At 39.9% G+C, this 288,358-nt stretch overlaps 3 protein-coding genes across 6 annotated transcripts in view; 2 read left to right on the top strand and 1 right to left on the bottom strand.

Moving 5' to 3' along the window:
* The first annotated feature begins 75,756 nt into the window (after positions 1 to 75,756).
* LOC131684028 (zinc finger protein rotund-like) lies at positions 75,757 to 220,242 on the top strand. Of its 2 annotated transcripts, XM_058966499.1 has the most exons (4): positions 75,757 to 77,372; positions 129,456 to 129,488; positions 216,221 to 217,115; positions 217,175 to 220,242. In XM_058966499.1, the coding sequence occupies exons 1-4, from the start codon at positions 76,998 to 77,000 to the stop codon at positions 217,678 to 217,680; spliced, it is 1,809 nt and encodes a 602-aa protein (XP_058822482.1). In that variant the 5' UTR covers positions 75,757 to 76,997; the 3' UTR covers positions 217,681 to 220,242. The 2 variants fall into 2 exon arrangements, with proteins under 2 accessions (XP_058822482.1, XP_058822483.1); XM_058966500.1 differs by lacking the exon at positions 129,456 to 129,488.
* A 17,712-nt stretch (positions 220,243 to 237,954) lies between these two features.
* On the bottom strand, positions 237,955 to 266,975 carry LOC131684027 (sorting nexin-13-like). Of its 3 annotated transcripts, none has more exons than XM_058966496.1 (9): positions 266,678 to 266,975; positions 266,511 to 266,617; positions 265,389 to 265,928; positions 250,929 to 251,630; positions 250,328 to 250,864; positions 250,154 to 250,269; positions 239,190 to 240,266; positions 238,780 to 239,135; positions 237,955 to 238,720 (listed from the first exon to the last, which is right to left on the bottom strand). In XM_058966496.1, the coding sequence occupies exons 1-9, from the start codon at positions 266,788 to 266,790 to the stop codon at positions 238,345 to 238,347; spliced, it is 3,924 nt and encodes a 1,307-aa protein (XP_058822479.1). In that variant the 5' UTR covers positions 266,791 to 266,975; the 3' UTR covers positions 237,955 to 238,344. The 3 variants fall into 3 exon arrangements, with proteins under 3 accessions (XP_058822479.1, XP_058822480.1, XP_058822481.1); XM_058966497.1 differs by having other exon boundaries at positions 265,389 to 265,598; XM_058966498.1 differs by lacking the exon at positions 265,389 to 265,928.
* Positions 266,976 to 284,819: 17,844 nt separating this feature from the next.
* Positions 284,820 to 288,358, top strand: part of LOC131680615 (uncharacterized) — a 4,215-nt gene continuing 676 nt past the window's right edge. Inside the window, exon 1 of the mRNA XM_058961330.1 lies at positions 284,820 to 288,358. This exon is cut by the window's right edge and continues 676 nt beyond it. Within this exon, the coding sequence (XP_058817313.1) occupies positions 284,820 to 288,358 (3,539 nt within the window).

The following is a 288,358-nucleotide window of genomic DNA, read 5'->3' as shown; positions in this document are numbered from 1 at the left end:
TGAAGGTTGGGCGTTGCTCAGTTTTTAGTGTCTGTCTAGGATCCTGCTTCTTGATCTTTTTCGGTTGGGTTTTCTTCCAACTCTAGCGCGTCAGCAGGTTTGTGGCCGTTTCTCAGCAGCCACACATTGCGATTCTTCGCCACTCTGCTTATATGACGAGTTTCTCGTGTTCCACTTGTTTTATTTTTGGAGCCTTCCAACCTACCGGTTGCTTCGCCGGACTGATCTGTGTCCTAATAGACAACTGTCCAACCCTCGTCTCTAGCTGGAGAGTTGAGAATGGACAAAGTTCAGGGCACAACATCCTACAACGAGCCATTATTAAGCAGCTCCCCAAGCTTGCTTTCCGCTCAATCCTTCTTCTCTTTCACCTCCATCGCCGCAATCTCCACCAAACTCATGTTTACAGTGTTTGTAGTTTTTTTTTCTTTTTTTTTTATTTCGATTATAGAGGTTTTAACCTTAGGGTCATTCGCCTCTTTTCGGGCTAGAGAAATTTCTTTTGGAAAAATCTCTAACCCTATGTGCGGGGTTGGGAATCAAACCCAGGTGAGCTGCGTACAAGGCAATCGATTTACCAACTACGCTATGCCCGTCCCCTCAGTGTTTGTAGTGTTTTCCGTTGTGTTCCCACGAATAACTAGGGAAAGAAAGTCAACCATGTCAGAGCCTCTGCCATTCATCCCTCGGCACGGGTCGCGTCCTACCATGGATAAGAGCATAAATTTTACCGTACAGGTTTTGAGGCTTTCCTGTTGGCACCCTCTTATTCTGCTGCTAGATCGCATCCAACGAACGCCGTTATAACGACCAAATATGGTCGATAGACTCATGTGGAGGCATGAGATAGGAAGCATGTGAGTACTATATTATCTCACGATTTGACGGCCCAGCTCCTCTTACGACATGGGCACAGAAACTCAGTTGGTCAATTCTTTGCAGAAATACTGCGAGAGATTTCCGCCTTCAGATACCACACGGCAGTGTTAACACTGGAACTGCCCAGGGGAGTTGAAATCATCGGCTATGCAGATGACGTTGTCCTGGCGATAACCGGCAAGACCCTTGAGGAGGTGGATATGTTGACGGCAGAGACAACAGGCATCGTGGAAACCTGGATGGCTGACGTCAAGTTGCTGCTGGCTCACCACAAGACGGAGGTGGTGCGTCGTGATCAGCGTGATATTGTGGACTCATTGACTAGCTGACAGCAAGAGTGACACAACGCGGAGAAAGGAAGGTGGACAATGAGCATATCTGGGAAGCTGTAAACAGAGTAGTTACAAGTATGCTATCCGAGCTGCAGAGGAAGTGACGAAGGAACCAACAAAGTAGCACAACCAACTAGAAAACCACCATGAAACAACAAATCGGGTTTGGGAAAAATTCCGCCGCAGAAGAACTCTCTACCGAAATAGACTAGATCCACCACGTGGGACCCGTTGAGTAGTCGCCAAACTCCACCGGAGTCACCGAACCAACCTAAACATCCTACCGGCTAACTTGTGAGCATGAAAGGTGGAACTAGTTCGAGTAGATTGCGTCAAACAGCAAGCAGCGGGTAGTTGGAGCGCCAATGAACCGGGAGCTACGCTCCATCTGGAATGGCTGGACAGACCTCGGCACCACCTGATCAGGCTAGGTCCACCGCCGTGGACTAGGTCCGAATAGATCGGGACGAAGCGGGGAGCTAAATCGCTCACGAAACAAACATCGGCATCGACATAAATCCACCGCCGAGGAATTGACAGTAATAGATAAGTCGAGCAATTTCATAGATCAAGTGAGGCTCCAAGATAGATGAGGAAAACTCGTGAGCAAAACAAAGAGATACAAAGACAGCACAACATTTCTTCATCAAAATCTAAAGTAACTAGATGATTTACTGTTAACAAAGTTGTAGACAATTAAATTATCCATCAGATTCTCACTTTTAGTGTTATTCGAATGTCTAAGGTGCCATCTAAGGCCAGAAATGTGAACTCCATATGGAGTCCGAAATCCGTCGGGTAGCAATTTTTGTGAAAACAAGTTTTACTATGTAGTAAAACTTGTTTTCACAAAAATTGCTACCCGACGGATTTCTTTGATGTTGGTTCCATTCTTTCATAACCTAAAGTTTCAGAGATGCTGATTATGCTGATTTTTTGTAAAAAGTTGTTCAAAAAGAACACTGTGAATATTGCTCTATATCATTTCAAATAACATAATACATTTTTATACTGTTATCTATGTCTAGGATTTTAACTTCCATGACAATCGCCAGATGGTTTTGATTCTACTCCCATCGCATGTTTATTTAACACACCCACTATAAAAATATGTTATACCTTTAAACGCAAAGTTTTTTAACAAAATGATATCTTGTCAGTGCGCTGTAAAAAATATGTAAGCTATAACGCGATAAGTGTAAGTTAGAAAATAATAAATTTGTTTAACATTTTGATTCAAGAGCCAGTTCCCCCACATGTTGATTGAACGCAAACTGTTTAAAAATACTAGAATGTATCGTAGGCTTAGAACAGAGAAGGTCTTTAAACATTTGTTTGTTTGAATTTAATTCTTGTTCGTAAATGTGTATAAAGAGCAATTAAATCCTTTTAAATTTAAATTTAAATTGTCGGATCGAATATTAGGCAAATTAGTGCCAGAAACAGTTATGAAGGTTCAATCGTACCCCTAAAAGCAACATTTCACGAACTTAGCTATAAATTGACAATGACATAACGCAATGAGTTTCCTTTGATTATACTGTGCACCAAATCTGAATACAAACCTAGAAGATCATTTAATGATATGCAATAAAAGGAATCATCTCTCTTTTCTTCCCGGTGACGACTCTTCTTTTGGTCCGCTCTGTTTCTATTGTTGGCGGTCCTAATCTCATTTCATATTCCGGCCCATCATCGACAGCGTCAGCTGACTGCGAGATGCCGGGATTTGCAACCGAAAGCAAACCAAAGCAGAAGATCAAGCACCACTGCCAGACTGAACCGAACCGTACTGAACTGATCCAGGAAGCGCACCACGAAAAGGGTCCACGAGTTGGTCCGTCCGCGCATGGGTCTCTGGTAAGAAGGTGGGGTGCTTGAGAGACGGTGTGGACCGAGGTAAAATTTATACCTGCAAGCGCATTTTTTTTCTTCCTTCTGTGGGATATTTTCCCACGTTTTTTCATCGGTTCGTTCCATTTCGGAGTCCTGACGCTTGCGCAAAGATGTAGGTAGCTATACCTAGTGAAGCCGGTTGGGCTCTGCGCTATCCCGGGGCGAGTGTAGCAAAAGAAGCAATCAGTCAGTGTACGTGTGGTGGTACGGGAGATCGGGCATATTTCATCAGGACTGAAAGGCACACCAATTGCCGGAAATTTGTACCTTACAGAGACTTATCACAATGAAAAGCAAGGATCGTGTACGTTTCATTGAATGAATCCTGGCTATGTGAGCACAAGAAAAAAGTGTTTTGTCCTCTCGAAGTCCCATGGTCATGTTTGAATGGGTCATGTTTGAATGGGTCAATAGAACTACTTCTTTTCTGTGCATCAAATTGATTTCTTCTAGGGAAGCAAGCCAAATTAAATAAAATGTTTAATTTCTTACCGAACAGGTCCATTTTGCAACATACACTAGCTCAGCTGAACTTGGAAAGTAATTGCAACTTGTCATTGGGAGGATACACAATAAGCATCTCGGTAAAAAAAAGTCAAATTTCCTCTTTTCTTTTATTTTCTGAGATAGCGCCGAATAGTTGTTTTTTTGTGAAATTCTTTATTGCCAAGAAAACCAATAAAATAAAAATGCACTTAATCGGTCAAAAATGCTGTATGTGTGAGCAGGACTAGCTGTCATTGCACAGAGAATCAATAGATGATAATGCCATTGTGCAACTGCTTGTAATCCCAAGTTGTTTATTGATCAACACTGGCGCCGGCCAGACCCGAACGTACACGGAACAAATCCGTTCATAAATTCATGAACAAAAGATCACGACTTCGTTAACTGATCTAGAGCTAGAACTATATCATCTAGTTCACACCAAAAATTCACATGGCGTTACATTCCAATGTTTGATTGGATTACTGTGGTTGTTCCTTGGATATTTTTAGTAGTTGTTATGATTCTTGATCAGAATTTGGGGTACACTTTTTTGTATAAAATACTTCAACTAAAAGCATTGTCATTTAAAAGAAGTTCATGATTTTAGTGGCCTTGGCGCGATCATCGTAATTTCTCATCAAGGTACCGTGATATTTTATTCATTGGTTTAGGATCGGATTTTTCTGGCTGAGTAGCGCGATTTATGTTCAAGATTTCAGAATCTTAGTTACAATTTCTGTACTTTCTATTCCCATTATCTTAATATTTTTGTCACAAGCTAAGGAAGTTGTGTTCGTGATTTCAAAATCATGGTCACGATTTTTTATATTTTAGTCACGAGTAGTGTGATTTATGTTCATGATTTCAGAGTCTTAGTCACGATTTTCGTTTCCGTGGTATTTTATTCTTGATCTGACACATGGAGTAATGTGACTTCATGTTCATTATATCAGTTTTATCATAATATTCGTAATTTCTCTTTGCCTTATCGAGATATGCTGCCTTTTAAATTACTATCGGATTTTTTACGCGGTGTAACGTGCCAATGTGAACTGGATCATAAAAGTGTGACTTATTCGCTGTATCTTGTTTTGTGAACTATATCACGAGCACGTTTTGTGAACTATATCACGAGCACGAGCTTCTATAATGTATTTTTGGATTCTGTTCGGACATCACCTTAACTGTGAATAACTATGTTCGATGTCCTCATTGTTTTCTTTTATATGTTTTCCATTTTTGATAACAAAAAAGTTCATTTTTGGCATAGACCTATTAAAGGTTGTAGATCTCATCAAATGCAACACAAAACAATGCATGAAAAATGTTGTATACCCTCAAAATCTTGATTTATATAAAAAAAAACAATTTTTCGAAACTTTCGGCACTAAAAATTTTTTTGCGACATCATTTTTCAACAGATTTTAAATTTTTTGAATGTTTGGGAAAGAAGAAAAAAATTTCCTTTCCAACTATATGCTATATTATGTTCTTTTGTTAAAAGTACTATGCGGTTTTGGAACAACAGTATGAAAATCACCATTATTTTGCAAGTTTTTCATTAACAATATTTTTATTAGAAAGTGTCTTGGTTTTAATAAAAATTTAAGGAGAGCATTTAATCCCGCATCCAATGACCTATTTCTGATTAAAATCGGTTGAAAGGTTGTGGTTGAGTTATTAATTTTTTTTTCCAAATAAGAAACCTGCTCGCATGATCTCTTAAGAAGTTAGTGAAGTATTGTCTCGCACTATAAGAAGCTATAATTGTATGTCCGTTATTTTGTTCACTTTCACGTTCTAAGTTCACACACATACTTTTGAATGTATATTTAATCGAGCAAAAAAGATAGGTTTTTGGAAATTTTATATGAGACCCATAAAATGTAGTAAAAATCTCTCTTATTACTGTGGAGCCACTACTGGAAGTTTGAAAAAGGTGTTCGCGTGAAGCCTTTCGTGTACGTACCCAGTTTTTTGCATGTCATGATGCCGGCCTTATTTGTCTTGCTCGTGATACGTTGATAGCCCTTATGTTGACGGTGGTTGTTTGCGCCAGTTTGAAGGCGTCCTGTAAGAAATTTCACAACTCATTGGACAATCGTATGACGTGGCCAGGTTGGGGACTGTTGGGGTGTTGCAGGCGGGACGATTTTGGTCGCCGGTATGGTAGGTACAGGGATCAGGATATACTATTACTTGGCATGTTAACCATATTTTGTCATGCGCATAGTAATATCAGTATTGTCTTGGGAGGGACCAGAGCATGATTCTCTACTTCATTTCTTACATTTTCTGCTTATTCTAGTCATAATCAGTAGATTGCATTCTTATCGTTCTCCTTGTCTTCAGTGTTGCCTCTATTTCTAGTAGTCATCGTAAAGCGCGCGTGATCGGTTGTATATCGGACATACAAAGTCGGTCGTTTTAGGTACTTAGGTGGTGCCGCTCAAAATGCCTTCCCATAAGCATAAAAACCCGCGCAAACATTCATTGTTTAAAAATCGGTATTTTATTCAATCGTTCGTGGAGAAAAAGCAATACATAACTGTCGTTTCATTGCCTGTAGTAGTATCAGTGATGATAAACTATAAATGTTACGTTATGAAATCTTGGTCTAGGCTTTATGTTATATTGTATTATTCTTGGACGCTCGTGTTTCACCGGAAAGAAGAAGCAGGAAATAATAAATTCGTTCGCATGTCACCTGCAAAAATTGATTTATTTAAGCATTGGCAACAATCCCGGCAACCGGTTGCCCGGAGCTAAAGTTGCATTTTTTTATTTCTTATGCAAAGTAAGTATTTCCGAATTAATTCAAGAATCGATAAATCTATCACAAATTCTCGGCAGCCGGCTGCCTAGAGCAACAAGAAAATGATAACACTCCAGAGAGTTGCATAGATCGTATCGCTTATCAAGGTGAATCCAGATTTGTGTAACGCTTTACCCCATCCCACTAACAAAAACTCCTTCCCATGGCAAACGTGGAGATGCAGAGGTATACACGGTCTCCATAACAACGTTTGCCACACTAACATTCCTTTCCTTCCCCGATGACTGTAAGGACGTGGCCGGCGCCGTGTTTGACATTTTAAAAACATAGAACTCTCGAGTTTTACACATTGAGGATGGATAGCTACTCCCAGGCCCCATCTGTTGATTCTCTGTGCAATTTCGCTTGTTCTGATCAATCACGGAGTAGCAAATACGAATTGTGCGGTCATCATGCTCATGCTCATTTTATATGAGACCCATACAAGTTCATGCGAGCAACTTTCTAATTTGAAAAAAAATTAATAACTCTGCCATTTTTCAACCGATTTTGATCATAAATAGGTCATTGGATACGGAATTAAATTTTCTTATTAGATTTTTGTTAAAACCAAGAAGATTTCTAGTTAAAATGTTGAGCAATTTTCATATTTTTAATGAAAAAGTAGCAAAATAATGGTGATTTTCATATTGTTGTTCCAAAACAGCATAGTACTTTTAATAAAGAACATAATATAGCATATCGTTGGAAAGGAAATTTCTTCCTCTTTCTAAAACACTCAAAAAATTTAAAATCGCTATAAATCAAGATTTTGAGGGTATATTAAATTGATCAAACGTGGTTTTGCACTGTTTATGACCAGACCTACAACCTCTACTATATCACTTTCAAAGGACATTCAATTATTTTTATTTTGTAGCACCATGTAATTGATAACAAATGTGCAAGCAAAATTGAATAATATTTCATGATTTTGTGAACTAGTTCACGAGCACGAATGGTCAATCGTGAATATTATACTAGGAACCATGAACCAGTGCACGAATACACGAAACATATTTTATGATTTTGTGAACTATTTCATGATCACGAATAGCGAGTTATGACTAATCTGCTAGGAATCGTCAATCAGTTCACGTATACATGAACAATATTTTATGACACGTGAAATATTTCACGACCATGGATGTTGAATTATGACTAATATATTAGGAATCATGAACTAGCTCACGACGATTGAAAGGTTTCGTGAATAATATTTCGCGTTTCGTGAAACAATTGACGAGAAAATCTTTTAATTCTGTGAACTAATTCACAACCACGAAAACCAGATCATATTCAAGATGGAAAAAATCACGTCGTATAGTCAGACTCTGAACAATAATCCTACATCTATGAATAAAATCACGAGAAAAGCTATGGTTCTATGATTTATGTTCATAAAGTTGTGAACTAGTTCAGTAGAAGTTTACAATAGAAAAACAAATAATTCCCCTAATAAAAACGTTATGCATGAGTTACTGAGACGGAATTGAACATAATTATAAGCCACATGATTTTTGCTCATGGTTCTGTTTTCGTAAAAATTAACTCTTGACTTCTTTCTTGCTTCTTGTCTCCATCAATTACGTCACCATTTAGCTCTCGTCCCCGTGAGCCGTTTAGATGCTGAGCCATTTAGCTCCTGTTGCCGTGAGTCATTCAGCTACAGGCCTTATCACGATCTACTCGGATAGTCCCCAGCGGTTAAATCACTCTACTCCGACCGATAGCTCCACGATTGAGGAATTTCTCCCGACACAGATATTAGCTTTCTTGATCCATTTTGCTCGCAGCGTTATCGAGATCTACTCGAATATCCGGCGGTGAACAACACTACTCCATTGGGAGTTTCTCTCGGTAGCGATGTCTGTTTGGTAAACCAATTAGCTCTTATTTTTGTCACGATACAGGCGGATAATCCACGGCGATAAATCTACTTTACTGTGATGTCCCCTGCGGTAGATTTCTCCCGTTTCGTTTTCGTGAGTCCCCGCATCGTCCCTGACGCCCCAACAACCCACTGCTAGCTGTTCGACGCGACCTACTCGCACTAATTCCCGGTGGATCTAACCTACCCACGAGCTACCCGGTAGGGCGTCAAGGTCGGTCTGGTAATTCCGATGAAGCCTGATGTCCGGTTCACCAATGCCCCGACGGCCCGAGCGCGGTGCTACGTCGCATACTACTCAACTGGTCCTAGGCGATGGACCTAATCTACACCGGCGGAGGAATTTCTTCTTCCTAACCGCCGGCGCTGCTTTGTTGGTCCCTTTGCCACTCTCTTTGCAGTTCGGAGAGTATAGTCGTAACCACTCTGTTGACAACATCCTAGATTTGCTCACCGTGGCACATCTCTTCGACGATTTTGTCTGTCACATCAGGTATACCCCTTCGAACTTCTTCGAATCTAGGGCATTCGAAGACCACGTGTTACGTGTTGTCTCTTCCACCATCACGTACTCCGGGCAAAGGGGTGACGAAGCATACCAAAACCGATGCTGATACTTCCGGAAGCATCCGTGCCCGGACAAAAACTGCGTCAAATAGAAGTTTATTTGACATGCTTCCTATGCACTCACATCAACACATTTGGGAAGAGTCGGTGGGTCCACCTTTATTTGTCCGCGTTGTCCCACTTTTGCTGCCACTTAACTAACGAGTCCGCTCTGACCCGTCTTCTTGCATATCGTGTATTTCTCCGCTGGTATCTTTCCACGTCCTCAGCCATAGTGAAGCAGATGAGAATCATCCCGGCAATAACGCATACCGCCTCCGACAATATTGTTCTGCACGCGCGCGACATGAAGAGTTATTAGGCGAAACGTGTTTATCAACTTCGTTCGGTTCCGCTTTTACTACACTGCAGCAGCACAGGCTGGTACGCCATACTTCAGTATTGAGGATAAGACACCCGTGCTGCCTCTTGCTCCTACGATGTTCGGCATGAGCCTAATAAGTTGTCTTCGCCGCCTTCTCACATTAATAGTCAACATGGCTGGTGTAATTAACCCGATCGTCTACCATCACACCCAGGTGCTTCAGCACACGCATCGATGAGATGGAGCGTCCGGCGACATTGATCACGACGCTGGATTTTTACAGTTGCTTACCAGCACAATCTCAGTCTTGTGGTGACTTGACGTCGGTCCACTAAACCTATTGTCTTTGCCGTCAACATCTTCACTTCCGCGAGAGAATCGCCGGTTACCGTCAGGACAACGTCATCTGCAAAGCCGACGATCTCGACTCCTCTGGGCAGTGGCTGTGTTAAGACTCCGTTGTACATTATGTTCCAGAGCGTTGGGCCAATTATGGAGCCCTGAAGTACTCCCGCCGTGACCTTAATCGACCTCTGCTCCATGTTCGTCTCAAAGACCAGTACTTGATTTCGAAAATAATTTTTCAGAACCTTGCCAAAATAGTCCGGGCCGCATTCTGTGTAGCGCTACGGCGATAGCCACTCAGTTGGGGCTGTTGAACGCGTTCTCCACGCCGATCGTAACCACAGTGCAGTAGCGATTATTTCGTCTCTTTTGCCTTAATGCTTTCTCCGCGCTCGCTATGACTGTACGGATAGCGTCTACCGTAAAGACCCTTTCCAGAATCCGAACTGCCTCTGCGATAGTCCGTTCTCACTGTCAACGTAGTTCACCAGCCTGTTGAGGATGACTCTTTCCAGAAGTTTATCAAGAGTATCCAGCAGGCATATAGGCCGATAGAATGCTTGATGATGTCCCTGGTTTTGGCAGCAACACCAGCTTCTCGATCTTCCATCTATCCGGGAAGTAGCCTTTGTCCAGAAATTTCTGTAGAACTATCCTTAACTTATCCAGAAAGCCCAAGATCGCGGTTTTAAGTGTCAGGTTGGGGAAACCGTCTGCATTGAGACCTTTCTTCGCTTTCAGCCCTGTTGCCACTATAAGGAGCTCGTCGTTGGAGATTTGCTTGTTGCTAGCTTGTCCGTGCGGTTGGGTCGTGCTTCCAAAAAAGACCCTCCATGATAATTGTCAGTTTGCCAGCGTACATTTCAGCTGGCTTCGTTGGGCCCTAGATCTTGACCATCGCGACACGGTAAGCGTTGCCCCAGGGGTTGGCATCTATTTCTCTTCACAGCTCCTTGTAGCTTCTTAAACGCTATCGGGAGGAGTATCGTGGCTCTGCAATAATTGCAATGCATTTTGTTTATGTTGTTAACTGCCACAGCAGTTTCTGTGCAATATCGCAATGATTGAAATTAAGCTGGGTTATCTCTATCATCATTGGCCTGCCTTCGCCTTTTTGTGCTCTGGGTATAAGAAGTCTCCCGTCATGTAGTCCTTTCCGCCCTCATTTGTGCAGTGCAAGCACTTCGATTGCTTTGTGCAGTCTCTAGCAGTGTGTCCCACATTTTCTGCACAGATCAGATCTGTCCGAACCTTTACAGTTTCGTGCTTGATGTTCGAAACCCAGGCACCTGGAAAAATTCTCCGTTCATTTAGTGGCTCTAGGGATCATCCTACTTTAATCTTACCAGTCGACATAAGCTGGTTGGCTGCGGCCGGCGATAAGTATATCGCTGGTGTCTTTGTGCCTCTAAGCGCCTTTCTCAACCCGATTAACATCTGCTCGTTCTGCAGGTTACATTGCTCTATTAGTGCGCTCCTCATTTCGTCCTCCGTTGTGATTTCGTCCAGATTCCTGCTCACGCATCTGTCACGAGTTCCCGCGCTCTTGATATTGATCCTTTTTAACTCAAACAGTATCTCACAATTCTGAATACGCTTGGTTCTTATTGCGTTCTCCCCTAGCTCCATCAGCTTGGGATCCCCTATTAGCCTTTTGAGGATCTCCCCTAAACCTCTCCTGGTGCAGCCGAAGACATTCTTTCCTCTTTTTCTTCCGCAGTATCTACGGATAGCCATCCACTCTCCATTTGTCAGCTGTTTCACTGTCCTTTATTCACCTTTTGTCTCAGCTTCGTCACTTTAGGCAACCCAGACTGCTGGTCTTCTTGGGTGATGCTTGATTTCGGCGTGTGTGCACGAAACCCTAACTTTCCTTGTCGCCCCATTGGTTTGTCGCTCGTGCTCGGTATGGCCTCCTTGAGATGCTCTCGCTACTGCTACTGTTGCTGCTGCATTTGCTGTTCCATTGCACTTGGTCGTTTTGATGAGTCGGCGACCTCGCTAGCCCACCTTTGACGAAAGGGTTCACGACACTTCCGGGAACTTTTGATGAGGCTTAAGGGTGATACAATCAAAAATTCAACAAAGTCAACAGTTCCTTGAAGCATTTTTGATTTTGGCATTTGCTTTGTAGCTGTTAAAATGTCATCGAAACAAGCGGAGCAACGAAGCAAAATTTAGCACGCGCATCGCGAAAATTCGAAAATACGCATGCCAAGTTGGCGAAGTTGTTGAATGTGGCCAAATCAACTGTCACTAACGTAATAAAAGTGTTCAGAAAGTATTTGTCGACAGCCAGGAGGATTGAATGTGGAGGAAATAGAAATCCGGAGGCCACACAAACGACAAAAAAATGGTCAGCTGTTTCAGGTGCAACCCGAACCTCTCTCTCCGAGATTTCGCAAGCAAGCTGAGAGTGTCGTATAAAACCGCACATCGAACTAAAAAAACGAGCCGGACTATCGGCTTGCAAGAAGGTGGTAACTTCAAATCGTGACGGTAAGCAATAGCAAGTCGGTCAGCAAATGATCGCGCATACATGAAGATGCTGACGAAGTTTGGCTGCGTGGTACAGGATGACGAAACCTACGTCAAGGAAGACTTTGAAAAGCTTCCTGGATAGAAATATTATACGTAGACTGGAAGAGGAAAGGTGGCAGAGATTTTCAAAAACATTAACAAATACCTCGTGTGGCAGGCCATCTGTTCCTGTAGCTAAAAGAACGATATTTACGTCTCAACCGATCAACCAGGAAATTTATGAGCAGAAGTACCCAGTAAAACGCCTGTTGCCTTTCCTCAAGGCACAGCGATTCACATTCTCTAAAAAGAAAGCTTGAGTGATTATTTTTCCTGTATTCTATGTGAATTGAATTTGCAAAAGATCTACGCAACTTCTTGTTTGACTAATTTTTGAACTTTTATTCCTACAAATTATAAATATTTCTGATAGTAAGTGCAGTGTAAGCCAAATATTTTAACATTAATTTCACAAACGATTTACTTTGCGTTACGAATCGACGTTTGGAAGCAAGTATCCCTCTATCTTCCGATTAACATTACTAAAACGATTTTCCTGAATTATTATTACCTTCAAATTGCTGACTAGAAACGAGACATAAATACTTTCTTTTGAAATGAGTATATTCCTGTCGCAAAACGTCAATTAACTCAACTCACAGTGAAAGGGAAGCTGGAACGATCGACACATTAAACAATACCCACAAAAAACACACCATGAAAGTGATAAGAGCCTGCATGAAAGGGAAACAGACAACAATTTTCCGAATTGGAATTGCTCAACCAGGACGCGTTGATACCTCGGCTGCCAGATGTGGTGACTCTCGCTGCTGCAAGAGTGGTAGTTGCAGTAACGACCGAAAAAATACTGATAACAATCAGCCAGAAAGCAAACTCTGGCCAGGCGGTTTTTTTCGCGCAGCTTCCCTTTTGCGCCAAGAATGTTTTAATTAAAAACAAGTTGCTTACCCGAATGATTCTACCAGTAAACAACATAACAAATTCGTCCAGATTCTTCCCGGGGAAGAACGAAACTGGTTCAAGACATTCAACTTCTTGCTTCTCTCCGGCATTCCGCGTTCACGCAGGATCAAAAGATAATTGCGTTCATGACGGGCAGGTGCATTGTTCCAAATTTCATGCACTTAGTAACTTTCTTCCATGTGATGCAAGAGATCCGAGGACACATGAAGAAATAAGAAAAAACGCCAATCCTGAACCCACCGAAAGTCAATGAACCAGTTTGAAGGAAAAATTACATAAAAATTAGTGTAAAACCCATGTTTGGAGTAAACCGAAAAAAAACTGCTCACGGGTAGAGAAGAAAAAAAAAGTTGCACCGGTCACGATGACGGAGATGCTGCAGCAGGGAACAACAAGACACCCGAACTGCGGGAAAGAAAAAAAACCGGACTCCATTCAGTTCCTGAAGAGTGCTTCCAATAAATCACTTCATCGAAAAACCGGTTGGCAGGTAAATAGGAACAACCGTGCCAAACTGAGAGGTCGTTTTTTTTGGACAAGCGTCGAGGTGCAAAATCATACAGCGAAGTAGCGGTTCACTCCGGAGTCAAAGCTAGGTAGTGACTTCTGCTGCGGCAACGGTGGCCGGTTATAAATATGGACGTTGTGTTGCCGAATTGAAGTAAGCATTATGAAATTATCCGAATTAGTTGCAGTTTACGAACTGAACAATCTATATGATCATTTGGGCAATACCAAATCAGGAAACACTATATGTCCTTAGTAGCAAATTACTAGATAGCATACTTATAATAATTACCGAAGCTTTTTATCCACCGTGACATTTAGAATAAGCCTATGCAAAAAATACGCCCAAACCGAATAAAGATTTCGAATTTGCATCAAATTAACACGAAAATCTCTATAAAAGGTTTTCAATTACCACCAAGGATTAGGACATCCCAGAAATATATACCAAATTTAAGCGAATTCTTTTCACTGCTATTTTTCCTCTAGCAGAGAATGTGTCCTATGTACTAAAAACTATAAACAAGAAACAAGAAACAAGAAACAAGAAACAAGAAACAAGAAACAAGAAACAAGAAACAAGAAACAAGAAACAAGAAACAAGAACCAAGAACCAAGAACCAAGAACCAAGAACCAAGAACCAAGAACCAAGAACCAAGAACCAAGAACCAAGAACCAAGAACCAAGAACCAAGAACCAAGAACCAAGAACCAAGAACCAAGAACCAAGAACCAAGAACCAAGAACCAAGAGCCAAGAACCAAGAAACAAGAAGCAAGAAACAAGAAAATAACGGATATAGCACAGTTGGTAAACCGATTGCCTTTTTGTAGGAGACAAACCACTGAGACCAGTTTTATCGATTACCTTATGCGCTGCTAACCTAGGTTCGCTTCCAAATTCTGCACATTAGGATAGAAATTTTTTTCTTACGAGATTTGTTAAACCCGAAAAATGAGACGAATGTCCCTTAGGGTAAAGTCGAAACAAAAAAAAGAAACAAGATAGAGGAAAGAAAAACCACAACAGAAGAAAAAGAAATTAATAGGATGAAGGAAGAGAAAAAGAAATATATGGAAGAAAGAACAAAAAAAATAAAATGATGAAAAATAAATAACATAAAGAGGAAACGTTATATAAAAAAACAGAAAGAATAAGTAAGAAAAAATAAATAATAAAGAAGAAAGATATAAATGTACAGTAATGAGCCTATATTGTTTATATCATCATTCTAACCATGTGACGGCATTGATTAGAGCAGCGTCTGCCATCTTTGTTCGACACATTAGCTCAAATGGTAGGGCGACAAATGGAGCACTCGATTCTAGATTTCTTTACGCACAAAATCAAGCATTTCACCGTTTGCAAGCCATTTATATTCTTTAATTAGTTCTTGAAAACGAAGCACAGCTGTTGATGCCAATTTATACCCAATCCATCTACTGGCGGGGTAATTGATGAAATTGTGAGACCCCCTCCCTAATTTATTAACCAAAATAACCCACTTTACCCTAAATAATTATTGAATTACATAAGTACTGTCTTTTTTATTTATTTTATTAGCTACAGTAAATGTGTTTTTGTTTCATTTTTTTAAATACAATATAACTCCCGATACATCTACTGTATGCTGTTTGTCGTAAAGTGTTAAGATTTTCTTTCTCGGTGGGGTGTCATTTACTTCTATATCGACTATAGCTAGTAAACCGTCTCTCACTCTTGTATACATCTACGCCCTACTCGTTAGAGCAATTTGGATTTCCATTCATACTGTACAGTTATGTCATCTTCAAAATTGTTCGTAACTTTGCTAGATGTGCTGGCTGTTGGTTTGGAGATACTTCACACGGCAATTATCGTATTACATATTACCTTGCATATCTTACCTAAACTACTGCACGTTATTAGTACAACATTACGCTTATGATGAAATTGTGTTTGGGGTACTTCCACAAACTAAAATTCAATACATTAGTTATTTCATTTCGCACACCGTACATCGAATGCGAATTTGTTTGAAGTCAATCGTAAAGGTATTTCCCCGGCGTGACTACGTTTTTTTCTGCGGCTCACTCATTTTATTCTAACAGTGGGGGCTGTTTCTACATATAAGTAACAAAACCGCACAGGAAGGATCTGTTCGATTGCTTTGCTGTTAATAGCGGACTTATACTCATGACTTCACAAAATTTTGTATTTCATTCGGTGCTTAATATTCAAGGATCTGTTTGATTTTTGCATACCCCTATATAAATTAGTTTTTTATAAAAGGAAAAATTAATTTAGTGATTCCGTTGAATTTAACAACATTTATTGTTGTTCAAAATCTATCATTACAATTACTTCTAAAAGTTAAAGGCGAAATGCAAAACAAGGAAGAAACAAGAGTAAAGAAACTGTAAAGAGGAAAAAAGATACAATGCAAAAATACAACAACCAAGTAAACAACACGCTACTATTTTGCAGGTATAATCCCAAGCGACATACCTAATGAAATGATCCAGTTCTGCCGGAGCCAGGTGGGAGAAAGTTGGGTTCCTTTTCTTCATCCCAACTCCTCCCAGCAAAGGCCAGAAACATCGAACTAAGAAAACGGTATCGGATATCAAATAAATACACTTACCATTATCGCAGCTCATTTCTTTTCCGCGTCTTCAAACCGGCTACAGCTCGTTTGCTGAAGCTTTGGACCGGAAACACCTTGCGTTCTGCGGAGATTCGCCAGTGGATGCATAACCTGTTCTTAAAAACGCGCGAAGAACGCACGCGCAACGTGAACGTTTCAAACCTGGCCAAGCAGATGTGATTTGTTCCGAGCAAGGGTTTAATTATTTATGCAAAAACAACGAACAACAAATTTTTGTCAAATAAGACAAAACCTATCACTCTTTTTGCTGTTTCGAAATTATGACAGGTGTCAATTTTTATGACAAATTAGAAGATCGCAATCACTGCGACAGCTGCCGAAACTGCACCCAATTTTGCAAATGCTTGTACCACCAAAGTCGTGCTCAATGGGAGTGAACTGGTTCAATGACGGTTGGTAACACCTGGGAGCAAATCGTTTGTTATTTCGATGGTGTTGAATCAATTTAGTAATAATGTCTACTCTTTTAGACGACCATGGCGCGAAGATTGTAATCACTGTACTTATGATTTCAATTTTTGCAGCTTCACTACATCGCGCAGTGATGCCACTCGGAATAAACGTTGGTTGAAATCTCAAAAGGAAATCTGTATCAGAAAACTATGTGGTTTCATTGCTCATTTGCAGAGATGTTATTTTTTACATTTTTTGCAGAAGAAAAGTATGGAATTCGCTCAATCTTTGAAAACTTTTTCCGAGGCCCAGAGGGCGGAGTCTCATATACCATTCGACTCGACAAATTGGAACAATACAAATATGTGTGTGTGTCTGTATGCATGTACACTACCTAAGTAACCAATAAACATTATAACGTAGCCCAATGACCTATAGGCCAGCCTTAAATAGCCATTAAGTCATATATTCTGATATAGTGCTAGTATATGCCAAAAAAGGCGAAATATTAAGCTATTACTGTGCAGAGATTGACAGCCCGTTTTTGCGTTACTAATGCTATTGTATAGCGCCAGCATACAAATGTCAAATTTGTAAACCCAATATTGGCACTACCCAAATAGCACGCTTTGTTACTGTATAGTATTTGCAACTCTCTTGGTAACAACTATGTTATACACGGTACGGTCTGGGGCTGTCTTCATGATGATAATAGATCAACATTAATCCAAGATCTTTGCGATAATTTCAACATGACCATCTTAAACACGGGAGAAATGACGCGGATTCCTACACCACCAGCACGCGCGAGCGCGTTGGATTTATCTCTATGCTCGACATCGCTACAGTTAGATTGTAGGTGGAAGGTGATCCCTGATCCCCACGGTAGCGACCATTTGCCTATCGTGATTTCAATTGCTAACGGTTCAAGACAATCGAAAACAATCAATGTCTCGTATGACCTCACACGGAACATTGATTGGAAGAGTTACGCGACCGCGATATCCGTTAAAATCGAATCCACTCAAGAACTTCCTCCGGAGGAAGAGTACAGGTTTTTGGCTGGCTTGATTCTCGACAGTGCGAATCAAGCTCAGACTAAACCAGTACCCAGCGCGAATACCCATGGACGGTCTCCCACCCTGTGGTGGGATAAAGAGTGCTCAGAGCTGTACGCGGAAAAGTCCACTGCATATAAGGCCTTCCGGGAAGACGGGTTACCCGCTAGCTATCTACAGTACGCGTCGTTAGAAAGGCGAATGAAGAGTCTAATGAAAGCCAAAAAACGTAGTTATTGGCGCCGGTTCGTCGACGGGTTAACGAGAGAAACAGCGATGAGCACTCTTTGGGGTACGGCTCGACGTATGCGTAACCGTAATAGTACCAACGAGAACGTGGAATATTCAAACCGTTGGATATTCGCTTTCGCCAAGAAGATCTGTCCGGACTCTGTCCCGGTACAGAAAACGTACCGCGCCGCGTCTCCTCACGATACCGCGAACGAAACACCGTTTTCGATGGTGGAGTTCTCACTTGCTCTCTTATCATGCAACAATAACGCCCCAGGGTTAGACAGAATCAAATTCAACTTGCTGAAGAATCTACCTGACACTGCAAAAAGGCGCTTGTTGAATTTATTTAACAAGTTTCTTGAGGGTAACATTGTCCCTCATGACTGGAGGCAAGTGAAGGTCATCGCCATCCAAAAACCAGGAAAACCAGCCTCCGACCACAACTCATATCGGCCGATTGCAATGCTGTCCTGTATTCGGAAGTTGTTCGAGAAAATGATCTTGTTTCGCCTCGACAATTGGGTTGAAGCAAATGGCTTACTGTCAGATACACAATTTGGCTTCCGCAAAGGCAAAGGGACGAACGATTGCCTTGCGTTGCTTTCTACAGAAATCCAAATGGCCTATGCTAACAAAGAGCAAATGGCATCAGTCTTCTTGGATATTAAGGGGGCTTTTGACTCAGTTTCTATCAACATTCTGTCAGAGAAGCTGCACCAGCATGGTCTTTCGCCAATTTTAAATAACTTTTTGCTAAACCTGTTGTCTGAAAAGCACATGCACTTTTCGCATGGCGATTTAACAACATCGCGATTTAGCTACATGGGTCTTCCCCAGGGCTCATGTCTAAGTCCCCTGCTCTACAATTTCTACGTGAATGACATTGACGATTGTCTTGCCAATTCATGCACGCTAAGGCAACTTGCAGACGACGGCGTGGTCTCTGTCACAGGGCCCAAAGCTGCCGACTTGCAAGGACCATTACAAAATACCTTGGACAATTTGTCTGCTTGGGCTCTTCAGCTGGGTATTGAGTTCTCCACGGAGAAAACTGAGTTGGTTGTTTTTTCTAGGAAGCGTGAGCCGGCGCAACTCCAGCTTCTATTAATGGGTGTAACGATCAATCAGGTTTTCACATTTAAATATCTCGGGGTATGGTTCGACTCTAAAGGTACCTGGGGATGTCACATTAGGTATCTGAAACAGAAATGCCAACAAAGGATCAATTTTCTCCGAACAATAACTGGAACATGGTGGGGTGCTCACCCAGGAGACCTGATCAGGTTATACCAAACAACGATATTGTCGGTGATGGAGTACGGGTGTTTCTGTTTCCGCTCCGCTGCGAACATACACTTCATCAAACTGGAGAGAATCCAGTATCGTTGCTTGCGCATTGCCTTGGGTTGCATGCATTCGACCCATACGATGAGTCTCGAAGTGCTGGCGGGCGTTCTTCCGCTAAAAAATCGATTTTGGGAACTCTCATATCGATTGCTCATCCGATGCGACATTCTGAACCCGTTGGTGATTGAAAACTTCGAGAGGCTCGTCGAGCTTAATTCTCAAACCCGATTTATGGCCTTGTACTTCGACTACATGGCACAGAGCATTAATCCTTCTTCATATACTCCCAGCCGTGTTCGTTTCCTAGATACTTCTGATTCTACTGTATTCTTCGACACATCCATGAAGGAAGAGATTCGTGGAATCCCGGACCATATACGCCCGCAAGTGATCCCCAATATATTTTATAATAAATTCCGAGAAGTCGACTGTGACAAAATGTTCTACACTGACGGATCAAATCTCGATGGGTCCACTGGCTTCGGTATCTTCAACAATACTATCACCGCTTCATTCAAGCTCAATGATCCCGCTTCAGTTTACGTCGCAGAGTTAGCTGCAATTCAGTACACCCTTGGGATCATCGACACTCTGCCCACAGATCACTACTTCATCATTTCGGACAGCCTCAGCTCCATCGAGGCTCTTCGTGCGATGAAGCCCAAAAAGCAATTCCCATATTTCCTGGGGAAGATACGGGAGTCCTTGTGTACGTTATCTGAAAAATCTTATCAAATTACCTTTGTTTGGGTCCCCTCTCATTGCTCTATCCCGGGCAATGAAAAGGCCGACTCATTAGCAAAGGTGGGCGCATTAAATGGTGACATATACGAAAGACCAATCTGCTTCAACGAATTTTTTAGTATTTGTCGTCAGAGGACACTCAACAGTTGGCAAACCTCGTGGAGCAATGGTGAACTTGGACGATGGCTACATTCCATTATCCCAAAGGTATCAACGAAGCCTTGGTTCAGGGGGATGGATGTGGGTCGGGATTTTATTCGTGTAATGTCCCGACTTATGTCCAACCACTACACCTTGGATGCGCATCTGCGGCGTATTGGGCTTGCGGAGAGTAGTCTGTGCGCTTGTGACGAGGGCTATCACGACATCGAGCACGTTGTCTGGGTATGCGCCGGGTACTTGGACGCCAGGTCTCAGTTAAAGGATTCCCTTCGGGCCCGAGGTAGACCACCCAATGTCCCAGTCCGAGATATGCTGGCAAATCGTGATTTCCCCTATATGTCCCTTATTTATACTTTCATAAAAACGACAAATATCCCAATTTAGCCCCTCTCTTTTTATTTCTCGTTTTAGAAGCTTTCTCTTGCCTTGTGGGACCGATCAGCTCCAGACTGCAACTATGTAACCGCCGTCGCACTTACCACTACGGAAACTGAAGCGAGAGCGACTCAAGGTCCGATGACTTTTGAAGGATTCCCCGCGGGTCCGAAGAATACCATCCGCCAATCCGACCTACTAGACTGAGGCGGTAATCTTTCGCTGATCTCCCGTTTGAGCGAAAGTTGCAAGTTTTGCTCTTCTCTCCCGGTCACCATCTACGCTTTCTCTCCCCTGTCCTTGATACAACTGCTTCTACAGCCCCCTCTGAATATCTTGACCAAGCATAAGTCTCCGCTAAAAAAGTTCAAATTTGTATTCTGTATTCCTAGTTTTAAGATAGTTGTAATTTTACCTCTTTGTTAAAACTATTGTCCCCCATCTTGTAAATAGTATTGTATCCCTAGTCTTAAAACACCTGCGAATTTTCTCATAAATATTTGTTCCCCCTTTTGTGTTCCAAACTATATTGTTAGTTTTAAGATAACTGTAAATATTTCCTAAAAATTATTACTATTGAATTCCTTGTTTTAAAATTTTTTCATAAAAAAAATCTTTCGCCCCCTCTCTTGTATATAGAATCTTATTTCTAGTCTTAAGATAGCTGTAAAATTTTTCTTTTTTAAAAAAATATTTCAACATTGTAACCTCCTAGTTTTAAAATATAAAAAATGTAAAAACAAAAGAATTTGGCACCGCCAAGCTAACGCATTTGTGCCTATCAAATAAACGAAATGAATAAAAAAAAAAAAAAAACTATGTTATGGAAAAAGCGCACTTTGTTTGTATGTTGTGCAACATGTTCCTAATTACAGCAAAATAATGAAAACAATAGCTGTGCCATTTGTCGAGCAGTTGGTAGTTGGACAGTTCTGTTTTAGGGTGGAATGGCAAACAAAGAAGAATTTGCAACTTGCTAGACTGTTTGTGCAAGTTAGCAAAGTTTCAGATTAGTTTCACAACTGTTATTGATGTTTGCATACTTAACACTTTTGGCCTGTTCAATAGTTACATAGTTGCACAATCTGTTTAAAAACCAGTGGAAATTCTTTTCAAATATATCCAACAATAAAAAATATTGTGTAGCAGTTGTGCAACATTTAAAACTTTCAACAAGTTGCAATTGCTACTTGGGTACTCATGCTATTAGAAAGCTTCAACTGGTTGTCCTATTTTTCGCAATGGTTTTTCAACGATTTCTTATGTTTACTTTTCGGTATGATGAACCCAAGAAAAAACCGATTTAATCCATTAGCAGTGAGATGACACTAGTTTTCAGAACTCATGCGAAATAGGCACCCTGCCAGAGGTGGGATGAAAACAGTTGCGAATCCTGCACGAACCTCGAATAAACTTAATAAACTATAGATTATCAATGAAAAAAAAAACAAAATTTAAAAATTTCTAAAGCCAATGAAAAAAGGTCCAATAATCAAAAAATAAAATAATAAAATAAATAAATCAGATTAGTTCAGCTTACTTTATGTAAAATGAGACAATTAAAAAAAAGTTTCCAAATTATTAGAAGACTAATAAAACAGAATAATAAATTATATTGTTTAGAACTAACAAATTGGATGAAATGAATAAAATTAATAAAACAAATGGATCAAAAAATATAAAAAACATACAATGAATAATGTATATAACATCAACAAAAACAATACATTGAATAGAATGGAAAAAGTAAACAAAATGAATAGAATTGCTAATAAAAGAATAAAAAACAGAGTAAAAGAATTGAATGATTAAAATGAAACATTAAATGATGCTAAAAAGGTAATAAAATTAATAGAATAAATTAAATTGTGTCAAATGATTAATTTGGATGAAATGAATAATATGAATAGCTGAACAAATAGTCAGATTAATTAAACGGAGAATCTGAATAAAGTTTATGAACCCAAACAAATGAATAAAATGCATAATATTGAAACAGTGAACAAACTATGTTCAATGAAAGATATGAATAAGCAGAAAGAATCCAAAACATTAAACTTTAGTAGTTTGATTTTATGCTACATGGTGTTCTTTTCTTATACTTCATTAGTCTGTGTTGGTTGTACTTCTAGTAGTTTGCTTTTCCACTACTCATTTGTACCAAAAAATAATATTGATCAATTTATACGCTTCCACTTAATTTCTTTCTGTATTTCTTTATGTGGTACGTTATTTTTCCTTTTGTTACTATAACCCAAATTAGATTCATACTCTCACTCACTAACACAATAAATTGCATATTCTCTCATATACAATCACACCGATCGCACGATCATGAATCGGTCACGTGTGGAAGTCTCTACCCCCGATCCTAGCAGCCTAGACTCGTGCCTTCAGTTGGACCAATAAAAAATGACACTCATATTCACTAGACAACACGTTCTATGGCGGCATGACCAGGAAACCCTAGTGAAATGGAAGAACTCACTCTCTTCTAGCGCTTGAACCATACACTATAAATTAAGTACCAGATTCACGGTCCGCGCGCGATCATCCAAGAACACACGCGAATATGCGAAAGAACACACGGTCATGAAATAGAGTTTATACACTCGAAGTTACATACACGTTAGCACATTCGACATACAAACATACACTCGATCGAACTCGTTAACGCACAAACGCTCAAGCTGTTCGCGATAATTGGCCTTAACCCTTAAAGGTGCAAACCATTTTTTTCAATTTTTGTGATAATTGTGTCACAGTTTCAATACGTCCCTACGATAATCTTGAGACGGTTTTTACAATGATGTTTTAAAACAACATTGCACATTTAAGAGTTAAGCAGTGTTTTAGTGGGTGACATTTCCCGTCTCGGCTGCAACTGTAGTGAGTGATTCTGACGGGGAGCCCTGCCAAGACCCTAGCTGGCATGGATACCCCTGTAATTTTTTACAAATAAATATGTTTTATTGACATTGATCATGAAAAAGGTGCATTTGAGTTTTCAGTACAAATCAGTGTCATTTGTTGCAACACAGTAGTGTGTATGACAAAAATGTAGGTAGATCAACTATCTGTTCAATGCATAAACTCTGATTGTAATCTTCCCTAGTTTTCTAGCAGAGTACGGAGCACTCACACGAAACATATACTGAATTATCCATCGTCTCTCTATTGATTGTAACTACCATTCAAACTTCAATTGAAGCGTTCTCAGCGTAGAGGCAACTGAATCCTTTGCTATAAGTTAGAAGAAACATTATACTTGCATCCCCCATCGAAAGTTCCAAGTTTGGAGACTTTTTTCCGGATCTAATTTGTGGATACTTTTGAACTTTTCATAAAAGGTCATACCAATACAATGAATAAGCGTTTTCAACAATATCATCACAAAACAGGTATCCTTAGTTTTCAAATGAGGTATTTGAACATATGTTTCATTCAAAATGCAATTGAGATGTGAAGAGTTTTCAAAAACATTCGTGGAAAGTCTCTTTTCAAAATTTTCATCCATACTGCCCAGTTAAGTCAAATATGTTTTGATGTACCCAAGGACTTCTTTAACCATAGTGTATATAAACGCTCAGTATAGCAGTGAATTAAATTGAAGTTGATGTTGATTTGTGATCACATGCCTTCCCATAGTGCAACGTTTCAAAGGCATATTCCCCACATCTTCAGGGGAAAGTAGGGTTTGAACACAAATTAGTTATTTTTTCTCATAATATAAACATTTTGCCAATTTTATAAGGACTAAAAAAATATTTTCGTTGTAGGATGTAATATCAGATTTGTTTCCGCGATTGGTTCTGTACAACACTAACATGCAAAAAATATTTGTAGGAAAATTACTGACAAAAAATAGTTGTGTCTTCCAAAACCTGGGGCATTAACAAATATCAGATTAGTAGAAAATTTTATGACATAACTTAGAAAAATAGAAATAGCATGAAAGATGTAAGTCGTGACAATTACCACAAACACGAAGAGAGAGAGAGAAAAAAAAACAATAAGGATAGTGAGAAAGGGCGGGGGGAGGTGTAACAGATAGTGTAATTGGGGTAACATGATTAAAGCCGTGACATTATTTTTATATTTTTTATACGTTTTAACGACATTCAATTAGCTAGAGATTACTGGGTAGGAAAAGTTATGAAACTTAGAGCCATAGTACTCAAGTGAGAGCAAGGATGTGAAGTAAACAGATCGGAAAACTAGAAGTGGCAGGGTCATTAGAACAGGCTTAATATCGTGCGGGCTTAATTTTTGCCTTCTGATAATGAGGGTCGAGCTTAGGCAGAATAACTACGAATCACCCGAGTTCACTATCCTGATAGTGAACTCGGGTGATTCGTAGTTATTCTGCCTAAGCTCGACCCTCATTATCAGAAGGCAAAAATTAAGCCCGCACGTTATTAAGCATGTTCTAATGACCCTGCCACTTCTAGTTTTCCGATCTGTTTACTTCACAACCATTGCTCTCACTTGAGTACTATGGCTCTAAGTTTCATAACTTTCCCTACCCAGTAATCTCTAGCTAATTGAATGTCGTTAAAACGTAAAAAAGAAAATGTGACTAACATAGTCGAAATAAAAAAGGAAAAAATTATTTTTATATTTAATGCGGTATTTTGATTCCTTATATCCCTATTATGAATACTGCAACTTGTAACTTCTGCACCATGACCAGTATAACCTAAATCTTACAAAAGAAGTCAAATTTGCATTAGAAGTTTGAGATTTATAAATACAGTCGCTCTAGGTGATGCCACGAGTATCTAATGAATATGAATTATATGAGAAATCTTTTATCTCACTACTGGGCGGACTACGACTGAACGCAATGCTTGATTCAACGGGTAAATTCATCAACTCTAAACAAATTTTCACTTTGAAGTAAAGTAGACATAGTTTTGTCTTTGAAGTGAACTGACATATTAATTTTTTAGAATTGGTTCTTTTTTATTGAGTTAAGGGGGGACGTCTGGTGTAGTGGGTAAAACAAATCGACTTCTTTTTAACCGACTTCTAGAATAATTTCCCGCAACCTCGGTGGCCACGTCTTTGGTTTAAAACATCCATGCATTCCTCGCGCGTATTTGCTACAGCACACGCAGATTTCAATCTATCGCCAACAATTTTAGAAAAACTGACAGCGATAAAAATACAGTGTAAACAATACAATTTATACTACTTCTACACAAACTTTCAAGAGAAAATACGCAATAGGTCAAATTCTACAGCGTTTTTCCGTGATGCAATTTGATGTTTAACAGCGTTGGTCTAAAAACCGCGTTTTTCAAATTGGCGAAGACTATAATTCAAAAACTAATCAACAAATTGATTGGCTTGATTTTTTTATGAGAATACACAATATACGTAGCTTGTCGATGAAAAGTAAGCGAATTTTACAGTAAAATATGAGATTTTTCGGTTTTTCCGAAACTTGAACTTTTTTCAATTTTTTTGGTTCATCGTGGAAATGGTTGAACGTCTACTCTTGGAACGCTCGTATGCTCGTACGTGACTGAATTTTTTTTGTACACAATGATCTTATAAATAGATCTTAACATTACACAAAGATCCATTGTTGCCTTGCCTTCAAAATCGTAAAACAAAATAACTTTCGTTTTGAGTACTTTACACCAGACGCCCCTTTAACCGTTGTGTGTCCGACGCGGTACCCGGGTACCTTTTTAAGTTTCAAATAATTAAATTCCTATGTTTTATCCATAGCTGGAAATTGAAACTTTGTGACATCTTAGAACTTCACTAAGTCAAGCTTTTGGGTTAATAATATTGTTGATATAGCAAGGGTGGGAGTGAGGAGGGGCTCCTGATTTATTTTACTACGTAACAGGCCGACGTGGGTATCCGGGTATACCCACAAAACTAAAATGCTCATAATTAAGGTATATCCAACCGATTTCGATACTTTTGGCCGTTTTGGATTCAGAAACTCATGCACTTTTGGACTTGGTAAGAATGAATCGGGTTACTTCATTCGGTTTCCGAGAATCCGGGTTTGGGGAAGCAGGTTCCAGTGCTGGGGTACTATTTGCGAACTTCAATGGAATATTAGCAATATGGGTATGAAAATTCTTGGAATTGCATCAGTAGGGTGTATCTCGTGGTTTTGGAACCATTTGGTGATTTAACCTCGGAACGGACATTCCGGAGCAGGTTCCCGTGAGGCCCTGAGTGGCCATTCCATTCCAATTCCATTTTTCAAATTGTCATAGGGTCCCGTAATAATAAAAATAGACTTCCGAGACAATTTGAAGAGTTTTGATACTCATATTGCTAGGACATTATTAAAATTTACAAATCATATCCTAGTACTGGAACATTACTCCGGAAAATCCGGATTACCAGAAACCAGATTCATTATTCTGGTTCTATTGTACATAATCAAAAAGTGGACGAGTTCCTGAATCCAAAACATCTAAAAGTGTCCAAATCGGTTAAAGGAAGCCATAGTTATAAGCATTTCAATTTGTGGGTACCCGGGTACCCTCGTTGGCCCGTTAAAGGTGTTTTTTTGTTGGACACATAACTGTTAACTCTCAAAATGTTTTCGGAATTGAATTCCTTGGATCACGTACATGTGTTTTCATACCCCGATATTCAAAATCGGCTTAATCTTGCCCCTAAAATACTAGTAAATGAATACTCTATTTGAATGGCTGGCGTCCAAAAGGGGCTAACCCCACATTGAGTCTTATGGAAATTCAAGTTTTCTCGTTCGTTTTCCGAGGTTTTAAGAAAAAAGTAGTCAATCGATTCGCAATCAGTAAATTTTGTGTTGTAGCTCATATATCGGTGAACTCAATATAATACTGTTTTTAGTTGGATTGCATTGTACGTTGACGTTTCGGCCCAAACAGTCGTTCCTGAATGTAAGGGCCGCTCATACATTGGCTATGTATAGCTATTTTAGATCTAATATATATTTCTTGCACAAATGTATATTATCAAGCATATTTTTTCGAAAATTCTAGTGAATGTGTCATGTCTCTACATTGAAAGTTCACCGAGCAATAAGGGATTAAGGGAAAAACGGTACATTGTGATCGGAAAGTTGAATAACGTGGAATCAATTATTATCTTTCGTTATAGAGTTATGATGTCTTTGGAAGAGTTACTGTATGGCACTTAGCACTTTATTTAGTTGAATCACACTAGTTCGTAATTCAGTCGCTAGGGCGGCGCTGTAATCAACTTTTTAATGAAGCTAGATAGAAATGTGATGTCTTCGAGAAAGTTGTAGGTCCTATCATTTTAAACATATCATTTGAAGATACAAGCTTTGTAGGTTATGTATGTTTCGAGATAAAACATTTACTTACAGACCATGTTTTCAAAAATGCGCCATATTTCAAAACCTGTAGGACCTACAAAGTATTCTTCGGAAGATATATTTATAAATACCTGACATATAACTTTTCTATAGATACCGTCTTTCTATTTCGTTCCATTAAAAAGTTGATAACAGCGATGCCCTAGCGACTGAATTCCTAACTAAAATTAAATAATCAAATAAAGCACTAGATGTCATACAACAACTTTGCCAAGGACACCATAACTCTAAAACAAAAGATAAGGAAAGGACGTGTGAATTGTGGGTTGGCCCCTTTTGGACTCTACACCCAAAATCCAACGGGCATGTTTCTATTACTTTTGAGTAAGATTCTATTGTCTTTTCGGTAACAGTCCAGGCAATTGCGCATTGCGGTATTAAACTCATATTCCCGCAAAGGTAGTAAACGGTGGAATGACGAATTTCGGTTGCTGTTCATGTATGCGCATCACACAATCAAACACTTTTTCAGTATGTGTCAACCTCGGCTCTGTTCGGATGTAGGACAATTCGGTCGATTGCTATGATAGTGTTAGTACCGAGCTAAACCAACCGGAATCCTGGCGGATCTCTGACCAAATTCAGGCTGGAATCTGCCCCAATATTGGCAGAAACCAGCCAGAATTACGGATTTTTTACTGGGTAGGTTGGATAGTGGAATAAAAAGTTTAGGCGCATTCCAGATCCGGCCTAGCTGCCAGATCCGGACCAGTCCCCGAATCCGGACCTCCCTGATCCAGACCAGTGCCCGGATCCGGACCAGTACCCGGATCTAGTCCACTCCCTTTTCCCCTTACCAAGTCCGGACCTGAACCAGACCCAGACCTGGTGCTTAGATCCAGACAAGTGTCTGGATCTGGACCCTCGGTTCGGATACGTGGATCCAAACCATAGGTCTTGCTTCCCATACATGACGGGAAGGACTATTCATGTTTTGTGCAGTCGCTACCTTAACGTCCGTGATAGAAAAGAAATTTCAATTTAACACCGGCCGAAGTACCCCACTACTATTCCGAGTCGTTTTTTTCTGACTGTGCTTTGAAGCTAGCCGAGTGTGAGCCGATCTTCAAATACGGAATGTGTCGCGTAGAAAAAATCGAAACTCGTCTCTATCATCATTATGTTCGCTTTGCTCGATGCGCAATACAATGACAAGCGAAGTGCTACACACTTCCAGACAATTCGACGCGTTAATATTTATTGAATAAGAATTGATGAAACATGAGTGCGATGCAGAAGAGGTTTGAATGTGTTGGTATTGCCATTTGGGGAATTTTTTGTTGGGACCGTTTTAGCATGAAACGTCTTGCTATTAGAGCATTTTTTTTCTTATTACCGGAAAGGTATTGCGGCCGCGTTTTGGGTGTATAGGACATTATCTTTGCTGTGTTATTGCATGGCCAAGAACGCTGATACCATCTGGTCTTTGTTAGCATAAGCCATTTGCATTTCTGTTGAAAGCAACGCAAGGCAATCGTTTATTCCTTTGCCTTAGCGGAAGCCAAACTATGTATCTGACAGCACCCAATTGTCGTAAGAAACAGGATCATTTTCTCAAATAACTTCCGAAAGCAGCACAGATTGCAATTGGCCCATACAAATTGTGCTCGGAGGTTGGTTTTCCCTGTGATTAAATGTACTAAGGACGAAAAACAATGCGTTTTTGCAGAACAACACGCTTAAATAACAAAGATCGACTTTCTCTATACAATAACTGGGACATGATGTGATTGGGTATAGGTATTTCAGGTTTCGTTCCGCTGCGAACATTCATTATATCAAACTAAAGAGAAACCAGTATCGTTGTTTGCGCATTGCTTTGGGTTGCATGCAGATAATCCAAACGATGAACCTCGATGTCTTCCGTCGAAAAACCGATTTTAGGATCTCTCAAATTGCTCGATTGCATTTCCGATGCGTTATTTTTAACCCGGTGGTGATTGCAAATTTCAAAAGGCTTGTCTAGCTAGATTCTCAGACACTCTCCCTGTACTTCGACTACATGGCACAGAACACCAATTCTTCGACATATAACCCTAACAGTGATCATCTCCTAGATACTTCTGATTCAGCTGCATTCTTCGACATATCAATGATGCCTAGAAAATCAAGGAATCCCGGATCACATACGCCCGCAAGTGACACCAAATATTTTTCTTGATAAATTGTGCGAAGTCGGCTGCAATAAGATGTTCGGACAAATCAAATCTCGTCAGTCCACCGGCTTCTTCAATGGAAATATCACCTTTTCGCTCAAGCCCAATGACTCTGCTTCAGTCTATGTCATAGAAATAGCTGCTATTCAGTAAACCCTTGGGATCGTTGATACTTTACCCACAGATCACTATTTCATCGTTTCGGACAGCCTTAGTTCTATGGAGGCTATCCGCTCGTCAAAGCTTACAAAGAACTCCCTGTATTTTCTGGGAAAATATTATAGACCTTAGGCGCTTTATCTAAAAAAAGCGTACCAGATTACCTTAGTATGGCTCTCCTCGCATTGCTATATTCCGGGCAATGAGAAGTCTGATTCCTTAGCCTTGCAAGATATCATCTACGAAAAACCAATCTTCTTCAACGATTTTTTCTGTATCTCCTGCCAGAAGACACAGACCTTGTGGAGCTACAGGAGCTTGATCTATTATTCCGAAGATGTCAACGAAGCCTTGGTTTAAGGGGATGTATCTGGGTCAAGATTTCATTTGTGTTACGTCCCGGACCATGTCAAATCATTACACGTTAGATGCGCATCTTCGGCGTATTGGGCTTGTGCGAAGCGACCTCTACACTTTTGCGTGCTTATCGCGACATCGAGCATGTTGTATAGACGTACACCGAATATTGTGGTGCCAAGACTCAGTTATTAGATTCCATTCGGGCCCGAGGAAGATCACCCAACGTTCCGGTTTGGGATGTAATGACAAGTCACGATATACGCTATACGTCACTCATCCACCTCTACCTAAAAACAATCAATATACAATTATAACCCCTCTTTTTCTCTTCCACCCAACTCCCTTCCCCCTACGAACCGTTGCGTTCCGGCCTCTTCCCAGCTGTCCTTATTTTAAAGAAAAAGCCTTAACTCTTGAAGATTTTGGACATCGTCCTATATTTCATTTAAAATGTCCTGCATTTTAATTTCAAATATTGGCATATTTGAAATCTTTCCGATAATTATTTTATTCCAAGAGAAAGAGACTTCATTCGTTAATCTTTCAATCGTTATTTTAAAAGAGTACTCCCTTATAGCACATTTTCGTCTAATAAAATGGTTTTCCAACAGGCTTATCCTCTGCGGTTGAGAGCAGCCAAAAACACTTTTGTTCGAAAATGAGTAAAATTTGTCAGATAGCTTAATGTGAAGTTCGAACCAAATAGGATGTCTTCATCGGACACTGATAGGGGAAGATGGAGTAAAACGCACCCCCGGGGCAAAATGCACCCCTTGCTTATATCGAAAACAGCTGAAAATTTCTAGAAAACGGTAACACCAGTCGGAAGTCAGCCATAGTAAACATACTTTGTCAAAGTTTGATAACCGTACATCAATAGCAGCTCGAGAAATAAATAAAAAACAATAACGTGCTCTTCTCATGTAATTATTGTGGCTCGTACAAGAAGGATTTTCCGCTCTTATAAATACTGTTTTACTATTATATTTGAGCATTCCAGTTCTATTTATACCGCTGTTCATTATTCTGTCGCACTACATATGAAAAATCTACAAAATAATTCACTTTTTGCTAAATTTATATCTCAGCTCCATCGGAGGCAAAATGCCCTCTTCTCTGTTTTTTTCTGATTTTTAATCGAAAGCAGAAAAATCGTTCTGAAAACATACCAATTGCATAACCTAAGGCTATTTGATGGCACGCTTTTGTGAAATCTCGTCAGAAAACAAAACTACTTGCTTGTTCGCCGAGCATTATGCCCCGTTGTTGCGGTGCATTCTACCCCGTTGTTGTAGGGCATTATGCCCCGTTGTTGTGGTGCATTTTGCCCCAGCACAGGAGCGTTTTGCCCCGCTTATTTTTCAAAAGGTGATTTTTATTGATTTTGAAGAATTGAATTATTTTCATATTTTTGAATATTTTGCAAAGCGTTATGATTTTGATTACAGGGGAAAATGTTGGCTAAACGATATCATTAATAAAATTCTCCCAATTGATGTTCTATAGCTTAGTTATGAGCATATTTCCTTAGGGGGTGCGTTTTACCCCATCTTCCCCTACTTCATCATTCCAACTGGTCCCGAGATTGAACGTGGCATTATTTTGGTCTTAGTGTAACAAGTCCCCCTGCTGTTTTCAGTTCGACTGGAACTTTTGATTACAGTCTCCACACATCTCTATAGAAGCATCTCCAATTACAATCGTGTCTCACCGTTTTTACAAATTAACTTTTAAGTTATACTCTTTCACTTTGAATGCGAATATTAGATTAAACATAACTCCGGCCTCCGCTGGATTATTTCTGCTTTATTTAGACAATTTCATGAAAAATGCCAAAACTAGTTAATCACAACAATAAAACTCAATGAAAAAGTAAAGTTTACTGTTTTTCAATATGTACCTTATACAGTAAAGACCCGATTTTATCAGCCCCCGATTTAGTCTACCTCCGATTTTAGCACCCTCATATGAAAATTGATAGTTGGTAATTTTATGGGCTCTAGCGAATGAACCAAATTGATTTCGAGAAAATCCTTTCTTGAGCCTATTTTCCATATCTTAGAGATCAAAATATGCAAAAATATTTTTTGTTTTAATTTTGCGCTATCAGACCCTCTTAAAGTAAATTTAAACTAAATAATCAGAAATAGCTATGAAGCTATAACTAAGGACTAAAGAAGAATATTTTAAGAACTTCGGTTTATTAAAAAGAAAGAAAAATATTTGTCCCGATTTTGTGAATATCCCCGTTTTATCAGCCCAAAATCCACCAAGGGGCTGATAAAAACAGGTCTTCACTATATACATTAACAGGTAGTGTAGACACTTGATGAAGTGTAAAATGTCTCTAATAACGGTAATAACAAAAACCAAGCAACAACAAAAAAGTCAACACGCTTCACACATCACTTTCCGGCCTACTGCTACTTGTTGTATTCGTTGCAGCAAAAAAAAACAACAGTGTATCAAAAGGAAAATCGGGATACCGCCGCCGTGGTTCATTTAGATGGGAAAAAACGAGCAAAAAATCAGTTCGAGTAATTTTTTATCTACCTCGTCGCCGTTTTAAGCGCAAAAAACTGTTAACTGTCTCCTTTTTTACGTCAATCTTTTTGTATCCTGTTTTGCCAGTCGCTTAGCTCCTCGCACCCGTTGGAAGACAATTGCTTATTGTGGAAATAAAAAGAAAAGTAAACAGGTTTGTTTGAGATTTTTCAGTGTAAATAATGGAAATAAGTGGTTGGATACTGGGAGTTGGAAAGAGTCGTGGGAAATTGAATAAAATAACTTAATTAAATAGAAGATATCCATTTAGTCACAATAAAATAGTTAATAATTCAATGCCAACTTCAGATTCCTCAGTCAACGACGCGTCCCCGGTATGTCGTGGAATCCATTATGGGTGGTCGCATCAAAGCTCCAAATTGACTAATCCTCTTTCTTAATCACGCCATACAGGTAGCGGGCGACCCCTTTCCGAGAATCCTCGAAAAAGGTGCAATTTTTTTCTACGCACTTAAACTCATATCGCCCATCATTCGAAAGGATTATATTGCACTGCGTAATTTTTGGACCTTCTGATCAGATTCCGAGCCGGCGAGAACATCAGGCAAAGGCACCGCACATTTTTTATGGTCGTTTAGTTGTAAAAACTCCGTTAGGTAGATCAAAGGGTTAAATATTTTTCTTTCGTACTTTGTTAGATCGGAAAGCTGCAATAAAGTAATCAGCATTGGCAGTTTTGAGTGACAAATATATTAGAGTCAATAAAATAATTTCATTTCTTTGTTGATCTGTTCCTATTTACACTTTTACAATTCACCTTCGACTTTTTCGAAAAAAGGGTGTACCCCATAAACCAAAGTGCGGTGGGTACCTGAAATGGAAAAAAAAGTCTGAACCCAATTATTTGGCGAGTCCTTGAATGAAGTGAGACATTGAATCCTTACGTTAGTTGAAAAACACCATTGAATAGAGAGGGAAGTCACATGCTGCAAAACGGTATAATGGTTTGATCACTTTATGACAAACAAGTGTTGCTTCGAAACGGGATTCATTTTTGGTTTGCGTTGAGTTGTGGCTTCAAATTTATCGAATCAAACGAGGTTCACGGTAATTTAGTGAAAACTACTCTGTACGTTGTCCAAAATAACCTTCTGGTTACGAAGCAGGGAACGCTACAAACATTTTGTGCTGTTGTATCAATGGCCAAGTAAATTTTTCACTCCATAGTCCTTGTAACCCATTGTAGTCAACATAGAGCATACAATAAGTCCTCAGCTGCAGATCCCTTACCAAATCATAACTTTCTGTGCAAAAATAGATGAAACAGAACGTTCGATTTCCGCTATTTTAGAATTTTTCCTGACTGTACATTAGAGCAAATAAACAAGTGATATGTGTTTCAAAAAGATATCATAAATTTTATAAGACAAAAAAAAAGTTTTTGAAGTCAGCGCACTGTATCTGGAGAATGGCTTTAATGATCATTGTGAAATTTTTCACACTTATTCTATTTATAAACGATTTTTATTGAACAATTTTTCATATCCGATAATGCGAGTAAAACTATGAAATTCATGAAATCAAAAATTATTAAATCCAGCCGAACTTTCATGAACTATGTGATCTGATCTTTTTCGGATTTTGCATGATTGTCTTACGTGCAAGGCACTCTTCAATTCAATATAGTATCCAAATGTGCAAAGAAATCTCAAAATCTCATCGCAGATCACACCGACAGTTTCTTTATTTGTGTCCCATAATACTCTGGCTAATCTACAGTAGGCAGAACACACGGGCGTTCAGATGGACCCTTTCTCCAATTAAACATAAATCAACACAAAATATACCGTTCCGGCTATAGGGACCAAACAACAACAAACGGTGCAAATTTTGGGATGCTTTGCCTCGCAATTTTCGCTTTGGGTTCCTAGGCGGGTTTAGTTTTAAGAAATCAAGCTGGGGTCTGTTTCGACGCAACCGACGATCGAAGAAGAAGATGGATAAATGTTGCGTCCGGTAAGGACACCACAGAGCAGAATTCTGTCTGTTAAAAAGGTCACAAAGGTCATCAACCGATTTTTTCCCCTCGGGACTTATGGATTGTGGATATTGCACATTGGTTAATATTCTGTTGTTCTTTAAAACGTCGTCAAAAACTTCCAATCCAAATTGGTTACAAAATTTGCAATAAAAGTATTGAAAATATACCTCATGGAATTAATTAGCAATGCATAGTGGTAGCTTTTCCTGAAAATTTGGCTAAAAATGCACGGTGAACCTTCCACATTTTTTTTTTTATTCATTTCGTTTATTTGATAGGCACAAATGCGTTAGCTTGGCGGTGCCAAATTCTTTTGTTTTTCCATTTTGGATATTTTAAAACTAGGAGGTTACAATGGTGAAATATTTTTTTTTTTTTTAAAAGAAAAATTTTACAGCTATCTTAAGACTAGAAATAAGATTCTATATACAAGAGAGGGAGCAAAAGATTTTTTTTTTATGAAAAATTTTAAAACAAGGAATTCAATAGTAATAGTTTTTTAGGAAATATTTACAGTTATCTTAAAACTAACAATATAGTTTGGTACACAAAAGGGGGAACAAATGTTTATGAGAAAATTCACCGGTGTTTTAAAACTAGGGATACAATTCTATTTACAAGATGGGGGACAATAGTTTTAACAAAGAGGTAAAATTACAACTATCTTAAAACTAGGAATACAGAATACAAATTTGAACTTTTTTAGCGGAGACTTATGCTTGGTCAAGATATTCAGAGGGGGCTGTAGAAGCAGTTGTATCAAGGACAGGGGAGAGAAAGCGTAGATGGTGACCGGGAGAGAAGAGCCAAACTTGCAACTTTCGGGCAAACGGGAGATCAGCGAGACAAATTAGCGCCTCAGTCTAGTAGGTCGGATTGGCGGATGGTATTCTGCGGACCCGCGGGGAATCCTTCAAAAGTCATCGGACCTCGAGTCGCTCTCGCTTCAGTTTCCGTAGTGGTAAGTGCGACGGCGGTTACATAGTTGCAGTCTGAAGCTGATCGGTCCCAAAAGGCAGGAGAAAACTTCTAAAACGAGAAATAAAAAGAGAGGGGCTAAATTGGGATATTTATCGTTTTTATGAAAGTATAAATAAGGGACATATAGGGGAAATCACGATTTGCCAGCATATCTCGGACTGGGACATTGGGTGGTCTACCTCGGGCCCGAAGGGAATCCTTTAACTGAGACCTGGCGTCCAAATACCCGGCGCATACCCAGACAACGTGCTCGATGTCGTGATAGCCCTCGTCACAAGCGCACAGACTACTCTCCGCAAGCCCAATACGCCGCAAATGCGCATCCAAGGTGTAGTGGTTTGACATAAGTCGGGACATTACACGAATAAAATCCCGACCCACATCCATCCCCCTGAACCAAGGCTTCGTTGATACCTTTGGGATAATGGAATGTAGCCATCGTCCAAGTTCACCATTGCTCCACGAGGTTTGCCAACTGCTGAGTGTCCTCTGACGACAAATACTAAAAAATTCGTTGAAGCAGATTGGTCTTTCATATATGTTACCATTTAATGCGCCCACCTTTGCTAATGAGTCGGCCTTTTCATTGCCCGGAATAGAGCAATGAGAGGGGACCCAAACAAAGGTAATTTGATAAGATTTTTCAGATAACGTACACAAGGACTCCCGTATCTTCCCCAGGAAATATGGGAATTGCTTTTTGGGCTTCATCGCACGAAGAGCCTTGATGGAGCTGAGGCTGTCCGAAATGATGAAGTAGTGATCTGTGGGCAGAGTGTCGATGATCCCAAGGGTGTACTGAATTGCAGCTAACTCTGCGACGTAAACTGAAGCGGGATCATTGAGCTTGAATGAAGCGGTGATAGTATTGTTGAAGATACCGAAGCCAGTGGACCCATCGAGATTTGATCCGTCAGTGTAGAACATTTTGTCACAGTCGACTTCTCGGAATTTATTATAAAATATATTGGGGATCACTTGCGGGCGTATATGGTCCGGGATTCCACGAATCTCTTCCTTCATGGATGTGTCGAAGAACACAGTAGAATCAGAAGTATCTAGGAAACGAACACGGTTGGGAGTATATGAAGAAGGGTTAATGGTCTGTGCCATGTAGTCGAAGTACAAGGCCATAAATCGGGTTTGAGAATTAAGCTCGACGAGCCTCTCGAAGTTTTCAATCACCAACGGGTTCAGAATGTCGCATCGGATGAGCAATCGATATGAGAGTTCCCAAAATCGATTTTTTAGCGGAAGAACGCCCGCCAGCACTTCGAGACTCATCGTATGGGTCGAGTACATGCAACCCAAGGCAATGCGCAAGCAACGATACTGGATTCTCTCCAGTTTGATGAAGTGTATATTCGCAGCGGAGCGGAAACTGAAACACCCGTACTCCATCACCGACAATATCGTTGTTTGGTATAACCTGATCAGGTCTCCTGGGTGGGCACCCCACCATGTTCCAGTTATTGTTCGGAGAAAATTGATCCTTTGTTGGCATTTCTGTTTCAGATACCTAATGTGACATCCCCAGGTACCTTTAGAGTCGAACCATACCCCGAGATATTTAAATGTGAAAACCTGATTGATCGTTACACCCATTAATAGAAGCTGGAGTTGCGCCGGCTCACGCTTCCTAGAAAAAACAACCAACTCAGTTTTCTCCGTGGAGAACTCAATACCCAGCTGAAGAGCCCAAGCAGACAAATTGTCCAAGGTATTTTGTAATGGTCCTTGCAAGTCGGCAGCTTTGGGCCCTGTGACAGAGACCACGCCGTCGTCTGCAAGTTGCCTTAGCGTGCATGAATTGGCAAGACAATCGTCAATGTCATTCACGTAGAAATTGTAGAGCAGGGGACTTAGACATGAGCCCTGGGGAAGACCCATGTAGCTAAATCGCAATGTTGTTAAATCGCCATGCGAAAAGTGCATGTGCTTTTCAGACAACAGGTTTAGCAAAAAGTTATTTAAAATTGGCGAAAGACCATGCTGGTGCAGCTTCTCTGACAGAGTGTTGATAGAAACTGAGTCAAAAGCCCCCTTAATATCCAAGAAGACTGATGCCATCTGCTCTTTGTTAGCATAGGCCATTTGGATTTCTGTAGAAAGCAACGCAAGGCAATCGTTCGTCCCTTTGCCTTTGCGGAAGCCAAATTGTGTATCTGACAGTAAGCCATTTGCTTCAACCCAATTGTCGAGGCGATACAAGATCATTTTCTCGAACAACTTCCGAATACAGGACAGCATTGCAATCGGCCGATACGAGTTGTGGTCGGAGGCTGGTTTTCCTGGTTTTTGGATGGCGATGACCTTCACTTGCCTCCAGTCATGAGGGACAATGTTACCCTCAAGAAACTTGTTAAATAAATTCAACAAGCGCCTTTTTGCAGTGTCAGGCAGATTCTTCAGCAAGTTGAATTTGATTCTGTCTAACCCTGGGGCGTTATTGTTGCATGATAAGAGAGCAAGTGAGAACTCCACCATCGAAAACGGTGTTTCGTTCGCGGTATCGTGAGGAGACGCGGCGCGGCACGTTTTCTGTACCGGGACAGAGTCCGGACAGATCTTCTTGGCGAAAGCGAATATCCAGCGGTTTGAATATTCCACATTCTCGTTGGTACTATTACGGTTACGCATACGTCGAGCCGTACCCCAAAGAGTGCTCATCGCTGTTTCTCTCGTTAACCCGTCGACAAACCGGCGCCAATAACTGCGTTTTTTGGCTTTCATTAGACTCTTCATTCGCCTTTCTAACGACGCGTACTGTTGATAGCTAGCGGGTAACCCGTCTTCCCGGAAGGCCTTATATGCAGTGGACTTTTCCGCGTACAGCTCTGAGCACTCTTTATCCCACCACAGGGTGGGAGACCATCCATGGGTATTCGCGCTGGGTACTGGTTTAGTCTGAGCTTGATTCGCACTGTCGAGAATCAAGCCAGCCAAAAACCTGTACTCTTCCTCCGGAGGAAGTTCTTGAGTGGATTCGATTTTAACGGATATCGCGGTCGCGTAACTCTTCCAATCAATGTTCCGTGTGAGGTCATACGAGACATTGATTGTTTCCGATGGTCTTGAACCGTTAGCAATTGAAATCACGATAGGCAAATGATCGCTACCGTGGGGATCAGGGATCACCTTCCACCTGCAATCTAACTGTAGCGATGTCGAGCATAGCGATAAATCCAACGCGCTTGCGCGTGCTGGTGGTGTAGGAATCCGCGTCATTTCTCCCGTGTTTAAGATGGTCATGTTGAAATTGTCGCAAAGATCTTGGATTAATATTGATCTATTATCATCATGAAGACAGCCCCATACCGCACCGTGCGAGTTAAAGTCTCCCAGAACTAGCCGCGGTGCCGGTAAGGATTCCGTGATATTACAAAGCGTTCGGTGCCCTACCGAGGCTCTAGGAGGAATGTAGATGGAAGCAATGCAAAGGTCTTTACCTTTGATTAGAACTTGAAAAGCGACAATTTCAATGCCTGGTGTCGAAGGGAGGTTAATTCGGTTGAAAGAATAGCACTTTTTGATCCCCAAAAGTACTCCTCCATAAGGGTTTTCTCGATCCAGACGGATTATATTAAAGTCGTGGAAGTTGAGATTTATATCGGAAGTTAACCAAGTTTCACATAATGCGAAAACATCACATTTTAAACTGTTTAGTAAGAATTTGAAGGAATCGATTTTCGGGAGGATACTTCTGCAATTCCACTGTAGAACAGTGATCGAATCAGTGACCTCGTTTGATGACTTAGCCATCGAAGGATACGATCGCTGCAAGGAGGGGCCATTTAGCAGTCAACTGTTTCAAAAATGTTCGCACCATAGGGAGAAAATGTATCAGAATGCTTTTAAGAGGATCAGTAACATTGAAAGCTGTGAAAATTAAGTCCACTATGTCAGAAAATTTCATTAGTCCGCTACTGGACTGAGTATTTGTTTGAAAAAAGGGAACACTTGGGGTTTTTGGTGTCCCTGGAAGTGGTGGATACTCCTTGTTAGAATTAAAATTTCCAAGTCCTGGAGCAAATTGCTTCGGCTTTAGTGCATCACTTCCGTTGGATTTATTGATTGTAGTTGGCGCACTCTGAGTGGACGACACCTTGGCACCCTTACGAGGCAATCTAGGGGAAGCTTGATTTTTCCTCTTCCTGGACTCCCCTGGGTTAACCAAAGATGTTCCCTCTTGTGGGTCGTCAGATTCTTGCTCAACGCCAGCCAAAATAGCAAAGGAATTTTCGGAAGGGACAGATGGCGAAGCATTCTTAAGAATTTCTGCATAAGAGCGCTTCGAGCGTTCCTTAAGGGAGCGCTTAATTTTATCCCCGCGCTGTTTGTACGCGGGGCATGATTTAAGATCATGCGGAAGGCCCCCGCAGTAAATACACTTCTCAGTTTCTCCACTGCAAGCGTCATCCTCATGTTCTCCCTCGCATTTGCCGCACCTTTTCTTATTGCCACAATAGGTGGCTGTGTGGCCCAGCTGCTTGCAATTGCTGCAGTTCATTACCCGCGGTACAAACAGGCGAACCGGTAGACGAACCTTATCCAGGAGGACATAGTTGGGGAGGGAAGACCCGGAGAAAGTCACCCGAATCGAGTCTGACAATGAATAAGTTGTCTTATTATTCTCAGTTTTTGCTGAATACAATTGCTTGCATTCCAGAATCTTCACATGTTCAAGTGAGGGGTTCTTAAAGCAACCAACTCCATACTTCAACACGTCTTCGCACTTCAAACCCGGTTCGGCAACGACCCCGTCGATCTCCACTGCCAAACAAGGTATATACACCTTAAATTGCTTTGTAAAGCGCTCGCTGCGAGCAATCTGGTTTGCCTGGTCGAGGTCATTCACTAATATGCGTATCTTATTAGCTCTAACACGTGTTATCTGAGCTACGGCCGGGTAGTTAGCAGTCAGCTCCCGTGAGATCTCTAAAATATTAAGCGATTTCGTAATGGGCCGGAAATAGACCACCCAGGGCCCAGTTGAGCTGGGTGGGTATGTTTTAATACGAGGAGGACTGGGGGAATCAGGGGAGGGAGTAATTTCGGGTTTATCCGGTATATCCATGGGAATATCATTCCCATCCAATGTTACTTCGCCCTCGGCCATTTAGGCACGAGGATAGCACGTGGTGTAAACGAGAGATGAAACTTATATTCAGGGGAAAGGGATCTAAGAAGTAGCGACAGATCGGGGGAAAGGGAAATGAGAAAAAAAAGATACTTAGCTTATATAGCGGCTTGTCCGGTTATTGAACTATTCACTTCACCAACCTAGGCACCGGCGAACAAAGCCTGCCGCAAACAATGACTGGCCTTCACAATGTATATATTTATATTGATCCACTCTATGCACAGCACTAGAAAACGATCTGCTTCGATCGAGAGTTCAGACGATTGTGACCTTCCACATTATCATTAGCGCCTGCTATTTTAGGAGAAACGCATCCGTATAATGAAAATTTATGGCCAGATCTAAAATGACCAGATGTTTTTGGGTTAAATGCGGGACGCTCTTAAGAAACCCATTAAACATGTATGTCTAACAGATATGTGCATAACCTTTTGCCTTTCTCATATAAAAAATATTATACAATCACTCCAAAAATCGTTTGTACAACTGAGACCCCGAGGGCCGAGATTCATATAGCATTCGATTCAGCTCGTCGATATAACAAAAAGTCTGTGTGCATGTACAACGGCGCCAGTGGCTAAGTGGTAAGCGTGACCGCCACTCATTCCAGTTGGCCTTGGTTCAATTCCAGCAGAGGTCGTGTCTTCCTTCGGAAGGGAAGTAAAGCTGTTGGTCCCCGGTCCATGAGTTGATGGATCGATATCCAGTCCAGATAATGGAGTGACCTCTCTGGCGTTGGTAAAGAAGTACAATCCAACTTATATACTTACTAACAAATCTCGACAAACATGGCAAATGGTCCTAAGTGCAAATGAGAGCCTCTCTTTGTTTACTTTCGATTTTTACGGCATCATCTTAAAACTTTTTAATATTGTTTCAGGATATTACGAAAAACTCTGATTTCGACTAGCTTATCCTGCTAAGAGTTGAGTAACAAACGTATAAACTGCCGAGTTATAAGCGAAAGAGAAAGTAAACAAAGAGAAACTGTCATTTCCACTTAGGACCATTTGACATGTTTGGCTAGAAATATCCTCCTCCCGTGATACTTGTGGAGTGCGCAGTAGTATATACGGCCTCTAGCAAAAGCAAATATCGGACTAACATTCCTTTTCTTTCCTTCCGCTACCTACGTTCGGGCCTGGCCGGCACCGTATTGGTCAATAAACACTTTGGGATTGCCAGGAGTTGCACATTGATAGATGCTTCGCTAAATTCCAGCACAGTTATCTTCCTACTCCCTGTGCAACTTTAACTGGTCCAGATCGATAACGGAGCAGCAGCCAGGGATGGTCGTATAAGCTCCAGCTCAAGCTTAATAAGAAAATGTCTGTGTGTATGTATCTTTCGGGAGTATAAAAATGTCCAAAAACACCCTGAGTAGGAAAAAATGTACAAAAACAAACAACTGAGGGAACGGGTCGAGGCTGTCAGCCGACCCGCTAAAACAACTACTCTTGCACGGAACCTGCTTCCTCCCTGGCACTACCTTAATACGGTGTTATATCGGGGAGAGGTTTTTATATGCATTGCACACACTATAATCCTACTACTTAGTAATTAGTTCTTTCACTAGCGTGACAGCACACCTCCTCGAACCACTACCAGTTTTCGACCATCCACACAACGTGACAATTTCTCTATGGCAATAAGAAAGCCGGCTGTGGGTCCAGAATTAGAGGTTTTCCCCTATGATGATACTCTTAGTGGCAAACTCAATTTAATGAGCCTCTCAGCTCCCTTGTGCTATTCGACACTACTACTCGGCCCCTTGTACCATTCAGCACAAAAACTTCTCGAGTCCTTTGGCTCCCTATCCAGTGCCATTTTGCACCGCAACTTCTTTGGGCCTTTTGACTCTCTTCTTGTGCAATTTTCAATTTCTCGTCGAGCTTCCGACTTGTTCGCGAACTACTCGGTCTAGTCCCCGAAGATGGACCTAGCCTACTCCAACGGAGCGTTCAGTTTGCTGGTACCCCGACAACTGGTGGTGTCTCGTCGCGGTCTACTTAGTCTACTCCTCGGCGGTGAATCCAGCTTACGCCGACGGAGAGTTCGCCGGCGAAGGAAGCTCTCTCGATACCAACTCTTTATTGGTTTCAGCTATATTTCTCTGTGACCGAGCGATTGGGTGTCCAGGCCGGTCCAGCGATTCCGGGTGGAGCATGGCGCCCCGACGACCTATACCTGGTACTCTGTCGCAGCCTACTCGACTAGTCCCCGTCGGTAGATCTAGCCTACTCCGGCGGAGAGTTTCCCGACAATGAATGTCTCCCGAAACCGTTTCTCGTTGTTCATCACGCCATTTTCGCTCTGAGGCGGTCATGACCTGCGCCACCAATGATTGACCGCATTTCACATGTTTACTTCGCTTGTCATTTTGTAGGCTACATTATCCGGGTTGATGTACGGTCCTTACGATTCACGTGTCGTTGCGAACCTCGAACATTCGGAGACCGCATCCTCCGATGTTCTGGACGTTCTCAGACTTCGGGCACAACGGTGCCGTTACATGCGCGAACCGATGAAGCTACTTTGTGAGACAGCCGTGACCAGACAGAAGCTGTGTCAGGTGTAAGTTCACCCCTTCGTGCTTTCTACTGGCCCACGTTGACAGGTTTGGCATGAGCCGGTAGGTCCACCTTCCTTTTTCCGTACTGTCCCATTCCACCTCGCCATCGAATCGATTCTCACCATCTTCCTCGCGTTTCTGGTGCACTCGGTATCCTCCACCAGAGTGATTTAGTGGGGATCATCCCGGCGATATCGGATACTGCCCCCGAAAATATTGTCCTGTACGCACTTGTGACTCGTACGGCCATCAGCCGGAATGTCCTGTTCAGCTTTTCATGGTTCCGTTTGGTTTTCAGCGCCGTACTCCAAGCAGGACCCCCTAATTGCAGTATCGATGATGAAACGTTCGTTGCCTTCACCGACTTATCACAGATGTAATCGACGTGGTTATTGAAACTCGACCGGTCATTTATTATCACTTATTGCTTCAATGCACGCTTCGAAGCAATCACGTTCCCTCCAACGTCGATCTACATCCACTGAACCACTCCACAGTTGCTGACCAACAACACCTCCGTCTGTAGCTTGAATCCGTTCATCCAGCTCTCTACCGCATCTACTAGCTCCGTAACAAACAGCTCCACTACTTCAAGCGTTTATACATCACCGTTAATGGCACGTCGTCCGCGAAACCCACGAATTTTAATTTTATGGGCAGCCGCAGTGTCAAGATCCCATAGTACATCCCGTTCAAAAGAGGTGAACAGAGAATGGAGCCCTGAGCAACGCCCGCTGTGACTCGCATTGACTGCCAATAGTAATAATCTGCCCTTCGTTCGTCTCGTACAGCAGCACTCTGCTCTGGAAGTAGCTATTCAGGATCTGGCATAGATAGTCTGGAACCCTCATGATATGCAGCGCTGCAGCGATGGCTTCCCAGCTGACGCTGTTAAATGCATTCTTTACATCTATCGTGACCACAGAGCAGTATCGATCTCCTCATCGCTTCTGTTTAGATACCTTCTTGGCACTTTCGAGCACTGCCCGAATTTTTACTGTTGATACTCCTTTGTGGAATCTAAACCGCATCTTGGACCATCCGCGATCGCCTTTCGTGCATTTCGTCAGCCTATTAAGGATGACTCTTTCCAGGATTTTCCGAATGTATCGAGCAGACATATAGGCTTATACGGAGCCGGATCGCCCGGTGGTTCCCCCGGCTTTGGCAGTAACAACAGCTTCTTTACCTTGCACATTTCGGGAAAGGTTCCTTTATCTAGGCACTTCTGCAGAATCATCCTGAAATTGTCTGGATATGCCAGGATCGCAGCTTTCAGGACAACGTTTGGTATTTCATCAGAACCGGAAACTTTCCTTGATTTCAGGTGCTTCACCGCTTCTGCGAGCTGCGAGTTAGTCACTTGCCGTACAGTGTCGGTGTTCAGACAGTTGAATCGTGCTTCGGGAAAAACCCTCAACGATTATCTTACCTGAACAGATTTTAGCAGACATCGACGACGGGCCATTCATTTTCGGCATCACGACTCGGTACGCGTCGCCCCTCGGATTGGCGTCTGCTCCTCCTCATGGTCGCCCCTCGGATTGGCGTCTACTCCTCCTCATGGTGGCAATCTGACTTGCTAAGCTTAATGTCCCGTTTTAAAGCAGCCCTAACTTCCCGAAACGCTGGTTTGAGCTACCTTCGATAGTGCTCTCTGAGCCCGGCTTCTGGCTCTGAGACAAGCAGCGCGTAGCGTACTAAGCATCTCGTTCCACCAGTAAGCTGGACACCATCTATTGCGTGGTTTCAGTTTTCACGGCGCGGTGACGTCACAAGTCGCCACAATCCTTCTTGTTAGGTGAGCCACATCCACGTTCTCGGCAACGAAGAGGTCTTTGTTGGAGGCTTTTGTCTTACACTTTCGCTCGCCGGTCATACTTCCACGTGCTGCGACAGGGTTCCGTAGACCGATACGGTAGCGAACTGTCTACTATAGGTATACTACTCGCATACTCTCCAGTCCATGTTCGCCGTCATTGAAGGACTGCATGATGTAACGTCGATGACAGACTCCCTCCCGTCTCTCCAAAATGTGCTAAAGGAACCTTCATTGCACAATCATACGTCTAACTTCGCTAGAGCTTCCTGCAGGATACACTCTGTGCGCAGGCAATGTAGTCACCATGCAACGACCGGCTTTAGGCCGTTCAAATGCTCAGTTAACTGCTCCATCATTGCTGTTTGATGACAGTGATTCAGATTTATCTGGGTTATCTCTTGTAGGCAGGATATTTAAAGCCACCCGTCTGATGGTCGTTTCCGTCCGCTGGAGTGCAAAGCAAGTCTGTGCGTGCAGTCTCTGGCAAGATAGCCCGTCTCCCCGCATTTCCAGCACATCCCGGATCTATCCGGACCTTTGCAAGCGCCTGTCCAGTATACAAAGTCCAAACACTTGAAGCATTTCCCCGCTTGTTTATTCACTCATGGGGCGGCTCCAAATGGGCGTCTCAACTATCCAACCGCAACTTTGCCTACCACTAGCGCCTTGTCGGCAGCGGTTACCAGTAAATGAATCATCGCTGTCTGAGTTCCTCCGTATCTCTTCTTTAACCGTAACGTCATGTACACCTCGCCCAGGTTACACTGCTGCTTCAGGGCATCTGTTAGCTAATTTTCCGTCGTGTTTTCATCAAGGTCCTTGAACACAATCACCACCTCCAGATTTAGGACTTTAACTTGTTTGATTTGGTAATAGTCTCCTGCAAGTTCGAGCTGTTGGTCGTGAGATCCTTCTTCAACTCGAAGAGCATCTCGCCTTTTTGCCCCCGGGCCCATGATTCTTACAACGTTTCGCCCAAACCCCGCGCTTCTCCGTCCGACCTACAACGGTAGTTCAGCCTTCTCATTGTTGGGTAATGTACTTTCTTTCGGCAACAACAGCGTCCTCGAACGTCTGCCTATTGGGCCCGCCTGATCTTCCGTCTCCTGCGGGGTTATCCTTATCCTTTTTTGAGTCCCGGAAACTGGCGTGTCCTTCACTCCAATCTGCTTCTCCTTCCTCTGCTTCGAAGTGGCTAGGAAGATAGTAGCCTTAGCCGACGCCAATGCTCGCTCAGCTACATCAGCCCTCAGCGTTGTCGCTTCATCCTCCTTCACGGCAAACACTAGCGCCTTTCAGATTCTGAGGACCATCTTAATTATTTTCTTATGGACATTGTCGCATCCACAAACTTGTAGAGATCTTCCACCAGGTGTATCGATGCCACTACTTTTGGTTTCTGTAAGGTGTAACTTATCCCGCTCTCTCTCTGGCTGTTGTTGATGCTACTGCTTCTCCTCCTCCTGCTCTTGCTGAATGACCGACTGCTGGTGGTGGTGGTGGTGACCTCACCAAACCACCTCTGGCGAACGGATTCGCAGCGCCTGATCCGTATGTGTGATCTTATTCTCTATATTTTATTGGATCCCTACTCCGGGCCGCTATCTCCACTCGTTGCACGTATACGCCTTTTGTGATTCCGTGATGATCTAAGCAGCAGGAGGTCATGCAAGGGTTGGCACTATCCTTCAAGGGGAGTAGTATTCAGAGCCGGATCCGCGAAAAATCTGCACCTAGTACCACCGACTAATTAATGAAGAGTTTTGAACGTACCCGAAGACCTGCCAGGGATTTGACGGGACGACGGCGGCCGTGCTATTAGCCCACTCGCCATTTCAAGTCGGTGTCCTTCCTTACTCAGGGAGTAGAACACCACGCTGGCAGCCCAAAATCTCCCTCCAAATCGTAATCCATCTCGTGTCCGTTGGCGTTCGCCATGGCATGTATGCCATAATCAGGATGTTACTGGCGTCGACCCTGATGTGCCGGTTGGCACTCCGATTGGGCTAAGGTGCTTTTATTACTAGCGTCTTAGATTACTGAAATCATGGGATCTTAGCAGAAGTGGCACAGACTAGCTCCGTCGGAGCTGTTTTCGGAGTTATGGCTTTTTAGAGGTTTAGCAGAGGTCAATCCAAACCCCACCATATCCTAGCAAGACTCCTCAAATCGCAGTAGGTCCGGGGGAAAGGGTCTGGGTCGTTAAGCCCCTGAACTCCTATCATTCCTGTCCCTGCTGCCTTCAATGTGTGTGTATGTGTGTATTACGTATGTTCGTCACTATTTCGGATTTGCTCCACCTATTCATTTTCATTACGACGCAATTAAAAAACTATTAACATATTAAAAACAAATTCACCTATGCATTTTGTAAGACTAAATCAAAGAATCTAAATCCATTTAACTTTTTCATGCGATCACTTTAACAAAAAACAAACATCCTGTAGTCACAAATGCACAAAAATTAAATCCAAAATTGTAAAAACACACTTGTTGTCGTTTATGCATCTCAATGTAAACTAACAAAAAGCTGTCATGCCACCATTATGATTATTTTCGATGCTCTACACGACAACATTGATAATAGTTTGTGTAGCGCTTACGATTTTCGATAACAGAAGGAGGCCGCGTTTACCCACACAGTTGCATTTGTCCCACCTTACCCTATACAATAAATTTAAGCAGCTCAATGTAAATTAGGGCTTGATTTATTGACGATCGCGTGACGCAATTCTGGTGGACCTTGCGTTGAATGCAAGACAGAAATTTCCGCTGAGAAAGCTTCCGACTGCGCCATCTTCCATCGCACTTCCTCGGCACCCTTGAGCTCGTCCTGCGTGAGAAAATTCTGCTCTGGTACTACGCCAGCCTGAATTCGACGAAGATTTTGAATGAATCGGATGACGTAAGCCATCGTACGATGTAATTTCTCCCAACTACCAAAACGTGCAACGTCGACCAATGGTGTGGGGGTAGTATGCACCTGTACCAGATGGTTTTCCTCCGAGACAGTCGTGAATCGTCGTGCAACAGGCCAATGTTCTTCGGCATCTTGAAGAAAGCTTTGTCCCTAGAACCACGGACTGTTGGAATTGAGATTCGGCTCGGATTTCCACTTTGTAGCGTCGTCCGCGATATTCAGTTTAGTGGGAACCCATCTCCACTCTGTCTGATCGCTCATCATAAGGATCTCGCCAACGCGGACGGCCACAAACTTTGGGTATTTGCGATGATCTGACTAGATCCATGCCAATACCGTAGTCGAGTCTGTCCAGAAGAAACGTTTTGATATTGGAATAGTGTGAGATTTGAGTATTGAGTCCAGTAGCTGGACCCCCAAGACAGCGGCCTTCAGCTCCAGTTTCGGAACAGAGCTTTGAGCGGGGCCACCTTCGTTTTGGCGGCTATCAAAGAAACCTGGTATCCCTGTCCTACCGGCAAGCAGAAGTGTGCCACACATGAGTATGCAGCTTCACTTGCGTCCACAAATATATGGACTAAGTCCTTTGAGGTCCTTTGGATATGGAGATTGAAAATAGCATCGGGGAATACGGAGGGTATCCAGTTGTGGAAAGAATTTTATCCACCGTATCCAGCGTTCGCAGAGTTCGTCTCCTATGGGGTCGTCCCAAGATAGCCCGGATGTCCAACAGTTTTCGTGAACTAGAAAGAACGAAAGGAGTCCAAGAGGATCGAAAAGGCTCATAACAACCTTCAGCACTTCACGTTTCGTTGGTACATGGCCATTTTCGAGTATCGGCTGCAAATCGCTCCGGAGAGTGAAAGTATACGTGAACATGTCCCCAGATGGTATCCATCTCATTCCCAGAACAGATTCCGTGATTCCTTCGCGTTCTAGTGTAAGATCTTTAATCGCTTCATGAGAACATTCACCGATTCCCTACAGAACCTCAATTCTGTTGGACAGAAAGTTCCTAATTTCGAACCCGCCGAAAGAATGCACGAGTTTCACTTCGTTGATCACGTCTACCGCCTCTTGAGTCGTCCAAAAGTTATCTAGCAGGTCATCAACGTAATGGCTCTTCAAAATAACTTCAGCTGCCCGAGGATATTTGCCAGCAAACTCTTGCGCGTTCAAATTTTTAACGTATTGGGCCGATGTGGGTGAGCAGGTTGACCCAAAGGTGGCCACGTCCATAACGAAGGTCGTAGGATGCAGAGAAGAGTTTTCACGCCAAAGTAAACGTTGTGACTGACGATCGGGTTCACGGATCTTAATTTGGTGGAACATTTCTCTTATGTCACCACACACAGCTACCGGGAATTGACGAAAACGGCTGAGAACAGTCGGAAGTGGTGTAAGCAGGTCAGGCCCTTTCAAAAGGTTAGAGTTGAATGAAACCCCATCTACCTTGGCTGCAGCGTCTCATATAATGCGAACTTTCCCGGGTTTCTTTGGATGTAGATACCACACGCGGTCAGCTTTTACACACTGTAGTTCAGTCTCGGTTGCCCTGTGGGCATAACCTTTCACCTCGAACTCTAAAATTTGTGCGTTCACTTGCTGCTTTAGTTCTGGGGTTTTAAGGAGCTTCCTCTCCAGTGCTTGTAGACGACGAACAGCCATTGGATAACTGTTGGGGAAGCACGGATTGTCCACTTTCCACAATAGGCCGGTTTCAAAACCCGAGTTCGCACGGCGGGTCGTCTCCTGCATTATTCTTCTAGCCCGCGTATCATCGTTGGATTCGAGATTCCCGAAAGGAATCGTAACGCCTGCGCTTTCTATTGCTAAATAATCCCGAAGCTGTTCATTTAGCAAGCGATCAGGATCGGAGATTGCACTGACGTGCAAATTTACAAGCGCACTTTGTATTGGGTGGCTTCCAAAGTAACCGTATATGCTCCACCCTAGTCGACACTTCGCCGCGATCGGTTCATTGCTTCTTCCTTCGCACAGTTTTATCGGAACAGTAAGCCGCAGATTATCCAGTCCAATTAATAGTTTCGGCTGAACCTCTGCGTAATCTTCCAGCGGAAGCCCCCGCAAATGATGAAACTGTTCCGCAAGATCTTGGTACCGCATTGTCTGCTTCGGAAGAACGAGCTGGCTTACTGTGCGGGCTTGAATCGGCTTTCGTCGTACAGCACTGCCCACACCCGCAACCTCAAACTTCACTTGCTGGGACCTAGGCTCCTGTCTTGTCATATTGCCAGTCCATTGCAAGGTAAGGGACTCCGGTGCTCCACTAACTCCTAACAGCTTGGCTACATTTTCTTCCAGTAGGGCTACCGATGAACCTTCATCAATAAAGGCGAAAATTGTTTGAGCAGCACGTTTGCCGAAAAGCACAACTGGGATTATACGGAACAACGGCGATCGGCTTTCGTTCTGGCCGATATGACTGGCAGAAACCTTGACGGATGAAGGGTGAAGAAGAGTGTGATGTCTATCGCGGCAGCCATCTATCTCGCATCCTCTCCACGATTTGCAAGGCCATTTCCCGTGGTTGTTCATACAAGTTCTGCAAAGACCTTTTTGCTGCACATTTTTCCACCTGTCCTACACGTTCAGTGATTTGAAGCGAGCACATTCTGCTATGTGATGCCCTTGCACGTCGCACATAGTACAGGCCTTTCTCAGTACTTGCTTATCCGTCTTGGGGGACGCTCCTGTTGGCATTGGTTCCGATGTATGTGTCTGCACGTAGGCTTTTTCTTTCGGCCTCTGCTTATCTAGCTTAAACGATCTTCCGAAACATGGCAGTTCGAACGTCACTTCACTTGCCGCGTTGACGAGCCCGGACATCAAATCGCCGAAAGTCGCAAGCGTACCCGTTGAAAATCGGCCTTTGAAAACAGCCCACTCAAGCCTTAATGGTCCCGGCAATTTCTCCACTAATTCCTGCATTAACACCGGGTTAGCTAGATGACCAGCCTGCTGACCTGCTTTGAGATGATCTACGAGATTTTGTACCGCTAGACCAAACTCCATAAATGTTTCTAAGCGGGCCGACCATAGAGTGTTCACAAGGTTTTAACAACTTGTCCCACCCCAGTAGGAAGTAGCAGCCGACTTCTTACCGATTCAAGCGCGTGACCTTTCAGCGCTCGTTGTAAGCGGATAAGATTTTCCGCATCCGTGTACCCGCAAGCGGCCGTTGATTGCTCGAAACTACTGATGAATATCGGCCAGTCCTCGGGGTGACCACTAAACACGGGGAGCTCTTTACCCATTACCTGACGGGCTGCGATTTGCTGAGCGCCGATGGTCACAGGAAGCATACTGGCTGGTGGATGAGTGTAATTTCCACCGGAGTGGGCAAGCGAAGCAGCCAGACCACGAGCAGAGCCCGGTGGTTCATTAGCTCTATCCGTCCCACTTGTGTTGGCATCTGTTTGTGATTGCCTGTTTAACCAATCCTCAACCTTTCCAACAGAATCAACGATCGATCCTCTGTGGCTGCTAGATTCGGCGAGTTGCTTCATAGGCTCGCCTTTTTTCCCTATAGACTGCTGTCTGATCAGCTTTTGTTTCTCTTGGAAGAGCCTCGATTCTCGTAACTTGCGTTCGCGCAATATTTTCTCCTTCTCCATTAACTCACGTTGCTCCGCTAGCTGCCTTTGCTCTTCCTCCAGTTCTTGCTTGCGAATGTCTTCCTGTTCTTTCAGCTCCTGTTCCAATATTTGTCTATCTTCCTCTATGAGTTGCATCTGCTTTTCTAGAGCAGCACGAGCACTGGAGGTTATGCTGACTGCCGGCGTTGCCGGAGGAACCTTTTTGCTGCGTTTCGATCCGGCTTTGCTAACCGAAGCTGTCCAGAAAGTTGTTTAAAGTCTGCCCTGACGGAGGTTTCATCGCTCTGTACAACGCAATCGTTCTATGACCGACTTGTTTTGCTTATCGTCACGATTTGAAATCACCACCTTCTTGTAAGTCGACAGTCCCAGCTTGCTTGCGACATCACAGGCGGAGAGGGTGCCGCTGGAAACAGCTGACCACTCTTTTAGTCGCTTTTGCGGCCTCCAACTTTACGTGCGAGTTGGTTGGACTTTTGGAATGCGCGACCAAATTTTGCTCCGTTGCTCCTCTTGCTTCGATTCCATTTTCGCAAATGCCAAAATCAAACAATGAAATGGAGTGTTTGCTGGTTATTTTCGATACGCAATGAAAAAATACATAAGTGGACCAAATTTTGATCGTAACAATCGTTAGGAGGTTGTAGATTGCAAAAAAATCTCATACAAACTTCGAGGACTCCGGTTGCTAGACTAGATCGATTTGGCTCAAAATTGTACCAAACACTGCTAGTGGGAATTCCAATCGGCATAGTGGTTGGACGTTGAGGGTCATTTTCTTTCTGATCACTGCATTAATGTGCAGTAACAATTTTCTACGGAGCTCGGATAGTGTAGCATAGACAATCATTCAAGCGGTGTTGTTGATTTCTCAGAAACCAACTCTTATTGTGCCTTGCAGGATAATCGCTCGATATGCGATTATATGAAAGCTCAATTGAGATAGGCGCGTGACAGCCGCCTATATAAATGTATAGGCAGCTTTTTCCTTGAAGCTTTCGAAAAGCACACAGCTGGCAGAAAAATAAAGCTCCACTGAAATCTGCTTGCGGAGCAACTGCGGCTATATTTGATGCGCCTTTCAGACGCCCGCAATGTGAGATTTTATTATAAGCGCGACAATAACACGACGATGTTGGATTGGTTCTAATTATAACTGTTCCTAAAAGCTATGAAATGAAAAACCGAATAAAAACGTGCATAACTTTAAATGAAATGATTTAACAAGGCGCTAAACTCGCACAAAAAAACCAAAAACAAGCAATGTTTCAAAATGGACGTTTGATCCCGCAGGATTGATCATTTGTTCATTGTAGGAGGATGGTCGAGAAAATTAAATTGAATGAAGAAAAAAAAGTACTGTAAATGAGCTCAAAGGGGTAGAAGGTGCCAAGGGTTAGGTGGTGGGCTGTACTTTCGAGCAGAAAAAAATTATTCCACCATCAAAGATTACAGGCTTGCGTCCCCTATTTACGTATTTAAATTACATATCTTATAGAAGATTTTTTTCATTTGCACTTCTGACAGGAGAAAAACTCCTGCAAGATGCTCGATGATTTTTTTGCTGATTTACAATTCCATCGGAAGAGTGGAAGAACAGACACTATAACAAATTTTACAAATGTTGGTTTTAGGACGATTTATCATTTCATATCAGGGAAATCAACAATTTCTGGAAAAATATCTTTAAAAAATCAATGAAGAGTTTAGTATCATATCGCATAAATTGAACTGATACTATAACAAAGAAGCATTTTTGCAATCCTGTTGCAACTCTCCATTCGAAAAATGGAACATACTGTTCTGGAACAAACTCCGAAACAGAACGAACAAAAAAACATTTTGCACAATTATCAATGAAGAAAAGCATGCGATTCAGAATGAGACGGAAAGCGATTTACCTCAACCGGTTTCTTTCCTAGAAAAGGGACCCCGAACAAATCTACCGAATCTACCTGAGCGAGCGGTCTCTCGACCGTATAGATTCCGGCTGTGACCAAACTGCTGAATGATGACCGTTTTCTTTGCTGCCCCTTCCTCACCAATTTCCACCGTCATCATCGTCGTCGTCCTTCCCTTCTTCTGCTAGTTTCGGTACTCCGCAGATTTGTTTGCGTTTGCGTGCCTCCGTTTCTTTGCCAGAATCGGGCTGACTGAGAAAGGCAGTAACAACAACGACGACGACGACCGAGAGTAAATTATCTTGTAGTTACTTCGTTTAACGATTTTTAGGAAATCGAACAGAAAAAAAAGAGTCTTCTTGTTGAACCCGAGCCAAATGTACCTCCCCATTTACTGTAACCAGGCTAGCTCGAGAAGAGACAAACAGCTACAGCAAAAAACGGGACAAAAACGCACAAAACAAATTGTAACATAAACACAGAAATGGCACGCGCTAACAGCCCATCTCCGAAATGGTTAGGAAAGCACGATGGAAAAAAAGTTAAACACTGCGAGAGATAAAAAAGAGGAATGTAGAGTTGACTGTTGATTTTTTTTGCCGAACACTCCTTTACTGTTTTGGTGGTTTTTAACTCGATGCTAGTTGACTCTCTATTAGCCTTTGTGTGATGTGCGGCACTTATGATGGGAGATTTTTTGCTTGGTTTGCTACACCCCGCCTCACAATTGTTTACTGGGAGAAATGGAAAACTTATCACTCCCTATGTCACTACTGGAAACTGCACGTAAAAGAAACAATAAACGAATGATACACGAGCGAGAGATAACAGTAACGGCTACAAAGGCTAGCAAATTAGCTTGTCAGATTGGTATTGTGAGTCTCTCCAGCGACACAAACAAACCATCACAAACCAATCGGACGATTGAAAGAAAGGTGCACTGCGATCATGATAAAAATGTTGCCTCGCATTGTTCTTATCCAACCTTTCGAAAACCACAGGGCAACCATCTAGCCCCATGTGTATTAGTATACTACAAGGAAAAAATGTTCAGTAATTTTCCATTTATTTTCATGCACACATTTGTAGCATACATACAGATGTAGGCAGGGCCGTCGAGAGCCGCGTCGGGCCTCGGGATTTAGATTACTGACGGGCCCTATTATATATGACTTCTCATTTGAGTATCGATTAAGAAAATTGTATGGATTGAATCTTTTAAATCAAACCATTTTTTATTTAATTTTTTTCATTTCGCACGGCTCAATGCGTTAGCTTAACAGAGCCGTTGATCTTTTATACATTTAGTAGATGGAGATGGAGCAAATAAAAACAAATATTAGTGGCTGTCCATTAGAACTACTTGCGCACAACTTGCCATTACAATTGAAAACCTTTTAGCGGCGTTGTCATTTACGTTAATATCGTTATCGTTTATACTGCCTTGATTCACTTTAATACTGCCATCGTTAATGCTATCTTGTTTCCTTGCTTGTTACTATTGGTGCAAGCTGTTAATTTTGGAGTACTGGATGCAGCTATTGCATCTGTCATTATGATGTGAACAGATTTTCCTTAATGGTTTCGGAACATGCTGTTCCGTAATGTGTGGTCTGATTGCCGAACTTGTACGTAATAAATTGCCCTTTAAAAGTACAAAAGTTGTCTGTTCAATGGTAACCTAGAAATGAATGGATCATCCAGTCGCAATCTCACAACAAAAACATCATCGAGGACACATCGAAAGTAGCTTCTGGCCGAAGTATCGTCTGTAGCTTTTCCTAATTATGACAATTATTTCTTATTGGATCATTGCACCTACGGGGTACCAGAGAATGTTGCCGTACCGCGATTTTCCCATTGTCTATTTACACGGGGATTTCGATTCGATAGCTGTCATACTCAACCACGTGTTTTAAGTTGGTATTAAAACTGAAGTTTTTTGCCTGGATTAAGTTGTGGAAATATTCAGTACTGCATTGTTAACATGATGAAATTGAATATAGACAAATACTGCCTACCTAAGCTGCTTCATCACTGCTTCACATCATGAATTCTCGATTTAATACGTCGAGACCTACAGTCAACGACCACCGTATTTGTCCACGTGTTGCTGTTGCCGGTCATTCATCTTGATCGATCACAACGCGAGAATAACCGATCCTTTGTTCTTCAGACAATGCAGAAAAATAGTCCAGATTAGCTTTGCCGAAAACAGTAACTTGTAGGATTTTTTACCTAACAGTGAGATCGAACCTTTCTGATATTATACATCACATTTTTTGAATCAACAGTCATCATTTGTTCGAGTTCAATAGTATCAATAGAACCATTGTATTCACCTTATAATAGTTCGTTTAGAATCATTCTGGGAAGTGACAATCTTATGCGATAAAACTAGCCTTCTAACAAATGTTTATGAAGGAACCTAAAACAATTAACAGATTAATATTTCTCATGTAAGCTTTAATGGCTTTTGCAGGTACTGAAAATCGTTTGATACCATGTTTCGAAGAAATGTCGGCTTCTTTACGTGTCTTGTGTCACACGCCAATTGATTGAGCCAATCCAAAAAAAACTCTTGTGATAAATGATACCAGTATTGAACCAATCGTACTGCTGGATGAATTTAATCAATTTTATTTCACTTACCTACTACGTTCATGTAATTTCGAAAATTATTCTGAACAATTCCTTTGAAGAAGTTTCTGTGGTGTGATCCTAAGATACATAGTGTTGCAACGTAATTGTTTTGTGGTAGGGGGTGTGCTAGTTGGCGGTGTTTTCAGTTTTAATTTTTTACGTTGTCGTTTAGGTAGATCGTGCAAAATAGAACACGTTGCATAAAAGGACAGATTTTTAGCAACATCTGTTGTTTTTATTCGAGTTGTTTGTTGCATTGTCTTTGTTTTTAAAGGGTGACCCACATCAAATTGCATCTGCAGACACTCCTTGAGGCAGATCTTCCCGATAGCCACGAACGGCGCACTCTGTTTGCTACATGAGCAGATCGCTTGCCAAATCAAGTATTTATTGGCAAATTTTGACGGTTTCTGTTTCTTTACTTCCTCTGGTACACTAGTGCTGGGCGGTGAAGAACGGTAGCTTCGAAAGCTGCCGAAAGTCCGCCCTGACGTAAATCTCATGATCCATGATAAGGCAGTGAGACTTCGTCAACATGTGGGTGCACACTGTACAGTTTCCGGACCCGTGACATTCCCACCGTATTTTGCCGATCGTCGCGATTTTGAGCTTTTGCACTTTGTACGTATGCCGCCCTCCCGGTCTTTGGCTCTCTGAATGAAAAACTTGGAAGATTCATTTTCTTGGCCACACCCCAGACCGAAGCATTGGAATTCCGCTTAACCACTTTCACTACACGCTTGTCATCCTGATAATTAATAGAACATCCATTCTGACCGCATTTTTCCTTCCGTTCGATGCTCAGAGTTTGGTAGTGACGTTTAATCGCACAACTCACCGTTGACTGCTCGAGTCCGAGTTGTTTTCCGATGTTCCGATTTTCCAGCTGGTTGAACAGAATCAATTCGCGACGTTTCCTTTCGGGTGATGCCATTTTTTCGAATATTCGAAAAAACTGACTGCGATTAAAATACAGTGTATACAATACATTCTAAACTACTTGTACCTAAATTTTCAAGAGAAAATACCGAATGGATTATTTTCTATAGCGTTTTGACGTACGACTACGTCTTTGTTTTTGATATGGGGGTGCACTTTGCAAATTCTACAAAAATGGTATGTAACGAAAAGTGGTCCAATTTTAAACGCATATTATTCAGCCATCTCATGGTAAATTTTCAATTTTTTTGCGCATATCGCCCCGAAATACATCAAAGAATTGATTTCAATAGATAAACCCAAATATCTTTGATACCATTGCATTAAAAATTTAAATAATGTACAACCTAGTCAAAATATCGCCCATTTACACACAGAAGATAGCGCTTCCCAAGTCCGGTACGACAGATTTGTGTACCTAGTGCACTACGCTTCTATGAATGACGTCATCATCGACTATTTAAAGAACGGATTTGGCGGGACAAGCTCAGTTGCCTGTTGAGCGGCAGGCGGAGTAGATCACTACGCTGTGAATTTTCACAGTCAGTGTAGCTGAGCTAGAAGTCCGTTACACTGGCCGTGGAGGTACGCTACCTAGTGCCGTCCAACACGCGACTGAGCTTGTCCGTTCAAACACTATGCTTTCTTTTGTGTTGTGCTCGTTTCCAGCATACTTTTATGAAAATCTCGAACACAATTATTCGTACACAAAATAGCTTGCACATTTGAGCTCCATTTGCATACACGGTTAAAATAATGTCGTGGTACTAGTTGTCTTTTTCACTCTCCCATCATCATCAGCGTAGACTCATTTTGCTTTGTGCACATGGGTTCAATGTTTGAGGTGAATGTATAGGTAGGTATATCTAATTTGTTAGCAGGATTACCATATTCACCGATTTTTCTGTAATGTCACAGATTTTTTCACAATTCTTTTTCACAGTTGGCAGATTTTTGACATTTTGATGAAAATTTCACAGATTTTTGGAAATATTGTGATTTTTCACAGATTTTTCGAAAATTTATCACAGATTTTTTTTCTGTTTCAGTTATCACAGATATTTTTGACCGAAAAACAGATTTCAATGTGGCAACCCTGTTTATTAGCGGTTGCATGCGTAACCTGCACGATAGCAATCTGTGCTTTCGTTGCGCAAAGACGAAAACTTTCTTAGCAACAAATTTACGCGGATCGATGGAAAGCACAACGAAAGTTTTTTATTTACGTTCGATCAATTCATTGATTTATTTCCACTTCATGTGATTCATTTCCACTCAGCCTATCCTATTTTGATTCTGCTAATAGGTACATACTACAAAGCCTATTTATGAATTAATACACTGCCACTTGCAAAAACGTTGCAAAAACGCATCTAAGTCCATGTATAAAATGGTTTTCGATTTTTAAATATTTATAGTTTCGATATATGATTAAGACCACTGCATTCGCTATATTTGTATGCGTACTTTAGGAAAGTTACATTAATGGCAAAATGTAACTAGAAAGCATAAACATAAAATGATTAATTTATCTAAAATTTGACACACAATCGAAAAGTTTTTATAATTTTTAAAAGCTGATCTTGTGCTATAGGGATTTAGTTCCAGATATTAGTTCGGCCTCGGTTTTCTCTCTTCTTTCTTCAGATCTTCTCAAATAAGTTTAATCGGATTCGATCACATACTACAAATGAAATGACCTAATAACCAAGAAGGTTAGGTTCAATATGTAAAATTCGATGTTGATTGGTTGTGTTTAAACTATACGTATGAAATATACTTGATTTATTATTACTTTAAATGTACTTAAATGTAAACTAAATATTTTACATTAAGTAATATAGTCCTACGTCTACGTTTCGTACAACCCCATAGAGCTGCCTCTTGTAGTTTTTCCGTGATGCAATTTTATAAAAATTTTATATAAAATAAATTAATTTTTATTAATTTTTTTTTTGTGGAACAAACATAATTATTCATTTTTCATAAATAATTTTATTTGTTGATTAAACCATACCCTTTAATTTGAATCCACGACTCTAATGGGTCCTATTTCTCTAGGTGTACTTTATAATAACAAAGTATATTTTGTTTCTATATTTTTGAATATTTAGCAATATTGTACTCACCGCAAAACTTTTTTTAGAGGAGATGATTATTATCTTTATTTAAACTAAAGAAACATCAAGAAGTTTACAGTATTCATAAAATTAGTTCAAATTTCAAGATTTTTTCCCAATTCGGATATACCACTGTTTTTTTAGATATTACAATAAAGTATAGTTTCTTTTGTATCAGCTTCTTAAATTTATCTTCTATTTCTACCCATATATTTTATTTTTATTTAAAAATGAGGGCCCCCAAACTAGACCCGGGCCTCCGGGCAGTTTACCCCCCCCCCCCCCCCCTAACCACCCCTCTCGTTGGGCCTGGATGTAGGGTAATTGTGGGAAAACCGACACTCCACAACTTTCCCTAGAAATTAAATTTTTATTCATTTCATAATGACACTTTATTATTAGGACGATTATGTAGAGTATTTGAAGACAAATTAGATTTACGTTAGTACGCCGAACGTCATAAAAATAAACAAAACATACGTCAGCAGCGTTCGTGCTCGTCTGGATGTTAGATTTTTTTGGTAGATTTTAAGGTTTTATCCGAACAAAAGCTTTTCAAATCACCACATTTCCAATACCTATTATTATCGGCCTTTCTTATAATCAACTGGGTGCATTGAACACGAGTTTGAGAAATTCAATATTTTTAATTGCTTTTTTAAAAAATGTGCGCTGTTGGGATAAATCCGACACCCTTTGGATAGGGTAAATCCGACATGCTGTTAAGATGGTGGTGTTTACTTGCGATTCATTACAAAAGGCTGGAGATCTGTGTGACACCTCAATTGCACTATTAGCACACTATAGTAATAGCAGAAATACACAGAAATAATTTTGTTGTGTTTATTTATTATAAGTCACTTTAAAAATCAAAAATTGCAACATTTGCTTATCAAGTTCTATTGAAGCTTATGCTATTTCTGCAAAAAGCTTATCAAACCGAATTTCTAGTGTTCTCTTGGTTTGTCATAGATGAACTTTATCACAGTGAGACAATGATCTTTTGTATACACCGGTAGATCGTTGATGATCAGAGTCCCGAAAAATGAAAGTCTGAGCCAGGCAGTTTTGCTGCGAAGTGTGTGTGTGTCACTTATAAGTGAATGAATCCAGTTAGCAGAACGTAGAACGCTTGCAAATTTGCTCTTACGAAATAAAATGACACTGAAGATTGCAATGATGTGCGTAAGGATTTTTTGGAAATACCCATATCAAGAAATAACCCTATAGCATAAAATACTCTTGTATAAACAACCCTACAATACTTTATTAAAAAAGTGGAGAGAAAATAAATTAAAGGGGGTGTCGATTTTACCCCTATGGAGTGTCGGTTTTACCCGCAGTGCCTACAAAAGGTTGCTAAGTTTTCCAAGTTCTGCATCCCATAATTTTTAATGAAATTAGTTTTTTGAAGCGCTGACAAAATTAAGCCTTGTTAAGAATTTTCTGAAGAAGAATTGTACGTAGAAATTATAATTTTATTGGTTTTATGGCAACCCAGAAAAACTGTTAAGCTTAAGATGTCGGTTTTACCACAATTCCCCCTTTTTTGCAATTACATATAGCTTCTCGTGCTTCCCTCAATGAATTTTGTTATAATTTCACATGTGGTTTGCAATTACAGTCCAATTGATGGAAAAAGCTAATGTATTTCTTTTCATTGTTATTTCAATATGATGAACAAAAATTTCAAGTATAAAATCATATGAATGAAATTTTGGTGGTCCAGTTACGTGTAATGATTATAACTGAATTTTCCATCAATTTTCAATCAATTCATGTTGTATGTTTATCATCGTATCGGTTTACATATTGTTTTAATTTCGTTATTTTTTTGGAGTGTAGAATAATTTGACCCAATCAATTAAGTTGTTTGAGAATTTTTAATATAAAGGGCGAACACGAAATTATTGCGACACCGAAAATGTCATGCCAATTTTCTTATAATGTTTAAAATCAAACCAAAATTTTAGGGTAGTTTTATACATATATTTACTTCAAAAATCAAAAGAAAGGTTAATCGATGGAGCCCTGAGTGTAAAGTTGAACGCTTGTCGCTTGATGCCCTCCATCAAAGTCTTTACAGTGTCATCCGGTACCAGTTTCTCAGCTTTTTTTCCATTTTCTTAACATGTCCTTCTCGTCTTTGACTGTCTTCTTGCTCTTCCGAAATTCCTGCTTCATCATTTCCCAGTACTGCTCCACCGGGCGCAGCTCCGGACAGTTTGGCGGATTCATGTCCTTTGGAACAAAATGGACAGAATTGGCCTCATACCACTCCAGGAGACTTTTAGAATAGTGGCATGATGCCAAATCTGGCCAAAATAGCGGAGCTTCATCGTGCTGCTGCAAGAACGGCAAAATGCGCTTCTCGAGGCACTCAGATATGTAGATCTCGCCATTTACTGTGCCCTTTGTCACGAAAGGCTCACTCCTCAGTCCGCAAGAGCAGATGTCCTGCCAAATGAGATATTTGGAGGCGAACTTCGTCATTTTCTTCTTCTTAAATTTGTCGTCCACATAGAACTTGCTCTTGCCGGTGAAAAACTCCAACCCCGGAATTTGCTTAAAATCGGCTTTTATATATGTTTCGTCGTTCATCACACAGCAGCCATATTTTGTCAGCATCTTCTCGTAGAGCTTCCGTGCCCAAGTTTTAGCCGTCGATTGTTGCCGCTCATCGCGGTTTGGGAAGTTCTGTACCTTGTATGTATGTAGTCCAGCTCTCTTCTCTGCATTCGGGACGTAGCTCTGCGACATGCTGATCTTTTTAGCCAAATCACGGCTTGAGACGTTGGGATTTGCTTTAATCATCCGCTTCACCTTTCCCTCCGTCTTTTTGTTCTCCGATCCCGGTTTTCTTCCAGCTCCTTTACCGTGGTCCAACGTCAACCGCTCCTGAAACCGCTTCAACACTTTGGAGACGGTTGAATGGTGAATGTTCAACATTTTTCCCAACTGCCGGTGCGACAGATCAGGAAATTCCAGGTGTTTGGAAAGAATTTGTTCTCTCGACTCGCGTTGGTTCACCTCCATTTTCGTTGAATCGAAAAACACGACTTCGAGTTTGACAGCATGTAAACAATACCTACAATGAGAAAGTGTGCAAAATTTTGTTGCTTTTTACCCAATGGTAAAAAGTTATGCCCTGTTGAATGTGTCGCAATAATTTCGTGTTCGCCCTTTATCAAAAAATGTACCGAATGCTTCAACAGCCAGGGTTTTTTATACGGGGATACACACCTCGTAACAAGAACCACTTCAATTCGAAAATCCGCGTAAAAGCAAGTCCTTTTGACTTTGAAGATTTTTGGGAAAATGGAAAAGAAGACTCCTTACAGCTGGTCTTCACGATTAGGTATCCGAGAACGATATTTAACGCTATTTCGAGAACCAAAATGGCGACCTTCGGTTTAACGAAATTCGCTATAACCCAATCAGTATGGGTGTTTTCGGAATGGTTTTGACGAGTGGTCGATGCCTTGCGCCATTTTGAAATTCAAGATGACAACTTTCGGTTACCATAAAACACTAAAATGTACATCAGTATATGGCTTTGTTGAAAGATATTTGTAAGTAGATGACGAAAATTGATGACTGAAACCATTTTGAAATCATACATGGCAACTTCGGGTTCCGTACAATTTTGCTATCCTTTATCAATATGGGTACTTTCTGAAAGAACTTAACAAGTAAATGTTGGAAGTCGATATCGGACCCAATTTTGGAATCAAAAATGGAGACTTCGTTTTAGCACGATTCCATATAACCAGTGGTGTAGTAGCGGGAGTGTTTTGGGGTCAACCCCTTCTCTCAAAATATTTTATGTATTGAGAAAATGTGTCTAACGTTTCAAATTGAATTATATTCTAAGTTTTGAAAAAATTATCGTCTAAGTAAATTTCAGAAGTTACTCGTAGTGAAAATTGGCACCAGACCTCGACAACTACCTGTATGTCCGTTGGGTAGGCTAGGTCCACCGCTGGGGCGAATTGGCTCACTAGACGAACATCGGTGCCGAGAGAAATCCCACCACCGCTCTAGAAACGGGTGTCGGTATCGAGGGAGCTCTCAGTCGGAGTAAGGTGAATTCATCGTCGGGGACTATCCGAGTAGATCGCGAAAAAAGCTGGGAACTAAATGGCTCATGGCTGGCGGTAATTTACCGCTGGGGGATATCCGAGTAAAGTGGTTAAATGATTAAAGGCAGAGGATTGAAACGACGTAACAGATAGAGACAATGACGGAAAGCAAGAAAAAGTCGGGAGCTAAATAAATGAAGCGAGGCTCCGAGTTAATGCTAAACTTGTGAGTAAAAGAAAGAGGTGATATGAAAAAGTAGGTGATAAGAAAGAGGTGATATGAAAGAATAGTAAAATCAGATTCTGGACGCACCAACCGACTCGTTAGTCGGATAAATGCTGGTTGTTATAGAAGGAGATATTGACGCCGTGAAGTGAGGTATCGAGGTAACCAACAAAGGAGGTTACAGATTCTAGGAAACCCTAGCTGTGCAACGAGGGTTCTTCTAGCACATTCCGTAAAAATCCATCATCGAACTAACATTCTGCAGTTCGTCGCTGATGGATAACATTAATTGCTCACTAGTACACACATAATGATTACCAGACGATCCACTACATCACTGGTCGGAGGAACGGTACTGAAACGCGGAGGACTTCGACAAGGGTCGAAGCACTTAGTACAGACAGCACAGCTCCAATTTCAACAATGCCGAGGTAGTGGGAACAAAGGAACTGCCGGCGTCTGGGGTATTGGTGGAACGAAAGACTCAGCATCATCCGTGCTACCTAAAGCCGGAGACAAGATGAGTGGTTTGAGACGAAGTACTGGTTTCGGGTCGTCGAGGTGAAAGTATTCCAGAAGTCACCGGACCGACCTCGGAATTCAGAACTTTCGAACTAGCATTTAGAAAATTACACTTCATTCATTTTTAAAGGGAGCAATCTTAGTTTTTAAATGATAATACATCTGTTTCTTGAAGAATGCGGAAGTTGGAGTTTTGGGATATTTTGTCCGTAAAACCCCCTATTTTTAAAAATTATTTCTGCTGTATGCTACAAACCATACATTTTTTGCAGTTTTTCTAATGTTCAATAATTCTGTGCCGGTTGAGACCGGACTCCTGATTAGATGTAATGTATAGGCAATTTTTTTTCTCATCAAATATGGCGTCGTTCTTATTAATGAAATACAATATGTTTTTATTTCATTGTATTGGAATATATGCGCTACTATATAGAAGTACTGGTATTTCGACTTTAAATTTTTTTTGGTGAAATTCCGTTAAGAATGAAAGGTGGTTTACTACGTTAATGCGAAAATCATCCATTTCATTTTCATATGTCAAAAACATTGAAAATGTGAAAATTTAAAGAAAAAAATATGCAACTTCATTTCTTATTACATTTTTATTCCACATTTTTCAATTAACTTTTAATTGTTGCTAAAATAAAAATTTTCCTATTACTGCAGTAGAACGTTTTTGAATGTATAATGTTTGCCTTAAAATGTGTGGAATTTTATTAATAGAAAATGCCAAATTTGATTTTTTCATAAACATTACATTCTGAGGAGTCTCTTAAAGTTAAATTTCGTGTGAATAAGAATAACATTTTATTATATATGGTTACACAAATGTACAATTTTTCAACACCATTTTTTAAAATATAAAAATTTTACCGCATTTACCGCATTACCGCGCGGTGCGGTAAACAAAGTGCGGTTGCGGTAAGCGGTGCGGTTTTATAATTTTTTTTTTTGCGGTTGCGGTGCGGACAATCCATTTACCGCCCACATCCGCACCGCGACGAACCCTATAGGACGCAATTTACTCAAAAAGTAGAGTTATAGATGCGTTTAATAACCACAGAAATCCGAAACGGCGCAAACCTAGTTAGCGAATAGCATTGAAATTAAAGGTTATGTTTGTAACAGACTCAGTTCAAATAAAATGCTTCACCCTGTACGGCATACAGAAAGGTAAGACATCAGTTAAAATCCTTTGAAAAACCTTCAGCGCTACAAAATCAACCTCCAATGAATTTATGCTGCACCACCATAAATTGCGTGAGCTATTCCAATGTCTGTAGGTACTATGTATTGCATGTACAAATAATCACACACATTTCATGCATGGAACAGCGAGCAACATTCAACTCACTTCTCACCATCCAACTGTCTCATCCCACTTTTCCGACCAACTATGGAAACTCCATGGAACAAATTTTTCGAACAAACCTGCAGCAATCGGTTCCTCGTTTATTGTGCTCCTTCAGTTGATGTGTGAGTGTTCGCATTCAGTGAGTGTCGGACACGAGACACTCACTCTCCCGCGTAATCAGTTAGGCCTCTGTGAGTGGCACGGTTTGTTGCGTGCTGCCGAATGTGGTTGAATGTGTGCGAGCGAGATCCATTAGCAACGCTGTGGCCTTCTCTGCAAGTGGCAGCATGATTGCCCAAAATATATGCTGCACAGGGTACGATGGGTGCATGGTTGTGGGATCTCAATGATGATCGGAAACGGAAAGGGGATAAAAGAAGAGAATGGTTGTGAGGGGTGGTGGTATCTCAAACTTGCGTGTGTGTTGTTTTTGCTTAGGTATTTTTTTCCAGCGCTCTCGCATTTTTATATCGAGTGATTTTGATAGAAGTAGGTACATAGAATAGAAGTGCGGATAAATGGCAGCACACCTCCAGTGTGTATAATTTTTTTTTAGTTGGATAGGGGTGTGCAGTGAAAAAATTCTAGATGATTAAAATATTAGTATGGCTATAAAAAAACTTCTCGGAACATTTGAAGTAGTTGATAATATTGGTCAGTTCAAGATGTATTTTCACAAACTGGTGGCGACTTTTGATTTTTTGAAAAATGGGCCGATTTTGGATAAAATTTCAAATTTATGCCTGTTGAAACGGTCCTAAACTGTCTTAGATATTTTTTCAGCATTTTTTTTTTTTGGAGATCCAAACGGAGAAGTTTGGTTAGTTATATAACTTTATATAGTAGAGCCGAATGCAGGGGCGTAATTTTGCTGAAGAAAGTGTATAGCTACGGCCAATGGGGTATAAGTTATTTACGTTTTTGTTAAATAACCTTTTGACATTTTATGATATTCAAAAAAATAACACTGTTCTGCAAAATAAAACAGCTTAAGTGGGCTTAGTCCGCATATTATTTTTCGAAAAATAAAAGGAAAATGATGAAAAATGGCGTTTTTCGCTTGTCTCTAGTACATCAGAATCGGTTTTTATGACCATTTGACGATTTTTTTTAAAAAAATATTTTCAATACTAATAGCCACCTAGCGGGTTTGAAAATCACTAAAATTAAACAAATATGTCGAGTTAAGGGCAAGTTATGGCGTATATTTGAAGGCTGAATTGATTACCGTAGTTACATTTTATATATAAAGTCTTATTTTCATGTTAGGAACATTAAAGTGGAGAAAAATGCAGAAGAGGTGAGTGTTGAAAAACTGATATTTACTGTTTAGATCACATAATTCCGAAATAGTCAAATTTGGGGCAAATATCCTCGAAAAAGTTTTACAACAGAATACAGCGCTTCTTCTGACACAATCGTTTTGTTGGAGATGCCTCCTAGAAGTAATTATGGAGAATTAACTCTTCAAAAAATAATTAGAGACTTGGCGTCATTAGCAAAGTTATTATTTTTATAATTTAAGTTACAAAAAAAAATCATCAGATGCTCATTAAACCTCGTCCTGACATACTAAAGACGTACAGAAAACGTCATTTTTCATAATTTTCCTTCTTTTTTTTCGAAAAACAATGTGTGGTCAAAGCACATTTGAACTGATTTACTTTTTGGAACAGCATTATTTTTGATAAATTGCTAAAAATGTCAAAGGTTATCTAACAAAAACTTAAATAACTCATACACCATTAGCCGTAGCTATACACTTTCTGCAGCAAAATTACGCCCCTGTATTCGGCTCAACTATATAAAGTGTACTTTTAAAATTTTTTAGATACCCAGTTTTGAAGAAAAAATACTGAAAAATACCAAAAATTTCACTTTTTGCTAAGTTTTAATGGCCCTGCCGCTCTTATAATTCTAAATTTGTGCAAACTAACTAACCAAACTTATCCGTTTGGATCTCCAGAAAAATAAAAAATGCTGAAAAAAAATCTAAGACAGTTCAGGACCACTTCAACAGGCATAAATTTGAAATTTTATCCAAAATCGGCCCATTTTTCAAAAAATCAAAGGTCGCCACCAGTAGGAAGCGTTTTAGCAAACTCACCCCGAAGAAGAAAGTGGTCCCAATACCCTAACCTTTCATTTAAGAAGTGAGCCCGATGACTTTTTTAACATGATGTCATTTTGGGACACCCTATTCATCAGTTACTGTTGTATTTGCGCAAATTTAGAGAATCAATTGGGCAATGGAAGCACGAGTATTCTTGAAGCATTGCAGAGGATTTTAAATGTTATACAGTTTTGCTGGTTTCTAAGGAAACACTATGAAACCCTCCATACTTTGGTTCTTCACTCGAGACTCGGAATGTGTATTAAGCGATCAGTGCAACAACGGACGAACGCGCAAATGATCGAAAGAGACTTGATTGCTTTTAATAACATACCTCAATATAAAAATACTGACGCTCCCATTAAAGATTGCATGACCATTGATTTTTCGTAAATTGTATTCTTTGTTATATTTTGATACCAGTTATTTATAGTTTGGCTATTACCGTATATATTATTCATACCTTCAGATAAAAAAAAGAAAAATTTCTCTAGAAGTTACCAGATGTTTTCAGGACGAATACGTCGCGCTCAAGAGACATATTAACTATGTACGTTTCTCAAATATTTGCACAACCTATGTAAACCATATCCTTGAACTCCCAGATTTTTTTTTTGAAAATATGTTTAAAGGTAGTATTGATGCAAATGATGCTGAAGCGTTCGTAGAATTGGCCAATTCACAAACTAAACGTGAGTGAAAATGCAATTAAAGTGTATACCCAGATGCGGTCAAACTGCGTTACTGTTGACTTGTTGAAATGTCCGGTAACACCATCGTTTCATGAAGTTGAGCGATTGTTGAAGGTGAGCATGAAGCTCAACTAGATGACGGGCCAAATGACCTCCAAATTACGGCAGATAACGCAGCTTTTGTTTCACCGCCACGAAAGAGAATCTCTACGCGCAGCAGCCAGCTGCGTAAACAAGGCTCGATTTATTTTTACATCTTGTAAAAATCATGAACACAGCACAATTATGTTAATGCAAGGAAAACAAAAAATAGATCCTATTGTTAGCTCGATTTATGGTGATCAAATTTTTATTCTTCAGAAGCATGAAGCAGCTTTCGCAAAAAAAAGATCAAACGTGAACTTTGAAAGTTTTGCTACTTACAAGCAAGTTAACACAAGCACTTTGATTAGGAAGCCTTCATTATGATAATGTTATAGAATTTGTAGAAATTCTACTAAATAACGATTGAATTCACAATAACAGGAGACATAGCACCTACGGAGCCCTAGAACCAAGTTTACCAAATAAGCAGTTTAACGATTGTTGCGGTTCTTCCTGTATGTTACTAAGACCTATAGAGCCCTAGTGTCGAAAAGTGCTGGTCACAAGAACAAATTCGTTCCGAGATTTAAAAACATACTTTTGAAAAATCTACCAAGTTTTAGGACAAACTTTAACAGATCAGTTCTGTGAATGTCTCGTTTCATCCTGAACCTGGTCAATAGTGTCTGTATCCGAATCACAAACACAAATTCGTTCCAATGATACTCCAAGAAATACTTTTGAAAATATCCACAGTATTCTAGGGCATATTAGTTAGTCAGGTTGACGGTGCTCCGGACCCGCCGGAAGGTCACTATGAGCTGACGAGTTTAACGATCCTGACTTTCCAGTAGGTCCGTATGCAGACTAGAGTTAATATTTGAGTGAAAGCATCCATACCATTTTACTTGGGACTTTATATATGCTGCCAAGATTGTTAAAAAGATTAAGGACCAGTTTCATTGATTGATCACATTGTCACTTGAACAATATTATGGAGGCCAAACATAGTCCAGTTTGGCACGCTTACATATTTACTAAAGGGGTCAAAATTGGTAGTATTAATCAGATTTAGATTAAACTAAAAAGTATTTATTATCTGTGTATGAAATTCAGGTCAGTATAAACCCGCAAAACGCTTATTTATAACTTTTTTGTGCAACCCTCAAAGAATGTTCAAAAATTTCTATTTCAATTGAGAATCGTTGCCCTATATAAAAGAGGAAATCTTAGGGATCCCAATTTTTCAATAAAAATCATCAAATTGCACATATTCACATTTGGCATTCGGATCATTTCTAGATCAAAACGCGTGAAAAGAGCGTAAGTACAAATGAGAGCCTCTTTCTGTTTACTTTCTTTTTCGATTATTATGGCTTCATCATAAAACTTCCCAACATTTTTTCAGTATATAACGAAAGACTCTGATTTCGCCTACCATATTATGCTAATAATTAAGCAGCAAAGGTAAAAGCGACCGAGTAGTTGACGGAAGAGAAAGTAAATAAAGAGAGACCCTCATTTGCACTTACGCCCTTTTGACATGTTGGTCTAGATTTTGGCACCAGTACGCAGTGGCGGATTACTCTGAAAATGTGACAAAAAACAGAAAATGATTTTAATTGAAAAAGTGCATACTGCTGTTTTGTGAAGCGCAGACCAATCAAATTTTCAAAAATTCCAAAAGGCTAAAAGGAAATTTCAATCTAAATATGAATGAATTTTCAGATATGAAGATACAATGGTCCAATAGATACCAATAACGATTTTAATGTGGCGAATTTCAAAATAATTCATAGAAGTTGTTCATGTTTAGGTACATACATGATGTAGCTTTTATGAGAATAGATATTATCAGTCAATTCATTTTATGTATTTTGAAACATTGTACAACATTGTTACAAAATATACAAACAAAATTATTACAAAACCCTCACGATTATTGTTTAATTACTATCCAATGCACACATTTCTCAAATAAAAAAATAATCGATTGTGTGACAAACCCCATAGAATGAAACTTGACAACAAGGTTGCATGTGAATTCCCTAAAATTCATAGCAATATTTAATATATTTAATGCAGGATTTACCCAAACTCCGTTAATTACGTTAATTTGATCGATTATTAAAATACATCCGTTATATTTGGAAGGCTAAGGCTCGTACAGCTTCCTGACATAGCTTTAAGGACCCATGTTTTATTAAACACTTTTTTATGATTTATTCCGTTTAATTCCACTATTTTTTATGGAAATGCAGCCTTCCTCAGTGTTAATATCAATACAGCATAAAATTAAATTAAACAAAAATTCTTCGTTTTTTACACCCTCTTCCTAGTCCGTGGACAGGCGTGGACAGTTCCAGTGCCCTATCCCTTTTCTACGATGTCGATGTTGATGCAACAATGGAAATTAAATGCTTTGTTTTTCTAAATTTCATGCCAATTGTTATACATTCTTGGAGTGATCTGCCCCTAGGTTAGACTACTATGATGCTAAAGGACTTAATAAAAATCTGTCATAGAATGTCATACACACGAAAATATCTATCATCTATGATATCAATTTTCACAGATGCATATGCACACTCTCACACTATGTTTTTATGAGTACTTTGACTATTTCAAAACTTTGAAAAAAATGAAAGGTAATCGCTCACACCAATGACAATACATATTTGTTTCACTTAATTATAAAAGACAGCGAAAAATCCACGTGGACACTTCCACACCCTATCCCCTCTCCATGGACAAGTGTGGACTTTCTCGTGACCCCTACCCACCCCTAAATTGTCCACGTGGTATATGGACGGCCCCTAATGGTTTTCGCTCGTAGTATCCGTTCATGTTTCACTTCTAGGTGTATTTGCATTGCACGACGTTAGTGTTTCCTGGTAACGTTGCATTATATTCTTAGTCGGCTTAAGAAATGTGGAACCTTTGGGGATTATTTCTGTTGACCACGCTGGTTTTCAACATGAATATGCCAATTTTTTCACGCCCCTCCTGTCCTAACTTTGCTAACTTTTGATCGAATGAACCTATGAAATTTTCACTAATGAATGAAAAACCTTTCCTGATTAATATGCGACAGTAAATAAAAATACACCTGATTTTTTTAAAGGGGTAGATGCAAACTTTTTTTGAAAAGGCGAAATGCAATTTGTTAGTAGCATTATCAAAGAACATAAAAAGAAGTTGTTTAAAAAAATATTAAAAATTGTCCGAGTTATGACTCCTTCCTCTAAGCACATTTCTTTTCAAAGAGGTTATCGGTCAACATTCTCCCAGCTGATCCGCTCAACCGAAATCAAAAAATTAACTAAGATATTAAATAAAATGTATTGTGGTATACCTGATCGGTTCAGTTCCCAAACTAAAATCCAATGAAAAGCTATGTAGACAAAAAATCGCTGTTTGAGGTGTTCAAAAAAATTTAACAAAAATCTATTGCAAAGACTCGAAAATTTTTGGAAAAAAATAACCGTACAAGAAAATTCATTCCAAGATAATCGTGTTCAAAGCTTTGTGTTAGCTTCATTCGTGTATGGAACCAGCACAGCGCAAACGGCTGTAGTTTGAAATCTAGTGCTCCTCTAGATCTGGCTAAAATTTCGAACAGATATTTTCGAAAGTAGGGTCAGTCAGTCAAAGCCAACAGTGTGAGAAAACCCGACATTCCGCTGTATTTGAATATCGGAAGCACTACTCAAACTAATGTCAATGTTGTCATATGAAGCATCGAAAATAATCATAAATGAGATACTCAAACGACAACAAGTGTATTTTTACAATTTTGGATTTAATTTTTGACCATAATTGACTACAGGATATTTCGTTTTGTTAAAGTGATCGCATAAAAAAGGTAAGTAGATTTAGGTTTTTTGATCAAAGTCCTACAAAGTGCGTAGATGAATTTGGTTCAATTTTTTCAATATTCTTTTTAATTGCGTCGTAATGAAAAACGACGAGGTAAAGCGAATCCCACCTCTATATAATTGGCAGAAAAATAAAGCCAACCGGGCAAAAGCAGCTGTCGTCAAAAAGCCAAAAATAACAATGACACCAAAACCATCAACGCCAACCAGACGTTCAGCTCGAAGCAAAAAACACCAGCATGTAATTTGAGCAGCGAAAAAGATTACTCTGATTAATTATTTTGCTACCTTGTTTATTTTTTGATTCCATTATATTTCAATAATATTCAATAAAATAACATTCATTGCTTTTTCATTGAAAAATCATTAAAAAATATCTGTTGAACATAAGCATAAGCGGTTAGGTTTACCCCACCATTTTTAAAAAAAGCAAAAACTAATTTTTCATAAAACGCTTGTATCACTAAATTTTTCCAAGTATGAAAAAAAATTGGTATACATAACGACTCAATCCGATGTAAAATGAGCATTTAACAGCCAAAATCATTTACCAGGATTTGCCCCACCTTACCCTATGTACTTTCAAAATATGCAATAGTTTTTTTTTTCGATTTTTTAAGCCTCAACTTTGTGCATGACCGCTTGACCACAGATTCCTAAAAAGCGGGCAAATTTGGCTTAGATTTGCAAAATATTCCACACAATCACAGCATCACACGGTGAACACAAAATACTTTGAAATATAGTGGTCGAAAAACTGTTTCATTAACACGGTGCTACAAAATACAAAAATATAATATACTTGTACTCAAATGATCTGGTAAAGGTAGTAAGTGTGGTCGAATATAGCACAAAACCATGCTTGATTATTTTAGTGTAGCTTCGTAATCTCTATCTATTGAAACACCATTTTCGGGGCTTTCGGCAATAAAAAATTAGGTACGCTGTAATTACTCTACCGATTTTCAACTTGTTGAGTAATCTAGAAAGAAGAGAAGAACCTTTCCGATGATATGCTATATTATGTTCTTTCGTTAAGAGCACTGTGCGGTTTTTGGACAAAAATATTAAATATAAATATAAATATAAATATAAATATAAATATAAATATAAATATAAATATAAATATAAATATAAATATAAATATAAATATAAATATAAATATAAATATAAATATAAATATAAATATAAATATAAATATAAATATAAATATAAATATAAATATAAATATAAATATAAATATAAATATAAATATAAATATAAATATAAATATAAATATAAATATAAATATAAATATAAATATAAATATAAATATAAATATAAATATAAATATAAATATAAATATAAATATAAATATAAATATAAATATAAATATAAATATAAATATAAATATAAATATAAATATAAATATAAATATAAATATAAATATAAATATAAATATAAATATAAATATAAATATAAATATAAATATAAATATAAATATAAATATAGAATCCCATGCACGACAATGCCTCACTAAACCCTTAAGAGTCCATTTGAGCAAGTTTCTCATTTAGAAAAGAATTAATAACTCTGGTATTTTTCAACCGATTTGGATCACAACCAGGTTTTTAAAAGCAGAACTAAATGTTCTCTTTAAATTTTTAATAAAGCAAAAGAATGATGAGCAATTTCAAAAATTTTCTAGAAAAAATCGCAAAACAGTGGTTTTCATATTGTTGTCCCAAAACCGCATAGTATTTTTAACAAAGGAACATAACATAGCATACCGTTGGAAAGGTCATTTCTTTTTCTTTCCAGAACACAAATAAAATTAGCAATTTTTTAACACCAAAAATCCCGAAAAACATTTTTTTTTTCTTAAAATCAAGATTTTAAAGGTACACAGCATTTTTCAGACATGGATTTGTGTTGTATTTGATGAAATCTACAGTGTAAGTCAAGTTAAGAAGAAAGTACAGACTATCAGTATAACTATCCATTATCCCAATCGGCGCGTTTATCAAAATTCAGTTACACTTGAAAAATATAGATTTTTCAAGAACTCGATAAAAAAAACTAACCATAGCGTGGTTTAAAAGCTTTGTTTATACCAACACCTCAAATTTGGGGTTTTTTGAGCGATTTACTCAAAATAGCATTCGACAGCACCATCTGTAGGACAATACTACCCTATAATTTTCGGCTACGTTTTTAGGGAAATTTACCACATTACTACCTAAAAAAGGTAAGTAATGTTCCTTTGCAAAAGAATCCAAACAAACAAAAAAATTTACACGGATTTCTTTAAGTAACGCGGTTTCTGAAAACCGCGTTTGTTTAAAAAACGCGTCAAAGCAATTGCGATAAAAACACTTCAGCGAGTTTCTCGTCGTAGGCCCGTGTCCCACGTTATTATTTAACAATTACATCGCGCATCTAATTCTGCCACTTGACTGCAACCAGCGAACGATTCCAGCCACCCGTATAGACACCCCTAGCACCTAATTTGGCATGTACACAAGCACTCGATTATGACGGCTCCTGTATATAGGCTGTTGTAGTACGGCTAGGCTGTCGGTATGCTCCGCTGCTTCTGCTGGCTGGCTGGTTAGCTGGCTGGTTGAGTGATGTGTGTATGATCACTTTTTTTCTCTCCTTCTCTCCCCCCCTAGGTTTTTTCTTCGTACCATGCTGCCACACACACTCATACCCTCCACTCTCGCTCACTCGCCTGCTTCTCTCAGCTCAACAAAAGGCTGCCAACAACAACAGCAGCAGCAGCAGCAGCACTAGCACCATGCATATGTACAAACCGCGCGGCAGGCAATGCTCTCCTCTGCTCACAAACTCAACCGACGACTGGCTGCTTTTTAGAAATAAAAATGTATGTACACACAAAAATGACGCGCGCCTGAGTGTATTATACTGGGCTGGCTGGTTGGGAGAGGCAGCAAGCACCGCACACACCAAACCGAACAAGATTATAATGCTAAAAAGTTTGAGGACCAAAAACTTTTTCTAAAACCAGTCGAGTTTTTGCCTTGCGCTGATTAACACACGTTTTGCGCCCCCTGCGTGGTTGCGTTTTGAGAGACCTACAGGCGACGAGGACGACTTCGGCGAGAGTCCGGTTAGATTTTTCCGCGAGACGCAAACCCTCGAGAGTTTATTGGAAGTTCGAGAGGATTAGTGTTTTTTTATTCGATCTCATTTGATTGTTTTTTACTCGATAAAGCATTTTTGGCAGATGAAAAACAACCCTGCGCGCACATGCTGACTACGATCGTTTCGGTGATCGAACGAAAAAAAAATCGTTCGTGCGTTCTAGGAGTGCTTTGGCAGTGTCAAGTGAATTTTGGGTGAAATTGAAGGTCCGCTGTGCATTCGCGCGCGAGTTTTGGAGGCGTATTAGACTAGTGAAGATTTAGACCTTTTTTCGTTAATGCGCTCCACTGAGCTTCGGAACCCGGAATAGAACACAGTGAAGAGTGTGTGTTGTTTTTTCGTTTGTCGGTCCGTTCCTTCGTTCGTCCGTGCATTTCGTCGGATTACACCCGCACACCCAACCTTTTTTTTCGGCAGAGTTTTTTGACTCATCGGTCTCTGTTGTTATGCGAATTATTTTTTCGCTATATACCACATAAAACCGTTCCCCACCGGCGGTGTGTTGAGCGCCAACCCATCCGGACACCCCCGCGCAACCATTCCGAACCGACGTGGTGTCGTAAAATTCGTCGTACGTGAGAGCTCGCGGCGGTAGCATTTTTGTGTTTTCGAAAGCAACTTTTTCCGCCTCCGTTCAAGAGAAGAGAACCCCGAAAAACGACTGAGAAAACCAGACATCTGAACAGGGAAACCGAAGGAAAATTTGCTCACAGTGAATGCGTGTGTAAACGTAAAAAATCGTGTGCCGATTGCGGGGACCATTTATCGACCGACAGGAAAGTAAACAGATTCAAACTTCAAAGTGATAAGAAAGGAAATTGCCAGTAGACTGTCAAAATAGGTCGTTTTAGTGTAGTGATTGGTGTTGATGAGGTTCGCGAGAAATTCGGCGAATCGTCTGGTGCCCTTCGGTAGCACATTGTGACAGTCCCATCCTACTCGGGTGAAGTGATTTTTCGTTCGTGCAGTTCGTCCCGGAAACGGCCGCAAAATTCTCTCCCTACAACATCACCACCATCACCATCATCCCCCAACCAGCACCCTGGAGGGTAGAACAATCGAGTACCGGCCCGGCGGCGGGTTGGACTACCACAACTCGCCGCTGATGGCCGAGATCCCTACTGGGGACTACAGCCACATCCACCGGTCCATCGACCAACTCCGGTCGATGAATGAACGGGGTGTGCTAGGCCAACTGAACGCCCTGAGCGCGGCCAATTCCACCGATCTGCGGTCGGCGATCGTCCATGACTACAAACCGTACATCAGCGATCTACGGCATCAGCAGAACGACCGGCTGGATTATGCCTCCGTGGTGCACAAACAGGTGCTGGATGAGCAGCGTGCTGCGGCCAACAATAACAACAACTCCGACAGCGAAATGCGCCACCCGGAGGATCAGAAACCTCACCACTACAGTGCACCGTCCACCCCGCCTACGCCACTGTCCATCACCGAGGCACAGATGCACGAGTCCAAGGTAGGTTCAGAGTTCATTTTTTTTCTGTGGCATGCTTAGAAATCATTTCAAATCATCCAAACGAAAAAAAACTTGTTACTTCCCAAAGCCGGACCGAACGTTCAACTCCGGCTTTGACAATGTAGAGTGGACAAAAAATCACACATTTCGCAACTCATAAAACAGCAGTTATTTGATATGGGACCCTGCGGCTGGCTGGCTGGGCTGGAGCCGACTAAAGTGCAAACGGCTGCTCCTGCTCATTTGAATGCAAAGCGGAAGACACTTGATAGGTTTTCGGGTCCGCCGCGCCTTCGCCTCATCATGTGTCTCTATAACTAGGCGGCCGTGTGTTGTGTTCTTTTTTTTTATTTTCGTTCTGTTACTTCCTTAACTTGCTCGAGGTGCACAAATTCTGTCGAAGCTACCTCTTTAGTGCCAATTCGTCCGACAGTGCTCCATCGTTACCGGCTGTGGAGTTTCGGAACGGAATTTGCTAGTTGAACTTAGAAGGCAGGTTTCCCGGAGTGGTACGGGGTTTTCAAATTTGGCCTATTTAGCAAACGAATTTATTTTCTGCTTAAATGGATCAGCACAGTTTCATTTGTTGTTGGCGAGGAGCTGTCCACCTGGTTCATAGAATTCGATTAAGAAATTATCGGTAGAAGAGTAATTACATTTTGAAACGTAATTCTGGTTTATTAGATCTATAAAAGAAACACAGACACACGATGAAATAGTCTTCCTTTTACTTTAAATGGTCAGAATTATTGTCATTATTTGTCGGTAACTTTATGCCCAGTGAATACATCCTAAAAACATGCCCCCAATTTTTTAAAAAGTGAAGCCGCAGGAGTATAAAAAACGTATCCCGCCCTTGCCACTAACATATCATGCAATTTTTAAAATACTAGTCCAATCAATAAACTTTCCTTTACCATTGAAAAATAATCCAAATACGCATCAAACGATTCGATCATAGTACAAAAATCATTCCCAACATAATGATCCATTGTAAACGAAAACCGTCGCTTGATAGATTCCCTCTTCTTTCAAATTGTGCTCCTGCAGGCTACATCTTCCTTCGTACCTAAAGCTCACAACCGGTACATTCTTGAAGTGGGAATCTCACTTTCCCTTGTGTCCAAATTTGCATACACACAGATCGGCATCGGTTCCCTGCTCGATGTAGGACACACATAATAGCGCAGCGATAGCGAGTGGTCCTTTCCGTCGCTCGTCGTCAGAAACGGGTCTTCAGTTTAGTCAGTCGTAGAAACACATACTCTCACACACATACACAGGGCTGGCCAGGAGGACCAGGGATAAACACCTTTTCGGGAAAGTGTGGAAGAAAAAAGAAAAGAACACGGCGAAAACATGAAAGACACACAATCATGCTGGACGGCTAGTTTGGTGGTACTTGGTATCTCGGATTCGTACCTACATTACAAGCAGTCGTTTCCGTAGAGACCCTTTTTCCGATGTTTCTTTTGACCTTGTTTTAGCTGCTATTCTTATAGGAACTAAATGATAGGGTAGTTCCGTATTATGTTAAATCAATCAACGTATCACATACAATTTGTTTGATGAAATTTACGAATTAGTGGGGATTTTAAGGAACTCGATAGACTAGATTAAGTTTGTCAAACTACTTCTTGTGACCCTTTGACATTTTATTCAAAAAAATCAGATTCCAAATCATGTGAACACCTTTCACAATCCCATTTTCTTATCGTAACTAGTCATAGTCCCGACTAGTTCAAGAATCGTTTTCATCCTTGGTTGATATTAATGCGAAGCATTTATTTAACTTATTTTTTTGGAACATCACATTGAATATTTAATGTAAGGGATTGCTCCCGGTTGTAGGCAATGTTCTGGTACTATGCTATATTCCTCTTTAGTGAAGTAACACTTAGGTAAAAACTATTTTTCTCTATTAAGGAGAAAATTGTTTAAAACCATCTTTTCGCGGGAAGAGCGCAAAGCCTATAACTAATTTAGTAATGACAATTGCGTTTCAACTTCGTCTCATCAGAATCAGGAACTAACTTAGTGCCGGATTCTGATGAGACGAAGTCGAAACGCAATTTTCATAACTAATAAAGTTTTGGTATTTTAATACAAAAAATCATTTCGATCTGTATGCTCAGCTCACTGTACCGTCCGAAAGATGTGAAAGATACCGAACTTTTCGTCGATGAAAGTATACACGGAAAAAAATCGTGAATAAAGTGTTGTGAAATCTGGAACAATCACGTAAAAATCGCGAAAAAAGGACCATGAACAAAGATCATAATTATGTTCAATTTCCCTTCAGTAACGCCTATATAACGCTTTTATTGGTGGAAATATATCTATGTGAACTTCAGTCACGGTTTCCACCATTTTATTACCAAATCAATTTTCTGTACGTGAACTAGATCACAATTATGTGAACGTTATTCATAAATTAATCGTTATCTTATTCATAGCTTTTAAGACAATATACAGACTCCGACGACATGATCTGGTTTTCGTGATTGTGGATAAGTTGACAAAATAAAACATTTTTTATCGTGAACTATTTCACGGAATATTATCCGTGGATCCTTTCAATCATCGTAAACTAGGTCATGATTAAATTAGTTATGGAATTTGCGTTTCGACTTCGTCTCATCAGAATCTGACACTAACTCAATGACAGGAGTAAGCTAGCGCCGGATTGACGCTAGTTCCAAAAAAGCAGACACAATTTATGTTCTTGATCAACCGCGATGTCCCGCAAGAAAAGGAGTTCGTTTTAATCCGATGAGAACTAATAAAAACGGTTTGGCCTTTCTTGTGGGACATCACGCTTCACTAGGGGTTTGCTCTCGAACACAAATTGTGTCTCCATTTTGTTTGATCTACCGTCAATCCGGTGCTAGCTTAGTCTTGTCATTAAGTTAGCGTCGGATTCTAATGAGACGAAGTCGGAATGCAAATTTTACAGCTAATTTAGTTATAAGTTTTGTGCTCTTCGCGCGCAACGATGGTTTTAAACAATTTTCTCCTTAATGGAGGATTTTTTTTTTTGTTTTCTCCACTAAGGAGAAATATAGCATAGTAGTTCGTAATTCCTAAAGTATTAATCACGATTCAATATTCATACTCGTTGAATTGTTCACAAAACCGCAAAATATATTATGCAAATCATGTCATTAATTTAAATTGATTCTTTATTCCCAGGGAATTAATCACGGTTCACCATTCGTGCTTGTGAAATAGTTCACAAAATCATGAAATAATTTTCATGTATACGTGAACTAATTCATGATTCCTAGTATAATAGTCACAACTAACCATTTGTGCTCGAGAAATAGTTCACAAAATCGGAAAGTATTATTCATGCACACGTGAACAGATTCATGATTGCTAGCGAATCAATTTCGGCTGTCCATTCGTACTCGTGAAATACTTAACAATATCATAAAATATTATTGATGTATTCGTGAACTGGTTAAGGATTCCTAGTATACTAGTCACAGCTCACCATTCGTGCTCGTGAAATAGTTCACAAAACCATGAAACTTGGGTCATAGAAATGTGACCTGTTCACAAGATTGTAAATTATTGTTCATGTATTCGTGAACTGGTTCATGATACCTAGTATAACATTTACAACTGTTCGTGAAATAGTTCACAAAATCACAAAGTATTAAGCGGATAGATATTTTCTGTTTCTTTTTTTTCTGTCTATTTTATCTTTCGTCTCACATACAGTAAACCGGTGTGACATTGATCATTTTTAGAAGTAATCATCACATATTTTTAGACGCAACACATTTTTTTAAGTTTATTATTTTTAAACCATGTACTGATGTATGGAGAACAGGATTGGATGGCTTTATCTAAAATTTTCCTCTTGCATCTATTTTTCCAAAAATTATTTCAAGTTGAAATCCGTTTTCATTTTTCAGGGTGACTTTGATAACCAGCATGTTCGCCCACATTACGTTTTTGATGTAAATATTTTTCATTCAAATATTTGTTCAAACTAATTTTGAAAAGATACTCTTCGTTAAATAGATGTTAATTAGTGTTGTACAAAGTATTTCAAAAAATGTAAAATTCGAGTGGCCCAAATTCGTATAACTTGAGTCCAACGAGAATAAAAGAATTTGAAAACGTTTGAAAACTGCTAAATTTGTTTAATTTCAGTGGTTTATCAGTGTACAAAAAGTTTCATTCATTCTAACACTTTGTAATATTTAATATAAACAAATATTGCGAATTTTAGCTTGAACAAATTTGAAATAATTGTCAACTAGTTTCACAAAAATTTGTTTTTAAAATAAGCAAACTCTTAGAAGTAAATTTAAGGGGGTGGGCGTAGCGTAGTTGGTAAATCGATTGCCTTGTACGCAGCGCTTCTGGGTTCGAGTCCCGACCCCGCACATAGGGTTAGAAATTTCTCATAAGAGATTTTTCTAACCCGAAGAGGCGAATGACCTTAAGGTTAAAACCTCTATAATCGGAATAAAAAAAGGTAAATTTAGCACATCCCACTCTAAAGAAAAATGAAAACTCGCTCGGAATTTATTACCCTTGCTAAAAACTGAGATTTATTTGCTTAATAAAAATAGACACTTTACGAAGCTTTGTAAAAATAGGGATTGAATCAAATTTAGGTGTTTTCTAGTTTTTGTACCCATAAACCGAACAATATACACAAAAAGTATAACAAATCATTATTTTCAAAGTCACCCCGATGATCAAAGTAACCCCGATCTACGGTAGTCATTTTTTGTCTCGCATATTTTAAATACACTGATTGAATTTTACGATTGTTTTATTTTAAATAAACTTTAATTTTATTCTACACCCAAAACGTACCCGGTAAGATTCGCTTACATTAATGCAATAAATACGAGCGAAAATTGCAAGCGTTCTGGTAATGTGCGAAAATTGCAAGAATCTTCCTTGCATGCAATGCAAGAAACAGAAAAACCGAATTTTGTCTATGTATTAGCGATGTATCTGTATTGGTGACCAATATGCGTAAGAAAAAAAGACTGTTGGCATTGAAAAATGTACCCCGCACAAACAGATCGCTAAGCAATACTTCATCCACCCAACCATACTACCAGATAGTAATAAGTGGATAAAAGTCATATAAACAGATGATTTCACGATTAATGAAAAAAGTAAAACACGCAGCCAGATTTGAACTTAGGTCCTTGCGCATCATAGCGCTAACTATAAGCACTGATCTGTCCTTACACATAAGAACAGGACGTTAAAACTCGTACAGTTGTCACATCCGCAATTTGATGCCGTCTCGTGTGTAATGAATAAACCACAAAACTGCGTTTGATGATGTTGGTGAGGAATGAATAAAAAGTAGACGGAAAATAAAAACTCGCCGTGCGTTGCTATACCAACCAGCATAGGCATGTAAATGTGGTGGTAATCCTTTGACAGTGTGTTGAAGAAACGTATGTACGTATAGCGAGAGATGAAGTGATTTTATATGCTTGCAACAATTGCAAGCGGCTTTAACTGCAAAATTGCAAGCGATGCTAACATTATTTGCAAGTGATTGTCGCTTGCAATCATTGCAAGAGATTTTTGTTTTGGGTGTACTTTATTCCATATAAACTGGTTGGCGACAATTTACGTTTTGTTCATATCCGCAAGTCCCAGGTTATGTTCAGCTTCGAGCGACTAGTAATAGTAGTAATAGTAATGAAACAGTTCATATTGTCACGTTAGTCTGAGTAAAAAATCTGACAGTAATTAAACATGATCATGGGTCTCATTGCTCCCCGTATCGAATTGGAAATTCGTAACTTTGATCCGGAAATCATGAACATAAATCACACTAGTCGTGACTAAAATATCAAAAGTCGGGACTAAAATCCTGAAATCATGAACACAAATCATGGACGGAAATCGTAACTAGAATCCTGAAATCATGAACACAAATCACACCACTTAGCCAGAAAAATACGACCCGAAACTTGTGAATAAAATATCACGATAACATGAATATAAATTACGGAAATTTTTATCGTAGGTCCAGAAATCATGAACCGAAAAAACCGATAGTAAACTCATGATTAAAATATCGCCGTAACGTGATGCGAAATTACGAAAATCTCGGCGAAGCTTGTATAATTGTGCAAAAAGTACCTAATGTTTGATAATTTTTTGTTGAAGAAGTAAAATGACTTAGACATGTGCGCTATTCTGCAAAATGTTTATTAAGGTTTTATCTATAAAATATAAATTTTCGAGTGTAAGGTGTCAAAAATGGCGTCCAAAATGGCGGCTCCAGCAAAAGGTGTTTTGAAAACCGACCCCATCTGCGGGCACGATACATGTCGCAATTCGTCATCTACAAGCAGCAAACTAAAACGATCTTGATCATGAAAAAAATCGATATAGAAACAAAATGGCGGCCACTTGAGAATAAAGTATCGTTTTTTCGCATGATTTTTTTCCACTTTGGCCGGCTGTAAAAAACCGTTAATGATCAAAATATTGATATTTTGTAGGTTACAGCGCACGAGAATGTTGTCTTCTTTTAGGCGGGCAAAACCCGAAGTTGATTGGTTGAATGGTTCAAAAACGAGAATGACCGCTGCTTCGAAAAATTTTAGAGTACCCCTTTAAATCATGAACATCGTTTAAATGTCGGCTCTTTTAGTTGATATGGTTTATACAAACTTCTGTATCCGCAAATTATGAACAAGAATCATAACAAAAATTAAACATGTCCAGGGAATAACCACAGTAACCCAATCAAATATTGGAATGTAACGCCATGTATATTTTTGGCGCGAATTAGTTTTCTGAAAACACAAATAGTTTCTTGAATTATAATTTCATAAACATGGTCACGATTTTAGTAAATCGTTCAGTTCACGTCATTTTTTTTCATGAATTTATGTACGGATTTTTTTCGGTGTATTGATTCAGTTTAAAACTAAAAAGTTATGAACAATTTTTTGAGATGTTTCTAGTCCTAGCCCGCTTAGTTAATTGTCTGTACAATCAAGCCAGATTGACAATGGACACATATGTGAAATTTCTCTTGCGCAATTTGTCATATTTCAAATCCACTGGTTGCATACATATGTGTTACAGGAGATGATTTTTTTTTGTTTTCGTTTATATAATTTTGACTAAGGGTCATCCGCCTCCGGTTCAAGTTAGAAAATCTCTATTTAAATGAGCTGCATAAAAAGCTGTTAAATAAGGCGTACTTTTCTGTGATATTTCTTTGTTGACTTGTTCAACGGTGGTGTTGTTGGCGTTATCTTCTGCGTTTTTCGTGTTTCTTCTGTAAATTTTGACGTATTTTTTTCGCTTTGAAATTGTCAATGTTCTTGGAAAAGGTCGAAATACTGCTTTTTGCTGCTTGACACATGAAAATAGGAAAAACTGAAACCAAAGATTTGAACACAAACTAGTTGAATTTCGAATAAATGCACCTTAAGGCGTTACATATGAACATTTTTATCATTCATTAAATGTTTCAACCTCAAGGGTCATACGTCTTTTATGGAAATTATATATGTTTCAAAGGAACAAAAAATTACAATTCGTGAAAAGTAAATAAGATGAAAAACCAGATATTATTACTGTCGTCTATCCTACCGTATCCTACACACCTAGAAAAAATTGTCTAATTTTAAATCTTTTGACTTTGATAAAACGAGCATCAAAAATTACATAGTTTTACGTTACGTTTTACATGTCGTTGAATTTTGCGAGTCACGTAATTTTACTCCACATCTGGCGCTTGTTGAAATTGTTGAAGGGTGTAATTTTATGTCACTGCCCATGGAAAGCACATCTTTCATGTAAAGCTAAACAGAACACGGTTATAGTTCGTCATTTCGTCAATTGCGGTTTGCTAGATTGTGGCAAGTTTGAAATTACGTCAACGATTAAATTCAGGTTTTTTTTGTGTGTGTATCTTATCCATGCGCTTTCCACTTTTTGTGTTGATTTTCTTACTTGGCAGGGAGCAATGGAAAGGTTTGTCCTCTGCTGCTTGCTGACCGTTTCCTCTGCTGTCTTCCTCGCTCGTGTTTGCGGTGGTGTCATCGTCGCTAGAGCAGCTTTGATTTTCGCTGTTAGATGTTTAGTGCTTTTTGTGTTTTCGAGTGACCCTCGTATAGCCGGCTTCTTTTTTGTTTATTACTTCCCATGGTACATGGGCATTTATTTTTCGGCTGGCTGTCTGTGGTGTATCAGCAGATGTCGAAGGTCGTTTGTTAGTGTTAATCGTAATAGATACATTTTTCTTTAGTTATTTAGGCGCATAGCTTACCGGAGCATGCCATCTGATTACATTAACTGGCAAGTGGGCGTCTGCCCAGTGTATATGTATTTGGAGCGTTCTTTGGATGTAGCTAACACCTTGAAATCATCTACCCTCGTACGTGAACTGAGAAGGTACGGGTTGGATCGGCCTCATTCGCACCACCCGAACACCGTTGAGAATGCCAGGGAAAAGTTTCTCCAAGTGTCATTTGTGACGGATTCCACTTCTCTGCACTGCGACATGAATCTTTTAATAAAACCCGTACTAGTGTGCGGTGGCAAAATCGTGAAGGCGACTTTCCGTAAGATCATTATCCATAAACACGGGGATCTTGATTTTGATGTTTTCATATTCGACGCCGTGTTGCAAATTGTTCTTTCTTAATGCACCTTTCTGCCTCGGTTAAGGAGTTGAACTACATGCCTTGTATGATGTAGCTGTATGTGTGATACTCATGTAAGCACAAGTTCAATTCTCACCTTCATCAACTGTTCCATCTCACGTACGGTGGGTCTAAAACAGGCCGGCAAAAAATCTATCGCGAGTGTGTTCCATCGTAATGGGTGCCATTTATTTTGTGAGTCACTCATTTCCCTCGCAGTTGGGAGCAACTGGGTCGTATTTTTTTGTTTATTTGATGTTCACACACTTTTTGACTTCTGATCTGAACAAGATGAGGAAGCAGACTAAATATGAACATTTTTAGTGATACAAATTACACATCGAATGATTTTTAAGGTGGCTCACAACCAGATGCAGAAAGTGGCCCACAACTGGGAATGATGACACTTTGGCTATGGCATCACATTTATTTAACACTCAATGATTAAACGAAAATAATTTTTATGCGATAAACTACACCTCTTATAGCTTTCATGACTCTTTGAGCTAGAACGATTTGTCTATAAAAAGTTGAATAGTGTTTTACGAGTTTATGAACTACGTCACGTGAGAACAATAACACAAATAACGTTGCTTAATCCATTTAGTAGACCAAGAAGATAAAACTGTATACTGATATACTGCACGGCACAAACATAAACTAACTTGAATGTGCTGCGGCTGAATCGGGCATTAGACGGGAAACGATGAAAAAAGTTTCTTGTTTCTAGTAAGTCAGAATCGCTTTGTATTTATGAAATTGCCATTGGGATTAAAAATTAAAAAAAAAAAAACGATTCAAAAATAAGCAATCATTCATAAATTACGTAACGCAAAAAATGCCAAAAATTGACTTCCTTCGTCCCTATGTAATAAATTGTCACAAATTTATTTATTCTCTCTCTTTTACTACGCCTTCAAAATTATTTGTGTTATTTCAGTTTAAACATGTTACGTGACGTTCTAGCTTATTCCCCCTCCTCCATATGTCACAACATGTCACATTTTAAAGTTACATGAAAACAACCAACATATGATTCAGCTATATAGTTTAATCAACAGACCCTATGGTTGAAATATATTTTGGTTGCTTTCATGCAACTTTCAAATGGTTTACAATATCGCCTTGATGTCAAAGAGAAAGTTGCACGAAAGTTTACGGGCCTTTTGAAAAACATTATTGTTGATGGAGAAACGCGACTAACTTATGAAAAGGTCGTAATAAAACAAAATAATGGTGTTGTTAAAACAAAAGTTAAAATATCTCGAGAACTACTACATTTTAGAAAATTTTTGTTAAGAGCATTTCGATTTAAAATGGCGTTTAGAATCATATTCAAAAAGAAAATTGTATGTTTGACTGAAAATAGTAAGAATTATAAAAAATGTCAAAAGTTGTTGTTAGGAAAACTTTTTTATTGAAAGCTTCTCCATGATTCAAATACACTAAAAAGGTTGCTTTTACGTCTTTAAAACGATAAACATTAAATTTTTGACATTTTTTGATGGGGTAATGCGAATAACTTTTAAAAAGAGCATAATTACACGAATTAATTTAGCAAAATTTCAAATATCTCGAAAACTATCGCAATTTGGAAGATTTTTGTTAAATGCATTTTGATTTTAAATGGTGCTTAGAATTATATTCTGTAATAAAATTACAATTTTGTATGTCAATTAGTATGAAATTTAAAAACATGTACGAAGTTATTGTTAGAAAAACTTTTTTACCGATTTTTTCTCCATCATGCAATCACAATCAAAATGTTTCCTTTCTCTTTAGGTTTTTGGTAACAAAATATAAAAAATTTAAAAAAATGGGTTTTTTCGCAATTCAAATTTTTATCATAAATTTTTGTTTTTTTGAAAAATGACACATTTTTTTCAGCGTATATTTTTTTCGGACAGATGTGTTCATTCCCTGTAACTTTTTCTCAGATAGTTTTGCTGTATAAAATACAGTAATCGAACAAAAAAAATTTGTAATTCATACGCGTAGAAACGTTTACGCCCTTTTGAAAAGTTGCTCTTGAGTCAAAATAATCTTATTACCTGTGGAAAATATTTAGTCTTGCATGACGGTGAAACGTGTAAAGTTTCATTGGAATCTAAGATGGTCGGTCACGATTTTAAAGATTTTCGGACGGATCTTCGTGGAATTCCTCTAATAGTATTAGTGACCGTGTATTGGAATTTATTTCCGTAGATGAGCTTTCTGTGCGGGGTTGTCCATAATGTACCGTCTGTTTACCGAATTCGCACGTCTAAATTTGTCCTTGATATGTGCAATAATATAATCGCATTGTATTTTTATACTTTTCCAATACTCCCTATTGCGACACGAATCTTATAAAGACCACTTTGCAACTAAGTGGTGCCAGATCATGTAGCCGCACCTCGATTTTCCCATCGTTCATATACCTGGCGATCTTGATTCTAGTGAGGAATTCCACCAAAATCCGTCCGAAAATCTTTAAAATTATGACCGACCATTTTCGATTCCGATGAAACATTACACATTCCACCGACATGGAAGACATTGATATTTTCCACAGTCAATCAAATCATTTTAACTTAAGAGCATTTTTTAAAAGGACGTAGAAGTTTTTGCATGCAGTATTTTCCGTATTTTGTAAAGCAAGGCTGTCCGAGAAAGAGTTACAGGGAATGAATAATTCTATGCGAAAAAAATATACCCATATTTATTGGGTTATAACGAATTTCGCTAAACCGGAAGTCGCCACCTTGGATTTCAAAATGGCGCCAAACATAAATTTCTGGCACCTACTCGTCAAGACCATTCCGAAAATACCCATATTTATTGGGTTACAGCGAATTTCGCTAAACCGGAAGTTGCTATCTTGGATTTCAAAATGGCGTCAAAAATCATTTTCGGGCACCTACTCTTCAATACCATTCCGAAAATACCCATATTGTGGAGGTGTGGGCCATAAGGAGTCTTCCAGACCCGTCTCTTTCATCTTTCCGAAAATCTTCTAAGACTTTTGCATTCTAAAGGACTTTCTATATTATTTTTTGCAAAAACCGTATTAATTGCGAAATTCGCGCAAAAAAAAGCTTCCAAAAATAGTCTTTTGCTGAGAGTTTTTTACGCGGATTTTCGAATCAGGCGGTTTTTTTACGCTGATTTCCAATTTCCAATTAATGCGGTTTTTTTACACGGATTTTCCAATTAACGCGGTTTTTTTACCTGGGTGTACACTGAAAAAAAAGCTGTGACATTTTTCACATACACAAATTTATGTCAAAGTCTTACATTCCAAAAAAAACATTCTTTTTTATTGTCAGTACAAGCATAGAGAGAAAGAATACATTTTAAATAAAATTACATCATCGAGAAACTTGTACCTGTAAAAAAGTTTTTCTACTAACTTTAAATCTGTTTTTAACTTTCATATTAATTGACACATACAACTATAATTTTATAAGAAAATTATATTTTTGACAGCATATAGTATAAAAATTATGTTAAAAGTTGTTATGAGAAAAACTTTTTTTATCGATAATGGAGAAATGCAAATGCACCAAACATGATCTTTTTCGTGTTTAAAACGATAAACATTTGATTGTTGTTAGTTGTACACAGAGAAACGTGATGATTTATAAAAAGGGCCTTATTTCATATTATATCCTTGAATAAAATTACCGTGTTGTCTCTCAATTAGTAGGACATTTTAGAACATGTTAAAGCTATTGTTAAAAAAATATTTTTATTGATAGTTTCTCCATGATGCAGTGACACTTAAAATGTTCGCTTTCCTTTAAGGCTTTTGTGGACATAAAACGAAAAATTTAAAAATTGATTGCTTCGTAATTTAATTTTTGTCCAAAAATTTCATAAAACATGTCACAAACTTTTTCCAGTGCATATTTTTTTGCGCATAACTGTTTATTCCCTTTAACTTAATCTTGAATAGTTTTACTGCACAAAATATGGTAATCGAGCAAGACTTTTTTTAAAATAATGCATGCAAAAACTTCTACGCTTTTTTGATAAATTATCAAAATATTCTACTTTCTACACGAAAACATAGATCCATAACCTGAACACAACTACAAAGCGTTCTGTTTGAATCAGCAACGCGCTTTCTCGTGGAATACATCTATTGTTGTCACACACACAAGCACGTGTTTTAAGTTGTTAGGCAAAATGAATCCTGCCACCTGGACCAAGTTGTCGTACGTTACCAGCACTGAATTCCTGACATGATCGATCTAAACTCCATTCCACCTACAACAACCGTTTTGGAATCTCGAATGCTTGGTTTTACGTGAAAGACAGGAATCAATAATCACAGTATGTATTCGGCCGAAGCACCACTTCCATCCTATGTGACCAACTCATCTCGTTTGATGCTGGAATAGAAATGGTCGCTGAGATTGACCAATTCAGTATGCGACTGATGATGGTGGGAAAGTCCGCCAGTTTATCCGAGACCCGTCGGACTAATTTTGCGTTTTTTTATAAAACCTAAATTTCGACTAAATTACGTTTTTCATCAATAAGTCCCGAGACACACCTGGTATTATGTGTTCAGATTCTCAGTGGATCGGCTTTTATATGCGAAAGGCAGAATTCAACCCGAAATTCCCCTGAAAAGCCTAGTAGCTACAGCGATTCAACGGGTCACGCAATTCTCGTTCATTTTCGCCTTTGACAGGGCCGTCATCAAAGTTGCGCCGCAGTAAGCAATCCAATTTCGATAATTATTGCTCGGGGTTCTCTCATAACCAATGAGGGCAATTTAGGAGCATAAAAAGGCACTCGTACCACCATTCCTCGATGTGACCTTCTAGAATTCTAACCTAGAAACCATATCTTCTACAACCATACTAAGTATGTAACTGCAATGGCGCACCTTTTTCCCTTCCTGACTTCCGCCAGGTTGTTTGTTTGAGCCTTTCCGAACGCAAAAAAAATGCGCTGACTTGTTATAAATGAATTAATTAAAACGTAAACCTCGGAAGCGCACTTTTTCTTTGTTAGAATGTAACGCTACGTTCTGGCCACCCAGCCCCGCCTCATTTTGAACCGTAGTGATGGTGTTGAAGGCTCTCGTGTCTGCCGTTTTGGAGGATACGCCTAAATATATGAATCCTGCCTACTGTGATGCGGACATGTTTTTTGGAGATCTGATCTATGCCAGCTCTGAGATTATATGGCAGTGTTGCATGCAAAGTAGTCTCACGGCAGAACCGTGGCATGGAGTGTTTTGCGATTTTCTCATTTTCGCGTCAAAAGAATCGATTTTTGTTACGGAATGCAATTTTAGAGTTGGATAAAAAATCGTCAAAATTCTAATAAATCTGTTGAAATAAGAAATGCAACTTATGAATTAATTCAATTTAAAGATGATTACCAATCTGATTACTTCTACTAGATTTGAACAGTAATCGGGCCTGGATCTGATCTAGGGCTAAACAAGAACCAGGTTCGTTGTTTAATGCCATCAAATCGTAAACGATTTCATGGCATTAAGCAACGGAGCCTCAAATTATTCTCAGCGGCATGCAATTCGCTGTCCTATTAATTTCATTGGGGAGCTTCAACTAGCGACAAGCGCACCTTGTAAAACTTGTGAATTCGGACTAAAATAGTTGCAAATATCAATAATTCATTCAAAATCCGGTACAAATAACCCCGTTACACGGTACCGCCAGCCTCGCAGTGAATCATGATTCAATTAGCATTCGGCGGAAAACTAGACCCGGACCAGATTTCGTTCGAATTGATCCGGGCCACGATAAGGATACAAAATCTGCTAAAAGCTTGACCGTTTTTTTTGCTGTCCCACCGAAACATTCTATCAACACTCACATACACACAGACAAACAGGTGTGTATCATTGCCGAAAAACATGCTACCTGCCTACCGATCCTTTCACCACACTGCTGACTGCTTCGGAGTAATGAATATGTCATGTGTGATTCCATTCACTTGCTTTTAACTTAATTAACGAAAGCGAAGCTTTCGAGGTTGTAAATCATGCGTGGTGAGTTTTTTGTCGTTGTTCGCTTGTTTTTGGTGTCCCGAACCTTATCAGGGAACAATCTCGGAATCAGATCTTCGGTTATTACCATGCTGAAAGAATCGGTCGTATTAAGACCAGAGCGACTAGCACGAGATGATCGGTAAACACCAATGGCTTTTCCCATTACCAATGGTGTTGCCTACGGCCTGCATAGGAGAATGAGCTTGTAGACGAAACGATCACTATCTTATCAGCATGGGGTAGGTACTCGCATATAGAGCTATGCTACACTTTTACGCGCTGTCATTTGCTACGGGACTCTCGGGTGCCGGTGGCACTGTGGGTTAGATGGTGGAAAATTGGTAAATATTGGTCAAGCAAGAATTTAGGCGAGTATCTCGATTCAAGTTCAAAATAAGGTTTTTGGAAGCTTTTCGAACTGGTTTTTTACCGAAAACTCATTGTTGTCTAAAACATATGCGAGAGTTGCTTGAGGAATACCAAAAATAGGGCAAATTCAATTTACATTCGAGTATAATATATCCAAAATCGTTGCAATAATTTGAATGGGTATTAAACGATACCTTGATATAAAATGAAGTCAAAATAACTCAAATTTAGGTAATGTTTCGTAGCCGTGCAATACCGACCTAATATCGATAACTGACCCACCGTTCGAGCTGTATCACAGCTTTGGGAGGCAATTGCTTTTTTTTCCTCGGTGCGTTCTTTTCTCTTTTCATTTTGTACTCAGTTTATGGGGCTATGGGAATTTTTCTGATTCCAGGTAGCTTAGAGGGATTAAGTCCGGGTCCGGATTGTGCAAAAAATAAACAGCTTAAATTTGAAGGTTGAATGATTGTTCAAAAACATCAGAAATCATTCGCATTGACCTAACCGATGGACCGATGATAGAAGGACGGAGAAATCCGAAATACGGGAAAGAAGTTTTTTGGCTTTTGCCAACCGGAGATTCTTTAACAATTTTACTAGTAATAGCTTTAATTTCGAAAATAGTACAGTTTGATAGTTTCTCTATACTAGTTTGACATTGAATAAGCCCAAATAAAAACAAACGAAATGTTAAAAAGTTCAAATTCATTAGGCAAAGTTGAAATCTGCGCGGTTTTGATAGCACGAATTACGCTGGAGTACGAAAGTGAGTACGGTTTTGAACCAGCAAATCAAGCCAGATTCACAGAGTAACAGGAAAAAAAACGAAAACAAATCATTACACAGCAGTGCCGTGGCCGGTTCGTTTCGTTCGCCGCACGGTCCGATAAGGGTAGGTAATTTGGAGTGGTACTTTGATTCGGGGTTTATTTTCGGCATAACAACGCAAAAAATGCTATCACACTGCTGCCGCGCCGGGCAGCTGCTGTTGTGTAGGTCAGGTTCTGGGTCATTTTTCGCGAGTTTTGTACCGAACAACGCCGTCTATGATTGTTACAATGTTTTAGGCATTTTGCTCTGGGATAGTTATGCTTGCGTAGCTTTTTTGCACTAGACGCAGGTTTTATTCAGTGCGGTCTACAGTAAATACCAGACCACCATTTAAATTCCGATAATTAAGTACGATTTTTTTTAAAACATGCTTACTACAACTGGGAATTTAGACTTGGTTCATCGGTTGTCTGGATTTTTAAACAATGACACAGTGCACTACTATAATACTTCTCAAGAATTTACTGGAACCATTTTCAGAATTTTGATGGAATCTATCTAAGCTTTCCGAAGGACTTTCTGTCCGTATGTCTACATTATCATCCTCGGCATTCTACACGAATTGTTGTCTGTACTTCATTTCACGATTCCAATTAACTATTCCCACAGAAAACAGACATATAAGCTAGAACAAACTTTCTTGAAAACTTGTGTTAATTGAAATACGTTGAAAATCACCATCGGATGCAGGTTCGTATACATGAATCACTATTGTATCCAAGTTTGCACGCAACACCCGCATAGTGTTTTGAAATACAACCAGCAAGTGCTACTTGCTGGCAGAGATGCCAGGTACTTTTTTCAAATGTCTGCAATAATAATTTTAAAAGTCTGGGAAGAACAAAAAATGTCAGGAAAGCTAGTGTAACCAAAAGCCTTTTTTTTTTTTTTTTTTTTTTTAATACCCTCCACTATCCCCCACACCAAGAAACTCACACAGAGAGTCCCCTGGTAATGGACACAACAATAATAAAAACAAAACAGAAATACGCGGAGATATAAACTACAGCAAAAAAATGAACAAAGTGAAATCCCAGTGGAATCAAGTTCCTTTGAAGGGATTCACAAAGCTTATTTGAATTCTAAATACTAAATTTATAACTAAGTGATAACGTTTGTGGTTACGAGCAAATACGAAAATTAGAATAGGCTAAATAATATTAAAAGAATAAAAAGTAGGAAAAAACTAGCAGGAGCCAGAAAAACCTACACACTTAGACGGTTGACACACTTACAAGATATATTCGTTTACGTTTCGTATCATATGCTGCTTAAGCTTGCTTTTAAAGATGATGTTATTTGTTACGGCTTTCAAGGCAATAGGCCTTTATATTCAAAAATCTGCAAATATCTGCAACAAAACTAAAAAATCTGCAAATATCTGCAACCAAACTAGAAAATCTGCAAATATCTGCGTCATCGAAAAAATCTGCAGCTTAAATTAAAAGTCTGCGAATTTGCAGACTTATCTGCAAATCTGGCATCCCTGCTTGCTGGTGGCATTTCAAAACGACTGTTTCAATTCTTACACACATTAAAAACTTCACTTGTATGTCAGTACCCAGAGCTATTTCTAAGCATTCTAATCAAAACTTCTGGCTGAATTTCGCTCAGTATTGCAACGTAATCGTGCTCTTGATCCTGACACTATCTCCCTTAATAATGTGATAGAGGTCTCGTGGAACTTTTACGTTATTCAGCTCACGACTCCAACGAACTTCTGCTCAGAAGTCTGATTTTTATCACGATTCTGATAGAGTTCTTAGAAGAATTATGGAAATTCTGAACAGAATTTTGTTAGAATTCCGATCGGATTTTTTTTATCAGATTTGATCAGAGGAGAGCTGAATCCGATACTAGAAGAGAGTGTCCAAAGACTGTCAATTAACATTGGAAGTGTCAGAAGAGCTCTCAGCTTGTTATTCAATGAAGTTTGATCGTTTCACATTTAGCATAGAGCAAACGCGAATTACTACTTCATGAAGGTGGATATGCCCAGAGTAATACTTGTAGGGTAAGGAGTTTTGGCTTTGGGGAATGCTCTATGGCAAGAATTTTTATTTGCAGTGAAACGTTTTAAAGATTTTCGATTTTATCGATAGCTGATAGAGAAAAATAACTGAAGGTTTGCAGACATTTTCTCTTCGGAATCAAAGAATGAGCGTATCGTCAAAATTATGTCAATAAAAAAACGGACCATGTCAATAATTCTAGCTCCAGCTGTATCGATCAATGCACTGCACAAACTTTGAAAATTGATAGCAATCAATTGATTTGTTCCGAAAATTCTAAGATTGAATCGATTCTTGATATTTTAAGATCATAGAAAGACGATCTCAAAATATCAAGAATCGATTCAAAATTAGAATTTTCGGAACGAATCAATAGATTGCCTTCAATTTTGTGCAGTGCATTGATAGATACAGCTGAAACTAGGATTATCATATCGGCTTGAGCCTTCGTTCAAACCGGTCACAAATCTTGATAGCTCCTGGTTTACCTATAGTTTTTCAACTGCAACAGTCTTTCTCAAGGCTACCTATATTTTCGCTCGATCAGTCTTTCTCAAGACTACCTAAATTTTTTTCGACAATTAGTCTTTTTCAAGACTAAAATTAAAGCTAAACGGAAAAGGGTATCTTCTCCACCCGAAAATTCAATTGACTGCAGCAACTCATTCGATGTTTTATCCGAATGTGAAGCTGATGAAATTTCTAAATTTCCTCGCATTGCGCATAATGCCAATGAGAAGAAAACGCAATCACCTCCGCCTATAACAGTGATGATCTCCGACTTCAAAGCCTTTCGAACTGAGTTTTCGACGTTCCTTCCGGACGTGAAAGTTTCTTTTCAGATTGGCCGAAGAGGAGAATGTCGAGTTACAGCGGAGGAACTGATTGGCCACAAATGACTACTCCAGTATCTTACGGAGAAGTTATATAAATTTTATTCATATGATTTCAAGACAGCTAGACCATTCAAGGCTGTCTTGAAAGGGCTACCACAAGGTCAAAGTTTGAATGAAATATCCAACGAATTGAAAAATTTACTTGGCTTTTCTCCTTCACAAGTTATTCTTATGAAGAGAAAGGCTTGCGGCGATAACACGCCAGTACGCTCTGGAATGATCCAGGAGCTTTATTTAATTCAATTTAACCTTAATGAGGTTAATAATTTGAAAGTATTTGAAAAAGCACGTTTTATGTTCCACGTGCGAGTAAAGTGGGAACATTATAGACGACATGGGGGCAGAATTCAAAATCTGACCCAGTGTCGTAGATGCCAAGGCTTTGGAGATGGCACAAAAAGTTGTCATTTGGATTCCAAATGTATGAGCTGTGGTGATAAATCGCACACGAAAGATACTTGTCCGGTGAAAAAACCACAAAAAGTTTTAAATGCGCTAATTGTAAATCATAAATCGAATTTCTGGGGTTGTCCTGTTCGAACAAAAAATATAAATTCTAGTTCTAGACAACAAAAACAACAAATGTACCTACTTATTCAGGTACACTTCAAGAAAACACGTCCAAACGTGTTAATCAGTTTCAAAATAGATTAACAACTTCTTCTACCTCCGGCACACCATCCTACAATGGTGTGTCATCTTATGCTTCAGTGGCAGGTAAAATAACGGTTACCGTTACCACGCCTACAAACTCGTTTGCACCTAACGCTTCCTTTAGCCCAATGGATCTAGGTAGCGGATCGGAAGAAAAATTAAAATACTTGCAGGACTCTATGTTACCTATGATGATTGCTATGTTAAATTCTACCTCCATGTTTGAAGCTTTTAAAGCGGGGTGGGAATTTGCTAACAAAATTGTAATGAAATTAAAGTTTAACAATGACTTTAAATAATCATTTACATTTATTAAATTGGAATGCTCGTTCATTAAAAACGTGCGAAGACGAATTTTTCAACTTCTTGAGGATACATAATGTTGTGACCGAAACTTTTTTTAAAACCAAATATTAAATTGAAGAGTAACTCTAATTTTGTTATTCATCGATTTGATCGAATTGTTGGATTCGGCGGAGGAATCGCAATAGCGGTTAATCGCAGGATCAAACATTCCGTTACGCCGTCTCTTGACACCAAGGTGATCGAGAGTTTGGGTATAGAAGTTGAAACTGAACTTGGTATCATTTTTAGTGCTGCAGCCTATTTGCCTTTTCAGTGCACTGGCGAGCAAATTAATTTCTTGAAAGGAGACTTACAAAAACTTACAAGAAATCGGTCGAAATTCTTCATAATCGGTGATTTTAACGCCAAGCATCGAGCCTGGAATAATGCTCAAAGCAATTCCAATGGTAAACTACTTTTTAATGATTGCTCTGCTGGTTATTATTCAATTTTATTCCCGAAGGGTCCGACATGCTATTCGTCTGTAAGGAATCCATCTACAATTGATTTGGTTTGGACAGATCAAAGTCACCTTTGTAGCGAATTGATTACGCATGCTGAGTTTGATTCTGATCTGAAGCTGTTTCCAATCTCATTAGCTCAGTGTTCAATTATCACAAAGCGAATTGGGAAAGGTACAAAACTTATATTGACAATAATTTTAATCATGATCTTGATTTACAAAATAAAGCTGACATTGATACGGCATTACAAAATTTAAGTAATTCTACAGTTGATGCTATAAATTTATCAGTACCAACAACACAGGAAAAATTTAATACTCCTATTATTGACGACGATCTTCAACTTCTGATTCGCTTGAAGAATGTACCCTTCTGGAAACTTTCTAAGGTTCTTAAGAAACCTCAGAAACCAATTCCAGCTTTGAAGGAAGGTGACCACATACTTCTTACAAACGAAGAAAAAGCTCAAAAACTTGCTCAGCAGTTTGAAAGCGTCCATAATTTTAATCTCAACGTTGTGAGTCCTATTGAAACCGAAGTCTTACAAAAATATGAAAACGTTTCAAATCAAGTATTGTCTCTAGACGATATTGTTGAAAAAACTATGATGAGATCAAATCATGAAATGTTAAAAAATATGAAAGCTCCAGGTTATGATGGAATTTTCAACATTCTTCTTAAAAACCTTCCCGAAATCACCATGAGATACTTGGTCAAAATATTCAACAAATGTTTTGAATGAGCATACTTCCCTGAAAGATGGAAAAATGCCAAGATTATTCCTATTTTGAAGCCAGATAAAAATCCAGCAGAAGCATCTAGCTATCGACCAATTACTCTCTTACTCTCTTCTATTAGTAAATTATTTGAAAAAATCATCCTAACTAGAATGATGTCACATATCAATGAGAATTCTATTTTTCTTCCTGAGCAGCTTGGATTTCGTATTGGACATTCAAACACTCATCAACTTGTCAGAGTAACTAACATGATAAAGGCAAATATCTCAGAGGGCTATTCCACTGGAGTTGCTCTTCTAGACATCTAAAAAGCTTCCGACAGTGTTTGACACAAATGATTAATAGCCAAAATGTGGGATTTCAATTTTACAATTTACATAATAAAGATAATAAAAAATTATATTTCTAACCGTACCCTACAGGTTTCTTATCAGAATTGTAAATCTAATAAGCTACCCATTGAAGCAGGCGTCTCTCAAAGATCAAGCGTCGCACCAATCCTATACAATATTTTTACCTCTGATCTTCCAAATCTACCTACAGGCTGCAAAAAGTCACTTTTCTGTGACGGAATCTTCGTATTATCTGCAGCCGACTGCAACGAAGCTTGAATATTTTCAATGATTACCTGAAAAAATGGAAAATTAACACTAATGCAGCAAAAACACAATTGATTGTGTTTCCGCATTAGCCAAGAGCTTCTTCTCTTAAACCAAATAATAACCATATTATTAAATTTAATGTTTTGAATTTAACGTGGTCAGATAGAGTTAAATACTTGGGTACACATTGAAGGAATCCAAACCAAATGCAACAAATATATAAAATGTTTATTCCCTCTTATAAATAGAAATTCTAGGCTCTGCCTGAAGAACAAACTATTAATTTATAAACAAATATTAAGACCGGCAATGCTATATTCAGTGCCAATCTGGGCAAGTTGTTGTGCTACTAAGAAGAGAACGCTTCAAAGGATTCAGAATAAAATTTTGAAAATGATGTTTAAGCGTCCTCCCTGGTTTAGCACAAATGAGTTGCACAGACTCGCAAACATAGAAAAATTAGAAATTATGACGAACAGTATTATAAGCAACTTCCGGCAAAAATCGTTGCAATCTTCAATTGAAAAGATTAGCTCTCTTTATAGTTTATGAGTTAGTTTATAAGATTTGTTTAGCTCCTTATTCACAAGACAAGTAGGTTTAAATCATCCTGCTGAAAAAAAAAATAAATACCTAACTGCGAAAGCATATTATATCTTAATAATAATTAACTGAATCATGTAAACAATAGGGAAGAAAAGTCACCACTTGTAGCTGAACACTCTATATACTAAATTAGAAATGTAATGCAAACAAAACAATAAAATCAAATAGAAAATAATATTAAAAAAAAACTAGGATTATTGAGATATGTCAGTTATTTTTAAATTTAAATAAAAAATATGATAATCATTTTTGCTTGAAATGGCTGAGAAAAATAAAACCTTATTCTAGTTCCGACTGCAATTATTTGATGACTCGTAAAATGTCGTTATGTAAAAGGCTTTTAATATCGACATTTGAATGAGTAACTCGCAAACTGACTTTTATTTCGGCTCTCTAGTTGAATGTCCTCCCAAAGCTTTTTCTGATTATAACTTTTTAACCTTCATTAATATTGTAAGATGCTTCTGATTGGTTTGAATTTTAAGTATCTTCTACAACCATTTTAAGTAAGAGGTACTTTCTGTTAGAATATTTTTATTTCTTTTTTAATCTACAATCAGTCGTTTTAGTTTTGTTTATTCATAGTATTTTGAGTCCTCTTGATATTTTGCAATCCTTTTGATCTCTTTGAGTTCTTTTGATCTTATACCTTTGTACCTTTTGGATCATTAAACTTGTATTTAATCTTATGTATCTTAGAAAAACTTTCCAAAATGTTGTACTGGCTTGATTTTGACGATTCTTTTGACCCGTTTTTAAATTTTTTTATTCATCTCTCGCCTCAGTTTATCAAAAGTTGCACTTACGCACTGTGTATCTTCCAGTGTGCATCATTTTCAATCCTGCTCTCGCTGAAAACATTTTTCCTATCGCCTGGAAAGAAGCAGTAATCGTTCCGATTTATAAGGCTGGATATATTCACAAAATCGAAAATCATAGAGTTATCACTTTGTTTAACTGTTTCTCCAAAGTTCTCGAAAATTTGGTCTAAAATGGCACGTCATCCCACATTATCCCGAAGTATCAACACGGGTCTATTAAGAAACGATCCTCAACTTCTAACCTGTTCGACTTCACTTCTATGTCGTTTCCTGCCGTCATCAGGTGGACACAATCTATTTCGATTTTGCAAAAGCTTTCGACAAAGTACCGCATAACATCGCAATCCTGAAATAAAAAAAGTTTAGGATTTCCCACCCGGCTCCGTTTTCGTGAATATAATAAAACACGCACTATTCAGAACACCCACAGGCGCGTCCCGCAAGGCATTCATTTAGGTCCGCTTATTTTTATTAAATTTATTAACGATATCTGTACTCGTATCAAGTCTGGGAAATTTTTATACGCAGACGATCTCAAAATCTTTCGGACTATCGCTTCGGAACTTGACGCTGTCAGTTTGGGTTTTCTAAGTTAGTAAGGGGTCCTGAACTGCGTCAAGTGACCAATTAACATTAAAGAATTGTCTTACATTTGCTTTAGATCTACGTACAGTCCAGTCCTGAAAAGCTGGCCAAATATTGTGCTATTACAATGCAAAGATTGACAGGCCATTTTGTACATCACTAATAATATTATAAAGCACCAATATACATCCCTTCAATTTAAAAGCTCGATAGTGGCTTTACTCATTCCATTAAGTAGCTTCAATTGGCTGTCATTTTTTGCAATGTTTTTGCCACAGTTTCTACTGCTTCCTTTTCTGCACTATAAACACAAAAGGGGACTACTAAAATACTGCCTATCGACCCTCTTCTATCAACATGTGCTGAATATTTTAATCTTAACGGAATGTGGTGCCCACATGATATGAGTAATGTTCTACATTTAATGTTTCACGGAAATTACCCTAAGTGTGTTTCGAGCGAAACTACCTTGCATCATCATTTACGGCCATATCCCCCTTTTCGCCTCCTTAGTTCAAATTGAATATTTTCGAATTTATTTGCATTCGAAAATATTCGTTGAATATATTTCTCGAGAGAAAGAGAGAAGCAGCGTAATAAAAAAACCATAGCATTAAATTAACATTATATTGGCTTTGGATGTGCTCTATAATAACACTCAATGCATATGCGCTGCTTACATAATGTTAAGATCCTCTCTTAACTGTGCATTACAGCATTTACGATGCTAACGTAGTGCAAGATTGCATTATAAATGCAAAACTTGGATGTATATACAATATTATTGCTAATTTTTAGCCCATATAGTGCAATGCTCGGGTGGATCACCGTTGGGGTAATTTGGGCCTATGGATGAGCGTTGTACGAGAACGTCTATATTCAGTCACGTAAGAGATCGCGAAAAACTACCCGAGGGAAAAATGAATGCATTTAACCAGGCTATCAGGAAAATGTTAACTCCTACAACTGCAAATCAGTCTGCTTGCCCGAATGATTTTGTTTTCACTGCAAAGTGAACCAATTGGGCCACTAATAATGTCGTTTTCGCTAGCGAAATTAGAAACAAACCCAGGTTAGTTATTTCAAACAAACATTTTTTTTATGCAAGTGGGTTCGGTTCTACATTTCATACCCTATGTTAAGTTCAGTAACGCACAACCTAGATCAGTAAATGGGTTCAAATAAACGCTTTGACAGCAGCCGAATATGAGACAGTTTCAGCCTCAAACAAAAACGACATAACGGTCGTTCGATCCAGTGTGTTGTTCTTATTCTTGTCACCATGTGTGAAAAGTCGACCCACGATAGCGCTAGTGGGCACCAAATCTAGTGCTTTTCGGCCGAGTATTCGCGAGATGGAAAATTGAATGAAGATGAAAATGGAGCTTAGGCTTACTGAAGTCGCCTTTATTCAGTTTCATGAATTACGCCATTCGGTTGCTGACTAAATATGGACCATGCGTTCGTGAATGGTTCAAACGAACTAGTTCTTCATAAAGAATGAAAGAACGTTAGTTCGCAATTCTCTTTGAAGCGAATGAGTAGAACATCACCTCAAACCGCCCGTCAATTTCCTCGGATCGATGTTTAGTAAGTTCCGTATTACAGAACAACCTAAATCACATGACTGATAGTTACGACGTTGAAATTAAGATTCCTTCGTATATGGAAGATTACTAAATAGAGGTACGACTACACGATCTAGCGGGGCATTCAAAACACTTGCACTTTAAAATCCACTAATCACTTTTACAAGTTCCACGGGCGGCTTAGTGGAATATGTTCAGCATGCCATGGAAAATCTAACCCATGATAATATTAATTATTATTATTTATTAGGGATCGAACTACGAGGTTAATTCGCCTACAACCCATAATTTTCGACATCATTTTCAGTAAAATCGCAAACAGTTGCAGTGCTGTTCAGACTACAATTAATATTCACTCAACGGAAACTGTTCCTCAAAACCAAAAAACAAAATCCCAATAGACGAACAAACCAAAAGCAGACCTTTACTCATAATTACAAATCGCGTGCCTTAGATCCAACATCACTTTTTAGTTATATTGTTATATTGTAAATAAAGGCTCAGTTATGCTGCGGACCCATGTCAATTAAACAAAAAAACATCAGGTGAAATGCTCCATTTTGCATACTGAATATTTCTGCTGTTTTAATTCTTCACATTTCTACCTGTCATTTTTTTGCTTTCTCAATTTTCAACATTTTTCTTGTTTTAAACTATTGATCACTGTGTACTTATTCTTCGACATTTTCATTGTGCTTCGACTGTCTAGGCTACGATTCTATTTGAAATGTGGTCATTAGTTTATTAATATTTGCAGAGCAAGCTTTGATGTTCTCTCCACCGGTTATATTTTGTAATCTTCTTCGGCTATTCTCGTGCTTAGATGTCTTCATAAAATTACTTGAAACTTCAGAACGCATCTAATGATGTTAACAGCTTATCTTTTCTTAAGAGTGAGCTCCCGTTTTTTCAGCAATAAAACAATTTTTCTTCTGCAACCTTATTTTGGGCTTTGCAAAAAAATGTTTTTTTTTGTACTTGAGGTCACAATACCAAACTAAAAAAATTGTTTCTAGCGTTTCGGATTCTCCTCATCAGTAACTAGCACCATCTTGGTGCCAATTAGGTGATAAATGTAAACTAGTATTAAAATTAGTGCTAGTTAGCCTGCTAAGCCAAACCATGGCTGTATCTCATCGGCATAACAGAACTTCTTCTCTAACGGGGCATCACATTTGACCAGCTGTTTGATTCGAAACACAAGTTGTGTTTCCCTGTTGGATCTAGCGTCAATTATCCCGAGCAAACGAAAAACTCCTAAATGCCGCCATGGCCTTGGTCCAATTTCACTCCCACTACATGATAACACCTATCATAGTGATTTAATTGGGATCATGCCATGAAATCACCATATCCATGGTACAGTTGATTCCATATAAAACCATACTTTATTTATGGATTATTGAGATCATTTTATGGTGTTTTGATGGTTGTTAAACGTGACACGGACCATATTTATGGTCTTTTTACGGGTTGTATGGTTTCTAAACCCATGAGAATTTGCTTGGGATTCCAGTTCTAGTATAGTGTCAGTTTCTGATGAGACGAAGTCAAAACGCAACCCATGCGTTTATTAAGTTAGAAGTATTGCTCTTCAGGTACGGAGAGTGGTTTCACCAAAAAAAATTGCCGTAGTGAGAAATATTAATTGTTACACAATTCGTTCTAGTTAGGAAGAAATATAGGATAGAACATTTACACAATTTTGGGTAGAAGAGGTGTTTGATGTAACTCTCTGCTCCAACAAAATCACGTATGAGTTATCGAGTTGACTTATGTCCCCTACAATTCGAACCTTCGTTAAATGGTCATGAAAACATCCTCTGTCTACTTAAACATCCCCTCGTCTAGCTTTATCGAGACTGCTAAATTACTAGCGCAATGCATGGTATTTTACCCTTACATGCGTATTTCCGTATTTTTCGTGTTGAAACAAAGGAAGGGCTGGATGCTTGCTTCATTTAAGTTAAAAGTTCTAGTGCCAATACATTTCAAGCTCATTACCTGTATTACCGATACAATCTTAACCAAATATTGATAAATTATGTACCCAAATGAACGAACATTAATTTTCAAAACCTATAAAAAAATTTGCAGCGTTTTGAACAGACAATACTTAGAGCTACGGGTGTGACGTTCGCGAGGGTACCTTGCTTGTTTCGGCAACTCGTCGCAGTTCATGAAAAAATCTTTCCCTTGCATCATGCATTCGAAGAAGCAGCAAGGTTTGTATATTCGTCAAATTAGTCATAATAAAAATTTTCATTCTTCATTTCATGAGCCGTTCTTCGGGCCAAATATTTTCGTCTTGGACAATTGTAACACGTGTGTATGCAAAAACGAAGCAAAAAAGTGTGTTATCCATACCAAAATAACATTTAATTGATTTTAAACCTTTTTAGATTTTAGAGCCTTTAGCTTTGATTTCGATCGGACGAAAATTAAGGGGGTAGAACTCTTTCGAAATTTCGCTTATCTTTAACGCACGAGTTGATACTTCAACTGTCGTTCTGTAATTGTACCGTTTGTCGGGATCAAAGCAAATATATCGACATTATTATATGCGCAATTGAAGAGCAAATGTCAAAATAAAATATTGAGCGTGATGTTACACGCATGCATATTTGAAATGAGGGGTGAGAAAGTTCTTTTAATACACGATGTGAAAAAATGCGTCATGTTGGAGTCATGTTTTTGATCGCAATAACCTCAATTACATAATGCAGAAAAAACTGCGAGCTCTATAAATGATAATGTTAGTTTTCCTATGTGAATTTCCACTAATTTCTCAGTGTCGCATTATGAAATGTACCTTACAACATTTACACAATCTTGGTGGATGAGCTGTCTGATGGAACTCTCTGCTCCGACAGAATCACGCATAAGTTAATGAAAGAGTTCCCATCCAATCAGCTCTAACCAACGTTAAATGGTCATCTTTGTTTATTGTTTTCGCTAGGTAGCATCATAGCACATCGCAATACCAAATTTACAAACTCTACGAAAAGGGCTTGACAATTGTGTTTTTTACCCCATGTAATGATCTCTAGGTGGAATGCCGAACTTGCTGGACTTTCTACATGTCAAAATCAATCAGCATTTCAATTCAATTCAATTCGATTATTCTGGTATTACTATATGCAATGGCGTTGCTTAACTATTTTAAGTATAATGGCACAGAGGAGTATTTGAGCCAAAAAGCTGGGCAAAACGAAAACTCCAAACTCGTGCAATAGCTTCTAATCCAACATAACTGGTTCCCTGGATAGCTACTACAAAATTCATTTGACTTATTTTTTTATTTACAATCAGCATGAGCCGTCAGAATTACATTAAAATAAAAGCGTTGAATTCTCGTCAAAAAGTCAAGATATGAAAACTACTTGGCACATCTTATTGCATTGGTTATCATTTATTACCGTATCTTAAAAAAAATTAAAAGTTTAATAGATTTTAAAAGTTTCCACTTAATTCATGGGGCGAAAGTGTAAAATGTGATTCATCATCCAAAGTGATCGCAGTGTTTACAGTGAAGTGTACGGTAGCAAATTGATATTTTTCTCGAGTCGTTTTGCTGCATATTTTGGTGCTCGCTTAAATTGAACACAAATTACAGATTTTCTTCAAAATACAGTGGACAGTTGACCTTGAAATACCAATTTTTCGTACCAATTTGAGTGTTGATTGTCCAATTTCGTTTTTGGCACCAGACAGCACATTTACTTTGATTTGGCGAGCGACCGCATTTTTTTTATTTTTCGCCTTTTCTATCATGGCAATCCTTAAACAAAATTGAAAATATTTGCACGCGAGATTAACTTGTCTTTGAAAGAAATTCTTTTGTATTGAGGCGTTAAAGACAGCTTTTCGTAAATAAAGCTTGCATGATATTTTGTTTGTAATCAACTGCGCAATTTAGGATTAACAGTGCAGAAGGAGTACAATTTTGTGTGACAAGTGTTTTGGTTATCGTTTTGTGCTTGTTTAAACAGTATACAAAACTCCTGAATTTAGTCTGAAATTTTTTTCGAAAAGATGTTACTTCGTGCATGGAAATTTGGAGCAACTGAAAGCATGGATATTTTTTAATGTATACACTATCTCCAACAACTGCAATATTTCGGCAAATCATTGACTTGGAAATTAAAACTTATTTCATGAGTCCTGAACTAAATATTGTATGTCACTACTGTCTATATAATTTGTGTCCAACTGGTTTGCTAAATTATTAATAATTTGATAAATATAACAAATTATTTAATAAAAAACATTTCTAGCGACCAAGTCGATCTGCCATGATACTGATGAGACGAAGTTGAAACGGAAAATTCCTCAACTTAGTAAAGTAGGAGTTAGGTAGTATGGTTTTATCAAGCACATTATTAACTGATTTTTGATTGATTAAAAATTAAATTGAGTCGAATTGAGCCATGTGATAACCGAAGAAACACCAATCTCTTCGTATAACATGAGTTTCCATTCTCCAACATCAGTTAGATTTAGTAAAAATTCAAAATATATCCCATAGATCAAATAGAATCTGCAGAGTCTAGAAAGTAGAATAGAAGAAATGTACGTGGCCCGTTGCTGAGGCCTTTTTACGTACTCTCGGTGGTCTAGGTATTCTTGTCTTCATTGTGTAACAACATTAACTTATTACTCGGTCCATAGCGCATAAGCAAATCACATCTCGTTGTAGCAACCAAAAATCCACTATACAACGAAAGTTTTAGTAATTTCACTCATTACCTCTGTCAATAATTGCTACAAGACATGCGAAAACAAAACGAAATTTTCTTTTTTTTCAAATAGAGCCCCACAAATTGCCCATCAATAACAGTTAAGTCGGCTTATCAAATTGTTGACGTGAGTCCCTTTTTTACAAGGACCAAGCCATCCCCATTTGCTATTGGATCGATCGTCGAGCTCCAGACCACAGGCAGACACAATAGTAGGCGTGTCCCCTCTCCCTCCACCCGATTAACGTTCAACCAATACGCGAACCACTCAAGATGCCTTCAGAGCGTAAAGCCCACTAGCACTTGTTGTAAATACACAGCCAGCAGCTGACTCTCGTAGCGCTTACAGGAGGTACCTGCCAACCTATACATAAATTTGCAAACGTCTACGATGAGACCCTATGTACTGCTGGCTAGTGAGCGCTAGTTTGTATACCAGCTGAAAACATGAAAGCAAACAGCATGTACTTGTACGCCGCTGCAGCTAAACCTAGTAGTTGGTATTGTTTTTCCTTTTTTTTGTGCGTGTTTTACTTAAACATGGGCTCCGCACACTCTCCGCGCATCGGGTGTAGGGAGGTAGGACCCAGCGACCGCTATGGCCGCACGGAATTATACGAGCAGCATGAAAGTTAACCCTCGGGTGGTCGGAGGATGACTTTCCGTGTCTCGACGAGGATTAACTTAATAAGTGGAAATGTTTTGGCAGCACTGTCAAAAATAAAAGTCTTCACGAACGTTCCGATCGGTGGTTTGGACCTTCCCTTTCGTACTTCTGGCAATACTGCCGAAAGTCATCCTAGATTACGTAACAACCCGGTCCAATTCATTCTTTTTGATGAGCTAAGGGTAGCGTGATGCACCTGTCAGTGAGCGAATTACTTTACTTTTACTGCCCATAAAACTCTTTCGATTCCACGAGATGACAGATACAAAACTGCAATAAGATCGCGAACAACGCCATAAAAACAAAACTCGTCCATCAAAGGGTTACACTACTTTTTATCGGCTTTCCAAGTTAATTAACCGACGAGCCGCACAGACGACCAGCTTCAGTGCAAGCCCCCCCAAAGAGTGCCATACATAGGCTAGAACCACCTCTTGGGCAAAGTGTGATAGCGGGAAGCGCGGGGCAAATCCATCAAACGTACCCAAGGGGTCTTACGGCGTGCGCGCAAGCGAGGAAGAAAAAACCGAGTGCACACTATCCGAGAAGCGCAATTAGCATATATTTCAATTGTATAATTGCGTCTGATTAGCACCTCCCACCGATATGGTGGAAAGTCCGAACAGGTGGTCGAAACTCTCCGACCGACCGCCGACATGCTGCCCTGTTGTGCGTTGTGGTGGTTGGGAAATAAAAAGGCGGATCGGTAAGCTCTCGTCTGGCGCACCAATCGGAACCGGGCCCGGGGGCAGTAAAGCTCTTGAGGCAAACGTCTTGGAGTCAACTGGTGCCCCCACCCAGGAGGCAGCAGCTTTTCCATGCACTGAATGTGCGTGCGTTTGTGTTTCTGTGTGTGTGTCAAGGCCGTTGGGAGGGAGGGGACAGTGATGCACGCGAGCAAAGAAATTCGAATTGGCACACTTTCGCTTGCACTTGCTAAGCGAGAAATGCGGGGCGGTGTGCGCTTTGGGTCTCAGTATATCGGATCGCCTCTCTTTCTCATACTTTCAGGAAAATAATCGCTGGAGGGGGTGATCGTGTTAGACATCATGCCGCCATGATCATATTTACTTTCCAATAGATATGAACCATTTTGTATATTCTGGTTCAAGTTGTTCACGGAATCGAATTATCCAGAGGAAACCAGAAAATTAGAAAGGCAAAATTTCTAACAATTCAACCTTGATTTCGAACATTTCGCTTCGATTACTTATCTGCCTCAGGGAATCACAAAATCTACAAATATTTCTATGTAACGTCCCGTTCCTCTCGATTTAGCGCCATAAATCAATAAAAAAGCACACGAAACGCACCAACCAACCAAAGTACGAACAAATATAGATTCCAATTCCATTTCGTTCCGATAACATTCCCATCTACGAGACCCCTTATCAGGTCTGGACGCGATCCCAGCGTGTAAAAATAAAACCCGAACAAAAACAGTTTCCGAAAAAATCTATATTTTAAATCGCTTTATTTTTTACGACCAAACAATGCCGGGTCCCAAAATAAACACACCGTCGACACACACTCACATACACTGACATCGCCCATCGCCAGAAACCTATAACCTATCCCATCGTCAGCTGTGGCTTGGTTTATCTTATCAGCGGACTTCGCGCTCCAGCCGCTCGCTATTCGCGGCGATGCTGGGACGCAAAAATAAACACAAACGCGCGCAAATCGCGCGGAGTGTTTTTTTTTTTGGGATGATGGTTAAATAATTCAAAATATTAGCATTGGACTCTGTTTAGAAAAGATGCCCTGCCCTGGGCTGGCCTAATAAAAGATGGCCTTGTCGAGCTTAACTAACCAAAGCGAGAGACGCGAACGCGAACTTCGGTCCTTTTACTGGCGGGGTCAGTAACTTCCAGAATCGCGAAACGGTTCAAAATTCAAAAAAAGAAAAGTACCGCTCGTTATCGCCCGAGAGCACGCACCGGACACGCGCCAATTTGGTTTGATTGCTTTGCCACGTCAAACGAAGAATGGTGCGAAATAAAACTGCGCCGAAAACGTAAAAATATTTAAAATGTTTTTTTATAATTTTTCAAAAAGTCAAGATTAGTTTAATTGTTTTGACCTCTCAGTTGAATGCATAAAGCATTGTAACACTTGTGCAAAACATAAATTGCTAACTAGTGCTATCACCAGAATATCAAAAACTATTTATTGAGCATGTTAATATAAAAAAAATGGAAACATACTTCATACTATGCGTGCCAAGCTCCTCCTTTCTTTCTGTCAAGAACAGACGTCAAAGTTAAATTTGTCAATGGAAAGTAATGTCAGGTAGAATCGCTATAATTATTGCCAGTTTTGTTCCGACCATTTTTCAATATAGATAAGTTAGATTTTTATGTATCGAATAGATCTCATCAGTAACTGGCATCGACTTGGGGCCACTCAGACGATTAAGTGAAACTGTCAACGACGTGTGGACGCCAAAAGCAACTGACTGGTTCCGCGGGGTCTCAGAAGCTCTCGACAGAAAACGAACTCTTTGTTTTTTGGGCTGGGAATCTTGAACTATGCAGTATTTACTCCCGAAAGTAAAAAGGTATAATTTGTTTTCAAGATTTTCAAATATCATTTTTCTCTCCCCTAGATTGATGGGTTTGACTGTATTGCAAACATCATCAAGCATATTTCGTGCATCAGTTTTAAGGAACCTCTGTCAGACAATTGCTTTAAGATAGTTATCGCATTACACCTCGATAGTGGTGCATCGAGGAGCCCGAAAGGTTGTTATGGGTTGTTATTTTTATGTTTTGTGTTTTTTTCGTTCTCTCCACTACTGAATGGTGTTTTGAAGTGTTTTAAATTGGATCAACCCATAAAAACACCATCATTATGGTCCAATAGATCCCATATAAAAACCATATTATGGTGTATTTGTTATTGAGACCGTTTTATGTGCTTTGATGGTTGCGAAACTTGATACGAACTATATTTATGCTCTTTTTAAGGGACTGTATGCTGGCTCAGCCCATGAGAATTTGCTCGGGTTTCTTCTAGCATCTGAACCGTATACTGAAAATTAAGCTTCAAATTCACGGTCCACGCCAAGAATCCAAGAACACACGCGAAATTGGTCACACGGTTCTATAATCGAATTTATTCACGCAAAGTTACATACATGTTAGCACATGCGACCAACACGCTAACGTACAAACGTTCGTGCCCTTCGCGATCATACACGCACACCTACGCCCGCGATCTCGTAAACAAGGTAACACCCCGATTACTAAGTGAGCATTTCAGCACTTATAAATTTACAAACGCTGCTCAAGAGTGAACCTACCAACGCCCGTGTTCACGCGATCATGAATCGGTTGCGTCGGGAAGTTTCGACTCTCGGCCCTAGCAGCCTAAGTCCATGCCTTTAGTTGGACCAACCAGAAAAAAATGACGCTCATATCTACTGCAAAACACGTTCCACGGCGACTTGACTGGGAATTCTAGTGATATGGGAGAACTCACTCTCTTCTAGCATCTGAACCGCACATTGAAAATTAAGTACTAGATTCACGATCCGCGCGATCACCCAATAACATACGCGAATATGCGAATGGACACACGGATATGTTTGGGTGTTGGCTTTCGCAGTCTTGTATAAATTTCAAACGACTTATTTTTTTTTATTGTCCGACGTTTTGGCCGTTTTGGTGGACTTTTTCAAAAAAAATTATCTGGCCAATCGCTTTTGTCAGATAATTTTCCTTGAAAAATGCCACCAAAACAGCCGAAACGTTGGACAATCAAAAAATAACTCGCTTGATATTTATACAAGAGCGCGAAAGCCAATACCCAAACATAGAACAACCCCCAGTCGATCGAAAACATACTCTTGCACACGCGACATACAAACGCTCACGCGAGCGAACTTACATACTTACTCGCAAATATCCGAGCCCTTTACGATGATACACAAAGACGAACATCCAATCGCAACATTTACCCACGCACAACTAAGCCCAAGACTTCGCAAACACCAAAACGAGCCGATGATTTAGTCCGCGCTGTTGCACTTATAATCTGATTACGCGCAAATTAACGCTCATTCCCACGCGATCGTAAAGTCCGCTGCAATCGACTATAAGCAGTGTTTTAGTGGGTAATATTTTCCGTCTCGACTGCAATTGTAGTGAGTGATTCTGATAGGGAGCTCTTCCGAGAACCCAGTTCTACAGCTCCATTAAAAATGTAGAATCAGAGGTTAACAACCTTTAATAATATCCTGAGCTTTTAACAAACAGAAATATGGTATTGAGATGTTTGCAGAAGACTGGGCCCTATACCCGGGAAGTAGATATGAAGCTTCCAGGCTTGGATTCAAACTGTTGTACTGGGGTCTGAAATTGATGACGACTACTGACTTTGCTCTACAATATGACTTATAACGGAGCTAGTTCGTTGAGAATGGTCTTAATGATTTTTTCTAATATAACAGGACATCGCACAGTGTCGCCTAGCCGGACAAAACCTCAAAATTTTATTTTTGATTTTTCATGATTTAACATTTTTCCCTGTTTTTTAACAGTTTAAAGTCTTCTCAAAATATAAAGTCCTGAGGCCGATAGTTCGATTTTTTACAGAACTTCAAAGATGAAATAGATGATGAATTCTGAGAAACACTGTTTTCAAACCTAAGTTATTCAAATGAATATATCTTTTTAGTTAAAACTCCGATTAGGATTGAACTGGTTTCATTTTAAAGGTTATTCGCTGGGCTTATAGTTGCCATTCGATTTAGTCGATACAAGCCTTTCTTCTCGCTCAGACATGAGGAACAAATAATAAATCGCGCAATAAATTAAAGTTATAATATTCAAAGTGGCTGTACTTTTTTTTGAAACAGTTCGGAAAGATCGCTTGTTGTTCATGATACTTGAAAATTAGTGTACTTTCCGAAAATAAATATCTTGTTTTGCCCCTTTCTGCCCCGAGGTATGAAAAAGGTGACTTTTCATGATATGTCTGAAGGAGACGCATGGTAGCCTTTGATTACCCAGGGTTCGTAATATAATTTATAGATGTGTTTTATCATTATTAACAATTGAAAAAATGTGTATTCTGTTAAAAAATTCACCGCACCTAATTTTTTGAAAATGAATTTTCGGATGTAGTGCACTTTATATTCGTAAATATTGAATTTTCGAACCACCCTAAGTGCCAAAATTTTGAGGCAATAAAAAAAAACAAAAAATGAACATCAAATATGAATTCAGCGTCACAAATTTACCTTAATGTAAAGTTTTCCTCAAATTCAGGCCACTTTTGAGGTTTTGTCCAACTTTTGTATGGAAGTTGATCACTGTGCATCGGGTTCACTTCCCGATCAATTTTAATGTTATGGCACACGTAGGGTAATGCCAATCGAGCTGACTTTTCTTTTGACTGAGGAAATTAATTTCTTTGTTAAGTGTTTATACGACCTACTATGGATCTAATCCACAGGGCATTAAATATGCGTGGGGAATACGCATGGTCTTGTCTAAGTGGAATGATAACTACCGTAAACCGGGGTGACATTGATCACTTTTCGAAGTAATGATTACATAATTTTGGACACAACCCATTTTTTTTAGTTTAGTATTTTTAAACCATATACTGATGTATGGAGAACAAGATTGGATGGTTTTACCTAAAATTGTCCGCTGACAGCTATTTTTCCAAAAATGATTTCAAGTTGGATTCCGTTTTTGTATTTCGGGGTGACTTTGATAACCTGCATGTTCACCCACATTAAGTTATTGATGTCAAAGTTTTTCATTCAAATGTTTGTTTAAACTAATTCTGGAAAGGTACTCATTGTTAAGTAGATGTTAATAGGTATTATACAAAGTATTTCAATGTACTGTAAAAATCGAGTAACCAAAATTCGTATAATTAGTGTCCAACTAGAATAAAAGATTCTAAAAACCTTTAAAACCACTAAAATTGTTTATTTCAGTGCTTTATCAATATACAAAAAGTTTCATCCATTTTAACACGTTGGAATATTGAACAATAAAACAATGTTGCGAATATTAGCTCAAAATGATTGCCAACTAGTTTCACAAAAAAATGTATTTAAAATAAACAAACTCCTGAAAGTAAATTTGGCACATCCCACTCTAAAGGAAAATAAAAAATAATTTATTACTCTTGCACAAATCTGAGATTTATTTGTTTTATAAAAAATAGACATTTTACGAAGCTTCGTAAAAATAAGGTAAAGTCAAATTTCGGTTTTTTGTAGTTTTTGTGCCCAAAAACCGAACAATATACTCAAAAAGTATAACAAATTTAATTTAATAAGTTTAGAATAAAAATCATTTCAAAATGATAAAATGATTCGGTAGACTAGTCTGGTTTAATAAGAGATCTACGAAAAAAGCTTCGAGTGATCAAAGTCACCCCGATGATCAAAGTCACCCCGGTTTACAGTATTCATTCATGTTCTAAAAAGCGACAGAAACTGGGCTCTCTATACTTCATTTATTGCATCTTTTCGACGTTCTATTGTTTTGTACTGAATTATTTTTTTTTCTATTCTGCTTCTTATCTATTCGTGATAAACCAGCTAGCTACTTTTTTGGTAGTACGTTTAATAATAAAACACCAACGCGCAATTGCTTGTATGTACCTGATACAAAATAAGTTTTTCAGTACAGTTAATGCTTATTTTGGGCCGCTCAAAATTATTTCATATTCATATGTCGCGAAAACAATCGCTATTTTTTAGTTGTAGCTCAGGTTTGTTTCCAACTCTTAATTCTTTTTCTTTTCGATTTTTGTCGGTGCTTTTCCTTTTGCTAATTTGTCGTCTTTAAAAATAATATTTGAATTAAGTGTATTTCTCGCTAATCGCCGTTACGGTATTTCTAAAACGTATTTTAGTCACCTAGTCCGGCGCTTAGAGAATCCTAAAATCTTGATTCGCACGGGAGCTGCAGCACAATTTCGAATCCCTTTCTATACTTACAATTTCACTCCTTCCCTTACACTTGTGGAGTGCACATAGCAAGTGTCGGACTAACATTCCTTGCCCTTCCTACATCGATCCACATTCGGGCCTGGCCGGCAACGGTACTGATCAATAAACAACTTGGGATTACCAGGAGTTGTGCATTGTAGGATGATTTGTAACTCCCAGCTAGTATCATCTGTTGATTCTGTGCGCAATTTCAGCTAGTCCCGTTCAATAACGGAGTAGCAACCAGCGGTGGTCGCACAAACTCAAGGTCAAGATAGCTATCAAAAAAAAATTCGGAAAAAAAGAACTGATGGTGATGATATAGCTCGACTTGGTTCTGCACTATGCTCGTTACTTACCATCGTGGCTGGTGGTTGTACCGACGTCTTGGTCAGAAGGGAGGAGTCCTAGTAAGTATTATCAAAAATGAAGTTCATTGGGTGCAATTCCTGATTTCATCAAATATCATCACGGGACGGAAGTTTTCGTGATGGACCTTGATTAATTTTCGGAATACTACTTATCTGATTGCATCTTTTTGAAGTTAAGTCTGCCAATCCAGTTTCCTCATCAACAGCATCTTGGGAATCAATCATGTCTCTCTCGTTTTCGCACAGTTCGTGTCATCATCGTGGTTGTTACATTGATGTTCGCTATCAGATGTTCTTACCAGCTTCTTGTCCTTACGAGTCACGAGTGTGAACCTCCCGTCCTTGGTAGTATCTTCTTCACTGATGGTACTGCATATTGGTTATGGGATACTTGACGCAACTTTTGTAATTTCTTTCCATAAATGAGGTTTCTTAAGCGGTTTCTAAACAGAATTGTTCGTAATGTCCCGTCTTTTCACAGAACTGCTACATGTTAATTTTTACTTTAAATATGCAAAGAGATTGAACCAGATTGAATTTTGTATTCCACGGTCAAGTTCGAAGAAATGAGCCGTCCAACCGTCATCACAAACACACCTTTAAGGATACTTGAGAAGTAGTTTCTCTATATATCCTCCGTAACAGATTCCATCTCTCCGAATTGCGACATGAATTTTTAATGGCAATTCTGTAAGTAAATGATGCCAAGACGCATTTCGATTTTCCCCTAATTCACTTAAACGGAGATCTTGATTCAAACTTTGTCATATCCTGACAGCACTATGCTGTCGACATGATGAATTTAAATGTATATGACTTTCATAAACCTGCTCCATTTTCATTGTCGATATTTGCCCCGAATCTCGAATATTTGGTCTAAAACAAGAGTATTACACAGTTTCCAGGCCATTCAGGCTTTATTTAGCAGAAATTGGCACAGTGCGATATCATTATGAACTAACTGAACAATGACCGTGTCCAGTACTACGAAACCAACTGCCATTACCAATAGCGAAATAAAAATTATTGCACCTAGTACCTCGAAGCGTACAACCAGCACCACCAAGTTTTCAATTGTGGCAAAAGTTAATTTTGCAAATATGTGCATGAAAATGAATTTTAAGTTATACAAAATATTTTCCTCTGCGCTCAATTTTTTAAAATATGAAAATCAAGATGAAGTCTTTAGAAACGGTTTAGAGCTAGTTCTGGCCAACAACTTAAACCGACGACCAAACATCTCAATTTGTGGGTGGTAAGCTTGACCGCCACTCACCCCAGTTGGTCTAGGTTCAATTTCAGGTGAGGTCGTTGAGATTTTCTGAGGTTAAGAATCTGTGGTCACGCCTGGGAAGTAGGTAAAGCCGTTTGCTTTGATAGCGGCCCATGTGTCTCTGTATCTGGCGTCGGTGATCGGCAATCTGTGCGGACGGAGCTGGACGTAAAATAAACAAAACAATCTTAATTTGATAGACTCGAAGCTATATGCCGTTGTTTAAGAATGTTCTAAGAAGTTGTTCATCTTGCCAAGGTACACATCTTCTTTAGAGAAAATTGGCGGGTGTAGTGCACTTGGTAAATCGCTTGCCTTGTACACAGCTCATCTGGGTTCAGTCCCCAACTAACCTGCTCTGTGTTAATTCTATAATCGAAATAAAAAAGCCGTAATAAAAGCTATGTATATTGGATTGGAACAACTTTAGCCTTCATATCAAACTCGTAGGAATGATATTTGAAGATATTTTAAAAAAATATTTTTAGGAGTCATTCAAATATAACGAGCGATAAATTCTAAAATATTTAAGGAAGATACTTTGTATTAAGCAAAGAAGACGCCGAAGACGTCACCTCATTTTATCTGCCCAAAATTTCAATTAAAAATTTTTACTTTTGGGAGGATTAATCACTAAAACGCAGCCCCGAATTATAAATCTTTCTATTTTTGAAAATATACCGAACACACTACGGACGTAAACCCAGCGGTTTCAACGAAAACATTTAATTTCCATAAGAAAATTTTTTTTTCTACAATTGCTGAATTACCTTGAAAATACACGAAATAAGCCAATGTTGAAATTTACAAATTTGTCCATTTGAGCAGCTAGAATCTTTTTATTAATATACTTAATTTGACAGAACGCTATTTGAAGAGTTATATTAAAGAATTCACTATTAAGGGGCCATTAACACACAACAAACAATAACATTGAAGATATTACGTCTTCATCGAAGTTGTTGGTAAAAGTCTGCTGTACAACTTTGCCGAACTTATATAATCCTAATATATGTGCCTGCAAGAAAGTAAGATTGTGCAATCTTAATTCCCAAAAGGGAAAAATGGATTAAACCAATTTGCGCATTAATGGCACAAAACCTATCTTAAATTAAGTGGTATAAGTTTTACTAACTAGTGCTAATCTGGGTACTAGTTTAGATACATCGTCTAACTAAACACCCAGATGATGCTAGTTACTGACGAGATGAATTCGAAACACAAAAAATTAACACTTAATTTAAGTAAGATTGATCGATAAAATCGCAACACAACATGCAAGGGCTTATAATTTCCGTAAAATCCTCCGAAGACGTAATCGATTCAACTATCTTCGAAGTAGATAAAGTTTACCTCTGTTTGAGAAGTGTTGATATTAACCGTGAACTTTGCAAACTTTTAAAGCTCTTTTTTGGTGGAAAATACACTATTGATTCTGTAACTCACCTAGCAGCGAGAACATTATTTTCTTATTTGTTGGTTGACTCTTCGTGCCATAATTTAAAGATGTTGATGAATCTAGAAGATGGTTGAAAACTGCACTGAATAAATAAATAGATAAATAAACAAAAAAATGTTCAAGATAATATCCAACTCTCGCGATCCTGAAATTATAACTGTTAGATATCAATGATTCCCAGAAGCTAAAAAATGCCCAAGCCTGCAAAGCTCATTACAAATTAGATAGGTTTAAAAAACCAGACAGCCCAAAGAATCATTGAATTTTAATCGCGATTTGAAATGACTATTTATGCAATTATGCGCAGGAGAGCAGCAATAGAAAAAAGGTCGTTTGGTTGTTGCTAGTAGTGATTTTAAAATATATGTGTTCGTCTGTAAATTAGTGCTTTTTTCTAGAGCTTTTTTCATTATTTTCATGCGGTTTGCTATGAGGTTTTTCTATATGACACGTACCCCACCACATCAAAAAAAACCCTGAACAAATATAGCCCACATTATTAAATCAAACCAATTATCGACACGTTTTATTCGTCGCGGTCCAAATATGACCGCACGCAGTACAGCTTCCATCAACCCAACCCGTTCCCGGTGATGCGTCGCGCCCAAAAGCATAGATAAATTCAAATTTAAATTTTACATTATCCTAAATTTTCAATTTCCTACACGCATAATCGGGTGTCCGGGGGTTGTCACATAGGTAGGTACGCCACATAAGGTAGCGCCGCTTAAAAACTATTATTTCACACATATCTGTTCGGTCGTGCGTGGAATTTGTTTTTCTTTTATCTATGTGGTTTGGATCATTTTTTTCCGCGCGAATGCCAGCGGTAGCTGGACAGGGTGACCTGATGCTAGTTAACTAATTTAGTTGGGTACTTCTTTATCGTCCTTAACGCGGTATAGTCGATTGACTCTTGCAGTCGTAGGAAAACTATATATATAGCACATTAAGTAAACGATCGGATTAAACAACGAAGAATCCATCCTTGTCGTTTTTTAATGACTCTATACTGGATTTATTTTAATCTACAATGTGTGATTCATTAATTTAAAGATTTGTGATTTCTTCAATTCACCTCTGGAATTTAATATCTTGAAGAAGCAAGATGTCCGTATTTCAAATAGATCAATTGATTTTTGATTATCAGAGTGTTTTGGATATCTATATATGTTGAACTTCCTTTAAATACTAATTAACTCTTGGAGATTTCAGAATTTTTGGATTACTGACTTTTGTAAGTCTTTCTTATTTTGTGCCATTCTTTATCTTCAATTTCTTGGTCCAAAAGTCCTGCAATTCGAAATCGAATTTCGATTCCGATATCTTGAATTATATTTTTTTTTTGTCATTCTTTAAGCCAAAAATATAGGATCACAAAATTTCAAGGTTTCGAAATGACTATAAAAAATTACAAGACTAAACCGGAGGATGCCAGCGTAACACAACTGTACAGATCTCATTGATCAGCATAAACGTTGATTTGAGCACTTCGAACAACTTCTGAAAATGCCATCGTCTAGTCATCCATCAACATATGTTCCCTCCAAAGAGTCAGACAGTTCAATGAACATAGTTTTAGTTTGTATCTGGCCAGTTTGCAACTACACATTACAAAGAATCATATCAGAGTTTGATCGCACACATAACTGAAAAAAACAGTTCTCACCGCTAAAGTTCTCATAGTTTCTCTAAAGTGAAGCAATCATTACATTTGCCGTATGTGAGTTTGTCATCGTTCCAAATTTGGGTTCCCATCGCAACATATGCCGTACAAACTGCATGTTGCCCTGTTTACAAACACTCCTGAGTGTTCATTGTCGATCAGGGTTGCCAAAATTAAATCTGTATTTTTGTCCTAAAAAATCTTTTCATCTGTATTTACTCTTCGAAAATTCTGTGTCGATATCTGTATCGAATCAATTGAGTAGTTTAACCTTTTGCTGGATTATCTATCGATTAATTCTTGTGGTTTAAATCAGTCAAGCAAGGACCTGTTTACATTTTCATAAAAAAACACTACTAGTCGTTCTGATATTGAACTTGAGCTTGTGCGACCACCCCTGGCTGCTACTCCGTTATCGATCTTGACTAGCTGAAGTTGAACAGAGAATAAGTAGATAATTATGCTTGGGAGTAGCGAAACATCTTTCAATGTGCAACTCCTGGTAATCCTAAAGTGTTTATTGTTCAATACCGGCGCCGGCCAGGCCCGACCGTAGATTGCGGAAGGAAAGAGAAGGAATGGTTAGTCCGATACTTGCTTTTGTTAGAGGCCGTATATACTACTGCGCACTCCACAAGTATCATAGGAGGAGGATGTTTTTGTTAGTAAGTGTATAGAAGTTGGATCTACTTCTTCCTTAACGACGCCAGAGAGGTGACTTCACTATCTGGACTAGATATCGATCCACCAAACTCATAGACCGGGGACCAACGGCTTTACTTCCCTTCCGAAGGAAGACGTGACCACAGATTTTTTCACCTCAGAAAAATCTCAACGACCTCGGCTGGAATTGAACCCAGGCAACTGGAATGAGTGGCGGTAACGCTTACCACCCAACCACCGGCGCCGTCTACAAGTCGTTCTGATATTTTACATCCAGAAACTTAAACTTTATCGATGTCACAGAGCATTACAATTAACGTTTCTGGAAGTAGACTTCAGCCAGGCGTTTGCTGGGTGCTAACCTGAGTGTATTGCAAACCTTTACCTTTCAGAGTGAGAGACCAATCTCAAAAGTGAAAATATATTTTAAAAAAGAGAGCTAAGCTAAGAGAGACAGAGAGGAAGTATTACTGAAACTTAAAAAATATTTCTAAAAATAGTTTTTGTAACATCATTTCTCAAAAATCTGTATATCTGTACATACACGGAAAAATCTGTATATCTGTACACACAGATTCTTGGTCTGAAAATGGTTGAAAAATCTGTATAAATACAGATTATTCTGTATTTTTGGTAACCCTGTTGTCGATTAGAGAATCAGAGCCAAATAGAAAAAAAACTTTACTGACGACTTGTCTTAAATTACACTGCGTCATTCTACTGATGGGCCTCTCATTTAGATTTCTGAAGTCGATGAAGTAGAGAATGAAAATGTATTCTCATCAAGTTCTCGTAACGTGGACAAATTTCAATTCTACTGCTCATTCGCGCGAGAAGAAGTTTTTCCGATGTCCAACTTTTCCGGAATGAGATGGATCGCGAGGCTTTCAAAATTCCGTTTTGGGCTGATATGTACGGGATACTAGAATAGCACTCAGAGCTTGTTGTTTTCACTATTCTCGTTCCCGTACATCGAATCTAAAGGGACAAAATGTTAATCGGTTCCTGGAATCCTCTTAGGGTTCTGCATAAATTCTTTGAATTTTGAAAGAATACGTATCATTGTTTTGGGGAAATGGTTTTCAGGATTGTGATAGAATCCGTCTACGTAATCCCACTTTGCGATCTGACGGAATTTTGTTCTTATTATTGAGAAATGCTTAAGATTCTGTCTGAGTTTTGTTTTTTAGTGTCTGTATTTCTGACAAGTTTAATGAAAATCCAGTCCAGAATTGACGAAATCCTCCTATTTTAATGTAATCCGGTTTGGAAGTCAGAGGGTACTCCGCTTATAATTTTAGTAGGTTTCTACTCAATACTTCAACGTTATATTGATCGATCAGAGTTTTACTATGGATTTTATCATGATATCCATCACGAGTGGTATCCTGTCAGTGTTCTTAGCGGGATTTCGTCGTAATCCTTTGAAGAGTTCCTGAAAAGAACTTCATCACAGGAAGAGATCCTATGAAAATAATATCGTCAAAATTCTGAACAAAATTACTTGAAAATAGTCAATAGAATGTCGTCAGAGGCCTGAGCATATTTTTATCAGATTCCTGAAAAAAATTCCATTTATTGAAAATCTTTTGGGACCCAAAATTAAGGGACGGGCAGTGGGAGTTTCAGATCACTCACTGAATGGGTAACGGATTTGCATTCGTGGTAAAAAAATTTTTTCACTCCTGCGAAAAACAGTTCGTATAACAAATGCAATTTTTTGGGTGTTTCTTCCAGTACTTTGACGTTTTATACACGCAACGCAAAATACATTCTGATTTTTTTTTCGATGGAAAAATTGCATTTGGTTTATATTTAAAAATGACGTGGGATGACCGGGAAAACACGGTGTACAGATATTCGCAGATCCTTCTTTAAAAAAAAATTCTTTAAAAAAAGGAACCGGCATCCCTGAATTCTCATCGTTCTAGTCGTGATTGACGAAATGACGCAATATGACAGTGTTATGTTTAATTTTACATGGAAGATGTCCCGAGCAAAGCCCAACATCAAAATTGCAGCAAATAGGCAACATATTTTGATATCAAGCATCAAATTGAAATTTTATTTTGATATCAGTTTAAACTTTTTCAGATATGACATCATAGCTTGATCTCATTTTGATGTGCTTACATTTTTAGAAAAAAAAGTTTTTTTCTATTTCTTTGACAAACATCAAATTGATTACTTATTTTGTTATCAATGAAATATTTCACCATCCCAATGAGTTTTCAATTTGCTTTCACTGATAGCATAAATAGTTTTCTGTTTGATGTCATAGTGCAATTTTTCTGCTTTCGATTTTGATCTTTTAACCGTTAAAACGACCAAAATGATAACAACCTGAGCAATCATTCCCTACTACATCACAACATCAAGTTTAGTTCTCAATTTGTTATCAGACTCTGCTCGGGTGTACTTACCATGCGCAATGCCATAAAATTACACTCTTCAACATTTTAAACAAACGCCATGTGTCTAGTCTAGTCTAGTCTACACCTACTCATAGCCAATACATATAGGGATCCTGGAAAATTGCAGACGTTTGTCCACAATTTTTCTTGTCATTATTAATGTATGTAGCACATATTGAATATGACACAAGCATTAAAGCGGCCAGGCGAACTGTGCAGCGTACAAAACAAAGATGATTCAAAATTATACGGCAATCAAATTATTCATTCAATGAATAATTTAATCAACGGATTATTTTGAACCTTGAATAAGGAAGAAACGTGGACAACCTTACACAACCGTTTCAATTTGATGGGGGTCTGAAAAATCGTTGGGAGTGACTTTGCTAAAAGGGTTAATGTCACTCCTTTGGTTCCTGGGATGGGACAGAGGTATTTATCCCTGTCATGGCTAATGAGCCAGGTTATAGCGCCTTTACTCGCACTCATTTTAAACAAACGCCATGTGTGAAGTAAAATTACGTGACTCGCCAAATTCAACGACATGAAAAATTTTAATCAAACGTAAAACTGTGCCATTATTGATGCTCATATATGTCATGGTCAAGAGACGTAAATTTACACGATTTTTTCTAAGTGTGTATAAAAGTTTGGTTTTTTAGTATTTCGAATTCTCCTCGTCAGTAACTAACATCAACTTAATGCTAGCTAGATAACTCCAAACCAGCTTCAAATTGTCGCCAGTTTGACACTAAAATCCAAAAATCACGTCTTGCGAGAACGCTTTAAACGCAGAAGTTCTGCTTGGCTGAAGAGGAATATTGAACCAAAACTGTTGTATGAGAACCAAACGCCTGGAACTATGTAAAAATTCTCAAACAGGTTTTTTAGTTACTGACGAGGAGAATTCGAAACACTATAAAACAAACTTTTTGGGCTTTATATTATATTCATCAAGAATCACTGCAATCGCACCCAGTCAGTGGCTGCTATACGCTAACAATCTGAAAATCTTTCAAACAATGCAATCTTCTGTCACTTTAAATTACATTAAATTACAAACTAGACGGTTTCTATGTTGGCTTTTTCATAGTATTCCGTCTAATCACAGTTCTAGCACGTTGGGATCTGGCCTTGGTAGGCACACACCGTGATATGAGAACCAATAACTCCTCGTATTTGGTATTGTAGGTTCAGATACAAAGTAGAGTTCTTTTCATATTCCCACAACATTAACACCGTTGGCTATACCGACCGGTTAAAAACCTAGTGTATTCCACCTCTCTATATTTTACCTCTTTTTTGCACTGAACTTATATAAAGTACGATATGATAACAGAACGTGCAGTCGCACGATGCGTTACAAGCTGTTAAGCTCAGCAAAGCTTCCTTTCTCCAATAGTTTTATTGCACGTTATTTGTACAGAATTTCGTAAATGGTGGAACTGTATAAAGGTGACTTTCGTGAGCTTAAGATCCATTTTCATTTTCAACAAATGTTCCTATAAATAATCTGACTCAAAATTGCACGTCAGAAACGTTTTGATCGTCCCTTTTTGACATCTCTCGTTCCGTAATGATTCCCCGGGTATTACAATTACATGTTAAGGCAAGGAAAATATTTCCCATAGTGTAGCCCTGCACTAAATATTCGAATTGATGTCAGCTGGTTACCCTAGAGACCTCCTCCGATGACCAAAAAAAGCAAAGTCCACTTAATTACCGTAAAACACTTCACAGAGCTCATCGTTTACTTGCCTGACTTTGATTGGAATTTTTCTTTGGAATATGAAGCATGAACGTAATCAGTGTCAGCATCGATTTCGGATTTGTAACTGAAAATTTGCAATAGAGGAAAAGGTTAATTTCAAACGATTAAATGACGAACCTGGATATTCTGCAAGATCTAAAACTCTGATTCCACTCTCGCTATGCGTCGATTATTTCTAAAGCTAGTCAGCAGCTCGGCTTCATCTCAAAAATAGCCAAGAATTGTAGCTGCATTGTTCACTAGTTCGTCCAATGTTAGAGCATTCGTTGGTTTGCTTGGTGCCAAATGACGTCACATGGCACCTAAGAATCGAGCGGATCCATTCGACTTGTATTAGGAATCCACCATGACGTGTGATCCTTTCAATTTATCAGCATATCCTGATAGATGCAGGCTGATTGATCTCTGAACTATTGAACGAAAGGTTAAAACTCAACAGTCAACTATTGTTGTTAAACTAATAAACTGCTGAACGGTGGTATAGACAGGCGTATCCACATCTGAATTTCGCATAAATCCTACGTGTTAAGCTCGGTATGACCGTTTCGCCCACGTTTACGAACACATCTGATGTACCACATGGAAGCATCTTAGGACCACTACTGTTTGTGATATTTTTAACGACGAGGCAGCTCACTTGGCTCGTAATTACCGATGACCTGAGGATCTATAAAAGGCTGTATTCAGTGCTGCTTGATACGTTTGTCGACCGGTGACGCGGGAATAGGCTTGGCGTCAGCATCTCTATAGATCAGAGCTGCAAATCTTCAACAGTTTGTTTTGAACTTGAAGGAAAAATTCTCAAATCATGCCCTACTATGTTCAATTCGCAGTTGTTCGTTTCCATTATTCATTCAAACAACCGACCTGCTCAATCATTTTCCATTCATTTTCAATTTCATTGACCCTGTGAATATCTCTGTACTGGGGTATTGACTAGGTTTTTCAAGCAAAACTACTCTGAACATAGTTCTTACTGTCCATGTAAGCTTGAAAACGCAAAACATGACGACATTTAACCTAAACTGGACTCTACAGAGCAGATAACAGCTTTGGTTGGTGAATGAAAAAGCATCAATTTGAAATGAAGACGTACGATTCAGTTATGAAAATCCCGCCAACTTGAAAGTGAATGATTGAGGGAGGCTTTGAATTTGAATCATGATTGGGTTTGATTGAACTGAAAGTTGGCATTTGAAAATGAAAATTTGCACCACTGCTATAGATACTGTTAAAGCCCTTCATCGGTCTAATGACTTGCTACAATTCGACTACCATATAAGTGATGCTGTTCTGAGCTGGGTGGACCAATCGACAGATCTAAATAGGTTCTAGGTCAACTAGAACCAAAACTCTGTTTTCACGTTTATAATTATTTCTATGACTAATCGGCAGCTTAGCTTCCGTTCCCAAAAATTAGCCAAGTATTTCTCGGATCCACATTGTCTAACGAAACTAGTGGTTAAAAAAAGGGAGATTGTCGGTTGTCTGACGTGACATGGAACCTAAGAATCGGTTCAAAAATGGTTTATTCGCGCGATCCTTTGAATCTTCCAGCGTATCCCAATTAATGTAGGCTTATAGGTATCGAAGTCCTTGAGCGAAAGCGTAATACTCAACAAATAACCTTCGTCGATAATCGGGTAAACTTCTAAACGATGGTGTAAATTGGCCTATCAACGCTATTACTCCGAAATATAACCAAGAGATTGAATATATTTTCGAATTTTACTTCATTAAGACCATTTTGTAAGATGGAATGCAAACATTTATAAATATTTGCATTCTATCTGCACTGTTGAACACGTTGACGTACGAACGCTCGAGATCTTCGCGATGGTACACGCTATCGTAAAGTCCCTACGCCCGCACATATCTGAACCGTACAGTGAATATCACATTCAGAATCGCGGGCCGCTGTAATTGACCTTAAGCAGTGTTTTAGTGAGTGACATTACCGGTCTCGTCTGCAATTGTAGTGTGCGATTCTGATGGGAGGCTCTTCCGAGAACCTAGGTCTACAGCTCCAGTAGGACAACTCTCGTAAAAATATGGTGGTTCTAAGTTGCATGTAGGCGCGAAAATAGCGTAATATTCCTTCTACGCAACTAATCAGGGCTCGGTGCATAATCCCGAAAATAGGACTAGACATTCTGCTAACCTGTAAAAGAGACGAATGACCCCAAGACTAAAAGCTTTATGTAATTTAATAGAAAAGAAAAATACAAATATAAAAATGAAATAATCCTTTATTGAGCGAAAGGGCACAATACCTATTAACCCTTGAAGGCGCAAATATTTTTTTTTAATTTTGAGAAAATTTTATCATAGCTCAATACTTTGCTGTGATACTGGCAACACCTTGGTGCCAGTTAATTGGTCAATCTAAACGAGAACAAAAATAACTAATGCCAATTTAGGCGCTAGTTGAGATTTATCATTTAATTGGTACCAAGGTGGCGCTAGTTATTGATAAGAATAATACGAATAGCTAAATACTAACTTTTATGAAAACAAAGTTTTAATTTGATTCGTTAAACTAGCGCGAAAAATTCTAAGCCACCCTGTACTTGTGGTAAACAGAGCAAGCCAGGCTTCATTTATTCTGTGCTAAAAATCAGTATAGGTACAAAAATGAATTTTATTATCATTAGTATTATTATTATTATCACTATGATGTCAGTGCAAAAACCCGCATAAATGTGAGCGAGGTGGGAGTAGGGGAGAGGCGTCAGGTTGGAAAAACTGTGGCAGAAGAGAACAACCGCCCAACACGAGCTGCAATGTGGTACTCCACAGACGGATTGGTTTGGGACGGGGAGAAGCGGTAGCCGGAATCCGGACAAACATTGAATTGAATGTGTGTTTTTTCTGTAATTCCTGGTGGCGATTCATATTTTGTTGTTTCTTTTTTTTATTCCAATGATTTTTCGCACTGATGTGGCTTTTTTAATTCTCGATAACGCGCGATTGGATTTTCGCTGGTTAGGCGCTTTCCGAATCTAGGGGGGGGGGGGGCTTCGGGTCGGGCGATCGTGTACTCACGAGTGGAGGTAATTTAATAATAATATTAATAATGATAGTTGAAAAAGTTTGGCGTTGATTAGCTCTGGGTGGTTCTGCAATTTCAATCAACATGAGCGCCACAGAGTACTTTTTTTTTTTCAAATATAGACTAAAATGTAAAAAGGGCCTAAGTGCGAATGAGAGTATCTATTTGTTAACTTTCTCTTTCGTCAAAAACTCAGCCGTTTTTATGTTTGCTGCTTAACACTTAGCATAATATACTAGATGAAATCAGATTCTTTCTGAACACACACACATGTTTGCCTAGAATATCACCTTACAAGATGTAAGATGTTAAATGTTTACATGGACTTAGAAAACAATTAATTGTACCACAATACAAGAATCTGGGATCGAGTCGCTTTTAAATTATAACACCTTGTAAACAAGCTCGCGGAACTGTCAGATTTTTCCTTTGATGGCGTCATCATGCAATGTTCTATGTGTTTTTCTTTTAATAACAATTGACAACAACTACTACTGCAACGATAACAATTGAAAGGAGAACAAAAAAAGTTTACCGTTTATAAATTGCGACTGATCTCGTAGGAAAGCAGTATAGTCAATTCCAAACGTTTCGGAATGAGTCAAATTCCAAAAAAAACTTAAGCTGACATTTGAAATGATTTTGCTATGGGGCCACGTTATGCAACCAAATCGAAACGACTTTTTCATGCAAGCTTGTGTACAATTCGTAAAGTAACTTGTTGTGTGAAACGGACATAGCTTTCTTTGAGCATCTCTATTTAAAATTACTTTTAATTGCCATCGGCATATTCAAAAGCTTATGTGGAATATTGATTAAAATTCCGAACAATCCGTCTTCTTTCAACGTTTGACGAATCAAATTTTGGTGGATAAAATTAAAAAAATTACCTAGTTTTGATATTCACCACTCTTACAAGCAGCTTTGACTATTTTCCAAAAAAATATAGAATTTGCATTTGATGATCGTACGCCAAGAACAACCCTACCGACGCTTTGAACTCCGCATGAACTCACCGTAATGGTGTCTAACCTGCGAAACCGCGCGCCGCCCGTCCATGAGTGTTGTTGAATGAACAAAAACCAGACGGTGGAGGGTATCGCCCCTCACCACCACCACCACCACCACTATCTATCTAACCAACCCGGCGAACTGGCGTAGGCAATTTCTACGTGTGTAACGTTTAATATTAATTTTTCCAAATGTAATCACACTTTTTTATGCACTTTTATGCATCGTCCGGCACCGGCACCAACACCACCACCAACGACGCCTCCGTCGCTGCATTGATTGTTGCTCGGCGCACTTTTTTCCCTATTATATGAATGACCAAACCAATAATTAGTGCAGAGAGGCGAATTTTAATAAATTTCAATATTCTTTGTTATTGTGCAGTTGCAGGGATCAGCTTTGATTTTTTGTTTCGTTTGCTCTATCTCTCTCCCTTTCTGGCTGCATTTAATTGACCATTGCAACCGCACATGTACGAATTAGCAGATGGGTTATGTGTTAGATATGATATCTGATATCGGATATGTTCTGCAGAGTGGGATTTAGCTCGTATGGTTGCAGCTCCGACACTGTCTGGCCGGAACTGGATTAATAAGTGATCGAGTATAGATAAAAATGCGGCCAAACCGGAAATGCCATGCACTCCAATCAAATCATTACTTACTACCAGAGCGATGGTACCAAACTCGTTCATTTTCTGGATTATAAAATTATTAAATTAAATTATTATAAAAACACAGATTCTATCATCCACATTCGTTCCGAAAAAAAACAATCCATCCACCAAAAACCCACGGAACCAATATCACTAATGCAAGTGTATTTTTCCGATTTTTTCAACAGCGATACGGAATGAAGACGAGCCGCAATCGGAAGGTTAGTTCTGATGTCCAATGTGTCCTCCACTAATCTGTTTGTGTTTTGTATTTTGTTTGTTCTGCCTAACACACTATAGTTTGTATTTGCTATGCCAGTCTACTCCTCTTAATTCCTACTACTATTAACACGCTCGTTATTTTTTTTTTTTCGTTTCTGTTTATTCGTAAATAACGCACTTCTACTGCCGCTTCTGCAATTAACAAAACCTCACCACTAAAAACTTAACACGTTGACGTCTTGTTTTTTACCGTACACTTTGGAAGCGCCATTTAAACCCGAAGGCCATTCCACTTAATTATACTTGTGAAATGTAACCCTCACTGCTAAATCGTTTCATGCTTGCGATGCACATAACACTTTTTTTTTGTTCTTGTTTGAAATTGCCATCCCTTTATTGTTTTGCTGCCTATTAAAATGCTCTTATTACATGTATTTAACCTCAAAATCTACTTTGTACACAACGAAGAGTTTAATACGATCGTTTCCTCGGGGAACGCAGAGCAGCACGGCGAATGTCAAAAGAGGTATGGTGAATTTGCTTTTGTATACTGATTTACGAAGTAGTGCGTGCGTGCTTGCATGAATTCACCACGCCTCCTCTGGATTGTGCGGAATTTTCAACACTGCTTGCTTCGTTATATCGATTTTTACAGTGTAACTAAATGACATTGAGTATACCTTTGTTTACGTTCTATTTTGATAATCAAGACTAGTTCAATATTAATTCGTCAAAAGAGCGAATGTGTTTTTTGTAAACAAACTTGTTTCGTTCATTAGTCTGCTGCAGAGTGGAATTTCATGAAAAATATGCGTTAATGTAAATTTTTACCCTTCGTAGAAGTAATTTCAATTGTTTTCTGCTTTGAAATTATAGTAAATTAAGAGAAACCATCAAAATAAAAGTTTGTTTACAAATCTTATTCGCCCTTTTGCAAATTTAATATGGAGTTGTTCTCTAATGAAAGATGTGCGGAGAGAAATGCGTACAAAATGGCAACCTTCAATTCCATTGCTAAAATTTAGATTTGCAAGAAAAAGTACACGGAAAAATAAAACAACCCAAGGAATAAGTTCTTTTAACTTACTTTTTAGTTGTGCGTCACTTTCGCACATATTAGTATTGTCAAAAACCAAACGACAGATTCAACTCAGTGGAGGTCTTCCGAAGAATAAGATACTTTTGAGTTGTTTGGGGTATACTCAAAATTAGGTAAATTCAACTTAAAATTAAATGTATTGAACTCAAGGTTGAGTATAAAAAACCTATCAATGAGTTATGACTTTTGCCGTGATTATATGGAAACTACCTTCAACACGGTTTATCTAATTTTACCTTATTTCACGTTACCTCGAGATTGAGTCAAAAGAACTCAATTTTGGGTAGTTTTTCGTATGCGTGTATATTGGCTCGGCTGGTTCAAGAATTTAACTGCTTCGCTGGCTCAACTAAGGATAACTAAGTAAGTAAGACACCATGATAAAACATTGCATTGCAGAGTTTCACAAACCGTAAATCTCGGAAATTTGATCACAAATTTAGTGCCGGATGTTCACCACGAAGAATTTTCCGCCGTTATTTCTTCACAATTTCTTCGAATTACGACCCTCTCACCCTTTGTCATCTGATTTAAAGCAATAACCTTATATCATGAAAATTTCCTGAACCCATCTTAAGAAATAACAATTTTTTTTAGAAAGTTAGATTTAACGGTCCGACATAGTCTCATCAGAATGGTGCCGGCGTGAACCATTGCACAGTAGTCCAGAAAGTAAGTAAATTTAACATAGGAATGGGCGATGTCGATGCGATGTTTTCAAAATCAATTTTTACGGGTTGAAAAATCGATCTTTTCGGTTGGATGTTTGACAACAAAGATTTGTTTGATTCAATGAAATCGATTTTTCTTTTAAAATTACTATTGAAAAAACGCAATGTTTTCCACAATCGATCTTTTTACCTGGAAAAATCGATTTTATGCGTCGATTTTTCCCGGCTCAATGTTTAACAACATCGATTTTTTCAAATTAAAAGAATCGTTGAAGCAAAATCGATTTTTTCCAGAGTGTCACTAATTTAGCAGTATTTTTTTGCTTAAAAAGTTCTTGTGCATTGCAAGGCCCTTCTTTTCATTTTAACAGAAGCTAGGGTGGTTCTAATTTTAGTAAGAACGGTTTAACGGTTAGAGCTAGACTGTTTTCGATAAAGTTGTAGAACAATACATTTTAGAAAAAATTGCTCAAGACACGCAAGCTCTATCTTTTATACTTTCTATTTCACGACAAATCTACATGTAAAGTTCAGGGTGGTCCTTAAAACGGTTTTACTGCTATAACTCTTGTAGTTTTTATTTTATACTTAAGTACCCTTTGAACAGCTTGAAGATTATTTTGGGGCGCATAACTTGTTTGTATACACCAACTACTAAACTTTTTTCGTTGCAAAGTTATGAAAACGTTTCAATAGAAAATAGCTTTTTCAAATAGCATTATTTTCGATTAGTGCACTAAACATTAAATACCGTGGATGTCATGTAAAATATTATGCTTTGTAGTATAGATCACCAAAAAATGGCAAACAAGATATTTTTTTTCTTTTTTTATTTCGATAATAGAAGTTTTAACCTTAACATCATTCGCCTCTTCGGGTTAAAAATCTCTTAAGAAAAATCTCTCACCCTATGTGCGGGGTTGATATTCGAACCTAGGTGAGTTGTGTACAAGGCAATCGATATACCAACTACGCTATGCCCGTCCCCAACGATATTTTTGTATATATTTATTATCTTTATATTTCAGGAGCGGATCCAGAAAAAAATTTCGGAGGGGGTCCGAAATTTCGATTTTGAAATGCTAAATGTACAATACGTATTATGTAATACCCTTTTTAAAATTAAAATCAGTTTTGGTCGAATTTGGTTTGGAATGATTTGGAATTTGGATCGAATTTAAAATAGAAAGTATTTTAAAATTTCTCAAGGAGATAAAAATTTTCGGGGGGGATCCGGACCCCCAGGACCCTCCCCTTGGATCCGCCACTGTTATATTTACAAAAAAGTCCCTTTTTAGCAAAAAGTATATATAACTTTCTAACGAAGAAACTAAAATATACTGAAACAAAATATCTGAAAGCATTTCTAAAGTCATCTTAATGAAAAATCAAAACTACATAAAAAAAACAATTTTTTAAGAAACACCCTGATCTTTTTAAGTAAATTTCATGTAAAATGAAAAGTAAAAGTCATAGAGTTCCAGTGTCTTCAACAAAGTTTTATTCAATTTTACTTTCTATAATTTTCTGAAAGACTGCGAAATTCTATCTCGAACCATTAACAAGTTAATTTCCCGATTTTAATAAATTTAAAACCACCCTACCCACTATTTAAAATAATAGAAAAGTCTTGTCAAGTGCAAAATTTCATCATGAAAACAAAACTATATATTTTGTATTGTCGACCGTGAAAGCAATTTAAACATACTACCAAGGGTCAATTCATGAAAAACCAAATTTTTGATATAACTTTTGTAGTTTTCATTTTTCGCTAACATATCCTTTAGATGTTTTTCAGATTTTTTGAAAACGACAATTTTCTTCAAATACATCAAAACTCTAGGTTCTATTATTCAAATGATATAAATATTTATAATACCAAAAGTTGTTTTTTTAAATCAATTTTGTGAAATTTTTAAAACTATCGTGCTCGCCATTGTTTGCTCCATTATACCCCGAATCTTGACCTTATATTCAGTTGTTTGCCCCAATGATGGATATTGGTATTCCAAAAAAAACCATTTTTGACGAAACAGCGCTCATAACTTTTCAACAAAAATAGTTAGATATGTGATGCTACGAAACAAATTGTTCACCTTTTAACAATTTTAAAGTTGTCTAAAGACTACTTCAAGTTTAAATGAATACCGCAAAAGTTATTCTAACAAATAAGTTTTTTCTAAGAAACACCCTAACCTTCGATTTTAAATTTGTTGTAAAATGAAAAGAAAGACAGGTAGTGAACATGTCTTCAGCAAACTTTTCTAAAACGTGTCGTTCTACAACTTTATTGAAGGTTGTATGGTTCTGTCTAGAATGATTAAAAAGTTAAATTTTTGATCTTGGGGAAATTAGAACCACCTTAACTGCTATTTTAACAAAAAAAGGCTCATAAACTACGAAAAATTTTCCAAAGGCCTAATAAAACTAAGTGGTTTAGTTTTAATAAAGTCTCAAAATTCCTGCTAAATTTGCATTCTGGACCACTGTGCATTGGCATTAAAACCTAGCAGAAATACTAAAGGGTGTTACGATTTAAATTTGTTAAACAACCATGAGTGTAAATTCGCTATATTAGATTTTAACTTTTTGATGGACTGCGGATGTTTTATGTTTGGCTGTTGGCCTTCTCAGTCTTGTATATATGTATCGAATGACTTAATTTTTGATTATTTAATGTTACGGCCGTTTTTGGCGGCCTTTTGCAAGGAAAATTATCTGCCTGTCGCTATTGTCATGTATATTTTTTTCTCTTATTTTCTTTTTTTCCGGAACTTCCCTATGCGGAAAAAATATACATGAGAATAGCGACAGACCGATAATTTTCTTTGAAGAAGGCCGCCAAACACGGATAATCAAAAATTAAGTCGTTTGATACATATATACATTTAATTTCTATTAGAGAATCATATTAGTTGTAGTCTTTGAACTTCAATTAGTATATGATACGGAAAAAAATATCCAACCCATCTTTTGGTTCACCGAGTCCTAATTTCCAGGCCATTCATTGGGCAAGTGACAGTAAATCTCCGGAAATACCTAGAAAAATTTGGTGTGCATCATAACTCAAAATCTACTAGACCACTCGTTTCGAAATTAAGCATAGTTCTTCTTCATATCATAAACTATGATATTTGTAACTATGAGAGACCCTTTACAAAATTGAAGTGTGAGTCGATAATTATTGCGACTCTTTCAAACTTGCGTAACTTTTTTCATACTTGACCGAAATGAACCAAATATTGCGCAGTTTCTCTTTAGAGAGAATTGTTTAAATCCGATAAATTTTGCAGTTCCAAGTGAGACTCCAGTTGAGATGGAAGAAAATCAACAAGCTGTCCGCGGAAGGATTTTATTCACCCATTAATGCTTCTTATTCGACTATCGAATGATAAATGAAGCCCAAAAATACATGCGTAGCTACATATACGAGCGACGATATTTTAGATACTCGCATCACCGTGCTTCTCATTCGACTAGCGAACGATGAATGCAGCACAAAATACAAGCGGGACTGAAAGGGACTGGAAAAGTTCGGTTTTCCGTGTCGCTTTTTGCGTTGTTTATAGAAGTCATATTTCGAAATTTAATACAAATTCGGCACACTTTTCCGACCAATTAGTGCAAACATAGTGTAATTCCATCAAGTAAATTGATAGTTATCACGTAGTCTTTCCAAATTTTGAAAAGGGCCACTATATTGAAAAGTTGTAGTGACTACAAAGTTACCGATAGGGATACTACCTACTGGGATTACAACCAAACTGGTCAAAATTCTTGATAAATTTGATGGCTACACATTATTCGACCGTGCCAAAGGTCCTCCAAAGGTTCCAGTAAACGGATGACAGTTGATCACAAGTCAGGAACTGGATGAAAACCGAGAACAAGGCGTAAAAAACGACAGATCGCGGATTGCCCATTTCAAGCGGTGTCCGAACATTTTAATGTGGGTTTTGGCCAATAATCTTGATGTTTCATACAGTTTCGTCCGTAGGACCAAGAAACGATTCAGATTGAAAATGTAAGAGATGCAGAACTTCCCAAATTAGGACGAACACCAGCAGAGTGTTGCTAAACGTTGCGTCCGAAAACTCTACTCCTGCGTCAGTGATGATGAGGCCTACCCCGATCAGAAGAGCAAAATAAAGCAATAACACTATTATAACTATGGTTGATATTTATAACAGCGCGTGTTACAATGGAATTGAGTGTGTGCTATGAACAATTTTCTATATTATCCATAGTATAACATAGTCAATTATGGAAATTATAAATTCATGAAAAGTTTCCGATTGATAAAACTTTAAAGAAAATAAGAAAATAATAAACCTTCATCATTTGTTACTATATCACTGTCATTCGATAATTGTAACTAATACCACTGAGAACTGACATAGAAGAAAAGTTTTCAATGTGTGTAAGAAATAAAACTGTCGTTTTGAAATCCCACCAGCAAGTAGCCACTTGCCACTAGCCGGCGCTACGATAGGCCAGCAAACGCTATACGAGAGTTGCGTGCAAGCTTGGATACAATGGTTATTCATGTATGCGAACCTGTGTGCGATGGTGATGATTTCATTTAAATGTTTACACATATTTTTCAGGAAAGTTTGTTCTAGTTTATATGCCTGTTTATTGTGATAATACAGTTTTCATTTAATCTTCTACATAGATTGCAATGAAAGTATCCTTTTAGAACACATTGATTATATCTCATATAGTTTTAACTTTGATAAAATCATAATAAATTTTGTTATCACTAAACAGTTTTTGCTCTATTTTTTGTCACTTTAACAGCTAACCAGTTAGATTAATAATAGGTACTGTAGCAACATTTTTTTTTTAAATTAATAGCTTCAGTTATTATAATTTTGTTACGCCCTTCTGATCGGGACATTAAAGCGTATTTCAAGCAGTTTCTAGGACAGAAATATTTCACGAGTAAGGACAAGTTTGCTGCGAATGACCGTTTCAGAAGAAAGAAGCTGTCGAAATTCGCTTCGAAGTACCTTATTTGGCAGGACATACGCACTTGTGGCGTACTAAACCATTTGTGGTCGAAGGCACTATTAATAGTGAGATCTACAAAACTTAGTGCCTCCAAAAATGGTTTTTGCCATTTTTGAGATAGACCGACCAAAAACCGTGGTTTTGTTCGGATTTGGCGTCATGTCACTATTCCAAAACCGCCCAGAAGTGGTATGCTGCTAAACCTGTGAATTTTGTGCCGAAATACATAAACCCACCAAACTGCTCTGAACTCCGTACCATCGAAACCTATTAGACCATGATGAAGCGCGAACTTCGAAAGCTCAAATGAAAGGCGAAGGACGAAAGGGAAATAATGAGGAAGTAAAAAACTGAAGAAAATATCGGAAATGATTGTACTATGATAAATCGATTGCCTTGTACGCAGCTCACCTGGTTTCGATTCCCAAACCCACACATAGGGTTTGACATTTTTCTAATCCAGAAAGCGGCGAATGACCATAAAGTTATAGTGACACGAAGCTAGATTGGGCCAGAAGATCGTAGGGTCCTCGTGTTACTTCAACAGGGAAAGCAGACGCTTCTGTAGACACTCCTTGAGGTAGATCTGCCCGTGTACAGTTCCAGTAGTCACGAACGGCGCACTCCGTTTGCCATATGAGCAGATCGCTTGCCAAATCATGTATTCATTAACTAAGTTTGAAAGTTTCTGCTTCCTTACTTCCTCCGGAACATCAAACCCCGGAATCTGCCGAAAGTCAGCCTTGACGTAAGTCTCATCATCCATGATGGGACGATGAGGCTTCGTCAGCATCCGGGTGTACAGTTTCTGGGTCCGTCACTTTGCCACTGTATTTTGCCGTTCGTCCCGCTCTCTGCCTTTTATACGTATGCAGTCCCTTCCAGTCCTTGGCTCTCCGAACGAAACACTTGGACAGATTCAACTTTTTGGCCACAGCCCTGACCGGGATTCCACTTAAACGCTTTCACTACGTGCTTGTGATTCCAATAGAACATCCATTCTGACCTCATTTCTCCTTCCGTTCGATGCTCAGAGTTTAGTAGTAACCTTTCATCAAACGACTCACCGTTGACTGCACGATTCCGAGTTATTTTCCAATGTCCCGATGAGAGAGTTGAGGATTTTCTAGATGCTTACGTAAAATCAAATCGCGACGTTTCTTTTCGGGTGACGCCATTTTTTTCAAATTTTCTAAAAAACTGACAGCGATGAAAATACAGTGTAAACAATACACTCGTAGTTTAGTCTACTCAAATTTTGAAGAAAAAATATCCAATGGGTTATTTTCCACAGCGTTTTTCCGTGATGCAATTCGATGTGGGACACCCCTAATGGATCAATCCGCGCGAAATGATCATAAATAGATGCAAACTTGAAATAGACCTACACGGATTTGAACCAATTTTGGAGGAGTTTTTCATCTGGGGCTAACAAATAATTGTGTCAATTTAATCACCCCTCGGGCCATGGAAGCCCACCTCGTTTTGACAAAAAATTCAAAAACCCTTTTTTTCTTTTGATTATATCTCCGGTTCTTTTTACTCTAGAATCAAACCTCAAGATGTTTGTGAAGAAATTTTATCAACTATGCGATTTTTCCAGATAACAAGAAAAAGTTAATTTTTCAAGCAATACGTATCTTTTTTTTAATTTAAGGAATTTTAATGCCATCATTTTCATACAGTTTTACTTAAAAACACTTATAATCTCAATGTAACTTAAGCCAATCCCGAGATACGCCGTTTTGAAGGGAAAATTTATTATTTTCGTGAGAAAAATGACCTTATAATTTTTAACTGACAAAATCGCAAAGTTGGCAGCACTGCAGCTAAAATCTAATATTTGTTCTAGAATCCTTGAACAATTTTCTCCAAAAAATCATACTTTGATTCGATTCTAGAGTAAATAGATCCGGAGATATAATCAAAACAAGATCAAGGGTTTTAATAATTTGTCAACTAAACTACTGTAAAACTTAGGTTTCATTACGATCACTACAGGATAACTACAGCCGGTTTACCATTCCATGTAAAGTGTCGCAATATATCATCGGTTGTTTACGACAGTTTGCGGTGGTGCCACCTACCGCTGAAGACGATAAATGCGTTTTGCTTGAAACACCGTTTCTCAAATCGGACAAACCGATAGTGGCTACAAATATTTTTATCGCTTTTTCTTGAAATTTTGGAGACATCTTGATACATTTATATTCTAATAAGAGTTTTTCAACATTCAAACTGTTTTTATTGACAATTTAGAATGAATTTTATCATAGAAAATCAATCAAATGACTGCTTAACAAAAATAACATGAGCCACAATGTACGGGCATCGAAAACCCGGAATGCCTTTTTTCATCGCACTTTTGACATACTACGCATTCGACTAACGAACGATGACTGTGGCACAAAAATACAAGCGCAATCAACTTGCTTCTCATTCTACTAGCAAACGATGAATGCGGCATAAAAAACATGCGGGACTTTTATAACTTCCCAATAATTGATTAGGTCTCTTAGGTGTTCCAAATTGGCCGCTCGATACTTTTTCAAATATTTTTTACAGAAGGAAAATTAGCAAAGGAAAAGAATGGAAATGTCTTAAAAAATAATCGAGGGTAGTAAACAATCTGAATTATAACAGAAAACTCGATTTTATTATTGAAGACAATATGAAATAATTTTGAGCGACCCAAAATGAGTATTGACTGTACCAAAAACTTTACTGTGTACGACGGATACATTAACAGTTCCACGAGCGCATGGTTTATTTTCCTTCCTTGTCATCATGCGACCCATAGAAAATGCACTATTGCAGGTCCTGCTCGAAGCGTAAAGATATATGAACTGACAGCGATTGGGACCAGAACCCGGCAAAAACGGTGTAAGGTGGCTCGTACCCCGGTTGGCACCGCTGGAAGTTCTGTATCAGAGGTGAATGGCCACATAGTTTGGCCTCATGTTGCACAATAATACATCTGTTTTCATCACTTTGTCCGTTTTGTAGCCAAAGTAAATTTCACATAAAATTTTAACATTCAAACGCTTTTTAGTTGGACAATATTTCACTTAGTGCCAGTCAACCCAGAAAATCGTATAGTTACAAAGTGTTCAACCAGCGAATCTTACTATACTATCATACTCCATACCACAGCACATAGAAAAAAAAATCTTCCACCATTTTCTGATGTTTTTGAGAATGGCCTGTTAAATGTACAGAAATATCGACTTCTCTATGCAATACTTAATTGATGTGATTGGTACTGGATTGAAAATACTTAGAAACAAAAGCGCTTAAACACAACGAGAGACTATCTTTTTTCGACTAACCCCTACTTTTCGAGTAGTCCAATCAAAGCCGGAGCAACTTGTCGACACTCTGAATCAAAGTCTCTTGTACGACCTTGAACACCTTGTCCGACAAGCACGCCGTAGTTTGCCATGTTTACTGCAAGTGCGACGATTGTTTTTCTTTTGTCGAACTGCACTTGTTGGATGTTTATAACGGCACTCACTAGACAGACAGGTCATCGAGCAAAAGGTCGCGAAGGCACGTGTGTTATAAATGCGTATCGTGCAAACCATATAACAGATAATTTTCTGTGTGACCAAACTGGCCATTTCCTTTTGTTTAACTACCACCCACGATCGTGGTTAAAATCAATGTTTAGGCAAAGCAAAAGCTCCATAACTATAACCGGGCGGTAACCTTTCCCAGCTACTGTCAACGACTTTGTTGACAGTTGATAAAAAGCATGTGTTTACTGAAACAGGTGACACCTATCAAATCGACTGTTGACAATCGAAGGCACGCCGCGCTACAACATTTTTTTCAACACGCGGTCGTACAATATCAGCCAGTGACGGTGGACACAAGGCGAAGATGGTGGTGGCACCTGCGCCCTCGGTCGCTCCAGGCCGGAAATCGCAAGTACCCGATAAATCATACGATGACCGTCAAAATTCGCATCCAAGCAGACCGAATAATGTATTAGGCACTTGGTGCACCAGTTACTTTCAATTATGTTCCCGTATATCGCTGGGGAAAAAAACTCTATTTGCATGTGGCGAATTACGATACTTATCATAAGTTGGGACATTAGCGAGCAAAGTACACGTTTTTAGCAACCCTTTGCATTGCGATCGATTCATATGAGGTTGGAGCGAAAAATTAACATTTACCAACATTGAACGACGAATTAAGTGAATTCCTTGGGGATATTGCGACGATATGAACCATCGTCGCCGAGATCCTGCCGAACTCCATACGCCTCAGTCTCGCACGCATATGTTATCCTGTATGCGGTTGTCTGATGACTGGATCCATCCGGATAGCAGCCAAGCCGGTCGGGCCGAGTGCAAGGTATACAATTTTGTAATGATAAATAATAATCTTCAGCCTCAATTACCGACATGCACGTTTATTTGGAAAGTTTTATCTCTTCCTCGTTTCCCGTTTCCTTTTCCACGGACTACCGTTGGACCCGGATCGTTTAACAACCACTTTTGAAAAGAATGGTCCATGTCAAAAAAAAGCGTTCGAGTGTCCATCTGCCCTGTCAGAAATCAGTCAAATCGTGTCAAACTGGCGTATGTCTGACATCTCACTGTTGCCATTGGCAGTCCGAACCAATTGGCCGAATTGAACAACAAATTATCGACGCTCGACTGTTCCTCTTTCGGCTCACTTGGTTGGACCCTGGTCGGTCGGTCGGTCGGGTCGATTGTCGGTATCACTTTCTACTTCTTTGATGACGGGTTACGACGACGCAAGGACGTTGAGCCCCGCCATGATAATTTCGAGTGTTTCGGGGAATTCTTCAGAGTTATTGTTTGCCACACTGGCCGGTGCCGTTGTAGAGAGTGTCGTTTGAAATTTGACCGAGAAGGACATCAAAGGGTAACAGCAATCAAAGCTGATCGAGTTTAGGCGGCAAATTTTGCCACAGACAACTGGACATGGGTAGCATCATTGAAATGATGGTGACTATGTGGGGAGGGATAGGGAACAGGGCGGTTCATCTATTGGAAGTTTTTTAATGTATAAATTCGCATTATTCAAAATACTCTAGATAGATACTTTCCAAAAGGAATATTCTCTCGCAATTTCATCAGGATTTCATCTGTGGTGCGTAACTTTCGATACGCGGGATCATTATACTCGATTAATTCAGAGTTTAATTTTTTTGAGACCCCAATATCTCAGGAAATAATTTACGGAATAGTTTGAAATTTTTACCATTTGTTCCATATTATATCAGATAGCTGGCGCAAACATGTTGTCATTTGAATGATCAATCCAATCGTTCCTACCGGGAAACTCAATTTGTGCTGCGCATGAAAAATAGGTTTGGTAGTAATGGGCTAAAACTTGCACCTTACTGTACTCATGCTTACAGAAGTATTTGTTGATTTTTCGGGAATTGTGTGCACAAACCTTTAGATACATAGTGTCTCCGGCCACCGTTCTTAGTGCTTTTTTGACGATTTTTTGTATATTAGATAAGTTAGATACATGTGGTTAAGATGTCCAAAGAGTCAACTTTTTAGATATGTGAAATTAAGCTACGTAATGTTCTACGAAGTTATAAAACAATTAAATTTATGCAACTATGCTGAATAAATTATGTGGTTATCTCTAATGGTTCATGAGCTATTTTTAAATATTTAGGGTTGGTTCTTGGAAAATTGGTTTTCTTTAAATATCTCTTTATGAGCTAAGTTTTCGCAAATGCTTAGTTCCAGAGATTGTTAGAATTTTTGTAAACGCATTTTTTTCTGAAGCAACCAAGCTTCTATTTCTTTTGTTTGCACAGTTACAAACAATTTTCAAAACAAACATGATTTTCTTCAAAGCTATATATTTTAAAGGTTTTCAGACGGATATTCAATCTGTTAATTTCATTTCAAAAAAAGGAACTTAGTTTTTATTTAAAAAAAAAACTGGAAGAGCGCATTTCTTTAAAAAAAATAAATTTTTGAAAATGGTGTATTTTCAACAAAAATCTTTCGTAAGTTTTGAAATAACGACTTTGTTATTTTCGCAAACAAAGTTCTAAAAGTGCTGTGAACAAAATATTTACGATAAATCAATATATAAAAAAAATGAAAAATAGTGATTTTTAGAGGCGTGACCACTTAAAATCACTATTTATCATTTGTCATTTTATATATTGATATATCGTAAACACTTTGATCGTAGTACCTTTAGAACTTTGTTCTTTTCATCATTTTCTCTCTCTTTCTCTCTCTCTCTCTTCTGGTAAAATCAACTCAGAGTGAATTTTTGTGAGAATACTGAAAGCCATCGTCACTTCTATTTGATATGTGACCTTTTTTGAAAGATCAGTCTATCGTACATCTAAATGTTGGCGGCCCACCCCTTGATACGATTCCTAGTCCCACTAGGAGTGTCTGCTCTAAATCCTAATTGGAAAAGTCTACCTAAAACAAAGTTTTGTCTGAGCCAGTTTTGCACTAGGTTTATCTGCGTATGATGGTAATTCAGTTCTGAATTCACATTAACTTTATTTTGCGTGAAAGATGATTTTAGTGCCACATTGCATCAAATAGAGGACGTCATTACTATCATTTTATTGAAGAGAGATATAATGTAGGCGTATTTGGAAGCATGACTGCAAATGACTTGCTCTATAGCTTAGTAGAAAACATTTAATTCCTATCTCTCCGTTGAGAAGTTAGTATTAGCGCCATCTATGTAGTGAGATATGAAACAAGAAAATTCTACCCAAAGCATATATATAATTTATTATATATTATATCTTATATATTATATATTATATATTATATATTATATATTATATATTATATATTATATATTATATATTATATATTATATATTATATATTATATATTATATATTATATATTATATATTATATATTATATATTATATATTATATATTATATATTAAAATTCTCCCAAACATCCTATCAAGCTAAACCAAACCATTATTTCGCTAAATATAAAATTCGTGGGACACAACACCTTACGCTGTAAGGCCCCGTGTAAAACTGACTCAGACAGCACTTCGTTAAAAGTTTAATAACTACTCCTAACAAAGTTGAATTGATTTAGTCTTCGGCAAAGCTAAAAACAATATTATCTTTCTTATTTTTGCTTGCAGAGATTTTTTCTGATGCACTTAGTGCTAGCTAGCGTTGAAAATGCTAGCTAGTGCATTTTCTCCACGTAAATTGTCGAAATATTCCATACAAGGTTCAAGTAGGTTAGACCGGTAACTGGATTCGACCGATTTGGTTCAAATTTGGAGCAGATACTCCTGGTACAACTAGGATTTGACTCAGGGGTGGGTCTTTTTTTCTTGTCACTCTAATGGACGCATTGGGCTTGGTTTAGCCGGTTGTACTAGTATCGCCGAACAGGGACTTTAAACGACACTCGTAAACTTATAATTGAACATGAGCATGATTATGATGACGACACAATTGTTAGCTGCTACTCCGTGATTGGCCAGTAGAAGCGAAATAGAAAATTGACAAATGGAGTCTGTTCATCTACAATATGCAAATTGCGGGAAAGAATGTAATCATAGTGTGCTAACTGTTGGTATGGAGACTATGTGTATTTTCTTCTGAATTCCCACGTTTGTTATGGTAAGGATTACTGGGTTCACCTCGATAAGTGATATGATCTATGCAACTCTCTGAAGAGTTATCATGTGTTGATTGCTCTGGGCAGCAACAATACCCCAACCGCCAACTAGCTCCGCTGAGGTAACATCGCACGGACACTTACGAAACAATTATTAACTAAAACAATGTTTGGACATCTTCAAATTTTGAAATAATTTAACTTGAACTAAAATGAATATTCACAAAAGAATACAAAACATTACATTAGAGATTTTTCTGAAGCAATTTTTACAACCCGAAAAAAGAGACGAATGACCCTAAGGTTCCATCCATAAATGATGTAGATAGAGGGAGTTTTGTATTTTGTGATGAATTCTTGAAGATGTGCGCAGTTAAAAACGAAGTTTTCTCTTTGATAATTCTGGAACAATGCATACTCAGCTTTAAGGGGATCAAGCTACGTCATTAGCAGGGGGTATTTAGAGGTTAGTGACGAAATGCTAAGATGGCGCAGAGGGTGTTAAAAATCACTCAAAAAATGCTACGTCATTTATGGATGTAGCCTAAGGAGGAATTCCAGGAGAAAATCGTGGCCTAACATAAAATATGACCATCGCCGAGTCGAACAAAACTTTGCAGTCGTGTTAGGTTTATGAATTTCTATCATTTTCTCAAGGTAATCAGAATATTTTGACTCAAGAGCAATTTTTTAAAACGGCTTAGAAATTTTTGCATGCAGCATTCTCCAAAACAAAATGTTCGTTAACCACATTTTCCCCACGAAAAGATATACACCGAAAAAAAATTGGGACATTTTCAACAAAACCTTATGCTAAAAAATTATATTACAAAACAAATCCATTTTGTTAATTTTTTATCTACTGTTGATAAAAACCTAAAAAAGGAAGCTTTAAACTTAATCCCAATATCATTAAAAAATCTAACTATAAGTTTAAACATGTTCTTAAATTTCATGCAAATCGACATTCGAAATTATAATGTTGCTATAAAATAATCTAAATGTCATTTCAAATAAAAATGCATTTAACTGAAATATTTCAAAATCCAATAATTTTCGAGAAATCTGGAATTTTGCTTCAACAAAAAAAAATAATTATGTCTTTTTTTGAAGTTATTCGCGTTTCTCCACCATGAACTATCAACAATCAAATGTTTATCGTTTTGTGAATATGGAAAAGAATATCGTTCGGTGTATTTGGATTATCGAGAAGCTATCAAAAAGAAAGTCCCAACAACAACTCTTAAGATGCGACCTTTTCATAAGCTATTCACGTTTCTCCATCAAAAACAATAGCTTTTCCAAAATGCTCATAAAAGTTCCAGTAGCTTTCCTTTTGACATCAAGGCGATATTTGGAACTATTTGAAAGCTACATGAAAACTAAAAAGTGTATAATTTCACAAATTAATTGTTTTAGTTGAAACAAAATTCAAAATGTCTCATAAACTATCGCATTGTGTTGTGTTCAAACTTTTTATTGATAATTTCTCCATTATGCAATTATATTCAAATTGTTTTCTTGTTCTTTGAGACAACAGATAAAAAATTTAAAACATGGGTTTTTCTTAATATAATTTTTTAACATAAATGTTTGTGTTGATGAAAATGTCAGGTTTTTTGGTGAATATTTTTTTCGTGTGGAAGTTTTCATTTCTTGTAGTTCTTGTTCAGAGAGTTTTTCTGTAACAAATAGGGTAATCGAACTGGAAAAGCTACACGCAAAAACTTGTAAATTTGCTCATGATTCAATATGATTTCGTTAATTGTGGAAAATGTCTTCATCGGAATCAAAGATGGTCGAGCACAATTTCAATGGTTTTAGGACAGATCTTCGTGAAAATTTCAAAACGACTATTATCGTCTCGTAATGAAAAAAAACTTCTTGGAATGTTACTTGGGATGCCGGCTGACAGGCTGTGGATGATGCGAAGTGTTTTTGTGTTGTAATTACTGACACTGCGGCCAGGTAAATAGAAATTCCGGCTTAGAGCATTGAGTCTCTATCAGAATGGGATTGCTACGCAATGGTCAAGTACACCCAAAACTAGGCTGTAATATCTTTACGGTAAAAAGAAAAAATGCTCTTAGAGAAAGACGGGTATTACTGAAACGGTCCCAACAAAACATTCCCTAAACTGCCATATCTCTCATATCCTCATTGCGTAGCCTCATGTTTTATCAATTGTTATACAATGAATATTAATGCGCCAGATTTTCTAGAAGTGTGTAGCATTTTGCTTACCATTGTATTGCGCATCAAACATAGTTGAAAACCGACTCACACTCGGCCAGCTTCAAAACACAATTAGAAAAAAAAAAACCGACTTGGAATAGTGGTGGGGTATTTCGGTCAGTATAAAGCTCGATTCATACGATACATCAGCTTCCGTCAACATCAACGGAACGTCACCGTTCCGTCAGGATAAGTTGAATGCGTTTCTCGTGTGCCCTTTCACAAGTGCCGTACGTCAAAACGTTCCATGCCGTTGATATTGTGTGTGAATGTCTCCATTTAACTGCATGTAACTAATCTTGACGTTTCGTTGACATTCAATACAGGTGACGGAAGCCTGATGTATCGTGTGAATCGAACTTTAAATTGAAATTACTTTTTTATCTCGGACGTCAACAGTAAGGTAGCTACTGTACGAAACTTGAACTGTCCTTCCTGTGATGTACGGTGAGCTAGACCTACGGCTTGGATCCAGGTATCCGAGCTGAGGGTCCAGATCCAGACACTTGTTTGGATCTAAGCACCAAGTCTGGGCATGGTTCAGGTCCGGATTTTGTAAGGGCAAAAGGGATTGGGAACTGGTTCTAATCGAGACGGAACTTATTCGGATCCAAGGACTGGTCTGGATCCGCGATCTGGCCCGGACTAGGGGTCTGGGTCTGGGCTTAGATTAGAAATGGTACAAAGCATCGCATAGATTTAAAAAAAAATATCCCTTTGCAACTTACCCAGTAAAAAAACCGTGATTCTGGCTGGTTTCAGCAAATTTTGGGACAGATTCCATCGTGAATCCCGACAGAAATCCGCCAGCATTACTGTTGGTTTGACTCGATTCTAATACTACCATAGAAATCGAACGAATTATCCGACATACGAACAGAGCCGAGGTCGACACATACTGTTTGGTTGTATCATGCATATACATTAGACTGCCCAGAAAAATATTAAATTTTTGAAAACTCAATCGGCCCACCCCTGAGTCGATTTCTAGTCCCACCAGGAGTACTTGAGGCAAATCGGACAAGTCTAGCTACCGGACCAACGCTCCTGAAGTTTGCATGGGATTTTTCGACAATTTACATGGAGAAAATCTAGTATCTCGCATCTTCACCGCTAGGTGACACTGTATGCATCGTATTATCACTGTAAGTGAAAAAAAAGATAATTGAATTGTCTATAACTTTGTCGAAGACTGCTAGTCAATCCGGCTTTGCTAAAAAAAGTTATTGAATTTCTTACGAAGTGATGTCTGAGTCAGTTTTGCATGGAGCCTAGCAGCGCATGGTTTTGTATCAGTACTCGACTTCTAGGAACTAAGCATTTTTTCTGAAATAACGATTAAGTTAAGCTCAATAGTATACTCTGAAGAATTATAGAAAATAATACGAGTCATATTTTGGTTAAAATTTTTAGTTCAATCTGTGACCGCATAGAGGGCGCCAACACTAACTTTTCATAGAAGAGAGATAGAACATCGACATGTTCGAAGAATTACTGCAAAATGCCCGTTCTACAGCTTTATAGAAGACACCTAATTTCTATCTCTCTCCGTTGAAAAGTTAGTGATGGCGCCCTCTATGCGGTAACATGTGGAACTAAAATGTTCTAACCGAAACATGACTCATATTATTTACTATAATTCTTCTGAACATATTATTGAGCTAAATCTAACCGTTATTTCACAAAAATATTTAGTTCGCTGGAATCGAGTAGTGATACAAAACACTGCACTCAGACATCACTTCGTTAAAAGTGTAATAACTTCTTTTAACAAAGCCGGATTGACTAGCAGTCTTCGACAAAGTTATAGACAATTCAATTGTCTTTCTTATTTTCACTTACAGTTATGAACCGATGCATACAGTACCGCCTGGCGGTGAAAATGTTAGGTAGTGGTTTTTCTCCATGTAAATTGTCGAAAAATCCAATACAAACTCCAGGAGCGTTGGACATGTCCGATTTCCTTCAAATTTGGAGCAAGTACTCCTGGTGGGACTAGAAATCGAGTCAGGGGTGGGCCGATAGGGGTCATTTTTTTTCTTGTAACTCTAATGTAGGGGAATTGTGGGTAAAACCGACACTGTGGGTAAAACCGACACCCCACAACTTTTCCTAGAAATCAAATTTTTATTCATTTCATAATGATACAATATTATTAGTACGTTTATTTAGAGCATTTGAAGAAAAATTGGATTTACGTTAGTGCGCCGAATGTCATAAAAATTAACAAAACATTCGACAGCAGCGTTCATACTCGTCTGGATGTAAAATTTCGTTGGTAGATTTTAAGGTTTTAACCGAACGAAAGCTTTTCAAATCACCCCATTTTTCAGTACCTATTATTATCGGCCTGTCCTATGATCAACTAGGTGCATTGAAGACGAGTTTGAAAAATTCAATATTTTTAATTGCTTTTATAAAAAAATGTGCGCTGTTGGGGTAAAACCGACACCCTATGGTTAGGGTAAAACCGACACCCTGTTAAGATGGTTGTGTATAGTTGCGATTCATTTCAAAATACTGGGGATCTTTGTGACACTTCAATTAGCCTATTAGAACACTATAGTATTAGCAGAAACACACAGAAATACTTTTATTGTGTTTATTTCTTGTAAGTCTCTTTAAAAATCAAAAATTGGAATTTTTGCTTATCTGATTCTAACGAAGCTTTTGCTATTTCTGCAAAAAGGTCATCAAACCGAATTTATAGTGTTCTCTTGGTTTGTCATAGACGAATTTTATCACAATGAGACAATGATATTATGTATACTCCAATAGATCGTTGATGATCAGAGTCCGAAAAATCAAATCTGAAAAAGATAGTTTTACTAAGAAGTGTGTGTGTCACTTATAAGTGAATGAATCCAATTAGCAGAACGTAGAACGCTTGAAAATCTTCTCTTATGAAATAAAATGACACTGGAGATTGCAATGATGTGCGCAAGGATTATTTGGAAATACTCATATCAATAAATAATCCTATAGCATAAAATACTCTTATTTATAGTACTACGCTTTCGAACTTTCTTCCCCTCACTACATGATGAAGCAATAAAAAGCACATATTTGCATCATACATACTCACACTTTATTAATCAAGCATATATCTCATGTTTAATAAAGATAAAGATTTTAATAAAGTGGAGAGAAAATAAATTAAAGGGGGTGTCGATCTTACCCCTATGGGGTGTCGGTTTTACCCGCAGTGCTTACAAAAAGTCTTTTTGTTTTCCAAGTTTTACAACCAATATTTTTTAATGAAATTAATTTTTTGAAGCGCTGAAAAAATTAAGTCTTGTTAACAATTTTCTGAAGAAGAATTCTGCATAAAAATTATAATTTTATTGGTTTTATGGCAACTTAGAAAAAGTGTTAAGCTTAAGGTGACGGTTTTAACCATAATTCCCCTACATGTACAGCTACTCGAAACTTGTCATTCCACTGTTTATTACCTTTGCGGTATGGTTTTAATACCGCAATTGCGTGGTCTGTTACCAAAAAGACAATAGAACCTCTGTTGTGGCGCCCACTGTGCGCCGTCCACTCCCTCGCGCAGTGAATAATCATCAAATTCAGATCATATCCCGACCAGGAGAAAATAACTGGCCAATAATCCGAGCATACTATTTACTAGTATCATACCAAAAGCTGGTATTATTTGATTATTAATACCTCATTGAGGTATTATGCAGGTATTGAAGAAACATTCTTCAATACCTGCTTAATACCTCAAGGTGGTAAAATACTTTATTTTAGTATCATTTATGTATTCCAGTGATTTTTTACAAATACCAAATCAATACCTTATTGGATACCTCCATACAGTGAATTTTGTTATTGAAAGGCTGAAAAGGTTTTGTTATTATTCAGGTATTACAATAACACGTTTCATTATCAACTAGTTATTCGTAGTACATGCCTCAGGTATTATTTCAGATATTTTACCTCTTATGCAAGGCTCCTTAATACCTTATTATGGTGTTCAAGTATTGGGTACTGTATACCTGTATTTGGTATTCTGAAGTTATTTTCTTCTGCTCGGGATCTGTCACAGCTTAGGTAAATACGAGTTTAAAAGGCAATACTCCACTTATCATTCTTAACCAAAGCTCTTCAGCATCAAACAACGGTATGTTACTAGGTCAGAAGACCACGTATCAGCATATTACTAATTGTGGATAACATTATGCAGATTGAAAAGAGCAGTGTAGAAATTGTACTTTAACTCAAATATGTTGTTATCTTTGTTATATACAATGTGTCTTATATTAGGAATGAAAAATTATTATCTGACTATTACTGCTGAAATTAATATTTCCGAATATTTTCTGCTAAATTTCCTTTAACCCTTTCATGCCCCACTTTTTCCAGCGCATATAGGGTCCCAATACTATTTTTCTGTAAAACTTAGTTTGAATAAGTTATAGCTGTTTAAAAATGTTGTTGTTTATAAACAACATGGGCATGAAGTGGTTAAATAATGTAAATCTCTTGCCGAAAAAAATAAAAAAAATCTAGGGATTCTCGAGTCGCGGGGATCAGTAAATGTAAATACCGTAAAACGAGGTATCTTTGATCACCGGGGTCAGTTTGATCATATGAGACTTTTTTCAGTAACGTGCGATAAGATGATTTCCTCTAACAAAATCATCGAAACAATATACAAACCATATTCTAAACATGTGCAGCATCTACCAGCAACGATTTCTTTGTCATTTAATGTACTTTTTATGAACACAAATTCAAATTGAAAATGATACAACTTTTATGCATCGTTTCAATCTGTTCAAACAATTCCTTATATATTAATGAAATCAAGCAACTTCAACTGAACTGATCACTTTTTTAGAAATCGTAAATATTTTTGCCCAATAATTTATTTAAAAAATCCGAGATTTTTATTGCTAACTATTTAATTTCGACTATTTTCCCAAAAAAGTTCGCTAAAAGTCGGCCGTATGCTTCCAGGCAATTTTGTTTTCTTACGAGACGACACAATACCGGGCCATAAAATCGCCTGCACATATACTATTTACGCAACATTTGGAGTGTTATTTATTACTTCGATACACATATTTTGCTGATCAAAGTTACCCCGAAATCAACGAATGAAAATTTACAACAAATTTATTTTATTTTTATAGTAAATTGAAATAAATTATCAAACAATTGGACGTTTTCAATCTATGGGTACCAGTACTTGTTTTAAAAATGCAACAGTAACATGTACCTGAAGAAAGTTATTCGAAAAAATGTAGAAAAATTGATCAATGTTCCCCCGTTTTACGGTACCCGGGAATGGGGAATTTAGGTAGTTGCATAAATCCCGGGGTTCCCGTGAAATGAGCTCCAGGGATGAAAGCTCTACTCCGAAGGCACCCTAAAAAATGCGGTCTATACCATAACTCGAAATCTACTTAACCCTTTCATGCCCAACTTTTTTCTAGTGCAAGTAGGGTTTCAAAACTATTATTCTTTGAAAACGGTGAGCTCAAGGAATACGAAAAGCCTTTTTTCATGAAGATAGGTGCTTTCCTCGCAGTGCTAGAAGCTGCTCAATTTTTACCTTCCAATGCTCAATGCACTTCTCCTAGAATATTTACAACAGTCCAATTGCCTGGAAAACGTAGCCAAAGATAGTCTAAATTGATAAGTTTTATCAGTTTTCAATAATATTGCAACATAACGAAGATATATGAAAAATTCATTTTCCGTCTTCAACGTAAACTGTCTCTGGCAGCACTGCTTCATCGGAATCCAATCAGACTAATTGCAATAACTTCAATTCTAGAGCTGATCCTTGTAACTGTTAATACTCAAATGAAAGGCAACAGTCACGTTTATTAGCGTTACTTGTTTTTGTGAGAAAATTTTGCCTCAATCAAAAGTTATAGCTGTTTAAAAAAATTGTTGTCCACAAACAATATGGGCATGAATGGGTTAACCAATTGCAAGGCTAATATGCCCCATCTACTTTCCACAAATTTAGTGTCCGTCTTTAAAATTTGCCACGGTGGGAGTCCAGAAATTTCAATTCGGCCATTCTCAACCCATGATCAACAATAATTATTAGTGCAAAAGATATCTCTTTTGAGAATTTCAAGATATTGCAAAGTAAGTGCCAAAATCATACATCTCTGTGTCACTCCTCGAATTTAAAGCGCAGAGCAAACTGTACTTGGCACAAGCAGGAATCCAAAATAAAACCGTTGTTTGTTGACACGACCATTGCATTGAGCAAAGCTGCTACAACAGGGGTCAACTTGTAACCCCAAAGTTTTCCGGGCAAAAAAACAGATGTACGACCCTATAACATTCGCAAAACAGTAGTAAATAAACAGCACCTGAAAATTCGAGTCACCAAAAGTTTGGCACTCGCGACAACCTTTACAACATCAGCAAAACGGGGCTACCAAAATAAAAAGCCTTTGTCCGTCCAGAGGTTTACGAAAAACACACTAATTTACAGCGGTACTCGTAAATACTGACCACAAAAAAGAAGTAATTCGGTTCAGTCGCAGGTTTTTCGCTTACGTTTTCGGTTTACAAACTGTTGCACCGCGCGACAACATGGATGTGTAAGCAAACGCTGGTTTGTTGGTAAAAGTTTAAGTGCATGCGAGCTGCAAGCGAACAGTTTCATTCATTACCTTCGGATGTTTTGACAGCCAGGTTTTTTTTCGGAAGGGCACTATCACAAACTGTGGTTAGGTAAGACGGCTAAGACGATCAGAACATTCGGGGTGGTTCTGGGTCACGTTATAAAAAAATAGTAGGCTTAGCGAAATAGTGACAATTTTAAAAAATGCTAGAATTTAGGGCAGTGACAAGTTCAAGTTGTCAAAATTTCCCTAAATCTATTCCACGAGTGACAGTCAATTTGCTATTATGTTCAATATTCTTGCATTTAATGCATTGTCAATTGGATCGTTAAGTCATGTGCTGATTTTGATCTTTCTCGGTGCAGCTGAAGTTAACTACGTAGTTATACATTTTTATACATTTGTTTGTACGTGAAATGACAAATAAAAAACATTTTATGAAATTGAATAGGGTTATTAAGCCATGTGTTGATTTTGGTCATTTCCGTTGCAGCTGACATTAAATATACGCAATCAAACTTGTTTTATGTTTGAATGTTAAATAGTAAATGAAAATTATTTTGTGAAATTCAATTGACAAGCCTTCACATTACATTGAACCATCTTGATCTTCTTCCTTTCACTGAGTTAACTGTCTACGGAACTTATAATGAAACCATTGTCAAGTACAAGTGCGTAACAAGAACCAGTTTACATTTTCCTGGAAAATATATTTAAAATCAATCTGCAGATTTAATGGTAATTATAGTTTTAAGGGCGTTGAATTTAGAAAGTTGAGCTCTGGCGATGTATGTAATAAAAGAAGATAAAATCTTCATTTGATGACCCAATTCTCGAAACTCCGTATAAAATGGATTCGCCGGAATCACTTATTTAATATCAGAGCAGATACATAGTCCGCACTGACCAATGAACGGATAATTTGAGGAACACATTGCTTGCAAAACGAACGGTCCAACACGCTAATGACTTCACCGAAAAAACAAATATCGGCCTGACCATAAATAGGATCGTACGTTCACGAGTCCCCCACCAGCAACACTAGTAGAAGCAATTGGAACGGATTTCGGCTAATCAGCCTCTGCACATGCCAACCCGCTCACAGCCAGCCAATCCAAAACCGTCCAGTCCAGACCCCAGAAGTGGAACTTGAAGTCATTGAAAAGTGAATTAGGCAGCACGAACGCGAAATGCTTCAAAATGCCAAAAAGGTCTAACCTGTTTCGAGAGGATAACGTGTGTCTGATGTTAACAAGTGTGTGCCGCGGATCCGGGCGAGCTTTTGTCTGTAGGTCGACGGAGCAACCAAATCGAAAGTCCCACGCTGTCGAATTCGGGGCACTTCTCGCTGGCCGAAACCTCATCCGTTCAATTGTTTCGTCAAGTTTGGCTGTTCCAAACGGAGCCTACTGTGGAAAGGAGAGGGGGGGGGGGCGGTTGACTGTCAGAATCTGCAGAGGAAGGTCATTACGACGAACGCGAGAGTGCGCCAAAAGTGTTTGTGGAGCCGGGCACTGCGAAAGAGGGTTCCACTTCATCTAAGTCGATTGAGACCCCGGCACCGCGCAGTGACCCGAAACGAGTTTCTCCACGAAACGCGCACAGTCAGCCGTTGGGAAGTGCGTTCGCGTGGAAGCGAGGTAGCTGGCGAACAAAATAAACATGTGAACCACCACTTGCCGAGGTTGGCTGAGCCAAATATATTCACCTATAAATCCGCACCACAGCGCGGAACAAAGCGTAATGGAATCAAAATATTTTGATGTAGCAGTTTTTTTTTCCGACGATTTGCAATATCAGAGCGCCTCGTATAGCAACATGTCTTGTTTACGTTCGGGTATGGATTCGAGTTTTTTTTTGTATGTTGGTTGCATTAGTAAATTAAGCTGCAGCGAACATTCGGAACTTGCATGGTCTGGTCAAGCGAGTTCATGGACTAGTTTCGAAGCGATTTTTTTTAATGGGAAAATCCCCTATACTTGACAGCAATTGTAGGATGCAGTGTGCGAGCAAGGACACCAGGTCCAGTCAGACATGCGAAATTTGACGGTCACTATAAACAAAAGGTCTTGTTTGTTAACTAATTTAATACTAATTACAACTTGTTCACTTATCGACTTGTTATTACCCACGATAATGGTACCTCCGACGATGCCACGGATCCCTTTCACCAAAACTTTAGGGAGTCTCTACTTTCGATCTCATTGACGAAAAAAAAATTGCACTAATTACTAGTCTTAAAGAAGCTGTTTATTGCCAGCCAAATTTCTCTACCACGCTAGACGGCACACAACAGCGGAAGAGAACTGGGAAACAGAGCAAACCAACAGCAGCTGATTGACAGTCAGCTGGCCGGTGCGGTCGGTCACTCCGGCTGGCAGGTTCCGTCAGTGCGGACTGACGCGGACCGAGGTGTTACCGACAACAAGATTAACAAGCAGCGATAAGCGATCCAAGGGAAGCAAGCAATGGGCAGTGGGGGATGAGATGAGACCCGGGTGAGACGCAAAATTGTAGGCTATCAAAAGTCAATATTTTTCCCCGTGGATCAGACGACGGTAGGGCAGTGGTGTTGCGTGCTCCAGGACCGTTAATTTTGCCGGACCGCAGATAAACGTGCAGAAGAAATTGCGTATTTTCTGCACTGGACAGTTGATGTGGACAGGGGGAGAGCTTTTATCCGGTATTAACAGACTTGTCAAAACTAATTTTTCAGGTGAGTTTATTTTGGTTACACTGGTGATGGGTGGAAATTGATACAATGACGGGTTGAATCATTGAAGGAATGGCGGTAAGGTTACAAGTTCTGCACAACTCGCCAAATTTATTTTTTGTAATAAACGAATTAAGCATGAGGAAAAAGATTGGAATCTCAGTGTTTCTATTGTCAGACAAACACTACACCAGACAGTGTATTTTAAAACATACAAAAATCTGATAGAAATATTTTTGACTATGAATACTCGTAGAACTAAACTGTCAATTCAAGAAAATCACATGAGAAAGTTGTTTGAAAAAGTTGAAAATTCTCCAATTGCCAAATAGATATATGTTGTCTTCAGCAGAGTTCTTATAGTGTTTCCTACAACTTCACCGAATAATTTGATAGCGCCGGTGGTTGAGTGGTAAGAGTGACCGCTTGTCACTTCAGTGTGTCTGGGATCAATCCCAGCCGAGATCGTAGAAATTTTCTGGGGTGAAAAATCTTTGGTCACGTCTTCCTTCAGAAGGGGGAAATGAAGCCGTTGGTCCTGGTCCATGGAAATTGGCCGAAAGTTTTGACGTTCTTGGGGATGACTGAAATCTTCAAACGCTCCACCTCCTCTAGTGACCACGCGTAATATATCGAGGCAAAATCCGGCCAGAACACGGCATCGGCCTTTGGGTGGTGTTTCTAATGAAGGCCGCAATTTCTGGTAAGCACATCGCGATGTATACCTCCTCATTGGCCGCAAGTTGCTAAGAAAAGAAGACTGGCTTTGACATCCCCTGATTGTCAGCTACAAGAGGATGTTCTTTGGGAACCTTGCCATCGAGCGTCTTATCCGTCTAGTCAACCATCACCGTTGTTTTTGGGTGACAGCATGCGCTTCCGATACGGCTGGCCTCGACTTCCGCTTCCTCATGCCCATATTGGCCGAAAACTTTATGATCGTCTGGCCGTTCGCACCGACATCCCTGCCCAATGCGCCACCATGGATTTCGCCACCTTACCTCCCGTCTTCCGCTTCAGCGCTTGCAATTCCCACGATAGGCCTTTCGTTTAAAACTATTGTCGTTAACGTAGGTTCAGCCAGTGCTGAAATAATTTCATAACATTAGTTCACACACTACTCGCACAAGAAGGTACTGCACGCAATGCAGATAAATCCGGCACTCCAGGAGCTGGGCTCAGACGTTAAGAAAATCAGGCGCATCGGAGAGATGATTTCGGAATTGCAAAGGGACTCGAAGCCAAACAACTCTGCTTTCAAAGAGCCCACCGAAAAAGCAATGGGCGACGCGGTGAAAGTAAGAGCCTTGTGCCCGGAGACAACCATCCAGTGCAAGGACCTGCTGAAGTATTCTCAGAATAAGAGCTAAGAGACGCTGTGAAAGAGCAGTGCGAGCTTTAAGAAGTGCAGAGGACGATCCGAACCTTTCGGCACACAAGCTGCTTCGGTTAGGCTTACAGCTGAAGCAGCAATCTAAAAACCAGGAAGTTTAAAGCTGCAAAGGTGCGGTGAAGAAGGCTACCAGACAAAAGACTACCAACTATCTCGGAGATGTCTGATCTGTACCATCAAGGAAGTTAAGAACCACGTTACAGGAGGCCCATGATGTCCGGCTTTCAAACAGGCGACTGCTACGAAGTCACAGTGGAGTTAACGCCATTTATTGCGACACTGCACAACACTTGCTGCGGCAATCTGTAGTGTAGTCTAAGTGCGTCATCCCGGAGTCAAACTGTATCCCGGCTAACGGTGGAAACCGGATGTCAGAAAAGGCAAAATCAGCGGTGATTTGGACGGCGGGAAGATATCCCTTTCAGAAAGTAGTTTATCTCGCAGATGAAGGCTTTGTTACCGCCAACATCAATGGAGTCTTCGTCTGTAGTCCGCGGTGGACAATCGATCGATGGAGACCAGCCGAAAATTTCAACGGTTGGGCAGTAGAGTGGGACAGCCGCTGCACCAACCCAAGCTCAAGTAGTCTACTCGAGGCTTTTGCGTAGATGTACAACCAGCACAAACCTCCGGAAAGGTCGAGAATAAGTTATTGACGTTACCTTCTGCAGCCCCGAGCTGACAGGAAGTATTAATTTGAGAGTGTGTGAAGAGGATATCCACAGTGACCACAAAACGACCAGCTTCACGAGTGGAGGAGGGAAACAACGAAATTCGACAGGAGAGTGTTCGTTCAAGCATTGAAGCTTGAGTGCAATCATCTGTACTCCAGTGCAGATGAAGTGATATCGCCATTAGCATGCCAAGAGAGGGTAAACCAAAGTACAATCACCGATTAACGATCTACGTGTATGTTGCCACCGAACCCGGAGGAAAATGCAGAGAGCCTACAACGTCATTAAAAGAGCGGCTCTAAGAACAACGTATAAGGCGGAGACAAGGAAATCAAGCTCAGTAAAGAAGCCTGCCTGAAGGAGCTTTATCGCAACATCAATTCAAATCCGTGGGAGACGCCTATATAGTTGCCATGGCGAAGATAAGAGGACCTGCAGTACCATTGGATAGATATCCGGAGAAGATGAGTCTACAATGCACCAATTCCATATCATGAGCCGACTGCCTGGCCACCCATGCCATTCTGGATTCAGGATGACAGAAGAAGCTCGACTATCCAACGAAGAGCTGATAGGAGATGCAAAATCCTTGAGAACCACGAAGGCCTCAGGACCAGACGGTATCCCCAACGTGGCTCTGGAAACAGCAATCCTAACGAGCCCGGATATATTTAGGACCGTGTTTCAAAAGTGTTGCCGAAGCCAGGCAAGCCCCTTGGAGATCCTTCAGCGTACAGACCAGAATGATTGTTGTATACAGACGGCAAGGTACTTGAAGGAGCAATCCTTAACAGGCTTACAACATACAAAGAGGGAGGGAATGGCCTAACCAATACGCAGTTCGAATATAGATCCACTCTGGACTTCATACGAACGGTCGTGGAAACTATGAAGGCTTCTGCTACAGAAGAGAAGAGGAAACCGTTACTGCGGAATGGTTACGCTGGACGCCTTCATAAGTGATAGTTGGGCTACAACCGCTGAGAGTTCGCGAGTACCTCTGTAGGATTCTGAGGAGCTACTTTCAGCGGGCTTTCCACGGGGTTCCATATCCGGTCTGACTGTGTACGACAGAACGTTGAAGCTACGTCTCCTCTCAGAGGGGTGAAATTTGTTGATTTTGTGAAGGAAGTGGTACTCCTAGGGATCGGCGAATGACTTGAGGAAGTAGAAGTGCTAGCCACGCAGGAGATTGATGCGTTAGCTACAAAAAATCCAAGAACAACTGTTTGGAATTTCTGTAAAAGTAGCATTAGTGCCAAGTCTCCATTTCATGCATTTCCTTAACATTGTGCATACAACAAAAATTAACAACTGCATTTCCAAGCCCAATTCTCATCTCAAATAAACATTTTCCCATGTAGCAGAATGGCATTTTTCGAAATTGCACCAGATTACCAGATCTCGGCGTTTCAATTACATTGGAACTTTTATCGAGGTGCCAAAACTATTTAGGTGTATCCGGATAGTAAATTCAGGACGACCATAAATATTGAGTATACTTAGGAGACCATTTTTAGGAACTAGTTGGTGAATTGTTAATTACGGTTCACATCCTTTAATTTGAATTACGAATTCAAGTGTCGTCACGACAATCCGGTTATGTACCATGCATTACCCACCAATCTTTTTACACGTATGCGAGTGAAACAAAGTTCTTTTTGTGTACCTTACAAACACTTCTACACATCCTTCGTGCCAGTTGCTAAGAAAATCGGTAGCATCCAGTCACACATCAATGCAAATAGCTGACTACACTTTTACTTTATTATTCTGTAACTTGTTTTTAAATTTATTATATCTCCCGTAATTTATATCTCTTCCTTCGGGTTGTTTCAGTATTCACACTGCGTCGGGCTCTAGAACCGTGGATAAATAAACTCTCCTCAAAAGACCTAGCTGAAGGTAAAATTGAAGTCGAAAATGATTTACTTCGAATTCCCGTTTAAAACCATACACATTGAACTCGCTCAGACCATATCTGAACTTCTTTCGGATCAAAGATTTCGAATGAACTGACTCAGAAATATTCAGCCTCGACAGATATCTCCCAAGTTCGCCCAGATAAGCTCAAAAATGGAATATTCTATACAAAGCAAGCAAATGACGTTACTGGCGACAAGCCGTTAATTAATGACTACCTCGTCTACATTCCCGCTCAGAAAGTTGAGTGCGACGGTGCAGTCACCGATTCGAGTTTGCCATGCGAGAATCTACTGAAACATGGCGTTGGCTTGTTCATGGACGCCTTGCTCCAATGAGCAAAGATTTTGAATGGCAATCGCACTAGTCTCTTTTCAAACCCGTGTCGGGCGACCTTTGGCGGGACTGCCTTGCGTTTAATTACGTCTTCTCGGCTGTTTCTGCAAATGGTCCTTTGTAGTAGTAAGACTCAGAGTGGCATTTGCTCAGAGAATCATGAGGATGATTCTTGCATTGGGACTGCTGGAAAATGTGCTAATAGTGGGGAGAGTTCGATTGACTTATTACGACGCCCCGCTACATTTTTACAGAAATTCTAAATAAGAGCTTTGTAATTCACCACCACAAATCATTATGCTCTCTTGGTTCAAGAAAAGTGTGACTCTGATGAACCCCATATATTTTACTGCTCCTAAAAAGTATAGATAGATGAGGTTCATTATAAATGATTTTATTTATTTTTTTTGATTATTATTCTTTATTAGCATAAAAGTTCTACTTTGGTGGAGACTCAGTTGTGCGCCCCTTTGCTGATTACACTAGTTTACAAAATAAAAATAAAAATCTGAACTTCAATATTCGAACACCATTTCTGATGTAAAATTTCGTGCTGAATCCGAAAATGAGGTACAAAAAATTTACAGTAAAACAGTTTTCGAGTTACAGTAAAAAAATGAATTTCACCTTTAAAATAAAAAGGGCGTTCAGTAAAATTCAAATTCCTTCAGTTGTAGAGCATCGATATGAAATATTATAATGATGAATTAAAGGTAATTGAATGCACTTTCGATTGTTAGAACATTTTGTTTTAATGCGATCACTGGTTCTGACTTTATTTACGAATCTATTAAACTTTTTCTTAATTTTTCGTGATTTTTTGAAGAAAAATGAGCATTTGGTCAATATTTTGGGCAAGATAAAGCAATCCTAAAAATTATATTTTTATGGTAAATTAAAGCCTGCTAACAAACAATGAAAATAAGCACTTATTAGTTTAAATCGAATAGAAATTGCGAAAGTTACTCAATTTTTCGTAGAATGGGGATTTTTGTGTTTCTTTAGGTCAACTTATTGAACCGTCTCGATTCCATTTGTTCTAGGGTTTGTTTCATAACTCTCTGTCAGAATTCTGTTAAACAAGTAAATGGAAGAATTTTAAAAGACTTTAATGTGGGTTAATATTCGAACTCGTTTATTCAAATGATTCAAGACTTCTGATAACAATAATTTCAGAATCAATGAAATTATAAGTCATCGAATGATTGGTATGCAATACTGCATGTAATCTTTACAATTGTATTACATAAAATATCACTCTTATAATACAAATTTCGTTGTAAACTTAATCCTCACATGTCATAGAATTCGTTTTTTAGAATCGCTAACTGCTCAACTGGGTTTTGTACAATGTTAATACAAAATATACGAATCCGTAGAAATATGTGATACTACATACATCAATTATTATAAAATTAATAATATGTAAAACTTTTAATTTGTTTTCCTTCATAGAACAACTAGCAATTCGTGTTTTAAAGTTGTGTAGGACATCGAACAAAACTCATTTAAGGTTTAAAATCTCAAAATCTGATCTTCAGAATGATTTGAAGAACGTAGAATATTTTGTAATTCCACTTAGATGTTTTACGCATTATATTGTATTATATTGAAGTTTTGTGAACCAGTACAGTAAAATCGATACATCGTGAAAGCCAATGTGAATCCAATATAATTTCAAATTATAAACTTCAAGACGTTTTAATAACGTAAAATAATCTGTTAGTAGAACAAAACGTGACGAAATCGGTGGATAAGTCATCATTCGTGAAGCTAGTCTCCGAATTTAACATTTTGCACCGCCATAAGCTTCCGCATGGTGGTTTACAACACAGTTTGAGCATATACGATTCTGGACGACACATGTAAATATTATGCATATTTCTTAATGCCAAATTTTTGATGATTTTACTCCACTAAGACTGTAATTATTGTTATTAGGAGTCTTGAATCATTTTGATAAACGAGTTCGAATATTACCCCACATTAAATTCTCTCAAAATTATTCAATTTACTTGTTTAACAGAATTTTGACAGAGAATCACTCATATATTATGGAATCGAGAAGGTTCAATAAGTTGACCCAGAGAAACACAAAAATCTCCATTCTACAAAAATTTGAATAACTTTCACAATTTCCATCCGATTTAATCCAATAAATGCTTAAATTTTTATTGGTTATAAGCAGGCTTTAATTTCCCATAAAAATATATTTTTATGCTTTATCTTGCCCAAAATATTGACCAAACGCTCATTTTTCTTCAAAAAATGACGAAAAATTAAGAAAAAGTTTAATAAATTCGTAAATAATGCCAGAACCAGTAACCGCACTGAAACAAAATGTTCTAGCGATCGAAAGTGCATTCAATTACAATTAATTCAACATTATAATATTTCATATCGATGCACTACAACCGAAAATATTGGGATTTTACTGAACGTACTTTTAATTATATAGATAAAATTCATTTTTTATTGTAACTCGAAAACTGTTCTACTGTAATTTTTTTGGACCTCATTAGGATTCAGCACACGATTTTACATTGAAAATGACCACCAGCTTATTTAGTTCAGAAATGCTGTAACTAGTGTTATATTGGCTTTCTTTTTCAGTTAAACTTTCGCACAATAAAATACCAGGAAACGGAATTTCTATCCTGACTTATTTTATAAAACAGGTAAAGATTAAAGCGCCCCCCCCACTAAGGTTTGCACCCTTGGCGGGGCCAACCCGGGCTACCGCACTCTACGGGTCTAACGGTGTCCCCAGATTGCAATAGGCATCTTCAATGAAAATTCTCAGTTTTGAACTCCTTTCCTATTGCCAAAGAAACTGAGTAGATTTATAATATACTTTACTGGGTTTCTGAAAAAGTATTTCATGTACAGTCTGTCAAGTAAGAGCTTGATCGACGCCACTTTTCTTCATTGATATTTATCACGACGTTAAGGTTCGACTCAGAAAGCATAAAAAGCGGCCACCTTTAGAAACGAAAAAGGTTTTTTATAGCGTTTATAGAATTTCTTGAAAATCAATCAATGTATCTGGGGCATTGTTGGAATAGCACTCATTGATTTTTATAAAGATTTTGCCGACTTTAAAGTTGGCCGCTTTCCGATCCTATCTCAGTACAACACTTAAGGTTCACGTTTATTAGGACATTGCAAAAAACACTCATTTTAGAATTCTCAAAGTTGTGACAAAAATTTCAATGTAAAAAAATAGTTATTAGTTTCCAGCCGGAATTCCTACTTTAAATCTGATAGAAAATGTCTCTAACGTCGGTAAGCGTTTCAACCGACACGTTATTGTTTGGAGGGGGAGGGGAGTGTTCAGGGTTTTAGCGTGAAAAAACACTTTATTTGCTTTTTTTAGAAATTTGAGTGAAGCGAATTGATCAAAATTTTTGGGCCTATTTTTCATTCCAACATTCTGTAATTTTTTCATGCAAAAATATCGACAAGCGACTCGGTGACGAAGCTTTCTGTAGAACTTCTCTGGAAAAAAACACGGCCACAAAACTACTTAACCGATTTATTTCAAACTTTGCATAAACATTCTATGTAAAAAATTCCTAACCCCTACATTGAGCTTTCGACATAATATTTCAAATAAAGTGGTTATTTCTCATGAAATGGCAGAATTTTTCGTGAATAATTGTAATTTTTATTTCAATTTGTAAAAAACCCTTCAATTGAAAAATTCTTTGGAAAACTCAACGTAAGGGTCAGGTATTTTTTACGTAGAATGCGTACGTAAAGTTTGAAATAAATCAGTTAAATAGTTTTTGAATGGCAGTTAACACCGCTAATCGTATTTTTTCGGAGACATTCTGCGAAAAGCTACGTTACCGAGTCGCTTGTAGATATTTTTGCATAGAAAAATTACAGAATGTTATTGAATTATTAGAATGTACAAAAGTTTTGATCAATTTGCTCCTCCCTAATTTCTAAAAAACATTCACAAAAAAGTGTTTTTGTCACGCTAAAACCCTTACCTCCCTCACTAATAAGTATGTTCATCTTTTTAAAACAGTATAGCACCAGTAAAATCACTTAGATTTTTCTTCCATAAATTGGCATGTTTAAATTATCTACTTACTGAAAAAATACAAGCAATGCGTATCAAAACTAACAGCATTATTTTCTCTCTTTTCAGGTATGTATTCGAAACTAGACCCAAACAAACGTTTGCATATCATTCTAGTAAGTAACAACATTGAATTCCTTGTTTTAAATTTAAAAAAAAACTTCTACCCACATGTTTAAAATACCTGACTGAACCAGTTGGTAAACCACCAGCGTCAAATCGCTTGAATTCCAGTTGCCATGTTTTCGATTGCCCACACGTAAACAAAAACCGCTGTTTTGGTTTCGTTTCGTTAAACATGGCGTACCTATTGTCACGAAGTCTGCGTAAAGTCACCTACACCCACCGAGCGAATTATAACACGCTTGTCAAAACATGATGCACGCATTCGTCTGTCGCTGACAATTATTATTGAGCGGGAGTGTAAGCAAAAATTTGTTTGTCTTGCAGCCGTACGTAATTGTTGTAGGTTTGTTTTGTACCATACCTGCAAGCAAAGATAGAATGCGTGCTGTCATCAGTAAAGCTTTGTCGGGGCGGGTTGAAAAACCCGCGGTGTTCCGGTTACAAAAAACAATAAGTCAGGCGAAATTTGATACTAGTGTTTAAATTGAAATACTTATAGGCAATTAGTAACAATACGTTTAAGTTAAAACGTGCACAGAAACACGCTGGAGTTCATCCGTCACATCCCTACCAACACCATAGAGCGAAAACAAAACTCTAGAATTTTTATTCAAAACGTCATATCTAACAATAAGAGACGTCCTTTATTTACTTTCTTTTTCGATTATTACGGCGTTACTATAGCACATTTCACTAATTTTATAGATCGAACGGAGGCGATTTTGGCTGGCATATTATGCGAAGAGTTAAGGGATAAATGTTTAAGGGAGGCGTCTTGTGTAGTGAGCAAACAATTGGCTTAATTGTTAGTATTGAACTTCTAAAATTGTGACCCGCAATCTCGGTGGCCAGATTGAACTTTTTTTGTTTTACACAGCCATGCATTCCTCGCACGTATTTGCTGTAACACACGTAGATCAATCTATCAGCAACAATTTACGAAAAACTGATAGCGAAAAAAATACAGTGTAAACATTACACGCTAAACTACTTCTACCCAAATTTTTAAGAAAAAATACCCAATGGGTTATTTTCTACAACGTTTTTTTCCGTGATGGAATTTGATGTGGGACACCCTTTAAAAGCGCTTTTCTCGAACCCGCGTTTTTCAAATTGGCAATCAAGTCAACGAATTGACTTGATTTTTTTATGAGAATGCAAAATATGTGTAGCCTGTCGATGGACCACAGAAAACTGAAAAATTTGCTCCCTATTATTTTGAAGAAAAGTGAGCGAATTTTATAATAAAATATGAGATTTTTCGGTTTTCATAAAGCCATATTCCGAAACTTTTTTTTTTGGTACATCGAGTAACTACAAGTCTAACTTTACAAATCTTATTGATCTTATTATCAAATCTTATTATCAAACAATTTTATCAAGAGTTATCATGCTCAATGCGGCGATCTTCGACGTGGAAATGGCTTGACATCTACTCTTAGAACGCTCGTATGTGTGGCTCTGCCGGACTGAAAATAGTTATTTTTCATGGTACGAATGTGTACATAAATCTTAACATTACACAAAAGATCCAATGTTGCCTTGCTTTCAAATTAGTAAAACAAAAAAGCTTTCAGTTTGCGTACTTGACACCAGATGCCCCTTTTAAGCGACTGAAGTTTTAACAGAACACAAAGTAAACAATGAGAGTCTCTCATTGTTAGATATCCTTTAGTAACAATTGAGGTTTTATAGTATTGTTGAAGCCATTCTTAAAACTTAAATTTCACTTGTAGTGTGCTATACAACTTGAATTGTTACTTTGGCTGACATCCTAAAAAAGAAGGCCTCGAGAACTATTCGTTGGGTTTTCAAAACAACTTCTCTCTCAAAAAATATGCTACACATCTTTATTGTTCACGTACATTCATTAGAGTACTGAAAAAATATTAATATTAAGTAAGAGCATTAGGAATTTTTTTAAGAAACTTAAAATTTCTCATTGAAATTACTCTTTTGAAAAGTAAAATGTGACAGGCGAGAGATGATTTAGCAAATGTGAGAGAGAAGATGGAGAAGGTGAGAAGAGAGGCGAGAAAAACGATAGGTAAATCGAAAACTTCATTGAGAGTCTCTAGATAAAAATAACTTATTATCTTTCGCATCATTTAAGAAGAACCAGAGCTTTGCCATATAGGGTGATGAGCCTATTTGCGCCATGTTTCTATTATCACCCTACCCATTTGAAGCCGTTGGTTAGAGCAGTGTCTGCCATCTTTGTTCAACGCATTGAGTGAAATGGTAGCGCAACAATAGGGGCACTCGATTCGAGTTTTCATTGTGCTCAAACACGAGAATTTTACTGTTTTGAACGCATTTGTGTTATTATATTGGTTCTTAACAACGAAGCAAAGCGGTTGATGTCAATTTTTACGCATTCCATTGATTGTAAGGCAAGAAATTACCGAATTAGTGAGGCACCTTGCTTAGTATGGTGAAAATAGGCTCATCACCCTATGTGCTATAATATTTCTACAAAGTAGCATCTTGTACAGAGGGAGCAGCAGGTAGTGTCAGTGATATGTATAGGGCAAGTTTTATGCGCGTCTATAGACTACGCGACTTTAGCTGAATGCGGAAGCTATATTCGCAGCCGCAACACACTTTTCGCGACTAAAATCGTTATCACATGTCATTGGTGTTCCAAGAATTCGTCGACAATTTTGTACCGTACCCTATCGATTCTCAGCTTCGGACTGCTTCGCTCTGTTCCAGCTACCAGGTCCTTTGTCTTGTCAGAGTTTATAGTCAATCCGATGCTTGCAGCACCTTTTAAAAGGGGCAAATGCCTCTTCCACTGTTCTGCGATCAACATCAATAACCTCGATGTCATGCGCGAAACCCAGCATGCACGATCTCGTGATGATGGTTCTGTATCTTTGCACATTAGATTACAGTATAACAAAAGATTAGTGAGTGCATCGTCCTGCTGGAATCCATCTATCGTCACAAATTAGGCGGAGTCTCTTCGTCTATTTTGACGCTTGATTTTGACCCATCCAGCATCATAGAAATCAGCTTAATTAGTTTTGTAGGTAAACCATGTTCGAGCATTATCTGCCACAGTTCGTTTAATTTCTTTGAATCGTACGCTGGCTTGAAATACGCTAACAGAGGGTGGTTCCGGAAGTAGTATTCCCGGAATTAATCCTTTTTGTTGGTCCGCGTTGACAGTCCTTTTCGAAACCAAATGAAAACAAGTCCAGCCAATAAACGCGGTCTGCTAACCTAAACACGAGAGTATCTTATAGGTAGCATTGAGGATCGTTACGCATCGAAAGTTATTACACTCTCGTTGAAAATAGGGCAAATGGGGCTATACAACCAATCTGAAGGCATTTCTTCTTCCATCCAGATCGTCCCGATTACGCAGTGGAATGCTTCGTATAGTCCGGTCAGTCTCAAATTGTAGAAGTTCGTCGCCCATTGTAGGACATGCCGTTCCTTAGACTTGATGGACGTTCCTAATTAAAGGTTATGTGTTTTGGCTATGCAGTCTTTAGTTTACAAAAACACAATTTTGTCTTTATCCGACGATTCGGTCCGTTTGGGACTTTTTTCAAGGATCGGATCGATACGTCGGATAAAGACAAAATATTTTTTTTTGTAAACCGAAGACTGCATAGCCAAAACACATAACCTTAATGTTACTACAGTCGATCCCCATCCAAAAGTTCCCAATTTAATACAAATTTGCTTGACTCTCGTAGTGCTTTCTTGAATTTCGGATCTCTTCAGAGTTATGTGAAGTTTAAACTACACTGAAATTCAAATTTCTATGAAGTTTATGCTCTCTTGAAGTCCAAAGAACTTCCCCGAAAATCGTAGAAGCTCCCTATAGTTCATTGCTCCTTGAACTTCTTAAAATTTTGCTCGAGGGCGTTCTTAAAGCTCAGGCACCATCATACCTGCAGTCTCTAGTCCCAAATAGCAGAAATTCGGTAGGGATATCGTCCTTACCAACGCCCTTCCTATTACAGAACAGCATGTTCCTTAAGCTTCATGGACGTTTCTGATTTTATGCATACTTCCTTGAAGCTCGTAGAATTTACTTGAAGTTCGGATCTCTTCGAAGGTAAGTGGAGTTTGAACTGCACGGAAATTCAGAGTTATCTGATGTTTATGTTCTCTTGAAGTCCAAAGAGCTTCCCCGAAAATCGTAGAAGCTCCCTGACGTTCGTAGCTTCCTAAACTCATTAAAATCTTACTCAGAGGTTTTCTTGAAGCTCAGGCATCATACCTGAAGTTTCCTAGTCCAACATTGTAGAATCTCGATGGGGATGCCGTCCATTCCAACGGCCTTACCATTGTAGGAAATGCCGTTCCTTAAGCTTGATGGACGTTCCTGATTTTATGCATACTTCCTTGATGCTCGTAGAGCTTACTTGAAGCTCGGATTTCTTCAGAGTTAAGTGAGGTTTGAGCTACACTGAAATTCCGAGTTGATTCTGAAGTTTATGTTCTCTTGAAGTCCAAAGAGCTTCCCCGAAAATCGCAGAAGCTCCCTATAGTTCATAGCTTCTTGAACTTCTTAATTTTTTATGATGGCTGAGCTTCTTGAAACTCAAGCATCATACCTGAAGTTCCACTATCGAAGTTTTCTTCGAGATCTTCACAGTAGGTTTATTGCAACATTTCTACGGTTCAAATTTGCATCTTGAATCTACTAAAAGAAAATGAAAAATGAAAATATTATGCAAAGTGTCGTTGATTCCGTGTAGATATAAAGATTCCTGAACTTTTTGGATGACCCATTCCTAATATCCATTGGGACGATTCGACGGTTCAACTGTGCATGCCGAGCATTTAAAACAAAAATAATATGAATAATATCATCTAAGCCATTGTATATAAGACGATCACACATTCCTGAGCCCTTCGGAAGATCCGACAAAATCTCCAAAAACTGTAAGACTTTGTCGGATATTGCAGAAGTTTCGTTATTTTCCTATAAATTTACTAAATGTTGTAGGAGAGGCCTCAATTTCTAAAGAGTTCTTTCAGATTCGTAGGAGTTCTCTGAAGTTTGTAGAACTTTTCCAATATTGAAAATATTTTGCTGACGTCCGTATAGATTCCCTGAAATTCCTACTATATTGAAGAAGCTTTCTTGAGCTTCATGGAATTTTCATTTTCGGAGAGTCAAGAAGATTTTCTTATTCCTCTAAGGCTTGCAATCGTACCTGATTAGAAAGACTTTCTCGACATTTGGGGTAAGTGCAGTCTTTAACGTTTACCGGATTTTTATGTTATTCGACGGTTTTTCTTGAAGTTTGGAGTTGAAAGCATTTCGTTGGAGTTATAAGAAATACACTGCGGTCCGTTAAACTGCGCAGAGTTTCGGGAACTGAATTTGTAATAAATCTTCTGAAGTTAGCAAGACTTTCCCGATATTCATAGATGTGTTCTGAACTCCTTCAGATTTTCTAGGACTCTGTAGATCATCGTAGACACTTCTAGAAAGTCTTACGAATACGATTTTCCGTAAGATCGTAGGACTAAGAAGTTCGCAGAACTACCTTGAATTTGGTAGAGTACGTTTGAAGTTGCATGCGCTTTCCTTAGCTTGGAAGAAGTTTGCTAAAGTCTTACCTAAAGTTTCAGCGCTCATAATTTTTGAATTCGTTAAATTACCTTCTCTGAGGTATGACTTTTGTAAAACTCTGAAGTTTGACAAAAAAAATCCTAAAATTTGACCCTAAAATACGCAGGACTGGATTAGTTACGGAATTTGCGTTTCGACTTCGTCTCATCAGAATCCGACACTAACTTAGTGACAGAACTAAGTTGGCGCCGAATTGACACTAGCTCTAAAAAGACGAATAATAATTAAAATATTGCATTAAATATTCGGTTTAATGGAATTTAATATTTGGATTTTGCACGGATAAACACGAACTCAAAGCAAACACTAATTACAACCTTTTTCTCGCGATTAAAGCCAACTTTTACCGGAAAACATTCCTTCCGACACTGCCGATCTATCAAAAAACCGCAAACTCCTCTCCGTGTTCCTGCTCACCTCCACCCTCACACGTGTGATTCTTTCTTTTTTTCTCTACGCGCGCCGCACTCCAAATTTTAATCACCGGGACCGGGGATGGGAGAGAGAGTTGGGCCCCACTGACTGAAACCCGTTGTCGTGCAGCAGCAGGGCCGCAGCGCGGCGGTGTGTGTCAGCAGCGAACGCGTTCCCCCCAAAACCAAAAAAAGACGAAAAAATAGAAGAAAAACAGATTACGATGGCTACGCGGGAGACGAAAGCGAACTGCATTCACACCATGTGTCCGTGTCGCGGTCGGTGTCGCGCACACTACCATACGCCGATAGATACCGAGCGATGCGATGTGATCACTCGCGACTTTGATCCACCACCAGCGTCGTCGTCGTCGTTTTTGTCGTTGATGACCGGCGGGGCGGTTTGTTGGGGTTCGTGAAGTTTGTAGCGGGTGGAGAGAGAGAGCGGTTGGACACACTACTACTACGTTTGGCTTGCGAAAAAAATGATACTATCTTTTGATACACAGCGGCCTGCTTGGTTTGGGGATTTTTTTTTTCGTTCATATTTTTTTGTGTTCGTTGTAGGTATTTCGTTGATTTTCATTGTGAGCGGTCTGAGAGTTCTATGGCATGCTTCCACTTTCTTTTTATACACACTAGCACAAGTGTATGTAGGGAAAAATCGGCTCGCGAATTTTTTTTGGAAGAACTTGCTGTTGTAGTAGTAAGTTTTTTTCTTCGAAGTTAAAATATTTTCAATAATTAAATCGACACACATGTTTAAAAGAAAATTAATTTGTTGCCCTTATATTGAATTCTTTTTGTTCCCTCCCATTCAACCCATTCAATATTACGTAATTTTTGGACACACGCTTTTCGTCACCAACCACATCCGCTTAGAGTTTAGAACGATTCAAGGTTAAGATCAAAGCCATTCACTTTGAACCGCTTGCACCACCCACCCATTCCAACAACCATTCCCTTCACCCACAGCGGTGGGTGACGATCGGCCACCGCCGATCAAAGTGATCTGTGAGCACCGAAAATTCTAACGGATTGAATCCAGGAGGGTTGGGCACTCCGGGCCGTCTGTGTGTTACCACACTCCCAAGTCAATCCGAGCACTGCCTCGCGTCGGTACGGTTGCACTCATTCTCAACAATAACAGAGAGCTTGTGCCCGGTGCTGAAAGTGCTCTAAAACAACACACCGGGGGAGAGAGTGAGTGTTACCAAGCGAGAGGACCAGACCAGTTTTTTGCTAGAGGACAACCGAGTTCAGCTTCATCCGTGAGTTCAACGTCGGCGCGTACGGGTGTGTGCACAAAAAACCCAGTGGTCTTGTGTTTATTTAACTTCTTTTTTGTACTCTATGGCACAGTGCTCTGTGTGATTAGGGCACTAGTTTGCTAGAATTTTAGGCAATCTTTACAATCATCTACGCTAGCAAGTGTAATCAAAGAGTTCGTGTACCGGTTCTTAGCGGGGGGCTTGAAATTTGTCACAACAGCGTCTCCGGGAACCTTAAAAAATTCCACCTCTGTCGGTGCCAGTACAGGAAAAAAATGGTGTAGGAGAGCGAAAAAAAAGTGAAGGCAAAAAAGTATGGCGTACCTCCACCACCACCAGCAGCAGTGACAAGCGAGCGGCTCATGAGTGACGAATCCGACCTAGTTGTGTTAGAAAAGTCGTTTCGAGATTTCGCCAAAATAAAGCAATTTTGTGCACTCGTGAGTGACCCGAAAGATGCTCGCAAAGCTGAATGAGTGAGACCAAAATTTACAACGCGAAGAAAGAATTCTTGCATTCTGCCAAATAACAGTAGAAGGAATACCCAGAACGGGCTCAAGAAAGTTGGATAACTGAAAATTTGCCGTTTTCTGCCACCGGATACCAGTGCGCTGATTTTGGGTGCGATGTTAAAATCCTCTTCCTGTAATTGCAACTGAAAGCGAAAGTTTTCTGCTTGTAATAGAAGTACAATTCTGCAAAAGGTCGTAAACTGCTGAACTAGTTCCAATCCCTTCGGCGAGCCACTCCGGAATATAATCCCCGACCCAAGTCGCAAAGCTGGCTCCGGTTTTCGGTCAACTGGTCATCTCGACGGTGGCTGCGGCGGTGGAAAACGGCAAAATTCCGCCGACGGCCGTCGTCCAGATGAAACGAGAAAAAAGCGAAGAAGCCGAGGAACTCGATGTTAAGGTAACTCACCAATACCTATCTCGACCGATGGTACGCCTCAACCCCATCGCCATGCGCCCGCGGGCGAATGCAATTTCGGTTTTCTTTTTTTTTCCACCATCGATATCGTGTTTTGTTATTTTTATTGCTTTCCTTTTCAGCTTTTTCGCATGCTCGCGCTAATCCCTGGTTGATGTCGCTCGGTTCGCCTAGCCGGTGAATGGTGGCCGGCTACGCAGTATGCGAGAACGGGAAAGACAATCCCGGCTGGTGCTACCCTCGTAGCTTTTTTGCATTGGTGATTGTGATTTTTTCAAATGATGCCATCATTTTTTTTGCAATCACAAGAAAGAAAACATGTAGGGGAATGGCGACTGAAATGGACACAGTGTGGGAAAGATGGACAGTTTGCGTATCTCAAAAACAGCAATTTAGATGAAAACTATTGTTTTGCACCAAGGAGGAAATTGCTTTAAATCACATTTGCTCGTTAAAAGCACAAAACCTATAATTAAATTAGTTATGGAATTTGCGTTTCGACTTTGTCTCATCAGAATGTAACACTAACTTAGTGACAGCACATCACTAGGGATTTGTTTAGAAACACAGTGTGTTCGTTTTCAGAGCTAGTGTCAATTCGACGCTAGCTTAGTCTTGTCACTGTGTTCGAGTGATATATCTTAGTATTTGGCCATACCAAAGATTGAAGACTGAGGAATTAAGGAACTACTACGGCACCCTCCTTGTTAGTGCCAAAATTGCGACAAACATATGATTACGGCTTAAAAGCCAACTGTCAAAATTCTCTTTGAAAGCAAATTCCGGACAAACCGTTAGTCACCAATGTGTTGGTAAAAAACAAAAGAGAAATTTTCTCTTTCATTAACTACTGTGAACTGTGTTTGGCAGGTAACTGTTTGTCTGGAATTTCTTTTCGAAGAGAATTTTGACAGTTGGCTTTTAAGCCGTAATCATATGTTTGTCGAGAAATATGCTCATTACTGTATTACTTCCAAACCAAAGGTTTCATACGTGAGGTGCCCATCTTGACCAACGTTCCCCTATTCAAAGCCGGTCTTTCACTTCGTATTGAGCATTTTGTTTCGTTAAATCATTACTCAGCGTGAAACGCTCCGGCTTAAAACTAAACCGAGCGTTTTGGTACCACCTGTGAGCTAGTGAGCGTCAACTTACATACGGATTAAAGATAGGAAAAATACTGGTGAACTTTTAAGCTATGACGTGAGCCTATGAACATAAACCAATTAATTATGACAGAATAAAATCCATAAAATATTTTCTTTTGCATCATTGCTAAAAGTAATGAATCCAGCCTCCATACGAACGGCAACTCACTCTATCAGTCCCCAAAGATTAATGTTCACGCTATAAGTTTTAAAGATTCGTTCAATTCAATAAATAGAAAGACTAAATTTCTCACGTAATCCTATATCTTCTATCAATCCAAAAAAAATTCATTGTAAAAAAAAACTGTTCGACACAAAGAAAAAAATATCCACAATGTCTCTCAATAGCATGTCTCAAGAACTCACTCTCTCTCTCTCTCCGCTGTTGTATCGCGACAATCTTCAGTATCTCGAAAAACTCCCGGTCCAAGACCGTAAGTAATCTTAGTGTGCAAGTTCAAAGCCGTTTCACCACTCCACATTGTCGTCGTCTCAATCGCAAACCGCCACACCACCAACAATCTTCGATTTGTTCCACCTACGCACACAGCCGCACACACAGCGTGCGGTGAGTTCTCTTCCCAGCTTTACGCCGTAGAGTGGCTGAATATTCGCGAGAAACCAGAGCTGGGCAAAAATGGTGTGTCTGTCTGTTAAGTTCTCGATGCCACACTGGTGTCGCAACCTAGTCCCTTTGCCCCTTTGCCGGAGACCCCCAAAAACCTTCTGGTTTGGCGATGTAATTACCCGCGTAGACGGCACAATATCACCACAATTATAGTAGTAGTAGGGGCATCATCGTTTTCTGTTGATATTTCTTATTCTTACTTTCTAGTATCAACCGCGGAAAACGCGCATGTTTAGAGCTGGTTTGTTTTGCTGTTGCTTTTCCATTTTTTTTCAATCGCCATCTTTTCCCACTTCCTCCGCTCCGGATGCTTATACCGATAGGTTGCTGTTTTTGCGCGCTTGCTCACTTTTTTCCTCTTACCGTGGGCTTGTTGTTTCGGGTTTGTTATTGTTTGTTTTTTTTATGTTCATTGGCGAAATTAGTTTTTGTGAGCTGTGTTTTTTAATCTCTGTTCACGCATAATTGCACAGAGAGAGGGAAATGGTTCGCTTTGCTATTGAACTAACTGGTCTCTCGTTGTCAGTGGTGGTAATGCTATCTGGAGATTAGAGTGTCCAATGAAAAACCCCAAAAAAGGCTCTTAAAATCGTCCAACAGGAGTCTCAAATTGGACCTGTTCTATGATTCAGAGCAACACTCAAGATCCTCATTTGATCATGTCGAAACATATTTTCCTGGGGAGTTTTGAAAATTTTAGATTACATTCAGGTGTTTACATGTTTAGATCACATTCAACCAGAAGAATATTTTTGAGCGAGTGTCATTAGTACAGCTTGAGTTGAAACACTTTCTGTTCTGATGGCTGTGTTTACCTAGTATTTATTAATGGTATTCGAAACATTACGAATTAGGTAATCCTAGATCTGCAGTTTTCTTGATGTTATCTAAAAATTAGTTTACGAAAGTTTTTCTGTTCTGCCAAATTATTAGTCTGAGTATCTAATTTCAACACACTGATGATTATTTATCACTCTAGCTTCTTTGAAATGCTTTTGAGTTCAGCTATGTACGTTGCTAAGGAAACTGCTAGCTTGAACGATTACCCTAGGTTTGTAGCGAATAGCAGTGGTAGCAGCTAGTCATTAGTTTTGCCTGGATACTCCGAGGCACGGAATCAAGGAGATGTAAGCAAACTTTCTTTCGCGACCAGTAGGCATTAGCTTGGTCCCAAACGAGATTCACTAGGCTCGTCATAACAAGAATCCTATGGGAATCAAACCATTTGAACCGTTTCCTTTCACTGTAGTTATATGCCATTAAATTTGCCATACATACAGTTCAGTAATTTTGAAAAGGGTTCCGCAAGAAGGACATCTGGAACGACTAATATTACGCTTCTTCGGCAATGATCTTCACGCACAACAATCTTGTCAATCGATAGGGTTGGAGTGCTCCTACTCCGTTTTACACAATTATTCGAATTGTATTTAAAAATACTGACGCTTACGATGTTTTTTCTATTTATTTGTAGATCATTATCTTGCAAATAGTTTTTATGCTTGATCTTTAATTTCTTATATTTTCTTCGGTTTTCTTTAAAAAAAGCTGAAATAATCTGGATATTCTTCAGAATCAGTTGCTCGTACAATGAAAGTCGAGTTACTACTAGTATCAGTTAAGTGAAAGAATATTATTTGGGTTATTTTTTATTATCATACGACTTGTCGCAAGGAAACAACCTTTCCCAATAAGCGTGTTTCCGGAAATTCGAATAACGATCTTATAAAGGACTGAAAAGCTACGTCTTTATATATGCTTTACTAGTAGGACATTTTAAACCTTTTTGAATTGAATTCTTGTTTTTCACTGTCGGGTAAGATTCTTTTTCACGTTGATCTCAGAAATCGGTAAATTTTCTATCGAACGGTTTCGGTATGCAGAGCTATGAATAAACTTAATCCGAGACTTCGAATTTTGCATTATCATTAGTATTTGCAATTTTATGTAAATTAAATTCAGTGTATATGTCATTTTCCCCGTAAGCTTTTTCGCTTTTAAAATTCTAATGCCGCTGTGTTCCTCAGATATTTTTAACATAAAAATCATCTGAAATTCTAAAATACGCAAATCCCGAGATACAGTGACTTGAAACTTGCAATTTCACATATTGTTTTCACTATGTCTCTATAACCTAGCCGAATTGCAATGTTCTGAAAACGCTTGTTTGGGAGGATTTTTTAGCCAAATACTAAACTAACTAAACCAGCTTAACCCGAAATGGCGTTTGTCATAAGATAGCATTACAGTGACGATATATCGCTTAAATGAGACCCTCGAATATGACCCGGTTTTATTTCGATTATATCACACTTTAAATTGCTAAATCTTTCATGAAATCTAAATATAAAACCCGCAAGTATATTCATTCATTGGCCTGCGTTAAGCCACGCCGCGTATTTTTCGATCTTGCCATAAAAAATAACGCCTCGAACGGGTGTCAGAATCGGTCAAACACATTCATTCAAAAAAATAATCCACCGTGCAGAATAGAGCTGAATATTAGTAGGATCTCAATATTTAGTGTTTCCCGGGAGTTCGGGTATAAAGTTGTTTCACTGGGTAGACCGGTTTTCTTTTCAAACCTCAACAAACGAATAGTTGCCCTTATACGATCCATACTATATTCAATTAGATTGTTGATAATGTGCTAAGTAGCTTCGGTCGAATGTTTTATCAATCGCACATTATCAGTATTGTCAATAGTATTTATCGTGTGAGGACATATAAGGTTTCAATTGCTAGCCCTGAGCGCAGTCACGATGTACCGGTTATGTTCCAGACAATATCCACCCATCTTATTTATAAGAGAAAACTTCGGTTTTCAAGAAAGAATTACTTTTACAAAAATAACCGCATTTTTTGCGAAAAATTCAAAAAAGGGAATCCATAATCCTAAGTTTCAAAATTCGCCAGATTTGAAGACCTATAAATTCAATTATCTAAAGATGCGAGGATATAAAGTTTCCAGAACCCAAAGAACAAAAGATCCAAAGATAAAAAAAATCGAAAAATTAAAAAGATCCAACAATGGGTCTGAAGTTTCTGTTCCCTAAAGATTTAAAAAAAACTAATGCTTAGAACATCGAAGGGTACAACGATTTCAAAATATCCGATAATCCAAAGTTCCAACGATTCAAAAATGGAAAGTTTCAAACACCCATCGTCGGAAAGTTCAAACATCTGAATATCCAAAGTTTGTGAAGATCGGAAGATTCTAATATTCAAAAATGAAAAGATCTAGAGCTTTGAAGATTGAAGATCTGAAGATTTGGAAAGCTAAACGATCTAAAGACCCAAGGATATAAATATATAGAAATCTTAACCCTTTCATACCCAACTTTTTCCTAGTGCATGTAGGGTTTCAAAACTATTTTTCCTTGAAAACAGTCAGATCAAGAAACACGAAAAGCCTTTTTTCATAGAGATAGTTGCTTCCCTTGCAGTGCTAGAAGCTGCTCAATTGTAGTCTTCCTATGCTCAATACAATTCTTCTAGAATATTTACTATAGTCCAATTGCCTTGAAAACTTAGCCAAAGACAGTCTAAATTGATGAGTTTCATCAGTTTTCAAAAATATTGCACCATACCGAAGATATATGAAAAATTCATTTTCCGTCGTCAACGTAAGCTGTCCCTGGAAGCACTGCTCCATCGAAATCCAATCAGACTAACTGCATTAACTTCAGTTATAGAGCTGATCCTTGTAACTGTTAATGCTCAAATAAAAGGCAATAATCAAATTTCTTAGTCTTACTTATTTTTGTGAACAAATCTTGTCTCAATCTAAAGTTATAGCTGTTTAAAAACGTTGTTGTTCACAAACAACATGGGCATGAATAGGTTAAAATCGAAAAATCTAAAGATCCAAAGATGTAAAGATTAATAGATCTATAGATTCATAGATATAACACGGTGACTTTTTTTCACAACTTTATGCAAAAAAATCAGCATCTCTGAAACTTCCGGATATGAAAAAATAGACCTTGGAGCATCTTGCTTTAGAACTTTTTTTTCGTGAAAACAGGTTTTGCAATGGAACTAGTTCCTATTTCTACCCCGAGATGGTACTTTAGACATTCAAACAACACTAAAAGTGAGAATATGATAGATAATTTATTTGTCAACAACATTTTAACAATAAAAGATCGATCTGAAATCATCCAGAAAAGTTGTTTGAGATTTTAACGAAACTATGTTTAAATTAGTTTCACAAGAGGCGTAGTGGTTTGTAAGTAAAATTACACGAATTTTTCTTAATTTTCCAAAGAGTTGGGTTTAATTGAATAGTGCCTTCAGCGGAATTTGAGTCTCATCTTTCAGCCGAAAATTATAATTGCGGAGTTCACCTGATATAGCGTCTTTGGGATGGGGGAGCTTAGATAAGTGTTGACCAAACTTGTACGTTATTAATGCACTAGTCGAAGATACTGTGATTCATTGCACTGAAATCAAGCATGTCTTCTTTTCCATTTTTTTCATTTGTTCTCAAGGATGGCTATTGTAACTATTTTTTGAATGAGCCTCCTACTATATTAGTTTTTTTGTATAAAATCACTTGTCATGAACTACAAACTTTCTATTTGAACAAACTCGATGAAACTTTTAACGTCATTACAATATTTGATGGATTTCATTGCAAAGCTTGGCTATCCTTTTCAAAATTAATGCAATATGAGTGACAATAAACAACAATATTTGGGTTTATGGACCAAGATTTGTTTTGGGATATATTCGAAGACTTCTACGTATCTGATATTCGAAGACTTCTACGTGTCTAATACCCTCAGTTGCAAGGTTTTTATTGTACTCAATTCAGATTTTGTTCTCGAAAGGATCTATTTAGTGACGATTTCTCGCATAATTACGTCCTACGTATCAATTCACAAGGCCTTGGCAAAAAGAGAAGTGGAAAAATCTATAGAAGAATGGATTCTTGCAATGATCAAAAGTCGAGAGATCGTCGTGGGAGACACGAAACAGCCAATAGGGGCTGTCCCCAAAGAGTGGTGGTCGATCTTCTCTATGAGCCGACTGAAAGGGGTTTCGAGCTTGTCGGATACGCAGATGGCATTGAGCTACTTGTAAGGGGAAAACATGAATCTGTACTAAGCGACCGAATTCAATTAGCCCTGAACTTCATCATGATCTGATGATTCAAAGAGGAACCCAAGCTAAACCCTGCAAAAGCGGTCATTGTACCGTTTTCCAATAGGAAAAAAATGAAGTTGGTTCCCCTTCATTGCGCAAACATGTTATACACTTGGCTCTTTAAGACTGATAAAGGGGAAAGCTACTATTTGATGAGGATTTAACTGGTCACCTGGGATTATAAAGGAACTCAGACCATAGCTTAAGATAACTGGCAACTGGGAATAAAATAATGATATTCTGCTACTAATGAATTGGTGGTAACGAAATGGCCGACGAATTAGCCGTGGTAACGAAGTGGCCGACGAATTGCTTCATCAAACATGCTTGTTGAACAAGAACCATTTCTAGGCATATCTACCTGTGCCATCAAACCAGAACTTTCAGCTTGGGCAAGAGCAACTACTAAACGACTGGCGTAACATAGTAGGCGCTCGACAAACTAAGAAATTCGTACAACGGGAGCCAAAAAACTAATGGATCTAAAACTAAGATTTTTGTGTAATCACAGGTTTATTTACGGGACATTGTCCTGCCAAGAATCATCTATAAAAAGTTGGAAAAAGTCAAGATTCTGTAACTATGAGAACGAGAGCTCGGAATTTATTCTCTGCAATTGTGTTGTTTCTTCGAAGGAAGTGATGCTCCGGAAGGCACCTTATGACGCCGCGCGAGGTATGGCATAACTGTTCCAAACGGATCCTCAGCTACATTAATAATGTACAACCTGGTTGGGACAACACATGTGGACTAACAAACAACTCGCTTCCAACTACATTGGATTCGGGCAATTTGTAAAATGTAGAGCAAACAGGGGCAGGCACACCACAAAATATAACCTGAATAGTGGTCGCAGTGGCAATATTTCGCCTAATAAAGAAAAAAATATTAATCTATCCCGCCTTGTGCAGGAAGGAAAAACTACCATAACTTTGGTCCAAGAACCGAATTTCCATAAAGGAAACTTCTATTTTGGAAAGCTACCTAACCCTGTCTTCGTGGTTTTCAACAACGTGGCCTCACAACTCGCGATATTTGTGCTGTGACAGTAAATATGCCTGTTGATAACATGAACAGGAAATACGTTCGGCATATTTTTCGCATAATAAATCATCACCTTCCGATGATTTCAAAAGTGTTGTATCATACAGTGGTAGGAATAGTCTTGCACTCATAATCGGCAGTGATGCAAATGCCCACCACCTAATTTGAGGCAGCTCATCAATATCAATTTGTAAATATCATAAATATCAATTGCGAGGCACCGAGTTGATGGAATACTTAGTAGTGCAAATCTGTACATTCTTAATGTAGGAATTTCCCAATATTTGCACGATCTAGCTGAGAAGAGTTGTTAGATGTAACTCTCTGCTCTGGCGGTACTACGCATGAGTTAACAAACCGGTTCGTACCCAATATCTCAAACCGTCGTTATTTGATCTTAAGTACATCGTCTTTAAGCATTTAAACGTCTAGATGTATCATCCTCTTCCAGTTCCACTATGATAATAAAATTTTTATTAAATGGTAGTAAAAAATTAATCCTGTGAACTTTGCTAAAATGTGAACTCTCATTCTTTTTAATCAAACCTTTGATGCGTGCAGATAATTTCCGCGCCTTTTCGGATTTTCGATGTCTCGAAAATTGAGTCACTTCCCACAACATCTCGTACTGACAGTTGCGAGAAGCGTGCTTCTTCTAATCCTTTAAAACAGCGGTTTTCAACCTTTTTCGTACCACGGTCCCCTTAGAAATCACCCTGGGTTGCTGCGGACCCCCACGGATAAACATCGATTTTGTATGCTAGCAATATGTTATTTTAAGTTTGTTAGGAAACAAGACTTGAAATTCCAATCTGCGCTCCGAAAATATATTTTTCTTCGCGGACCCCTAGCAATGACTTCGCGGACCCCAGGTTGAGAATCGCTGCTTTAAAACAAGCGAAAATTATGATAAAAATCAAATAAAAAAGCACAATCACAGAAGCGCTCTCTCGGACAATCCTTCGGCTCATTGTGCGAAGTCTTCGAGCCTCAATACTTATCGAGTGCAAGCAGGGCTGGAGTTTTTCGATTGCGAAATAAGACATTCCTTTACATTACGTGGAATACCAAGCAATGTTTGAGGAATTCGAATGTTTTGATGAGGCTAAATTTCAATAATCCTTCGCGGGCTGTTTGCTGGAAAGTCCTGCGAACCAAGTCGAAGTCAGTAGTATTTTTTGCAGCATTGCCGACCGATCTTTAGGGCAAAAGGGTTATAAACTGAACAATGGCTGCCAAAAAGTCATGGCAAAAGTTTAAAAACCTTAATCGGTTTAAGCCGAAATTGAATGACAATATCTCTTTGTTGGTGTTGTCGTTGTTATCTCATTACACCATCGGGGGTGTTGATATATCCGTTCACCGTGAAGTGTCTTTTATTCCCTTGGGAGTGAAGAATATTTCCGCATTTTCTATGTTCTCCTTACCACTTCCCCAATCCTTCCCATCAGGAAAATGATGAAAAGACAAACCACGGCAAGGCATAAATTTCCCATCTACATGGAAAACGTGTCATTTGAGTCAGCGCATATGTGGAATGTTTCAATTGAGCCAATTTATCCTGATTGTTAGAGTGCCCTTCTCATATGAGCCAGGTTGTGAAAACTTATGAAAAGTTTCTCAGTCTTACACAAGTTTTGCAAATAGTTGCACGGTTAAAAATCCGGCAATTCATGAAAACTCATAAATTCATGAAAACAAGATCACGATTTCGTGAACTGAACGATTTACGAAAACCGTGACCAAGTTCCTGAAATTATAAATAATAAACCTCGTATTCATGAAACTATTTGTGTTTCCAAAAAAACTTGTTCACGTCGAATATATACATGGCGTTACATTCGAATTTTTGGTAGGGCTGCTGTGGTTATTCCCTGGACATGCCTAGTTTTCGTTATGATCCTTGTTCACAATTTGGGAATACACAGCCGACAGTTAAACGATGTTCATAGTTGCAGGAGCTTAATCGCGATTTTTGTGATTTCTACCGTGATATTTTATTCACGAGTTTGCTATCGGATTTTTCTGTCAGAGTTGCGTGATTTATGTTCATGATTGCAGGATCTTTGTCACGATTTTCGCAATTTATGTTTCGTGGTATTTTCGTCGTGAGTAGAGTAATTCATGGTCATGATTTCAGGATACTAATCATGATTTTTGTGTGAGTAATTTGATTTATATTCATGATTTCAGGATCTTTGTCACGATTTTTATAATTTCTATTTACGTTATCGTAATATTGTAGTCGCGAGTAGAGTGGTTTATGTTCATGAATTCAGGATCTTAGTCACGATTTTACATATTTTAATCACGAATAATGTGATTTATATTAATTATTCCATGATCTTAGTCACGATTTTCTTGATTTTTATTCACGTTATCTTGATATTTTAGTCACGAGTAGAGAGATTTATGCTCATTATTTCAGAATCTTAGTCACGATTTTTGATATTTTTGTCACAAATAGTATGATTTATGTTCTTGATTGTAATATCATAGTCACGATTTTCGTAATTTATTTGCACATTATATTTTATTCTAGAGCTTACTTTCAAATTTGACAAGTGGAGTGATGTGAGTGATGTTCATGACAAATGTGTGAGTAATAAGCGGGAACTTGTCCCATGAACTATATCACGAACACGATTTGTGGCTCTATAATGTATTTATGGTGCTCAGCGCAGTTTTCTTTTTCTGTCGAGACATCACACTGAACCTAATCAAATGAACAACGATGTTCTAGGTCCTAATAGTTTTCGTATATCTACTGCTCGTGTCTCTTGCTCGTCGCTAGCAGCTGGACATATATGACATTTCATGGAATAGTGCATGGAACAAAAATGATTCTACGAATAATACTCTAGATTTTGTTAAATAGTTCCCGTGAAAATTTCATGACCATGTTGCATGAAATTGAAAATGATTAATGATATCTTCTAAAATCTAAATAGATACAGTACTAGGAATCATTAACTGGTTCACGAGCCCATGAATACTATTTCATGATTTTGTGGACGAATGGTCAGTCATGGTTATTGTACTAGGAATCATAAACCAGTTCACGAATACATGAATAATATTTGATGATTTCGTGTAGTATTTCACAAGCACGAATGGTATGTCGTGACTATTATACTAGAAATTGTGAACCAGTTGACTAATACATGAAAAATATTTTATGATTTCGCGAACTATTTCATAAGCACGAATGGTAAGTCGTAACTTTCAGTTCATGAATCCGTGAATAATAGGGGGATCCGGGGCTATTAAGACAGTAGGGGTAATTCAGATCCCCTCGATTTCTCAGAAAATAGCAAGATTTTCTGACTATCGTACATATTCAGGGAACCGCTATTCTGAAACATTAACTTTGAGAACTGAATTTGATTCTTTGTTCTTTGTAGAAAGGAGATACAACGCGTTTCGTTTTTTTGTCATTCTCAAAACAAAAATCAATATAATGAAAAAACCGTGATGAAATCAGCAAATAAAAGTAAAAAAATAAATGGTAAATGTTTTAGAAAGCTTGAGGCTCCTATTTTACGGAATGATTTTTGTTTGGATGAAAACGCAGATATTTTCGAAACGCTCACCACTTTTGTGCGAAATGAGCGTACGGGGCAACTCGGACCCCCTATTCCGTCAACCACCGTTCAGCGGCTTGCGGCTGTGCAAACCATTGCACACGCCACAGTAAAGAAAATATATGGGCCGCCAATCGACAGCTGTGACTTACCAGATTAAGTTTTTGTAAAGCAATTTTTTTTTTTGCTTCTTAAAGAGTGTCTCTTGTAACTAATTCATAAGTAAACATAATTCCACTGTAAAAAAATTAAAGAAAAATGACAGTCTGAATTGCCCCGTAGGGAGGTCCGAATTACCCGTACATTGTAAAAGGATGGAAAACGTAGAGGTTTGCAAATCGTCTCCTAGCGCTGCCATTGAGTGGTGAACATGAACATTTTATGGCACCAAAATCTAGCTGAGGTTTCAAACTAACAATTAGGACTTTTGACCGGCAATTTTTTTTCATATCTATCCACCTAAAAGGGCGATTTGCTTAAGTAGGTCCGAATAGCCCCGGGTTCCCCTATTCTATTATCTCGTGAACTATTTCACGACCACGAATGGTAATTGTGGCTATTATACTAGAAATCATGAACCAGTTCACGAACACATGAATAATATCATGTAATTTCATGAAATACATCACGGACACGAATGGTCAAATCGTGACTAGTATTCTAGGGATCACGAATACATGAATAATATTTCATGATTTCGTGAACTATTTCACGACCATGTATGGTATGTCGGGACTATTATACCAGGAACCATGAACCAGTTCACGAACACATGAATAATATGTCATGATTTTGTGAACAATTTCTCGAGCACGGATATTGGATCGTGACTAATATGTTAAGAATCATGAATTAGTTCACGAGGATTGTATGTGTTCATAAATAAAATTTCTAGTTTCGTCAAATAGTTCACGGGAATGTATCCAGACTGGTTTGATTTTGTAAAGTAAGGTTCCTAAATCTATGAATAGCATCACAAGGCAACATTTGGTTTCATAAATAAAGTTTTTAAAGTTATGTTTTAGTTCACGTACAGGAAACCAATTTAATAATGGCATAGCGGAAAACATGAGTTAATTTCACAAAACCAAAACAAATATTTCTACCAATAAAAGCGTTACGCAGGCGTTACTGAAGAGAAATTGAACATAATTATAAAAGCCATGATTTTTGTTCATGGTCCTGTTTTCGTAACGTAAAAAAGTGCTTCCAAAATTGATGGCACTGTATTCACGATTTTGGTAACAATTTTTTCCGTGTGAGAAACGCATATCTTCAATAGGTTTCTTGAGCGCGTCCCGGATTTGTTCTGAAAACGTCTGGACACTTTAGATTAAAACCAATACTTATGTGTTTCAAAGAATCCCAATACTACCCCGCACTGTAGGTTCGGAACTAAGTCCTTGCAGCATCAAGCAAATACGATACTAATAAATTTAATCCTCTGTTTTGTATAAGATCAACAATCTAAAATCGAAAAACCCTTGTCCAATGTTTCAATACCCCTGCCCCCGAAAAACATGTACCTACCAGAATAAATAGCAATCCAGGACCAGGAAGAAGTAAATGCAACTACTCTATGCTTCCATACAAGTAGGATAGCTATTGTGACAACTTCCGAAAATCGAAATGAACAACTGAAGACTTCCAACAAAGCAGGCTACCGTAACCAGACCTCAGGTTGTGGGAATAAATTACCGCACGAGTTCTGTTTGTTTTTATAATTTTTATTCGTCCCATCTCTGCAATTCATCGTCATCATCGCCGTCGTCGTCGTTGAAACTAATCGATCTCAACACTGTGTACACACACATTGTAGAAGAATAAAAATAACGAAAAAAAAATTAAAGGGTTGTGTACAGGACACGACCACGGTGACATTAAAAATATAGCTTTTTTTATCTATCACACATATCGACACACGTTCTTGTTCACTCGCCTGTTTTCATATGTTACAATTTGCTATATACCCTCCCCATTAAAACATAATTTATTGAAGGTCTTTTAACGGTAATCTATTAATTAATCAAGTATCTCACTAGGTGATTGGCATTATTTGGCTGATCCATCTAGTAAAAATAGGCTGGTCTGTCCAGAAAATATATTCAAAAGAAAAGTTCCATATTGAGAGCTGTGATGAGGAAACCCCCGCCCGCCAACGGAAATATACAGATTCTCCATAAAATATGAAATTTCATTTTCCATTTAAATTTTCAATAATGTACTAATGAACTTAAGTATACAATCTTAAGTGTAAGTATTTCTTGATCGATTAGTGGTGGAAAAATGAAATTTTTTGATAAATTACATTGTTATGCAACGTTCGTACTACCAGTTAAAACGGGTTTTTATGCTATCTTGGTGACATTTTTCTTGTTGCTAATTATTAAAACGTGTTATAACTCTGTAGTGTAAACATTGTATTATTAAACCAATTCTGCAGCGTTTTATGTTATATAGGTGTTTTATGTGGTAATAGGACTGACATAATTATATCTTCAGTACAGCGGTCTGTTTCATAATTTAAAACAGATTTATTTTAAAATTTAAATTAGTATACCCAACCGTATTTGTTGTATACCTTAAAACGCAATTAGAACTGTGTTTTAAATATATAGGGCAGGACAGATACTCTGACTGCATAGACTGGGAAAACAATTTTAAGTTCAGTAACGCTTAAGACATGGCTTGAATTTTAATCGAAAAAGAACACCCGCTTAAACTGCTGCTGGGACGGTAAGTTCTGTTTTAAAATTTTCCGTTTTGTGCAGTACGAAACAAAAGTGTTTGAAATTAGAAAACAAAAAGTTCTGCTGGGAATGTGAGTGTTTCCGATGCAATTACACTCAGATTTTTCACGCAAGGGATACAGGCCGCGTAAATTTAAAAAAAAAAACGCGTTTATGAAAACCGCGTAAATTTCAAAATCCGCGTAAAAAACCTGAGTGTACTCTCCTATATAAAATACTACGCTGCTGAACAGTGCAATAACTACAGAAGCACGTTGTCAGATGCCTTACTGATAAAAAACATATAACCGAAATATGAAACATGAAAACCAATAGGCTCTTTACCCTACGCAGCTACAAAGCGCAGTAAACATGGATTAACAAGTTACAACGCACACGCATGCATAAAAATAAATATATTTTTTTTCAAACGCAACACTCTTAAGCAGCACACACCGTATTGAATTAAATCCAAACCACCCCGCCCACCCACTTTGCAAATCATTCTGTGACACCATGCTGGTACCCGACAAATCCGCACACGGCCACCGCTGCCGAAAATGCATAGCGTCTACCGCTTATTGTAGTGCCCAGACGCTGCAGCCATGATCTTACCCGTTCGACATAAGAACAAAAACTGATTCAAACGGGTACGCGTCACCTCTATTTATAAACTAACCGTATATGGTTTAGTCACTTAGGTGCGAGTGTGTGCAAATGCCAACGTTACCGAAAATCGATAGCGCTTATTGCATCGCCCGGAGACGACGTTGCTCGTGTGGGATAAGAGCAACAACTGATTTAAACGGACATGCGTTGCTTCTATTTATGACTTTTCGTGTTTCATTGCGCAACTAAGCTGCCCTCTTTTGACGGCTGTGTCTGAGAAATCTGCCTCACGAATGGTATTTTCCCGTTTTTTGTGAACTTTTTAATTTTACCAATTTCCAAAAGTCTACTTTTATTGGGGAGATATTAAATTATTACCAATATTTAAGTTAGGTGTTTCTGAATCGGTTGGTGTATGAATGATTAAAATCCATCTAGTAATATCGGAGTTATAAGCGTGCAAACCTTACATAGTTTCGTTACATGGGAGATAGTTTAGATTTTAGAATGACACCTAGCCCCAGATAGTGGAGTAAGACATTTTTAATGTCAAAAAGAATACGACTCTTATGAAAAAAAAAACGAGTTTTCGGGGATCTGTTTGGGCTCCTCTCGGATTGGGGGAAGGGCGCTTATCGAGGATAGGATACAGCGGGTGAACCAGGAACTGTGCGAATTTAAGCTACCACATAACGCGGTCGGTCCAACGGCTGTAGAAAAGGTTATTCGGATGAAAGAGCTTACCGTAAACAAGTGCCAAAACAACGCACAAAACACGTAAGAAGCAGCAGCAGCAGCTCGCCTAATGCCGTTGATGTTTATTTTTCAAAAAATTTCTTCAACTTTGTTTATATTTCATTTCATGATTTTCCAGTTGCTCTTGTTCAAACAGAGGACGAAGAGGCTCTCTGTTTGGCTTGGTTGGCCTACTGCGGATGGGTTGTGATGGGCGGACTGGTGGTGTTTTGCCGTGATGACGAGACTGAACAAGGGTTTCGTTGAACGAAGACAACTAAGTCGCAAAAAAAATTGAAGGTGCTTACAACAATGCTTTTTTCTGGTAGGAGGAACCATAGGTATGGTAATGTGAGTACAAATGTTTCAAAGTATAGGACTTTGAATGCGCACACATTGCTACTTTCGTAGTTAGTTTCTAATGTTACAAGATAGAGGCGCTGACATCAAATGAAGTTGCAAATTTGATTTGAGCAAATCTTCATAACATGTTGTATTCGATTTGAATTAGTTGCTAACTGGGTGACGTTAATCTTGTTTTTGCTCGAGCGATTAAAAAATTTGAAAAGTTTTGGATGTGAGCCTGTCTAGTCTGATTAATGTTTTGGCTCGCATGACAGCTTAGTCGAAAAACAGATTGAAACTGCAGCATTCAAGTAGCGAATTGAACATTAGAGCTTGTAACGCTGGCCGCTTGCGATGAAATCTTTTCAGATTTGTCACCCACTCATTTCAGCTACCACCTATCAAAGGTCACCCCACCAACATCTAGAGTTTGGTTTCCACTTATCAAAATTTGACCAGTTGGTTGTCTCGAAAAATCGGCGTCCAATGCTTGCAATCCGTTCCATCCCCACCGACGTTGGAAGCGTAATAATTGAATGCTGCGTGGACTAGCTGCACACTCCTCGGATCGGACCCCGCGCAACCGCAGCAGACCTGAAGGAGGTCAGCGCGTATCAAATGAAGACTTTGAACACGAGCTCATCAAGTGAAGCCGATGCAGTGACCAGCATGTGGGAACTACGAGGGGCATCGAAAAAAATCAGCTAAAATTTTAGACAGCAGGGCGGATATGGCGTGAAATTGTTAAATACCTTGCCGTTGGTTGGTGTTGCGAAGTATGTACACCGTACACCGAAAAAGAACTCAGCACCGGCCGCCGGTCGTAGTGAGCGGCAATCAAGGTTACGTATTAGTTTTGGTACCCGGGTACTAGTACTGATACCTCTTCTTCTTCTTGAAGTTTGATGGGCACATCTCCCAGAGAGCGCTGCATGCATGGTTGTTAATTTAAATAATCGCACTTTGGTGTACAGCAACAACGAACAACAATAACACAAACGGCGTTGATTGACGTGATTTCTTCGGCTGTCCAAATTGAGGCGTTTTTACTGCAAATGTCTGATTTTTTTCGTACCTGCGTAAACACACCAATTTCGTTGTCAATAATTTGGATTCGACAATTATCGTTTGGTGATTTCTAGCTTTTCTATGCCTGCCTCGCTTTCCTACAGGTAGTACCAGCACAGCTTCATGCCTCAGCAGGATATTTGAGCATCAGTTATTGCGCGCACGGTCCCAGTCAGCACTTTGCTCAATTACCCACACGTCTCTCGTTGTGAGAAAAGGGCAGGTGTTTGCTGGCTGGGTCAATTAAGCACGAGAAGGTTGCTGCTTCGCGCGTACCAAATTGCATCCATCTACTGACTGCTAGAGACTGGGATCGAGAGGGGAAGCTGTGATTCCTCGCGCAAAAGTGGCCATTACTGGTGATGTCGTTGCCTTCGCAGCCGTTGTTGAACAGCTCTTTATACTCGTAGTCGTAGCAATTTAGTTCTCATCTTTCACGTCGCGAACCGAAGTTGCTAATTCCTTCGCTTGCCTCGTTTGAACTAAAACACTACTTAGCTACCTACCTCTAGCTACTCCCCATCAACAGCGGGCACGGTGTGATGTTAATTCACGGACACTTGAGCGTGTGTATTGTTGCACTTGAAAGCTACTACCGAACCGTGCCAGACGCGATTTCGATTTGTTTTATGCTCTTCGTCCGGGTTTTCGATGATTTGTCGCGTTCGTTGGCTGGGGGAAGGTTTATCGCTAACATATGCCACCACTGACTGTCTGCTAGTGAATCTTCACCGTATACTAACTAAGCGCTACCATGCTATTTCTTTTATGTAAATCGTGGAACCTCAGACTGATTGTTCGAATTCAGTGCGGTATTCACGCACATGTGTTCCCCCGTGACCTCGAGGGCGCGATGGCAACAGCAGGGGGTCCGTTCCGATGTCGTGAGTCAGTGTCTGGGGTGCCGTCACTTGCTCCTCATTACGATAAGTGGATGCATAACGGGTCAAAAATGATTTAGTTGAAGAGGGGGCAGAATTTGTGACTGATTACGGGTAATTAAAAGCTGGTTTAATTAACCAAAGTCACTATTCTAAAATTTGATATGCAATATATTTTGGAGTTGAATTTCACTATTAGCAGAAATCTTGAGCGTTTTTTCAAAACGTCATATCTGCAATGAGTTACTCTCTTTGTTTACTTTCTCTTTCGATTTTTACGCCGTCACTATAACACTTTTCACTTATTTTACAGTACAGATCGAAAGACGGTGGTTTTAACTAGCATATTATGCAAAGAGTTGAGGGATAAATGTTAAAGTGATCGAATTATTAACAGAAGAGAAAGTAAACAAAGTGAGCAACTCATTGCAGATATGACGTTTTGAAAAAACGCTCAAGAAATACTCTGAACTAAAAACTGATACTCCCTGCACCTTTCTGAACAAACGAGTAAGCTAAGAAGACTGCTCCAAATAGATGTTCAATGGCCATCCACTGCTTGATATTCTCGGTCCAATCCGGTTCAGTATCTCCGAGTTTGGTCGGCAGTGTCAAAATCCTAGTATGTATAGCGAATGTTGTTGTTTTAAAATTTCACTTCCTGATAGTAGCTTTCCTCTGACGCGGACGACAGATGCGGCACCCCCCCCCCCCCCGTCCAGCTACCCAGCAGACCCAATTGGTCCCGAGCAAGTATCATTGACTATGTCGTGATCGTGGGGTCGTCTTTAATAAAGCACATTAAATAGTACTATTTTTAGATGTTGTTTGGGTACAGACAAAAACACACACTAACATACTTTGACGATGAATTGAACGTTCGCCCGCTGCCAGGCCAAGTCGGCAAGTCGGAATCGGAACAAAAATTCTAAATTTATAGAAAAAACGGCGTCCAAAACAAAGCGGTTTTTTTTGCTTCTATTTCTTTCCGCGCTTCGGGGTTCATGGAAAATGAAAGTTGAACACAGCATAAAAAAGACACTGGCGTTTGGCGTGTGGTCAATCGATGTGCGCTTGTGTGTAGTCACAGTTTGAGTTTTTTTCCCCCGTACCCAGTGTGGAGTAGTGCCTTCATTCAAATTGGACTGCTGGAAAAAAAGCTGATTAAGTTAAATGGGCGAAGACAAGCAAAACAGAATTTTATCCGGTCAGGCGTCTAATTATGAATAGTTTTATCCAGCTGCGTTGGTATTGAAATGTTTTCATGTTTTACTTTGAAGGAAAACCAATCTTTTCACGACAAACATGGAGACAAACAAACGACTTTTGGGACTTAAGAGGAAGGCGTATTCGCTCAATAACTGGATTTCTGAATGAGTGAAATATTCCAGATTTTCTTGAATTTCCTCGGAAATAGCGAAATCTAGGGGATAAAATCGATAAATTAAAAATTCAGAATCCAGGAAAAAATATAACGGTTGCAGTTGCAAATCGAAATATTGAACTTACGCATTTCGTTTTTCCTACTCGCTAAGTGCGCAAGTAATGCACATCTTGTGTACATTGAGCATGAGCACGATGACCATACAATTCGTAGTTGCTACTCCGTGATTGACCAGAACAAGCGAAATTGAGCAGAGAATCAACGTAGGGGGCTTGGGAGCCATTCTCAATGTACACGTTCCGAGAGTTCTATGCTTCGAAATGACAATAACGGCGCCGGCCACGTCCTGTGGGTCACAGGGAAGGAATGTTAGTGTAACGATGGATGGAGACCGTGTTATGTTATGGAGACCGTGTTTACCTCTGCAACTCCACGTTTGCCACGGGAAGGAGTTTTTGTTAATAGAATGGGGTAAAGAGTTACACAAATCTGGACTCACCTTGATAAGTGATACAATCCATGCAGCTCTCGAAAGTATTATCATGTGATTATTGCTCTGGGCAGCCGGCTGCCGAGAATTTATAATAGGTTTACCGTTCGTTGAATTTATTTTGAAATGCTCGGTTTGTAAAATAGCAACTTCAGCTCCGAACAGCCGATAGTCGGGAGTTTTGCTTATGTTTAATGGAATCAAACGGCAAATGAACGATGCTTCTTTATTTCGGCGAAAGTCTACTTTCCGAAAACAATACAATATAATAAAAAATGATTACATTTAGTGCTTCTAGACATTTGTCGATATACATATTTAAATGTTTCGTAAAACAAGCATGATTTATAGCATGTTTAAAATAATTAAAATATAAGATTTGAAAATATTAAAATTCTAATAATACCCATACAGTGATAAAAATTAATAAAATGAACAGCATGAACTAAAATAAATGAAATCACTTATATAAGTAATTACATCAAAAAATAATTAAAGGGCAAAATCAAACCAAGTTTAGTAAAAATTAGTCATATGAATGAAATGAATCAATTTCAATAAACTCAATGAATTGAAACCAAATCCAAATTAATTAATTGAAAAAGAATAAATAAAAATAATTGTAATAAATAAGATAAATAAAAGCGCAAAATTAAAAAAAAGCATTAAACAAAGAAGTAATATGAGTGAAATGTTATAAAAATAAAATGAATTAAAATAATTGAATGATTGAAACAAATAAGATGAGCATTACGAAAAAATTGATGTGATGCAAAAATGTATATGATGAACACAATTAAAATGAATACAGGTTGGACTCGATTATCCGGGGACTCGATTATCCGGGGATTCGATTATCCGTGATTCGATTATCCGGGTGAATCAAATTTCAACTATAATGTCTTACCAGTTTTGAAGAAATTGTTCATTTAGAGCCAATATATAATAACCTAAATTGTTGTGTCGTTTAAACAGCCCATCAGTCCATGGGAACTCTCTTAACCGTTATGTGTCCGACGCGGTACTTGGATACCTTTTTAGGTTACAAATAATGAAATTCCTATGTTTTATCCGTAGCTGATTTTTTACTACGTCACAGGCCGACGTGGATACCCGGGCACCCCCAAAACTGAAATGCCAATAACTAAGGTAATTTCCAACCGATTTTGATGCTTTTGGGTGTTTTGGATTCAAGAACTCATCCACTTTTAGACTTGGTTAAAATAAATCGGGTTATTTCAACCGGTTTCCGGGAATCCGGATTTCCAGAAGCATGGTTCAGTGCTTGGATACTATTTGTGAATTTCAATGGAATACTAGTAGTATGGGTATCAAAATTCTTGGCATAGCATCAATAGACTGTATCCCGTGGTATTGGAACCATTTGGTGATTTCACCCCGGAACGGACATTCCGGAGCAGGTTCCCGTAGGGCCGTGAATTCCATTTTTCAAACTACCATAGGGTTCCGTAACAATAAATAACAGACTTCCGAGACATTTTGAAGAGATTTGATACTCATTTTGCTAGGGCATTATTTAAATTTACAAATCATACCCTAGTACTGGAACACTACTCCGGAAAATCCGGATTACCAAGAACCAGAATTATTCATCCGGTTCAATGTTACAGAATCCAAAAGTGGACGAGTTCCTGAATCTAAAACATCTGAAAGTGTCCAAATCGGTTAAAGGAAACCATAGTTATGAGCATTTTAATTTGTGGGTACCCGGGTACCCTCGTTGGCCTGTTATAGGTGTTTTTGTTGGACACATAACGGTTAATTTTAACAAATTGTTTAAAAAATGTTTTTCTTCAGATTATATTTCTGGTACTGTTTGCACTAGAATCAATCAGCAAGATATTTTTTTAAAGATTTGTTTAGGGATTCCAAAAAAAATGAAAAGTTTTTAACGCCAATATTGCCAAATATGCAACTTTTTAATTTTACACTAAAAGTACATTTTTCTCGTAATACATCGGTTACTGTAGACCACATAAACCGTCATTATACCTACATTGCTCGGTCGGTTTCTGGCTATCTCTTGGGATAATGGTGACATGCTTCTCAGGATTCTGTTTGGATACTTTTCAAGATTCTAATCGAAGTTTTCTTAGCATCCAAATGGAATCTATTTCAGAACTTCGATTCAATATTTATCCGTATTGCTGCGGTTTTTTCTCTAAGTTTTGATGCAGGATTCTATAGAAAAGCTTCTTAAATGTCTGGTGGAATCTTTCTCAAGATAGAATTCCGCTGAAGATTATGCTTTATTCAAGATACTGATAGAATCATGGTCCTATTATCATTGGAATCCGGTGTAATATTCTGATGAATATCATGCTTTGAGTCCCAGTGGACTTTGACACAAACAATATTGCTCTTCTCCCATTATCCCCTTCAATAAGTGATTCCTGCTCAGAATTCCAATAGCATCTTTAAACCGTTCGTGCCCTTCTGGTTGATGAACAACCATGTTTCTATATGACTATAACTTTTGGTTTACACAACGTCAAATAAGGCTAATAACTGCGACTAAGATCTTTCATTTGAGCACTAAAAGTTATAAATATTAGCATTAGAAGTTATTACAATTAATCTGATTGGGTTCCGCTGAAGCAGTGCGGCCAGGGATAGTTTTTGTTAATGGCGAAAATAAAATTTTGGAATATTTTCTTAGCCTGGGAATATTATTGAAAACTGCTAAAACTTTCTAATTTAGATTGACCTCAATTACCTTTTTCATGCAATGGGACTAGATCGGAAGGTAAATATTGAGCAGCTGCAAAAGAAGCACCTATCTTTCTTAAACCAGGTTTTTCGTGTTTCTTGACGCCAACAGTTTTAAGGAAAAATAGTTTTGGGACCCTATACGCGGTAGAAAAAAGTTGGTCAAGAAATGTTTAACGAGATTCTGAAAAGAGACCCGTCCGTCACTGGAGGTGATTTCAATTCTTGGGTAGTTCACGCAAATATGTATGATAGGTTATGTAAAAAGGGCGCCAGCAGTACTTCTCTCTGAGGCGCCCGGGAACCTGGTAGTCCTTCGCTAGTGACAATATGAGTGGGACAGTTTGCGAAGACTACACGCGTAGTTATTAACTGACAATCCAGTATTGGTCAACTAAATTATGCTACAAGGACAAGGACAAGGATCTCTTTGTGGGTGCGCAACACGCACTCTTCTAATTAGAATGACTAGACATGTTAGCTGTGATATGTGACACTCCACGTAAATTAAACTGGAGCCAAGAAACAGACGACCCCATGTTTACTTACTAACTTTATTTTTTCTGGTATTCGAGTAATCGAATCAGTTACCTCGGAAAATACAAGCCATGGGTAATCGAGTTTGACTTGTATTGCAAAAGACACACCTTATTAAAAAGTTTATCTTAGAATTCTTGTACAAATAGCTATAAACAACTGATACATATCGTTAACTCGTTACCAATATGAATAATAAATTAAAACCAACTGAAAATACAAATCACACCCTGAAAGTCTGAAAGATCGACTAGGGCCAAAATAGGTACATTTACATTTACCATAATAGGAAAATTTGCCCTGGTCATTTTATTTCCAATTTCTCCACGAATGAAGCTTAAATTCATGAAATAACGCAAAAAAAAAGTTTGATTCGATTATCCGGGGTGAGATTTTTTTCAAATCCCCGGATAATCGAGTCCGACCTGTATAAGCAACAAATAGAAATAAATAAGGTGCAGGAACAAAATCATTAAAATAAATAGAATGAATGTCTATTGTTTAGAAAATATTACAGTAAACAATTAAATTAATTATGTTAGTTATGTAAGATCTGTTAATAGGATAACAGGTGTATTTTGGACTGCTTTAGGAAGTGATGAGAGAAACATCTGAAAAAATACGGTTTGGCTCAGGATCATTTAATTGGCTTATATGTACGACCTTATCTTTTTTGATATGTAGTGTTCTAAATAGTTAAATAAACGTAAATATTTGGGAAAAATAAAAGATCGCGAAGGTGCATTTTTCTTATTTTGGGCCACCCAACTGTATTTTAGGCCGTAAACAAAGTGATTCTTTTTTAATGCAGAGTAGATATGCAAAGACGTGCCAGAGCTAATTGGGAGTATGGCGGTAATATGTTTTCTTTTGGACGTAACTAACAGATTTTCGACATGGCCAAAATTATAATTTTAATACATCTGATCGTTTCGTTTTTTTTTAACCTAAAGACTATTTCTTATGTATTTTATAAGCATAATAAATTTGCATGTTTGAAATGTATACACTTTAGAAATAATAACTCTTCAATGTTGGCTACAACCATACCACCTCCTAGTGATTTTGAACCAGTTCAGTTGAAATGTTTAATTCACTGCTCTCACATTTAAAAATATTTAATTCACTGCTTCCTATTTGCCATTTTACTCAGAATATAACTATAAATTGCTTTCTAGCATGATACTTTCCATTTTACATTAGCAATAATTCAATTTGTTATGAACTTTCAATGAAAAAATTACAATTCATCGTCAAGTGGTCCAAAATATGGTACCGCTACAAAATATCCTCGTTACCCTACTTTGAATTAAATAATTGTAACTGATTTAATGAATAAAAATAATACTAAGTGATTAATATAAAAAGAAACTCACTCAAATTAATATAATGAACGAAACAAGTGAAGCGAATGGCATAGTGTAGTTGGTAAGTTGATTGCCTTGTACATACATGTCTCACCTGTGTTAGATTCCCAACCCCGAACATAGGGTTAAACATTTTTCTAACTTGGAAAAGCGGAAAAATGATAATTTGGTTAAATCGTCTATAATCGAAATAAAAAGTAAGGCGAATAAAATGAACAAAATGAATAAAATGATGGAAATGATTTGAAAAACAAATTAATAAAATAAAGCAAATGAATGAAATAAATAAAATTAATAGCTAGAATATAATAGAAACAGTGATTTTTAATAAAAGAAATGAAAGAAAGGGTAGTATAAAATTAATTGAATATCTTGAATTAATAAAATAAACAGAATGAACCTTCCAGTGTTTCCATGATATTTTATTCGTTTTCGTCCTGTTTTTTGAGTGACTTAGTTAACCCTTGCATGCCCAACTTTTGTTTAATGCATGTAGGGTGTCAGAATTTTTACTTGGAAACGGTGGGGTAGCTTTTTTTCCTAAAGCTAGGTGCTTTCCTCGAAGTGCTAGAAGCTGCTTAATTTTTATTTTCCAATGTTCAATATAATTCTCCTAGAATATTTACAATATTCCAATTGTGTGGAAAACTTAGCCAAAGACAGCCTGAATCGAGTTAAGTTTTATCAGCTTTCAATAATATTGTAATATAACGAAGATATATTGTCCCTGGCAGCACTGCTCCATCGGGGCCGGGGTAAGTTGGCGGTATGTAAGTATACGCCAAAAACTAAGCAATAAAATGGAGATTGAAATACTTCAAGGGTCCTTTTGGAACGTGCTGAATGTCTTTTCGAAAAAACTGTATATTAACCTACATTTGCTATTATATTTCAGTTTCAATACCCCGACATTTTGACTTTGGTGCGTACTCCCCATTCAAAAGCAAATTTTCGCAATTCTTCATGCAATTGGCCGGAATAAATGTCTTTTACATTGGCGAGATACACAAGAAAAAGATTTTCTTACTTTGGAGAGAATCCCAGAAATAAAAATTTTTGATGACTTTTTCGCACTGTAAATAGTACCGCCAACTTGCCCCTCGTGCAGCACCGCCAACTTACCCCAACCGCATATTTTATTAAAAACTATTTAAAAAATAACTTTTGTTTATTGATAGATGTAGTATCTTTACGAATACTGAAAGCTCTTTTCACGCGCTATCGAAAAATATAATCATTCGGGAAATAGATTGAAAATCATTCGAAATAACGCAAAGAATTTAAAATTTAGAAAATTTACTTAGTATGCTCGAAAACACAATATCACCCACAACTTCCAGCAAACAAATCGTTTTGCAACAAAACCACATTGGGTAACGGGTTTCGCATAACTGGAGGTACACTAGAAGAGGCAGCGCCATATGTCTAATAGAAATAGAGAAAAAGGGATTCCGCCAACTTATCCCAACTGCCAACTAGCCCCGGGCTCGCCTATTGCATATTTTCTCATGACTACAAATGTTTTGTTATCAAATAGGGAATAAATATTGAATATATTTCAGCAAAGGCCTCTGCCCTACATCTAAAAGAACAAGCTATTTATATAGGAAAAATGGATATTATTTTCCCACAAACGCGCAGATCAAATTACATTTGACTTTGAAATATAACAGATTATTGCAAATCTAATGATACAACTTAAAATTAGATGGAAACATAGCTAGGTATGAGCCGTGATAGTATCCTCGAAAACGAAGAGAGAGAGAGAGAGAGAGAGTGAGAGGGGGGAGAGCCTGTGACAATTGGTAGCTGATAATTAGTGCCTTAGACATTTTTTTCTACAATGTCATTTTGTTTACCTATGAAATATTTATTGGAGAAACTCCTAGAAGCAAAAAAAAATAATTGCGTTACAAAAACTTAATCTAATTAGTCACAGCTGTCGATTAGCGAATCATGATTTTTTTTCACTGGCGCAGCCGCAAGCCGCTGAACGGTGGTTGATGGAATACGGGGTCCGAAGAGCCTCGTACGCTCATGTCGCACAAAAGTGGTGAGCGTTTTATGTGTATTTTACCCCAAACAAAAACCATTCCATAAAATAGGAACCACAAGCTTTCTAAAATACTTACTTGTTATTTTGTTGCTTTAATCATGGTTTTACCATTATAATAATTTTTGCTTTGAGGGTGGCAAAAAAAGGATGTTGTATCTCCCTTCTAAAAATCCCAAGAATTAGAGAATTAGAACACCCGATAACGTACAAACGCTCGAGCCCTACGCGTTAATACAACCCTCAGTCTAACCCATGATCACGCACAGACTAAAAGCTAAAACACTGCAGAATATATCTGGAGAAACATTTCCATCGGTATTCTCAATGGGCTCGTGTAGTTTAGTGTAGTTGCACCAACCTATACCATCTTACTTAACCTTCGAATGCAAATCAACCTAGTCCCAAACGCGAACATGCAATTGCACGCAAACCTACGTCCGCGATCTTGCAAACAAAAAAGCCCCTATAACTAAGTGTGGTTGTGAGTCGGTCACGTCCGGCCTCTCGTGCCCTTGATCCTAGCAGTCTAGGTCCATGGTTTCAGTAGGAGCATTCTTAAAAAAATGGATGTCATGTACACTAGACAGGGGTGACATTTAATTGTGCTATAGGTGAATATACTCTCTTCTAGCATCTGACCCGAACATGCAAATATGAAAAAAGGACCAGGTGATTATATAATCGAATTCATAAACGTGAAGATATGTACACGCTACCACACGAGACGTACAAACGCCCGCGTGGTGAAACACGTTAACATGTAAACGCTCGATTCCTTCGCGATCATTCATGCCACGGTGTTTAGGTAAACGCTGTAGCACTTTACATTTGAAACGCGCTCTCAAGCCCGAACAAATAAACTCTCCCACACGGTAATGAAGTCCTAATATCTGAACGGTTCACTTAATATCACAATCAGAACAACGGCTCGCTACAGTAGGCCTCAAAGGGTTATTTATGTTGATGTGTGGGAAAATAGGAAAAATTCTAATTTTTATTGAATACTTGTCTTCGGTAGTACAAGGTCTAATTCGTAAAATCAGCTTGAGAACATAATAAAATATTTATAATTATTAAAAGTAACAATTTCCGCAAAACACGTTTTTGTTTTTTTTTTTTTTTTTTTGATGTGGCTTGCGTGACTATGATTCTAGTGCAATAGCTCAAGTGAACGCATAAAACCAAGCAAATTTTATCAGTATAAGGATCCGTTAAAAATTGCAATTGGGGGCGATTTTTCCAAATAAACCATTTTTTCATTTAAAAAAAATCATAACATTGATAGCAAAATTTAGACCAAAAAATGGAACCGTTCAAGGAGACTGCAAAAATTTTTTTAAAAACTTTCTGTAATTCTAGTCATTGCAACGACTTTGTTGGAAAAACATATTTCGAGATAATCAAGCTTAAAGTTTCAAGTATACGCCACACCCTCGCAAGCAAGCAAGATGAAAAATGCTATAACTTTGCTTCTACTGCTGTATAAAAATCTGTATTCCTATACAAATTTGGGAATACATTCTTGAAGACCTATACTTTAATATGAAAAAGATCTCGATTTTTGACCGACCTTAAGATATATGACCCCTTAAACAGAGTTTCAGTGGGTGACATATCCCGTCTCATCTGCAATTGTAGTGAGGCCTTTGAAAATGAGAGTATCCAACAATTCTGATATACGAGGTGTTTAGAAAGCAGAACCCTTACATTTGCGATCGATTTCAGAAAAAAAAACCGAGCTGTCAAGTTGTTTTTCAGATTAAACCTGAGCGATGCGTATTGAACGGTAGCTTATCATCTACCAAGACGCCGAGTATTCTAACGTGATCAATTCTATTTTACCTTTGCTCAGCGACTCGGAAGTCGTGATGTGTTGGATTGACTGTATGGTGGAAAGTGATAACTTGACATTTCGAAATGCTGACTATGAGCCAGTTTCGTCGACACTAGCCAACGAATGCATCCAGAAGCCTTTGAAGACAGGAGTAGTCGTCGATAGAGCGAACAACAAGCTTCAAATAATCTGCCTAAACCAGTTTGCATGCAACACTAAGAAGCAAAGCTGCACCATTGAAGTACATCGCAAACAGTAGTTGTCCCATGTTGCTACCTTGTGGGACCGGTTTACCCAAAAGCATTCGGGAATCGGTTCGGTCAAATACAGCCTTCAAATCGGTGTATATTGAATCAATTTGTCCGCGAAATGCAGGTTTACGTAAAATCGAGAAGATTTGTATTCAAAGATCGTCCGAGCTAAATCCATGTTGATCTTTGGAAATATGGTTTCTTGTGAATAAAAGTGCTTCCAAATCAATACAATTCAATCATAACACAAAACAGTAAACAGCTGGGATTCTGCACTCCCGAAGCAATGATGAACCGTACTGATATAGCCTATAGCTATGTATTAGAGCCCTGTATCCCCCCTTACATGGCTTTGTCTTTGTACGGGGACGCCGATACCCAACGTAGGAAGTTCAGGTTCGATTTGCCATTGTCAAGGTCTGACATCAAAGACGTCTTCTAGCTCCGCAACGACAATGACTCCAACCACGCGGCATTCGTCGTCAACAACTTTCTACCCCGGAGTAAGACAACGGTATTGTCCCCAATCTCCTCGCAGTCCTGACTTGGCTTCGCGTCACTTTTATTTTTATCCCTTGACCGAAGAGAGAACTAAAGGAACAGCTCTGGAAATCAGTTGCGAACAGCCAAGCTCATGTTACAAGTTTCCTGAGAAAAACATTTCAATCGAGCAGTTCCTGTGTTTCTTGTAGCCTGTAGCATGGTTGCTAGTTGATTTGTTTCAATTAATCAAGATGGCGTCTCTTTGTTATTCAAATTCTCTTTAGTATGCACAGATGTCACCTCAAAATAATTATCTGTGTCTCATACTTTGCACGTTGTTCTATAGATGCGAGAAAAAATACTTACTGAACTGTCAAATTTTAACTAAAAGTTCAAACATGTCGCCAAATGGTTCACATCCAGGAGCAAACCAGTTAGATATTCTAATTAACAGGTGCCTGTACAGCTTTACATGCAGGCAATGATTCGCAATGCATTCAGCAACGAAATATTCCAAAGAGCATTCTAATTAAATGTTTTGAAACTGTGTGTGTGCTCTTTAATAAACCAGTACGAACCGGCATGTGTCCACTGGTTTCACCATTCAACCAACGGGAGGATCCGGAGCGGATCCCCGTCAAGTCGTTGGCAGAAACGAACGGTTTTAAAACTGTAAAAGATGGCAAAATGGCACTATGATCGTTCAACCGACCCAAATAAAAATTGAATTCACTTTCACTTGACCCTAGCAGCGCTAGTAGTACCGACTCGTCCCAATGGTCCCGCGGTGAATCTCGCGGGGCCTAAAACTCATAAATCAATCGACGGGCGTCGTTAGACTATATCAGCCAAGAAGAAACATAAAATCGTACACTCATCGCTGAAAATGTGCTTCAAGTAAGAAAAAGCTTTTGAGTGACTGACAAACTGGAATAACCTTGAATCAAGTTTGGCTCTTATTTTGCGCCCAAGCCTGGTCGTTATTCAACTAGTTATTTTTTCTTCTTCGTCCATTATTTATCTATCTTATCCTGCAGACTTAGATCGGTATCTAGCATGTTCGACGCGAACCCCACCACCATTTTGGTATCAGCGAGCATCATTCATTAAATCGTTTGCAATTTTTAAACAAATTTTCTCCCGTCCATCGCTTTTTGGGTAGAACGGCGTCGGCTGGTTCTCGGAAGATCGTTTCCGGCTCGAAGTGAGCTCATAACGATGATTAATTGCAACACCAGAATCATTCTGTTGGCCACGATGAGCTACCCTGAAATGGGGGGCCTTTGCTCGGTTGGACCGAACTGGGAGCTAAACGATAACTCCCCAAGCAACGGTTGATCCGAATTTTTTTTCAAGAACACATGTGCGCTAGAACCCTGTCCTGTAACTCCAAAAATTACCACGAAACGGAACTAAGCTACTAACCAGTTTGGCGGGTAGCAAAAAAAATCGCTTGATCTTTTTTGAGCATCAAAATACGGCGACGACGCGGCAGCCGAGCATCCATCAACAACTAGTCGTTGTCGTCGTCGTCGCGTCGTATGTGTGTATGACTGAACCGAGCACTTGTTCTTCAACTTGATTAATATCTTCAAGCCCCTGTGGCTGCGGTCTGCGTCGAATCGAGTGGATGACGGTGTGGCGGCGCGGTGCGGCCAATCAATGTCTAGCGTTTGCCCCGCGCGCAGCAGCAGAACTTTTGGCAATGACCTTGAGCTACGCTCGATCCGTTCGAAATTGCGAAGAAGGAATTTCAAAGTTGAGATCCAATCTGTTTCGTCTACCCCATCCCCGTACACCCTCGCTTGCGAGCGCACCCTTCTTCTGTTTCTGTTTGTGCCAAGCGGTTCTTCGCGCTTCCCACCTAAATGAGCAACGCAACAAAGAAGCGGTACCTCTGCCAGTCGAATCTATTCAATTCTAATAACAACAGTAACAACAAACCATCATCATCATCATCATCATCATCATCATTACACACTTACCCACTTTTCGGGAGTCTTTGAAAGTAAACGTTTTCGCTCATTTAGTGCCCGCTTTGCCTTTGCATGCTTTGTCTACGGTCCTCCGGTCATTCTTCGCCGCAGGCTGTGAAACCGTAGAGGCACCTAACTATAGTCAATGCACAGCTGGTTGCTATTGGTCCTAACCGTCCGTCCGTCCGTCTGTTCCGTCCATGCGGTGGCATTGTTTGCAGCCAAGGTCCTTTCGGTGTGTCGAATTGAGCAATTTAGCGGTCATAAGCCGCGATGTTTTCGAACGTTTCGCGGTTAGATTCTGTGCTTTAAGTGACACACCAAAAAATTGAGAAATGTGCCGTGTCAAATAAATAGACTGAGACCAAAAACCGAAAAAAGAGGATAGTGCAATTATGGGGAAGGTTGACAAGTTTAAAGTCGATCGCAGAGCGGCGGAAGAGGTACTGCCCTATTTAATTACTTGAAAGTCTGAGTCAAAATTACTTTCATCTGAGTGGAACTGGTTCCGAATTAAGACAATTTTATTTAAGGCAATTCACGTTGTTACTGATTACGCAAATGTCTACTAAATTATATGTGGTGCAATTCAAGAACCTTTAAATGTAATGTACAGATTATCAAATCAATAGTCGTAATATTGTATGGGTCATATAATTGATTGACTCAGAATTGAGTTAAATCTCATTACTTAATTGAAGGTCTGCAAGAAGCTTGGGCTTATTTTTTTCTTCTTTTTGCATTGAAAATTCCTTATTCCTCTATCACAAGCTGTCATTCTTAAATCTGATATGATATGAAGTTGTTATTGTTTGATGAATATTTACCGCCACCACCGTATTTAATTGTAAACTATTGAAAAAATCTAAAAATGTTTGAAGTTTGCAAAAAGCATTTTTGGGAAAAATAAGTGACCGAGAAGCATTGGAATTTTCAAGAACATTTACATTCATGGCGAATAAAATTTTCAAACTGCTATTACTGTTTTAGCAATACAACTGGAAAGAGTATAAGGGTTGCGAATTCTTACCGCAGCCACAAATAGCTTGCCATATCATAACTTTTTCACCAATTTTTTCCACTTGGATGAATGTCTCAAACTGGTTCAATACTTGCCCCTCTCGTATCGTATAATATTGTTACCCCGGCAAGATTTTGTAGTCGAATTTTACGTTGCTTTCGTCGTCCAGGGATGCCAGGTGCACAGATTAATCTGCGTTACACAGATTTTTAATGCACTGCACAGATTCTTAAAACAGCACAATTTTTTAAATTTGTGCAGATTTCTGTTATAATGCGCAGATTATCACAGATTCTTCATTTTCTGATCTCGCGCTACAAAATAAAACTTAAAAAAAATTCTTGTTTTACGTTGTCCTTTAGCACAATATTTTTTGGCATCCTTGTCGTCCATGATTATACAGTTCGCCTGATCTATGGTTCTTGTTTCGAACTGCGTTTTGACTGCTTCCGCTTCGAACCTTCTTTAGCACAATAAACATTTGACTTAGAAGTGGCTATATCCCGCACTGACGGCTCCTTCTTTTGTTCGAACGCCATTAGCATATGTTGGTCGAAACGAGGGTTAGTAGGATTTTTTCCGATCCATTTTCGGCTGGTCTTCAAACGTTACATCCTCACTGAACGTCCTGATCGCTGTTCACACGTTTCCTTAAAACTTCCATTTTTATCAACTTTCTACTTTATCACCTCGTTCAGCTAGAATGTCAAATTCTCTCTACTTGGCAACAGTGCAGTGTACAAATCGTTTCTACCTACAGTCTGTTGTGCACACTTACCGCTTCAGGGAAATAACCAAGCAAAGCTATTGAATAGCAACATTCACCTCAAGCCAGTGTGAACAATAATGCACCATTATTTTCATCGTTGCTATATCGCTCGTTTATTTCACGATGGGCAAAGTTAATCGGTTGAAAAATCTTCGGATCAATACAATGGCCGTCTGCTTTTAATGCTGCCCTATACGCCCTAATGTTCACGAAGTGGAACATTTATTAAAGGTACAAACGCAGCTTATACTTGCGGAAGTCATCGTCATCCAATTCCACCACACTCGTAATGCTGTACTGATAGCGTTTAAAACCTTGGCCATGGCGGAAACCATTGCTAAGAAAAACAACACGTCGTTTAACATGACATTATTAGTCTCAACATACCCGTTTAGATGGATGATGATAAGAGAAATTCTGAGAAATAGAATTCGTTTCGATAGGAGAAACGACTTCTCAGTTTCGTTCAATGGTATTACTGTGGTGAAAATGCGGTTGGACCCATTTCTTCATAAATGACCCCTGCAATATAAAGCATAAGGCGGTGCGTCTGTACGATCTATACTAGCAATCAGCTCATTGCAACTACTATGTCGGAATACGGAGAAGTGGAATTCGCTCCGCTTGAAGGCTGAACTTTTTTTCCGCAGGTATTTCGTGTCGTAACAATGTGAATGACGAAGCCTATTCCTTCTTTCTTACCTGAACTTTCAATGGGAAAGAGAAGACGTTACCAAATCTCAAATAACGCTGTGCATATATGAAGGACAGACCCCAAAGTGCCAGTTTTGTAACAAGAAGACATCAACGTCAACTAAATCTTCGCCCTCGGCATGATACTGTACCTTGATGTGGTCCGGGGGCTTTTTCACCAAAGCAGTATTACAGTGATTATATCACAGAAACTTGGGATACGATTATTTTCTTTTTATATAAGCTACAATGTGATCGATCTTAGTACTTAACTTGGCGACCTTTATTATTCACTGCTATGGTCAAATAAAATACAATGTGGGTTTAGGGCCCAATTCTCTCCCCCTTCTTTTATTGCTATATTTTAAATTAGATCCATGCCAACACTCACTAACACAAATTGCTTATTCTCTCATTACACTCACAATCTCTCATTCAAAACGTACAAACGTGGCCTACGCGATAACACAAACCTAGCCACAAATGCGAGCGACCGTGATCTAGCTAATATTCAAACACCCTGGTAATTAAGTGAACGTTTGCACCTAAAAATTTACTAAAGCAGTCTCAACATCAACCCATCGCTCGCGCAATCGTGATTCGGTCACGTCCGAAAGTCTCTACCCTTGATCTTAGCAGCCCAAATTCATGTCTTCAGTTGGACCAATAGAAATTAAAGCTAGACAAGACGTTCACGCGCGATCATTGAAGAATACGCGAACATACGCATGGCCACACGCTTATAAAAATAATGTGTCCACACTAAGTTACATACATACTAGCACACGTGACAAAAATGTCACATACAATCGCTCGAGTCCTTCGCGATCGTCCACGCACAATCAAATCCACGATCTCGCAAACAGGATAATACTCCGGTGACTAAGTGAACGGTTTAGCACTAATAAATTAACAAACGCGGTCGCAAGCGTGAACCTCCAAATGCCCGTGTTCGCGCGATCATGAAATCGGTTTCGTCCGGAAACCCCTATTCTCGACCCTAGTAGCATAAGTCTAATGCCTTCAAGTGGACCAAAAAGATGATGCTCATATCCACTAAACTACACGCTCCATGGCGACATAAAAATCGAATATATGCACACGAAGTCACATACACGCGACAAACAAACATAGAAATGCTTGAGCCCTTCGCGACCATCCACGCAACCTACACCTGCGCTATCGCAGACATGATAACATCCCAGTGATAAAATGAACGTCTTCGCACTTATAAATATTCAAACGCGATCTCAAGCGTAAACCTACATTCCCGCGATCATGAATCAATCACGTCCGGAAGTCTCTATCCTCGATTCCAGAAGTCTTGGTCCATGCCTTCAGTTGAATCAATTAAAAAGAATGCTCTCATATCCACTGGACAACACTTTCCATGGCGACATGAGTGGGAACTCTAGTGTAATGAAGTAACTCACTCCCTGTTAGAATGTGATCCGTACACCGAAAACTAAATATCAGAATGACAGTCATCGTGGCACACACACGAAATCACATACACGCGGTCACACGCGACAAACACGTCAACAAACGCTTAAGGCTTAAGCTCTTCGCGATCATCTACGCACACCTACGTTCGCGATCGCGCAAACTTTATAACACTCCGGTAACAATGTGAACGTTTTAGTACTTACCAAGTTACAAACGCGGTCTCAAACGCGAGCCCGCACACGCGCGATCATGAATCGGTCACGTCCGGAAATCTTTACCTACCATTCTAGCAACTTAGGTCCATACAGTTATACCAATCAAAAAATGAAGTTTGTATTCACTAGACAACCGTTCCATGGCGACATGACTGGGAACTCTAGCGATATGGAAGAACCCACTTTTTTATAGAATCTGAACCGTACACGAAAAATTAAGTATCAGATTCACAGTCCGCGTGCGATCATTCTAGAACACACGCGAATATGCGAAAGTCAAACGGTTTAATACAGAATTTATACATGAGAAGTTACATACACATTAGCACACGCGATCGAACAGGTTAACGTACAAATGCTCAAGCCCTTCGCAATGATACAAGCGATCCTATTGCACATTTCTATTCATTATTGGGTAAATTCTATTGTGAACATTCCCAAAAGCTCTGCATTCGGTTGTTAACGAAACCGCATTGTCTCGTCATGGATGACGAGACTTATGTGAAACTAGATTTCCCGCAGCGGCTCCCTTACTTCGCTGTTCGTCATTAGTCTGAGTAAGTTAGAAAACAGAAAATGTATAAGCTTACTAGAATTGCATGATTTGGCAGGCAATTTGTTCGTGTGGAAACCGGAGCACTCCGTTCGTGACAACCGGAACGGTTGATGGGCAGGTGTATTTGAAAGAAAGCCTCCAATACCATCAACTTCCACTTCTGAGGTCTCACGGTGGCCCTACGCCTTTTAGGCCGAATTTACCCTCGTTTCTTTACTCGAAAGATGTTCTTGAGTGGTACAAGGCTAAGGAGGTCAATTTCGTGCTAAACGATCTTAATCCCTTGAACCTATCGGAATTGGGGCCGATTGAGAAATACTAGGCGGGGGCATCCTAGGAACGTGAAATCGAAAACAGAAACTAACAAAAATGGATTTCCACACAAAAACAAGTTGGCCGAAACGTTGTACACGACTAGAGCTTTCAAGAAGTTGACCTTGGGAGCATTGCATACATTTGGAGAAATCCTAATTGTATGACAACGAACCGAAGCAAAGTCTGATGTCAAATTGGAAACAAAACGTGATGTTTTGAAGCTGCAGGTAGCGATAAGTCGGATTGTTATGGTTTCGGTTGTTTTAACGTTTAAAGGGTCAAAAATCGAAAGCGGAAAAATTGTTCTAATGTCATCGAACATTTATTTGAAAAGAAGATACTTTTATAGAAGTAATTTGTCATAAAAAGAAACTGCACTTTAAGTTGTAAACTTGCTCCATATATGATAATAAATATGGTTTCATTTTTTTATTTGGAAATCCTTTTGAAACTGTATAAGAAAATCTGAGAGATCCGCGAATTTTATTGTCAGAACTTAGTCGGCATAATGGCCAGGTATGGAAAAGAATCCCAGTACACTTCTTACTTATGCCCGAGTCAGACCTACAATCAAGTGAAGTGAACGACAACTAGCAGCCTCCCGATCCAGTGTGCATTGTCTAGTGAACAAAGGAAACATTTTATTTATTCTTGTCGTCAAGAGTAAAGTTGACGAAAAAACACTGTTCTGAGCTGCTGTCGTTGACAAATATTGTGTTATACAACTGGTATTTAGACTTACGGAAGTCGCCTATCTTCAATATCATCATCTACGCAATGCAGTACTAGTATCATTCAAAAACATGGGAGCTATTGTCAACGGCAGAGGGTTCACACTAGGAAGAAAGGTTCGGTATTATCAAGGCAGTAGCTACTATGACGATATGGACGTGAACATCAACGAGAGAGACGCTGTTGGTGAGAAAACGAATGCTTTCCCGCCACGAAAAAGTATCTTCGCTTGCAATGGAAAGTTACACTTTCAAATGAACGAATTAAATAAAACATGTAGAAAGAGATGCCGATCATCCGTTTCAGTGTTAGTGTTGGTCTAGGATCAGTAGGATCAAGAAGAAAAGAATGTTTCTCTTACACCAATTATTTTTTTAAAAACTAGAATTAAGACAAACATTCTGTTTTTTCATCCCATTCAGAGCAGAAATCCAAAAGGCACCGCTTGTAATCAGCAAACAAATAAAAATACTACCAGGGAGTGGCTCCCCTATAGCGTGTACGTAATACTATAGAAACAACTAAGTCCCATTATCCCTGTATGTAAAATGAGTGATCTACAAAATAAATATTCGTCAATTACGAGAGAACACAATCGCGATTGACTGTACACAGACCCGTCGTAGACCTACAGTGCGCGAGGTGGAACAGTTGATCAATGTGCTTAAAGAAGTGTCACACATACAGCTACATCATACGAGATGTGTAGTACCAATAACGTCCAACTCCTTTGCCAAGACAGAAAAATTCGTATCGAAGAACAACATGCAGCACAACGCCGAAATATTTGACGGAAATTTGCTTACACGACTTGACTTCGTGCCCTAGCCCGGATTATATTCAAAGATTCATATCGAAATATGTAGAAGTGGAATCCATTACAAACGACACTTAGAGAAACTTTTCCCCTAGCATTTTCCACAGTGTTCGGATGGTACAAATGCGCCTAAAACAATCTTTTTACTTGCCTTTCGATGGCAAACCATGTCAATGTGTTAACTACATCCAAATAACGCTATGTACATCGCCTGGGCAGACGCCCACGTGTCAGTTCCAGAAACAGGAGGCACACTACGGTAAGTCATGCGCCAAAACAAGTAGAGAAAATTCATCTACTACAGCCAACACCACCTAATGGTCTTCGACATCTGCTGATACACCATAAACAATCGGCCAAAAAATAAATTCCTAGCAAACAATATTTAACGGTAGCCCCAAACCAACAGCTAGCATACCTAAAGAAATTATAAACAAAAAAGAAGACGGCTATACCAGATGCACTCGAAATCACAAAAAGCACTAAACATCGAACAACGAAAACCAAAGTTGCTCCAGCAACGACGAGATGAACGCAAACACGATGCGAGGGAGAACATAGACGGAACGATCAGTAATCACAGGAGGTTAAACCTAACCACTGCTCCCCACCAATAGGGAAGATCAACACAAGGAGCGCAGAGCAGTGCGCCCAAAATAGACGACAGCAATAATATTCGACTATTTTCAATTACTTTTTTTGGAATTGTAATTTTTTGTTTCTTTGTAATGTATATTTTCCTTCCAAAAAAGGCAACTGACCCTTGAGGCTTGAACGTTAATAAATGCTAACTATAACAAAATTGTTATAGTTATCAATGTTAATGCTAATGTTAATCGTCCACTGATTCCTGTAAACCATCCTATTCATTCAATTATATTTACTTATGAAAAATACTGTTAACACCTTGAAAGTTTCATTGATATACTAGCTGGCATGAAACCTACCCCTCTTTGAAAGAGGCAAGACATACAACAATATTGTCAATAACTAATTGTTAAGAAATTGGCAGATCTATCAGTTATAATTAAAAATAATAAACGGAAGAGAAAATTGAACCATTTTATTAAATAAATAAATAAATCTTAAGAAAAAAAATAATCGTTTTCCGAACCAATCATTTTTTCATAAAATGACTTTTGAGTTTTTAAAACACATGTCATTGCTCAAAGATTCTAACCAGTCTGCTTCCAGCCACCGACGACACTGGTCACGAAAAGCCCGTGCGCGAAGTGGAACGCTTGTTCAAATCAAAACTATCCTAACATGTACGGAATTTTATTTCCATTCTCAATCCAAGTAGGTGACTTCAGTCACGCGAGGAGCTCAATTTTTCTAAGCTCTGCGGTTCAACTATTGTAGCATCAACGAGCACAGGCAATGTTTGCGTAACAGCAAATAGGCACCATCAAAAAAGGATAAAACGAAAAGAAAAGTATATCCGCAAGCAGTAGTAAATGGCGTGCAAAGGGTTCAATTGAGCGACCGAAAATAAAAGTTGCAAGGATAGAACCTGCTTCTTAAAACCCGTTTCAAATATATTAGAATATAAAAACCGGATATAAACTTTAAGCATAAAAATCGGACTGGGGCATTACTTTGTAAGAGTCGGATAAAAAACCTTCAGCAAAAAAAAACCGGAAAAAATATATCCGATTCTTACAAAGAAGTTTTTGATAGCCGACTTTTAATCTTGAACATCAAGATATACGGATGCTCCTACCGGATGATTTATTTATTTTTAAACGATTTTTATACTGGAGGTTCATTCTTACCGAGTTTTACGGGTGAGAACTTTTTAAGCGATTCTTATGCTGAAGGATTTCTGTCCGATTTTTATGCTTGAAGCTTATTTCCGATTTTTATATTCTAATAAATTTGAAACGGGTTTTGCGAATCATGTTCTATCCTTGAGACTTTTATTTTCGGTCGCTCAATTGTAATACATTGAAATAGATGGTTTATTTTTATTTTTTTAAAATGAAAGTCGCAAGAACAGAAGATGTTTCTTCTGTGTAATAGTCCTTTAAAAACCTTTAGTGTACACCCAAAATCCGACGGGTATGTTTCTATTACTTTTGGGTAAGATTCTATTGTCTTTTCGGTAACAGACCACGCAATTGCGCATTGCGGTATTAAACTCATATTCCCGCAAAGGTAGTAAACGGTGGAATGACGATTTTCCATTGCTGTTCATGTATGCGCATCACACAATCAAACACTTTTTTAGTATGTGTCATCCTCGGCTCTGTTCGGATGTAGGATAATTCAGTCGATTGCTATGATAGTATTAGTACCGAGTCAAACCAACCGGAATCCTGGCGGATCTTTGACCAAATTCAGGCTGGAATTTGCCTCAATATTGGCACAAACCAGCCAGAATTACGGATTTTTTACTGGGTAGGTTGGATAGTGGGATAAAAAGTTTAGGCGGTTTCCGGATCCGGCCTAGCTGCCAGATCCGTACCAGTCCCCAAATCCGGACCTCCCGGATCCAGACCAGTGCCCAGATCCGAACCAGTCCCGGATCTGGACCAGTACCTGGATCCGGACCAGTACCCGGATCTAGCCCCTTCCCCTTTTCCCCTTACCAAGTCCGGACCTGAACCAGACCCAGACCTGGTGCTTAGATCCAGACAAGTATCTGGATCCGGACCCTCGGTTCGGATACGTGGACCCAAACCATAGGTCTTGCTTCCCGTACATGACGGGAAGGACTGTTCCTGTTTTGTGCAATCGCTACCTTGCTGTTAACGTCCGTGATAGAAAAGATATTTCAATTTAACACCAGCCGAAATACCCCACCACTATTCCGAGTCTTTTTTCTGACTCTGTTTTATTGGATAAGAATTGATGAAACATGAGTGCGACGCAGAGAAGATTTGAATGTGTTGGTATTGCCGTTTGACGAATTTTTTGTTGTGACCGTTTTAGCATGAAACGTCTTGCTATTAGAACATTTTTTTGCTTATTACCGTAAAGGTATTACGGCCGAGTTTTGGGTGTAAAAACCGGGCAAAAATACACCCGGCTCTTGAAAAATAGTTGTCTCTGACTTTTAATCTTGAATGTAACTATGTACGGATTTCCCCGCGAACGAATTGTTTTTATTTAACCGGGTTTAAACTGGAAGTTCATCTTTGCCGACTATTTCGTGTGAGAACTTTTAAGCGATTCTTATATGCTAAATGATCGCCGTCCGATGTTTTACACTTGAAGTTTTTTTTTTAGATTTTTACATTATAATACTAAAGCGGGTTATACGAAGCAAGTTCTGTTCTTGCGACTTTCATTTCCAATCGTTTGATGCTGTTTGACATCGCTCCACGGCGTCGGACTTAAGTAGTCCATAAACACTATGTTTGAGCAATCCCGGCAAACGAGTGGATCACAGGTTTGCTTGTGAGGGGCCACCACTTCGGATGGCGGGTCTACAGCTACCCCTCGTCCGACGGATTGGTTTCGGTTACGCGGCAAAGTCAAGGGCTATTTGGTATATAAATTCAACGAACCGCTCATGCTTGAAAGAAGAATCAACACTTATGCTTTGGTAAACCAGACAAACGAGCAGATCAACAGTTTGCGAACGTATTTGGAATGAAGATTCAAAGAACTGCTCATGCTTGAAAGAAGACATCAGCCATAAGTGGCGGGTATAGCATAGTCGGCAAATCGATTGCATTGTACCTGGGTTCAATTCCCAACCCCGCAAATAGGGTTAGAATTTTTTCTCAAGAGATTTCGCTAAACCGGAAAAGAGGCGAATGACTCTAAGATTAAAACCTCTATAATAAAAAAAAATAAAAAAGGGGAATCAACTCTTATGTTTCTGGTAAACTACTGTTAATGGCGATGCCGCGAACAAATGTTGTTCCAATGACGACAGAGCCAGTGCGAAAAATATTTTGAGAAAACGGACCCTTGGCGACGCAGTGGGTATACGTCCCACCTACTTCTCTTTAGTTTTTACTGGATTTCTAGTTAGAGTTGACATATAAATATGAATTCTTTCTTTTAATCAACTCTTAGGGATTTAAGGAGTACAACTAGCACAAAAAATTATGTAAGTTGTTAATTACTTATTAATTATAAAGAATTGAAACTCGAAAATCTCGTTTTTTACAATAAATTTGGCTGTGTCCGAACTAAAAGTCGTAGAGATCTAAAAAAAATTTTGCAAGCATTTTAAACATTGAACTAAATAAAAGATTTTTTGCAGAATTTTTCGTAGGTCAGTTCTTTCGAAAAAAAATTATCAGAATATTAAAAAATAGAGTTTATTATTATGTTGGTCTGATGATTCTGAGAGACAGGTATAACTTCTCAACTAGCATAAAAATAGATTATGTGGTTTTTGAGGTCGCTGATTACTATTCTGATAACAGAATTCGAAAATTCAAAATGGCGGCTATACAATGTCAGCCAGTTTTTTTTACAAATTTTGTTACAATGAGCTTAAAATTCGGAGTCTTCGTTATATTGCACATTTTTTGAAAATTGATAAAACTTCTCAATTTAGACCGTCCTTGGCTACGTTTTCCACGCAATTGGACTATTGTAAAATTCTAGGAGAATTGTATTGAGCATTGGAAGGTAAAAATTGAGTAGCTTCTAGCACTGCGAGGGAAGCACCTATTTTTATGGAAAAGGGCCTCACCGTTTTGAAGGAAAAATAGTTTTGAAACCATACATGCACTAGAAAAAAGTTGAGCTAGAAAGGGTTTAATAAAAAAAAATAGTGTGTTGGAATATCAGATAGTCCGAGAAATAGAGCATCTCAAGTGAGTGTTATGTTTGTTAGTCTGTGACAAAAACAAATGCCAGCGATGTATCCAACAAAACATTTGTTACAGTGGTTTCAACTCCGATTGAGAATGTCTTAGTTATACTTTATCTCAGCTTGCTCTGTAGCACCACCAGGAAGTCACTTTGAACCACTGATATTTTTGTTTTATTTGAACAGCGTAAAAACATAATCAAAAGTTCATTACTGTTGAAGTCCTGTTTACTGTCTATGAAGACAGATGACACGCTCAACTTACAGTACAATTTAATTGCCGAATATTTTATCAAATGTTAATATTTCTTGCAGAATATTGTTTAAACAAGCAAACAAGTTGTGGTTGTTGATAAAACGCAAACAGTTTCAGCATTTATTCTACAGCGATATAGTTATTTATCAAAAGATAAAATAAACAAAGAATTTGAACACAGGACCATTTGAAAAAAAAACACCCTAGGGGGTGGGCGTAGCGTATTGGTAAATCGATTGCCTTGTACGCAGCGCACCTGGGTTCGAGTCCCAACCCCGCACATAGGGTTAGAAATTTTGCATAAGAGATTTTTCTAACCCGAAGAGGCGAATGACCTTAAGGTTAAAACCTCTATAATCGAAATAAAAAAAACACACTAGAACTGACAAGATTTCATACCGTATCCTGCCCATAATCGCAAGTCAGTCCCATGTTCTAAGGATTCCCTATCTACATGGTACTGATTTGCAGTTATAGGCAGTATAGTAATTCATATATTTTAGATCAGCACTGAATCGTTCTGGGATGACTATTTGTAATTAATTTCTGCAAACGGTGCGCCAATCCTGAAATTGAACCGACAAGTGTTATTTTGGGAATGTTCTCACACATCATCGTCTTCCTGAATGATCAGAGTAGAAGAGGCTCCGATGACCTTCACATGACTGCGCATCAGAATCTGTGCGAACAAAACAATTGAAAAAAAAAACTTCATACCGACTGACTGACGCGCGCACACCGTCCGGATAAGTAATTATCAATTACCGAATTCGCTCGCTCGCCGTGCATAATTCGATCGGTCGACCAGCTAACGCGCGCAACCGAACCAAACAAACACTGGAAGCCCGCAAAGAGCTCTAAGAAACCTCCGCTCAACGGCACGGTAAAACAGCAATTTCGAGTCATTATTCTCGTGTAAATTCATTAATCAAATTGATGAGTGCTGTTCGCCGTGCGGCGGCTAGCAATCCGTCGTCGTCGTCGTTGTCGTCATCGTGTTGATCGTCATACCGGCTAAGCACTATTAGTAAGCTTCGCACTTCGTTTTTTTCGAGTGTTTGAACCTTTCAACTGGCGGTAAAGTGCAGCCACCATTACAGGTAGACAAACGCACACGATCCACCACACGTCCGTCATCGCCGTCGTCTTTATCGTCACTCGCCACTTAATGAATTTCCTTGATCTGTGAAGCGTTGCAGGGTCAGGGTTGTTGTGAACAGTTTGTATGACTTTTGCGTTAAGATTGCGAACATCGCCAGCGGAAGCGTTTGTTTTTGGGGGTATCTTGGGGTATTTTCATGTAACTTCTAAATGTATTTATAATCATCTATGGTTAAACATGACTAATTCATAATTGATTTTCTCTCACCTTCCAGATCTTCGCCAACAAGGGTGACCTGCAGCTGCACGGTGGTCAGTTGCACATGCGCGAAACCAAACCGTACAAGTGCTCCCAATGTACAAAGGCCTTTGCCAACTCGAGCTACCTGTCGCAACACACGCGGATACACCTCGGCATCAAACCGTACCGGTGCGAGATCTGCCAGCGGAAGTTCACCCAGCTGTCGCACCTGCAGCAGCACATACGAACCCACACCGGTGACAAACCGTACAAGTGTCGCCATCCGGGCTGCCCTAAAGCCTTCTCGCAGCTCTCGAACCTACAGTCTCACTCCCGATGCCATCAGACCGACAAACCGTACAAATGCAACTCCTGCTACAAGTGCTTCACCGACGAGGCTTCCCTGCTGGAGCACATACCAAAGCACAAGGATTCGAAGCATCTGAAGACGCACATCTGTCAGCTGTGCGGCAAGTCGTACACCCAGGAAACCTACCTCGCCAAGCACATGCAGAAACACGCGGAGAAGGAGGAGAAGCGCCGGAATCGGGGCAACAATAGCAATAACAATAACAACAACAATAATAACAATGCAGCGGCGGCGGCCGCGGCAGCAGCTGCAGCAGGACTCTCAGCAGCCGATGCGGCCGCTGGCCTAGCAGGTCTGGCTGGACTGGGTCTGAATCGGATGGGTGGAATGGTTGGTAATGCCGCAGCTGCGACGCTAGTGGCTGCCGGCGGGGATCATCCCTACTGGCCGAAGGTTAGTCCAGATTCGGCAGCTTCCCTGGCGGAGGCAATGCAGCAGCAACAGCAGCAGCAGTACGATTTCGCCCTCCAACAGCAACAGCAGCAGCAGCAACAACAACAACAACAGCAGCAGCAGCAACAGCATAGTGGCGGCGGCGGAGGAAACAATTCCGGAAATGGTGAGATTTTTTGTAGATTTGACATCGCCAAACAAGCTAACTGTTTTCACTTCTTTCAGACCATCATCGCAACCTGAACGGTGGCAATTCGGCTAATTCGGACGACGTCGGTGAAGACTTGGTCGTAATTCGACAAAACCCCCAGCAGCAACAGCAACAACAGCAGCAGCACGTAAACAACCAAACCCCAACGTCATCGGCGGCAAACGTTGTGGTGACGAGTGGCGGTTACGATGCGTCGAGCGTCACCAAAACCACCACCAATTCGGCATTCACCCCGATCAATGCGATGCCACCACACCTCAACACGCTGGCAGCGGCTCACCATCATCAGCAGCTGGCGGCAGCGCAGCGGCCTTCCTACCTGTACGATGCCATCAGCTTCCAGAACCAGAAATCGATCCAACAGGCCGCGGGCAATGCGGCCGGTAACAGTTTCCCCAACCAGCTCATCTCGCTGCATCAGATCCGCAACTACGCGCACCAACCGTCGAGTGGGCTGATAGCGGGCGAACATCTGCTGATGGGTGGCGGTGGGGTGATAGGCAAAACGGAAAAGCAGTAATAGAACAGCCGTGCGCGCGGGGGTCGGTGCTAGTCGGTAGGCTTTCTTAGGGTTGTCAGCGGGATTAGGATTAGGGATGTGCGGGGTTGAGCACTTATGTTTGATCTTTGCGGAGATCTGGGCTTGGTGAGAAGGGAGGTGGATGGTTGTCGCTCGACGGAAGCCTAAGGTATACCATGATTAGTGATCGCATGGACCGTAATTGTACAGGAATGCATGTTGTAAATGGCGATTGTAAGGGTTGGTGATCGCTTCTTGTGGTTTACTTTTTGCTAAGAGTGTGCGCTATACCGGATTAGCCTACATCTTGCTGGGAGCCCATTAACGATCGAGGTTTCATAGCTCTCTTGAATCCATTCTTAAAAAAGATTGCGCCTGTGGGGTGCTACGAATCTTCAATTGTTACTTGACATTGACGGAATATTCCCAAAATTTATTCGGATCATTCGAAATTTTCGAAATGTACCGGGTCGCTTCTACAGCTGCAAATTCCTTGCCAAACCATTAGTATACACTAAGCAGGACAGTTTTAGCGAAAAATGTCGAACGTCTTACCAACTAAGCTAGTGCTGCTCCCGTGAAAGCTGTTCCTGTATTCGATAATTTGCATACACGATTAAACAGGAGGAACTAAATACTCAAACAGAACGCTGCTTCACTGACGGAGCCTTAAAGATCTATTTGAAGAATCTGTCACAGCATGGTGGTGTCGTTCCAACTACTGTTCTTTTGATTTTCAGTGACAGCATTCCATTTAAACCTCAAATCTAGTAGGCCGTTTGTTATTAAAACTTTTTGATACCGCCCCAAAGAAACTCTTTCTCCAACATTCGTACAAGCTGGAGTACTCTTATCTCCAATTCTGATACCCCTTGTTCAACACAAGAACTTATTTGTACGATCTATAAGTAAAACAAGCCGAGCCCAAATCCCCGAAAAGATCAAGCGATAGACACTTCGAAGGTCGTATTAAAATTAAACATTAGACAAAACAGTGGAAAAAAATCATTAAACTAATCGAAGAAAAAACTAAACTCTTGAACGTTTACAGTCAAAATCCTACCACACCCATCTTAAGAGCAACAAGCGAAGTAAGGATTTGAAAAAAGCTTAGCCGGATTTTTCTGTTATCCGTATTTTATTTATCCTTTTATCATTATGTATATCAAATCAAGATCTCGGTGATTTTAGCGTTTAAGATCAAAAACACACACACTCACAGACGCAACCACAAAAAGCATGCCTACTTTGCGGTTTGCTCACAATTTGGAAGAAAGAAAAAAAGCGGTAACAACTCTCTTCTATTAGAAAGCAAAACAAAAATGAAAATTTCAAACTTCAACAATATCGAATAAGCAAAAAGTGTTTATAAAATATGCAGCAGTTGCAACAGTTACTGTACATAGATTACCTTACGATGAGAATGAAGGAAGGAACACAGCAACTAGCTCAAGCACAAAACCAGAACGCTGCGAATGGAAATGTGTTTAAATTCCACTAATTTTTTAGGCTATAAGCAAACGAAAGGTCTCGATAGGTTTCCGTGTTCTGTTTTTATTTTTGTCTCACTGGAACTTCCCTCTCTCCTTCGTTTGTGATGATTCTTTTCGCATTTATTTTGCTTTTTTTGTCAATTCAGAGTGTCACTTGATATGTTTGAAAATAAAACACATTTCTTTTTAAGAGAAATTCCCGTACTTTTAGTTGAATGTAGAAAAAAGATAAATTTAAGTTATTTTTTTATATATTTCGTAGAGAGCATATTATTTTCATCATTTTCTTTCCTATTTCGTTGCAATCGGTACAGCAAAACGAAACAAAAATACGCAGTGTAAAATATACTTAAAATTACCATTTTATATCTTCATTTTCATCTGTATTGTTTTAAGTTGTTCAACCGATACTGTATCATACTAAAGCTATTGTAGAAATCGTAGCAAATAGGCATTGGAATAATACACATCTGTAGAAAATATGGAAAAACAAATACTAAATATTTAAAGTATGAGCCCGATTGTGAAAAGATAGGTTAAAAGTGCATCAGATATAAAAAAAAATGAAACGTGGTCGTTGTGAGTGACTGTAGGTAACGAGAGTATATGTAATAGCATTCTAAGCGATCTAGCTAATCGATAAGCTGGACTAAATCAAAGGTGTGATCTTTCTATCTCTGTACAGACAAATTTGGTGATTAAGAAAAATATGATGGATGAGTAAATATTCGATATGATGTAGACTCTATTATAATTATTATTATTATTATTATTACTCTAATTATGATTATGAATAACGGAAGCCATTGGTTGGCTATGGTCACTCTTGCCAATCAATCTGTAGCTAACAGAGCTACAAATTTATTGGCCAAGAATGTCACAAACCAGCAGCTTGGCGGCGGTGGTCTTTAGAAACATAGGAAAGAGACTAAATGGAAAATAATAAACAATGTGGAAGACAGTTGAGAAACTGTGCAGGTGAAAGCGTAGCATTGTAGATTGTATAAACAAATTTTAAATTAAATTTAAAACAGAATAAAAAGTGGTTATCTAAAAAATGTAAAACTAAGGAATTTCTGTTTTATTCTAAACAAACAGCCGAAATGTTTTTCATCCAATGATAAGATTGATCAAATCAATTTTAAATAGCTTCCTTTTGCCTTTGCGGAAGCCAAATTGTATATCTGACAACAAGCTATTTGCTTCAACCAAATTTTCGAGGCGGACAAGATCATTTTCTCAAACAACTTCCGGACACAGAACAGTATTCATTCGGCCGATACGAGTTGTGATCGAAGGTTGGTTTTTCTGGTTTTGAAACGGATTCGACGCTTTTAAATTTGTGTTCAAAAATGCTCTTCTCGTTCACGTTCGTATCTGCGTACGAATCCATTCGTGTGCGAAAAATGTTGCCACATTAGCAAACATTTTCGATTCAATTCGATCAAACAAACTGTCAAAAGCAAAATAAAATAAAACAATACTGACGGCGAGCGAGAAACAACAGGTTCTGGTTTCATATTTTTTTTTTCGAGAATTGTCCTACTGGAGCTGTAGAGTCAGGGTCTCAGCCTATCAGAATCGCTCACTACAATTGCAGACGAGACGGGTAATGTCACCCACTAAAACACTGCTTAAGGCTAAATGCAGCGGGCCGTGATTCTGAATTATTCACTGTACCTACCTTGATACCTTGTTAGCTACAGCGTCATCTCGCCAATGCTGGACGTATCTTACGGCTCCATCTTTGTCGGTCTTGAGCGGCGTCCTTCTAGTTTCTCCGCACGTTCGCATGACCAGCCCATTGCAGTCTATTTTTTTACAATGGAGAAGACATTTACGTCCTAGCCCAGTACACGTGCTATTGGTAGGTATCCAAGCTACCGCACGGGGTGTACTGGGGGCGTGTCGGGCTCGAATGGTGACGCTGCCATTAATACCGACTAAACTCCATTGGGCTCCGCCATCGTTCCCCCCAGGAACTACCTCTCGGTATTACTTCTGGGGGATGGCTATACTTAATGTACTCATTCACTCTCGCTCACGCGTTCATACGTCCTGTATGAGGCTTACTTGGGTGCTCTCTCTATCGCACCTTGATTCACTCTCAAACACTCCACATGAGGCTGACTTTTGTGCTCACCTTTTTCGTTCTTTGCGAGGCTGACTTGTGTGCTCACCTTACTCATTCCTTGCTAGGCTTACTTTTGTGCTCGCCTCACTCATACCATGTGAGGCTGACTTGGGTGCTCACCCTATCACCTGGTTGACTCTCGATCGTGCCACTCTATTATACCTCTGTCACCCCTGGCATCCCATGTGGGACATTTTTCTTAGGCCCCACTTCTGGCATACCCTGTGAGGCTTACTTGGGTGCTCACCGCTTTCATACCTTGTGAGGCTGACTTTTGTGCTCACCTCTAACATACCATGTGAGGCTGACTTTTGTGCTCACCCTTAACATACCGTGTGAGACTGACTTGGATGCTCACTCTTTCACTCCACTGCTACGCCACGAGGCATTGATAGATAAGTCCCAACATACTACGCTACGACCCTCCCATCTTGGCATGAGGCAGTCCACTTATACGCCTATAAACTCGCTCTTCTGTCTTGCTTCGGGGTGGCTGGGTTTACCCCTTACGCGGTTGCCAGTCGCTGCGCCAAACCTGCCTCAGCCTGAACAGACCATTCGCTCCCTTTTTGCGCTCGGCCTTTTTCGCTCCAACTAACCAATCACTAGTTAGCCGTGCCTGTCGTCTGTTGCTCGGTTCGCTAGATTACCTGTAGCCTACAGGCAATCTGGGTGGTAGCAGTCGAGACTGCGTTCCACTTCTCCATCAATTGACACATCCGCTGAATAAGGGTATCAGGGGTTGTGTCCCAGCCACAGATGTCAAGCATTGCTCTTCTTTCGACGTCGAACCGAGGACATACGAACAGTATGTGTTCGGCAGTTTCGTCTACATCTGGGCAGTCCGGACAGACTGGGACCTCCGCGTGCCCGAACCTGTGGAGGTACTGTCGGAAACATCCATGGCCTGACAGGAATTGTGTCAGGTGGAAGTGAACTTCCCCATGGGATCTTCCCACCCAGCTCGATATGCTAGGTATCAGCCGGTGGGTCCACCTACCTTTCGAGGAGTTGTCCAACTCACGCTGCCATCTGGCGACCGAGGTCACCCTGGTGCGCTAGCGGGCTCCTCTATTTCCACGTCGCTCGAAACACTCCTCATCTTCCCGAATGACCAGCCCAACTGGCATCATGCTCGCTATCAACCCGAGCAAATACTCATGGGTTCAAACACCACATAGCCCCTTGAAAAGACCTTAAATATGGTCCGTGACAAAATTCACAACCATCAAGACACCATAAAATGGTCTCAATAACCCATAAATACACCAACATATGTTATTTTACATGGGATCTACCGGACCATGATGATGGTATTTTCATGGTTTGAACCCATTTCAAACACCCATGACCATGGGGGTATTATGGGCTTTTCGTTTGCTCGGGAAGAGGATGCATCGTGTGCGGTAGGCAGATATCACTCTGAGGCACATCACGCGGTAGGTGCTCTCCAGTTTCTGTAGGTAACTGGTTATCCTCAGTGCTCTTGACCATGACGGGACGCCGTACCTGAGGATAGATACGGCAACGCCTGCCAGTAACCTACGTCTACTGGTGCACACCTTTGAGCTGTTGGACATCACCCTCGATAGTGCCGCAACAGCAGTCGACGCTCTCCTGCATGTATAGTGGCTGCCGAAGGTCAGCTTGTCTTCTATAATGACTCCGAGAGACTTCAGACTCCGCTGTGAAGTGATCGTGACTTCTCCCACATGGATAACTGCATGTTGTGCCGGCTTGCGGTTGTTGACTATAACTACCTCCGTCTTATGATGAGCGAGCTCCAGGCCTCTCGCGCTCATCCATTCCTCCACCGCGTTGATCGCGTGTTCTGCGGTTAGTTCTACCTCAAGGATTGACTCTCCGTAGACCTCCAAGGTTACGTCGTCGGGAAAGCCTTGACCCCAGGAGGGAACTTCAGTCTCAGAACCCCGTCATACATGAGGTTCCATAGCACCGGGCCTAGGATCGAGCCCTGCGGGACTCTGCCGGTAATCGGAACCCTTTTCTGACCGGCGTCGGTCTCATATAGCAGTACGCGGTTCTGGAAGTAACTTTCCAGGATCCGGTAAGACCCACCGGTAGGCTAAGCGGGTGTAACGAGAGCGCGATGGCATCCCAGCTTGCGCTGTTGAATGCGTTCTTCACGTCAAGTGTCACTAACGCACAGTATCGAACGCCTCGCCTTTTTCGTTGGATCGCTATCTCGGAAGTCTTTATCACTGAGTTGAGAGCGTTCACTGTGGACTTACCCTTCCGAAAGCCAAACTGGTTGCCTGACAGGCCGTCCGTACCTTCTGCGTACGGGGTTAGCCTGTTGAGGATAATCCTCTCAAGCAATTTGCCAGTCGTGTCGATCAGACAGATTGGTCTGTACGCCGATGGGTCACTTGGCGGCTTCCCGGGCTTCGTCTACCCTCCATTCCATGCCTGGAACCAGACTCGGGCTGACAAATGTTACGTCAATCCTCAATCCAATCATTGCAGTCTGCCGTATTTGATCTGTTTAACAATATCCGCAGTTTTGTATACTTGGTACAAGTGTTGTCCGTAGCACTTTACGCTCGAAGACTCCGAATGCTCTCCTATCTGCCTCCCTCAACGTCCACGCTTCGTGACCATAAAGAGCGACAGAGAGGATCAGTGTCTTGTATAAGACGAATTTTGTTTACGTTTGCAGGTTGCGAGACCTATGCTCGTTACGTAGACCGTTAACGGCTCTGTTGGCAGCTGCAATACGCCTTTTTACCTCGAGGGAAGCATCGTTGTCGCAAGTCACAAGTGGACCAAGATAAATGAGATCTTCGACCACTTCAAACACGTCACCATCAATCACTTATGCGACCTTGTGATGATAGTTCTGTTCCTTTGCACGCCAACTCTCCTGATAGCTCCTTCGAGAGCAATATTGAACATACTCAGTTGTGTTTCGGCTTCGCCTCATCAGAAACCGACACTAACTTATTGTCGGAATAGATTAGCGCCGGCTTGACGCAAATCCCTTAAAACTAAACTCCTGTACAAAGACTGGTTTTACCAACAAATTTTCACCCTAGTGAGAAATTTTGGTTTTTACCAAATTTTCCTCCTTAGGGTGAAATATAGCATAATATTGAACAACAAATTTAAAAGTACATCGCCTTGCTTCAGTGCATCTATTGTCACAAATGAGGTCGAGATCTCATCTGTAATCCTGATTTTGAACGATCCAACGTCGCACGTATCAATCTAATCAGTTTCGCCCGAGGACCATGCTCTGACATAATCTGCCACAGCTTATTTGTTTTCACTGAGTCGTACGCCGTCTTAAAATCAAGGAACAGATGGTGGGTCTGCAAGTTGTACTCCCGGAATTTGTCTAGGATCATCCGCAGGCTGAAAATCTGATCCGTCGATGATCGGCCCTCACGAAAACCAGCCTGGTATTCACCAACGAAGAACTGCTCAAACGGTCTCAGTCTGCTAAACAGGATACGCGACAGTATTGTGTACGCCGAGTTCAGGAGAGATATCTCCCTGTAATTAGCGCATTCTAGTCTGTGCCCTTTCTTGTAGATGGGGCAAATGAGTCTATTTAGCCCACTAGCAGGCAATTCTTCGTCCGCCTTAATGCTTAGAATAATGCTTAGAACCTCGAAATGCTCCTTTCACCTGGCAGCCATCATTGTTTTGTCTGTCAGCAAATTTCTCTCGCTCATTGCACATTAACGGGTATTGGCGTTGATTTCTTGCGCGCCTCGTTGACAGTGCATAAAATCTTGCTTCCCCGTACCACTCCCTGTTGAGGCGTGTACCAGCCACTAGGATCCGGCTTCTGGCCGCATTCTTCTCGTTCGTCACTCTCTGGCACTCTTCATCGAACCAACCACTTCGTTGACGCCGCTGAGCTGTACCTATTACTTCTCACGCCGTTATAGTCACAGCTTCGTGGACAGCCTCCCACATGCTTTTGACGTTGTTAGTTACGTTGGTCTCATCTATCCGCTCATCCTGCTTCTGGCGATACTCAGTTGCTACACCTTCAGCCGAAACACGTTGTATATTGAATCGCATCGTTCTGTTGTTTCTTAGACTCGTGACGCTAGATAATCGTGCACGAATCTTTGCTACTACGAGATAATGATCCGAGTCGATGTTTGGGCCCCTGAAGGTCCTCACATTAATGGCGTCCGAGAAATGCCGACTTAAATAACTTGCTTCGTCTGCTTCCCGATCACTATGAAACCAACACCATGTTCTACTCTTTCACCAGTAGTAGATATGGCTCTGAATTTGCGTTCTTCGGTTTTCGGTCATCGTACTACTTGTATCGGTGCCACGTGCACGCCAACATTACGCAGTTCGCGAGCCAGGAGCCCTGCGGGTTCATTTAAAGTTTTTACCAACCAAGATCCGAGTTCCCAATCGTTATCCTTTATTTGTCGTCGTTTGCTCCAGTTCGTTTTTTCTCTACTCATGTCTTTCGTGGTGTTTTAGGTATTTCGGTAGACTACCTTACCGGGGTCGCGCTACCTATCGCACTGGTGGGGCTGCCACCTTTTAGGTGTAGCTGACGCGATGCAGCGTATCTTATCCAGCCGCTGGATGCCAGTAAGACACTGTTTTAGCCGCACCTCCTGATGAACAGACGCTCAGGTACCTCCTGACTTCGCTGATGTCAGAAGGACAACAGTGCCCAGGTTGCGCTACCAGCTAAGCACGCAACTCTCAGCTGGCGGTCATTTGTCATCGTTCGACCCGTGGAAGCGTGAGGTAGGAACTAGCGAGGAGTAGAGCTATATTGGACGCTCCTTTTGGTTGTCAACTCACCATTTGATATTCACTGTACGGTGCGATTAGATATGTGCGGGCGTAGGTATTTCGCGAGCTCGTGTATCATCGCGAAGCGCTCGAGTATTTCTACGTTAACGTGTTCGTTCGCGTGTGTATGTCGCGTGTGCTAACGTGTATGTAACTTCGCATGTATAAATTCTACTTTTTCACCGATTCTATTTTATGTCTTATCGCATATTCGCGTGTGTTCTTGGAAGATCGCGTGCGGACTGTGAATCTGATACTTAATTTTCGATGTACGGTTCAGATACTAGAAAAAAGTGAGTTCTTCCATATCACTAGAGCTCCCGGTCATATCGCCATGGAACGTGTTGTCTAGTGGATATGAACATTATTTTTTGATTGTTCCAACTGAATGTACGGACCTAAGCTAGGACGAAGGGTAAATATTTCCGGACGTGACCGATACATAATCGCGCGAACACGGGCGTTTGTGGAGTTTGAGAAAGCCTTTGTTAGTTCGTAAGTACTAAAGCGCTCACCTTATTACCGGGGTGTTATAATGTTTGCGTGATCAAAGGCGTAGCTGTGCAAGGATGCTCGCGAAGGGCTTAAGCGCTCGTATGTTTGTTTGTCGCGTGTGCTCGCGTGTATGCATCCGATTTTGTAACCGTGTGGGCATTTACATATTCGCGTGTGTTCTTGGGTGGTCTCGCGGGCCATCATTCTGATATTTAGTTTTCGGTGTACGATTAAAATTCTGATAGGGAGTGAGTTACCCCATATCACTAGAGTTCTCGGTCATGTCCCCATGGAACGTGTTATCTAGTGGATATGAGTTATTCTTTTTCGCTATGTGATACGCATCAACAGAGACGATACACTTTACAGTCAATCGCCGAATCTATTGCTGCAAGCCACCACCAATGTTAAGTAGAAAATTTTTATACTATCTATTCTGCTCCTTCACCCGGTGGACACAACCAGGGCCTAAAATTCTCATACCCATTCAATGAACGATGAAATTCACTGAATTCACCTTCGTCTTTTCGCTGCCTCCTTCATCACTAAATTCGCGCAAAGCAAAACAATAAAGACAACGCCCCTTCTTCTTTCGATTCTATGGAAGCGAGTAGCAGAAGTAGTGACTTTCGTTTTCCTATGACAATACGAAAATTCAATCTCGTTTTAATTTCAAATCAGTAATTTTGATTTTTATTTTAATTTTCATTAAATGAAATTATAGCAATGTGCATCATAAAATGCAACTAGAACGCCGCAAACACAGGAAATATGCACACCAATAGTGCTTCACTCGTCCAATATCATCGCTAGCTTGTAATTATCCCAAATCGAACAACGACAAATAAATATCGTTACTAGCTCTCTTTTCGTTTGGCCAGCGCTATGTGCAATATCGAAGAGACTAATGTCGTTCTCAATTTCGAAGCGAAAACGAATGTATGGAGGAAATAATGAAATTGAATTTACTCGCATGCTTTGTCGTAGGCCGTTGTCTCATTTTCGGTTTCGTAATGTTCTAGTGGTTTAGAAAGTAGCATCGCTCGCTTGTCATTTTCGTCAAATTTTGGTAAACGAAAAAAATATTTTTCGACTCTGGACACAATACACTTGATGGAAACGACACCGCTTATCTTCTGCCAACTTGCAAGCCCGAAGAAAATACACTGTTTTATCAAGTAATTATGAAGAGTGTATATGTTCCTCCGAAGTAGGGCCGTCAATGAAAATCAACCTCCCTTGCAGATCGATGCTAATACAGCTATCATTCGTCCTACCTGGCTGTATGATGAAATCAGCAGTTTGGTCCAAGGTACACGGTTTATCGTAACGACCGAGACCCAGCCAGTGTAGGGAAAAAACGCGGTGGGGGTGTACTCATCGCTGTTTCGAATCAACTGTCGTCTCAACGAAAGCTAGGCAGGAACTGCGATCTAGAACAACTTTGGGATAAGTATTCATGATACTATAATCTGCGTGGGTGTTGTGTATCTTCATTTCGATTCCGCTGATGATGAAACCATTATATAGAACAGAAGCACATTGACTCTACACTGAACATCACGTATTCTCTTGATTCTCAATCGACTCATTTGCTTTTTGGAGACAACAACCAACCTGAACTTCTTTGGAGAAACACTCATTCAGGCTATACTATTCCCGACCCTTGCGAATCAGTCTTCTCAAGATTTAGCGCTGCCTTCGTTGACGGGATGTCTTTGCTGAGTATGCTGCAAATGTCTGCGGTAACAAACCATCGAAATCGTACCCTAGATCTTGTGTTCGTGAATAAGGAAGCTTAAATGAACTGCAATGTCTCGGAAGCATACGAACCGTTAGTTTAAATTGATTTCCATCATTCTCAACAACGACTAGTATTTGACGAGTATATCGAAAACAGAGAGTTCAATTTTTCGAAAGCCGACTTTACTAGATTTTTCACGGAACTACAGACAATCGATTGGGTGTCTCTTCTGAATCATGTAGCTGACGTTGACGTTGTAGTAGAAATATTTTCTTCTGTTTTAAAACCTCGATCACGATCGAATTTAACATGGTCTAATCGACGATTACGTGAACTAAAGCGTTTAAGAGTGCTTCACGCTGACATTACATCAATCGACGGGACCCCATGCTAAAGCGGAAATTTCAGCCGTGAGGTATCCGGTGGTGGTTGACATCTCTCGCAGAATTTCAGCAAAGAATTGACCCACTGGGTTTCTGTTCCCCATGTCATATTAGCGACTAACAACAGCTGTGTGTTTCCTATCTCATGCCTTCACGTGAGTCTATCGATGACATTTGGTCGTTAGACCGGCGTCGGCTGGGTACTATCAGCCTTCTGCTGTTGCATCGGAATGAAAGGGTGCCAACGGGCGGGCCTCAAATTTATGCCCCAATCCAAGGTGTGCCGAGATTCGCGCCGAGGGAAGAATGGCGGGGGAGGGGGGGGGGCATCAACACTTCGAACCCCAAACCCTACGTAAAACTAGGACTGGGATCCGTAGTGCTGAAATACCAAGCAGCACACGGAGCCTGTGGGACACCAGGGCGCACCCCACAGTATTTTTGCCCTTGCCCTGTCAAGCCGGGCTCTGACAGGATTCACTTTCTTTCCCTAGCTATTCGTGGGAACAAAACGGAAAACACTAAAACCACTGTAAACATGAGTTTGGAGGAGATTGCGGCGATGGAGGTGGAAGAGGAGAAGGATTACGTGGAAAGCAAACTGCTGCTGAATGGCGGTTCATTGGAGGATGATGTGTCCTGCACTTCGTCCATTCTCAACTCTCCAGAGAGAGACGAGGATCCGACAGTGACCAGGGAGGACACAGACCACAGTAACCGGTGGGTCGGATGGCTCCGAGAATAAAACAAGAGGAACAGGAAGAAACGCTATGGGTGGCTGCTGAGAAACGGCCACAAACCCGCTGAAGCTACAGCGTTCGACGGACACAGAGTCGCCGAACAATAATGGGTGCAGGAAGGAACCGCAACCGCAAAAGATCAAGGGTCAGGATCCCAGACAGACATTAAAAACTGAGCTACGCCCAACCTTCAACGAAATGGCAAAGTCGCACTCGACGGCCATCATCCCGGTTGGGTACCCTGAGAATACCCTCAGCCATGAACAGCTGAATGCTACTCGATGCGCGCTGATCAATAGCGTCATGGAGGAGAGCTCAAACAATACGAGACCCATGTTTAGGAAGTGCACCTACAAACAAGGGTATCTCTAAATCGCCTGTGTAGACAAAGATACACCTAAGTGGCTGCAGGATACCACAGCTGCCATCAAGCCCTAGGAAGGCGCTTCTTTGGAAGCCAATGAAGCGTCGCAGATTCCAAAACAAGCGCTTTACGTCATGTATTTCCCCGACAGCATCGAAAGGTCCAATTGGAGCATCCTCCGCCTGGTGCAGAATCAGAACGACAATTTCTGCACAAAATGCTGGAGGGTCACGAAGAGAACTACGGTCCTTAAAACGATAGAGCTCCTGTTGGTGGTAGATGAGGCTTAGGTGAAACTGATATCCTCCCAACACAACCAGCTGGACTACGTATTCGGAAACGCTAGAATGCGTCTTTTGGGGGGGGCCCGGTCTTCGCCAAACGTGGAAATTCTAGGCAAGCATGGACTGTAAAAGCTCCTGTGGGTGACCCAACACTCCGTACAGAAACTCCGAAAAAATGAGCAGCATTCGCTGCATTCAAGTGTACCTCCACCATACAAATGGTGCCACAAGCGTCCTTGCCCGGAGGTTCACCAAAGAGCGTCTAGGCATCGCTCTTCTACAGGTGTCGTGGGCAAATAAGCACAAAATCTCTGGCTTAAATTCACAAGATAGTATATTGTAACGACCAGCCAACTCCAAGATCTGCAGTTTTGATAAACGGAGCAGTAAAATTCTTGCCAATTACAGGATTCATTTTATGAGACGTCGTTGCAATAACAGTGGACGGCTATGAGAAAGCAGGAGATTTTGATCGCATCTGCCTACTTCCCTGGCGATGCGGATGCAGCATCACCTTCTGAAATCGATGACCTCATAAAGTACTACAGAAGCATAAACAAGCCCTTTATCATTGGATGTGATGCCAATGCACATCACACAATATAGGGTAGCACAAATATAAATATCAGAGGCGAGCACCTACTAGAAAATGACCGCAGTTAGGAGCGAAGTACTGAACCTCACGTTATGCAGCGCTCAAATAATGTAAAATATAGAGTTGATACGTTTCTGTCGAACCTAGTCTGTCGGATCACAGACACATAGAAGCAAATAAACTCACAATGCAAAAACACAGGGAAATAAGGAAAACAAATTGGTATGTATTTCGCTCACACCTGGAACACTCGAAAAAAATGGAGAGTAAAATCCAATCTCCGGCAGATCTGGACGACCTACAAAAGAGGATCAAACGACCTACAAAAGAGGATCATAACCGCCTACAATGCCAGTTGCCCTCTTGTAACGAGGTCTGTATGTCATGATGTTCCTTGGTGGAACGAAAAAATTAGCAACACTTAGGAAGGAAGCTAGGCGCCTGTTCAATAAAGCGAAGATTAACTGGTCAAACAATAGGACCGCTCTTACCAAATACAACACTGTGTTGAGAAAGACAAAGAAACTGTCAATGCGCGAGTTTTGTGAGAACATCGGTAATTTTCCAGAGGCAGTTCGCCTTCAAAAAGCCTTATCAAATGAGTAAAAAAAACTTGGCACTACCCAAGATCTTTAGACCTTGTGGGCACAGAATATGCGCGCTCAACTGGCACCCCTAGACCGGCCTATTGTACGTTATCAGATATAGGGGCCTCTGCCATAAGCTGACACTAGACAGGCAATGAGGCAGTAGACAGACGTTGAAGCAGCGTTAGCGTTAGTTAGTTAGTTAGCGCGAGATTAATTGGTAAACTTAGGGCTAGAATACACCACACACGGATTAAAAAGTCTTACATAGAAAAGATATAAATAAGAGTGTGGAACGTCGGTTTAGAATATCTATCGGCCCGGGTACCGTTTCTACTAGCTAACAATAGATTATTATAGATAGATTGATCACTGGTGCGAGGAGAAATATTAAATGTAAGTTACTACGATACATCAAATTTACATATATAAAGAAGTTTATTGAATTAAAACAGGTAATTTGTTACAACTGTTACAAACAACAGAACCATTCTTTCTCTTCGCCGAAAACATCACAAATTGCAAATTACATTTACGTATCCCCGACGAGCCGGTAGTATGATGTCAACTAGAAGTGGAAGATCGTCTGGGAGACAAGACGCCCTGGGAAATGCTGAGATCGGTAAACAGTGTACCGAGGAAACCTCTGCGAATGCCGCTGAAGGCACGGCCGGTAAGGTCGACAAGCAGTGTACCGCATTAACCACAAGCACAGGGAAGTCCGGCTCGAAGAAAACGAAAAAGATGCGAACGTTGTCAACAGGTACAGATGCACCGCCAGCAGTACCCGACTACATTATTCCTGTGATGTTAGATCCATTGGCTCCCTCTATAGTAGTAAACGAAGCTCCTGCCGCGAACTCAACAGCGCTAAGCACGGTAACCGGAACGTTGCCTAAAGACACTCGTCGGAAACAAAAGGGTGCTCAAAACGAACAGAATGCGACCATCGAAGTTAGCTGTCCATTGTGCAGCAAACCAGACGACATGCTCATGGTTCAGTGCGACGATTGTAAAAAGTGGTTCCACTTTAGGTGTGTCAATCTGGACCAAAGAGTAGAGCACGAAGACTGGGGTTGTCAGAACTGCAAAATGACCAAGAAAACTTCAGAGGGCTTCGTGATCAACGATGACGACAAAAGCTTTCATCTCGCTAAAGTAACAAGCAGGAAATCATCACAGGGATCCTCTAGATGGGAGCACCGTAAAGAGTTAGAACTGAAGCTCAACGACTGGAGGAAGAAGACAGGTTCGAAAGAGAGCTTCAGTAAAAGCTGGCAGAACAAGCTCGCCAGGCGAAGAAGGACTTTTTGGATAAAAAGTACGGACTGCTAAAAGAGTTGGAGCAAGTGGACAGCGACACATCCTCCCTTGTTTATTCAGTACATAGCGAAGAATCCAAAGATCTGACACATCAATGGGTGAAACAAATCGAATCTGCATCTAGAACCCAAAGGCGCCCGATTAAATCCCATCTCGTTCCCACCTCACCAGAAGGGCAGAAAGGCCAAGGCAAGAAGGCTGAAAAGCAACTCAGACACCATATAAACTTAAATCCACCAAGCCTGATTCCGCATCAAAGCGTAATTCTCAACCAATCGTCTATACATTCCGCTGTTGATCTGGATGGGACACTTAATCGCAGTCAGATAGCCGCGCGTCATCCCGTTTCAAAAGAGCTACCTGTATTTAGTGGAGATGCTGGAGAATGGCCGATATTCTACTCGACTTTTAACAGCACAACTACAATGTGCGGGTACACAAACGAAGAAAACGTAGTTCGTTTGCAAAAGTGTCTAAAGGGTCGAGCCTTGGAAGCCGTTAAATGCCGTCTGCTACATCCGTCAAATGTTCCAGGTATACTAGCCACTCTCAGAATGCTTTTCGGTAGGCCCGAAATCATCATTCATTCAGCGATTGAAAAAATCCACGCACTGCCAGCACCACGAGCGGAACAGCTTGAGTCATTGGTCGAATTCGTACTGTCGTTTCAGAACCTGTGCGCCACGATCGTTGCCTGCGAAGTGGAAGACTGGAAATACAATATAACTTTGCTTCAAGAATTGGTGGAAAAGTTACCGCCTCCTACTAGACTAGATTGGGCCAAATATCGACGGTTGCATCCAGACACAAATCTCGAAGACTTTAGTGCGTGGCTATATGACCTAGCGGAAAATGCAAGCCTAGTCATCGTACCGAAGCTAACTACTCGAAGTAATAGAAGAAGTACTGGCTACATAAACGCTCACGCAGAAGACACCGAATATGATCTTGTCACTGAAACACCGGAAAATTCCGTACTGCATGCAAGCCAGCTGCCTGTAAAAAAATGCTGCGTAGTTTGCGAAGGAATTTGCACGACGGTCGATAAATGTAAACGCTTCTTGGAATTTAGCAGATCCTCCAGATAGGCCGTAGTACGGGAAAAACATTTATGTAAAAAGTGCCTCAAGAAACACAGTGGACGATGCAGGAAGCAGGGAAATTGTGGAGTAAATGGTTGCACCTTCAATCACCATCCACTAGTGCACTTTGAAGCAAACCCACAACATACAACTGCAACGCCAGATATGGTACGAGATGTATCAGTACAACGGTGGACTTTATCAGAAGAGCCCACTTCGGGATATACCCACACGCATCGAGGTAGATCAAGTTCCGTTCTATTCCGGATAGTTCCGGATGGACATCGACGAGTTGAAGAAGAAGTATTCATATTTGCAGGGGCTTCAGATAGATTCATACACAGATGTCCAACCAAGAATTCTGATTGGGTTGGATAATACCACCTTAGGATTTCCGCAACAAAGCCGGGAAGGCAAACCTAATAAACCTGTAGCAACAAAGACTGGGTAATATACGACAGCTGTGGAGATCAAGCTCCGTCATATAGCTACCAACACCATAATCTACATATGTAGCCAAGCCTGACAAGTTTTTGATATCCGCAGAAGAGCAACGCGCCGAAACAATTCTAAAACCCCTTACAAGGCGTCGAGGCAAACACTACGAGCTAGGACTTCTGTGGAAATATGATAACATCCGCCTTCCTAATAGCTTACCGATGGCGCAGCGCAGATTCCGCTGCCTTGAAAAACGCTTTGCTCTACACCCCAACCTTGCTGAAAATCTTCAATCCAAGAGCACTGAATACATTCAAAAAGGATACGCTCGGAAACTTTCGGAAGCCGAATTGAGTATACACCACAGCAGGGTCTGGTATCTTCCTACCTTTCCTGTAGTGAACCCAAATAAACCATCTAAGGTAAGAATAGTTTAAGACGCAGCGCAGCGTGAGAATTCCAAGATGTTATCGTGACATCATTAAAATCAATGGAACAGTCCAAATTCACACCTTTGTGGACGCCAGCGAAAGCGGTTATGCAGCAGTGATCTACCTCCGGTTTGAAGAGAATTCAAGGGTTGAATGCTCATTAGTGGTATCAAAAACAAGAGTGGCGCCTGTGAAATTCGTCTCAATCCTACGACTGGAGCTACAAGCTGCCGTTCTCGGAGCGAGACTAGCCAAAACAGTAAAAGATGCACTCTCTTACTCTATATCTGAATGCTTCTTTTGGTCTGATTCCCGTGATGTCTTATGCTGGATCCACGCTGATCATCGTCGTTATTCACAATTTGTGGCTTTCCGGATAAGTGAAATCCTCGACTCGACGGATATACACCAATGGCGGTGAATCGCAGGCAAGGAAAATGTTGCCGATGAAGGTACAAAATGGATACGACACCCAGACCTCTCTAGCACCAGCAGATGGTTAAACGCGCCAGAGTTCATAAAACTACCGGTGGAAGAGTGACCGTTCTTACCATTTAATTCTATGACTACTAACGAGGAAATTTGACCGCATCTCCTAGTTCATGGTATGATACAGCCCCCCGTGGTACCCGTCCATCGATTCTCCTCGTGGAAACGCGTCGTCCATGTGACAGCATATGTGCTTCGCTACGTTGAAAATTTGGGACAAACAGTTAAATGCCATCCTAGGAGTTTCGGTCCCTTAACACATACTGAGATAAAAGCTGGTGAGAATCAGCTACTTCGTCAAGCACAGCAACTGGCGTACCCAGATGAGTTAGCACTGCTATCATTTAAAACTGACGCGCAACTCCCGAAATCCAGTCAGCTTTATCGTCTCAGCCCAATTAAAGATTAAAATAACGTGATTCGAGTACGCGGAAGGATTGATGCTTGTGAATTTGCCACCAATGACATGAAGCAACCTATCATACTACCTCGGAATCATCCTGTTACGATACTTATATTAACTTACTATCACACACTATATTGCCATATAAACCACGAAACTGCGCTGAACGAAATCCGACAACGGTCCTACACGCCGCGTCTTCGAGCATCCTACAAGAAAGTTCGTCGAAACTGCCAGTGGTGTAAAAATCAAAGAGCAATTTCAATACCACCTGAAATGGGAAGTTTGCCACCAGCTAGACTAGCTGCTCACGCAAAACCATTTTCTTTGCCCGGTATTGACTATTTTGGTCCGATGATGGTCGCGGTTGGACGACGGTCGGAGAAACGATGGGGAGTTCTTGTGACTTGTCTCACCACGCGGGCTAAAAAGAATTTTTTAGCGACAATGCCACAAATTTCCATGGTGCAAATAATGAACTTAAAGCCGTGAGTGAGCACATCAATCAGGATCGAATGGCAGCAGAGTTCGCAAGTTCGGAAACAAAATGGACATTCAGATCGCCAGGTTCTCCGCACATGGGCGAAGCGTGGGAGAGGCTAGTTCAAAGCGTGAAACGAAACCTAGCCCAACTTAAATTGTCACGACTCCCAAGTGATGAAGTATTTAGGAATGCCCTAACACTGACCGAAAATACGGTGAACTCACGCCCCTTAACTTATATTCCGTTGGATGATGAAATCGCGACCGTATTAAATCCGAACCACTTCCTAATAGGATCATCTAACGGCTTAAAGCCGGATGTTCTATTTGATGACAGTGGAGTAGCATTAAAACGAGCATGGTACATGTCGCAGATAATCGCAAATCAATTTTGAAGATATGGATCCGTGACTACCTTCCAACACTGACCAGGAGAACGAAATGGTTCGAGAAATCAAAACCACTAACAGTAGAAGACATCGTTATCGTCATAGATCCCAAATTGCCAAGGAATTGTTGGCCAAAGGGACGTATCATAGCCACTACTACTGGAAAAGACGGCCAGGTTCGCAGCGCAGCGGAGCATACTGGTTCTGGCATCTACGAGAGGCCCACGCTTAATTTGGCCGTACTAGACTTGGAGCGTGAGTAGTACTGTTGTACTGGGGGGGAGTGTGGGCACAGAATATGCGCGCTCAACTGGCACCCCTAGACCGGCCTATTATACGTTATCAGATATAGGGGCCTCTGCCATAAGCTGACACTAGACAGGCAATGAGACAGTAGACAGACGTTGAAGCAACAGGTAGCACGAGATTAATTGATAAACTTAGGGCTAGAATACACCACACACGGATTAAAAAGTCTTACATAGAAAAGATATAAATAAGAGTGTGGAACGTCGGTTCAGAATATCTATCGGCCCGGGTACCGTTTCTACTAGCTAACAATAGATTATTATAGATAGATTGATCACTGGTGCGAGGAGAAATATTAAATGTAAGTTACTACGATACATCTTAAAATTTACATATATAAATAAGTTTATTGAATTAAAACAACAACAGAACCATTCTTTCTCTTCGCCGAAAAAATCACGGACCTATTAGTTTGAAATCAAAACTTCTGAAACTGATGGAAAAACTGCTGGACCACTATATTCGAACGGAGCAGTTATCAAAAGTTCCGCTAAACAAGTATACAGGGGCAGCCATAAAAGAATAGTGGTCGCAGTAGCAAAGTTTCGCCTAACAAAAAAGGTTTTCTAGGGATTCTCAACTAACAAGCTAACGAGAATTCATTTGTCCCGTTCGACACCGGTATGGCCTTACCGAACCATAACATGCATGGCGACATATACAGCCTTATTCTGTGTTACGACGGATTGAGTGTTCGAACGAATGTGGTTATATCGAATTCGACTCCCATTTGATTTGACCCTCGCAAAGCAGAATTCTTGAGCGTTTTTTCAAAACGTCATATCTGCAATGAGTTACTCTCTTTGTTTACTTTCTCTTTTGATTTTTACGGCGTCACTATAACACTTTTCACTTATTTTACAGTACAGATCGAAAGACGGTGGTTAGCATATTATGCAAAGAGTTGAGGGATAAATGTTAAAATGACCGAATTATTAACAGAAGAGAAAGTAAACAAAGAGAGTAACTCATTGCAGATATGACGTTTTGAAAAAAACGCTCAAGAATTAGGCTGGAAAATATCGAATAGCGTTGACAACAGCTTGAAGCAATAACAAAAACTACTGTTTATTTGCAATAAAATATGATCGAAAAAAATCACACAACCAAGGTGGTTGATAGCGAGTACACCTTATGAAAATTGAGTACAAATCTTCATATATTGATAACTGAATTATTGAATAAATTGCTATTTGATGATGTTTTCAATACCATGAATCACATCAATTTACGGGAGGGGCGAATAAGGATAGTCGACCACCGCCCATGTACTAGTATGAACATAGGATTTTCGAAAAAAAAAATTCGTTGTTTTTTATTTGGACAAGTCTTGTACTCAAAGAATAAGTAATTCTAACAAAAATTTCCTTCAACAAAAAGTCCCTAAAATGGGAACAACAAAAATAAACCTTCCTAATAATTATACGTTCACAATGCTTCTTAAAATTGTTCTAGCCAATTGCACAAAAATGCAAATGTTCCGAGAAAAAAACTGGAATTAAAATAAACAGCTATACTAAAAATGAATATCATCCACGTTCGCTTCTACTACGTAACGTTTCAATTTCCTAGTTTTTTTTTTGTCTCCCTAAGGGATACTTTGTTCGAATGTTTCGTCACATTTTGTTCTGTTCACGACAGCTTATTGCTGCGGCACCATCCAAACGATTGTTCACAACTACCTACCAGTCATTCAATTTAGTAATAGTGTCTGGAGGATTTTCTCGAGCCCGCTGCCGACCCGGACGGTGTTACTATGCGTATCGTTCCTCCACCCTCATCACGACTGACAACGGCGGCATGTTTTGTCATGTCGTCCGTTTGAAACATCATCCGCAGCAAACGGTCCATGAGAATTAGCAGAAGACGTGTGTTTAGTTTTTTGTTCTGTAGCATCTGAAAAAAGTTTAGCAGTCCGGTGTTACAGGTTACCGATCCAACTACGTGCTTTAAGTCATCGGAAAGGAGCGCGAAGAGGGCTATTTTGGCTGCCAGCTTAGTTCTCAGTTTGGTACTGTCCTCACGGAGTGGTGGATTCGGGCTGAAACTATCACCGTCCGGCCAAGCGTTGTTTCTAATAAGGGAAAATTTCAAGAATTCACACAATTTCGATTAGCTATAAAGTTGACTTACAAAATTGACGATAGAACTGCTTCCACCTTGTCCGTCGCCAGCATCGAGCTGGCGAGTTGTACAATTTTCTTATTGGTCGTGTGACTAACCCAGGGAGCGCCTAGCAACCGATTAATCAAGCCTCTTCGTAGCCACTGGGATTTGTTCTGGAGGTCGAAGACTTCGTCAAGCAGGTTCAACGTTGATGTTAGAGCGGGGTATTCGGACTGTTTGGATTCTAGTGTTGGCAGGTCTTGGATATTGTAGAAGGTACGCTCCTTGAGTGGTCCTTTACCGTGGAATATACGCGAGATGCCACCGACCAGCGTGTCCGGCATATTCCGAATCTTGCTCATGCCGGACTTAAAGCTTTCGATCTACGAGTAAAAATTTAATAAATTTAATTTAACAGGATAATGGGTTTTATTTACAGTTTTCACGACAGCTCCACCGTGCATCTTCCGATCGTCAGTGTCAGGTTCCAGAAAGTTTCTCACAAACGAACGCATATCATCGTTTTGTTCTGCTTTGGCACATATTTCATGCAGAAACATATTTAATACTTCCATCCGGTGTTCTAGTACTGCCCGCTGTGTGTTCTGGAAGGCTTTCTTCGCTGGAAATGGTACTTTGGACAGAAATGGAAATCGTTTCACCAGGAACTTTTTCAATTCTAAGAATTTCGAATACCGCCGATAGATGTGCCAGCTTTTTTGCTGATTGTCCTCAATGACGCAAACTTGAATTGCATATACGGCGTAGTGACCTTCGCAATGAATAGCCGTATTGATAATTTTGGCGGACAGCTTTTGCTTAAAAGCGAATGATTCTTCTACCTTCTGCTCCACTTGTATCTCCACTGGAGGCTTCACATGATGGTTCTCCATCATTGGATCTACTTGCCCAACCGGTACTGACAACTCATTGCCTGAGTCAGTACTTGAACAGTCCGAACCTTTCAACTGATCAATATTAATATCGTTTATGGTGGTGAACATTCCGGTACAGTCACTATGCGACCTGGCATGTTTCACGTTTACTACCGCTGGTAGTAAGCTTGATTCAGTAGCTGGCATCTTTTTATTGGGACCTTGCATCGTACTTACTTTAACATCATGCTCCTCTTTGATATCACTGTAAAAATATCCACTCGGTGTCCCCGCAGCCGCTTCATCATCATCCGTCTCGTCGAACCGTAAATCTCCGGAGTTGGTATCGCTCAGGCTGTCCAGCATCAGACCGGCTACACCTAAATGATCCAGCGTTTGCAGATCGTGATCCTGGGCGTTGCTGAAATCCAATTCCCTTAGCAACAGTTTGTAGGCCGAACTTTGGTAGAAGTTGTTCAGAAAGACTTCCTCGTTTTTCTGCTTTTCATACACGAACTTGCAGATCGAATCGAACCAGGTGTTCTCCGGTTGTAACGATGTGTCGCGGATACGTATGCTGAGTGCTTCGATTAGGCCTGGATCTATGTTCAAATAGTTTGGCGATTTGGGCACTAGGTACTGTAAAAAAGAAAAGAAAATATTGCTTTCAGATAGAACGCTTAAAAATTATTACAGAAAAGATCGCAATGGAGACGTAACGACAACGAGTTTACGCGAGCTTTCGGACCTAGGAGGAAATAAGATTTAATTGAGAAAGCCTCGAAATGCCACAATTTCTGAAAACTAAAAAAGCACGAGTCACGACAAAAAATTCTGGATTTCTTCGCGAGCCTCAACTGGGTCTATTCGTACTTACTTGTGGGTGAACTGTACTGATAGGGAATCCCATAGAACATAGGACTGACTTGCGATTATGGGCAGTGTATATGAAAGCAATCGCAACCGCTACTAGAGGATCACTCTGGCGATGCTCGAACTATCGCAGGATAGTGGCGTATAAATTGAAACCGCTTTGCTCGATAAAACTAACTTTACTTCTGCTGTTTACTGCTTTGTGGGCAAATTAAAAATGATGGCAATTGCTGCCTGGCAGCACAGATTTACATACTAGCTAGCTGGAAGGATATGCTATGTGAGTTCTTATTACTAATACAAGAATCGTTTGCAGTGTGAGTTCATTTGTCGTTACGTAGAAGGGAAAGCTGTACATGCTGTGACGGAGGGAATATACTCCCACAAATTGGAACTACAACAGAGTCTTAATCGGATGGTACTACGATGGAGTTGTCTTCGAATGGGAAGTTTTGTCTTGGAGAAGAACAATCATTCGGGGCGTAAATTCGGCATTTTTTCGTAAATTCTCTTTCCATGGCTGCAACGTTTTGTGATAATCCCAGCTCGAAACATGCCAAAAGTGCTAGCGCATGAGCTACAATTGCTGCCAGCGACTCAAACAGCTTGCCTTGATGTCTTCCAGAGATGGCTAGGCTGGTGTGATGAGCGGACGACTTATCCGGCAATGTGCTGGTGTCATTATTTGTGGATCAATGGAGATGCAGAATAGAGGGTGAGAGTTTACAACAGCTTCTATTTCGATGAGGATTGTTTCCAGTTCTTCAAACACTAACCGCCCGTAGCCGACAACTAGCTTCAGATGGGTATTTGCCGATTTCACTGTGGTTCCCACGGCTTGCCGAGCTCAGGGGCGTTAGAAGGGTGAAATGCCACACAATTTCTCGTGCTGCGCAAAACTGTTGAACTTGATCCAGCATCTGTTGATTTCGGAAAAGATGATATAACTGGTTCATCGCGAGGTCCACTCCCTTTAAGTTGGTTGCATTAGCAGAATGCAACTGCTGCACCCATTCTATAAAGTAATGAAGCGTCTCAATGATACTAGGAACGCATCGGTCGTCAGATTTGAAACAGCTTCGAGGTGTGCAGCTGCTACATACGCCTTGACGAGCTTGGACCGATAGCGTAGTCTACACTAGTCACTGCGCATGGTGGAGATGGCACGATTCGTGATAGCGGAAGAATTCCTATTAGCTTGTTGTTGCTCCCGGTCTCACACGAAAGCATTTCACGAGCTTTGAGCAGTTAGTACCGCTGTCGAATGACGTTGGTGAACGCTGGTTGGAAATGATGAAGCAGCTTGATGTGTATTGTCCTGATTGGCATCGTCATGATGGGGTCCTTTTCGAGTAGTATGATGGGATATTTTGAACCAAATGGTAACTTGGAGTGGACGAGTCGTCCTCCGACTCGGTCGTCTTCGATAAATAGACGAAGATTACCGATTGACTTGTAATTCTTGTTGTATTGTAGCCGTTCAATTTCGTCAGCCAATTGAACGTGCTAGCGATGACCAATTTCATCTATGGAATCAGCTGATGGAACTCCTTCTGGATCTTCTACTTCATAGTAGGTTGATCTTGTAGGCTATTCTGGCATCACTGCCGTTCCAAGCGAGGCATGAGAGAAAATGAGACCGCCATTAAACAACGACGCGGACGCACGTTCAGAACGTTTTTATTATGTCGTTTTCGATTGAGAACCTAGAAACTATGGTCTGCGGTATTATCGGTATTACTCCGCTAGCGAAAGACGGATCTCAATAGTAGCATGTCTGTAATAACCTACGTACTTGGAACTATTGAGAACCAGAGCTACAGGTCCAAAGCCCTGGTAAAGGAGGATGGTTGTGATGATCTGGGCCGCGGTCTCCACGTAAAGCAAAATAGGTCATAACCCCAAGTGAAGCGACCCGTGCCGAGAATTTAGTGATCGAGGGGGTGAAAAAGATGCTCGATCGTTAACGGAGCCTGTGGGGTACCTGGGCAACCCCCACAGTAAGCGTCCCTTACCACGTTACTGCGGAGCTTTGGGGTGGCGGACCTTTCTTTCTCGCGCGACTCGTGGAATCAATGAGCGACGTGAAAAATAACAAAAACCAAAAAACGGAGGTGCCGAACCCCTTTGCTAAAGGTGGTTTGATGAGGTCTCCTCCCAGTGGGGAGAGTAGGGGAGCGACGAGGGCTGTATCCGACAGCACCAGTGACCCCCCAGCAGTGGTAGAAAACAGCCCTACCAACGCGCTGGAAGGGCCAAAATCCGCGATGCGTAAAGTGGTGGAGCAGCTCGATACTATAATCGAGTTCACTAACGCGAAGCAAAATATCAGCAAGGAGCTGAAACAGAGGTTGCTGGTGCTCCGGAAGGCTGTTCGTGTCGCAAGACAGGAACAGCAGGCTTACGCCAAGATGGTGGAATGTGGAGAAAAGTCCGACAGAGGAACCCAGACAGTGGCCTCCAAGAGGGAGGGAAGGGAGAAGGCCGACATAGGTACCCAGACAGGGGCCTTCCCCTTCCCCTTCTATGGAGCAGCCAAGTCGCTCGAAGCGGCGGCTGAGTTTCTCTCGAACGGTAAGGGCAAGCGCAAGACTACGTCGAACGCGAAGCGCCCTAGGAAGTCACCAGGCGAGGGTGCAAAAACCAACACCATACGGCGTGTAACCGTCACGGCCAAACGCCGTCTGGTCGAGGTAAACCGGGGCGAAAATGACCCCGCCAGGCAGAGAGAAGGTACCAGCAACTCGGCGCAACCGGGGCAAGGGAGCGGAAACTCCTGGACGCTGGTCACCAAGAAGAAGCCGACACCTGATGCACCGCGGCCCACGAAGAAGTCCAAGGACAGAGGCGAGGCCTTGTGGTTAAAAACCGACAAGGACAAATATGCCGACGACCTAAAGTCGATGAGGGCGGCCGAAAGCCTCTCGGCCCTCGGGCAAGACGTGCGCAGCGTGAGACGCACCAATACAGGCAAAATTCTTTTGGTGCTGAAGCGAGGCGCACAATCCAGTGCTGTCTATAAGGCCTTGGCCCAAGAGGTCCTGGGCGAAGGCGCCCAGGTGAGGTCGTTAGGGGCGGAAATTACTCTCCAGTGTAAGCATCTGGACGAGTTCACGACCGCAGACGATGTCATCGCAGCCGTCAAGGAGCAATGCGACGTAACAATCGAGCGGGCCTCTGTGCGCTTGAGAGGGGGACCCTCCGGCACCCAAGTAGCCTACCTCAGGCTACTGAAGGCAGATACCAAAAAGGTTACCGTGATAGGTAAACTGAAGATCGGCTGGTCAGTATGCCCAATTAGCATACCCCAGCCGCCTTTAGTGGATAGGTGCTATCGGTGTCTTGAGTCCAGCCATAAATCGTGCGAATGTAAGGGTACAGACAGGAGCAAACTATGTCGTCGCTGCGGCGAGGAGGGGCATAAGGAGCGGGGCTGCACTAAGGCGCATAAATGCCTTATCTGCACCGCTAAGAAGCAAGCCCACAATCATGCTATGGGCGGACCTTCGTGTCCCTTAGGTGAGGCAAATAAGAAGAAGCCGTGAACGTCACACAGCTAAACCTTAACCATTGTGCAGCAGCCCAACAGCTGTTGTGGCAGTCGGTCTCAGAGTCGAGGACATATGTCGCCCTCCTATCAGACCCGTACAACATCCCTTCCGGCAACGGTAATTGGGTGTCGGACGGGCCTGGGATGGTGACAATCTGTACAACGGGACGGTTCCCGGATCAAGAGGTAATACACTCGTCCGCCGAGGGTGTTGCGATTGCCAAGATCAATTATGTGTTCTATTGTAGCTGCTACGCTCCACCAAGGTGGCCCATAGAACAGTTGAACCAGACGATCGACAGGCTCTCGTCAGACCTAGTGGGCCGAAAACCGGTCGTTATAGCGGGAGACTTTAACGCTTGGGCAGTAGAGTGGGACAGCCGCTGCACAAATAGCTGCTAATGGAGGCGCTTGCGAAACTCGATACTGTGCTAGCTAACAATGACTCCGCTAGCACATTCCGTAGAAACGGGGTGGAGGCATGGATTGACGTAACATTTGTCAGCCCGAGTCTGGTTCCAGGCATGGAATGGAGGGTAGACGAAAGCTACACCCATAGCGAGCATTTAGCAATCCGCTTTAGGATCAACTATGGTGTGCAGCATCCGAGGGCGGGAGATCCCTGTCAGGTACGCGGGTGGAAGTCCAATCACTTCGACAGCGAAGCTTTTACCGCGGCCCTGGGACTGGAGGCCAACACCGACAGTCTAAGCGGGGATGCGCTGGTAGCTGTTCTAACACGCGCGTGCGACTCCACTATGCCGAGAAAAACCCTGCCAAGAAACGGCAGATGCCCGGTATACTGGTGGAGTGCAGCTCTACGATCAGCCTGCCTCAGAGCTAGACGTAGGATGCAAAGAGCTCGCACCGAGGATGCAAGAGAGAACCGCCGTGAAGTGTTTCGAGCTGCGAAATTGGCCCTTAACAAGGCCATTAAAAGCAGCAAGAGAGCGTGTTTCGACAACCTGTGTGAGAGTACCAACGCGAATCCGTTGGGTGACGCCTACAGGATTGTGATGGCCAAGACCAAAGGGGGCTCTTCACCCCCAGAACGGTCTCCGCACCGGTTGGCGACGATTATCGAAGTACTCTTCCTATCTCGAGCCACAAGCCCCTGGCCACCTGCACTACGAGACAGTGCGGGCATGGACGAAATGGTGGCTCCAGTGACGAATGAAGAACTACTCGCAGTGGCTGAATCCCTAGCAATGAACAAAGCTCCATGGCCGGATGGAGTTCCAAACAGCGCTCTCAAGGCAGCGATCATAGCGAACCCGAACATGTTCAGGCTAGCTATGCAGAGATGCCTTGACGAGTGCCGTTTCCCCGATAGTTGGAAAAGTCAGAAATTGGTGCTGTTGCCGAAGCCCGGGAAGCCGCCAGGCGACCCATCGGCGTACAGACCAATCTGTCTGATCGACACGACTGGCAAATTGCTTGAGAGGATCATCCTCAACAGGCTAACCCCGTACGCAGAAGGTACGGACGGCCTGTCAAGCAACCAGTTTGGCTTTCGGAAGGGTAAGTCCACAGTGGACGCTATCAACTTAGTGATAAAGACTGCCGAGCTAGCGATCCAACGAAAAAGGCGAGGCATTCGATGCTGTGCGTTAGTGACACTTGACGTGAAGAACGCATTCAACAGCGCAAGCTGGGATGCAATCGCGCTCTCGTTATACCGGCTTAGCCTACCGGTGGGTCTGTACCGGATCCTGGAAAGCTACTTCCAGAACCGCGTACTGCTATACGAGACCGACGCCGGTCAGAAAAGGGTTCCGATTACCGCCGGAGTCCCGTAGGGCTCGATCCTAGGCCCGGTGCTATGGAATCTCATGTATGACGGGGTTCTGAGATTGAAGTTCCCTCCTGGGGTTAAGATCTTCGGCTTTGCCGACGACGTAACCTTGGAAGTCTATGGGGAGTCAATCCCAACTAACTAACTGCAGAACACGCGATCAACACGGTGGAGGAATGGATGAGCGCGGGAGGCCTGGAGCTCGCTCATCATAAGACGGAGGTAGTTATCGTCAACAACCGCAAGTCGGCACAACATGCAGTTACCCATGTGGGAGAAGTCGTGATCACCTCACAGCGGAGTCTGAAGTCTCTCGGAGTCATTATAGACGACAAGCTGACCTTCCGCAGCCACGTCCACTATACATGCAAGAGAGCGTCGACTGCTGTTGCGGCACTATCGAGGATGATGTCCAACAGCTCAAAGGTGTGTGCCAGTAGACGTAAGCTACTGGCAGGCGTTGCCGTATCTATCCTCAGGTACGGCGTCCCGTCATGGTCAAGAGCACTGAGGGTAACCAGTTACCTACAGAAACTGGAGAGCACCTACAGCGTGATGTGCCTCAGAGTGATATCTGCCTACCGCACGGTATCACACGATGCATCCTGCGTGATAGCGAGCATGATGCCAGTCGGGCTGGTCATTCGGGAAGATGAGGAGTGCTTCGAGCTACGTGGAAATAGAGGAGCCCGCGAGCGCACCAGGGGAACCTCGGTCGCCAGATGGCAGCGTGAGTGGGATAACTCCTCGAAAGGTAGGTGGACCCACCGGCTGATACCTAACATATCGAGCTGGGTGGGAAGACCCCATGGGGAAGTTCACTTCCACCTGACACAATTCCTGTCAGGCCATGGCTGTTTCCGACAGTACCTCCACAGGTTCGGACACGCGGAGGTCCCCGCCTGCCCTGACTGCCCAGGTGTAGACGAAACTGCCGAACACATACTGTTCGTATGTCCTCGTTTCAACGTCGAAAGAAGAGCAATGCTCGACGTCTGCGGCTGGGACACAATCCCTGATACCCTTATTCAGCGGATGTGTCAATCGGTGGGGAAGTGGAACGTAGTCTCGACTGCAACCACCCAGATTACCTGTAGGCTACAGGTAATCTGGCGAACCGAGCAACAGACGACGGGCACGACTAACTAGTGATTGGTTAGTTGGAGCGAAAAAGGCCGAGCGCAGAAAAGTGAGTGAATGGTCTGTTCATGCTGAGGCAGGTTTGGCACAGCGACTGGCGACCGCGTAAGAGGTAAAACCAGCCACCCCGAAGCAAGGCAGAAGAGCGAGTGTATAGGCATATATGTGGACTGCCTCATGCCAAGATGCGAGGGTCTTAGCGTTATATGTTGGGACTTAGATATCGATGTCTCGTGGCGTGGCAGAGGAGTGAAAGGGTGAGCATCCAAGTCAGTCTCACACGGTATGTTAAGGGTGAGCACAAAAGTCAGCCTCACAAGGTATGAAAACGGTGATCACCCAAGTAAGCCTCACAGGGTATGCCAGAAGTGGGGCCTAAGAAAAATGTCCCACATGGGATGCCAGGGGGAGCGACAGGGGTGTAGTAGAGTGGTACAATTGAGAGTGAACCAGGTGATAGGGTGAGCATCCATGTCAGCCTCACATGGTATGTTAGAGGCGAGCACAAAAGTAAGCCTAACAAGGAATGAAAAAGTTGAGCATACAAGTCAGCCTCGCAAGGAACGAAAAAGGTAAGCACAAAAGTGAGCCTCTTGTGGAGTGTTAGAGAGTGAATCAATGTGCGACAGAGAGAGCACCCAAGTAAGCCTCATACAGGACGTATGAACGCGTGAGCGAGAGTGAATGAGTACATCAAATACAGCCATCCCCCCAGAAGTAATACCGAGAGGTAGTCCCTGGGGGGAACGATGGCGGAGCCTAATGGAGTTTAGTCGGTATTAATGGCAGCGTCACCATTCGAGTCCGACACACCCCCAGTACACCCCGTGTGGTAGCTTGGTATCTGCTAATAGCACGTGTACTGGGCTAGTACGTAAATGTATTCTCAACAGTTTTTACGGCATTTAATTAGCAAGGGACTGGAAGGTGAAGTATATTTTTCAATATTTAGAGCCATAGTACTCAAGGGAGAGCAAGGTGTTGAAGGGAGAAAGTTTAGAAAAGCGTGGAAGGATCATATATGCAAGCTTAGAGCTCACCGGCGACTTAACCTTTTGTCTGCTACCGTAGGAGTCAGGGTCTTTTGGCATTAGAAATGCGAATCACCTGAGTCTACGGCATGTCCGGACAAGCGTAAAGTAACTTGTTACTTCATGCTGTCGGAACCGACAAAAAGTTAAGTCACGGTAAACTTCCACACTAAGCATTTGCGACGTTGAAACTCATTGAATGAGCCAGTTTTGTTTGTTCCCTCACCAATTGCCTACCTGAGTGATTTTATTTTATCGACTATTGTGACTGTCTCAGCGTCTGTGATATATGGTCACATGTGTTGATGCTTCATCTCTATCTTATAACATCTCTATCTTATAACATTAATTCGATTATCCCTGTTCTAGTCAATACACGTATTCATTACATTATGGACCGGCAAACCCTCAATTTTTCTATTATTATTATCCAGAGTAGCTATACCAGTGAAGGTATTTTAGGATTTCGCAAAAAAAATCTCTTCCCATAAAGGCGCCTGGTTCGACTCGAATAGACCACACCGAACCGAAAGAGTTGCTTATCATTTCTGAGAGCCGGTGTGCTTGGTCGAGTTTAATAATCATAAGAACAAGTCCTGAATAATTAACTATCTCTTAGGTGCCAGTCCTGCACTCCTTTCCTGAACTAGCCTCATACCCACGATCAAAAGAGTCGACAACTAGTAGGATCGACATGTCCCCCGCCCAAGCAAATTGATCAACTTGCAAGTAGGAGCACATATCTACCAACCAGCCAAGAAGACTTCAGAATCAATGAGAATGGACCATGCCAGTCGAAGACCACAGGCCAAGGGCCATCCCGTACATGAAATTAAGAATTTTGTTAGTGCTACTTATAGACTTCATTTCAATGGTAGTCTCATTATCTCATGTTAAACTCGCCTGCCGCTGCCCATCTCCCCCGGCATTTCGATTCCGTCGGTCGACCGTCTCATAGAAGAGATTTTTTTCATCGAATCCTCAACTTCCGTCGGAACCCGTACATGAGACGCTCAAGGTACAAGCTCGATTATCAACTACCTGAAGCAAATATAATGTATAATGTAAATAATTTTATAAAAAATTCCCTAATTGTATAATCAACTAAGGCTGTCTGACGATTCTAATGCAGAAGCTAATGATGTGACCATCAATAATACGTCACACAACCTCAATTGACCCCCCTCGACACCAGTTTGGCCTTACCAAGCCGTAACATGGGTGGTGTTGTGAGAGCTGTCGAATAGGAGTTGAGAACCGTTTGAAACAACATCTGATGTTGCTCCAAATGTATATGATCGAGACACTATGTCTTGGATCCGCCTTCGAGCCTAGATTGCATACCGTACATAACTAGACTCACTGTTCTCCGTTCACCCACAATATGAGAGAGAATTCAATTTTTTTGCGATGCCCTACTACCCATAGTTGCATGAACATGTGGTTGAAACTGGTGGATCTTCTCTAGGAACTGGGCTCGAATTTGAAAGAGGAATTTGAGTCGAAACGTTAACCGATATCGGTATTTGTTGGGTCATTGGGTGGGTACTTTGACACGTCCATCCTGGCTGTAATCCTCGGCATTTTTATCGTGGGGAATGATGTGATGACGCTTCTGACACTTTCTGCAAGTGTTGTTGGTCTGTTCGACCGATGGCCTTTGCGCAGGCAGTTGAAACAAACGCCCATTGTTCGGATCTTGTCAAACTTCTGGAATGCATTTACGTTTTTTAAGGTGGCACAGCAAAAAACGTAAAGTTGAAATTACCACCATCACTAAGCTCACACATTTCTGCCTGATTCGTGTACCAGTCGTAGCAGTATAACTCTTCTGGATTTGTACCTTTGGTACTACTGTGACGAAATTTGATTTGGAAGTGCCCTTCTCTAGTGTATGTACACTGTACAGGTAAATCACATTGATTGCAGAAATTGGTTGTTAAGACATCCCGATTGGACACTGATATATAACAATAAAACTATGTTATCTTCTACCGATACTAATGAAAAAATTGGGAAAGTTCCACCAAATTAAAAATATCGTGCCGCCACCGAGCAACGTCTGACAAGAAAACAAGCGTTCCAACTTCTTAGTGGATAAACAATAAAATATAGATACCATGGCTGAAATAAATACCTCTTGATATAGATTATTCGCCTTGTCTCGTATGATGCGCATAATATCCTCCCGACTAAGTTTGGATTTATTAACCTGCATTTCGGAGAAACTTTGACTCGTTGTTAGCTTCCACTCTAGAAAATAAAAGTCATCCTGATTCAGGCGTCACACTCAAATGAGAACTATGCCTACCTTGAGCAGTTAAATAAAAGATAACATATTTCTGCAAATTCAGCACACTAAGATAATCCAGATAGAACGAAACGGCCAACTCCTTCCGCAGAATGTCATCCAGACTAAGCAGTGGCAAATTGGAAACCGAATCCTTTTCACTTCTGCCCAAATCGTTCTTATTGTTCTGCAGATGACTAATTCTCAAATCGATCAACTTTTGCGTATATTTTAAACTGGCCAGCTCTGCAGTGAAACTGGAGTCTTTATGTTTGGCATCCATTTCTTTGGTGATCAGCTGCCGACAGGCACGTAATTCCGACAAGTCATTCGACTGTCGTATCATCTTCAGAAGAAACTCCCCACTCGGTAGCTCTTTCGTAAAGTGCTTCGCAATTTGCAGGTTAATAAAGTCCGGATCCGCTAGTGTCCCTATTACCGTTTTTAGGATACTATTAGCCAGAATGTTGCAGAGCAGCGTTCGCAACGTTAGGCAGTTGAAATCTTCGGCAGGAAGGGTGAAATATAATACTGTTTCGGAGATGCGAATGAAATATTCTGGAAATAATCGAAAAAGGTTTGAATGATTTTCTTTTGAATATTTAGGAAATTATTATTCTACCTAGCATTGCATCCTCATCCATGCACTCTTTTTTGTAGTCGTCGCAGAATCCGAAGAACGAATTCAACAGCATAATTTCGGGATCTACAAGCGACTGTTCATCCGCTTGTACTGCGTAGAACTTCGAATTGGCCACATTTTTCTGCAGAGCCGCATTTCCCAAATGCCACGTTAGATCTGTTTCACTTTTATTTCTCCGGTGGCCGTTACCTCGATGGTTTTTCTTCTGAGGTGATAGTTTCTCGTGGATTTTCAATCGCTTCTGGTCGTTTGCGTTGGGTTGTTTGGAACTGTTACTCACGTCCTGAGTAGCTAATCGATAGAAGCGTGTGTGCCGAGCCAAGTCATCTATCAGCTTAGTGGTCATCAGTGGAAGCAGCTCGGCGGTTTTGATACGCTGACACACCTTTAGGATTAGCGTTTCGACGCTGGTGCGAATGTTGGTATCGCTGAATTCGTGGCTGTCCGAAACGACAGTGTACCACGAATCGATGAAATCTCTTATAACGTAATCTACGATGGTGTGAATAAGCTTATCGACGGCTTTGTTGCCGCTGAGAATTTTCTTCTTTTTCGGTGAACCTGGTGGTGAGTCCCGGTGCAGAAGGGTGTCGGGATGAGTTATGTACGATTTGAATGACGCTAGGGGTGATGGGGAAGATGATCCGGGCGTCACTTCTTCGCCTATCTGGATAGCACCGACTGTAGGGGAGAGTTGGAGACATTAGATGGGCAGTGAAAATAGATGGGATAGCATGTGAAGGTGAACAAGTTTATACCTAATACTAGGTATAGCATCGTTCGATTTATAACTTGCCCTGCCTGAACCTTGACAATAGAAACGAGTTTTTCCATCAGAAATTGATTGGAGCAAATTGACGGCGCCGGTGGTTGAGTGGTTAGCGTGACCGCTACTCATTCCAGTTGGCCTGGGTTCAATTCCAGCCGAGGTCGTTGAGATTTTTCTGAGGTGAATAAATCTGTGGTTCACGTCTTCCTTCGGAAGGGAAGTAAAGCCGTTGGTCCCCGGTCCATGAAATTGATGGATCGATATCTAATCCAAGTGGTAGGATCACCTCTCTGGCGTCGGTAAAGAAGAAGTATATCCAACTTCTATACTCTACTAACAAAAATATCCTCCTCCCGTGATACCTGGTCGGCGCCGGTATTGATCAGAAATACTTCGGGATTACCAGGAGTTGCACATTGAAAGATGTTTCGCTAATTCCAAGCATAATTATCTACTGATTCCCTGTGCAACTTCAGCTAGTCCCGATCGACAACGGAGTGGCAGCCAGGGGTGGTCGCACAAGCTCAAGCTCAAGCTCAGAAATTGATTGGAGCAAATTGATCTGGATTTGGTCTTTTAGACATATTGCTTTTTTTCTAAAAATAATGCGATAAATTGATGTTTATATATTACGTGTATACTCTCTGACATAATTTCTCAGAATAACTCAACCGATCACTCCGAGTGATTGGAGTGATCGGTTGAGTTTATCTTTTTCATTCTGGCCCGTGATCGCCTGAAAACCAAGAGCTCGGTCTACGCCACCAGGATATTTCTCTCGATCTTGGCCTCTGTCATTCGACACTAATCTCTGTAGTATCTCGATACCTCGGCGGTAGCTTACGCGAGTGCAGTGTTCATTCACCAGTTCAGTAGTGCGAAAATCAAGTACATCGCAATTCGCTTTCCGACGGGTTTGCCCCAGTCCGAGGGCCAGCGGAGCTACCAAAGGGCCATTCCCAACCCAAATCAGTAACATTCGACGCACACTACGGATTTTCCACGAGAAAATTGAGCGTTGAAAATTTTAACAGGTAACAGGAGCGCAGACTCATAACTCGCGCATCCACCAAAATTTTAAATTTAGAATCGTTACACGCGACTGCGCCTCCATCAAAGTCCCTCGAAACAAGGTGAACAGAGACAACCTATAAAACGTGGTATTGATGACGTAGACGCTACCATTCGGCCATAGAAACTGTCACACATACGAGCACAGAGGCAATTTTCGTTTTTACGCATGCTTAGACCTTCCTATAGAAGGACTTTGCGTCTCCACTAAATTTGCGTCTCTACCAACTCGAATTTTCAAACCTTGTGAAAAACTTGCGCCTCCCTTGCCGACTGTCGGCGATCTGTACGCGTGTGAAGCAGCGAACCCGAGTCGAATCGATGTGTGCGTGTGAAGTGACCTGTACGAGAGTTTCGTGATGAACCCAACCGACTAAAGATTGGCTAACTGGCAATGAACACAAGTTCAAGGCTACATGATTTCCGGGGACGCAATAGACCAGCCGATGTGCGTGCCGTCAACGAGTCAGAAAACGAGGAACATTGCCTCCCAGCTGATACCCTCCTAATTATGGAATCGGTACAGGCAGTGCTAGGAATCGACCCAAGAAACCTGGTGAGCGCAACAAAGGAAGTAAGGGGATCCAAATATGTGCTTAGAACCCGATCGAAGAAAGCCTTCATGTCTCTTCAGAACTCGGACCAGCTTATAGGCGGTCAAAAAAGTGGAGGTTATCTTCCATCCAGCCCTCAACATAGTACAGGCCATCATCTACGACATCAAGGCACCTAAGAAGCCAAATTCCTGGAAGAGTTCAAGGCTCAGGGGGTTACGAATTTTCTACGTATAACGAAAATGCTTGATGGTAAGCCGGAAAATGTGTTTATCGGCCCGCTGCGTATTATCCACTGCCGATGATGTGCTTCAAGTGTGGTCGCTTCGGACACGGCAGCCGTTTGTGCCCCGAATCCGCCGCCTGTTTGAACTGCAACCAACAACATGAGACATCTAAGGAAAATCCCTGCAGCAAACCTAACCTCTGCATCAACTGCGGAAAAGGACGCATGAGCCAGTGCAGGAAGCTTCTCAATTTTGTCGAGGAGGAACAGATTACTAAGATTAGAATCTACAAAAACTTGACTTCATAGAGGAAAGAGCTCTAGTAAATAAACGGCAGCAAGGCCGAAGGAAACATCAAGGATGACGAACAGGACACAGCAATAGCCCATCTACAAAAAGAATTGGCAACCCTAAAGGAAAGCATGGCCCAAGAGAAATTCAAAGATCGGACAATTAATTATCTAAAAGAACACTGTGCCAAACAGCAAAAACAGCTGGCAGCGGCCACGGCAGAAATAGCCAAATTGCGTAATGCCATCACAGAGCTCCACCAAAAACCATCTGTCCACTCCTGGAAGAACACTCCCTCCGACGAAACTGCTCCTACGAGAAACAAAACCCAAGGAAGGAAAGTTCATCGAACCAGCCCCCATAACCGTAGCCTCCGTTGGTCTGTCCAACAAACCGCAGCTTAGGAGATCTAGCCGTCGGAGAGAAAGGCGCTAGGAAAACAGGCACTGATTGCCCAGAAGCCCCAACTTCAAACGTACCCCAGACATAACACTGCTTTCGCTGGTCATGAACTCTACCATGTCCTGTTCTAGCTCCAGCTCAACAGCATCACTTAACACGCTATGCCAAGAACCTTCACCGGACGTTGACTAGTCGAATCTTTTCTCTGAATAAACTCAACAACACTCAACCCAGCAGTCGGAAAACAACATTCAATACCCTCCCCAAAAAATTTTCAGCTGATGCCCATCAGCCGGCACTCTGTCGTCAGCCATCGAAACACAGAACAATACCTCGCCCGACCTGTTGTTAAGAGCAAATAACCAACCTAACACCGAAAGATCGATACCCAATCGACCAGACGATACAGGCCCGTAGCCAGGAGTTTATTTCGGGAGGGGCTTAAAAAATTATTGTATAAAGCTTTTTTATTTCGATTATACATGTTTTAACCTTATGGTTATTCGCCTCTTTTTGGGTTAGAAAATTTCTTTAGAAAAATTTCTAACCCTACATGTGCGGGATTGATGAACGAACCGTGATGAGCTGCGTAAAAGGTAATCAATTTACCAACTACGCTTTACCCGCCCCTGCATAAAGCTTTTAGTTCTAATTACTTCATATTGTCACTAGAAACTAAACGAAATTTTGAAAAGTTCTTAATGAAAACAAAGCCAAATCTAAGACAATCCATGTTCTTTGTCACAAGAAAGGCTATAGTACATCAACGAATTATTGATGTTTAATTTGATTTTTATTATTTATTTTTATTTACAAGTTACAATTTACTCTCGTTGCAACAATGGATATTCTAGAGTTCTCAGTATTTATGCGCTAACCGAATATGACAATCCTTGACGGTGCTGGAAAACGCAAGGTGTTCTAAGCTACACGTTTAAAAGGTGTAGATGACGCTAAATCGAAATGAGTAGAAAAATATCCATAAAATGTTCGATCGAAGAGAATGTCGAAATTTGCACAAAATCTTCTGATTTAGCAAACGAATTGTAGATGGTTCAACTTCTATTTTCTTGATCTGGCGTCCTGTAACTATTACCAGTTCTAATGCATCATGCTAACATAATTTTTTGGCATACCCCAGTTAGGAAGGAGGATCTTTGGTGATCAATAGGATCAAAATATATGGGTCATTCCACGTCTGATTTACAATCAAAATTTGAATTCCTTCCAATTATTTTTCTTGCATTCATTAGTTAAAGTAATTGACACGTATTTTTTATTTTGGCTGAATATGATTTTTTTTCAAGTTATTAGTTTTTGAACTTTTGAAGTTTATAACATTGAACATTTTTCAATCACTTATAACTCGGAAACTAGGGGCAGATCACTTGTGATGCATTTTTAAAAATCAGCGAAATTAAATGCATTTATTTCCATCAAAATAGAAATTCATAATGTATTTTTCGTCGCGTGCAATGTTTTTGCGTTGCGTGCAATGTTGTTTGCGTTGCGTGTAAGACGTCAAAACCCTACAGAAAAACTAGCCCTACATTTAACAAAACGTCGGACAAAGTGGATCGCGTAGTACGTTTGTTAAACAAACTTTTCTGCGAGGGAGTGCAAAGCTGATGCAAAAATGGAAATTAAATGCATTTTTTCTAATTTGATGCAAATTTGTTATACATTCTTCGAGTGATCTGCCCCTAGCTCGGAAACGATTCGATATATGGAAAAAAATATTAAATAAAAAAGTTGTGTACTCAATGAGCTCACTGAAAAAAATAGCAATTTCTTTTTGTTATATAACTTATGAAATTTGCAATTGTTTGAAACAAATTGAATTTTTTAAAGTTGGACCAATTTTTTACTTATTATTTTCTTTAAATATTAAAAATCATGTTAAAATAATTGTGCAAAAATTTGGGAGTGGATATCAAAATACTTTGCGAGATATTACAATTATAAACTTAAAACAAGGCAATTTTACACCAAACGCCTAGTGATAGGCCTATTGTAATTGAAATATCTCGTAAAATACTTCGAATTTCGTTCTGAAATTTGTAAACAATCTTCTCGATATAATTATAAATTATTTGAAAAAGCTAAAAAGATTTTTTTGGCTCCACCCTGAAAAAAAATTTGTTACTAATATTTGCATAATACATCAATTATTTAACAAAAACAAATATTACAAAAAAAATCCGCCGAGATCTTCCGAAAACGCAGCTTTTATTATTTAATGCTTTTTTCCAGAAATCTAATAGTTTCTCAGTTATGAGGGAATGAAAAATGTCCAATTCTATTAAATTTATAAAACTTTAAAAAATCACTATATTATTAAAAGTCGATATTTGTATGTATGTGATTTATGGACTCCCAAACGGCTTAACCAATTGCCGTAAAAATTTATGTATAGTAGGAATTTGTTATGGAGCGTGTTTGTGTGCTATTGGTGGGGATTATCTGCCTACAAGAAGGCGCTTCGGAACAAATTATGGTTTCCTCCTATTTCGTTGAAAGTCGCATCAACGTGCGATGGGTATTAGCTAGTACTTTATAAAGTTCAAAAACTCATAACTTGAAAAAAAAATCAAATTCAGCCAAAGTAAAAAAATCGTGTCTATAATTTTCAGCTAAAGAGTGCAAAAAAATTGAAGGGAACTAAAATTATAGTTGTAAATCGTGGAATGACTCGCATTCTGCAAATTTAAGACTTTTTTGGGGGTATTCTCATGTTAAAAGCAAATATTTTCTAAAGTCCCCCAAAATCAAATTTATTTTGATTACATAACTATATTAAGAAGATTATGTGAAAAATTCAGAATGGAACTCGAAGTGTTACGAGACATTTCAGTTATAACAGGCCTTTCGCTGGGCGTTTAGTGTAAAATTGCCATGTTTTATGTTTATAATTGTAATATCTCGCAAAGAATTCCACTGCCAAATTTTTACACAATCTTTTTAACACGATTTTAATACTTAAAGAAAATAATAAATAAAAAATTTGGTCCAGCCTTAAAAAAATTCAATTTGTTTCAAGTAATTGCAAATTTCATAAGTTATATAACAAAAAAATTGTGATTTTTTTTTGGTAAGCTTATTTGAAAACGCAACTTTTTTATTTCAAATTTTTTTCCATATATCGAGTCGTTTCCGAGTTATCAGTGATTGAAAAATATTCTATTTTATAGACTTCAAAAGTTCAAAAGCGAATAACTTGAAAAAAATATAATATTTAGCCAAACCAAAAAATACGTGTCAATTATTTTTAGCTAAAGAATGTAAGAAAACAGTTTGGAAGATGCTTGACGTTTATATTAAGCGCACATTGCTCTAATCTATTATATCTAGCATAAAATGAGTATTGTTAGATACCATTACTAGCGATAAATGTTAATTTTGGGACAGTTTTTGTACTCAGTTTTCTATGAAACTTCTATTTTTTTATTATACAATTCGTTTACTTGAGTCGGTTCAATGCATTAGCTAAATGAAGCCTTGAGTCTTTAATATATTTCCACGATGTAAACAATGAAAATGATAAAACGCTAATGGTTGTCCAACAGATCTCGTGCGATTGACCTGTTTACTGATTGAGAAATATTTTTCATAACCAACCGCGTCTTGGTGGTCGTTCATATCTATCTTGTACACTTCCGTATTATTATCGTGGTAACTGCCATGGACATGGCAGTTCGCGAATATCTGATTTCATTTTTGTTTTGTCCCCTTACGGGCCACAAGTGTCGACTTCCTCAATGATGATGCTGACTGTTAATTTTGAGATACTAGAGGCAGTTTTTGCCGTCAATATTATATGAACAGCAGCCACAAATTTGGCAATTGTTTGTTTTTCAGGTAATCGTATTGGAGACTATGGATGTGCAAAGATGTAACGTATATGATTATATTATCGCATTGTGTTTTGTGCGTGCAGGGTCAGCTAGGACGAAATCCTAGCTGACCCTACCCGTCTAATTCCTAGATGTGTCCTTTATAATAAATTACATTTTTTCCAAATGTGACAGGAATCTTTTAATGGCCACGGTTCAAAGAAGTTAAGCTTGTTTATTGGGGCTTTAACCTCCTGGTCGCTCGCCCGCGGTTCAAGTAAGAGGTATCAGATCTTGTAGCCGAACATTGATTTTCTCATCATCCATATATATGAGAATCAACCACGTGTTACAAGTTGCAAAATGACTGGTTTCGCCTAGGCTAATTTGTTGAGTAACATAAGTACTGAATGCCTGACAAGGTAGAACTCGTTAAAGGCGATGTTCGTAAGCATAACCTCTATTTTCACCTTCAGCAAATATTTCCCATCATGAAATTCGGTTATGCAAAAATTCCAGAAGTCTATAGCCTCCACGTTTGGCTGGAGCACCACTTCTTGCTTTTACGATTCAATCATCCGACGGATTACCCCAGCATGAATTAAAGTCATCAGTTTGTCTTCACATCTCGCCCTGAGCAGGAGCAAAAAATCGTCCCGCGCAAGTGAAACGGTCAATCAAATCAATCGGTGCCTATCACACAAGCAGTCCATATAACAATAGCCTATACCTACTGTGCGATTTAGTGATGAGTGACGGTGCCCAGCAAAAAGCAACCCAGATACGGCCGAACTGTGTTGCTGTTGATTTTTCGAAATGCCCCGTAAGACCAGCCATTCGGGAAGTGGAACAGTTATTAAAAGTGCAGATGAAACTCAATCTGGCTGAAGTGAAAACCCTACAAATGCATCATATTAAACATTGCGTGCTGATTTCGTTCAATAACATTAACCAAGCTGAGTCATTCGCCTCGCGAAACAACATGCAGCACACCGCCGAATGCGGCAATGTTAAATATAGCATTCCCGTATACATCGAGAACGGCGCTGTAGAAGTTCGTGTCCATGATTTGGCTACGCGTACCCCTGACGGCGCGATTAAAAAATGCTTGCAAAAATACGGAGAAGTAGACTCCGTTACACATGAGACTTGGAAGAATTTTTTCCCGGGCATCCCTAACGGTGTTCGTGTGGTGAGAATGCGTGTGACCAAGCCAATTCCCTCATACATAACCGTCACAGCGTTAGGAAGTGACGATGTTCTCATTCATCAAACATCGCTAGTCACGTACCCAGGGCAAATTCCTACGTGCCAGTTCTGCACGAAGAAGCTGCACCTCGGAAAACCTTGCGTAGAAACTGTTAAGGAAAACTTAACCAATCCAACTGAAATCAGCCCAGAACCATCTTACGCTAAACCACTAACAGCTGCAAAACCAACAACCAGCAACAACAACAACGAAACGAATGCCGATAACGAACATAATAAAACGACCCTTAAGAGTAAAACGCAAACTGGAACATCCGACTGCGAGCAGCAGGAAAGTAGTACGGATGAGGACATGGACGTGAACGATAACGCGAAAGAAGACAAACGAAATAAACCTCAACTTGCAGTGGACAACATTGGCAATATTTCGCCACCTAGAAAAAGGATCTCAACACGCAGCAGAAAGCTGCGCCTGAACGAGACCAAAAATTTAATGTAGCTGTTTTTTTTTATTCATTGTAAAAAAACAAACAATCGGCCTCGTCGAGCTACCGCATTTGGGCCTAAATAAATTTATCAATTATAAAAAAAAAGAATTAAAGTAACAGTTTCTTTTGTTCTTCCGACGAGTCACACAATATGAAAGGAAGTGTGTTATCAGACTCGGCATACTGAGTAGATATCGTGACCGATGTCTTCGGTGGCTCGAAATAGCAATCTTCCTCACCATTCTCCCATTAATTTGTTGAAACCAAACAAGATACAATTTTTTTACGAGTTACCGAAAAACATATTGCTTCTTAAATTTATTTTTGAAAAGTTTCGGGGGGGGCTTTAGCCCCCTAGCCCCCCCTCTGGCTACGTGCCTGAGACGATAGCCACACCAACAGTCGGCCCCGCAATCTAAGCCCGGTCGCCAGTTGCTCCTGGCATCTATTTCGGTTTCGCTACAGGAGCAGTGACACGAACGCTGAAAAACACTACAACTACACCGCATCTGCAGAATCCGTGCACACGAAATCACAATAAGACAGCACTAACAAAAAAACCTGCGTACCGTACATGAAAGAAGATAGAAGATTTTCCGTGTCTTCCCCGGAAATACTCTATGAGTCCCTGACGGTTGCCGGCGCGGGGAAACGCGGAGCTTTCCCGGGTAAGTTCTACCAACCACGTAATCAGATCGTCAATCCCAAATCAACTTAACAAATCCTGCTCACCATGCTTTTTGCCCGCTTCCTCACATTGCCCCGACTCGGGAAGTACCGGAGACATCCGATGATTCCCCCTCGGTTATTGACGGCGCGGGAAACCCGTGGTCTTTTCAGGTAAAGCTAGTAGCTACACCAATCCTGTAATCCGATCGGAATCCTCTATCGCATTGTACCTTCCTTCAGGATCCTTCGATACAAAACCAGCCACACCAACGTCAAATCTTAGAGCCTACGAAGAAACCATCAGCTGCTCACCGTGTATCAAAAAAGCCTGCTTCCTCGTGTCACCCCGATTCGGGAAGTGCCGCAGACATCTGATGAGTTCTACACCGGTTGCCGGCACGGGAAGCTCGGGCCCTCCCGGGCAAGTCCACATATCCTCAGAGCCCACCTGAACCGAACTGCTGCCTTCTCTACCTTTTATACAGAAACACCAGCAAGAGACTAAAGACCCTCTGAGCGCACACCCGCGGACACAGCTTCATTTGTCCTACTGACTTCCACAAGACTTTTCCAAATGGTATTCGGCAGCAGTCCGACCAAGTATAGCTCCAGCCACAGTCCAACCTCACTACCCGACTGACCAAACTACACACTGACCATCCAATGGAACACCAACAGCTTGAGAGCAAACTTAGGAGACCTCCAACACATCATTGCCTGCTCTGCGCCCCCGTCTGCCTTGCCATCCAACAGATAGACATAAAGGGCGACACGGATCCCCTTGATTCAGCCACCGTTACACTTGGTAATCAGCTAAACGGTCGAACCTCTACGATACGGTCGGCGTAGGAACCACAACTGAGCTGCCGTCAGAGTCGGTGTAATTTGATACCGACCTCATTGTAGTGGGAAGAAAAATCAACTTTCCTATAAGTTGTACAGTAGCGTCTATTTACATCCTTCAGGAAGCCAGTGTAGATGTAGGAAATAAATTGCGGAATCTCTTCAAGCAACTACACCCCCCCCCCCCCCCGTCCTATTAATGGGTGACTTCAACGCCCATGACACAGCGTGTGGCTCAAGAAGGTGTTACCTTCGCGATAATGCCATTATCGAGGCTATCGAAGACAGCAATGCGGTGATGCTTAATGACGGCGGTGTGACCTTTCTCCAAGGTCGAACCACATCCGCTTTAGATTTAGCCGTATGTCACAGATTCATCGCTGGAGCCTGCGGATGGTCGGCTCTCGCCAACACTGGAAACAGCGATCGCTTCCCTATTGTAGTCTCCCATGATCGGATGCACCCCTCGACGTTGCGTAGGCGGGTCACCTCGCCGCTCAATGATTGGGCGGAGTGACCTACCTACGAAAATAACCCTCTATCGATACCACGACTATTTGCCAGAGCAGATTGCAGAGATCATGACACAGGTTGCAAAACCATGTATTTCCTAAACCAGCGGAGCACCACCAAACCGACCGGTTCGTTGGTGGAACCCAGAAGTAGCTAGGGCAATCCAAGATCAATGAAAAGTTCTCAAAAATATCCCCCTTGACCATCATCAATGAAATGAGAGTTCAACGGGTTTTTGAGGCCTCAGGAACCAAACCAGGCCAAAAAGGCCACCTTCCTGGATGGGATCAGCTCCTATTCGTCTACTGCGAATCTGCGAAAGGTTAATGCTCTAAGCGGAAAAAGAAGGCCAAACGGTTTCGCTATATTGGTCAACAGTACCACTACAGTTCAGCCCTCTAAAATTGCTAATGCAATCGGTCAACACTTTGCCCTTCCTTCTGAGAATTCCTCGCTCCCACCTGCCTTCCTCAAAACGAAGAGGACGAAGACGAAGAGCGATTTCTGCAACATTCATACCAAATGCTAGCCAGGATTACAACAAACCTTTCTTTGGAGTGGTGCCAGCCACTGCTCGTAGTATTGCAAAGGGCAATGCCGCGTGACTCGACAACGTTGGCTAAATATGTTACGACATTTACCCACGGTTGGCAAGCGAGCACTCCTAGGCGGATTCTACAGGATACGAGAAGGCGGGACCTTCCTAGACAGCTGGAGAACCGCTTTCTTGCTTCCCCTTCTGAAGAAATGCGAGGCAACCAGGAGCCCCAATGACATCCCAAGCATTAATAATCTTGGGAAAACGATAGAAATAATGGTAGACAGACGCCTGATAACCCTGCTCGAGGAACAAGATCTTCTCGTCGACCATCGACAGTTCGCATTCCATAAGGAACTCGGCACATGAATTCATTTAGGCTGCCTCGGTGAAATAGTAAGTGACGTCATAGCTAACGACTGGCATGCAGACATGGCCATTCTAAATCTCGGCAAGGTCCACAACACGGTACGGCGTGAAGGAATACTTCGCTAGCTGCATCAACGGGCTGTTCGCGGAAACCTTGGCTGCGTGATCAAGCTGTACTTCAGTGACCGACGTTTCAGGGTGGGCGCTGGAGGAAATCAGTCGAACCTGTTTCATGAAGCATGAACTCCCTTTACGCCACGCTCCCGAGAGGTATATACGTGTTTGTCTGCGCCGACGATATAATACTTATAGCTACCGGAAAAATCCTTGGTCATACAAGACTGCAGCTACAGGCAGCCGGTAATGGTGTCGACCGATGGGCCGACTAAGTCGGTTTCCGTATCTCGGCCCCAAAATACGATATTGGATACTGTTGCTATTCCCATCATGTAGCCACCGCAATTCCATTCCAAAAAGAGCCCAAAATCCTTAGTGTGACTGTCAACCGGAATATGATTTTTCTTCCGCACTTCCGACAGCTGAAACAGGACTGCGAAAATAGAAAGAGACTTATCCGTACCATCAGCTCGTGTCACCCGAAGTAGAATAGGCGAACCGCACTCAACATCAGCCACGTCCTCATCCATCGTCGCCTGTTCTACGGCCTCGAGATAACCAGTCACAATTTGGAGGACTTAGTAGATATCATGGCATCGCTATATCATGGAGCAACTTCGAATCTACTGCCCAGCATCCCCGCGGAAGCCGCATGCGTTGAGACCGACGTACTTCCCTGCGGATGGACACTGACGGTAACCGTCTTGAAACGAGCCGTAGGCTTCTTAGAAAAAAAAAATCTGGTGATGAATGTCACTTGCTACAGCTAGTCATGGACACGAGCGTGACCTAAACTTAGACAGCAGTCTGACTGTATCCACCAGAGGAGATGACCCTCCCAGTACTGTTATAGCTAACTTCCTCCAAATGGTCGACCGCAAATACACTAATCATCTGCATATTTACACTGACGTTTCGACACTGAGCGAGGTCGTGATCCGCATGTGAGAGCTCGTCGTCTACCCTCTGTTTGCTCATTTTTTCCGCAGAAGCAGCTGCCATCGCCCCTGTCATTATTAAAGAAACCTGAAGATACACCTGTAGTGATTTTCTTCAATTCCCTCTCGCACAATGGAGTCCGCGGTAATGAGCAGGCTGACGGTTTTGCTGCGCTCGGCCGCCATAAACGCGCTCTTTTTTCTAAAGATGTCTCACCATTCGACATTATTAGGGCATTCAAAGCAAAAGTCTTCGGGCATATTATCGAAAACCGAAGAGAACAAATAGCACCCTCGAGCCTGAGGGTAAGACACACGAAGATCACCCATACCCACACAATCACCCGACTCAACCTTCCAATGTGTCCGACTTGCAATACAATACTCACGGTAGAGCACCTACTCCGAAACTCTCGGGAGCTCGATGACTTGCGGCGTCTCCATAACATGCCCTCCTCGATTCGGGACATATTAGCGACCGACACAGCACAGGAAGAGAATTACTAAGGATGCTAATATTTTGGAAGCGATCTAAGCGGAGCGCAACCGTGCTGGTCTCAAACATCCTACCTACCACCATCGGGTGCTGGGGAGGTTCTTCCGCGGTCCTTTCAACTACAATCTACCAACCCATCTACCACCATCGTTCAGCGGGCTTTCCTCCGCACCTGGACTGGGTACTTGGGAGATTCTTTCAGGACCCTGTTTGCGTGCAATTGCTCCGGAGCGCATTATCTAAGAAAAGAACTCAACAACCAACTTCGTTAAATGCAATGTAACGACTCTCTTTTTTTCAAGGCGAATGACCCTTAGTGGTTAAAGCCCTAATAAATATAATAATAATCACATCATTTCCGTTATTTTTCAAGAATGGCGTCTAAGTCGGTAATTATTGTCAAATGTAAAGCTGGCGATGTACGAGCAAAATCAATTGAGCAACGGTTGGTTTCGTCTACCAGTTATCGAGACACTTCTTTAAAAGTCATAAGACAACTTCTAGTTACCGCACTACATCACCTGGATAGAGCGCACCAACTCCAAGACACATGAGAAAAAAAATACTGTCGACATGTGATATCGATATGTCACGTGGTACCTTTTTACACCCAAGATAATTGCAATTTAGCATTTGACGATTAAAGCAGCGAAAGCAACATATGAACATAGTGAAAACCACCAATGATGAAAGTGTGACTGTATGCTAAATTTTTTGTTGACATGATCATAAACTGAAGTCGTTTTTGCCTGAGGCTGAAACCTGCCGAACTGCTGTAGAAGCGCTTGAGGCGTCTGAAAACTGTGCCAAACCTTTATGTCTATTGCAAATCAGGTTGGGTTCGAGGGTTTGACCAAATGTATTTGAAGAAAGACGTTTACTAGTGCAAATTCGAAAAAATAGGCCTCAAGTTTCAGGCCTCAATCTCAAGCATAAACGACATAAATAAGAAGGGTGAACAATTCTATACCTAATGTAGCATCTATTCTTGCTGACTACCAACTGTCTCAAACCATTAGGAGAATCTTTCCACTTGCTTATTAAAACTCTATGTAATACTTCTATACCCCAAACAAGATGAAACATTTTTCAAAACTTCAACATAAACTTACCTTCCTTTCTCCGATGTTGCCGACTGGCTGATCCATCCTGACTCGCTATCTGCTGGTCCAATTGAATCGTTCTTCCTTTATCGGTGTGAATTTTTATGCCTTCGAACGGTCTCCACCGAGTCGATACTGTTTTGTCCTCCACTGTCGGAGACGGTTGTTTTCCAAACTGTCTCAAGCTCTTAGTGGTGGCCGGTGGTTTTCTTGTGTTATCTAGAATGGTTTGTTCTTTTGGGTGGAAATGCAGATGACCCTTGTGCATGAGATGGTCGGTGATCAAGCCAGACTGGAATGGTTTAGTTATACTACTACCGTCACCTACACTACTGTCACCAGCACCGCTATTTCCGGATACTCCGGAAGCAATGCCGGTGTTATCGCAGGTTCGTTTCTTAAATAGCAATTCAATCCCCGCATCTAGCAGGTTTCGTCGTTTGCCCTGCTCAGAATTGACAGAGTTTAGTTTTGACTTTCGAGATGATTCGGTTTGAACTTTTATGTTGGGTGAAATTAGTAACATATTACTGGGCTTCTGTTCACAAACTGGAAACAAGCGCAAATAATTTTGTATTGGTATATGAGTAAGAGAGACATTATTTCTCAGAAAGGTTGGTCAACTTGCGAGAAATAACTCAAAACAGAAACACGTTTAAATTAATTGCAGTGGTAAATATATTAAGCGAACATAATAACATAGGGACATCGACACTGAAGCAGAAAATTATCTCCTCGGAATTTTGGTATAATACTAAATAGAATAGATTTTGATGAAAACTAAATTTCACATTAAATTATTAGTGCCAAATTACCAATTTAGCCCAATTTACTACTGATAAATTCATGCAAATACTTCACTGCACCTAGCCCACAATAGATATAGAACCTGGCACAGCAAGCTGTGTTCAAAAAATTGAGTATCAGCTGTATCAACAAACGGAAATAATACCAATACATACAAACCAATTTCAAATCACTTTTGCAAACAGAACAGCAGAACAAAACATCGCTACGGTTTTACACTTTGTACGATAGTTTGCCACGAAACGAAACAAAACTTATGAAGGCATGCAGAAGCAACATGGATAAGCAAGAAATTTTCAAAATATGCGCTACTGCCCAACTCACCAATACTCAGTCCAAGCGTTTTCGGTTCATCCAGTGGATTTTCAAGCAATCCGCTATCGAGAAATTTGTCCAGATTGCCATGTTGGAGATAGAGGACAGTCAGAAAGCTGAAAGTTTGCGGGTAAATCGAGCTAAAAAAATTCTATGGTCAATTAATTCCGCCTTACCCAACCAGGAAGCTGACCAGACCGAGCACGGCGACAATGAACCAAAACAAGCCGAAAATGTTGATGAAAACACCCACACTCAGCAGTATCCAGCTGGCGTACTTGAACTCCATCGTATCGCTGGAATTTATTGGGAATTTCCTAGCTCACCGCCTAAACATTTGTCTCCATCATCATAGAACTACTATCTACACGATTTAGCACGAAAAACGCAATTTTTCTGTACATAAACAAGCCAACACTCCTAGTTTTTGCAAAAACATTAAACTTTTTACTGTTTTACGAAACGACCTGAAACGACAAGCTGTCACTGTCAAGTATGTGTTGCCAGTTTGGCAGACACACTCGACCCCACTGTAAAAACGATACGAAGCGGATCAGCTGTGTACAGCGAAGGTCAAATGTTTAGAACTGCATCATTATAATCTATCTGGCATCATTAAAAATAACATTTTTGAACAATAGGGTAACCGTATAAATAAAAACGATTCCAGAAACCTTTTGAACTATTTCCAAACTATAAGCCTTTCGAATCCCGTGAAAAAAACGGTACCGAATTGTTTCGTGAGGAAAACGAAACATTTTGCATTGCAAAAACCGGTTGATGTTAGGTTGGGTAACCAACCTAATTTGGACCCCTACATATTTTGCCAAGTTTTTCTGTATTTTTGTGGTTTGATGCAGCATATACATTCCTTGGGTTGTCTTATAAGTTTCAATATCATTAGTTCATGTCTAATTGTTTAAAATTAAACAGAATCCACAGTTTTCAAAAATATCACCGAAAACGTTTCATGTTTCAACGATAGCCGAGAGGAACCGGTGGAAATGATACATGTTCAAATTGGATTTAAATTTGGTATTATGCATGTTACGTGTTTGAAAAGGTTTCTTCGTAATGTTTTATCTAAAAAATCTTAAATAAATGGTGTCCACAATATGTCTTAAAAAATTGATATCAACTTATTTTGGACACCCCTCGATTTTCTTTCTTAACAGCTATTTGTTTATAGAGTTAGAATTATTAAAAAAGTGAAAAATTTCGTAACGGTAGGTCGCCTGTTCTTTTTGGTCAAATTATTTAAAAATGTTCAAACCAATAGATGTCGAAAATCAAACGATTGAGGAACATTTCATTGAAGACCAAAATATGACCAAAGAGGAGACTTCTGATATCCATGTTGCGAAAACCTTTTATAATTCAGAGTAGGTTTTGCAATACTTCAAAACTTCATGAACTATAACTTCACCAAATTGCGCAATAAAGTAAAAGTTATTTCTTACCATCACTTTTATATTCCATATCAAAATAATTTGTATTTCCCTGTAAGAATATCGTTTAGAAATTCACTTCCTTTATAAAAATTAACCCATCATCCTTTTTGTAATTGCAGGCCTGACAGACAGGTGTCTCACAACACGTTTTAGCACAGAAAACAGACGTTTAGGCTAGAACAAAATTTCTTCAAAAACCTGTGTAAACTTTCAAATTGATAAACGTTGGAAATCCGTGTTTCACTATTGCCATCTGTCGAACTGTTTACTACACGTGTTTGACAGCTACACTCTGACTGCATTGTATCAATCACTGCGCCATCTACAAACGTTTGCCAAACGTGTTCCAGATGTCTGATTTATTCGGAATTTCAGTAGCGGGTATTTACGCACGATTCAAATCGAGCCTAAACGTCTGTTATCTGTGGTTTTAGTTTTGCTTTGATTCTTCCTTTAGTTACTGGGAGGGGATCCCGTCGTGCTTTCGACGTATCTCTTTCTGAAGCTACCTCGGAGACTTACTTAATCCATGAAATGGCTCGACTTTTCAGCCATTTAACTCTCGACTGTCCTCCTGCTTTCCGTCTCCATCTATTACGTCGCCATTTAGCTCTTGCTTCAGTGTGTCAAAAAATCCCTGGTGGCGGAATTTCTCCCGGTATCGGTGTCTGTTTAGCGAGACAATTAGCTCTCATTTTTGGCACGATATAGTCGGATAGTCCTCGGCGATAAATCTACCTTACTGTTAATTCTCCGGCGGTAGATTTGTCCCTACTTCGATGTTCGTTTTCGTAAGTTTTAAGCTACCCGCTTCGTTCGGATCTACTCGTTCTAGTCTAGTTGCTGAGGTCTCCCACGATTCCGGGTGGAGCGTAGCTTCCGGTTTCCTGGCGTCCCACTGATTCACTACTAGCTTTTCGACGCGCTCTACTCGCTCTAATTACTGGCGGGGGATATAACTAAAGAGACTAGAATAACAAAGAGACGCCATATTAATTCAGTGAAAACAATTCAACTTGCAACCAAGCTATTGGTCACAAGCAACACTGCAAATGTGCAAGCCTCACAAAACTTGTTTGTTGTTACTCCATTCGTTTCTTCTAGCCAAAATAAAAATCTGCTGCGACTTCTGGTCTGCTTCGTTTCTCGACCAGCTAAAACATAGTATGTAGTATATCCGCAGGAATGGTATTTTGCAGCAGCAAAACCACATTAGGCCAAGAACAGTTGCGTTTTTTTTTCGATAGCAGGCGGATCCGCAACAAAAAGACGTGTGGTTGAAGTCTTATACATATGTTCCTGTCTTGTCAGTTTGCTGGAAACAAAAGAGCTTTGCTTTGTTCGGCTGATTTAGACCAAAAAGGAACGAAATGTTTAAATGTATGCATCATTTGGTATTCGTTACTCTCATGCTGGATTTCGTCCTCCCATCAAACCATGCCATTTTCTATTTAGCGTTTCTAAACACGATGGAATTGTAACAAATTTGGTTTGAGAATATAACTTTTATCTTTAAAATATTTAGTAATTTTAACATAACAATACCACATAATGCTAAATATTTACGATTGAAAAAACTCTTGTTCGTTTGGAATGACATTGACAGTTAAATTGGAATTCCAAACGAAACATGGCGTTTATTTGTTATTCCAGTCTCTTTAACCCAGGCACCAATTTTTTTCGCTCGCGTTTTCTGGCAAATTGTGACAGGAACCGAGCAAAACTCTGACATACCTCGGAAATAAACCGTGCAAAGATCATGGCAATCCCTACCTGGTAGAATTTAGCACGAATAGACATCTTGTTGGAAAATCAATTTTCGGTATGTAATATCAATTCATCATTACTATGTTTATTCTGTACACCTGTACACTCGGGATACCACAAGAGAGCAATATTGCGAGAGAGAAAGCTTTAGCCATTAGTTCGGACGATGCCGACGCTCTGAGTAGGGAAGGTAGTAAAGTGATGAGTATCCATCGCTGTCGAACTAGGGAGTAGAATAAAGACATAGGCGACTCATACAATGTAATGTAACTCTAAACTCGAAGGTACTTTGAGTCGATCATACCGATACTAAAGAATGGTCAAATAAAGAATGCGAAAGGCATATTATTTGAACTGTTTCTGGGTTGCGGTATTATTTATGATTTATGAAAGAAAACCCTTTTACAGGTTCGTTGAAGTGTGGTGAAGACCCTACCCGGTTTTCTCACACAACTACACTCTGCTAACAGGTTATGGGCCCAGAGTAAATTGTCCTAACAGATAATTGCTTTGGAAGAATTGAGAATTGTTCAGGCGGAGACCACCCTTTCTGCGGAACAATTATTCTCGATTATTTTTGTTGGGTTCAGAGGCTTTTTGTGGAGTGACTTTTCGTTGCATTTGCTCAGACAGAGATCTGTTTTGTCTGTGGGGCAAAGCTCCGAATATTGTCTACACAGCTAGTGCTCTATGTTGAAAGAAGGGGAAATTATTTAATTTCTAACATTTGTAAGGTTTCCAGGTATTGACATATCTTCAATTATGGACAACCGATTGAAAAGAGTAATCGTTCCGGTATTCAAAGGAGACGAAAAATCTTTCCCTCTTTGGCGAAAGAGGATGGAGCAACACTTCAAGCATGAAGGTTTGTTGCATGCCCTCGAGAAAACTCCCGAGGAAGAAGAATATTTTGAAGCGGCAGTAGGGGCTTCAGCCGAACAGGAAGCTGAAAGGAAAGAGAAACTGGCAAAACGTCTGAAAGATGACGACGCTGCTGTTAATGAGCTTTGGCTGGCACTAGATGATGAACCGATGGGGCATGTGCTGCATTGTAAATATGCAAGAGAAATCATGACTCGGTTGGATCAAGTTTACCAGAAGCAAGGTGCGGTAGCCATGCTTGGGCTGCGAACAAGATTGTACACGCTCAAGACGCAGAGATTTAAATCTCTCAAAGAGCTTTTTGCTTCTCACGAAGAGATTGTTCGACAACTTGAGTGTATGGGAGAAACTGTTACCAGTATTGAGCAGTTAAATACACTACTGGTTGCCATACCGGAGAGATATCAACATATTCTCGGAGCGTTGTCGGTTGTGAGAAAGGACGACATAGAGAAGATGTCGCTTGATCAGATAAGACGCATTTTTCTGGACGCGGAGAATTCTGGTGCGAGCGGACAAAATTTCGATCGACAAGTGGCGATGGTTGGGAACGGCAAGCAGCCAACGCAAAAACCACAGAAGAAACAACTTGTTTGCTTCCATTGTGGTAAGCCAGGCCACAAACAACGTTTTTGTCGACAGTGGAGGAATAAAAAGCAGCAGGATAAGCCTCAGGTAGAGATGCACGCGGATGGAAAGCATCGGGATGTAGCGTTAGTCACACGTCAGAATGGTAGCTTCATGGTACGAGTGCCATTAAAAAGGCTGAACGACGATTTTGTGCAGGACTCTCGAGTTTTCTGTATGGACTCACGAAAATTTCCCGTTCAATCGACAACGTTTATTCCAGTGGTGATGGATTCCGGCGCTACTCAACATATGTTTAAAGACATAAGAGCGTTCAACGAGATGTGGGACTGCCAGGAACTAAAAATTGATACCGCTAAAACTGGTACCGGTATCATTGGTAAGAGACAGGGAAACTGTTGTTTGAGGACCAATAAAATGCGTAAGGTTGATATTTACGACGTGCTTTTCATTCCGGAATTAAGCTCAAATCTCCTATCAGTTTCTCGTATTGAATCTACTGGAAAATCAGTTGTTTTCAGGAATGATATGGTGGAAATACTTGATGAGACAGGTCATGTTATTATCACAGGTAAAAAGGTAAATGGTCTCTATATTTTGGAACTGTTTTTAGTTCAAAATATTGGTAAAGCATTAACAGGTAAAGGATTGAATGAAACTGAATTATGGCATGCTCGTTTTGGACACTTGGGAATGCAAAGTTTATCCAGACTGGTAAGAGACAATATGGTTGAGAGGTTGAATCTAGTACCATCTTCCATGATTGCGAGCCCGTTTGGATGCAATTCATGCATTTTTGGGAAACAAACGCGAGAAAAATTTAACATTGATCCAAGAATACGATCATCAAGGCCATTAGAACTAGTTCATTCCGATGTTTGTGGTAAATTGCCTGAAGTGACACATGATGGTTACAGGTATTTTGTTACTTTCACAGATGATTTCACACATTTTGTCATGGTCTACTTGTTGAGTCAAAAAAGTGAAGTTCTTGAAAAATTTAAAGAATTTGAGGCTATTGCTAATTCTCATTTCTCTCTTCGTATTTCTAAACTGAGGTCTGATAACGGAGGCGAGTATTATGGTAAAGAATTTTTGGCCTTCTGTCGAGGAAGAGGAATACAAATGATACCTACCGCTCCGTATACACCTCAACAAAATGGGGTAAGCGAGAGAATGAACCGAAGCCTAATGGAAAAAGTAAGAACCATTTTACATGAAAGTAATGCACCAATGAGTTTGTGGGGGGAAGCATTATATGCTTCATGCTATACACTAAATCGTAGTCCAACAAGTGCGTTGAAGGTGTTGAAAACACCGTATGAAATGTGGTTTGGAAGTAAGCCCGATGTAAGTAAGCTCAAAGTATTTGGTTGTTTAGCTTATGCACACGTTAATAAAGAACATCGGACGAAATTAGACAAACGAAGTAAAGTTCTTACTATGGTTGGGTACGCACCAAATGGATATAGACTATGGGACGAAGACGAAGGGAAAATAATAATTTCACGAGACGTAAAATTCGATGAAAATAATTTCTATTTCCGAAGTTTTATTGACGAGGAACGCAAGCAAGTTGAATTTCACGAGAAAGAAATTTTAACAGAATGCGAAATAGAAAATGAACAAGAATTAATAGACCCTCAGATTGAATCAGCTAATGCTTCTGATAGTGAAGATGAATTTGTGGACACCGAGAATGTTTCTAATGACCTCGAAGATATAGCTATTGATGAGAGACGCCGAAGTCAAAGAAACACGAGAACTCCAGCATGGCTGAATAATTTTGAAACTAGTTTTGTTATGTCTCATAATTCTGAAGAGGTACCACAACGAATTGATGAATTAATGCAACGCGACGATTGGCACAAGTGGGAACAAGCAATGAATGAAGAGCTTATGGCTTTGGATGATAACAACACGTGGACATTGGTTAGTGGGCTTCCTAAGGGAAGAAAAACTATCAATTCCATGTGGGTGTTCGGCATCAAAAATGAAGGTGGTTTACCACGGTACAAAGCTCGACTTGTTGCCAAAGGTTGCTCACAGAGGCCAGGGTTAGATTATTCGGAAACCTTTGCGCCAGTTGCGAAAATGACCACGGTTAGGACTATGCTGGCAATTGCTGTGAAGAAAAAGTGGTTAATTCATCAAATGGACGTAAAAACTGCCTTCCTATATGGGAATTTGGAAGAAGAAATATTTATGAATTTACCTCGAACCAAGAATGAAAATACAAGAATTTGCAAACTAAACAAGAGTTTGTATGGTTTAAAACAAGCGGGTAGAAGTTGGAATCATCATTTCACTGAAACTATTTCTAAGTTGGGTTTCAAACAGCTGAACAGTGATACTTGCCTGTATGCTTGTTTTGAAAAAGGGTTATTCATTGTATTATACGTTGACGATATTCTTATTTTTGGATGTAATACCGAGAATGTCCATTGGATTAAAAACAATCTTTCTAAAATATTTAAAATGAAGGATTTGGGACAGTTGAAAACTTTCTTAGGGCTGGAATGTACACGAAATATTGAAAAGGGATCATTAGAATTATTTCAATCGACTTACATTGCCAAAATATTGAACAGATTTGGAATGACAGATTGTAAACCAGTTGCCACCCCTATGGATGCAAATTGTAAATGGGTGAAATCAGGAAACTTAACTAATGAACCGTATAAGGAACTTCTGGGTTGTTTGCAGTATTTATCCCTGATGTCTAGACCTGATATAACAATTGCTGTAAATATTTTGAGTCAATTTCAGAGCTGTCCAAGTGAGGAACACTGGATTGGGTTGAAGAGGATTCTTCGATACCTTAAAGGGACGATATCTTTTCGTTTGCTATATCATCAAGATAAAGACGACGTGCCACTTAAGGGTTATGCGGATGCTGACTTCGCGAATGACGTTGAGGAACGTCGGTCTAATTCGGGATATGCTTTTGCGGTGTACGGAAACATCGTGTCCTGGAGCAGCAAGAGGCAACAGCTCGTGACACTTTCGTCTACAGAGGCTGAGTTGGTTTCGCTTTGCTATGCTTCTAAAGAAGGTGTATGGATGTCGGGTATATTGCGTGAAGTTGGGATACAATTTGTCCCGTTCACTATATACGAGGACAACATACCCTGTATTAGAATAGCAGGAGAGCCAAGAGAACATCAAAGAAGCAAACACATCGATATTAAATATATGTATATGAGAAATCTGATTAAAGAGAAGAAAATGATACTGGAATACATTAAAAGTGAAGATCAGATTGCAGATTTGTTTACTAAACCATTATATAAAACTCGATTTTGCAAATTAGTTAGCAGTTTAGGAATGATAAATTGAGAGGAAGTGTTGGAAAATCAATTTTCGGTATGTAATATCAATTCATCATTACTATGTTTATTCTGTACACCTGTACACTCGGGATACCACAAGAGAGCAATATTGCGAGAGAGAAAGCTTTAGCCATTAGTTCGGACGATGCCGACGCTCTGAGTAGGGAAGGTAGTAAAGTGATGAGTATCCATCGCTGTCGAACTAGGGAGTAGAATAAAGACATAGGCGACTCATACAATGTAATGTAACTCTAAACTCGAAGGTACTTTGAGTCGATCATACCGATACTAAAGAATGGTCAAATAAAGAATGCGAAAGGCATATTATTTGAACTGTTTCTGGGTTGCGGTATTATTTATGATTTATGAAAGAAAACCCTTTTACAGGTTCGTTGAAGTGTGGTGAAGACCCTACCCGGTTTTCTCACACAACTACACTCTGCTAACACATCTGATAAAGATTTGGCAGGTAGCGTACAGAAATCCTGGCCGTACATTCCTGGATGGATTCTGGCTAAAAGTGACCAGCATCGGTTTAACCGCTTCTGTCAGAAACGGTTGTTGCATTTGAGCGATTTTTTGGCCAGAATAATCGCACAGAACGCGCAAAATGCTGGCAGAAACGCTGCCAGAATCAATTTCGCTTTGCTCAACTTTTGCTAACTTTTTGGTTGCCACGGTGACTGGGAACCACTCCCGACTAACCGGTAGGGTGTCCCTCGACGCTGATCATGCCCTGTCAAAAAATGCGGACGAACATGGTCAGGCGATTTAAATAGAGCACTCTAATTAGAGTGTGGCCAAGAGGCCATGACGTATCCAAACGAAAATGGAATTTGACGTATACACAATAGAAATACGTCAAATTTCAAGTTCGTTTGGATACGTCATGGCCTCTTGGCCACACTCTAACTAGAGTGCTCTAGATTCAAACGGTTTGACATTTAACTCAACTCGCCTGTGCTAATTGCCCCTAGGAACAAATGCAATTTGCGAATGCGATTTAAAGGCAATTTCAACACTTAGACAAATTTTCGGGCGGCTGAAAAGGACTTGGTTGTTTTTGCGTTTTTCAAAAATGGCGGTTCATGTTTGTCTTAAGCTTAAAATAGTTTTTTGAAACGATTGGCGTGTTCTCGCTTGTATTTTGTTTGTCTAGTGCACTTTATTTAGCCAACGAATGTGGGAAATTGTGGAATCGTGTGTAAATATAGTGGAACAAGATATCTGACCTAAACTCTTAATAAAAGTCAGATTGTGGTAAGTTTTGGTGTGCAATGCCAGCTTCACCATTGATTCTTCCTATAGTTTGGTGGTGATTACCTAGTGTAGTGATAAGTTTATGTGAGTAGATAATGAATCCGAAAATAAGTAATATTAATATTATTACTGGGCCCAGTCAAAAAGGTCAAGTTGCTGGCTAACGGGGTGCTATTTGCCAACTTGGATGCGTTAATTGCCCGAGTTGAGTAATTGCCCGAGTTGATTTAAATGTCAAACCGTTTAAATCGCCTGACTTTTTTCTCCGCATTTTTTTTGACAGGGGGTATGCTGCCTTTTTTACGGTTACTGACCAGCACTACATCCATTTTTTGGGGTGCCAACTACAATTTCGCGTCAGCCAACCAGGTTTCCACGATGAAAATGAAATTAAGTGCCAATGAAAATGATATTGCGTTAAAATGATGCAAAAATAAAAAAAAACTGTTGTCTCGGCTATATCGTTCTCAGTAAATTGAAATATAGTTTTGCCAAGTACGCTTCAATGTAATGCTTAGTATTTATTCTTAGAGTACAGAATTCACAGACGTAATACAGAAATTAAAATTGGGTACAAATTGAAAACTTGTCATTTGTCAACGCGACAATCACTTTTGGAGAGTTTTAGTGCTCAGTCGTTCACAAAACTTCTACTTTTTTTAATTATTCGTTTAGTGGACTCGGTTCAATGCTTTCGCTAATCGGAGCAGTGGTTCTTTTATTCATTTCTATCTATTTTCAACAATAAAAATAATCAAACGAGTGTTAAAGAAGGCCAGCAGATCTTGCGTAAGCTCTTAGCAATTGCAGGTGGATACCTGTTTACGAGGCGGGGAAATATTTTTACTTACCAACTGCATATAGAGGGTCTTCATATCTATCTCACTAATTAACTTTTCTGTGTCACCATCGTGGTTGTTGCCATTATCTTCGCGATCTTTCTTCCTTGCTTGTTTCATTTACGAATGTGAATTGCCTCATTGATTATGCTGGTTGTAGATTTTGAGATACCTGAAGCAGCTTTTGCCGTTGTCAATATTACCTGTACAGGTGCCACAAATTTGGCATATGTTTGCGTTCAGTGGTTTCCGATTAGGGTAAACCGTAATGTGCCGTTTTTTTTACTGAACCGGACCGTACTAGTTTGTCTTTGATAAGTGCCAAAAATGATTTGTTGTCTTTCGCATTATGTTTTGTACTGCATTTCTCCCAAATGTGACATGTATCTGCAAGTAAGCGGAATCCGATCTTGTAACCTTAATTATAGCATTGTCATACACAACCATGTATTTTAAATTATTCAAAATGAATGGTTTTGCCTGGGTCAATTCGTTGAACACTATGAGCACTGAGTACCTGACATGGTAGAACTCGTTAAAGGTGACTCTTAGGTTTAACCTCCATTTCACCTTCAGAAAATGTTCCTCGTCACTAATACTCAGTCTTCTGTGAGTCATCACAGTATTTGGCCGGAGCACCACTTCTTGCTTCTGCGACTCACTCATCTGAACAGGTTACTAGTCAAGAAGTATTGTAGCAGTGTCCTTTAATCTTCAGACAAGGCACACAATATAAATGTAACTATATCCCGGTCAGCGTGGCAAGCAGAAAGTTAGCAAAAGTTGAGCAAAGCGAAATTGATGCTGGCAGAGTTTCTACGAGCATTTTGCGCGATTTGTGCGAGAATTCTGGCAACGAATTCGCTCAAATGCAACAACAGTTTCTGACAGAAACGGTTAAACCAACCGATGTTGCTCACTTTTATCCAGAATAGAGCCAGAAATGTACGGCCAAGATCTCTGCACGCTTCCTGCCACATCTTTGTCAGATGTTTTGCTCGATTCGTGCTAAATTCTATCAGGTAGGAATTGCCAGGATCTTTGCACAGTTTATGTCCGAGTTATGCCAAAGTTTAGCTCGGTTCCTGTCAAAATTTGCCAGAAAACGCGAGCGAAACCGAGTTCGCCCTAGCTCAACTAACCCGACAGGATACGCGCAGAAATCTGACAGGGCTGCCAAACCAAGACTTACAGAAATCTAGCAGAGCGGTCTCTGCCAGAAAATTTGCTCACTGGGATCGATCGCTTCGCACTGGCTCGGACAGAAGCATAAACCACACTGAGTTCCGTGATCGTTGTTTTTGGTTGTGGGAAACAGCAATCTTTTTTAACTTCTCAACAATTTTTTTCACACTAAACTAGCTACAAAATTGTTAAATTTAAGTTTAATTTTAAAACAAGTTATTTAAATTTGCTTTTAAAACATTTCGGGGCGGAGCTTTAGCCCCCAAGCTCCCTTCTAGCTACGTGCCTGGAAATGCGCATTTGCACTACCAGATGGATTAGAACAGATTTTTTTTCAATTTCAGACCACTCTGAGTTGGTAGCGTCAGGTTGATCGCTAGGGATGTCTAGACTGTTACCAACTGCAGTAACCCGAGCTTCAAGATAATCATAATACATTACTGAAAACAAATATTTAGCGATAATGGGGGAAATTTTTGGGATTTTAAACTAATGTGGGATATTTCTGCGAGGTGCGTTTTTGCGCAGAATATTTTTCATTAAGCTGGATGTCTGATATCTTTAAGGTAATTCAAACTCATGAGTAGTTTTAGTAGTTTACCACACATTATTAGAAATTTCGAGGCAGATATGATAAGATTCGCCTGGAGCCAGGCTCGTGCGTAAGAGGATTTTTTAGGGGATTTGAAACCCTACCAAAATGGTTTCGAATTACTTTAAAAAAATTCTTAACTTGTTAATCACGAAAAAATTATACCGCCAGCCGTTTTGACACATAAAATATTATTTGAGCTCGGAAACAAGTCATTGAAGAAATCAAGAAAGAAATCTTGCGAGGGTTGCTGAAAAGGGATGTAAGTCAAGTTGGTCGGCATTTCCGGATCGGTTCACGTCTTGACAAGTTCCAATACTAGCAACAGTCGTGAGTAGGCCAGTTACATAGTAAAGGTCGGTCAGCGAGATAGCAACTGGAAGTAAAGAGGCAACAAAACAAACAATAAACGCAAGGATAGCAAACTTCACCGTCGATGGTCTCTCCGTGGGAGTGGCTGAAGCTTAATGGCTCAAGAAAACTGGCACGAGGATAATTATATGGTCATTTGCCTCTTTTTCGGGTTAGAGAAATCTCTTTAGAAAAATCTCTAACTCTATGTGCGAGGTTGAAAATCGAATCCAGGATGATCAATCTACCATTTACGTTTGTTACGTATCGGTTTTGTAACGTTCTAATTGTGGTGGTGGGGCTACACTGTACTCACCAGATATTAGGGTCGTTTCACGATTGTCTCCTGGAGAAATTTACACTAGGCGGACTTTTCTTCCCACACTTTGGTCACTGAGCGAATCGTAAATAATTTTCGGCAGAAACAAGTACCAAAAAGGACTACACTATTAACAAAATGGACGACACAACTTGTATATATAGACCATACACTAGTTTTATTACTCCCAATTAGAATAAAATTATTCACTTAACACTTTTTTGTACATGCGCCTTATTTTCTGCTAAACCTTCTTCTTGGTGCAACGTTGCGGCCTTGATGACGGTGGTCGACATGCAGCAGACTGGGGCGGGCTCCGATGGTGATGTAGACACTGGGTATCTACAAAATTTTAAAAGTATGGGAAACACTTCAAATAGTTGAGCCAACTATAGGGGCAAAATTTTGCTGATGAAAGTGTATATCTACGGCTAATGGGGTATAAGTTATTTAAGTTTTTGTTAGATAACCTTTTGACATCTTATGCTATTCATCAAAAACAACATTGTTCTACAGAATAAAACAATTCGAATATGCTTAGCCCGAATCTTGTTTTTCGGAAAATAGAAGGAAAATGATGGAAGATAGAGTTTTCCGTTAGTTTCTCGTGCATAAGAATCGGATTTTATGAGCATTTGATGATTTTTTGTACCATCAATTAAAAAATAATGATAACTTTGCTAATGACACGAAGTCTCTAATTATTTTTTGAGGAGTTTTTAATGTAGAATACATTTAAGGTTTCAATATAGGGGTCCCGTTTCAAAATATCGGCTGCGGCGCCGCGTCAGATTTTGAACGTTAATAACTTTTATCATACTTAACAGAATGATTTGATTTTTAGACCAATTTGTTGCAAATATGTTCCTCTATGCTGTATTAAAATTTGAAGTATGTATAACATGTACTAATAACAAAAAAAATGTGTTTTGAAAAATCTTTCGAAAACGACTCGGAAAAGTGAAAATTTTCAGCCCATCCCGCACAGAGCCGTCGTTATGGTAGACCAACCGAACAATAAAATAATGAAAAGTTTATATATAGGTCCATTACATGTTTGTTCGTATGGTTATTCGCATTGGGTTGCTTGACGAGAGCACTTGGTGGGGGAAAGACGGCATATTCCTTTGGTTAGGCCATTAGAAGCCGGACGGAAAGGAAAGGCTCATGCACGGCACGAGAACGAGCGAGAAAGCGATAGTAGTGCATATTAGCGCGATTATATAAATATCTGTCGGTCGGTTTTTCTCATCATTCGTATTCGTTCAAGCACTAGCAAGCAGCCAGTCCACCGAAGAAAAGCAGTCGGCGATGACGACGGCGGAAAAAGTGCCCCAGCTACTGGTGACTCATCGCAACCCGATCAGGAACTGTCGCCCTGCAAGAATTTCGCCCCAACTAAAGGGCAACAGAGTAGGCTATCGTTCCAGCGTCTGGGTCGTGAGATTGTGCAGGACTGCAAAGTCGAGCTACGCTTACAAAGCTCAGTCGTAATGATGCCCCGAGAAGCCAACGATGCCTACTTGGTCGGTTTGTTCGAGAATGCAAAATAGTGCTTTCTAGCTCACCGTGTCCGCGGGGAGTGCGTCTGAATTATGCTCCCGCAATAAAACAATAAACGGTTCTTTACAGGACCAATTAATTGTGTTCTAATAAGAGTTAAACTGAAATTTACATTTTATGGTGTATAACAAATAATTTTCAGAAAGCAATATAAGAAATACGATGTGTGGAAAGAAAGAAAGAGAATTTAAATTATCTTCTCTCGCTCGTTTTCGTGCACTGCTTTTCCATTCCTTTCTGCTGCTACTACCATCATAACTAAAACGAATGTGCGTGTTCCCCCACCATCTCATGACCAGTGTTGCCACAATTGCATGTCGCTATTACAATTTGAATTATTTTATTGATCCTCTCTAGTATTGATAAAATATAGAACGTGCAAAGTACACTAGTCGCATGCTTTTATTCGAACTTTTTGGCAGCCTCCGTTGATTAACTGCATAAATCGATTTGTTTGTGCAGCTCCTTGCTAGTAGCAAACTAAATAGCCTTTATCAGCGCTAACAAATAAAACAAAAGAATTTAAATTTGTGAAAATCTTCTTCTTCCTTCTTTTCAAATCTGCAACATTCTTTGAAAATATTGTTGGAATGTTGTTATTGAAAAACTGAACATGCAAGTTTGCTAGCACTGGCCACTAGATTGAAGGCGATGGAAAGACAGAATATTCGTTTTGGTTATGCTAGTATTGGTAGCCGAACGGAAAGGAAAGGCACAGGAATGGCACGAAAACGAGCGGGAGAGCGATAGTAGTGCTTTCTTGTGTTTTCATATATGAATATTGGTCGGTCGGTTTTTCTCATCATTCGTATTCGTTCAAGCACTAGCAAGCAGCCAGTCCACCGGAGGAAAGCAGTTGGCGATGATGACGGTCCGCAAAAGTGCCCCAGCTACTGGTGGCCCATCGCAACTAACTACCGATCAGGAACTGTCGCCATGCTAGTATTTCGCCCCAACTAAAGGGCAACAGAGCAACTAATCCGCTGGCTAACATTCCAGCGTCTGGTTCGTAAGGTTGTGTATTACTTCAAAGTCGAGCTACGCTTACAAAACTCAGCCGTAATGAAGCCACTGATGCCTACTTGGTCGGTTTGTGGGAGTGGGCGTAAATTACAATAAAAGCAACGGTTCTTTTCAGGACCAATCAATTGTGTTCTAGTGAGAGTTAAACTGAAACTTTTATTTTAAGGTGTGTAGCAAATTTTCAACAAGCAACATAATACGTTGGGTGGAAAGAAGTAGCTTGCACACGGAACAAAAATTTAAATTATCCTCTCGCTCGTTTCGTGCACTGCTTTTCCATTCCTTTCTACTGTTATTATCAGTATTACCAAAACGAATGTGTTGTTGCATGTGTTTAAGAGAAACGTTGAAGTCGCATGCTTCTATTCAAGCTTTTTGGCAGCCCCCGTGAACTAACTGCATTAAATGATTTTTTGTGCAGCTCCGTGCTAGTAGCAAACAAAATGGCCCTACCAGTGTCTGATTCGTGAGATTGTGCAGGATTTCAAAGTCGAGCTAAGCTTATAAAGTTCAGCCGTAATGGTACCCGAAGAAGCCAGTCTTGTCGTTTTGTTCGAGGCTACAAAACAGTTCGCCAGGCACGTAACTATCATGCCAAAAATATCCAACGATCCAGCGCATCACCATCAACACCAACGCCGATACCAAACGTTCTTTTCAGAACCACCATTATTACCATAGAGAATTATTTGAAAATTTCCCATTCAAACGTGATTCTGTTGAATATTATTAGATTTAAATTAACGTCTCGAATTGAAATCACGACGCTCCGGTTATGTGACAGACATTACCCACCCATCTTTTTTTATTGTGACCACGACACCCCATTTCAATATTTCTGAATGAACAGAAGGTCGAGTTTGGAAAGTTTGTAACTTTCATTGTACTTAACCAAATTACACAATGTTCGCACTAATGATTCAGAAATATGATCAGGAATCTTCTGTTAGATTTGTAAGTATGTATAATTTACATGAATAAAGAAAAATTGATTTTCAGGAATCAATTATTATCTGTTCTTCCATTGGCCAGTACTACGCGACTTCCTCATGCTAACAATTAATTTCATCGTTAGCCATCTCCCTCACCAAGGCCAACAACGCCAACAAAACCGGTCCTTTTCAGGACCACCATCATTTTTGTAAAGAATAATTTGAAATATTCCTCGCCCAAATCACCTTTTGTCCGAAAATTCCAATGAGTATCAACATATTTGAAGAACGTGTTCCTTATGTATTCTACATCTCTCCGGTTATGTCGCAGACATTACCCACCCATCTTTTTTTTTTTCCATTATTACTTCTAGGAGTTTTAATCACCAAATTTTTGTATCAAAAGATGCGCTGTATTCTGTTGCAAAACTTTTTTGGAAATACAAAGCCTTTCAAATTGACTATTTCGGAATTGTGTGATCTGAATCATAAAAATCAGATTTTTAGCACTCACCTCACTTTTCTGCATTTTTCTTCACTCTAACACGAAAATGAGACCTTTTAAACAAAATATGAATACGCCAATCAATTCAGAATTCAAATATATGTCATAACTTGCAACTAACTCGACATATTTGATTAATTGTCGAGATTTTCAACCCAGCTAGGTGGTTATTAATATACCAATTTTTCGTCATATGCTTATGAAAACCGATTCTGATGTACTAGAGAAGCACGGAAAACGCCGTCTTTCATCATTTTATTTCTATTTTTCGAAAAACAAAATGCGGACTAAGCATATTCGAATTGTTTTATTTTGTAGAACAGTGTTGTTTTTGATGAATAGCTTAAAATGTCTAACAAAAACTTAAATAACTCATACCCAATTAGTCGTAGCTGTACACTTTCTTTAGCCAAAATTACGCCCCGTTTGACTCAACTATTTGAAGTGTTTCCCATACTTTTAAAATTTTGTGGATACCCAGTGTTGTACCGTACTGAAATGTTGGCAACCGTAATACGCAGCATTGCGTTTCACATGCTAACGGCCGTAGAGTTATGCCAGTTTCTATAGCCCTTCTGGCAACCCGGTTTGCGATCATCGCCTTCGTGCATCGATCGGTCGGGATCATCAGACAGTCTAAATTAAACCTGCATGCGAACAAGATCAGCAAAATTTCTGAGTTTATTACTAGTTGTACAATTATCAAGTAAAGTGAAAGTTCAGAACGGAATAAAGTTTTCTTTCGTTAGAACGTGTGTGATTTAACGTTTTGTGTTGCCCGCTGTTATCCGCTTCTGCTCTGTTGCTGCTGTTTGCTGTTGCTTCCTACCGTCGCTGTTGCATCTTCTCGCCGGTCAGTTGTCTTGCACTGCAGTTAGGGTGATTAGCCCAGTTACTGCCATAACGACGCCGGACAGATTCTGGCGAGGAACAAAAAGGACACAACGTAGGGTCTCGGTAAGCGCCATCATAATTTTGGTGCCGTGACCAGGATCTGTTTCGGACCACGTGCGGAGCCTTTCACTGGACGTCGCCATTTTGATTCCCTTGACCAAGGGAAGGAAAGTTTTGGATCATCGCATGCTGCTGCCAAAATTAAATCCAAGGCTTAATTTAATTGGATACAAGGTAATTACCTGTCCAATCTGTGTTGCGGGTATCGCAGGTGCCCTTTAGATTTCCTTTTCTTTATTGCATGCGCGATTCGTATTGTTCCGGACCAACAATCGATTCAATTGATCGCGGAATTGGCATTGTGCTGGCCACAAAGCGCCATAGTGTTGGCCACAAAGCGCCATTGTTCAACGATCTGGATTAGAATAGGACCATTGTTCACTGTGGCGTCCCTAGCCGTGGTGAATCCGCCTGCTGAGCTGTACTGTTGCTGCAGTGGCATCTTCACACTTCCGTGGCGTTCCTAGCCGTGGTTTTCAACGTGATTTCATCTTTGCGGAACCGAATTATTTGCTGTTGCTGCTAACTGGATATTCCTGTGAGTTTTAGCCGGTTTTTTGAGCGCTGCTTCGGATCATCATCTCACCTACCAGTGCGGACGGTACTGTACTGTTCCTGTTGGCTGAATAAATATACAAGGCACATACTTGCCTTGGAAAAGGTGAGCCTCTTTCCAAGTATTTACCACCCCTCCTGTGGGTCTACTGTGGTCTTTCATTGTGCAGGTCGATCTACTGTTCCTGGTTAGCCACGTTCCTGATTCCCGCTATTCGAGATGGCGGAGGTCGACAATAGAAGCCAGCTACTGTCACGGAGAGCTACACTGCTTGCTGCTCTGGGTCGGGCAGAGGTTTTTGCTGTGGAGTACGACGCTCTTCGTGACGAATCGCAGGTACCTTTGAGGTTGGAGTACCTGAACGGAATTTGGAATAATTTGGAGACCGTTCAAGCGGAACTGGAGGACAACGAAACCAACGAAGATGGTAAGGTCGAGCATGCTACTGTGCGTGCTGATTTCGAGCCCCGGCTCTTTAAAATAAAAGCATGTCTTATTTCAAAATTGTCTCCTCTTCCTAACGATCGGAGCCCTCAACCCTCTCGTGTATCCTCCACTCTCTCTGGCATCAAGCTGCCAACAATTTCATTGCCTGAGTTCAATGGTGATTACATGCAATGGCTTGCATTCCACGATACTTTCTTGGCATTGATTCATTCAAACTCTGAGGTCCCGGATATTCAGAAATTCCACTATTTGAGGGCAGCTGTCAAGGGGGAAGCTGCTCAGTTGATTGAATCGATCGGTATCAGCTCTGCGAACTATTCTTTAGCATGGCAAACTTTAGAAAGTAGGTATTCCAACGATTATTTGCTGAAGAAGCGTCACTTGCAGGCACTGTTGGACATTCCGAGGATGAAGAAGGAGTCTGCTGCTGCGCTTCACGGGTTGGTGGACGAATTTGAACGTCACACCAAGATTCTTCGACAACTAGGAGAACCAACCGACGCCTGGAGTACCATTTTGGAGCATCTGCTATGCACGCGTCTGCACGATGACTCTTTGAAGGCATGGGAAGACCATGCATCTACCGTCGACAATCCGGATTACACTTGTCTCATAGATTTTCTGCAACGAAGAACTCGAGTACTGGAATCGATCTCAGTCAACCATCAAACTGCTGATTCGCATTCCGCTTCTGATCCACCAGCTCATTCGTCGAAGAGAACATTCCATTCACAGCTTCGTCTCTCTTCTTCTGCCTCCACAGCGAGTTTACCAGTAACACATGTTGGTGAGAAATGTGTCCTCTGTAACCAGTCCCATTTACTGATGAGATGTCAGCGTTTTAACCGACTTTCGTCGAGTGAACGTCAGCAGCTTGTGAAATCAATACGTCTGTGTCACAACTGTATGAAAGGTGATCACATTGCCCGCAGTTGTCCATCCAATTTCAACTGCCGTAAGTGCAGCCGTCGTCATCACACTCTTCTCCACTCTGAACAGCCCGACGGTCCCAGTCGATTCAACAATGAGGGTACATATACCGCTCCAGCTACAACCACTTCGACTTCTTCGCAGCCCAGTGGGTCTTCTGCAGCACAACCCGAGAGCATCCCGCAAACTGAAGTCAGTGCCACTGTCCAGCAGTACCGTGAGAACGTGTTCCTTCTCACCGTGATCGTTAAGGTGATCGATGCGTACGGTGAAGAGCATCTAGCGCGCGCACTTCTCGACAGCGCATCGCAACCGAACCTCATCACAGATCGTATGGCTCATATTCTACGCCTTCGAAGGCAGAATGTGAACGTCACAGTACAAGGGGCCGCCAAACTTTCAAAGCCAGTACGTGAATCCGTTTTCGCTCATGTTTTTTCTAGAAAGGGTGATTTTTCGTGCAGCGTCGACTTTCTTGTGATGGACAAAGTAACGGCGAACCTTCCATCGCAAACCATATCAACAAAAGAATGGCACATTCCGAAGGACTTATTTCTTGCAGATCCGTCTTTCAACGAGAGTCAGCCAATCGACATGGTGCTAGGTGCCAAACATTTCTACTCGTTCTTCCCGAGTGCTGCACGCCTGCAGCTGGGCCGAAACCTTCCTCTACTGGTGGACAGTGTCTTCGGCTGGATTGTTGCTGGGTCGACAAACCAAAATTCCCCTATACAAGTGACGTCACCCACCTCTATGGTTGTTTCGATGATTTCTTTGGAGGACAGTCTAGAGCGTTTCTGGAAAACTGAAGAGCTGACTACCAAGGACAACTACTCTGTTGAAGAAAGGCACTGTGAATCGTTGTATCAATCAACCGTATCCCGTGATCCTACAGGACGATACATCGTTCGGTATCCCCGTAAACCAGACTTCAACGTTATGCTAGGAGAGTCGAAGAGCATTGCACAACGCCGTTTCGGACTACTTGAAAGGCGTTTGGAACGAGACCCAAACCTAAAAGATGAATACCATTTGTTTATGCGAGAGTACCTCTCCCTCGGCCATATGCGGCTGGTCGAAGCGGACGACGAACACCACTCTCAAGCCTACTATCTGCCCCACCACCCCGTAATTAAGGAAGCAAGTACGACGACCAAGGTTCGGGTCGTATTTGACGGCTCGGCCAAAACTTCTACCGGCTTCTCTCTAAATGAAGCTCTTTGCGTGGGTCCTGTGGTACAAGACGATCTTTTGACCATCATCTTGCGGTTTCGTACCTTTCCGATCGCCCTGGTTGGTGACATAGCCAAAATGTACCGACAAGTACTTGTTCACCCCAACGATTCTCCTTTGCAGCGCATCCTTTGGCGATTTTCAAACCAGTCTCCAGTCCAGATATACGAACTACTCACTGTTACGTATGGTCTCGGTCCATCTTCTTACCTGGCAACACGAACTCTACAGCAACTGGCAGAAGATGAAGGTCGAACATTCACTGCAGCTGGCCCAGCACTTAGAAAGGGTTTCTACGTGGACGATTTTATTGGTGGAGCTCAAACCGTGGAAGAAGCAATCCGTCTTCGCATAGAGCTCGCTGAACTATTGGAAAAGGGAGGATTCGCACTACGCAAATGGACCCCTAACCGGCTCGAAGTTCTGCAAGGTCTCACCGATGATCAGATTGGCATGCAATCCGCTTTGCACTTTTATCCAAATGAAACCATTAAGGCATTGGGGATTAGTTGGGAGCCCGAAGCTGATTTCCTTCGTTTCGACTCACAGATTCGACACAGCGATGAACACCCGTCAAAGCGAACGATTCTCTCCGACATAGCACGACTATTCGACCCTCTTGGATTAATCGCCCCTGTCGTCGTCCGAGCGAAAATTTTAATGCAGGAACTGTGGCTTCTATCCTGCGGCTGGGATGATCCTGTACCAGAACCCATCAAGTCTAAATGGGAAAGCTACCATCGAGAACTGGCAAAGATTTCGGAGCACCGTGTAGACAGGTATGCCTTATTACCCGGCTCATCTATTCAACTGCACACCTTTGCAGATGCTTCCCAATCCGCATACGGTGCATGCACGTACGCTCGCTGTGAAGATGGACGAGGAAGAGTGAGGATCCAGCTTTTGGCTTCAAAGTCACGCGTCGCCCCACTGAAGCGAATCAGCATCGCTCGATTGGAACTGTGTGCTGCCGTGCTAGCTGCTCATCTGCACACCCACATCAAAAAGGCCATCGACGTCAACATAATAGCATCCTATTTCTGGTCCGACTCAGCTGTCACTCTACAGTGGCTACGATCTCCACCAAACGTATGGCCCACGTTCGTTGCCAACAGAGTGTCAGAAATCCAGCAGTACACACACGTTCC

This window comes from Topomyia yanbarensis, chromosome 2, assembly GCF_030247195.1.
Source record: "Topomyia yanbarensis strain Yona2022 chromosome 2, ASM3024719v1, whole genome shotgun sequence".
NCBI lineage: Eukaryota > Metazoa > Arthropoda > Insecta > Diptera > Culicidae > Topomyia > Topomyia yanbarensis.
Note: the sequence above shows the minus strand (reverse complement) of the source record. Positions and strands in the feature narration are given on the sequence as shown.

Excerpts from the sequence above, each read along its gene's own strand:
- LOC131684028 (XM_058966499.1), top strand. The coding sequence starts at position 76,998 with ATGGCCGAGATCCCTACTGGGGACTACAGCCACATCCACCGGTCCATC. Across the intron at positions 129,489-216,220 it reads AGACGAGCCGCAATCGGAAG|ATCTTCGCCAACAAGGGTGA; the intron begins GTTAGTTCTGAT and ends CTCACCTTCCAG. Across the intron at positions 217,116-217,174 it reads AGGAAACAATTCCGGAAATG|ACCATCATCGCAACCTGAAC; the intron begins GTGAGATTTTTT and ends CACTTCTTTCAG.
- LOC131684027 (XM_058966496.1), bottom strand. The coding sequence starts at position 266,790 with ATGGAGTTCAAGTACGCCAGCTGGATACTGCTGAGTGTGGGTGTTTTC. Across the intron at positions 251,631-265,388 it reads GCAACATCGGAGAAAGGAAG|TCGGTGCTATCCAGATAGGC; the intron begins GTAAGTTTATGT and ends TCTCCCCTACAG. Across the intron at positions 250,270-250,327 it reads CTTTTATTTAACTGCTCAAG|AGTGGAAGCTAACAACGAGT; the intron begins GTAGGCATAGTT and ends TTTATTTTCTAG.